The following is a 288,358-nucleotide window of genomic DNA, read 5'->3' as shown; positions in this document are numbered from 1 at the left end:
TTAAAGAAAACAGAGGTGTTTTTTGCAAAGTGCCTACCTGTAGATTTTGGCCTCTATCTCAGCCGGCACCTAGGGAAACCTACCAAACCTATGCATTTTTGAAAACTAGCGACCTAGGGGAATCCAGGATGGGGTGACTTGTGGGGCTCTGACCAGGTTCTGTTGCCCAGAATCCTTTGCAAACCTCAAAATGCGGCTAAAAAAACACATTTTCCTCACATTTTGGTGACAGAAAGTTCTGGAATCAGAGAGGAGCCACAAATTTCCTTCCACCTAGCGTTCCCCAAGTCTCCTGATAAAAATGATACCTCACTTGTGTGGGTAGGCCTAGCGCCCGCAACAGGATATGCCCCAAAACGCAACGTGGACACATCAAATTTTTTTAAAGAAAACAGGTGTTTTTTGCAAAGTGCCTACCAGTAGATTCTGGCCTCTAGCTCAGCCGGCACCTAGGGAAACCTACCAAACCTATGCATTTTTTAAAACTAGAGACCTAGGGGAATCCAAGATGGGGTGACTTGTGGGGCTCTGACCAGGTTCTGTTACTCAGAATCCTTTGAAAACCTCAAAATTTGGCTAAAAAAACACATGTTCCTCACATTTTGGTGACAGAAAGTTCTGGACTCAGAGAAGAGCCACAAATTCCTTCCACCCAGTGTTCCCCCAAGTCTCCCGATAAAAATGATACCTCACGTGTGTGGGTAGGCCTAGCGCCCGCGAAAGGAAGTGCCCCAAAACGCAGCGTGCACACATCACATTTTTTTAAAGAAAACAGAGGTGTTTTTTGCAAAGTGCCTACCTGTAGATTTTGGCCTCTATCTCAGCCGGCACCTAGGGAAACCTACCAAACCTATGCATTTTTGAAAACTAGCGACCTAGGGGAATCCAGGATGGGGTGACTTGTGGGGCTCTGACCAGGTTCTGTTGCCCAGAATCCTTTGCAAACCTCAAAATGCGGCTAAAAAAACACATTTTCCTCACATTTTGGTGACAGAAAGTTCTGGAATCAGAGAGGAGCCACAAATTTCCTTCCACCTAGCGTTCCCCAAGTCTCCTGATAAAAATGATACCTCACTTGTGTGGGTAGGCCTAGCGCCCGCAACAGGATATGCCCCAAAACGCAACGTGGACACATCAAATTTTTTTAAAGAAAACAGGTGTTTTTTGCAAAGTGCCTACCAGTAGATTCTGGCCTCTAGCTCAGCCGGCACCTAGGGAAACCTACCAAACCTATGCATTTTTTAAAACTAGAGACCTAGGGGAATCCAAGATGGGGTGACTTGTGGGGCTCTGACCAGGTTTTGTTACCAGGAATCCTTTGCAAACCTCAAAATTTGGCTAAAAAAACACATTTTCCTTACATTTTGGTGACAGAAAGTTCTGGAATCAGAGCGGAGCCACAAATTTCCTTCCACCCAGCGTTCCCCCAAGTTTCCCGATAAAAATGATATCTCACTTGTGTGGGTAGCCCTAGCGCCCGCGACAGGAAATGCCCCAAAACGCAATGTGCACACATCACATTTTTTTAAAGAAAACAGAGGTGTTTTTTGCAAAATGCCTACCTGTAGCTTTTGGCCTCTAGCTCAAGTGGCACCTAGGGAAACCTACCAAACCTGGGCATTTCTGAAAACTAGAGACCTAGGGGAATCCAAGATGGGATGACTTGTGGGGCTCTGACCAGGTTCTGTTACCCAGAATCCTTTGCAAACCTCAAAATGTGGCTAAAAAAACACATTTTCCTCACATTTTGGTGACAGAAAGTTCTGGAATCAGAGAGGAGCCACAAATCTCCTTCCACCCAGCGTTCCCCAAGTCTCCCAATAAAAATGATACCTCACTTGTGTGGGTAGGCCTAGTGCCCGCGAAAGGAAGTGCCCCAAAACGCAACGTGCACACATCACATTTTTTTAAAGAAAACAGAGGTGTTTTTTGCAAAGTGCCTACCTGTAGATTTTGGCCTCTAGCTCAGCCGGCCCCTAGGGAAACCTACCAAACCTATGCATTTTTTAAAGCTAGAGACCTAGGGGAATCCAAGATGGGGTGACTTGTGGGGCTCTGACCAGGTTCTGTTACCCAGAATCCTTTGCAAACCTCAAAATGTGGCTAAAAAAACACATTTTCCTTACATTTTGGTGACAGAAAGTTTTGGAATCAGAGAGGAGCAACAAATTTCCTTCCACCCAGCGTTCCCCAAGTCTCCCGATAAAAATGATACCTCACTTGTGTGGGTAGGACTAGCGCCCGCAACAGGAAATGCCCCAAAACGCAACGTGGACACATCACATTTTTTGAAAGAAAACAGGTGTTTTTTGCAAAGTGCCTACCTGCAGATTCTGGCCTCTAGCTCAGCCGGCACCTAGGGAAACCTACCAAACCTATGCATTTTTTAAAACTAGAGACCTAGGGGAATCCAAGATGGGGTGACTTGTGGGGCTCTGACCAGGTTTTGTTACCCAGAATCCTTTGCAAACCTCAAAATTTGGCTAAAAAAACACATTTCCCTCACATTTTGGTGACAGAAAGTTCTGGAATCAGAGAGGAGCCACAAATTTCCTTCCACCCAGCGTTCCCCCAAGTTTCCCGATAAAAATGATACCTCACTTGTGTGGGTAGGCCTAGCGCCCGCGACAGGAAATGCCCCAAAACGCAATGTGCACACATCACATTTTTTGAAAGAAAACAGAGGTGTTTTTTGCAAAGTGCCTACCTGTAGCTTTTGGCCTCTAGCTCAGGTGGCACCTAGGGAAACGTACCAAACCTGTGCATTTCTGAAAACTTGAGACCTAGGGGAATCCAAGATGGGTTGACTTGTGGGGCTCTGACCAGGTTCTGTTACCCAGAATCCTTTGCAAACCTCAAAATTTGGCTAAAAAAACACATTTTCCTCACATTTTGGTGACAGAAAGTTCTGGAATCAGAGAGGAGCCACAAATTTCCTTCAACCCAGCGTTCCCCCAAGTCTCCCGATAAAACTGATACCTCACTTGTGTGGGTAGGACTAGCGCCCACGAAAGGATATGGCCCAAAACACATCGTGGACACATCACATTTTTTCATAGAAAACAGTGCCTACCTGTGGATTTTGGCCTGTAGCTCAGCCGGCACCTGGGGAAACCTACCAAACCTGTGCATTTCTGAAAACTAGAGACCTAGGGGAATCCAAGATGGGGTGACTTGTGGGGCTCTGACCAGGTTCTGTTACCCAGAATCCTTTGCAAACCTCAAAGTTTGGCTAAAAAAACACATGTTCCTCACATTTCGGTGACAGAAAGTTCTGGAATCAGAGAAGAGCCACAAATTTCCTTCCACCCAGCGTTCCCCCAAGTCTCCCGATAAAAATGATACCTCACTTGTGTGGGTAGGCCTAGCGCCCGCGAAAGGAAGTGCCCCAAAACGCAACGTGCACACATCACATTTTTTGAAAGAAAACAGAGGTGATTTTTGCAAAGTTCCTACCTGTAGATTTTGGCCTCTAGCTCAGCCGGCACCTAGGGAAACCTACCAAACCTATGCATTTTTGAAAACTAGCGACCTAGGGGAATCCAGGATGGGGTGACTTGTGGGGCTCTGACCAGGTTCTGTTACCCAGAATCCTTTGCAAACCTCAAAATGTGGCTAAAAAAACACATTTTCCTCATATTTTGGTGACAGAAAGTTCTGGAATCAGAGAGGAACCACAAATTTTCTTCCACCCAGCGTTCCCCCAAGTCTCCCGATAAAAATGATACCTCACTTGTGTGGGTAGGCCTAGCGCCCGCAACAGGAAATGCCCCAAAACGCAACGTGGACACATCAAATTTTTTGAAAGAAAACAGGTGTTTTTTGCAAAGTGCCTACCTGCAGATTCTGGCCTCTAGCTCAGCCGGCACCTAGGGAAACCTACCAAACCTATGCATTTTTTAAAACTAGAGACCTAGGGGAATCCAAGATGGGGTGACTTGTGGGGCTCTGACCAGGTTTTGTTACCCAGAATCCTTTGCAAACCTCAAAATTTGGCTAAAAAAACACATTTTCCTCACATTTTGGTGACAGAAAGTTCTGGAATCAGAGAGGAGCCACAAATTTCCTTCCACCTAGCGTTCCCCAAGTCTCCTGATAAAAATGATACCTCACTTGTGTGGGTAGGCCTAGCGCCCGCAACAGGATATGCCCCAAAACGCAACGTGGACACATCAAATTTTTTTAAAGAAAACAGGTGTTTTTTGCAAAGTGCCTACCAGTAGATTCTGGCCTCTAGCTCAGCCGGCACCTAGGGAAACCTACCAACCCTATGCATTTTTTAAAACTAGAGACCTAGGGGAATCCAAGATGGGGTGACTTGTGGGGCTCTGACCAGGTTTTGTTACCAGGAATCCTTTGCAAACCTCAAAATTTGGCTAAAAAAACACATTTTCCTTACATTTTGGTGACAGAAAGTTCTGGAATCAGAGCGGAGCCACAAATTTCCTTCCACCCAGCGTTCCCCCAAGTTTCCCGATAAAAATGATATCTCACTTGTGTGGGTAGCCCTAGCGCCCGCGACAGGAAATGCCCCAAAACGCAATGTGCACACATCACATTTTTTGAAAGAAAACAGAGGTGTTTTTTGCAAAATGCCTACCTGTAGCTTTTGGCCTCTAGCTCAAGTGGCACCTAGGGAAACCTACCAAACCTGGGCATTTCTGAAAACTAGAGACCTAGGGGAATCCAAGATGGGATGACTTGTGGGGCTCTGACCAGGTTCTGTTACCCAGAATCCTTTGCAAACCTCAAAATGTGGCTAAAAAAACACATTTTCCTCACATTTTGGTGACAGAAAGTTCTGGAATCAGAGAGGAGCCACAAATTTCCTTCCACCCAGCGTTCCCCAAGTCTCCCAATAAAAATGATACCTCACTTGTGTGGGTAGGCCTAGTGCCCGCGAAAGGAAGTGCCCCAAAACGCAACGTGCACACATCACATTTTTTTAAAGAAAACAGAGGTGTTTTTTGCAAAGTGCCTACCTGTAGATTTTGGCCTCTAGCTCAGCCGGCCCCTAGGGAAACCTACCAAACCTATGCATTTTTTAAAGCTAGAGACCTAGGGGAATCCAAGATGGGGTGACTTGTGGGGCTCTGACCAGGTTCTGTTACCCAGAATCCTTTGCAAACCTCAAAATGTGGCTAAAAAAACACATTTTCCTTACATTTTGGTGACAGAAAGTTTTGGAATCAGAGAGGAGCAACAAATTTCCTTCCACCCAGCGTTCCCCAAGTCTCCCGATAAAAATGATACCTCACTTGTGTGGGTAGGACTACCGCCCGCAACAGGAAATGCCCCAAAACGCAACGTGGACACATCACATTTTTTGAAAGAAAACAGGTGTTTTTTGCAAAGTGCCTACCTGCAGATTCTGGCCTCTAGCTCAGCCGGCACCTAGGGAAACCTACCAAACCTATGCATTTTTTAAAACTAGAGACCTAGGGGAATCCAAGATGGGGTGACTTGTGGGGCTCTGACCAGGTTTTGTTACCCAGAATCCTTTGCAAACCTCAAAATTTGGCTAAAAAAACACATTTTCCTCACATTTTGGTGACAGAAAGTTCTGGAATCAGAGAGGAGCCACAAATTTCCTTCCACCCAGCGTTCCCCCAAGTCTCCCGATAAAAATGATACCTCACTTGTGTGGGTAGGCCTAGCGCCCGCAACAGGAAATGCCCCAAAACGCAACGTGGACACATCAAATTTTTTGAAAGAAAACAGGTGTTTTTTGCAAAGTGCCTACCTGTAGCTTTTGGCCTCTAGCTCAGGTGGCACCTAGGGAAACCTACCAAACCTATGCATTTTTTAAAACTAGAGACCTAGGGGAATCCAAGATGGGGTGACTTGTGGGGCTCTGACCAGGTTTTGTTACCCAGAATCCTTTGCAAACCTCAAAATTTGGCTAAAAAAACACATTTTCCTCACATTTTGGTGACAGAAAGTTCTGGAATCAGAGAGGAGCCACAAATTTCCTTCCACCTAGCGTTCCCCAAGTCTCCTGATAAAAATGATACCTCACTTGTGTGGGTAGGCCTAGCGCCCGCAACAGGATATGCCCCAAAACGCAACGTGGACACATCAATTTTTTTTAAAGAAAACAGGTGTTTTTTGCAAAGTGCCTACCAGTAGATTCTGGCCTCTAGCTCAGCCGGCACCTAGGGAAACCTACCAAACCTATGCATTTTTTAAAACTAGAGACCTAGGGGAATCCAAGATGGGGTGACTTGTGGGGCTCTGACCAGGTTTTGTTACCAGGAATCCTTTGCAAACCTCAAAATTTGGCTAAAAAAACACATTTTCCTTACATTTTGGTGACAGAAAGTTCTGGAATCAGAGCGGAGCCACAAATTTCCTTCCACCCAGCGTTCCCCCAAGTTTCCCGATAAAAATGATATCTCACTTGTGTGGGTAGCCCTAGCGCCCGCGACAGGAAATGCCCCAAAACGCAATGTGCACACATCACATTTTTTGAAATAAAACAGAGGTGTTTTTTGCAAAATGCCTACCTGTAGCTTTTGGCCTCTAGCTCAAGTGGCACCTAGGGAAACCTACCAAACCTGGGCATTTCTGAAAACTAGAGACCTAGGGGAATCCAAGATGGGATGACTTGTGGGGCTCTGACCAGGTTCTGTTACCCAGAATCCTTTGCAAACCTCAAAATGTGGCTAAAAAAACACATTTTCCTCACATTTTGGTGACAGAAAGTTCTGGAATCAGAGAGGAGCCACAAATTTCCTTCCACCCAGCGTTCCCCAAGTCTCCCAATAAAAATGATACCTCACTTGTGTGGGTAGGCCTAGTGCCCGCGAAAGGAAGTGCCCCAAAACGCAACGTGCACACATCACATTTTTTTAAAGAAAACAGAGGTGTTTTTTGCAAAGTGCCTACCTGTAGATTTTGGCCTCTAGCTCAGCCGGCCCCTAGGGAAACCTACCAAACCTATGCATTTTTTAAAGCTAGAGACCTAGGGGAATCCAAGATGGGGTGACTTGTGGGGCTCTGACCAGGTTCTGTTACCCAGAATCCTTTGCAAACCTCAAAATGTGGCTAAAAAAACACATTTTCCTTACATTTTGGTGACAGAAAGTTTTGGAATCAGAGAGGAGCAACAAATTTCCTTCCACCCAGCGTTCCCCAAGTCTCCCGATAAAAATGATACCTCACTTGTGTGGGTAGGACTAGCGCCCGCAACAGGAAATGCCCCAAAACGCAACGTGGACACATCACATTTTTTGAAAGAAAACAGGTGTTTTTTGCAAAGTGCCTACCTGCAGATTCTGGCCTCTAGCTCAGCCGGCACCTAGGGAAACCTACCAAACCTATGCATTTTTTAAAACTAGAGACCTAGGGGAATCCAAGATGGGGTGACTTGTGGGGCTCTGACCAGGTTTTGTTACCCAGAATCCTTTGCAAACCTCAAAATTTGGCTAAAAAAACACATTTTCCTCACATTTTGGTGACAGAAAGTTCTGGAATCAGAGAGGAGCCACAAATTTCCTTCCACCCAGCGTTCCCCCAAGTTTCCCGATAAAAATGATACCTCACTTGTGTGGGTAGGCCTAGCGCCCGCGACAGGAAATGCCCCAAAACGCAATGTGCACACATCACATTTTTTGAAAGAAAACAGAGGTGTTTTTTGCAAAGTGCCTACCTGTAGCTTTTGGCCTCTAGCTCAGGTGGCACCTAGGGAAACGTACCAAACCTGTGCATTTCTGAAAACTTGAGACCTAGGGAAATCCAAGATGGGTTGACTTGTGGGGCTCTGACCAGGTTCTGTTACCCAGAATCCTTTGCAAACCTCAAAATTTGGCTAAAAAAACACATTTTCCTCACATTTTGGTGACAGAAAGTTCTGGAATCAGAGAGGAGCCACAAATTTCCTTCAACCCAGCGTTCCCCCAAGTCTCCCGATAAAACTGATACCTCACTTGTGTGGGTAGGACTAGCGCCCACGAAAGGATATGGCCCAAAACACAACGTGGACAAATCACATTTTTTCATAGAAAACAGTGCCTACCTGTGGATTTTGGCCTGTAGCTCAGCCGGCACCTGGGGAAACCTACCAAACCTGTGCATTTCTGAAAACTAGAGACCTAGGGGAATCCAAGATGGGGTGACTTGTGGGGCTCTGACCAGGTTCTGTTACCCAGAATCCTTTGCAAACCTCAAAGTTTGGCTAAAAAAACACATGTTCCTCACATTTCGGTGACAGAAAGTTCTGGAATCAGAGAAGAGCCACAAATTTCCTTCCACCCAGCGTTCCCCCAAGTCTCCCGATAAAAATGATACCTCACTTGTGTGGGTAGGCCTAGCGCCCGCGAAAGGAAGTGCCCCAAAACGCAACGTGCACACATCACATTTTTTGAAAGAAAACAGAGGTGATTTTTGCAAAGTTCCTACCTGTAGATTTTGGCCTCTAGCTCAGCCGGCACCTAGGGAAACCTACCAAACCTATGCATTTTTGAAAACTAGCGACCTAGGGGAATCCAGGATGGGGTGACTTGTGGGGCTCTGACCAGTTTCTGTTACCCAGAATCCTTTGCAAACCTCAAAATGTGGCTAAAAAAACACATTTTCCTCATATTTTGGTGACAGAAAGTTCTGGAATCAGAGAGGAACCACAAATTTTCTTCCACCTAGCGTTCCCCCAAGTCTCCCGATAAAAATGATACCTCACTTGTGTGGGTAGGCCTAGCGCCCGCAACAGGAAATGCCCCAAAACGCAACGTGGACACATCAATTTTTTTTAAAGGAAACAGGTGTATTTTGCAAAGTGCCTACCTGTAGATTCTGGCCTCTAGCTCAGCCGGCACCTAGGTAAACCTACCAAACCTATGCATTTTTTAAAACTAGAGACCTAGGGGAATCCAAGATGGGGTGAGTTGTGGGGCTCTGACCAGGTTTTGTTTCCCAGAATCCTTTGCAAACCTCAAAATTTGGCTAAAAAAACACATTTTCCTCACATTTTGGTGACAGAAAGTCCTGGAATCAGAGAGGAGCCACAAATTTCCTTCCACCCAGCGTTCCCCCAAGTTTCCTGATAAAAATGATACCTCACTTGTGTGGGTAGGCCTAGCGCCCGCGACAGGAAATGCCCCAAAACGCAATGTGCACACATCACATTTTTTCGCAGAAAACAGAGGTGTTTTTTGCAAAGTGTCTACCTGTGGATTTTGGCCTCTAGCTCAGCCGGCCCTAGGGGGGGCCAGAAATGGCCTAAAATAAATTTGACCCCCCACCCCCCCTAAACCCCCCCTGCCCGGGAGCGACCTTTGCCTACGGGGTCGCTCCCCCTGCGTGACATTGGCGCCCCAAAAAAATCCCCAGTGCCTAGTGGTTTCTGCCCCAATTGGTCGCTCCCCATCTCTAAAAAAACAAACAAACAAAAAAAACACACCAAAAAAATTTGCCTGGCGCCTAGAGGTTTCTGCCCCCCCCAGGGGCAGAAATGGCCTAAAATAAATTCCCCCACCCCCAGAGCGACCCTTGCCTACTGGGTCGCTCCCCCTGCGTGACATTGGCGTCAAAAAACAAATCCCCGGTGCCTAGTGGTTTCTGCCCCCTTGGGGGCAGATTGACCTAAAATCGGCCAATCTGCCCCCAAGGGGGGCAGAAATGGTCTAAATACAATTTGCCCCCCAGGGGAGAGACCCTTGCCTAATGGGTCGATCCCCATCTCTAAAAAAACAGACAAAAAAAAAAAACACAAAAAAAAAATTTGCCCTGGCGCCTAGAGGTTTCCAATAATAGGCCGATCTGCCCCCGAAGAGGCAGAAATGGCCGAAAATAAATTTGCCCCCCAACCATCCCACCCCCCTGGGAGCGACCCTTGCGTGACATTGCGCCAAAAATAAAATCCCCGGCGCCTAGTGGTTTCTGCCCCCCTTGGGGGCAGATTGGCGTAGCAAAAAACGGCCGATGGGCAGATATGGCCTAAATACAATTTTTCCCTCCAGGGGAGTGACCCTTGTCCAAGGGGTCGCTCCACATCTGTAAAACAAAAAAAAATAAAAAATCCCTGGTGCCTAGTGGTTTCTGCCCCCCCTTGGGGGCAGATCGGCCTAATCAAAATAGGCTGATGTACCCCCCAGGGGGGCAGAAATGGCCTAAAATAATTCCCCCCCCCCCCAGGGGAGCGACCCTTGCCTAAGGGGTCGCTCCCCTTGCGTGAAATTCACGAAAACAAAAAAACTCCATGGTGTCTAGTGGTTTCTGCCCCCCTTGGGGGCAGATTGGCCTCATCAAAATAGGCCAATCTGCCCCCAAGGGGGGCAGAAATGGCCTAAATATAATTTGCCCCCTAGGGGAGCGACCCTTGCCTAAGGGGTCGCTCCCCACCTGAAAAAACAAAACAAATAGAAGAAAAAAAAAAAAGATCCCTGGTGCCCTAGAGGTTTCTGCCCCCCCGGGGGCAGATCGGCCTAATAATAGGCTGATCTGCCCCCGGGGGGGCATAAAAGGCCTTTCCAAAAAAAGCCCCCCCCTGGGAGTGACCCTTGCCCAAGGGGTCGCTCCCTTATGCCAATTTCCAAAAAAATAAAAATCCCTGGTGTCTAGTGGGGTTTTAAAAGCCGGATTGCAAGCAATTTTGAAACCCTGGGAGAGACTTCAAGGGGAAGGAAATACATTTCCTTCCCTTTGAAGCCTCTCCGGGCCTCCCCCACGTGATTGAAAGAGAAATGCTGAGCATTTCTCTTTCAATCTTCCAGCACGATGGGGGAGACCCTGTGACAAATCAATGCGTGCTCGCGTGCTGACATCACAGGGGGTGGGGGGGCTCAGGGGTGGAAGGGGAAGGGCTTCCCCTTCCATCGCCGCCTTTGGGGGGGTGGGTGGGGTGCACAGCGGGGCGCGCTAGCGCTCCCCCCAGTTCCTGTGCCTTGGACGAGGTGACCTCGTCCAAGGCACACTGGAACTGTAGCCTTGGAGGAGGTCACCTCGTCCAAGGCACAGAACCGGTTAAAATCATGCCATTTGAGATTAAGAATGCCCTTGCTACCTTTCAGAGGTTGGTCAACCAGGTGTTGGCTGGGCTGGATGAGTTCAGTGCCGGCTACCTGTATGACATTGCTGTGTTTAGTTCCACATGGGAGGAACACCTGCAACACCTCTGGATAGTGTTAGAGGCCCTGCAGAAGGCAGGCCTCACTATTAAAGCGAGCAAGTGTCAAATAGGGCAGAATTCGGTGGTGTACTTAGGACACCAGGTGGGGAGTGGCTAGGTGGCACCCCTACAGCCTAAGATTGATCAAATCCTGGCATGGGGGCCTCCCAAGACCCAGACTGAAGTGAGAGCCTTCTTAGGTCTCACAGGATACTACAGGAGGTTTGTCAAGGGGTATGGTACCATTGTTACTCCCTTGACCGGGTTGACTTCAAAGAAGCAACCCAGGAAAGTGAACTGGACAGAGGCTTGCCAGAACGCTTTTGATGCACTGAAGGCTGCCATGTGCACAGCACATGTGCTGAAGGCACCTGACTACTCCAAGGAGTTTGTTGTGCAAACAGTAGCCTCAGAGCATGGTATTGGAGCAGTACTCTCACAGCTTAACGAAGAGGGCCTAGATCAACTTATAACCTTCATTAGCAGGAGGTTACTTCTCAGGGAACGTAGGTGGAGTGCCATAGAACGTGAAGCGTTTGCTGTGGTCTGGGCACTGAAGAAGCTAAGACCCTACTTGTTTGGGACTCACTTCCGAGTTCAGACCGACCACAGGCCCCTCAGATGGTTAATGCAGATGAGGGGTGAGAATCCAAAACTGTTGAGGTGGTCCATTTCCCTACAGGGTATGGACTTTACGGTATAGAACACGCCAATGCTGATGGTCTGTCCAGGTTCTTCCGCCTTAGTGATGAGAACTCCCATGAGGTTCAGTAGTTGCTCCCCACTTTCAGCTGGGGGAGGACACGTGTTAGACTTTTCATCCTTGGCGTGGTCTCCCTTAAATTTTTGCCTCTGTTTCCCAGGTTGTTGCTGTGTGCTGGACTATGTTTTTGCTGTTTTTGGTACTCTGGGCACTTTACCACTGCTAACCAGTGCTAAAGTGCAAGTGCTCCTTTACAAAATGTGTACGTAATTGTTTTATCCATGATTGGCATATTTGATTTACTAGTAAGCCCCTAGTACAGTGCGCTGGAGGTGTCCAGGGCCTGTAAATCAAATGCTACTAGTGGGCCTGCAGCACTGGTTGTGCCACCCACATAAGTAGCTCCGTAATCATGTCTAAAGACCTGCCACAGCAGTGTCTGTGTATGCGGTTTTAACTGTAAATTAGACTTGGCAAGTGTACCCACTTGCCAGGCCAAAACCTTCCCTTTTCTTACACGTAAGGCACCCCTAAGGTAGGCCCTAGGTAGCCCCAAGGACAGAGTGCAGTGTATGGTTAAGGTAGGACATATAGAGCCTGATTACAACTTTGGAGGAGGTGTTAATCTGTCCCAAAACTGACGGTAAAGTGACGGATTTACCACCAGACGTATTACGAGTCCATTATATCCTATGGAACTCGTAATACGGCTGGTGATATATCCGTCACATTTGGGATGGATTAACACCTCCTCCAAAGTTGTAATCAGGCCCTTAGTTATGTGTTTTATATGTCCTGACAGTAAAATATTGCTAAATTTGTTTTTCACTGTTGCAAGGCCCGTCCCTCTCATTGCATTAACATTGGGGCTACCTTTAAATCTGATTAAAGTGTAGATTCCCTTTGGGAGCGGATTGACATGTGGAGTTTGGGGTCTCTGAGCTCACAATTTAAAAATACATCTTTTAGTAAAGTTGATTTTGAGATTGTGTGTTTGAAAATGCCACTTTTAGAAAGTGAGCATTTTCTTCCTTATACCATTTCTGTGACTGGATTCCCTGTCTGGGTCAGTTTTACAGTTGGGCTGGTTGCACCTCTCACTAGACAGTGACACAAAGGGAGCTGGGGAGTAGTCTGCATTTCCTGATGAGCCATCTGTGTTAGGAGGGAGGGGAAGAGTGGCCACCCACACCTGAAGGGACTGTGCCTGTCCTCACACAATGCAGTCTCCTACCCCCTGGTGAGTGTCTGAGGCCTGGCCTGGGCAAGGCAGGACTTCACATTCAAAAGAGACTTTACTTTGAAGTAGGTCTACTTCAAAGGAGAAAGTGGGTATAAGAAGGTCACCCAAAACCACAGACTTTAGAACACTTCTGGAAACCAAGAGGAACCTCTGCCTGGAGAAGAGCTGAAGAGCTGGGGAAGAAGAGCTGCCCTGCCTGTGACTGTGCTTTGTGGAGCTATCCTGAAGTTGCTGCTTCTGCCAGAGTAAGAGGGCAAAGACTGGACTTTGTGTGCCTTCCATCATGTGAAGATCTCCAAGGGCTTGATTTAGAGCTTGCCTCCTGTTGTTTGAAGTCTCAGGGACAGCAAAGACTTCTCTCTGCCAGCACCTGGAGTCTCTGGAGAGACTCCTACTCTGCCAAGTGGTGCTCATCCAGTTCCTGGGACCCTGAGAGGAGAAGCTGGCAGCCTAAGAGGAAGAAATCCACGCACAGAACGCCGTGCGGGGAAAAGATCAACGCAACTCCCATCTGCGGCTGAAAAATCGACGCGCTGCTGGCTTCGTGGCTGAAAATCGATGCTCGCCTGCAATGCAACCCAAAGATCGATGCCTGGGGCTGGAGAAACGACGTGCAGCATCACTGACGGAGGCTGGTGAGATCGCAACCCGCGCTGTGTGGTTTTCGGATCATCGTGCGGATGGATTTCCTTCGCAATTAGCGTTGGGCGTGTAAAAACAACGCAAGGCGTTCCCGGACCGGAGAGTGCTGATCGGATCGACGCATCGTCCTCCTGCGGAGAGAAGAAACAACACACGGACCCGACGAAAGGAGAGAGGACGCAAGGTCTCGGTCGTGGGTGAAATCGACGTATCACAAGCCCTTTTTGACGCAGACTCGCCCATGCAGAGTTTTTTTGGATGCACCGAAGGTACATTTTCACGCTAACAGTGTTAGTGTGTGTTTAAAACTACATGAAGACTCTTTTTGCTTTTTAATTGATAACTTGACTTGTGTATTGTGGATTTTTGTTGTTTTGTACTTGTTTTCTTTAGATAAATACTTCCTATTTTTCTAAACCTGTGTTGTGTCATTTTGTAGTGTTTTCATTAAGTTACTGTGTGTGTTGGTACAAATAATTTACACCTAGCACTCTGAAGTTAAGCCTACTGTTTGTGCCAAGCTACCAAGGGGGTAAGCAAGGGTTAGCTGAGGGTGATTCTCTTTTACCCTGACTAGAGTGAGGGTCCTTGCTTGGACAAGGGGCTCCCTGACTGCCAACCAAAGACCCCATTTCTGACACTGGTGATCAATGGTTGGGATTAGACTTGTATTTGTACTTGAAATACAGTGATTAAGTGCACACTACTGTTTTGAGTTCAGACCGCTACGTGACCATATGTTACTTGTATTGTGATTTTTGCTTTTCTCTTTGGGACTTCTTTTTATTCTACTTCTTGCTGATCCCTGGATTTTCTTTTTTGTTTGAAACTTCATTTGGGAACTTGTTTTTCTGCCTTTGGTACTTTGCACTTGTCTAAATCCTCATCATGTCTCTATCTGGAGATGCATCAGCTGGAGTTGCCTTTGACATAGAGAAAGGGGAGAGCTATACAGTAGCTCAGTTGAAGCAATTCTGCAAGGATTTTGCCTGTCCCATTAAGAGCTCATCCAAGAAGGAGGAGCTGTAAAAGGCGCTGAGGGCCTGGGTGACAGCCAAACAAGCTGAGGGGCACAGAGATGTTGAGCAGGCAGGGGAGAAAGGGGTGCAAGTCACTCACAATGATGTAGTGGGTGGGCCTGGTCTGTCTAGGGAGAGAGTCTCAAAGGCAGGCAGCAGTGTGTCCTCCAAGAGTCTGACACCTGAAGAGTTGCAGGACAGAAAGGCAGAAAGAAAGTCAAAACTGGAGCTGAAGAAGCTCAGTCTAGAGATGGAAGAGAGGAGGAAGGCCATTGAGGAAAGGAAGATACTGCTGGCTCATGAGCTTAGCTTAAAGGAGTTAGATCATAGGAGCCAGCACAGCAGAGATGGTGGCAGCAACAGTACAGAGCAGCCTGAAAGAAGGGTACATATCCCAAAAGAGCCAGTGAAGGATTATAAGAGAGAAGATGACATATACTTGTGGTTCAAGGGGTATGAGTCTGCTCTCCACATGAATCTGGTCCCTGAGGCTCATTGGGGGGCGGGTCTGTGGAAGCACTTTGAGGTAGAGGGTAGGGATACACTGACAGCCTTAGGGGATGCTCAGAATCTCACCTACACTCATGAAGGATGCCCTACTCACAAGATAGGGTCTCACCCCTGAGCAGTAAAAGGATACGTTTAGGTCCCACAAGAAGAAGGAATCCCAAACATGGTTGGAATGTGTTGATTCTTATTGCAGGTCACTGGATGGTTGGGTGAAGGGCAGTAAGGTAACTACGTATGAGGGGCTTTACAATCTGATTGCTTGGGAGCACTTGTACAGTTTATGTTTTCCAGAGCTGCGCCAGCACCTGACTGACAGCAAGCTGACTGATCCCAGGAAGCTTGCACAGGAAGCGGACCGCTGGGAGAGCACCAGGGTCCAAAAGAGGTATGAGGGAGACCACGCCAAGGTTGGGCAGGGCCCCTCTCAGAAGAAAGGTGGGGGTAAGGGTAAACAGGGGGAGTTCTCTAAAGGGCCCCAAACTGATTCCCAGGATATGGATTCCCAACCCCCCAGTGAGAAGAAGCCATGGTTCTCCAAAGGGAAGCCAGTGGCAGGTGATTCGCCACATAAGTGATATGCATGTGACCAGGTGGGTCATGTGAGGGGAGACCCCAAATGCCCCAAAAGTACAGCGGCACCCACTGGTTCACCGTCCCACGGTTTGGCCAGTGTAGCGCTTGGGGAGGAGTTGGTTCCAGGTGGGTGGAAGCCAGCTGAGATGACCCTTGTCTCACAAGGGGACAGTGAGATGGTCCAGAGAACTCTTGTGCCTGAGAACACTAAGAAGTACAGGCAGTGGGTGACCATCAATGGACAGAGGCTGGAGGCTCTGAGATACACAGGAGCCAGTATGACTACAGTGAGGAGTCAGCTGGTGTCTGAAGAGCAGATAGATCCCCGGGTACTTCACCAAGTAGTTGCAGTGGACAACTCAGAGCGCCTGTGCAGAGTGGCGCAGGTTCCCTTTGAATGGGGGGGTCTCAGGTTCCTTGAAGATAGCTGTGAGTCCAACCATTTTGTTGGTTGTTTGCTAGGCAATGACCTGGAGGATTCCCCTTGGAAGGAGGTGGAACACAGGTCTCACTTAGAGATGTAGGGTCTGCCTGGGTGGGTATGCGTATCCACCCGGTCAATGGCAGCCCATCAGGGTGGTCAAGAGCCCCTGGAGCCTGAAACAGTGGCCCAGGGAACCGCCAGGGAAAAAAAGGGCAGGGGGGGTGTGAAACCGATCCCAGAAGTTCCCATGGTCTGGGAGGAGGTGGAGCCTGAGGGTGACACCCCAGAGCCTACAGGGGAACAAGTGGCTAAACTGGGGGAGTTCCCTGAGATGTCGCAGTGGCAGCAGGAAGGGGGACCCACCAGGGAAGCATTCTGTGAAGCACAGAATACTTGTCCTACTCTTTAGGGACTGCGGCAGCAGGCTGCAGCCCAGGCGGCTGGCGAGGAGCCCAGCACTCACCTGAGCTACTGGGAGGATGGCCTCCTGTATAGTGAGCCTAAGGGGCCTGAGCCTGGGTCAGCTTGTACGCTGGTGGTACCTCAGTGCTTCAGGGCCTCCCTACTGGGGTTGGCTCATGATCTACCTTTGGCAGGACATCTGGGGCAGGACAAGACCTATAAGGCTTGTATCCCACTTCTATTGGCCCCAGATGAGCAAGCATTCCACTGTACACTGTAGGACTTGCCCAACTTGCCAGTCAAGTGGCAAGAGTGGGGGGAAATGTAAGGCTCCACTCCAGCCTTTACCTGTGGTTAGTACTCCCTTTGAAAGGGTAGGTATTGACATTGTGGGGCCTCTGGATCCCAAGACAGCCATGGGCAACAGGTTCATCCTGGTCTTGGTGGACCATGCCACCCGGTACGCAGAAGCCATTCTTTTGAGGTCGGTCACCTCCCCTGTGGTGGGTCGTGCACTGATGTGGGTTTTTACACACTTGGGGTTCCCCAAGGAAGTGGTATCTGATAGGGGTACCAACTTCACATCCACGTATATGAAGTCTCTGTGGAAAGTGTGTGGGGTAACCTACAAGTTCACCGTACCTTACCACTCCCAAAGTAATGATCTGGTTGAGAGATTCAATCCCACCTTAAAAGGCATGATCATGGGCCTGTCAGAGCCCTTGAGGCAGAAGTGGGAGGTCCTCCTGCCATTTCTTCTGTTCGCCTACAGGGAGGTGCCTCAAAAGGGACTCAGGTTTAGTCCCTTTGAGCTCATTTATGGCCACCCTGTGAGGGGACCTTTGAGTCTGGTGAAGGAGGCTTTGAAGAATGTCACAGAGTCTAAGAGAGTCCAAGTGGGGAAAAGGGGATTAGGAAGGGAAGAGCTGGGAAGGAGACCTGTAGGAAGCAAAAGGTTAAAACACACAATATCAAGATTATATCATATTAATCATTACTAGGCTATGACTCTAAGCATTGTCATACTGGAAACATGGATAACTTAAGCATGGACTGAAATAACTAGGCCTCAAGATGACTGGATACCTGTGAGGGAATCAAGAAAGATTAATACAACTTTCCAATGAACCACTTAATGAAATGTTATACATGAATTAGAAACATCAGAACCTTCTAGAATTACACTTTCAAATTCAAGTATAGTCTTTAGCATGAGGATCAGGAAATAATCTGAATGATTTCTATAACACCATATGAATTGTACTTGAGGGAATTATTATGCACATACAATATAACATTTAGGGGGTGATTCTGACCGCGGCGGTCAGCGGTCGCCGCCCGCCAAGCGGTTCCCGCCGAAAGACCGCTCCGCGGTCAAAAGACCGCAGCGGTCATTCTGGCTTTCCCACTGGGCTGGCGGGCGACTGCCGAAAGTCCGCCCGCCAGCCCAGCGGGAAACACCCTTCCCACGAGGAAGCCGGCTCAGAATGGAGCCGGCGGAGTGGGAAGGTGCGACGGGTGCAGTTGCACCTGTCGCGAATTTCAGTGTCTGCAAAGCAGACACTGAAATTCTTTGTGGGGCCCCCAGGGGCCCCACAACACCCCATACCGCCATCCTGTTCCTGGCGGGCGAACCGCCAGGAACAGGATGGCGGTATGGGGTGTCAGAATCCCCATGGCGGTGCAGCAAGCTGCGCCGCCATGGCGGATTCCCATGAGCAGCGGAAAGTCGGCGGTACACCGCCGGCTTTCCGCTTCTGGCCGCGGCTGTACCGCCGCGGTCAGAATGCCCGGCGGAGCACCGCCAGCCTGTTGGCGGTGCTACCGCCAACCTCCGCCATGGCGGTAATTACCGCCAGGGTCAGAATGACCCCCTTAGAATTCTAACACTTTAGTCTTCTTAAAATGCAGGAACATGAATTGCGCACATTGCAGATTTTCACAAAGGGGTTGTAAATGCCAATTAAATGACTGTGCACAATGAATAACATGAGTTAGACTCGAGAAATGAATTGCGCGTCTTGCCGATTCGAAGGCCACCAAGTAAATGCCATGAAGTGGTAGTGCACAATGAACATCGTGATTTAAACACAAGAGATGAATCGCGCGTATTGCCGATTCGAGGACCAACAAATGAATGCCATGAAATGGTAGCACACAATGAGTAGCATGGGTTCAACACAAGAAATGAATCGCACGTTCTGCCGATTCGAATGTCACCACGTAAATGCCATAGAATGGTAACACACAATGCATATCATGAATTAGACACAAGAAATGAATCGCACGTCTTACCGATTCCAAGGCCACCATGTGAATGCCAAGGAATGGTAGCGCACACTGAATATCACGAACTAAGCACAAGAAATGAATTGCACGTCTTGCCGATTCGAAGGCCACCATATGAATGCCAAGAAATGGTAGCGTACAATGAATAACATGAATTAAGTACAGGAAATGAATCACACGTCTCGCCGATTCGAATGCTACCTAGTAAATGCCATTAAATGGTAGCGCACAATGAATAACATGAATTGTGCACAGGAAATGAATCGCGCGTCTTCCCGATTCGAATACCACCATATGAATGTCAAGAAATGGTAGCGTACAATGAATAACACGAATTAAGCACAGGAAATAAATTGCGTGTCTTGCCGATTCGAATACCATCATATGAATGCCAAGAAATGGTAGCGTACAATGAATAACACGAATTAAACACAGGAAATTAATTGCGGGTCTTGCCGATTCGAATACCACCATATGAATGCCAAGAAATAGTAGCGTACAATGAATAACACGAATTAAGCACAGGAAATGAATTGCATGTCTTACCGATTCGAATGCTACCTAGTAAATGCCATGAAACTTCGATCGCACATTCACACACATAAGAGCAAAATTGTTTTATCTTGCAAATTAGGTCCAAGAACTCGAAAGCCTTTGAGAACGGGATCGGGGGCCCAGCCCGACCTCTGTCTTACCGCCCTGATCAAGAATCACCGAGAAAAGTGAAAGGGCAAGGCCTGGAAGATCAAAGTAGGCCTCTGGAACAGGAGCTCAGGAAGTTTCAGCTGCTCTGCACCGGGACCTCTTAATAGTGAACATGCAGAGCTGGGCAGGCTCCCTTTTATAGAGTCTTGGCCCAGCCCACACACCACACCCAGGCATGCTGCAGGGAAAGCTTCTAGAATGCCCTGGAAAGGGACCACACCCTGACACACTCTGAAAGCCTGCAGCAATACATTGCAAATGAACAGTATTTATAAGCACCTTGAAAATACATCTTCAGGATTGAACTCTGCAATGCAAAAGGTTAAATAACAGCATATGAGCACAATGCATAAATGATGTCATCTTGAAAGTGCTGGGTTTTTGCATTCTAGTCTCCCATAGAGCGCACACTGCCCTGGTGTTGACAGCTCCTACTAAACCCCCCCAGGATGTATTTAGATACTGCTGGCTTTGAAAAACCAGGCTGCACGCTTCAGGAGTCTCGCCAAGAAAAACCTAGAAGCAAGCCAGGAGGACATGAAACGCTGGTATGACCAGAATGCCACTCTGGTCGAGTTTCATCCTGGACAAAAAGTGTGGGTGATGGCACCAGTGGAGCCCAGGGCACTCCAGCATAAGTGGACTGGGCCATTTGAGGTGGTGGAGCGCAAGAGTGAAGACACCTACCTGGTGGACTTGCAGTCTCCAAGGAACCCTTTAAGGGTCCTGCATGTCAATCGCCTCAAACCTCACTTTGAGCGGACTGAACTGTCCATGCTCCTTGCGACAGATGATGGGGTGGAGTAGGAGAGTGAGCCTATTCCTGACCTTCTGTCTGCAGGAGAAAAAGATGGGTCTGTGGAGGGAGTGATCCTCTCCCCCTCCCTGACTGAGGAGCAGCAAGGTGACTGTCGCCACGTGTTGGGACAGTTTGCCTCACTGTTTTCCCTGATCCCAGGAGTCACACACTTGTGCACACATGATGGGGCCATTGGGGACAGTACACCTATTAAACAAAAAGTTTACAGGGTGACTGACAGGGTCAGGGCATGCATTAAGGATGAGGTATCTAAGATGCTAAACCTAGGGGTTATTGAGCACTCCAGCAGTCCTTGGGCCAGCCCACTGGTATTGGTCCCAAAGAACTCAGGTTCTGTGTGGACTACCGGGGACTTAGGGGGTCATTCTGACCTCGGCGGTAAAAGGCGCTTACCGCCGTTCAGAAGACCGCCATAACACCGCCGCGGGAAACCGCCACGGCCATTCTGACCCGCAACAGGCAAACCACCAAAAACCCGACAGCCACAAAAGTCCGCCACACCAACAGCCAGCGAGAAACTGGCAATGACCAAACCTCCACCGTCACGCCAACAGAAATACGCCCATTCCATTCCGACCCACGAATCCACGCGGCGGTTTTTCAACCGCGGTATTCCATTGGCGGTACACACCGCCGCGGTCAAAATACACACACAGCTCCAAAACACTGCCACATTGGTCATTTTGAAACACACACACCTGATACACATACTAACACCACTCCCACACACCCAACACAATATAAAACACACACCCACATCACCCACAAACCCCTACGACCACCATTTATTGACTAAGGCCAGAGAGAGACACCACCAGCTAGTACAGAGCATTCACAGGCACATAACACCATCACTCACACAACATCCACGCACAAAACACCACACACCACCACACTCACCACACTCATCACCACAAACGCCACCCCACACCTCATCCACACCACCCCATGGCACCCCAAAGACACCCCAGGTTTTCAGACGCTGAACTCAGGGTCAAGGTGGAGGAAATAGTTCGGGTAGAGCCCCAGCTCTTCGGGGCACAGGTGCAGCACACCACCATTGCCAGGAAGATGGAGCTATGGCAAAGAATAGTGGACAGGGTCAACGCTGTGGGACAGCATCCACGAAATCGGGACGACATCAGGAAGCGGTGGAACGACCTACGGGTGAAGGTGCGTTCCATGGTATCCAGACACAACATCGCGGTGCAGAAGACTGGCGGCGGACCCCCACCTCAACCCCCAGAATTCACAACATGGGAGGAACAGGTCTTGGCGATCCTGCATCCTGAGGGCCTCGCTGGAGTATGCGGAGGAATGGACTCTGGTAAGTTTAATCTCAACTACTTCATCCCCCCCCACCCACCGGCATGCCAAATCATACCCCCAACCTCCCCCCCACCCCCATCACACATCCTCCTTGCTAATGTCTCACCATCACAACCCACCCATCCCCACACCAAGCCCTGCATGCGACCACAAACCATGGACACCCCTCACCTAAGCATGCCCACTGCACATACCCATCCCCCCCAAACCACTGTCACAACAGCCCCCACAAGGGAATGCCAGCACTGGGGTACACGGGCACCCACCCATTGCACGCTATTGCACACACAGAAGCAATAACCATACTCTTATACCCCTGCAGGACCCGAACGCCACGACACTGCCCAGGAGGGTCCAGAAATGTCCATTCCACCCCCAGAAGAGGCCCACAGTGATGACAGCAGCTCTGTCTCCCTGGACCCAGATGACCAGCCCGGCCCATCGGGGACCTCGGGACAGTCGGTTCCCCTCAGACAGCCACAGGCCACAGCAGACCTACCCCCCTCTGGGAACACCAGCACAGCACCCACCCAGCGGGCCCATGCCTCTGTCTCCAGGACACGTCAATCAGCGGTGTGTCCACCACTACAGGGCACCCAGGTTAACCCACCACCCCAACAACAACAGGGACCTGGGGGCAGTGGTAGTGGGCACACGGTCCAGGGGACAGAGGCCCAGGGAAACAGGGCAACTGGGAGGGCTGCTGTGCGACAGGGGGGGGACAGGCCCAGGGAACCCACTCTCCACGAGGCCCTCTCCTCCATCATGGGAGCCTACCACCACTCCCAGGAGACGATGGCGACTGTCCTAGCCAGGTTCCAGGAGATCCAGGTACTGCAGGAGGAACAGTATATGGGGTTCAGGGAAGAACTCCGAAATATCAGTTCCGCAATGGGCACCATCGTTGTGGCTCTCAATCTGATTGTCACCACATTGCGGGACCATGTGGCACCACAACGGGCCCCTGTCACTAGCATGGACCAAGAACAGGCTACCACCTCCACCGGCGCTAGTGGACAGGAGGCCCCGACACAAGAACAACAGGCCACCAGAACCCCACCCCCTGCAGAAGGAGAACCACCCCGCAAGCGGTGCCTGAGATCTAGGAAGAAGACAGAGTAGGATGCCAAGACCCCCGCCAGGAAAGGATACCCCCTGATTGTCATCCCACTGTCCCACATTGTCACCCTGTCCAACCTTAAACTGCCCCTGCTCCACCTTCCACAGGCATATGGACAATGCACCTGTGAGACTCAAAATCTGGACTCTGCCATGGACATTCCTCCACCATCACCCATCACCGAATTGCAACCATTACCCAAATTTGAGCACTTTAATAAACACACTTATTGCACAAAAATAATCTGGAGTCTGCCTGTATTTTTGAACAAATGTATTACACTGAACCGTGCCAAAATGTCCATTTACATTGTGATGACAACATACCACTGTCATACAGCTGTAGTCCATGGGCAAACAAAGCAGAGGTCACGGAGTGGGGCCCACATCTCTGAAATTGGAAGGGAAAGACACAACTCAGTGAACATACAATGGGTGGAAACTCAGACAGTGGAGAGGCAGGAGACTTTAAGTAAATGTAAATTCCGGTGTTGATTCTTACCTGTATGTTATTGAAAATACTGCTGTATTACTCTGTCCCTGTTGTCTGTGTCGTCCTCTTCGTCTTCCTCCTCTTCACTCTCCGCAGGCTCCACAGCTGCCACAACACCACCATCTGGACCATCCTCCTGCAGGAAAGGCACCTGGCGGCGCAAAGCCAGGTTGTGAAGCATACAGCAGGCCACGATGATATGGCACACCTTCTTTGGTGAGTACATTAGGGATCCACCTGTCATATGGAGGCACCTAAACCTGGCCTTCAGGAGGCCGAAGGTCCGCTCGATCACCCTCCTAGTACGCCCATGGGCCTCATTGTACCGTTCCTCTGCCCTTGTCCTGGGATTCCTCACTGGGGTCAGTAGCCATGACAGGTTAGGGTAACCAGAGTCACCAATTAGACACACACGGTGTCTCTGAAGTAGTTCCATCAGGTAAGGAATGCTGCTATTTCGCATGATGTACGCGTCATGCACTGACCCAGGGAACTTGGCATTTACATGGGAGATGTACTGGTCAGCCACACAGACCACCTGGACATTCATGGAATGATAACTTTTTCTGTTCCTGCACCCCTGTTCACTCGTGCTGGGGGGGACCAAAGCAACATGTGTCCCATCAATTGCACCAATGATGTTGGGAATATGTCCAAGCGCATAGAAATCACCCTTCACCCTAGCCAAATCGCCCACCTCAGGTAAAACAATGTAGTTCCGCATGTATTTCAACAGGGCAGACAACACTCTGGACAACACCTTGGAAAACATAGGCTGTGACATCCCTGATGAAATGGCCACTGTAGTTTGGAATGACCCACTTGCCAAGAAATGGAGTACTGACAGAACCTGCACTAGAGGGGGAATCCCTGTGGGTTGGTGGATGGGTGACATCAGGTCTGGCTCCAGTTGGGCACACAGTTCCTGTATAGTGGCTCTGTCAAGCCTGTATGTCAGTATGACATGTCTTTCTTCCATTGTCGACAGGTCCACCAGCGGTCTATACACGGGAAGATTCCTCCATCTCCTCGCAAGTCCCAGCGGACGGTGCCTAGGAAGGACAACATGGAGCACAGAGTCAATCAACCCACAGGTACGTTCCCACAGCTTGCACAGTACACGATTCTCAATGCATTGAATGGCTTGTATGAGTGTTGATGCAAGGCCTAGGTATGTGTGACGCAGTAGATTTTAAGCCATGTGGGCCCTTGAAATGGTGGCTGCCTGACCTGTGAAGTGCGACAGTGGGATGTGAGGTCAATGCACTGGCGTGGCACACCGTGGCGGGAGGCGGTCGAAGACCGCGGCGCAAAGCCGCATTGGTTAACATTGAACCCTATGGGTCTCAGGAGCCAATGACAATGTGCGCCGGCGGTCACAGTACGCACGCCGCGGGCGTGACCGCCATTTTCTATCTGCTTAATCACTCGATACCTGATCATCCACAGGAGAGGACCTATACTGCAAGTGCTGCTGTGACCTCGGTCTGGAAGAGACAATGGCTGCTGCGACTGGGGAAAGGGCCCCTGCCTTCACTTCTGAAGAATTGGAGAAACTCGTGGATGGGGTTCTCCCCCAGTATGCGCTACTCTACGGTCCTCCATACCAACAGGTATGTACACTGGGACCATGCTTTGTTGCCAATGCCTGGGTTGAGTGGAGTGAATGAACGATGGTGGGGAGGGGAGTGAGTGAGGCATGCATCAAACGACAGATGAGAGCATGTGCCACATGGCAAGGGTGGGGATGGGGGGCCACTCACAATGAGCATGCAGAAAATGATTGTTTAATTTTCGCCCCCTGTATATGTCACATAGTTCAGCGCCCATCAGAAAATCGACATTCGGCGTGCCATCGCCAAGGACGTCCGGACCCTGGGGGTCCACAACAGACGGGGCACCCACTGCCGCAAGAGGTGGGAGGACATCCGCCGCGGGAGCAGGAAGTCCACGGAGGCTCTGCTGGGGATGGCCTCCCAACGTAGGAGGGGTGGCACTCGTCAATTGACCCCCCTGATGTCCTGGATCCTGGCGGTGGCCTACCCTGATTTGGATGGGCGCGTGAGGACATCACAGCAGACACAAGGGGGTGAGTACAAATACATTCTGCTGACTTTGCGTGCAGTGGAGGTGTCTGGGTGGGAGAGGAGGGCTGTGGCTAACCCTAGGCCAGGGCGATTTCCGTAGGCTAGGCCCCTCCGTTAGGCATGGCCCTGTGCCCCCGCCCCCCACCTCTGTAGGTTGCCTAGTACAGCTAATCATGGCCCTGTGTCACCTATGTGTGGATTTGTCGTCCATAGGCTTGTAGGCCATGTCCCACGGATTGAGTAGTGTACCCCAAGTGCGCGGCGTAGTGCAGGGGGCTTCTGTGTCTGTCCTCTCCGCCAACTGTGTCGCCAATGCATGCACTCAACATGTCTTTATTTCTCCCCCCCCCTTTCTTTGGTGGTCTTCCTGTTCATGTGTGCATTAGCATCATCAGGCGGAGGAGAAGTGGCATCGGAGCACAAGGGAGCTGCATCTCACATGGCCATGGAGGGCCATGCAACCGACTCGGAGTTCACCAGTGAGACGGAGGGCGAGGGGAGCTCCACAGCGGGGACACGAGGTGACACCAGCGACACAGACACATCCACGGAAGGGAGCTCCCTTGTGGTGGCGGCAACATCCGTGCCCACGGCAACAACAGGTACAGCCGCCACCCAGCGCACCAGCTCCGCCTTCCCAGCAGCCCCTCAGCCTTCGCCCGTGCCCGCTCACCCAGGAAGGTGGGCATCTCCTTCGCCCCAGGCACCTCAGGCCCTGCCCCAGTTACCCCTGCTGCCCTCAGTGAGGCGGTCATTGACCTCCTGAGGACGCTCATTGTTGGGCAGTCTACCCTTTTGAATGCCATCCAGGGTGTAGAAAGGGAGGTGCACCGGAGTAATGCATACCTGGAGGGCATTCATTCGGGTCAGGCTGCCCATCAGCGATCGTTCAACGCTCTGGCCTCAGCACTGACGGCAGCCATTGTCCCTGTCTCCTGCCTCCCTCCTCCAACTTCCTCAATCCAGTCCCACTCCCCTGTACCTCTGCCTATCCCAGGCACACCTACAGACCAGCCTGCACACACCTCAACACCCAAGGGGAGCTCATCCAGACATAAGCACCACACATCACACAAGTATTCACCCAAGCAACAGTCACACACATGCAAACATGCCAACAGCCACTGCCTCCTCTGTGTCCCCCTCCTCCTCGTCTACCTCCTCCCTCCTTGTGACGTCTCCACTCACACTTGCATGCACAACATCATCAGCCACTACGTCCATCACCAGCACACCCACCAGAACACACCGCACACGTGCAGTCACCACCCCCACTACCACTTACACGTCCCCTGTGTCCTCTCCCAGTGTGTCTGTTACCCCCTCTTCCAAACCACACAAACGCAGGCAGCCACCCACCCAACAGCCATCCACCTCACGACAGCCTCCAGCACAAGCACCTGCACCCAAAGACACCAGACTTGACTCACCTACAACCACATCCTCTTCCTCCACTCCCATACCCACTACACCTACCCTTCCCACTGCTCCCAAAAAGTTTTTCCTGTCCAAAATTAACCTCTTTCCATCACCTGACCCACCCCCTCCATCTCATAAGACTCCAACCAGCACCTCAGCCACCACAAAACCTGGACCTACAAGGACAATAGTCCAAGGATTTTGGAGTCCAACACCTTCAAGGCCAGCTACTTCGGCTAGCAGTAAAGATACAGCCAGCCCACCCCCTGGAAAGAAAGCCAAAAAAGCCAGTGCCCGGCGCGAGAGGCCAGAGACAGCAGACTCCAAGGGCACTACCCTGGCACCGTCAGGAAGTGGGGTGCCACCTGGCACACCGACAAAGGGAGGAAAGGGCCACAGAGGAGCAGGGAAGGGTGGCAAGGGCAGCACGCCCGACAAGTCCGGCAGCAGGCGAGCTGCCCAGGAGGGCCCCACCAGCCCCATTCCAGGGGTGAAGGAGGACACCCACGGGCCCGGGACGGCAGCACAGGAGGGCCCCGCAAGCGAGAAGACAGATGTGCACGAAGGGCACGGCAGCCACATGTCGGGTGGCGAGTGAGATCCATGTCATGGCCGGATCTGGTGCCCTGGAGACACATGTCAAGCACCGCTGAACAGGGCCCTTCAAGACAAGCACCGCTGAACAGGGCACCGCCGTGTCAAGAACCGCTGAACAGGGCCCTTCAAGACAAGCACCGCTGAACAGGGCACCGCCGTCTCAAGAACCGCTGAACAGGGCCCTTCAAGACAAGCACCGCTGAACAGGGCACCGCCGTGTCAAGAACCGCTGAACAGGGCCCTTCAAGAAAAGCACCGCTAAACAGGGCACCGCCGTCTCAAGAACCGCTGAACAGGGCCCTTCAAGACAGGCACCGCTGAACAGGGCACCGCCGTCTCAAGAACCGCTGAACAGGGCCCTTCAAGACAAGCACCGCTGAACAGGGCACCGCCGTCTCAAGACCCGCTGAACAGGGCCCTTCAAGTCATGCACCGCTCCGCTGGGCCCTTCAAGTCAAGCACCGCTCCGCTGGGCCCTTCAAGTCAAGCACCGCTCCGCTGGGCCCCGCCGTCTCTGCACCGCTCCGCTGGGCCCTTCAAGACAAGCACCGCTCCGCTGGGCCCTTCAAGTCAAGCGCTGCTCTGCTGGGCACCGCCGTCTCTGCACCGCTCCGCTGGGCCCTTCAAGTCAAGCACCGCTCCGCTGGGCCCCGCCGTCTCTGCACCGCTCCGCTGGGCCCTTCAAGTCAAGCTCCGCTGGGCCCTTCAAGTCAAGCACCGCTCTGCTGGACACCGCCATCTCTGCACCGCTCCTCTGGGCCCTTCAAGTCAAGCACCGCTCCGCTGGGCCCGCCGTCTCTGCACCGCTCTGCTGGGCCCTTCAAGTCAAGCACCGCTCCGCTGGGCCCTTCAAGTCAAGCGCCGCTCCGCTGGGCCCCGCCGTCTCTGCACCGCTCCGCTGGGCCCTTAAAGTCAAGCACTGCTCCGCTGGGCCCTTCAAGTCAAGCACCGTTCCGCTAGGCCCTTCAAGTCAAGCACTGCTCCGCTGGGCCCCGCCGTCTCTGCACCGCTCCGCTGGGCCCTTCAAGTCAAGCACCGCTCCGCTGGGCCCTTCAAGTCAAGCACCGCTCCGCTGGGCACCGCCGTCTCTGCACTGCTCCGCTGGGCCCTTCAAGTCAAGCACCGCTTGACAGGGCACCGCAGTCTCATGCACCGCTGGCCCATTGGCAGAAGGGGCAGGGCCGGATCTGTGTCGGGCAGGGCTGCACGAAGCACTCTGGGCACCATGCCTCCTCCAGAACCAGTGGAGTCTGTAATCCACTTGATTGACTGTGGCTTTGCACTCCCCAGGATGGCACAGTGGGCAATCCACCCACTGTAAAGACTTGTGAGACTGTGGCTTTGCACTCCCCAGGTTGGCACAGTGGGCAATCCACCCACTGTAGAGACTTGTGAGACTGTGGCTTTGCACTCCCCAGGATGGCACAGTGGGCAATCCACCCACTGTAGAGACTTGTGAGACTGTGGCTTTGCACTCCCCAGGATGCCACAGTGGGCAATCCACCCACTGTCTGGACTTGTGACACTGTGGCTTTGCACTCCCCAGGATTGAACAGTGGGCATGGAGGCCCCTCGTGGATCTGGCGTCGTGGACTCATCTGGCTGAGGTGCACCCCCTTCCCTTCCCCCTGAGGTGCCTGTAGTTTTGCTATCTGATGCCCCTGCAGTGTTCTTTCCAATGGATTCGGGTATCGTGTGTGGGCTTTGCCCATGTGTTTAGGACCATTGGCCCACGAACAATGGCTGATACCCAATTTGCACAGGACAATTTACATTTCTATATATAGTTATAGATGTTGGATATATTTTTATACTTAGCCGTTCCATATACTTCAGAATTCATGAACATTTTATTTTGTCTTTGCATTCTTCTGGGGGGTTTGGGGGTGTCACTCTGAGTTGTTGCTCTGCATTGATGTGTATGTAGTTGTGGGTGAGGGTGGGTGTGTTGCGTATGTGTGTGCCCGTAATTTTTTGCCTCCCCTGTGTCGTAGGTGCAGTACTCACCGGTGTCTTCTGCGCCGGCGTTCGTGCTCCTGGTAGAGGAGCAGGAAGACAATAGCTGGTAGGATGTGTAGTTTGGGTTCCATGCTGTCCAGATTCCTCGTGGAGTGTGTAGAGGTGAGCGTTTTCCGTTCATAATGTCTGTTTCCGCTGTGTTTTTATCGGCGGGACTACTGCCCCGGAAAAGGTGGTGGATTGGTGGGTTGTGATAGGGTGGGCGGTACATTGTCTCCCGCCTGTCTGTTGGCGGTGACCGCCGCTCTGTTTGTTTGTCCCGCCGTGGCGGTCGGAGTGTTAAAGTGGCGGTCTCTGTTGGCGGTTCCCGCCAGGGTCAGAATTCAATTTTTTTTACCGCCTGCCTGTTGGCGGGTTGGCCGCCGCTTGAACACCAACCGCCAGGGTTGGAATGACCCCCTTAATGCGGTCAACAAGACTGACGCACACCCCATCCCCCAAGCTGATGAGCTCATTGACCGGTTAGGAGCTGCCAAGTACCTCAGTATGTTTGATTTAACATCTGGGTACTGGCAGATTGCCTTAACTGAGGGGTCCAAGGAGAGGTCAGCATTTTCTACCCCAGATGGACACTTTCAGTTTAAAGTCATGCCATTTGGGATGAAGAATGCCCCTGCCACCTTTCAGAGGTTGGTCAACCAGGTGTTGGCAGGGCTGGATGAGTTCAGAGCCGCCTACCTGGATGACATTGCTGTGTTTAGTTCCACATGGGAGGAACACCTGCAACACCTCTGGAGAGTGTTAGAGGCCCTGCAGAAAGCAGGCCTCACTACTAAGACGAGCATGTGCCAAATAGGGCAAGATTTGGTTGTGTACTTAGGACACCAGGTGGGGAGTGGCCAGGTGACACCCCTACAGCCTAAGATTGATAAAATCCTGGCTTGGGAGCCTCCCAAGACCCAGACAGAAGTTAGAGCCTTCTTAGGTCTCACAGGATACTTAGGAGGTTTGTCAAGGGGTATGGTACCATTGTTACTCCCTTGACCGAGTTGACTTCGAAGAAGCAACCCAGGAAAGTGAACCGAACAGAGGCTTGCCAGAACGCTTTTGATGCCCTGAAGGCTGCCATGTGCACAGCACCTGTGCTGAAGGCACCTGACTACTCAAAGGAGTTTGTTGTGCAAACAGATGCCTCAGAGCAACATATTTGAGCAGTACTCTCACATTTTAATGAAGAGGGCCGAGATCAACCTCTAGCCTTCATTAGCAGGAGGTTTCTCAGGGAACGTAGGTGGAGTGCCATAAACCGTGAAGTGTTTGCTGTGGTCTGGGCACTGAAGAAGCTAAGACCCCACTTGCTAGGGACTCACTTTCGAGTTCAGACCGACCATAGACCCCTCAGATGGTTAATGCAGATGAGGGGTGAGAATCCAAAACTGTTGAGGTGGGCCATTTCCCTACAGGGTATGGACTTTATGGTGGAACACCGTCCTGGTACAGAACACGCCAATGCTGATGGTCTGTCCAGGTTCTTCTGCCTTAGTGATGAGAACTCCCATGAGGTTGGGTAGTTGCTCCCCACTTTCAGCTGGGGGAGACACGTCTTAGACTTTTCATCCTTGGCGTGGTCTCCCTTAACTTTTTGCCTCTGTTTCCCAGTTTGTTGCTGGGTGCTGGACTCTGTTTTTGCTGTTTTTGTTACTCTGGGCACTTTACCGCTGCTAACCAGTGCTAAAGCGCAAGTGCTCCTTTACAAAATGTGTATCTAATTGGTTTATCCATGATTGGCATATTTGATATACTAGTAAGTCCCTAGTACAGTGCACTGGAGGTGTCCAGGGCCTGTAAATCAAATGCTACTAGTGGGCCTGCAGCACTGGTTGTGCCACCCACATAAGTAGCCCTGTCATCATGTCTCAGACCTGCCACTGCAGTGTCTGTGTGTGCAGTTGTAACTGTAAATTCGACTTGGCAAGTCTACCCTCTTGCCATGCCTAAACCTTCCCTTTTCTTACATGTTAGACACCCCTAAGGTAGGCCCTAGGTAGCTCCAAGGGCAGGTTGCAGTGTATGGTTAAGGTAGGACATATAGGCCCTCATTACAACATTGGCAGTCAAAGCCACTTACCGCAGTGCAGAAGACAGCCACCACACTGCCGCGGAATTCTGCCACAGCTATTATGACCCACAGTTCGGAATCCGCCAAAAGTCAGACACCCACACAAGTCCGCCACACCAAAGGTCAGTGATAAACTGGCGAAAACAAAACCTCCATTGTCACGCCAACAGAAATACGCCCACACCATCACGACACACGAATCCACGCAGCGGTCTTTCAACCGCGGTATTCCATTGGCGGTACACACCGCTGCGCTCAAAATACACACACTCTTACAAAACACTGCCACATTGAACAATTCCAAATACACACACCTGATACACATACACACACCACTCCCACACACTCAATACACTATAAAACACGTACCCACATCACCCACAAACCCTTACGACAACAAATCACGAACGAAAGCCATAGAGAGACACCACCATCAACAACACTAGCATCCACAGGCACACAACACCATCACCCACAGAACTTCCACGTACCTCACACAACACCCCACTACATATCAGCACACTTATCACCACACACCACCCCACACATCACCTACACCACCCCAAGGCACGGCAAAGACACACCAGGTTCTCGGAGGAGGAGCTCAGGGTCATGGTGGAGGAAATCGTCCGGGTAGAGCCACAGCTATTCGGATCACAGGTGCAGCACACCTCCGTACCTAGGAAGATGGAGCTATGGCGAAGAATAGTGGACAGGGTCAACGCAGTGGGACAACACCCAAGAAATCGGGAGGACATCAGGAAGAGGTGGAACGACCTACGGGGGAAGGTGCATTCCGTGGTTTCCAGACACCACCTCGCGGTTCAGCGGACTGGCGGAGGACCACCACCTCCTCCCCCACAACTAACAACATGGGAGGAGCAGGTATTTGCGATTCTGCATCCTGAGGGCCTCGCAAGAGTAGGTGGAGGAATGGACTCTGGTAAGTCAAACCTTTAACTACTTCATTCCCCACCCACCTGCATGCTATCACCTACCCCCACCCTCGCCCTCACCCCCATCACTCCTACTCCTCACAAATGTCCCACTATCACAAACCACACATCCCAACACCAGGCCCTGCATGCAACACCAAAGCATGGACACCCACCACTAAAGCATGCCCACTGCACATACCCATACACCCCCCTAAAACACCATCACACAAGGTCCCACACAAGAATGCTAGTACTGGGATACACGGTCACCCACCCATTGCACACCTTGACACAGACAGATGCAATAATCATGCCTTTATACCCCTGCAGGACCCCTACCCAACGTCAACGGTCAGGAGGATCCACACATGTCCACACCACCAACAGAAGAGGCCCACAGTGATGATAGCACCTCTGTCCAACTGGATCTAGATGACCAGCCAGGCCCATCGGGGACCTCGGGACAGTCGGTTCCCCTGACACAGTCACAGGCCACCACAGAGCTTCCCCCCTCTGGAAACTCCAGCACAGCACCCACCCAGCGGGCCCATACCTCCATCCCCAGGACAGGTCAATCAGCGGTGTTTCCACCACTACAGGGAACCCAGGCTAACCCACCACCCCAACAACAACAGGGACCTGGGGGCAGTGGTAGTGGGCACACGGTCCAGGGGACAGAGGCCCAGGAACACAGGGGAACTGGGAGGGCTGCTGTGTGACAGAGGGCAGACAGGCCCAGGGAACCCACTCTCCACGAGGCCCTCTCCTCCATCATGGGAGCATACTACCACTCCCAGGAGACAATGGCAACGGAACTGGCCAAGTTTCAGGAGACCCAGCGCCTGCAGGAGGAACAGTATATGGGCTTCAGGGAGGAACTCAGAACCATCAATTCCACCCTGGGCACCATCGTAGGGGTGCTGAAGGAAGTACTCAACACCAGGAGGGACACTGTGGCACTACAAGGGTCCCCTGACACTAGCCTGGACGATGAACTGCCCACCACCTCCGCCGGCGCTAGTGGACAGGAGGCACCACCACAGGACCACCACACAAGCACCCCAGCCCCTGCAGAGGGAGAACCACCTCGCAAACGGTCCCTGAGATCCAGGAACAAGACAGAGAACGATTCCAAGACCCCGCCAAGAAATGAGACCACCCTGATTGTCATCCTACTGATCCCACTTTGTCACCCTGTCCATCCTTAAACTGCCCCAGCTCTACTTCCTATGCCCATTTGGGCAATGCACCTGTGAGACTAATAGACTGGACTCTGCCATGGACATTCCTCTGCCATCACCCCTCACCATTTTGCTACCCCCTCCAATTTTGAGCACTAAAATAAACACCCTTTAAGCACAAAACAATCTGGAGTCTGTCTGTGATTTTGGAATACTGTATTAGCAATAACTGTGAAAAAAAGCTCTTTCATTTGTAATGTCAACATACCTATGTCACACAGCTCTAGTCCATGAGGAATCAAAGCAGATGGTACACAGTGGGACCCACATCTGTGAAATCGTAAGGGAAAGTGACAACTCAGTGACCATACACTGGGTGAAAAAGACAGACAGTAGAGAGGTAGTAGTGTTTAAGTACATGTAGTAGGCATGTTTGTATTCTTACCTGTGTCTCACTGGAAATATTGCTGGATCACTGAGTCCCTGTTGTCCATGTCTTCTTCCTCTGCTTCCTCATCTTCATTGTCCACAGGCTCCACAGCTGCAACAACACCTCCATCTGGACCTTCCTCTTGCAGAAAGGGCACCTGTCGTCGCAAAGCCAAGTTGTGAAGCATACAGCAGGCCACGATGATCTGGCACACCTTCTTTGGTGAGTAGAAAAGGGATCCACCTGTCATATGGAGGCACCTGAACCTCGCCTTCAGGAGGCCAAAGGTGCGTTCGATCACCCTCCTAGTTCACCCATGTGCCTCATTGTAGCGTTCCTCTGCCCTTGTCCTGGGATTCCTCACTGGGGTCAGTAGCCATGACAGGTTGGGGTAACCAGAGTCACCTGCAAATGACGAGGGACAACTGTTAGACACACACTAACCTGGAGGGATATCCCCAGACCCAGACAACCATTCCCACTGACTAGCTTCCAGGTGCTCACCTAATAGCCACACACGGTGCCTCTGGAGTCGACCCATCACATAAGGGATGCTGCTATTCCGCAGGATGTAAGCATCATGCACTGAGCCAGGGAACATGGCATTCACATGGGAGATGTACTGGTCTGCCAAACATACCATCTGAACATTCATCGAATGATAAATCTTCTGGTTTCTGTACACCTGTTCACTCCTGTGGGGGGGACCAAAGCCACATGTGTCCCATCAATGGCACCTATGATGTTGGGGATATGTCCCAGGGCATAGAAATCACCTTTCACTGCAGGCAAATCCTCAACCTGAGGGAAAATGATGTAGCTCCGCATGTGTTTCAGCAGGGCAGACAACACTCTTGACAACACGTTGGAAAACATAGGCTGGGACATCCCTGATGCTATGGCCACTGTTGTTTGAAATGACCCACTTACAAGGAAATGGAGCACTGACAGCACCTGCACTTGAGGGGGGATTCCGGTGGGATGGCGGATAGCTGACATCAGGTCTGGCTCCAGCTGGGAACACAGTTCCTGGATTGTGGCACGGTCAAGCCTGTATGTGATTATCACATGTCTTTCCTCCATTGTCGACAGGTCCACCAACGGTCGGTACACCGGAGGATGCTGCCATCTCCTCACATGTCCCAGCGGATGGTGCCTATGAAGGACAACAGCGAGCACAGAGTCAAACAACTCAGAGGTACGTACCCACAGCTTACACAGAACACCATTCATACACAAAAAGTGGCCTGTATGTGTGTTGAGTCTAGGCCTAGGTATGTGTGACGCAGTTGAAAATGAAGCCATGTGGGCCCCTGAAATGGCGGCTGCCTGACCTGTAAAGTGGGACAATGGGATGTGAGGTAACTGCCCTGACGTTGTACACCGTCGCAGTAGGCAGTCGAAGACCACGGAGCAATGCTGCATTGGTTAACATTGGACCCTATGGGTCCCAGGAGCCAATGACGATGTACGCCCGCGGTGACGGTACGCACTGACGCGGACATGACCGCCATTTTCTATCTGTTCAATCACTCGATACCTGGTCTTCGACAGGAGAGGACCTACACTGCAAGTGCTGCTGTGACCTCGGTCTGGAAGAGACAATGGTTTGAGTGTCTGGGGAAAGGGCCCCTGCCTTCACATCGGAGGAGTTGGAGAAACTCGTGGATGGGGTCCTCCCCCAGTACACGCTACTCTATGGTCCTCCAGACAAACAGGTAAGTACACTGGGAGCATGCTGTATGGGCTATGCCTGTGTGGAGAGGGGTGGATGTAAGAAGGAAGGGGGGAGAGTGAGGCGTGCATAAAACAACGGTGAGTGCATGTGCCACATGGCAAGGGTAAGGATGGGGCCAATCACTTTGACGGTGCAGTTGGTAATAACTTTCTCTTCCCCCTGTACAAATCATGTAGGTCAGCGCCCACCAGAAAAAAGATATTTGGCGGGCCATCGCCAAGGACGTCCGGACCCTGGGGGTCTACCACAGACAGAGCACCCACTGCCGGAAAGGATGGGAGGACATTCGCTGCTGGAGCAAGAAGATGGCGGAGGCTCAGCTGGGGATAGCCTCCCAACGTGGGAGGGGTGCCCGTCGCACCATGACCCCCCTGTTCTTCAGGATCCTGGCGGTGGCACACCTGGAGTTGGATGGGTGCTTTAGGGCATCACAGCAGCCACAAAGGGGTGAGTACATTCGCATTCTGCTGACTTAGCGCGCAGTGTAGGGGTCTGGGTGGGGAGGTGGGCTGTGGGCTGTGGGTTTCCCTAGGCCAGGGTGAGTTCCGTAGGCAAGGTCCCTCCGTAAGACAGGCCATGTGGCACCCCAGTCCACCTCTCTAGAGTGCCAAGTACACCTAGTCATGCCCCTGTGTCATCTATGTGTGCAGATGTCGCCCTTTGCTTTGTCGGCCATTTCCCAGGAATTGAACAGTGGAGCCCAAGAGCGCGGCGTAGTGCAGGGGGCTTCTGTGTCTGTCGTGTCCGCCAACGGTAGCGGTAATGCATGCACTCAGCATGTCTTTCTTCTGTCGTCCCCCCCTTTTTGTGGTCTCCCTGTTCTTGTGTGCATTAGCATCACCAGGCGGAGGAGCAGTGGCACCGGAGCACGAGGGAGGTGCATCCCACATGGCCATGGAGGGCCACACTACGGACTCGGAGTTCACCAGTGGGACGGAGGGTGAGGGGAGCTCGACGGCGGGGACAGGAGCTGAGACCAGTGACACGGACTCGTCCTCTGATGGGAGCTCCCTTGTGGTGGCGGCAACATCTGTGCCCCCCATCTACAGGTACAGCCGCCACCCCTCCTTCCAGCACCACCCTCCCAGCAGCCCCTCAGCCTTCGCCCCGTGCCCGCTCACCTGGGAGGGTGGGCATCACCTTCACCCCAGGCACCTCAGGCCCTGCCCCAGTCAGCCCTGCTGCCCTCAGTGAGGAGGCCATTGACCTCCTCAGGTCCCTCACTGTTGGGCAGTCTACCATTTTAAATGCCATACAGGGTGTAGAAAGGCAGTTGCAACAAACAAATGCATTCCTGGAAGGCATTCATTCTGGTCAGGCGGCCCTTCAGCGAGCTTTTCAGACTCTGGCTTCAGCACTGATGGCAGCCATTGTCCCTGTGTCTAGCCTCCCGCCTCCAACTTCCTCCACCCGACCCAATCCCCTGTACCTCAGCCTATCCCAAGCACACCTACAGACCAGCATGCACACACGTCAACACACAAGGGAAGCTCTGGCAAACATAAGCACCACACATCCCACAGGCACTCACACAAGCATCACACACATGCAGACACACCAACATCCACTGCCTCCACTGTGTCCCCCTCCTACTAGTCTCCCTCCTCCCTCCCTGTTTTGTCTACACTCACACCTGCATGCACTACCTCTACAGCAACTACGTCCCTCTCCAGCACACCCACCACCACACCCCGCTCACGTGCATTCACCACCCCCACTTCCATTCACACGTCCCCTGTGTCCTCTCCCAGTGTGTCTGTGACGCCCCCTCCGAAGATACACAAACGCAGGCACACACCCACCCAACAGCCATCCATCTCACAACAGCCTCCAGCACATGCACCTTCACCCAAAGTCAGGAAACGAACACCTCCTACAACCACAACCTCTTCCTCCACTCCCAAACCCCCTCCAGCTACCCGTCCCAGTGTCTCCCAAAAACTTTTCCTGTCCAACCTTGACCTCTTTCCCATGCCTCCCCCACCCCGTCCGTCTCATAAGTCCCAAACTAGCACTTCAGCCACAACATCTCCGGGACCAATGGTGCCTGCAGTCACCGAAATCTGGAGTGCACCGGTCACCAGGGCAGCCAGTGGGGCACAGAGCCACAGCACAGACAGTTCTCCCCCTGTGAAGCATCAGAAGTTGGCCAGTGCCCGGCGGGAGAGGGGGAAGACTCCAGCCACCAAAGCCGCTCCCAGGGGTCCCGGTAGGAGTGTGGAGTCAGCTGTGACACCTTCCAAGGTTTGAAAGGGCCACAATAAACCCGCCAAGTCTAGGAAGAGCAGTACAGCGGAGAAGACCGTCATCATCCCCTCTGCCCAGGAGGCCACCGCCATTACAAGCCCACCGCCAGCACAAGCCCAGCTGCCAGGGAGGCCACCGCCAGCACAAGCCCAGCTGCCCAGGAGGCCACGGCCAGCACAAGCCCAGCTGCCCAGGAGGCCAACGCCCGCACCAGCCCAGCTGCCCAGGAGGCCACCACTAGCACAAACCCAGCTGCCCAGGAGGCCACCGCCAGAACCAGCTCAGCTGCCCAGGAGGCCACCTGCAGCACAAGCCCAGCTGCCCAGGAGGCCACCGCCAGCAAAATCCCCGCTGGGCCATGAGGGACCACCAGCAAAAGCCCCGCTGGGCCATGAAGGACAGCCAGCAAAAGCCCCGCTGGGCCATGAAGGACCGCCAGCAAAAGCCCCGCTGGGCCATGAAGGACCGCCAGCACAAGCTCCGCTGGGCCATGAAGGACCGCCAGCAAAAGCCCCGCTGGGCCATGAAGGACCGCCAGCAAAAGCCCAGCTGGGCCATGAAGGACCGCCAGCACAAGCCTCGCTGGGCCATGAAGGACCGCCAGCACAAGCCCCGCTGGGCCATGAAGGACCACCAGCAAAAGCCCAGCTGGGCCATGAAGGACCGCCATACAAGCCTCGCTGGGCCATAAAGGACCGCCAGCCAGCAAAAGCCCCGCTGGGCCATGAAGGACCGCCAGCACAAGCCCTGCTGGGCCATGAAGGACAGCCAGCAGCTGAGTCCCTGCAATGGAGACCGCTGTCTCAAGCACCGCTAAACAGGGCACCGCCGCCTCAAGCACCGCTGAACAGGGCACCGCCGCCTCAAGCACTGCTGAACAGGTCACCGCCGCCTCAAGCATCGCTGAACAGGGCACCGCCACCTCAAGCACTGCTGAACAGGGCCCGCCGCCTCAAGCACCGTTGAACAGGGCACCGCCACCTTAGTCACCGCTGGCCCATGAGCGCCAAGGGCACTGACGCTTCTGAGTCCGTCATGGGCAGAATGAAGCACTCTGGGCACAAGGCCCCCTCCAGAACCAGTGGAGAGATACATCCACTACCTCTGTCCTTAGCAGGATGAGGCACTCTGGGCACAAGGCCCCCTCCAGAACCAGTGGAGAGATCTATCCACTACCTCTGTCCTTAGCAGGATGAAGCACTCTGGGCACAAGGCCCCATCCAGAACCAGTGGAGACTGTTATCCACTTGAGAGACTGTGGCTGTGCACTCCCCAGGATGGAACAGTGGGCAGACCACCCATTGTAGAGACTTGAGAGACTGTGGCTTGCACTCCCCAGGATGGAACAGTGGGCAGACCACCCACTTTAGAGATTTGAGAGACTGTGGCTTTGCACTCCCCAGGATGGAATAGTGGACAGACCACCCACTGTAGAGACTTGAGAGACTGTGGCTTTGCACTCCCCAGGATTGAACAGTGGGCATGTGGCCCCCTCGTGGATTTGGCGTCATGCACTCTACCGGCTGAGGTGCCCCCCCTTTCCCTCCCCCTGAGGTGCCTGTTTTGTTGCTCTCTGATGCCCCTGCAGTGTTCTCTCCGCCATGGTCTGGGATCTTGTGTGGGCCTCATCCATACCGTGTTTGCCCAGTGTACCACGGATTTAATTGGAGCACTACCTGGACTACTATGCTTGGTATATATTTTGTAAATGGTGTATATATATATATATATATATATATATATATATATATATATATATATATATATATTTTATTTTTTTTGCCTACTTGATTTGAATAGATTACAATGGTTACACTCATTTTCTATTGTCTTTGCATTCTTCCGGGGGGGTTGGGGGATTGTACGAGGTTGGCCGATCGAATACACCAGACTGCCTGTCTTTGTTTTAGGTAGGTTGCCTTTATTGGACTTTGTACAGTATAAATAAGGTTGTTGTAGGATGTTTTGTAGGTAGGAGTTGGTGAAGATCTTCTTTCTTCTGGACGCTAATCCCGTCTTCTTCTTTCCTTCTCTTCCAGAGGCCTCGCGGGAAGCGTGTGGGGACAGAAGAAGAATAGGTTCGGTAAGTGTTTGGTTTTTACCCTTCCTTCTATTCCATCTCTATCTCTTCTCTCCACTCTACTGTCTCAATACTTGGTTTCTCTCTCTTTCTTTTCCTCCACTCTCCTTGCTTTCGCCTTTTGGGTTCTCTTTGGATGCTCTGTTTCCCCTGTCTTACCCCTCTTCCCTGGTACTGGCGGGGTATTTCCCTTTTCCCTCCTCTCTCACTCGTACTGTTCTTATGTTTCTTCTCCTTTTATTTGTCTATTATATAGTTGGTGCACAAGTCTCACTAATGTCCTTTTTTCTTCCTCTTTGGTCTGTTCCTTTTTTTTTGTCTCTCTTCTTGCTCCTAGGCTAGGCTCCTTTTTACCTCCTTACATTGGGTTCTCATATCTTTTCCCTCTGGTTCCTTACCCCCCCCCTTTATCCATGCTCTTAGTGCTGTGGCCGTGGTTTTCCCCTTCTCCTCCCACCTTCCGCTCCTTTCTCCCTGTCCCGAAATCCCGTACCTGGTTTGGCCACGTTTCTCCTGAAGTGTGGCGTGCTCACTCATGTGTTCCCCGGGGCCAGTGGTCCTCGTCTCTGCGTCGGGTCCGCAAGGATCTTGATTCCGGCTCCGGTCCGCTCCCTTGAAGAGGAGTCCAGGCGTCTTCCATAACTTCCTCTTCCGTCGTTCTCCGTTGCACTTCCTTTATTTCTCCCGTCGGCTCCCTCGGAGCCAAAACGCACCACCCCCCAACCCCGCCCCAAAACCTAAACCCCCTAACCCCACACCCACTCCCCAAAACCAAAAACACCCCACCCCCCAACCCCACCCCAAAACCTAAAACCCCCTCACCCTCCACCACTTCCCCAAAACCAAAAACGCCCCACCCCCCAACCCCACCCTAAAACCTAAAACCCCCTAACCCTCCTCCCCAAAATCAAAAACACCCCACCCCCCAAACCCACCCCAAAACCTAAAACCCCCTCACCCCAACCCCCTCCCCAAAACCAAAAACGCCCCACCCCCCCAACCCCACACCAAAACCTAAAACCCCCAAACCCCCCACCCACTCCCCAAAACCTAAAACCCCCACTTACCTTATTAAACCCCTTGTCAGCTGCATCGTCCTCCTTCACCAACTCCCTTCTTTGTACCTTAACCACACATGTTAATTATTCAGAACATACATAGTTAAGTCACAAAATAACGGATTCATTGTTAAAAAAAGCATTGTTACACTTTCATTAACCACGACTTCGTAAATAAAACATCATAATAAAGGATGTTTCCCAAAATTTACTATAACAACTCCACCACATACTTACGTCACAGCAGCTGCTACACAGTAAATATCACTAAAATTACTATTCCTACTCCACCAACTACTTACCTCATATCACATTACAAATACTCAGAACATTACAAAATAACCAAAGCAACTTCACTAGATACTTACATTAACATAGATGCTGCAGAATAACTATCAAATAATATACTATTACAACTACACTAACTACTTACCTCATATCAAAAACTAGGAACACAATAGACCCACAAATACAAATCTAAAAGCAAAAATTACTTACCTCAATAAATAACACACAATCACCAAATATAAAAGATAACAAACCACCTACACCAAACACTTACAAATAGGACACATTATATATTAATTAACTTACTAAGTGTAAAACTAAATCCACCACAAATTTATTAATAAAAACTGCAAACTTCTTTTAACCTATTTCTTTTATGTTATTTACAGATATTTCACAAATGGCATCGCAAGGAGAAGCAAGTTATATAACCTCAAGAACCGGAAACCAGCTACTAAATTATGAAGGTTATCTTTATTGCAGAGACAAGGTTGTCAACCTCAGGAGCCATTGGAGGTGTGTACAATTCTACTCTTCACATTGTAGAGGCAGAGCTGTAACTCTAGAAAACACCGTTGTTAAAACAACAGATCACAACCACTCTGCCTCTGCAATAGAAATTGAGATAAGAGAAAACATACAAAAAATAAAAAACATTGCACACACCTCCAATGACTCCTGCGGACAGGTTATAAGGGAGGTAGTACAAAATATTCCAATACAGATTTCCGGTAGCATGCCTTCTGTACCAAACCTTAGGAGAATATTTCAACGAGAAAGACTGGCAAGTAATCCCCAACATATAACACCACAAACCTATGAAGACATTAACATCCCCCCATAACTAACAATTACCTTCTCCAAAGAAACTTTCCTCATTCACGACAACGAAAACCCTCCAAAAGTAATTTTAATATTCAGCACAACATCCAATTTACTAATCCTACAAAATAGAGAAATTTGGATGATGGATGGAACCTTTAAATCTACACCCCATCCATTCACTCAAATTTACACCATACATGCCACAAAAAATAACACTACAATCCCCCTAGTGTATGCATTACTGCCTGATAAACATTCCTCGACTTACAGTGAATTTTTATCAACAATAAAAAAAAAAAACATTAAATAAAACACCTAGAAAAGTAATACTAGATTTCGAATTATCAATGATAAATACAATACCAAAAATATATCCACAAACCCAAATTCAATGATGCTTTTTCCACTTTTCACAAGCATATTGGCGTAGAATACAAAAATCATCCCTAAGTAGAGAATATTTCTCAGATTGCATACTACAATTTGAATTAAAAAAACTCACAGCATTATGCTTTGTACCACCTACAAAAGTAGATGAGTATTGCACTGCAATAACAGACTCTAACTATTATACACAAAATGAAGACAAATTAGCACCCTTACTAAATTACTTCGAAGAAACCTGGATTGGACACCTAAACAGATCTGGTCACAGACGAAAGCCAAGATTTCCAATAGAATGGTGGAACTGCTACCAAACCTGTTTAAAAGGTGGTGCAAAGACTAATAATGCCATAGAAGGATTGCACATCGCCTTCAATAAAGTAATAGGTAAACCCCACCCCAACCTGTATCATTTCATGGAAATTTTGAAAAAGGAACAAAGTTTCCAAGAAATGAGACTTGCTCAATCACTGTCAGGTAGCCTGCACCCATGCACAAGTAAAAAATGCAAAGCAATGACCGAAAGAATTTTGGCAAAAATACAACAATTTGATACAATAACACCATCAGACTACCTCAACAGTCTAGCATATATTCTACATTACTAACAACCACTAACCTACTAAAAAATTACTTGCCAGTTCTAAAAAAAACAAACACCATCAATTAAATTGGCATTTTTCAAATATTTTTTACACTAAATTTACACAACAAAAATTGTTCCTACCTTTCAAGTTTTCATGTCTTTATCCAAACACGTGTTGCTGAATAAATCTTCTTCATTAATATAGAAGAAGCATCTCATACTTAAAAAAAAAAAAACATTAATCATCCAAAAACAATTACAAAATATTCATATTAAATGGATGATAAAAAAACAACTCTATATACTATAAAAACAATCCAAGAAATAAAATATAATACTTTACCAAACCAGAAATTCTAAAAAATGTAAAATACCAAATATACTTTTTTTTACCAAAAAAAGTAAAAAAATTAATCACATACTAACCAAACCCACATCATTAATTAAAACATTAACTATCAAGAAAAAGACATGAAAACGAAATAAAGGATACTACTAACACAAAAGAAAAAATTTATCACAAAACCTATTACAATGAACCAATTTTTTTTTTCATAAACCGAACAACTGACTCCCTCAAAAATCCAAAACTAAATTTATAAAAAAAATATAAAATTCTTCCCAACTACTACAAAAGCAGTATAATCATTTGTAAGATAAAACACTTCTAAACAAATTTGTTTACTTTTACGAAACCACTATCGTATACAAAAATATACGAAAACAAATAATTAAACATAAGAAACATAGCAAACACCGAAAATCTACTCCCTACCTTATAACTACCTCCGACAACTATTTCTGTAATAAAAATACCCTACTACATACTGTAAAAAAAATTATAATCCCACTTACCTGAACGACGTCTCCGCTTCCGTCCTATCTTGACCGCGACGCTCCTCCGACTGAATACAGAAGACGTCAAACAACGTAAACATGGAAGAGCAATAAAAATAGAAAACAGACTATTTCACTCATAGACTATAATAAGGAAAATACCACAGAAAATAGATAAAGAAATATAAAAAAATAAATTAAAAATTTCTAAAAATCTGTAAATATCAAATAATAATTTAATTTTTTTTTGCATTTTTTAAACTTGATTATGTTAAAAAAAAAAATGAATAGTATTTTTATTTTTTAAAATTAAATTTGCATGAAAAAAAACCTTATTGCAAATGAAAAAATTTCTAACACCAAAAAAAAAATCTATATATAATCTACAAATAATTATTTAATTAATTAATTTTGAGGAATAATATTGATACAAATTAATATATATAAAATATTATACATCCAAAAAATAAGTAAAAAATGAATAATATTAATTACATTAGATCAAAAAAAATAATCAAAATAAAAAATAAAAAACATTTAAAAATTTTAAAAAATCACAAAAACAAATGGAAATCTAATAAATATATAAAAAAAATGTAACATTATTATATTCCAAAATCTACTATACCAACTACTATACTATTAAAAATTCAAATATACATTTTTAAACATAACTATTTTTAAACAACGTTATTTTTACACCTTCAATAACAACAACAAAAAATAAAAAACCTAAAAAAATAACACAAAAAATAATTCATCCATAATAAAAAATTATAAACTATCAATACATGTCCAAATCATGATCCACCAATAAACCAAATTGCATCTCCAAAAAAATAATATATATAAAATAGCAAAAAACTCAAACATAGAAAAAAAACCTAATCATAAAAACAGTACCCCAACCATAAACCCTACATCCCCTATATCCCACCCAAAATGTAATAAAATAAAAGAACTTAAATTAATACCCAATGATTAATACACTTCCCCACACTAATTTCACAAAATAAACGAAAAATACCCAAGTATATAAAATAATACCCAATTACTAATACACTTCCCCACCCATAAACCCTACATCCCATATATCCCACCCCTAAACCCACAACATAAAAGATAAAATTTAATAAAATACAATTACTTAAATTAATACCCAAGTATTAACAAACTTCCCCACCCATAACAACCACAACCATACATTCCAAAAATTAATCCACAATATACCCTTAATAAAATATAAAAAAATACTCAAAGTCCTAAAAAAATACTCAAATATAAATACAATACCCCACACCGATTTCACAAAACAAAATAAAAATACCCAACTATGTAAATTAACACCCAATTACTAATACACTTCGCCACCCATAAGCCCTACATCCCATATATCCCGCACCTAAAACCACAACATAAACTACAATATTAAAAAAATACAAATACTTAAATTAATACCTGAGTATTAATACACTATCCCACCCATAACCCCTACATCCCATATATCCCGCCCCTAAACCCACAACATAAATTACAACATATAAAAAAACACAAGTACTTAAATTAATAACTGAGTATTAATAAACTTCCCCACCCATAGCCCCAACATCCCATATATCCCGCCCCTAAACCCACAACATAAATTACAACATATGAAAAAAGACAAGTACTTAAATTAATACCTGATTATTAATACAGTTCCCCACCCATAACCCCTACATCCCATATATCCCGCCCCTAAACCCACAACATAAATTACAACATATAAAAAAACACAAGTACTTAAATTAATACCTGAGTATTAATACACTTCCACACCCATAACCCCAACATCCAATATATCCCGCCCCTAAACCCACAACATAAATTACAACATATAAAAAAACACAAGAAATTAAATTAATACCTGAGTATTAATGCACTTCCCCACCCATAACCCCTACATCCCATATGTCCCGCCCCTAAACCCACAACATAAATTACAACATATAAAAAAACACAACTACTCAAATTAATACCTGAGTATTAATACACTTCCCCACCCATAACCCCTACATCCCATATATCCCGCCCCTAAACCCACAACATAAATTACACCATATAAAAAAACACAAGTACTCAAATTAATACCTGAGTATTAATACACTTCCCCACCCATAACCCCTACATCCCATATATCCCGCCCCTAAACCCACAACATAAATTACACCATATAAGAAAACACAAGTACTTAAATTAATACCTGAGTATTAATACACTTCCCCACCCATAACCCCTACATCCCATATATCCCGCCCCTAAACCCACAACATAAATTACAACATATACAAAAACACAAGTACTTAAATTAATACCTGAGTATTAATACACTTCCCCACCCATAACCCCTACATCCCATATATCCCGCCCCTAAACCCACAACATAAATTACAACATATAAAAAAACAAAAGTACTTAAAATAATACCTGAGTATTAATACAATACCCCACCCATAACACCCACAACCTATAGAATCCATTACTTAATCCACACAATATATTTAAAAAAATTAAACATTTAATAATTAAACCCTAAACAAATAAAAAACAAAACACAAAACTCGCGTTAAAATTCATTAAAAAATAATTCACTTACCTTAAAATTCGTTGTTCTAGCATTAATTGTTAAGGTAAAACCGTTGTTAAACCAGTAGTTGTTGAAAACTTCATTGTTAAGACCCAGTAGTTCTTCAAGATTCGTTGGTAAAGCAAGTAGTAATTCAAACGTAGTTGTTCAGGTTGTTTCCCGGTTCGGTAAGTGTTTGGTTTTTACCCTTCCTTCTATTCCCTCTCTATCTCTTCTCTCCACTCTACTTTCTCAATACGTGGTTTCTCTCTCTTTCTTTTCCTCCACTCTCCTTGCTTTCGCCTTTTGGGTTCTCTTCGGATGCTCTGTTTCCCCTGTCTTACCCCTCTTCTCTGGTGCTGGTGGGTATTTCCCTTTTCCCTCCTCTCTCACTCGTACTGTTCTTATGTTTCTTCTCCTTTTATTTGTTTATTATATAGTTGGTGCACAAGTCTCGCAAATGTCCTTTTTTCTTCCTCTTTGGTCTGTTCCTTTTTTTTTCGTCTCTCTTCTCGCTCCTAGGCTAGGCTCCTTTTTACCTCCTTACATCAGGTTCTCATATCTTTTCCCTCTGGTTCCTTACCACCCCCTCTTTTATCCGTGCTCTTAGTGCTGTGCCCGTGGTTTTCCCCTTCTCCTCCCACCTCCCGCCTCCCGCCTCCTGCTCCTTTCTCCCTGTCCCGAAATCCCGTACCTGGTTTGGACACGCTTCTCCTGAAGCGTGGCGGGCTCACTTGTGTGCTCCCCGGGGCCAGCGGTCCTCGTCTCTGCGTCGGGTCTGCAAGGATCTTGATTTCGGTTCCGGTCCGCTCCCTTGAAGAGGAGTCCAGGTGTCTTCCGTATCTTCCTCTTCCGTCGTTCTCCGTTGCTCTTCCTTTATTTCTCCTGTCGGCTCCCTCGATCTCCACCTCCAGATCACGTCTCTCTCCTCTTGCATGGGTGGAACCACCCCTTTTACGGTGTCATTTTCCCGCGGCCTCAGCAGGCCCGGGCTGCTTCCATGCTGCCAGGGGCAGAGACAGCACAAGTCATAATAGCATGCGGGTCAGCCTGGTCCGATCCCTCACAGGGATGTAACCGTGATGTATTAATATGCATTAGTGTGTATGTTGTAGTGGGTGAGGGTGGGGGTGGGGGTGTTGCATGTGTATGTCCCTGTTTTTCCCTCCCCACTCCCCTGTGTCGTAGGTGCAGTACTCACCGTGGTCTTCACCGCCGGCGTTCGTGCTCCTGGTAGAGGAGCAGGAAGACTATCGCAGGTAGAATTTGGAGTTCCGGGTCCATGGTGTCCTCGTTCCTCGTGGGGTGTGTAGAGGTGAGCGTTTTCCCTTCGAAATTCCTGTTTCCGCTGGTTTTTATCCGCGGTGAATCCGCCCCGGAAAAGGTGGCGGATTTGCCTGTCATAATAGTGTGGGCGGTACATTGTCTTCCGCCTGTCTGTTGGCGGTGACCGCCGCGCTGTTGGTTTGTACCGCCATGGCGGTCGGAGTGTTAAAGTGGCTGTCTTTGTTGGCGGTTTCAACCACAGTCGTAATTGCTAAATCTTTACCGCCGGCTTGTTGTTGGTCTTACCGCTGCTTTAACACCGTCGGCCAGGGTTGTAATAACCACCATAGTAATGTGTTTTATATGTCCTGACAGTGAAATATTGATAAATTTGTTTTTAACTGTTGTAAGGCCCGTCCTTCTCATAGGATTAACATGGGGGCTACCTTTAAATCTGATTAAAGTGTAGATTCCCTTTGGGAGCGGATGGACATGTGGAGTTTGGGGTCTCTGAGCTCACAATTTAAAAATACATCTTTTAGTAAAGTTGATTTTGAGATTGTGTGTTTGAAAATGCCACTTTTAGAAAGTGAGAATTTTCTTGCTTATACCATTTCTGTGATTCTGCCCATTTGTGGATTCCCTGTCTGGGTCAGTTTGACAGTTGGGCTGGTTGCACCTCACACTAGACAGTGACACAAAGGGAGCTGGGGTGTAGTCTGCATTTTCTGATGAGCCATCTGTGCTAGGAGGGAGGGGAGGAGTGGCCACCCACACCTGAGGGGGCTGTGCCTGCCCTCACACAATGCAGTCTCCAACCCCCTGGTGAGTGTCTGGAGCCTGGCCTGGGCAAGGCAGGATTTCACATTCAAAAGAGACTTTACTTTGAAGTAGGCCTACTTCAAAGGAGAAAGTGGGTATACGAAGGTCACCCAAAACCACAGACTTTAGAACACTTCTGGAAACCAAGAGGAACCTCTGCCTGGAGAAGAGCTGAAGAGCTGAGGAAAAAGAGCTGCCCTGCCTGTGACTGTGCTTTGTGGTGCTATCCTGCAGTTGCTGCTTCTGCCAGAGTAAGAGGGCAAAGACTGGACTTTGTGTGCCTTCCATATTCTGAAGATCTCCAAGGGCTTGATTTAGAGCTTGCCTCCTGTTGTTTGAAGTCTCAGGGACAGTAAAGACTTCTCTCTGCCAGCACCTGGAGTCTCTGGAGAGACTCTTACTCTGCCAAGTGGTGCCTATCCAGTTTCTGGGGCCCTAAAAGGAGAAGCTGGCAGCCTAAGAGGAAGAAATCCACGCACAGAACACCATGCAGGGAAAAGATCGACGCAACTCTGACCTGCGGCTGAAAAATCAACGCACTGCCGGCTTTGTGGTTGAAAATCGACGCTCGCCTGCAGCGCGACCCGAAGAATGACGCCCGGGGCTGGAGAAACAACGCGCAGCATCGCTGACGGAGGCTGGTGAGATCGCAACCCGCGCTGTGTGGTTGTCATGTTATCATGCGGCTGGATTTCCCACGCAAGTACCGCTGGCCATGTAAAAACAACGCAAGGCCTCCCGGACCCGAGAGTGCTGACCGGATCGACGCATCGCCCTCCTGCGGAGAGAAGAAACAACGCACCTGACCCGACGAAAGGAGAGACGACGCAAGGTCTCGGTCGTGGGTGAAATCGGCGTATCGCAAGCCCTTTTTGACGCAGACTCGCCCGTGTGGAGTTATTTTTGACGCACCCAAGGTACATTTTCACGAACAGTGTTAGTGTGTGTTTAAAACTACACGAAGACTCTTTTTGCTTTTTAATTGATAACTTGACTTGTGTATTGTGGATTTTTGACGTTTTGGTCTTGTTTTAAATACTACCTATTTTTCTAAACCTGTGTTGTGTTATTTTGTAGTGCTTTCATTAAGTTACTGTGTGTGTTGGTACAAATACTTTACACCTAGCACGCTGAGGTTAAGCCTACTGCTTGTGCCAAGCTGCCAAGGAGGTAAGCAGGGGTTAGCTGAGGGTGATTCTCATTTACCTTGAGTAGAGTGAGGGTCCTTGCTTGGACAGGGGCACCCTTACTGCCAACCAAAGACCCCATTTCTGACATTGGTGATCAGTGGTTGGGATTAGACTTGTATTGGTACTTGAAATACAGTGATTAAGTGTACACTACTGTTTTGAGTTCAGACCACTACGTGACCACATATTACTTGTATTGTGATTTTTGCATTTCTCTTTTTTTACTTCTTTTTATTCTACTTCTTGCTGATCCCTAGATTTACTTTTTTGTTTGAAACTTCTTTTGGGAACTTGTTTTTCTGCCTTTGGAACTTTGCACTTGTCTTAATCTTCATCATGTCTCAATCTGGAGATGCATCAGCTGGAGTTGCCTTTGACATAGAGAAAGTGGAGAGCTATACAGTAGCTCAGTTGAAGCAATTCTGCAAGGATTTTGCCTGTCCCATTAAGAGCTCATCCAAGAAGGAGGAGGCTGTAAAAGGCGCTGAGGGCCTGGGTGACAGCCAAACAAGCTGAGGGGCACAGAGATGTTGAGCAGGCAGGGGAGGAAGGGGTGCAAGTCACTCACAATGATGTAGTGGGTGGGCCTGGTCTGTCTAGTGAGAGAGTCTCAAAGGCAGGCAGCAGTGTGTCCTCCAAGGGTCTGACACCTGAAGAGTTGCAGGACAGAAATGCAGAAAAAGAGTACCAATTGGAGCTGAAGCAGCTCAGTCTAGAGATGGAAGAGAGGAGGAAGGCCATTGAGGAAAGGAAGATACTGCTGGTTCATGAGCTTAGCTTAAAGGAGTTAGATCATAGAAGCCAGACCAGCAGAGATGGTGGCAGCAACAGTACAGTGCAGCCTGAAAGAAGGGTACATATCCCAAAAGACCTAGTGAAGGATTATAAGAGAGAGGATGACATATACTTGTGGTTCAAGGGGTATGAGTCTGCTCTCCACATGAATCTGGTCCCTGGGGCTCATTGGGGGGCGGGTCTGTGGAAGCACTTTGAGGTAGAGGGTAGGGATACACTGAAAGCCTTAGGGGATGCTCAGAATCTCACCTACACTATCATGAAGGATGTCCTACTCACAAGATATGGTCTCACCCCTGAGCAGTATAAGGATAAGTTTAGGTCCTACAAGAAGAAGGAATCCCAAACATGGTTGGAATGTGTTGATTCTTATTGCAGGTCACTGGATGGTTGGGTGAAGGGTAGTAAGGTGACTACGTATGAGGGGCTTTACAATCTGATCGCTTGGGAGCACTTGTACAGTTTATGATTTCCAGAGCTGCGCCAGCACATGATTGACAGCAAGCTGACTGATCCCAGGAAGTTTGCACAGGAAGCGGACCACTGGGAGAGCACCAGGGTCCAAAAGAGGTATGAGGGAGACCACGCCAAGGGTGGGCAGGGTCCCTCTTAGAAGAAAGGAGGGTAAGGGTAAACAGAGGGAGTTCTCTAAAGGGCCCCTAACTGATTCCCAGGGTAAGGCTTCCCAACCCCCCAGTAATAAAAAGCCATGGTTCTCCAAAGGGAAGCCAGTGGCAGGTGGTTACCCACGTGAGTGCTATGCATGTGACCAGGTGGGTCATGTGAAGGGGGACCCCAAATGCCCCAAAAGTACAGCGACACCCACTGGTGCACCGTCCCAGGGTTTGGCCAGTGTAGCGCTTGGGGGGGGGAGTTGGTTCCAGGTGGGTGGGAGCCAGCTGAGATGACCCTTGTCTCACAAGGGGACAGTGAGATGGTCCAGAGAACCCTCGTGCCTGAGAACACTAAGAAGTACAGGCAGTGGGTGACCATCAACGTACAGAGAGTAGAGGCTCTGAGAGACACAGGAGCCAGTGTGACTACAGAGAGGAGTCAGCTGGTGTCTGAAGAGCAGATAGATCCCCGGGTACTTCACCAAGTAGTTGCAGTGGACAACTCATAGCGCCTCTGCAGAGTGGCCCAGGTTCCCTTTGAATGGGGGGGTCTCAGGTTCCTTGAAGGTAGCTGTGAGTCCAACCATTCCTGTTGATTTTTTGCTAGGCAATGACGTGGAGGATTCCCCTTGGAAGGAGGTGGAACACAGGTCTCACTTGGAGATGCTGGGTCTGCCTGAGTGGGTATGCGTATCCATCCGGTCAATGGCAGTCCATCAGGGTAGTCAAGAGCCCCTGGAGCCTGAAACAGTGGCCATGGGGACCTCCAGGAAGAGGAAGGGCAGGGGGCGTGGGAAACCGGCCGTAGAAGTTCCCATGGTCCAGGAGGAGGTGGAGCCTGAGGGTGATGCCCCGGAGCCTACAAGGGAACAGGTGGCTAAACTGGGGGAGTTCCCTGAGCTGTCGCAGTGGCAGCAGGAAGGGGGATCCCACCAGGGAAGCATTCTGTGAGGCACAGAAGACTTGTCCTACTCTTGAGGGACTGCGGCAGCAGGCTGCAGCCCAGGCGGCTGGCGAGGAGCCCAGCACTCACCTGATCTACTGGGAGGATGGCCTACTTTATAGTGAGCCTAAGGGGCCTGAGCCTGGGTCAGCTCGTATGCTGGTGGTACCTCAGTGCTTCAGTGCCTTCCTACTGGGGTTGGCTCATGATGTACCTTTGGCAGGATATCTGGGGAAGGACAAGACCTGTAAGAGGCTTGTATCCCACTTCTATTGGCCCCAGATGAGCAAGCATTCCGCTGTACACTGTAGGACTTGCCCAACTTGCCAGTCAAGTGGCAAGAGTGTGGGGAAATGTAAGGCTCCCCTCCAGCCTTTACCTGTAGTTAGTACTCCCTTTGAAAGGGTAGGTATTGACATTGTGGGGCCTCTGGATCCCAAGACAGCCATGGGCAACAGGTTCATACTGGTCTTGGTGGACCATGCCACCCGGTACCCAGAAGCCATTCTTTTGAGGTCGGTCACCTACCCTGTGGTGGGTCATGCACTGATGTTTTTTTTTACCCTCATGGGGTACTCCAAGGAACTGGTATCTGATAGGGGTATCAACTTCATATCCACGTATATGAAGTCTCTGTGGAAAGTGTGTGGGGTAATCTACAAGTTTACCATACCTTACCACCCCCAAAGTAATGGTCTGGTTGAGAGATTCAACTGCACCTTGAAAGGCAGGATCATGGGCCTGTCACAGCCCTTGAGGCAGAAGTGGGACGTCCTCCTGCCATTTCTTCTGTTCGCCTACAGGGAGGTGCCTCAAAAGGGACTTGGGTTTAGTCCCTTTGAGCTCATTCATGGCCACCCTGTGCGGGGACCTTTGAGTCTGGTGAAGGAGGCTTTGAAGAAAGCTCCTGTCAGAGTCACCAGATCCTTGGGGTCTTTGCAGGTTCCCAACACGTCCACTACAAGACAGATCCAATACTCTGATTAGAATGTCACAGAGTCTAAGAGAGTCCAAGTGGGGAAAAGGGGATTAGGAAGGGAACAGCTGGGAAGGAGACCTGTAGGAAGCAAAAGGTTAAAACACACAGGCCCATATTTATACTTTTTGACGCTAAACTGCGCTAACGCAGTTTAGCGTCAAAAAGTTTTGCGCCGTCTAACGCCATTCTGAAGCGCCATGCGGGCGCCGTATTTATGGAATGGCGTTAGACGGCGCAATCAGACCGGCGCTGCCTGGTTTGCGTGGGAAAAAACCACGTAGACCAGACAGCGCCGGCGTAGGGGGAAAATGGCGCATGGGCGTCTTAAAATGGGGCAAGTCAGGTTACGTCGAAAAAATCGTCTTAACCCGACTTGCGCCATTTATTTTCGACGCCCATCCCCCATCAACATGACTCCTATCATTGTAAAGATAGGAGTCATGCCCCCTTGCCCAATGGCCATGCCCAGGGGACTTCTGTCCCCTGGGCATGGTCATTGGGCATAGTGGCATGTAGGGGGGCACAAATCAGGCCCCCCTATGCCACCAAAAAAATATATAAAAAAAAAAAAATTATACTTACCTGAACTTACCTGAATGTCCCTGGGGTGGGTCCCTCCATCCTTGGGGGTCCTCCTGGGGTGGGCAAGGGTGGCAGGGGGGGTCCCTGGGGGCATGGGAGGGCACCTGTGGGCTCATTTTGAGCCCACAGGCCCCTTAACGCCTGCCCTGAGCAGGCGTTAAAAAGTGGCGCAAATGCGCCGTTTTTAGCCACGCCAACTCCCGGGCGTCTCTTTTGCCCGGGAGTATAAATACCACGTAAAGGCCTGGGAGTCATTTTTTAGACGGGAACGCCTCCCTTGCATATCATTAACGCAAGGAAGGGGTTCACGCTAAAAAATGACGCACATTCCGGGAACTTTGGCGCTATTCGCCTCTAACGCCATAGTATAAATATGGCGTTAGTTGGCGTTAGTTTTGCGTCGAAATTGCGTCAAAAAAAACGACGCAATTTCGGCGCAAACGGAGTATAAATATGGCCCACAATATCAAGATTATATCATATTAATAATTACTAGGCTATGACTCTAAGCATTGTCATACTGGAAACATGGATAACTTAAGCATGGACTGAAATAACTAGGCCTCAAGATGACTGGATACCTGTGAGGGAATCAAGAAAGATTAATACAACTTTCCAATGAACCACTTAATGAAATGTTACACATGAATTAGAAACATCAGAACCTTCTAGAATTACGCTTTCAAATTCAAGTATAGTCTTTAGCATGAGGATCAGGAAATAATCTGAATGATTTCTATAACACTATATTAATTGTACTTGAGGGAATTATTATGCACATACAATATAACATTTAGAATTCTAACACTTTAGTTTTCTTAACATGCAGGAACATGAATTGCGCACATTGCAGATATGTACAAAGGTTTGTAAATGCCAATGAAATGACTGTGCACAATGAATAACATGAGTTAGGCTCGAAAAATGAATCGCGTGTCTTGCCGATTCAAAGGCCACCAAGTAAATGCCATGAAGTGGTAGCGCACAATGAACATCGTGATTTAAACACAAGAAATGAATCACGCGTATTGCCGATTCGTGTACCACCAAATGAATGCCATGAAATGGTAGCGCACAATGAGTAGCATGAGTTCAACACAAGAAATGAATTGTGCGTTCTGCCGATTCGAATGTCACCACGTAAATGCCATAAAATGGTAACAAACAATGCATATCATGAATTAGACACAAGAAATGAATTGCACGTCTTGCCGATTCCAAGCCCACCATGTGAATGCCAAGGAATGGTAGCGCACACTGAATATCACGAACTAAGTACAAGAAATGAATCGCGCGTCTTGCCAATTCGAAGTCCACCATATGAATGCCAAGAAATGGTAGCGCACAATGAATACCATGAACTAAGTACAGGAAAAGAATTGCGAGTCTCGCCGATTCGAATGCTACCTAGTAAATGCCATAAAATGGTAGCGCACAATGAATAACATGAATTGTGCACAGGAAATGAATTGCACGTCTTGCCGATTTGAATGAATGTCAAGAAATGGGAGCATACACTGACTATCACGAACTAAGCACAAGAAAAGAATCGCGCATCTTGCCAATTCGAAGGCCACCATATGAATGCCAAGAAATGGTAGTGTACAATGAATAACATGAACTAAGTACAGGAAAAGAATTGTGAGTCTCGCCGATTCGAATGCTACCTAGTAAATGCCATAAAATGGTAGCGCACAATGAATAAATAACATGAATTGTGCACAGGAAATGAATTGCGCGTCTTGCCGATTCGAATACCACCATATGAATGCCAAGAAATGGTAGCGTACAATGAATAACACAAATTAAGCACAGGAAATGAATCACCTGTCTTGCTGATTCGAATACCACCATATGAATGCCAAGAAATGGTAGCATACAATGAATAACACGAATTAAGCACAGGAAATGAATTGCGCGTCTTGCCGATTCGAATGCTACCTAGTAAATGCCATAAAACTTCGAGCGCACATTCACACACATAAGAGCAAAATTGTGTTATTTTGCAAATTAGGCCCATGAACTCAAAAGCCTTCGAGAACGGGATCGGGGGCCCTGCCCGACCTCCGTCTTACCGCCCTGATCAAGAATCACTGACATTGAAAGGGCAAGGCCTGGAAGATCAAAGCAGGCCTCTGGAACAGGAGCTCAGGAAGTTGCTGCTGCTCTGCACCGGGACCTCTGAATAGTGAGCACGTGGAGCTGGGCAGGCTCCCTTTTATAGAGTCTTGGCCCAGCCCACAAACCACACCCAGGCATGCTGCAGGGAAAGTTTCTAGAAGGCCCTGGAAAGGGACCACACCCTGACACACTCTGAAAGCCTGCAGCAACACATTGCAAATGAAAAGTATTTATAAGCACCTTGAAAATAAATCTTCAGGATTGAACTCTGCAATGCAAAAGGTTAAACAACAGCATATCAGCACAATGCATAAATTAAGTTATCTTGAAAGTGCTGGGTTTTTGCATTCTAGTCGCCCGTAGAGCGCGCACTGCCCTGGTGTTGACAGCTCCTACTAAACCCCCCCAGGATGTATTTAGCTACTGCTAGCTTTGAGAAACCAGACTGCACGCTTCAGGAATCTCGCCCAGGAGAAAGTAGAAGCAAGCCAGGAGGACATGAAATGCTGGTATGATCAGAATGCCACTCTGGTCGAGTTTCATCCTGGACAAAAAGTGTGGGTGATGTCACCAGTGGAGCCCAGGGCACTCCAGCATATGTGGACTGGGCCATTTGAGGTGGTGGAGTGCAAGAGTGAAGTCACCTACCTGGTGGACTTGCAGACTCCAAGGAACCCTTTAAGGGTCCTGCATGTAAACCACCTCAAACCTCACTTTGAGCGGACTGAACTGTCCATGCTCCTTGCGACAGATGATGGGGTGGAGTAGGAGAGTGAGCCTATTCCTGACCTTCTGTCTGCAGGAGAAAAAGATGGGTCTGTGGAGGGAATGATCCTCTCCCCCTCCTTGACTGAGGAGCAGCAAGGTGACTGTCGCCATGTGTTGGGACAGTTTGCCTCACTGTTTTCCCTGATCCCAGGAGTCACACACTTGTGCACACATGATGTGGACACTGGGGACAGTACACCTATTAAACAAAAAGTTTACAGGGTGGCTGACAGGGTCAGGGCATGCATTAAGGATGAGGTATCTAAGATGCTAAACCTAGGGGTTATTGAGCACTCAGACAGTCCTTGGGCCAGCCCAGTGGTATTGGTCCCAAAGGCTGCTGCACCTGGTGTCACTCCAGAACTCAGGTTCTGTGTGGACTACCGGGGACTCCATGCGGTCAAAAAGACTGACGCACACCCCATCCCCTGAGCTGATGTGCTAATTGACCGGTTAGGAGCTGCCAAGTATCTCAGTATGTTTGATTTAACATCTGGGTACTGGCAGATTGCCTTAACTGAGGTGACCAAGGAGAGAGTCAGCATGTTGTACCCCAGATGGACACTTTCAGTTTAAAGTCATGCTATTTGGGATGAAGAATGCCCCTGCCACCTTTCAGAGGTTGGTCAACCAGGTGTTGGCAGGGCTGGATGAGTTCAGTGCCGCCTACCTGGATGACATTGCTGTGTTTAGTTCCACATGGGAGGAACACCTGCAACACCTCTGGAGAATGTTAGAGGCCCTGCAGAAGGCAGGCCTCACTATTAAGGTGAGCATGTGCCAAATAGGGCAAGATTCGGTGGTATACTTAGGACACCAGGTGGGGAGTGGCCAGGTAGCAACCCTACAGCCTAATATTGATAAAATCCTGGCTTGGGAGCCTCCCAAGACCCAGACTGAAGTGAGAGCCTTCTTAGGTCTCACAGGATAATAAGGAGGTTTGTCAAGGGATATGATACCATTGTTACTCCCTTGACAGAGTTGACTTCGAAGAAGCAACCCAGGAAAGTGAACCGGACAGAGTTTTGCCAGAACGCTTTTGATGCCCTGAAGGCTGCCATGTGCACAGCACCTGTGCTGAAGGCACCTGACTACTCCAAGGAGTTTGTTGTGCAAACAGATGCCTCAGAGCATGGTATTGGGAGCAGTACTCTCACAGCTTAATGAAGAGGGCCTAGATCAACCTGTAACCTTCATTAGCAGGAGGTCACTTCTCAGGGAACGTAGGTGGAGTGCCATAGAACGTGAAGTGTTTGTTGTGGTCTGGGCACTGAAGAAGCTAATACCCCACTTGTTTGGGACTCACTTTCGAGTTCAGACCGACCACAGACCCCTCAGATGGTTAATGCAGATGAGGGGTGAGAATCCAAAACTGTTGAGGTGGTCCATTTCCCTACAGGGTATGGACTTTACGGTGGAACACCGTCCTGGTACAGAACACCCCAATGCTGATGGTCTGTCCAGGTTCTTCTGCCTTAGTGATGAGAACTCCCATGAGGTTGGGTAGTTGCTCCCCACTTTCAGCTGGGGGAGACACGTCTTAGACTTTTCATCCTTGGCGTGGTCTCCCTTAACTTTTTGCCTCTGTTTCCCAGGTTGTTGCTGTGTGCTGGACTCTGTTTTTGCTGTTTTTGTTACTCTGAACTTTACCACTGCTAACCAGTGCTAAAGCGCAAGTGCTCCTTAACAAAATGTGTATGTAATTGGTTTATCCATGATTGGCATATGTGATTTACTAGTAAGTCCCTAGTACAGTGCACTGGAGGTGTCCAGGGCCTGTAAATCAAATGCTACTTGTGGGCCTGCAGCACTGGTTGTGCCACCAGCATAAGAAGCTCTGTAATCATGTCTCAGACCTGCCACTGCAGTGTCTGTGTGTGCAGTTTTAACTGTAAATTCGACTTGGCAATTGTACCCACTTGCCAGGCCTAAACCTTCCCTTTTCTTACATGTAAGGCACCCCTAAAGTAGGCCCTACGTAGCCCCAAGGACAGGGTGCAGTGTATGGTTAAGGTAGGACATATAGGTGGTCATTCTGACACCGGCGGTAAAATGCACTTACCGCCGGTCAGAAGACCGCCATAACACCGCCGCGGCCGCGGAAACCCGCCAGGGTCATTCTGACCCGCAGAAGGCAAACCTCCGAAAATCCGACAGCCACAACCGACCGCCAGACCAGCGGTCGGCGGAAAGGTGGAGGTGACAAAACCTCCACCGCCACGCCAACAGAAATACGCCCATGCCATTACGACCCACGAATCCACGCGGCGGTCATTCAAACGCGGTATTCCATTGGCGGGACACACCGCCGCGGTCAGAATACACACAAACGAACAAAACTCAGCCACATTGGACGATTTGAATCCCACACACCTGATACACATACACACACCACTCCCACACACACAATACAATATAAAACACCCACCCACATCACCCACAAACCCCTACGCAAAAAAATTCTGAAAGAAGGCCAGAGCGAGACACCAGCATCCACAAACTAACAGCCACAGCCACTCAACACCATCACCCACACACTATCCACACACAAAACAACACACACCACCACACTCAACACACTTAACTACACATACTCCACCCCACACATCATACACACCACCCCATGGCACCCCAAAGACAACCCCGCTTCACAGACGAAGAACTCAGGGTCATGGTGGAGGAAATCGTTCGGGTAGAGCCCCAGCTGTTCGGCACACAGATACAATACACCAGCATTGCCCGGAGGACGGAGCTATGGCAGAGGATTGTCGACAGGGTCAACGCTGTGGGACAGCACCCCAGAAATCGGGAAGACATCAGGAAGCGATGGAACGACCTACGGGGGAAGGTGCGTTCCATGGTATCCAGGCACAACATCGCCGTGCAGAAGACTGGCGGAGGACCCCCACCTCAACCCCCACAATTCACATCATGGGAGGAGGAAGTCTTGAACATCCTGCATCCTGACGGCCTCGCAGGAGTCGGCGGAGGAATGGATACTGGTAAGTTGAAGCTTCAATACTGCTTCCCCCCCACCTGCATGCCAAATCATACCCCAACCCTCACCCCCATCCTCGAACCCCACCCTCACCCCCACCACCATCCTCACCCCCACCCCCAGCACACCTATTCCCCGCCAATGTCTCACCATCACAACCCACACATCCCAAAACCTAGGCCTGCATGCGTCCACTAAGCATGGACACCCATCACCAAAGCATGCCCAATGCATATACACATCCCCCCCACAAGCCACCCTCACCAAAGCCCCCACACACGAATGCCAGCACTTGGGGACACGAGAACCCATAGATACACCCATATGCCACACATTGAAACTATAACCATACCTCTATACCCCTGCAGGACCCGACCGTCAACACACCGCGGCGGAGGGGCCAGAATTCTCCACCCCCCCCACCCAAGAGGCCGTCAGCGATGACAGCAGCTCTGTCGACCTGGACACCGATGACCAGCCCGGACCATCGGGGACCTCTGGACAGTCGGTTCCCCTCACACAGGCCCAGGCCACTACAGACCCAAACCCCTCTGGGAACACCAGCACAGCTCCCACCCAGCGGGCCCATGCCTCTGTCTCCAGGGCGCGTCAATCTGCGGTGTGTCTACCACTACAGGGCACCCAGGATAACCCACCACCCCAACAACAACAGGGACCTGGGGGCAGTGGTAGTGGGCACACCGGCCAGGGGGCAGAGGCCCAGGGAAACAGGGCAACTCGGAGGGCAGCTGTGCGACAGGGGGGGGACGGGCCCAGGGAACCCACTCTCCACGAGGTCCTCACCACCATCATGGGAGCATACAACCGCTCCCAGGAGACGATGGCGACGGTACTGGCCCGGTTCCAGGAGATCCAGGTACTGCAGGAGGAACACTATCGGGGGTACAGGGAGGACATCAGAGCCATCAACACCACCCTGGTTACCATGGTAGGGCTGCTGCAGGACCTCGTCAACACCAGGGCGGACACTCAACAACACCCAAGGGCCCCTGCCACTAGCCTGGACCAAGAACAGCCAACCACCTCCGCCGGCGCTAGTGGACAGGAGGCCCCCGCACAGCAGCAGCCCACCAGACCCCCACCTCCTGCAGGAGAAGAACCACCCCGCAAGAGGGCCCTGAGATCTCACAAGAAGACAGAGTAGGATGTCAAGACCCCCGCCAGCAATGGATACCACCTGATGTCATCCCACTGTCCCACATTGTCACCCTGTCCATCCTTGAACTGCCCATGCTCCATCTCTCCACAGGCCTCTGGACAATGCACCTGTGTGACTGTTACTCTGGACTCTGCCATGGACATTCCTTCACCATAGCCCCCACCCACTTGAAACCACCCATCCCATTTTGAGCACTTAAATAAACACCTATTTTGCACAAAACTATCTGGAGTCTGGCTGTGATTTCAATATATTGTAATTGACATGACAGTGCAAATATGTCCTTGTACATGGTGAAGTCAACAAACAGCTGCCACAAAGCTGTAGTCCATGGGGAAACGAAGCACAGGACTCGTAGTGGGGACCCCAGATCTGAAATAGGGAGGGAAAAGCCAAAACTCAGTCATCATACACTGGGGCAAATAGACAGGCAGCAGAGATGCAGGAGAGTAGTTCACATTTACTAAATTATCTTTGAAATGTTACCTGTGTCCTATTGGAAGTACTGTTCAATGATTCTGTCCCTGTTGTCTGTTTCAGCCCCGTCGTCTTCCTCCTCGTCACTCTCCTCAGGTTCCACCGCTGCCACAACACCACCGTCTCGACCATCCTCCTGCAGGAAAGGCACCTGGCGGCGCAAAGCCAGGTTGTGAAGCATGCAGCAGGCCACGATGATGTGACACACCTTCTTAGGTGAGTACATTAGGGATCCACCTGTCATATGCAGGCACCTAAACCTGGCCTTTAGGAGGCCAAAGGTGCGTTCGATCACCCTCCTAGTACGCCCATGGGCCTCATTGTACCGTTCCTCTGCCCTGGTCCGGGGATTCCTTACTGGGGTCAGTAGCCACGACAGGTTGGGGTACCCAGAGTCCCCCACTAGCCATACACGGTGTCTCTGTAGCTGTTCCATCACGTAAGGGATGCTGCTATTCCTTAGGATGTAGGCGTCATGCACTGACCCTGGGAATTTGGCATTTACATGCGAGATGTACTGGTCAGCCAAACACACCACCTGAATGTTCATTGAATGGTAATTTTTTCTGTTCCTGTACACCTGCTCCCTGTCTCTTGGGGGAACCAAAGCCACATGGGTCCCATCAATGGCACCAATGACGTTGGGAATATGTCCAAGGGCGTAGAAATCACCCTTCACTGTAGCCAATTCGCCCACCTCAGGGAAAATGATGTAGCTCCTCACGGATTTCATCAGGGCAGACAACACTCTGGATAACACCTTCGAAAACATGGGCTGAGACATCCCAGAAGCAATTCCCACTGTTGTCTGAAATGACCCACTTGCCAAGAAATGGAGTACTGACATGACCTGCACCAGAGGGGGAATCCCTGTGGGTTGGCGGATGGGGGACATCAGGTCGGGCTCCAGCTGGGCACGCAGTTCATGGATAGTGGCACGGTTAAGACGGTAGGTAAGGATAATGTGGCGTTCTTCCATTGTCGACAGGTCCACCAGCGGTCGGTACACGGGAGGATTCATCCGTCTCCTCGCCCAACCCAGCGGACGGTGCCTAGGAAGGACAACATGGAGCACACAGTCAAGCAACCCACAGGTACGTACTCACAGCTAGCACAGTAAACGATTCTCTATGCAGTGAATGGCGTGTCTGAGTGGCTATGCAAGGCCTAGGCCTGTGTGACGCAGTTGAAATTGAGCCATGTGGGCCCTGGAAATGGCGGCTGCCTGACCTGTGAAGTGTGACAATGGGATGTGAGGTCAATGCGCTGGCGTGGCACACCGCGGCGGGCGGCGGGCGAAGACCGCGGCGCGAAGCCGCATTGGTTAACATTGAAGCCTATGGGTTTCAGGAGCCAATGGCGAAGGGCGCCGGCGGTGGCGGGACGCACCGCCGCGGTACGCACCGCCGCGGACGTGACCGCCATTTTCTATCTACTTATCCACTTGCGACTTGAACTTTCACAGGAGAGGACCTATACTGCAAGTGTTGCTGTGACCTCGGTCTGGAAGGGACAATGGCTGCTGCGCCTGGGGAAAGGGCCCCTGCCTTCACTGGAGAGGAGTTGGAGAAACTTGTGGATGGGGTCCTCCCCCAGTATGCGCTACTCTACGGTCCTCCAGACCAACAAGTGAGTTTAATTCAATCTGGATTTGGGGCCACTGGCTGGCTTGGGGGCCTGGCGGGGGGCCTGGCGGGGATGGGGGGCATGTTGGGCCTGGCGGGGGGCATGGCGGGGGGCCTGGCGGGGATGGGGGGCATGTTGGGCCTGGCGGGGGGCATGGCGGGGGGCCTGGCGGGGATGGGGGGCATGTTGGGCCTGGCGGGGGGCCTGGCGGGGATGGGGGGCATGTTGGGCCTGGCGGGGGGCCTGGCAGGGATGGGGGGCATGTTGGGCATGGCGGGGGGCCTGGCGGGGATGGGGGGCATGTTGGGCCTGGCGGGGGGCATGGCGGGGGGCCTGGCGGGGATGGGGGGCATGTTGGGCCTGGCGGGGGGCATGGCGGGGGGCCTGGCGGGGATGGGGGGCATGTTGGGCCTGGCGGGGGGCATGGCGGGGGGCCTGGCGGGGATGGGGGGCATGTTGGGCCTGGCGGGGGGCCTGGCGGGGATGGGGGGCATGTTGGGCCTGGCGGGGGGCCTGGCGGGGATGGGGGGCATGTTGGGCCTGGCGGGGGGCATGGCGGGGGGCATGGCGGGGATGGGGGGCATGTTGGGCCTGGCAGGGGGCATGGCGGGGGGCATGGCGGGGATGGGGGGCATGTTGGGCCTGGCGGGGGCATGGCGGGGGGCCTGGCGGGGATGGGGGGCATGTTGGGCCTGGCGGGGGGCATGGCGGGGATGGGGGGCATGTTGGGCCTGGCGGGGGGCATGGCGGGGGGCCTGGCGGGGATGGGGGGCGTTGGGCCACTGGCAAGGAAAATGCTGACAAACTTGAACGTGGTATTTCTCCCTCCCTGTACGTGTCACATAGGTCCGCGCCCATGAGAAGATCGGGATTTGGCGTGCCATCGCCAAGGAAGTCCGGACCCTGGGGGTCCACCATCGACGGGGCACCCACTGCCGCAAGAGGTGGGAGGACATCCGCCGCGGGACCAAGAAGACCGCCGAGTCTCTGCTGGGGATGGCCTCCCAACGTAGGCGGGGTGCCTGCCGTCAACTGAGCCCCCTGATGTTCCGGATCCTGGCGGTGGCCTACCCTGATTTGGATGGGCGCGTGAGGGCAGCACAGCAGACACAAGGGGGTGAGTACAAGCATTATCTACTCTGTTGTCGCGCAGTGGAGGTGTCTGGGTGGGGGAGGAGGGCTGGGGGTCCCCCTAGGCCAGGGCGATATCTGTAGGCTGGGCACCCCCGTAAGCCCCTGTGTCCCCAGCCACCACCCTCAGTAGTTTGTCAGTACAGCCATCCCTGGGCCGTGTCATCCATGGGTGCAGTTGTCAACTCTAGGCGTGTAGGGCATGTTCCACGGAATGCGTAGCGGACCCCAAGTGCGCAACTTAGTGCAGGGGGCATCTGTGTCTGTCATGTCCGCTAACTGTACCGGAGATCCATGTACTCAATATCCCTTTATTTCTCTCTCCCCCCCCCTTTTTGTTTGTCTTTCTGTGCTTGTGTGCATCAGCATCATCAGGCGGAGGAGAAGTGGCATCGGGGCAGGAGGGAGCTGCATCTCACATGGCCCAGGAGGGCCATGCCACAGAGTCAGACTGGACCAGTGAGACGGAGGGCGAGGGGAGCTCCACGACGGGTACGACTGGACCCTGCAGCGACACGGACACGTCCTCGGAAGGGGGCTCCCTTGCGGGGGTGGCACCATCCGTGCCCCCCGCCATTACAGGTACAGCCGCCACCCAGCGCACCATCTCCGCCCTCCCAGCAGCCCCTCAGCGTTCGCCCCGTGCCCGCTCTGCCAGGAAGCCGGGCATCTCCTTCGCCCCAGGCACCTCAGGCCCTGCCCCTGTTACCCCCGCTGCCCTCAGTGAGGAGGTCATTGACCTCCTCCGAACGCTCATTGTTGGGCAGACTACCCTTTTGAATGCCATCCAGGGGGTGGAGAGGGAGGTTCATCGCAGCAATGCGTACCTGGAGGGCATTAATTCGGGTCAGGCTGCCCATCAGCGATCGTTCCAGGCTCTGGCCTCAGCACTGACGGCAGCCATTGTCCCTGTCTCCTGCCTCCCTCTACTAACTCCCTCCTCCCAGTCTCCTGTTCCTCTGCCTGTCCCACCCACACCATCAGACCAGCCTGCACACACCTCAACACCCAAGAGAAGCTCATCCAAACATAAGCACCACAGATCACGCAGACATTCACACACGCAACATTCCGATGCAGACATGCCAACAGTCACTACCACCTCTGTGACCCCCACCTCCTCGTCTCCCTCCTCCCTCCCTGTGACGTCTACACTCACACCTCCATTCACCTCACCATCAGCCAGTGTTTCCATCACCAGCACACCCTCCACTCCAGTCCGCACACGTGCAGTCACCACCCCCACTGCCATTTACACGTCCCCTGTGTCCTCTCCCACTGTGTCTGTCACCCCCTCTTCCACACCACACAAACGCAGCCACCCACCCATCCAACAGCCATCCACCTCACGACAGCCTATCCCTCCTGCACCTGCACCCAAAGACAGCAAACGTGACTCACCTACAACCACATCCTCTCCCTCCACTCCCATTCCCACTGTACCTACCACTCTCCATTGTCCCAAGAAACTCTTCCTCGCCACTACTAACTTCTTTCCTGACCCTGAGCCCCCCCCTCCTTCTCGTCGGGGTAAGAAGAGCACCTCAGCCACCACCAGCCCTGCAGCCCCCTTGACAAGGGTGCAGGGGTATTGGAGCCCGCCAGCCCGCATGTCTGGATCTTCGCCCAGCAGCAAGGGGACAGCCAGCCCACCCCCTGGGAAGAGGAGCAGAAGGCGGAAGGGGCGCCGCAGGAGCCCGCCTTCTACATCCCCCCCGGACACCACCCAGAGACAGTCACCAGCCACAGCTCCAAAGGGAGGAAAGGGCCACAGGCCCACGACTAAGGAGGGCAAGGGCAGCAAGTCGGAGAGGTCAGGCAGCAGGCCTGCTGCCCAGGAGGAGCCCACAACCCCCATAGCCGCTGCCCCGGGAGGAACCGGCACAGCTGCCCCGGGAGAGCCCACCACCCCCATAGCCGCTGCCCAGGGAGGACCCAGCCCAGCTGGCCAGGAGGGCCCCACCACCCACAGCCCAGGTGGGCATTGAAGGAGCACCATCCCCGCTGCCCAGGAGGGCACCACCAGGCATTGAGCAGTTGGCCATAGACCGGCCGCCGTCTCCAGAACCGCTGAACTGGGCCCCGCCGTCTCAAGCACCGCTCCGCTGGGCCCCGCCGTCTCAAGAACCGCTGAACTGGGCCCTTCAAGGCAAGGAGCGCTGAACTGGGCCCCGCCGTCTCAAGAACCGCTGAACTGGGCCCCGCCGTCTCAAGCACCGCTCCGCTGGGCCCCGCCGTCTCAAGAACCGCTGAACTGGGCCCTTCAAGGCAAGGAGCGCTGAACTGGGCCCCGCCGTCTCAAGAACCGCTGAACTGGGCCCCGCCGTCTCAAGCACCGCTCCGCTGGGCCCCGCCGTCTCAAGAACCGCTGAACTGGGCCCTTCAAGGCAAGGAGCGCTGAACTGGGCCCCGCCGTCTCAAGAACCGCTGAACTGGGCCCCGCCGTCTCAAGCACCGCTCCGCTGGGCCCCGCCGTCTCAAGAACCGCTGAACTGGGCCCTTCAAGGCAAGGAGCGCTGAACTGGGCCCCGCCGTCTCAAGAACCGCTCCGCTGGGCCCCGCCGTCTCAAGAACCGCTGAACTGGGCCCTTCAAGGCAAGGAGCGCTGAACTGGGCCCCGCCGTCTCAAGAACCGCTCCGCTGGGCCCCGCCGTCTCAAGAACCGCAGAACTGGGCCCTTCAAGGCAAGGAGCGCTGAACTGGGCCCCGCCGTCTCAAGAGCCGCTGAACTGGGCCCTTCAAGGCAAGGAGCGCTGAACTGGGCCCCGCCATCTCAAGAACCGCTGAACTGGGCCCCGCCGTCTCAAGGACCGCTCCGCTGGGCCCCGCCGTCTCAAGAACCGCTGAACTGGGCCCTTCAAGGCAAGAACCGCTGGCCCTTTGGCAGACGTGGCAGGGCAGGATCTATCTCGGGCAGGGCTGCAGGATGTCCTCTGGCCAACTTGCCTCCTCCAGTGGCAGTGGGGTCTGTTATGGACTGTATGGACCGTGGCTTTGCACTCCCCAGGATGGCCCAGTGGGCAGGCCACCCACTGTATGGACTGTATGGACTGTGGCTTTGCTCTCCCCAGGATGGCCCAGTGGGCAGGCCACCCACTGTATGGACTGTTTGGACTGTGGCTTTGCTCTCCCCAGGATGGCCCAGTGGGCAGGCCACCCACTGTATGGACTGTATGGACAGTGGCTTTGCACTCCCCAGGATGGCCCAGTGGGCAGGCCACCCACTGTATGGACTGTATGGACAGTGGCTTTGCACTCCCCAGGATGGCCCAGTGGGCAGGCCACCCACTGTATGGACTGTATGGACTGTGGCTTTGCTCTCCCCAGGATGGCCCAGTGGGCAGGCCACCCACTGTATGGACTGTTTGGACTGTGGCTTTGCTCTCCCCAGGATGGCCCAGTGGGCAGGCCACCCACTGTATGGACTGTATGGACAGTGGCTTTGCACTCCCCAGGATGGCCCAGTGGGCAGGCCACCCACTGTATGGACTGTATGGACTGTGGCTTTGCACTCCCCAGAATGGCCCAGTGGGCAGGCCACCCACTGTATGGACTGTATGGACTGTGGCTTAGCACTCCCCAGGATGGGCCAGTGGTCATGGAGTCCCCTCGTGGATCTGGCGTCGTGTACTCAAGTGGCTGAGGTGCCCCCCCTTCCCTTCCCCCTGAGGTGCCTGTCCTATTTTCTTTCTGATGCCCCTGCAGTGTTCTCTCCGTGGAGTTCTTGTCGTGGGACTGGGCCTTGCCCCTTTGCACAGGACCCCTGTGATCCACGGACAGTGGTTGGACTACATTTAGTAGCTGTGTATATTTTGTACATAGTTAATTTATTTATTGGGATTACTGGTGTACATATTTCAATATATCTGCCCGTTTATGATCTCTTATTTTGGTCTTTGCATTATTTCGGAGGGGGGTGGTTTGTGGGTTGTGACAGTGATCTGTGGGAATGCATTGATGTGTGTGTTGTAGTGGGTGTGGGTGGGTGGGTGTGTGCCGGTAATCTTTTCCCTCCCCTGTGTCGTAGGTGCAGTACTCACCGATGTCTTCCGCGCCGCCGGGCGTGCTCCTGGTATATGAGCAGGTATAGGAGTGCGGGGATGACCTGCAACTCTGGTTCCATACTGCCGGAATCTCGCGTGGAGTGCGTAGAGGTGAGCGTTTTCCCGTTCGTAGTCTGTTTCCGCCGTGTTCTTATCGGCGGTGCTCCCGCCCCGGAAAAGGTGGCGGATTGGTGGGTCGTGATAGGGTGGGCGGTACATTGTCTGCCGCCTGGCTGTTGGCGGGGACCGCCGCGCTGTTTGTTTGTACCGCCGTGGCGGGCGGAGTGTTAATACGGCGGGCTGTGTTGGCGGTTCCCGCCAGGGTCAGAATTGCATATTTTAGACCGCCGGCCTGTTGGCGGCTTGGCCGCCGCTTTATCACCGACCGCGAGGGTCAGAATGAGGGCCATAGTAATGTGTTGTATATGTCCTGGCAGTGAAATATTTCTAACTTCGTTTTTCACTGTTGCAAGGCCCGTCCCTCTCATAGGTTAACATGGGGGCTATCTTTAAATCTGATTAAAGTGTAGATTCCCTTTGGGAGCAGATGGACATGTGGAGTTTGGGGTTTCTGAGCTCACAATTTAAAAAAACATCTTTTAGTAAAGTTGATTTTGAGATTGTGTGTTTGAAAATGCCACTTTTAGAAAGTGAGCATTTTCTTGCTTATACCATTTCTGTGGCTCTACCTGTTTGTGGATTCCCTGTTCGGGTCAGTTTGACAGTTGGGCTGGTTGCACCTCACACTAGACAGTGACATAAAGGGAGCTGGGGTGTAGTGTGCATTTCCTGGTGAGCCATCTGTGCTGGGAGGGAAGGGAGGAGTGGTCACTCACATCTGAAAGGGCTGTGCCTGCCCTCACATAATGCAGTCTCCAACCCCCTAGTGAGTCTCTGGGGCCCGGCCTGCGCAAGGCAGGATTTCACATTCAAAAGAGACTTTGCTTTGAAGTAGGCTTACTTCAAAGGAGAAATTGGGTATAGGAAGGGCACCCAAAACCACAGACTTTAGAACACTTCTGGAAACCAAGAGGACCCTCTGCCTGGAGAAGAGCTGAAGAGCTGAGGAAGAAGAGCTGACCTGCCTGTGACTTTGCTTTGTGAGCTATCCTGCAGTTGCTGCTTCTGCCAGAGTAAAAGGGCAAAGACTGAACTTTGTGTGCCTTCCATCTTGTGAAGATCTCCAAGGGCTTGATTTAGAGCTTGCCTCCTGTTGTTTGAAGTCTCTGGGACAGCAAAGACTTCTCTCTGCCAGCACCTGGAGTTTCTGGAGAGACTCCTACTCTGCCAAGTGGTGCCCATCCAGTTCCTGGGACCCTGAAAGGAGAAGCTGGCAGCCTAAGAGGAAGAAATCCACACACAGAACGCCGTGCAGGGAAAAGTTCAACGCAACTCTGATCTGCGGCTGAAAAATCGACGAGCCTCCGGTTTTGCGGCTGAAAATCGACACTGGCCTGCAACGCAACCAGAAGATCGACACCCAGGGCTAGAGAAATGATGCGCAGCATTGCTGACGGAGACTGGTGAGATTGCAACCCGCGCTGCGTGGTTTTCGGATCATCGTGCGGCTGGATTTCCGACGCAAGTATCGCTGGGCGTGTAAAAACAACACAAGGCCTGCCCGGATCCGAGAGTGCTGACTGGATTGACGCATCGCCCTCCTGCGGAGAGAAGTAATGACGCGCCCAACCCGACTCAAGGAGATACGACTCAAGGTCTAGCTTTTGGGTGAAATCGGCGCATCGCAAGCCCTTTTTGACGCACACTCGCCAGTGCAGGATTATTTTTGACGCACCCAAGGTACATTTTCACGCTAACAGTGTTAGTGTGTGTTTAAAACTACATATAGGCTCTTTTTGCTTTTTAATTGATAACTTGACTTGTGTTTTGTGGATTTTTGTCGTTTTAGTCTTGTTTTGTTTAGATAAATACTTCCTATTTTTCTAAACCTGTGTTGTGTCATTTTGTAGTGTTTTCATTAAGTTACTGTTTGTGCTGGTACAAATACTTTGGCCCATATTTATACTTTTTTAGCGTGGCATTTGCGTCAAAAAATGACGCAAATGCAGCGCTAAAAAAGTATAAATATAGGCCTTTACATCCAGCACTCTGAAGTTAAGCCTACTGCTCGTGCCAGGCTACCTAGGGGGTAAGCAGGGGTTAGATGAGGATGATTCTCTTTTACCCTGACTAGAGTGAAGGTCCTTGCTTGGACAGTTGGCAACCTGACTGCCAACCAAAGACCCCATTTCTAGCACCTCACCTGCTGTGCTGCGTGGATCCTGCATCACGGGTGGTGATCGGATGTGGTCCCTTCGGTCCTCTCTGGCAGCTGTCCCACTTTGGTGGAAGTAAGCCCTTGCCTCCCCACGCAAGACAGTACCACCCTGCACTGCGTCTTTTGCAGCTGCCAAGGGTTCTTGCAGTTCTTCCAAGGGGTCTTCAGGCATCGTGTAGCACCAGCCCCCAGCACTCCTTCCTTCATGCGATGCACAGCCCCCTGAATGGCTCTCCTGCGGCATGGGTCACCTTTTTGTAGTGCTGCATCGGCTCCATTTGCAACTTCTGTGTCCCCATCCTGTGCGACTCCTGTTAATGCGGTTTGTGCTTCTGTGGGCTCTCTGTGACACTAAGGGCCCCTGTTAGAAATGGGGTATTTGGTTGGCAGTCAGGTTACCGTCTGTCAAAGCAAGTACCCTCACTCTAATCAGGGTAAGTCACACACAATCGAAATTATCCTGTGCCCACTCTCTGGTACCTTGGCACTGAGCAGTCAGGCTTAACTTAGAAGGCAATGTGTAAAGTATTTGTGCAATAAATCATGCAATAACACAGTAGAACACCACAAAAATACACCACAGAGTGTTTAGAAAAATATATAGGCCCTCATTACAACCCTGGCAATCGGTGTTAAAGCGGCGGTAAACAAAATGGAATAATGACCGTGGCGAAAACCGCCAACATAGACAGCCACTTTAACACTCCGACCACCACGGTGGTACAAACAAACAGCATGGCGGTTACCGTCAACAGACAGGCGGAAGACAATGTACCGCCCACAGTATCATGAGAGGCCAATCCACCACTTTTTCCGGGGCGGATTCACTGTGAACAAAAACACGGCGGAAACAGGACTTGGAAGGGAAAACGCTCACCTCTACACACCCCACGAGGAACCAGGACGCCATGGAGCCGGAACCCCAAATTCTACCTGCCATTGTCTTCCTGCTACTCTACCAGGAGCACGAACGCCGGCGGCGACGACTACGGTGAGTACTGCACCTACGACACAGGGGAGGGGGGAGGGAAAAGAGAGTGACACACACACGCAACACCCCCACCCCCACCCTCACCCACTACAACACACACACAAATACATGTTGATACATTACATTTACACCCCCAAACCCCCCTGGAAGAATGCAAGGACAAAAGGAAATGAGTTGAACGATTGTAATCATGAAAAATCCATCACTCAAAAATGTATATACACTATTAACAAATATATACACCAAGAATTCAAGTCCATGTACTGCACCTACATAGTCCGTGGACCACTGGGCCCAAAATGCATGGGCGAGGCCCACACAAGATACCCGATCAAAACGGAAAGAACACTGCAGGGGCATCAGATCGAAATAAAACAGGCACCTCAGGGGGAAGGGAAGGTGGGGCACCTCAGCCGGATGAGTGCACGACGCCAGCTCCACGAGGGGGCACCATGCCCATTGATGTATCCTGGGGAGTGCAAAGCCACAGTCTCTCGAGTCTCTCCAGTGGGTGGTTTGCCCACTGCTGCATCCTGGGGAGTGGAAAGCCACAGTCTCTCAAGTCTCTCCAGTGGGTGGTTTGCCCACTGCTTTATCCTTTGGAGTGCAAAGCCACAGTCTTTCAAGTCATTACAGTGGGTGGTTTGCCCACTGCTTTATCCTGGGGAGTGCAAAGCCACAGTCTCTCAAGTCTTTACAGTGGGTGGTTTGCCCACTGCTTTATCCTGGGGAGTGCAAAGCCACAGTCTCTCAAGTCTCTCCAGTGGGTGGTTTGCCCACTGCTGCATCCTGGGGAGTGCAAGGCCACAGTCTCTCAAGTGGATAACAGTTCTCCACTGGTTCTGGAGGGGGCTTTGTACCCAGAGTGCTTCATCCTGCCAAGGACCGAGGTAGTGGATGCCTTTCTCCACTGGTTCTGTAGGGGGCTTTGTGCCCAGAGTGTTTCATCCTGCCAAGAACTGAGGTAGTGGATGTGACACTCCACTGATGGTGGGCCTACATGGAAGCTGTCCAGGCCCCTGGAACTTACCTCCAGCTTCGTACGACTGACCAGTGGGGATGGCAACCATGTCTGCGGTGGTGCCACTGGCACATGATGTGGCGTGGCCGCTGGCGGTGCTTGTGGCGGCCTCAGTAGCGGCGGCGCTTGCGGCGCTCATTAGCCAGCGGTGCTGGTGGGTGGCTCAGTGAGCGTGCAGCTGGCGGCTGTGTCCTGGGCAGCGGTGCTGGTGGCAGCGTTGTCCTGGGAAGCAGTGCTGGTGGCGGCGGTGCATGTGGCGGTGCTGGTGGCGGTCTTGTCCGCTGTGCAGGCTGGCAGCGACTTCCCTTTCTTTCTCTGCCCCTTCCCCATCTTGTATGGTGGCGCAGCTGTCTTGCCACTCCCAACTGTAGTCCTGGGAGAGCCCTTGGTGGCAGGTGTTTTGCCCTTCTCCCTCCGGGCTGTGGCCAACTTCTTATGTTTCTGAGATGGGGGACTGTCCTTGGCCTGGCTCTTTGGCACACTGGCTGCCCTGCTGCTTGGCGCACTCCAGAAGCCGGTTACTGCTGGCACCACTGTTCCCGGTGATTGGGTGGCTGAGGTGCTGGGATGGGACCTGGAAAGGCGTGCCCTAGGGGACAGAAGGGGTGGGGGAGGTGTAGGGAAGAGGTCAACATTTAAGAGGAAATGTTTTTTAGACACACTGGGACGGGTAGATGGAGGGGGTTTGGGAGTTGAGGAAGAGAAGTGGTTGTAGGACGTTTTCGTTTGCTGACTTTGGGTGAAGGTGCATGGGCTGTAGGCTGTCGTGAGGTGGATGGCTGTTGGGTGGGTGTGTGACTGCGTTTGTGTAGTTTGGGAGGTGGGATCACACACACACTGGTAGAGGACACAGGGGATGTGTGAATGGTAGTGGGGGTGGTGAGTGCATGTGAGCGGTGTGTGGTAATGGGCGTGCTGGTGATGGACGTAGTGGCTGAAGATGTAGTGCATGCAAGTGTGAGTGGAGACGTGACCGGGAGGGAGGAGGGAGACGAGGAGGAGGGGGACACAGTGGAGGCAGTGGATGTTGGTATGTGTGCATGGGTATGATGCTTGTGTGAGTGCCTGTGGGATGTGTGGTGCTTATGTTAGCTAGAGCTACCCTTGTGTGTTGAGGTGTGTGCATGCTCGTCTGATGGTGTGCGTGGGATAGGCTGAGGTACTGGGTATTGGGGCTGGGTGGAGGAAGTTGGAGGGGGGAGGCTGGACACAGGGACAATGGGTGCCATCAGTGCTGAGGCCAGAGTCTGAAAAGCTTGCTGTTGGGCTGCCTAACCAGAATGAATGCCCTCCAGGTATGCATTCATCTGTTGCAACTGCCTCTCTACACCCTTGATGGCATTCAGAATGGTAGACTGCCCAACAGTGAAGGATCTGATGAGGTCAATGGCCTCCTCACTGAGGGCAGCAGGGCGGACAGGGGCAGGGGCTGAGGTGCCTGGGGCGAAGGAGATGCCCACCCTCCTGGGTGAGCGGCCACAGGGCACACGCTTAGGGGCTCCTGGGAGGGCGGTGCTGGTAGGGGGGCGGCGGCTGTACCTGTAGATGCGGTGGGCACAGCGGGGCCTGCCACGGCAAGGGAGCTCCCATCAGAGGAGGAGTCGGTGTCGCTGGTCTCAGCTCCTGTCCCCGCCGGGGAGCTCCCCTCGTCCTCCGTACCACTGGTGAATTCGGAGTCCGTAGTGTCGCCCTCCAGGGCCATGTGGGATGCAGCTCCCTCCTGCTCCGGTGGCACTGCTACTCCGCATGATGATGCTAATGCACACAAGAACAGAGAGACCAGAAAAAGGGGGGGAAAGAAAGTAGATGACATGTTCAGTGCATGCAATACCGCTACCGTTGGCGGGCACTACAGACACATTAGCCTTCTGCACTACGCCATGCACTTAGAGTTCCCTAATTAATCACAGGGCCATGGGGTACAAGGCCTACGCCTGATTTCTGCACACATGGAAGTCACAGGAGCGTAACTAGGGGTAGATGGCTCTGAACACTGGCGGGGTGGTGTGCCACATGGCCTGCCTTACGAAGGGACCTTGCCTACAAACTTGCCCTGGCCTAGGGGTACCCACAGCCCACCTCCCCTACCCAGACACCTCCCATGCGCACTGATGAACTCACCCCCTTGTGGCTGCTGTGATGCCCTCAAGCGCCCATCCAACTACGGATAGGCCACCGCCAGGATCCGGAACATCAGGGGGGTCATGGTGCGACGGGCACCCCTCCCACATTGGGAGGCCATCCCCAGCTGGGCCTCCGCCGTCTTCTTGCTCCAGCAGCAAATGTGCTCCCATCTTTCACGGAAGTGGGTGCTCTGTCTGTGGTAGACCCCCAGGGTCCAGACTTCCTTGGCGATGGCTCGCCAAATATCCTTCTTCTGGTGGGCGCTGACCTACAGTAATAATACATTGGATATAACCGTCCGGGCCGTCACAGTCATTGGCCCACATTCCTACCCTTGCCATGACGCACATACACTCACCGTTGTTTAATGCACGCCTCATTCCCCCCCCCCAATCTCCCATCCCCACCACTCAATACAGGCATTTGCTATACAACATGTTCACAGTGTACTCACCTGTTTGTCTGGAGGACCGTAGAGTAGCGTGTACTGGGGGAGGACCCCATCCACTAGTTTGTCCTACTCCTCCGATGTGAACGCAGGGGCCCTTTCCCCAGACACTTGAGCCATTGTTGCTTCCAGACTGAGGTCACAGCAGCACTTGCAGTGTAGGTCCTCTCCTGTCGAAGATCAGGTATCAAGTGAGTGAACAGAGAGAAAATGACGGTCACGTCCGCAACGGTGCGTACCGTCACCGCCGGCGTACATCGTCATTGGCTCCTGGGACCCATAAGGTCCAATGTTAACCAATGCAGGATTGCGCCACGGTCTTCGACCGCCTACAGCGACGGTGTACAACGCCCGCGCTGCTGCCTCATATCCCCTTGTCCCACCTTTCAGGTCAGGCAGCCACCAATTCAGGGGGCCACATGGCATTAATAATAACTGCGTCACACATATCTAGGCCTGGAATACACACTAAGTCAGGCACATAGCGAATTGACAAATGTGTGGAATAAAGTTGCTTATTTCGTACCTCAGTGTTGGCTCACCCCCTGCTCGCTGTTCTCATCCATAGAGCACGTCCGCTGGGGCAGGTGAGGAGATGGCGGCATCCTCCGGTGTACAGACCGCTGGTGGACCTGTCGACAATGAAAGAGCGACATGTAATTGTCACCTACAGACTTGACCGTGCCACAATCCATGAACTGTGTGCCCAGTTGGAGCCAGACCTGATGTCAGCTATCCACCATCCCACAGGTATCTCCCCTCTAGTGCAGGTCCTGTCAGTACTCCATTTCCTGGCAAGTGGGTCTTTTTAAACTACAGTGGCCATAGCATCAGGGATGTCCCGGCCTATGTTCTCCAAGGTGTTGTTCAGAGTGTTGTCTACCCTGCTGAAACACATGCGCAGCTACATCGTTTTCCCTCAGGTAGAGGATTTGCCTATAGTGAAAGGTGACTTCTATGCTTTGGGACATATCCCCAACATCATAGGTGCCATTGGTGGGACACATGTGGCCTTGGTCCCCCCCGCAGGAGTGAACAGGTGTACATAAACCGGAAGAGTCACCATTCAATGAATGGTGTGTTTGGCCGACCAGTACATCTCCCATGTCAATGTCAAGTTTTCTGGCTCAGTGCATGACGCTTACATTCTGAGGAATAGCAGCATCCCTTATGTGATGGGGCAACTCCAGAGGCACTGTGTGTGGCTATTAGGTGAGGACATGGACCCTATACAGTGTGAATATCTCTCTGGGTCTGGGGTTGTCCCTAAGGGTTAGAGTGTGTCTAACAGTGTGTCTAACAGTTGTCCCTCGACATTTGCAGGTGACTCTGGCAACCCCAACCTGTCATAGTTACTGACCCCAGTGAGGAATCCCAGGACAAGGGCAGAGGAACGATACAATGAGGCACATGGGCGAACTAGAAGGGTTATCAAGAGGACCTTCAGCCTCCTGAAGGCCAGGTTCAGATGCCTCCATATTATAGGTGGTTCCTTATTCTACTCACCAAAGAAGGTGTGCCAGATCATCGCGGCCCGCTGTATGCTGCTCAACTTGGCTTTGCGACGACAGGTGCCTTTTCTGCAGGAGGATGGTCCTGAAGGAGGTGTTGTGGCTGCTGTGGAGCCTGTGGACAGTGAAGAAGAGGAGGCAGAAGAAGAGGATATCGACAACAGAAACACCGTGATTCATCAATACTTCCAGTGAGACACAGGTAAGAAGAGATCACTGCCTCCTACATCTGATACACTTGTTCTACCTCTCATCTGTCTGTCACTTTCATCCAGTGTATTGCTTGCATTCCTGTGTAGGACCTTGTGTGCTAATTGTTTAGGGGTCTGTGTTGTAGCCATGCATTGGTGATGGGTGTCCATGTTTTGTTGTTGCATGCAGGGCTTGGTGTTGGAATGTGTGGTTTGTGCTAGTGGGACATATGTGAGGAGTTGGAGTGATGGGGGTGAGGGCGAGGGTGGGGGTATGTGATAGCATGCAGGTAGGGTGGGGGATGAAGTAGTTAAAGATTTGACTTACCAGAGTCCATTCCTCCAGCTACTCCTGCAAGGCCCTCAGGATGCAGTATAGCCAAGACCTGCTCCTCCCATTTTGTTAGTTGTGGGGGAGGAGGTGGGGGTCCGCCGCCAGTCCTCTGAACCGCAATGTGGTGTCTTGAGACCATGGAACGCACCTTCCCCCTTAGGTCGTTCCACCTCTTTCTGATGCCATCCCTAGTTCGTGGGTGCAGTCCCACTGCGTTGACCCTGCCCACGATTCTGCGCCATAGCTCCATCTTCCTAGCTATGGTGGTGTGCTGCACCTGTGAACCAAATAGCTGTTGCTCTACCCAGATGATTTCCTCCACCATGACCCTGAGCTCCTCCTCTGAAAACCTGGGGTGTCTTTGCGGTGCCATGGGGTGGTGTGGGTGATGTGTGAGGTGGGGTGTGTTGTGATGTGTGGGGTGATGTTTAGGGGTGTGTGGTGTTTTGTGCGTGGATGTGTATGTGTGATGGTGTTATGTTCCTCTGTATGCTGGTGTTGTCTTTGCTGTGCTGTCTCTCTGGCCTTCGTCTACATTTTTGGTAGTAAGGGTATGTGGGTGATGTGGGCGGGTGTTTTATATTTTATTGGGTGTGTGGGAGTGGTGTGTGTATCAGGTGTGTGTATTTCGAATTGTCCAATGTGGTAGTGTTTTGTAAATGTGTGTGTATTTAGAGATCGGCGGTGTGTACCGCCAATGGTTTACCACGGTTGAAAGACCGCCGCATGGATTCGTGGGTCGTGATAGTGTGGGCATATTCCTGTTGGTGTGACAGTGGAGGTTTTGTTATCCCAGTTTATCACTGACCTTTGGTGTGGCGGACTTGTGTGGGTGTCTGGATTTTGGCGGATTCCGAATTATGGGTCGTAATAGCTGTGGCGGAATTCCGCAGCCGCAGCGGTGAATTGGCGGTCTTCTACACGGCGGTAAGCAGCATTTACCGCCAATGTTGTAATGACCCCCATAATATTTATCTGATAAGAACGATTAAAATGCAATATGTATATGTTGAGATATCACTGTAAAAATGATATAAAGTGTCTTTAGTCTCTTGAAAGCAATAAATGTCTCTTGCAAGCACAAAGTAGCTTGCCTGCATTCAAAATCTCCGCAAAGAACCGCAGAGGAGGAGATGAGTGTAAAACAGGGAAGTGTGCATCGATTTCTCTGGCCACACATCGGGCCATGCATCGTTTAGTTTTCACACAGGGAAGGTGTTGCGTCAATTTGCGGTGCACGGTCTCGGATCCTCTTCACGTTGTGGGGTTTTCGGTCGCACCGGGGACGTTGCGTGGATTTCCGGCGCTGACAGGACGAAGTCACAGGGGCTGCCCCGATCCGCTGGGCGTTGCGTGGAAATTTCTACCACACGGCAGGCGATGCGTTGATTCCTCTCTGGAAGTCAAGCTGCATTGTTCCGGGGAGTCCTTCTGGTAGAGATGAAGTCTTTTTCGTCCTGAGACTTCAGGGAACAGGAGGCAAGCTCTATCCAAGCCCTTGGAGAGCACGTCTCAGCACAAACAGAGTGCAGCAAGGCTGCAGGGCAACAGCAAGGCAGCAGTCCTTCACAGAAAGCAGACAGGTGAGTCCTGTGGGCAGCCAGGCAGTTCTTTTTGGCAGGTTGCAGGTTCTGGTTCAGGTTCTCTCTTCTAGGAACTGTCTGAGTTAGTAGGGGCAGAGGCCCTGTTTAAATACCCAAATGTGCCTTTGAAATGGGGGAGACTTCAAAGAGTGGCTTAGAAGTGCACAAGGTCCCCTTTCAGTTCAATCCTGTCTGACAGGGTCCCAGTAGGGGGTGTGGCAGACTTTTGCGTGAGAGCAGGCTACTGTCCTTTGACATGTAAGTGTCAGGCCCTCCACCCTCCCAGCCCATGAAGACCCATTCAAAATGCAGATGTATGCAAGTGAGGCTGAGCACCCTGTGTTTAGGGTTTGTCTGAGTGAATGCACAAGGGAGCTGTCAACTGAACCTAGCCAGACATGGATTGCAAGGCACAGAAAGATTTAACTGCAGAGAAATGCTGACTTTCTAAAAGTGGCATTTCTAAAATAGTAATATTAAATCCAACTTCACCAGTCAGCAGGATTTTGTATTACCATTCTGGCCATACTAAATATGACCTTCCTATCCTTTCAGATCAGCAGCTACCACTCAAACAGTATATGAAGGTAGCCCCAATGTTAGCCTATGAAAGGAGCAGGCCTCACAGCAGTGTAAAAATGAATTTAGGAGTTTTACACTACCAGGACATGTAAACTACACAGGTACATGTCCTGCCTTTTGCCTACACTGCACCCTTCCCTATGGGTTACCTAGGGCATACCTTAGGGGTGACTTAGATGTAGAAAAAAGGGAGATTTTAGGCTTGGCATGTACTTTTAAATGCCAAGACGAATTGGCAGTGAAACTGCACACACAGGCCTTGCAATGGCAGGTCTGAGACATGGTTAAGGAGCTACTTGAGTGGATGGCACAATTAGTGCTGCAGGTCCACTAGTAGCATTTAATCTACAGGCCCTAGGCACATATACTGCACTTTACTAGGAACTTAGAAGTAAACTAAATAATCCAATTGGGTATGAACTAATGTTATCATGTTTAAAGGGAGACAGCATATGCACTTTAGCACTGGTTAGCAGTGGTAAAGTGTGCAAAGTCTTACAACCAGCAAAAACAGTATCCAAAAAGTGAAGGGAGGCAGGCAAAAAGTTAGGGGTGACCACCCTAAGGTTGTCAGGTCTAACAGCCCCCCTCTGAATCCCCCTCCTGTGTTGAGTCCTCCTGGGCCTTGCTGGTCCCCGGCAGCACCACTTTCTGCTTGTGCCAAGCCTTGTTGGTGGAATTGGAACATGCAAACCCGACTGCAATCTTCCTTCCAGCGTGGGACATCACCTGCTTCCTCCAGGAACTCGACTCCGACTCCAGAGCTGCAGTGCTGACTCTCCTTCCTCACAGTCGACCAATTACTGCATCCTCAGCTTGGTGGGTAGGGGCTTCTGCCCCCACTGGACTCTTCTGTGTCTTCTGGACTAGGTCCCCTCTTTCCACAGATCTTCCTCTGCAGGAATCCACCGTTGGTTTCTTTCAGTCATCTCTGGATTTTGCAATTCTCTTCTTTTCTTCTAAGTGGGTGTTTTGGGGAAAGTCTAGTGATTTACTCCTGCTTTCCTGCTCGCTGGGGGGTGTTGTGGTACTTACCTTTGTGCTTTTCTAGTACCCCCAGCTCCCCTCTACACATTCCACTTACCTAGGTGGGGGTGCAACTCTTGCATTTCATTTTTTTACAATTTTATTTTGTAAGTTTGCGCCACTTTTGTGTCAAAAAATGACGCAAATGCGGCACTAAAAAAGTATAAATATGGGCCTGAGTGTTTTTTTTCATGTGTGTAAGTGCTGCGTGACTACAGTGTTATTACATGTGCTTCGCATTTCTCTTAGATAAGCCTTGGCTGCTCATCCACAGCTACCTCTAGAGAGCCTGGCTTCTAGACACTGCCTACACTACACTCATAGGGATACCTGGATCTGGTATAAGGTGTAAGTACCTTAGGTACCCACCACATACCAGGCCAGCTTCCTATATTGGTGGTGTAGCAGTGGGATAAGCACTTGCAATTGCCTTATCACTCTGTCACCTGATACTTTCCACAGGAAAGACCACTCCTTACTTAGAGGTACACATAGTTCCTAGTGTCAGGGATCTAGTCTCTGGGTTTGGGAAGCCAGGGGTCTAGGCATAGCCCTTGCTCCAAACTTGTTATTAAAGACTAGACGTAGGAGAGGCTAGGCACACCCTACACCACTCTAACACATACTATGTCTGCATCTGAGCACACCTTTGAGGCCATGGATTCTCCTTATGAGAACCTGACCTTCAAATAATTGAAAGGGATGTGTGTTGAAAGGAAGGTAGACATGGGGAGGAATCCCAATAAGAGTCTGCTCTTGGGCCTCCTCCTTCAGGATGACCAGGAACAAGCTGGTGATCAGGATGAGGAGGAAGGAGTAGACTTCAACCCCTCAGAGCTAGAAAAATAAATTTTAGATCTTGGGGGAAATCAACATGGTACATCAGAGGGTCACAAGTTTCCTAGCAGACCCACTAGCATAGCTGGAAGCGCTGCAAAAACTGGGAGGGGAAGCCATACTAGTAGGGCTCCCTTTACACCCAGAGGGCTAGTGGAAAGGGTCAGTAAGCCTATGGACAGATGCTCCTCTGCCCATGCCCATGTCACCTCAGTATCTGAGGGGTTCAACTGCTCAGATCCAGAGGGAGACTCCCTAGACAGGGAACACAGGAAACTGAGACTGGCAGAGGCCAGGCTGAGTCTGAAGGAGCAACAGCTAGCCCTAGATAGGGAGGCCTTAGCAGTTCAGAGGGAAAGGCAGGGGTTGAGACTAATATCCAATGGTGGCAGCAGCTCAGGTTTCAGGGAGCACAGGGTCAGGGAGGATTCTTTTGACTCTAGAAATCTGCGCAAAATTGATCCCTCCTACAAGGCAAGGGATGATATTCATAAGTGGTTTGCTACACTTGAAAGGGCATGTAAAGTTCAGAGGGTTCCTCAAAGGCAGTGGGCAGCTATCCTCTGGTTAACTTTCTCTGACAAGGGGAGGGATAGACTTCTCACTGTCAGGTGCCGGCGTCACCATAGGGACTGAAAACTTAGGGCCATATTTATACTTTTTGACGCAAAGCTGCGCCACCGCAGTTTTGAGTCAAAAAGTTTACCGCCGGCTAACGCCATTTCGATGCGCCATGGGGTGTCAAATTTATACTTTGACGCACGGCGGCGCAATCAACAGGTGGGAGTAATTTTTTTTTACGCACATCGCGGCGTCAAGTCGTAAAGGAAAACAATGTTAACGCGACGTAAATGACTGTGGGTCGATTTACGACACCGCAATCCGGATATGCGCCATTTTTTTTGACGCAATAGCATCAAAAATACCCGCGAACACTGCCCTTTCAGCAGAGGAGAGCTAAAATGGATCCCAGATGCCACTACAGACCCCAGGAAGATGACAGCAGACCAGGAACCAGCCAGGATGATCCATACAAGAACCAGGACATATATAGAAAAAAAAGAAAGTGTTGCTTCAGTGCAGAGGAGCAGGAAATCCTGGTTAAAGAGGTGACTGAACACCAGCACCAACTGTTCATCACCTCTAAGTTGCCAATCAGTAGGGGAGAGGCCATATGGCAACAAATTGTTGACAAGATCAACAGTGTGGCTGAAGTACGCAGGACAGGCACTGAGTGTAAGAAACGCTGGCATGACTGCAAACGTAGGACAAAGGAAAAAATGGCCAGGAACAGCAAGGCAGCACTGCAGACTGGAGGGGGGAGTCCAGCACACCAGGAGGCCCTGGACCACATGGAGGAGCTGGTCGCAGCCGTCATCCCTGAGGAGATCGTCAGAGGGATTCAAGGACAGGACAGTGCAGACTACCACGAGACAACGCACATGCAGGGTAAGTCGCATGGGGAATTATAATGCAATAATGTTGACTGTAAGCAGGGGGGAAATACCTACTACACATTGCATGTAAGTCAGCATATACATGGAGTGGCATGGGTAAAGGGGCACCGCAGGGGGGCATGCCCTGCACATACAGAAGCTGGGGCACAACATAACACAACACCAACAACAGTCCCATGGGGGCATCCTGTCATGACAACAATGGAGCTAAGGGAAAGCCTCGACAGGAGGGAAGGCCACTACGTCAAACTTACATCCTGGCACTCGTCAGCCAAAATATCTCCTACATTAACTAGGGCCCTATCAGCAATCCACTAGCCAAAACAACGACAGCAATGTAACTGCAACAACAGTTGACACTACCACCTCTGATCTCTGTGCAGCTATAGTAGCCAATGGCAGTAACCTCCCCATGGAACATACATACCTAAATTAGGGGGTGAGGATGACATCTGTAACAATCTCCTGAAACAAGACAAAGGCCCCAGTACACTCATATGTCAATGCCCATAGTTGTCACATACATCAGCCAAAGTAAACAGCAATAGGAGCGACACAGCACTAAGGACACACCCATGCTGCATATGTCAGGGTCCTTCACGTTCCTGGCTAACAAGGCAACATCACAAATGTCATACTGCTCAGACAACAGCATTGAGGAGGGAACACATGCAACTGGTCACTGAAATACACCTGCACAGTCAGAGGACCAAATAGGACATTGATACGATAAATAGGGCAATCCAATTAAACACACATTACCCAACATCAGCAGGACACATTAACAATGTCTACATCCATATCACATAATAACATTGCCATGCATAGGATATGCCACATATCAATTACAATTAAGTCAATGTGAACAATCAGGGATTGGGGCAGGTCCTGAGAGGCAAGTGTGCTGCCAGGGCAATCAGAACAACCACAGCCAGTGAAAGGTCTCACCATAAGAATAGATATACACGGAGGGTCGAGTAGGACAAAAAGATGGCTATTCCCTATTTGGAACAAAGCAAAACCTAGAGGCGATTAGGCAGACAAGTCTGATAACTCAATATCATACATGTGACTCACAGGTGGGCAATAGGCCTATAACAATGCCCATATGAAGGACAACAGATACCAATACCAAACAAGATCACAAAGTAAATTCATCAAAAGGCTGGCATGTTACGTAAAAATTGTCACAACACAGACACACTAATTGTACCCTGTTTCATTGCAGAGGAACATGGATCTCCTGCCGATATGCCTGTCCCTGATTTCCCTGATGACATGGATGACGAGCCCATAAACATTCCCCAGGAGACCATCCAAAAGGTCCTTGAAACCCTCCAGACCCCACCTTCAGTCACAAGGAGGAGCACAGAACAAGCAGCCATCACAGAAGAACCACCTACCACCCCAATTGCAAGACCTGCCAGCTCCTACATAGCTGAGGACTCTGACGACACTGGCACCAGCTTTGAAAAAACTGTAGTTGGAGTACAGCGGGAGCTGGCCAAGGAGGTGCGGGTGGGGATGCAAAATATGGCAGCCAGCCTTGAGGGGGTGCGCTCGTGCATGATGTCATCTGCAGATCAGGCAGCAGCTATGCAAGCCCTAACATCCATACTGCAAGGACTACAAGAAACTATAAAGGAATTCACCACTGCAGTAAGGGAGTTGCCACAACACCTCGCACCCCAAACTTCCCACTGCATGCACGAATGCAATCATGACTCCCTCAGGGCTGAGCTGGCTGCCTACCATCGTGATGTAGCTGCTATTCTCAAAAACCAGCAGGCCCTCCTTGCTGCAGTACTGTCCTTAAGACCTTCACAGGGAGCAGCCACCGGGATGTCTGACTCCACGTCTTCTAACACTGATGTGTGTGTTGCCCCTTCACAACCAACAACAACAAGGACAAAGCAGGCAACACACACATCAGAAGAAGAAGACATGGAACAGATCACATTCACACGGAAGAGTACCTGGAAGCACTAGTCCCTGCACCATGGTCCTACGTTTTGTCAAATGCCTGTCTCACCACAACTATACTCAATGACTGTTCTGCTAACCACTGTATGACTTGTCAGCATTGCCAGTGAATGTCTCTCTCCTACTAATCGGCAAATCCTGTCCCTCTGCACTGTCTGTAACATCACCCCAGCATGTCAGGAGCATCATCCACACCCCTTCTGTAGGATCACCATGTAAGAATGCACTAGAACGGACTCAGCAAACATGGACAATGTACATTTTGCAGTACAGCACCTATCAATAAATAGCACTTGCACACCTAATATGTCTCTGTGTAATTTGACACATCAACTGTGCAGTAGATAACTCAAATGTGCCTGTGTGACAACCATGTAGCTTGTCAATACAACTGTCCTGACATCATGTAGTCTGATACATCTGTGCAGTGGCCAGGATTGCATCATAGCCTGACCATCCTGAGGAGAATAACTGATGAAGGGACAAACCACACACAATCATGCTGTGTTGGACAGAATAATGCTCCATCAATAGCAATCAAAGTCAACTAATGGTGGCTGATAAATGTGGGCACCATGCAATACTAAAACATTAAATTATGCAGTCTAATCTAAGCAAACACAACTAAACACAGCATCAATCACCCTTTCTGAGTATACTTCCAACAAGGGAAGTCATGCTGAATTGTTGCACACATGATCTATGTCAGTAATGAAGACAAGAAGACAACACCTCATCTACAAAGATGTCCCTGAACATCACACTGCAGTCCGACCTAATAAATTACCCACAATACCAAGTCTGGAAGCACACTTTGTTATGTAGAAAACATACTCATCAACACAAATCCTTTGTGATCCATGTAAACTCCAAATGGTGGTTCTATCAAATGGTGGATACTTACCAAGTTAGCACAGGGGTAGCTGCCATTTTAAACCTCTTTTTTCTTCGGTGTGTAGCATAGGACACAAATGTCATAGAACAACAATCACCTACACTGATGGCAAGGCCATGATCAAGTAGCAGTTAACACATAATGCAAAAGGTTAACTATATATTTATTCATAAGTATTCACACCAGAGGCAACTAAGGGAAAAGTCATACCTACACTAATCTAATCTGACTACTCCTAACCCACAACTGTCCCTAACTATCCTAAGCTAAACTTACTCTACACATATAACGAATCGATCTAAACATCAACCCCCCACCCACCATTATGAGACAGGACACATGCAGGACAACACATACTAACCTACACACATACCATACTATCCTAAACAATCATATATTTTTTTGTATTTTTTGTATACATTTTTTTTTTTTTAAATTATAATTTTTTTTTTTCTAAACAGACAGGAATCCCAACATTGACCCCCACCCACACACTCAAAAATGAAAAATAGAAAGAATAAGGACCCCCCACCCTCCTCCCTAACACTAACTAAGCTAACAAACATATACTAACCTAACACTAATCCCCAAAACCCACCTATCATGATAAAAAGGAAAGAGGAGAGACGGGAGGGATAAATTAAAATAGACCATATAAGTCCTAGAGTTTGGCCCTCCGTAGGGTCCGTCTGATGGACCTGACCCGCTTCTTTATGTACGCCACATCCTGGCTCAGCTTGTCCATCTTCCGAATGAACTTGTCCATTTTGCGGTCTAAAGCCTGGAATGCCGCAGGGTCAATTGGAGGTGCTGCTGCTGTCTGCGTGCTGGCAGAGGTGCTCTGTGTGGGAGTTGTTTGTAGCCCACTGGACTGTCCTGCAGCTCTGATATTGCTGGGTCCAGGTCATGCTGCAGAGGCAGGGACAACTGTCCCCGCCGTTGCTGGGGCCACTTGGGGAGAACTGGTGGTTGTGGTGGTGGTGGCTGTAGTGGGCAACGTTGGGCCACCCTGTGGTGAGGCCCACCATGCTCCGGAGGCCCGATCCGCCTGGTATTTTCGGGCCATCCGTTGGAACCCCGACTGCACCTGCAGGATGTGCCGGTATCTCATGGCCCGCCTCTCAAAATCATGCCTCTGTGCGGCACTCATGTTTGCAGCTGTGAAGAGGAAGGGCAACTATTTACCATAGGAAATGCATTGGGTGGAATATCACAATGGGTCAATTGGAAATTACTTTTACTGTAGTTGTAACAGCTCATATCACCACATAGATCATTGAAAGTCTCAGAGGAAGTACATGGGAAGCCTGCATACAAAGGGCATCTCACACCTAGCATATACATGTCTATACATGATGGTTGACATCAGCCTAAACTTCTCATCAAAATAATTAGTAATGCAGCTGACATTATGGCTGCACCTCCTCCGCTTATTGCCTTGACTACATATGTCAGTGTATGTTATAACAATCACAACCCTCAATATCTGCGATTTGTAATTGGATTTGCTAGTATAGAACTCATGTGCCATAACCGAGTGTGTACACTAGGTTCAAAACAAAGTTTGAAATGGTCACAAGTATGTGTAACATACTGGTTGCTACAGTCCTAGGTACCCTATTCCCAAACACATGGCAGTCTTTGGGGGGGGGGGGAGAACATCCAACAATCCCATAATCAATGCACACCCAGGAGTGTATAGAAACCTCAACAAGTTTTTGCCTCCACACACACAACACCAGTGAAGGGCTAGCAACAAATTGGAGTCAGCTAAACCTTGTCCTATCCAAGGTCCACACATGTCAAAATGTACTGACGTAGGCCAACATCACATACTACCAGTGAGGCATATTTTTCTACAGACACAGAGGAGCAAGAACACCCATGATCATGAGTAGAATGTACACCTAGGCCATTGCACTCTAGTCCCACACACTTCTAGTACAACTTGTGGAAGTACATGCCCCCGGAAGATCCAACCTACAGTGTACTCAGTCCATCGTTAAGTAGGGAAGCAGCAGATTTCAGACAAGCCATTTGCAGAAGCTATCTGGGAGAATGTCAGTCTGAAATGCAGACTCAGTCCGAGACAAGTCCCAGAGCAACTCTTACATTAACCAGTGTATTCCACATGACTCACCCCATTCCCCATAGCTGGCCCTACTGGAATGGCCTACAGACCCAAAATCTGAGAAATGGATAAGCATAGGTCAACTCAAAATGAAGTGATAACTGAAAACCCACTAATGGAGCAATACTAATGAATGGGCAGCGCATCAAACCTTGAATTCTGTTGAACACACAGTAGTCCATCATACATCACCAGCAAACATTAAAAATAGCACACATGCAACACTCACTGTAGGTGTCGGGGTCCTCAAAATGAGCCACCTCTCCCACTGTGTACGGTGCAGGTCCACCTGTAAAGCATGGAAGGAAGAATATACTCAGAACCCGTGCACTGACAAACAATTGCAATTACAAAGACAATGTGAGAATATGACATGAGTAATGAAACCCTTTCACACATGCTCATACTGCATGGAATTATTCATGAGCAACATTTACATTGGATGAGTCTCCTGCTACAGTTACACACCCTACTACACACATGCAGTGGCCTGGACAGTCATGTGGTGGCAAAGATGCACCTCCATTAGTATGCACCAACAATATAGGGGTGCATTCATCTCATCATGTGCATCCAAGAGAGACATCCAAAAGCTGGTTACTTGAGGACTGCATGACCTCTCAAACTCAAACAGCCTATGTGGTCAGTTTCCATACACACCAACCAGACACACAAATGGCATATGTGTGGACAACATTGCTAAATTCAATTGACGTGAAGGCAGCACTCATTTATAGCATCATGTAGGGTTTACAAATGTCAGTCTAGCTATGGCGTCTACATATGTAGGTATGATGTTTCAACATCAATTTTTCACTGGCTATTGTGACCTGTAGAGTCCTAATTGCATCATTAATATGTTGCTTGTCTGACACAAAGGCAGCACTACATTACATACTGCTACAGGCAACCGGTATGTGTAGAAAACATGAGCTACCTGACTGCTAGCATTTGTCTTCCTTCACATTGTGCATCAATTACCCAGTAGGTTTCCCTAGCATTACACACAGTCAGCTACTTAGCTGGCAGATTGGGTAACAATCATCACATGTCGCCACACAGCTTTAAATTGTGCACATGTAATTGATCTGTACTCACCAACATGGCCACCAATCCTGATTCCCAGGTGGTCCAGCAGATCTTGCTCCCTGGATATCAGATCAGCCCAGCGGTGCTTCAGTTGATGGTCATTCCTTAGGCTACCATATACACGGACCAAGTGATGGCGCACCTTCCCCCACCGGACTTTACGGGCCTCCGTGTAATATCCCTGTATCACCCTACCCCCAGCCTCCAGCATGAGTGGGAGGAAATGGCAAACAAGCCATATAAATCCCCCCAATTCCTCCTCACCCATCCTGGAAAGCCGTGGCCTACCAGACATGTCAGCACTGACAAAGGGCAAAAAGTTGTAGAAAAAGGAAAAGGGAGAAATGGGGAAAGGTAGAGTGGTGAAATACAAAGAAAACTTAAGAAGAAGAGCCCAACTAACCCCTATATTACAGTACCCACAACAGACTCCCACAGACAATAAATAAAACACTGGACTTGACAAAATAATACAACACAGACTCAGACAGTATTCAACAACAAGACTGAGGACAAAAGAACAATTGAGATGGTACACTGGACACAAAAGCACTAATACACAGGACAACACTTTCCACACAGCCACACAGTCTAGAATAATCTGAGACTGCAAAGTGAAAGTGAAAGTACACCCACTGTACAGATTCTGTAAACAGGATATCCTATTACATCACATCCTGCATAAAATGGCCGCCGTTGTTTTCCGCTATGCGTCATTTTTTCACGCATACAGCTTGTGCGTCATATTTTTTTACGCATAGGAGTGCAAATAATGCAGAGTCAAAAAAAAATTCTTCATTGGTCTATCATATTTGTTTGAGGCTTATTTTACAGTTCTAGAGTTGAAAATTAAACCGCAGGAAAATATGATATCTAAATATGAAAAATATTTTTGACTCTGCATTATCTGCAATCCTGTGCATCAAAAATTATGACGCACAAGCTGTATGCGTGGAAATATGACGCATTATGGAAAAAAATGGAGGCCATGTTATGCAGGATATTATGATATCTATTTTTGAAATTATTTTTTGACTCTGCATTATCTGCACTCCTGTGCGTCAAAAATTATGACGCACAAGCTGTATGCATGGAAATATGACGCATTATGACAAATATGTCTTTCATTTGTCAAATTGAGAAATGAATTTTGTCATGACCAAACGGTGCTAAGTGATACACATTTGGGGTTAGCTACGGCAAATGTCCCTTATAGGATGTATAGAAGGTATTCACAGTGCAATAGTAATAATTGGTCAGAATGGATATTACTCATAATTGTACACATATGTGAGTAATTGCTGATGGCTATTTTCAAAATATGAATGGGATACCAGGATGTATTCCTTAGCAAAAATTTGTCCACATTTATCACGGTAATCAAAATTATATAAAGGCCAAATAGTTAGTGCAATTGTCGCCTACACTTTTTAAGGGGGTAACCATGTCCTAATTACGAGTTAATGTATCTGAAATGTGTTTTACTTTTGACATGTAGGGCACACATGCGCCTTATGCATGTGTGTGCTTCACATGTGCATAAATAATGTATATTTGGGGGGCAGTAGAGGTGGACTTAGGCCCCCAGCACCCTAGGGTTTGCTCTTCCAGACTTGCAAATTTATCCAAGGGTTTCCCAAATTCAGTAATGCTAAACCTTCAGCAGCAGGCTCATGGAAGCAAATAGGGTATGATTCACTGTTTGCCATTCTGTAATCCCATTTGCCCATTTTACGTTTGCCCTGTTGATTCTTTGGAGAAATCTGACATACCATTTTGCATTGATATTTTTTGCAAAATCTCAACGTTCCTCATGTCATGATAGCAAATAGGTTGTTGATGTATGTGGCCCTTTATGCATTACCTGTTTTAGTGGCATGTTTCATTCTTCCTGCTAGGTTACAACTGGGACACTACTGTGATCGGCTGCTTGCAAATATTTTGTTGATTGGATGGTACATGTACATGTGTGTGGTCCAATATTGATCCAGTATCAACTGTCAGGGTGTATGTTGTCACTGTAACTTCCAGGTCTCCTCATGAGTTAGTGGCAGCTAATCTTGTTTCTCTTGGGTATTGTTTGTAGCAAAATTTGAGAGAAGCCATTGAGGACATGGTCACCTACACATGAATGGTCCCACCCTGTCACTGAAAACGTGTAATGAGACTTTCAACTGGGCAACCTTGGTGTGCTGAGTGACAGAATGTCTCAGGTGTCTGGATCCGGCATGTCTCATTGCAACATTTGTACTCCAGTTGGCCTCTGTGGATGGTAATGTATCAGGAAACATCATAGCCTCTGTGCAGAAGTAAATGGCTGGTATTCAACACACACGACTCATCTTTATCATTTGAACAAAGTTACTCAGCGTTTGAACAGTCAGGGTCCTCATATGTGTTGACTTTTCATGGACATTATCTGAGGTTGCTGGTTTTGATGGAGGCCATTTACACCATCATACACTATGGTCCTGGTCCGCTGTCACACTTTGTAGTTCAGGCATTAATGAGGGCCAGACAACGGAAGGGCCAAGATTTGGCTATTCAAGGGCACTGTCACAAATCGGATGCAAATAACAGTCAAATGATGCAATACTAATCATTTGAGTATACATTGATGAGGCTAATGACAAATTAGTGTCTGAGGTACAAGAGGTTTTGGACAGCACGTGTGGTCCATAGGTGGACCCCAGGTATCTGTAGAGTGACCCACGGACAGATGCCAGTCAGGCTGACAGGATGCTGGGTCAATCAGGAGCAAGTTCTTTCAGTAATTACATGATCAAGTGTTCTGACTAGGACTGGTCAGAGGGAGCAATAGACAGTTGAGATGTCACACTGTGTATGTCCTGTGTTGTTATGAAGGTGACACATGAACCCTGATAAAGTTTTCTATGGCAACATTAGTGTCAAAGCTTTATGATGTAATAGCTCAAATTCAAACATGTATGCAGTAGGAGGCATCAGCAGGGACGGGGCATGTACATTTGGGTGGTGTGCATGGAGGGGATCACTGGTGTGGCCTCCTTCAGTGGCTCACTAGTCCTGTCAGATGGGATTTGCTGATAAATAGCCTACAGTACCTTTCACAGAAGAATCAATCTACAGGTGATACCAGGCCTTATAAACTCAAAGCCAGTGTATTATATGAGCTGAGTTTCATGCAGTGAGATGGTACTATGACAATGGTAGGCATAGGAAAGGGTGTGGCACAATGGATGACTCTTGTGAGTGTGTGTGTGTAGATGAGGGAATCTCAGTGTACACAAATCGGCATTCCAGGGACCTCTTCAGACAAGTGGGGTGTGAGCAGCTGCAAGTGTGTGTAATGTTTTTAGAAAAGGGCTGACATGTAGATGGGATGTGATGTGCTGGATGCTTGTCATAGGTGTAGCACTTGTGCTGTGTATGTTCTGCTTATGTGTAACTCTAGTGACAGATAGTCATTGCAATGATAGTAAGTAGTTGGAATTACTGTTGGCAAGAGTCTAGTACTACATTCCTGTTCCTGAAGCATTAGCATGTGAACTGCCTGATGTATGAGGCCTGTTTTCCCCTAGTTGAGTGATGGTGTTTTAGTTGTGTGCCATCTGCTGCGATGATCCATGTTTACTACATGCATGTGAGTCATATGTGTGGTCCTCAGCTATTGCCCTTCAAAGGTGAACTGTACAGGATGTCTGTCATTTACATTGTGTGTGTATTTGACCATTGTATGGTGGCCATTACATTTGTGGTGTATTTTTTTGTGTCATGATTGTTATATCATTAATGCTCAATGAGACGACATTCTTCTTCAGATATTTCAAGCTAAAGGTGGGCAGAAATGAATAGGCCAAACCATGATGTGGTGTTTGTTATCAGTGTTTATTTACAATAGTGCATTAAGTGGTGATGGTGATAATTATGAAAAGAGATTATTTACAATGTGTTGGCACCTACGCACTCCAGCAGCCGTGTTTGGTTGTTCCCCCTCCTGTTGCAGGCCAGCATCCTCCTCTTCTTCGTCTTCAGGCATGTATGGGTCTGGTTCGAGGAGGGGAATGTTCCTTTTTACACAAATGTTGTGCAATATTGCACATGTGAGTATGATCCTACAGACCATCTCGGGGGAATATAGTAGGCTACTGCCAGGGATGTCAAGGCAGCAGAACCTTGACTTGAGGATCTCAAAGGTCCGCTCGAGAATGCTGCATGTCCTCTTATGGGCGTCGTTGTATGCCCGCTCTGCAGCAGTACTCGGGTTCCCAAGTGGTGTCATTAGCCATGGCTGGATGCCATACCCCTGATCGGCTGAAAGAAAAACACAGAATGGGATCATGTAGATGTAGCTGGCACTATTGAAAAGACCTTTAATGGCAGTAGTTGTCTTGTGTTGTCTGTGACTCTTTTGTGTACTAATGTGACATCCTATACTTGTAGGCTATACCATCTGCATTGTGTTGTTTCCTTGGCTGAGCAAGTGTTTGTCTGCTAACCGTTTGTCAGCAGTATGTTTTGGGATTTGCAGTACAGTGTGCCCTCCCTAGCATTGTGACTTATGATGCAGGTGTCCGTGTGTCTTCACTGAGGGTGAGATGATAGTTCCATGCACATTTAAATTTGGAAGTGTTGTTAACACGTTCATATCAAAGTACCCTGTACATCCCATACCTTGAAACTTATGCAATGTATTAATGTAAAGGTCATTGTGACACTTACAATTTGCAAGGTGACATTTAGGCAACCACACTCATTAATGTCTTCACATTAGGATGTACAGTAAATTCCAATGTGTGACAGGTTCAATGGTGAGTTAAGAAACATGGCTAGGGATGTCAGGACCTCAGTGTGTTCCTGTCTAGATGTTGCTGTTGAGGTGTATGTGTTGTGTGTCCCAGAGGGTTGCTGTGCAGTGTGTATATAAGTAGGTTTCTGTACTTACCAACAAGTAGTCCATTGTCATGCCGTCCATCCTGGAAGTGTTGGTTGATGGTGCAGTGACGGAAGATGAATGAGTCATGGACACTCCCAGGATATTTTGCCACGATGTTGGTGATCAATCCCTGGTGATCAACTATGGCCTGCACGTTGATTGAATGTGTGTGCTTCCTGTTGCGGTAGAGGTGTTCTATTGCAGCAGGTGGCACAAGGCGTACGTGTGTGCAGTCGATTGCACCAAGGACATGTGGGAAGCCACTGATTGCGTAGAACCCCTGTTTTGTTTCCTGCTGCTTCTGCAGTGTGTTAGGGAAGCAGATGTGGAGGGGTGTCAGGCGAATGATGGCATCCAGTACTTTTGGCAGAAATGCAGAGAATGATGGTTGCGATATTCCGCCAACCAGGGCACCAGTTGTTTGAAATGAGCCACTTGCCAGCAGGTGAAGTACGGCAAGCAGCTTTGTTTCTGTTGGGATGGTGCAGGGTGTCACTAAAGTGGGGGCCAACTGCGGTTCAATGTTGCGCAGCAGCTATTGAATGGCCTGCCAGTTCAATCGGTACCTCTGTATAATGTCGTGTTCCCTGAGGCCATGCAGGGTTGTTCTTGGGCGGAATATCCTCTCCTGCCTTCTGCGCTGCCTTTGGGGTCCCTGCTGGTGTTGTTGTGGCTGCTGTTGTTGCTGCTGGGCTCTGCGTCTACGTGCACGCTGGATAAAAATCACCTCCATGTCTCCCTGTTGCTGGTCTGCTGCTCTGCTGTTTGTTCTGTGTGTTCTGATTAAATACAGATGTGTTTGCCCCATTTTAACGCCTGCCCTGACCCAGGCGTTAAATTTTGACGCACATGGGGCTGTGCGTAATTTTTTTGCTCCACCTCCCGGCCGAGAGTCATTTTTGCCCAGAAGCATAAATACGACGCACGGCCGTTTGCGTCGTTTTTTGGACGGGAACGCCTACCCTGCATATCATTAACACAGGGCGGGTTGCCGCATCCAACAAATGACGCACATGGCGGAATTTTGTCGTCCACGGGCGTCAGAGTTTAAATATGGGGCAACGTTTGCGCTGATTGTGCGTCAAATTCTTTGACGCACAATCGGCGCAAACGGAGTATAAATATGCCCCTCAGTGTCACCTTGCACAACATCTACTTGGTCACCAGTACCAAGTCACTTTTGTCAACAACTCCACTCAGTCCGTCCCCATAGCTGTTGTACACTTTAGCTGGGATGGAGTTACTGGCCCTAAACCGGTAGTAGTCTTACCTAGCGTACCTGTTGAGTGTCTCTTGGGAAATGACCTAGAGACATCAGATTGGGCTGAGGTAGAGTTCCTTACCCATGCATCCATGCTGGGTATCCCCAACCATTTGCTCCCTTTAATCTCAAAACAGACTAAAGAGCAAAGTAGGGAAGGAGCCCTGGAGCCTGAAATAATGGCCCAGGATACTCCTAACAACACAGACATGCAGAATGCCAAATTATCCCCTGCCCACCCTCCCACTAAGGATCCCATTCCTCTGAGGGAGGATACCCCCTGTAGAAAGTTGGCTCTGTATATACTACTTCAAAGTAAGAAATAGTGTGCACAGAGTCCAAGGGTTCCCCTTAGAGGTAAGATAGTGGCAAAAAGAGATAATTCTAATGCTCTATTTTGTGGTAGTGTGGTCGAGCAGTAGGCTTATCAGAGAGTAGTGCCAAGCATTTGTTGTACACACACAGGCAATAAATGAGGAACACACACTCAAAGACAATTCCAGGCCAATAGGTTTTTATATAGAAAAATATATTTTCTTAGTTTATTTTATGAACCACAGGTTCAAGATTTACAAACAATACTTTAAATGAAAGGTATTTCACTCAGGTATCTTAGGAACTTTGAATCATCACAATAGCATGTACAGTTTTGGCAAAAATGGCAAAAAACTATTTTTAATTTTGACACTGCAAAAATCAACAGTTCCTGGGGGAGGTAAGTATTTGTTAGGTTTACAGGTAAGTAAAGCACTTACAGGGTTCAAAGTAGGGTCCAAGGTAGCCCACCGTTGGGGGTTCAAGGCAACCCCAAAGTTACCACACCAGCAGCACAGGGCCGGTCAGGTGCAGAGGTCAAAGTGGTGCCCAAAACGCATAGGCTTCAATGGAAATAGGGGTGCCCGGTTCCAGTCTGCCAGCAGGTAAGTACCTGCGACTTCGGAGGGCAGACCAGGGGGGTTTTGTAGGGCACCGGGTGGGACACAAGCAGGCAAAGAAAGTACACCCTCTGCGGCAGAGGGGCGTCCGGGTGCAGAGTGCAAACGGGGCGTCGGGTTTGCAATAGGATTCAATGGGAGACCCAACAGTCTCTTCCACGATGCAGGCAGGCAAAGGGGGGGCTCCTCGGGGTAGCCACCACCTGGGCTAGAGGGCCACCTGGGGGTCGCTCTTGCACTGGTGTTCGGTTCCTTCAGGTCCTGGGGCTGCGGGTGCAGTGTCTTTACCAGGCGTCGGGTTCTTTGAAGCAGGCAGTCGCAGTCAGGGGGAGCCTCTGGATTCCCTCTGCAGGCGTCGCTGTGGGGGCTCAAAGGGGTCAACTCTGGCTACTCACGGGCTCGCAGTCGCTGGGGAGTCCTCCCTGTAGAGTTCGTTTTCCGCAGATCGAGCCGGGGGCGTCGGGTGCAGAGTGGAAAGTCTCACGCTTCCGGCGCGAAACGTGTGCTCTTTAAAAGTTGCTTATTTGTTGCAAAGTTGCAGTCTTTGTGGAACAGGGCCACTGTCCACGGGAGTTTCTTGGCCCTTTTAGATGTAGGGTAGTCCTCTGAGGCTTCAGAGGTCACTGGACCCTGGGAGACGTGTCACTGTTGCAGTTTTTCTTGAAGTGGGAAGACAGGCCGGTAGGGCTGGGGCCAAAGCAGTTGATGTCTCTTCTCTGCAGGGCTTGAGGTCAGCAGTCCTTCTTCGTCTTTAGGTTGTAGGAATCTATCTTCCTCGGTTCTGGGGGCCCCTAAATACTCAATTTAGGGGTGTGTTTAGGTCTAGGAGGTTAGTAGCCAATGGCTACAAGCCCTGAGGGTGGCTACACCCTATTTGTGCCTCCTCCCTGTGGGGAAGGGGGCACATCCCTAATCCTATTGGGGGAATCCTCCATCTGCAAGATGGAGGATTTCTAAAAGTCAGAGTCATCTCAGCTCAGGACACCTTAGGGGTTGTCCTGACTGGCCAGTGACTCCTCCTTGTTTTTCTCATTATCACCTCCAGCCTTGCTGCCAAAAGTGGGGGCAGTGGTCGGAGGGGTGGGCATCTCCACTAGCTGGGATGCCCTGTGGTGCTGTAACAAAGGGGGTGAGCCTTTGAGGCTCACCGCCAGGTGTTACAGTTCCTGCAGGGGGAGGTGTGAAGCACCTCCACCCAGTACAGGCTTTGTTACTGGTCACAGAGTGACAAGGGCACTCTCCCCATGTGGCCAGCAACATGTCTGGTGTGTTGCAGGCTGGCAAAACTAGTCAGCCCACACTGGAAGTCGGGTATGTTTTCAGGGGGCATCTCTAAGATGCCCTCTGGGTGTATTTCACAATAAAATGTACACTGGCATCAATATGCATTTATTGTGCTGAGAAGTTTGATACCAAACTTCCCAGTTTTCAGTGTAGCCATTATGGTGCTGTGGAGTTCGCGTGTGACAGACTCCCAGACCATATACTCTTATGGCTACCCTGCACTTACAATGTTTAAGGTTTTGCTTAGACACTGTAGGGGCATAGTGCTCATGCACCTATGCCCTCACCTGTGGGATAGTGCACCCTGCCTTAGGGCTGTAAGGCCTGCTAGAGGGGTGACTTACCTATGCCACAAGCAGTGTGAGGTTGGCATGGCACCCTGAGGGGAGTGCCATGTCGACTTAGTCATTTTCTCCCCACCAGCACACACAAGCTGGCAAGCAGTGTGTCTGTTCTGAGTGAGGGGTCCCTAGGGTGGCATAAGACATGCTGCAGCCCTTAGAGACCTTCCTTGGCATCAGGGCCCTTGGTACCAGGGGTACCAGTTACAAGGGACTTACCTGAATGCCAGGGTGTGCCAATTGTGGAGACAAAGGTATAGTTTTAGGGAAAGAACACTGGTGCTGGGGCCTGGTTAGCAGGCCTCAGCACACTTTCAAATCATAACTTGGCATCAGCAAAGGCAAAAAGTCAGGGGGTAACCATACCAAGGAGGCATTTCCTTACACCCCCCTCAAGTGGAACCTGTACCACAGGAGCCTAAAGCTTCCACAGCTGAGCTCCGAGAGGTAAAAGTACCTTACAAGACTTGGAGCAACATTCCAGCCCTAAAACCTTAGGTTAACAAACCTGTCCATATATAGAGCCCTTGGGACAGCAATCCTGTCCTGCTCTACCACAAGTAGGACAGAAACCCTGTCCTCCTTTAGAGCCTTTGGGACAACCTTTTTGTCCTGCTCTAGCCCTGCTCAGACAGCACCCCTGTCTAGCATTACAACCCTTAGGACAGCAGCCCTGTCCTAACATAGGACCCAGGTACAGTCATCCTGCCTCACTCTAAAACTGTTGCCACACCTTAAAAACAGGGAATCACAGGGTCCACAGTTTAAATGTACTTCAGGTAAAAGTAACCAAACAGGGTGGTTCACCTTCCCACAAGCAAGGAACCACATAGTGGATGATAAAGGGATTAACCACTCGACTGCAGAGCTACTCTCCACTTACCACCACTTAGACAATAAAGTCTCAACTGGCCAAGGTTAGCCTTATTGTCCTTCTTTTGGGAGGGGGACGAGGTTGTGTTGGAAAGTAGCCTCTTTCTAGCTTGGCCTGTTTGCCAGTGTGTTTGACTGTGTCTACTGGGATCCTGCTAATCAGGACCCAAGTAGTTATGCATGCTCTGCAATGTGGTTGCTGGTAACTTGTTTCCCACAATTAGTATACTGGTGCTCCCATGTAAGCCCCTAGTATATGGTACCCAGCTACCTAGGGTATTTGGGTTCCAGGGGATCCCTATGGGCTGCAGCAGTTATTCTGCCACCCATTGGGGGCCCATGCAAAGGGTTCTGCAGGCCCACCATTGTAGTCTGCGTGAACTGGGTGCATGCACCCGTTTTCACTACAGGTCACTGCATCAGGTCACTGTAAGTCACCTCTATGGCAGGCCCTCTCAGCCCAGAGGGCAGGGTGAAGGTACCTGTGTGTGAGGGCACCCCTGCACTAGCAGAGGTGCCCCCACAAACTCCAGATCCATTTGCCTGGACTTTGTGAGTGCGGAACTCCATTTTACATGTGTACTGGACATAGTCAATACACAGGTTTCTGCCATCCTGTTGCTTGAGTAGCTCAAGCCCAGGAAGGCAGAACAAAGAATTTCCTTTGGCAGAGAGGTGTTGAAACCTCTCTCTTTGGGAATAGGTGTTACTGGACTTGGGAGGGATAGCCTCCCCAGGCCACTGGTATGCTTTGAAGGGCACATTTGGTGCCCTCTGTGCATAAACTAGTCTACACTGGTTCAGGGACCCCCAGTGCCTGCCATGTCACGAAACTGTACACCACTCCCCTGTCCATCACCATCACAGGGGTGGTGCCCAGTGCTCCTTCAGAGGGTGCTGGGGTTTTGCCTTCTTGAAACCAAGGTTGACAGAGAACTCTGGGAGCATCTGAGTGGCCAGGTCAGGTAGGTGACGTCAGAGCCCCCTCCTGATAGATGGTCACCCAGCTAGGTGACCAGTCCCACTTTCAGTGCTATTTAGAGTCTCTCTTTTGGGTGGTTCCTCAGATTCGGCTTGCAAGATTCCAGGAGGATTCCTCTGTAACCTCCACTTCAACTTCTGACCAAAGAAACTGCATCTGGACTCTCCAGTACTCGACAACTGCAACAAAGACGAATACTTCGCCTGCAACATTGTTTTCACAGATACTTCCACCTTCTGCAACATTTCCCTGGTCATGCATCCACTGAGGACATCCCGTCTTCACTCTGCACTGGGAAGAAGGAATCTCCCTTGGGGTGAAGGGGTCACTCCCCTGCATCTGCAGGCACCAACTGCAATGACGACCAGCTGCGTGGATCCTTATCACAAGTGGTAGTTGGACGTGGTCGGATCTGTCCTCTCTACCAGCTGTCCCACTTTGGTGGTTGTAAGCCCTTGCCTCCCCATGCATGACAGTAACCCCGTGCACTGAGTCTTTTGCAGCTGCCAAGAATTCTTGTCTCTTCTTCCAAGGGGTCTTCAGGCATCGTGTGTCTCCAGCCCCCAGCACTCCTTCCGGTGATGCATAGCCCCCTGAGTGGCCCTCCTGCTGCATGGGGCACCTTTTCGTAGTGCTGCATGGGCTCCATTTGCAACTTCTGTTTCCCCGTCCTGTGGAACTCCTCTGCATGCTGCCTGTGCTTATGTGGGCTCTCTGTGATGCTGAGGGCCCCCTCTGGCTACCCCTCCTTGGTTGAGTCCTCCTGGGCCTTGCTGGTCCCCGGCTGCACCACTTTCCACCAACCGGAAGTTGTGCCTGTGCCAAGGCTTGTTTGTCGAATCCGAACACGCAAACCCGACTGCAGTCTTCCTTTAGGCGTGAGACATCACCTGCATCCTCCAGGAACTCGACTCCGACTCCTGGGCTGCAGTGCTAACTCTCCTTCCTTGCCATCAACCAATTCCTGCATCCACAGCTTGGTGGGTAGGGGCTCCTGCTCCGACTGGACTGTGCTGTGTCTACTGGACTTGGTCCCCTCTTTCCACAGGTCTTCCTCTTCGGGAATCCACAGTTGGTTTCTTGCAGTTGTCTCTGGGTTTTGCAATTCTCTTCTTTTCTTTTAAGTGGGTGTTTTGGGTAAAGTCTAGTGATTTACTCCTGCTTTCCTGGTCGCTGGGGGTGTTGTAGTACTTACCTTTGTGCTTTTCTAGTACCCCCACCCCCACCTACACATTCCAGTTACCTTGGTGGGGGTGCAACTCTCGCATTCCATTTTTTTAGTATATGGTTTGTGCTCCCCCTAGGGTCCCTATTCTCTATTGTGTTTTACATTGCTGTGCACTGTTTTCTAACTATTCATATGCCTTTTTCTGATAACTAGTGCATATATCTTGTGTATTACTTACCTCCTAAGGGAGTTATGCCTCTATAGTAATTTTGGTGTTGTGTTACCATAATAAAGTACCTTTATTTTTGTAATACCAAGGCCCATATTTATACTTTTTTTTGCGCCGCTTTGTGCCGCTTTTTGACGCAAAAACGGTGCAAACTTACAAAATACAATTGTATTTTGCAAGTTTGCGCCGCTTTTGCATCAAAGAATTACACAAATGCGATGCTAAAAAAGTATAAATATGGGCCCAAGTGTTTTCTTTCATGTGTGTAAATGCTGTGTGACTACAGTGGTATTGCATGAGCTTTGCATGTCTCTTAGATAAGCCTTGGCTGCTCATCGACAGCTACCTCTAGAGAGCCTGGCTTCTAGACACTGCCTACACTACACTAATAGGGGATACCTGGACCTGGTATAAGGTGTAAGTGCCTTAGGTACCCACCACACACAAGGCCAGCTTCCTACACAATATATTTGGTGCTAATCCTGCAAAGTGCCAAACTAGCGTAAACATTTACGACGCTAGTTCCCTAACGTGTGCCATGGTTTGCGGTATCATAAATACGGCGCACACATGGTGGTATTAGGGGAGCTGTAATGGGACGTAAAAAACGGTGGCGCATCATGACATGATGCACCACTTTTTATAAATTTGCCCCTTTATCTCTCTCAGTGCCTCCTCTGATGGCAATCTATGCCGTCACAAAAGAACCTTTCTCATTTACAAAGAGACAAAATCAAAACTGCTTAGTTTGATAACACATAGGTCTTGGTTTATGATAATTGTCAATTTTCTTCATTGTCTGATAATATCTGTCGCTCATATTCTCCATTTCCATTTCTTCCCTCCTCTGTTTATTCTTCCCCTTTTGTTTTCTCTAGAAATTGTAAGCTTTGTAAAATCAGAGTGCACAAGTTATGCACACTGTCACAATCAATAAAGGTTTCAAGATCATTTTCACAAAACCATTTCCCAAGTTTCCAAACCAAGATCCTCCCTTAGAGATTCCTTCACATATTGTCTCTCAGACATTTGTCTGTTTTAGGTCATTTTTCAGACTTGGCAGACTAGTTAAGTATTCCCTTATCTACTTGCTGTTATTCTGAATATTTCAGTGCAGCAGTGCTGTGATTTCAAACTTTGGCAGACTCCGTCCTCTTTTGCTAAAGGAATGTCTAAAGCAAGGAGATTCTGAAGAATCATAGACCTTGCCGCAAACATGTTTGTGTTCATTAGGAGCATTGCACCTGAAAAATCAGTTAACCTCTTGTCTACAATCATTGATAACTTCTTTATCTTTATGTCATTCAAGATTTCACCCACTGATGGAATAAAAGCTCCATAAATATCTCCTATAAGTTCTGAACTACTTGCTCCTCTTTTAAATCTCATTTTAGGACTCCCAATACCTTCTGGATTGTCAATGTTGTCTACTTGGTAAATGTTCAGGAAAACCACTCACAAATAGCGTGTACCATACCATCCTTTCAGCAACTTCTAATAAGCGTTTTTATCACAGATGTAATAAACACAAGGTGCAGTGGGGTCTTGTCCATTTAGCATAAAATCCCATACATTCTTGAACACATGACTGCATTCACTCATTCCTACAAACTTAGGCCCAGATTTAAGAGGGCCTAGCACCTCCTTGTGCCACATTAGCATAATTCTTTTGACGCTAATGTGGACCAAGAAGGTCAAAATCTCTGCAGAAGATTTACGAAGTGGCACAACCCCTTGCGCCACATTATGCCTGCACCAGGCATAATATATGCAAGGGTGGCTGAAAAAAAGGAGCAAAGAAATCAAAAAGATTTCTTCGTCCAATTTTTGCAGCATTTTCAATGCCTGCATGGAGCAGGCTTTAAAATGAGGCACACCATTATTTATAATGGGCCTCAATGTACTTTGCAGGATTAGTGTCAACATTTTTTACGCTAATCCTGCAATGTGCCAAATTAGCGTAACATTTTTTGACGTTAGTCCCCTAACTGTCTCCATGGTGTGCCATATCTTTAATATAGTTCAAACATGGTGGCGTTAGGGGGCACTAAGGGGGCGCAAGAAAAGTGGTGCTGCACTTAAATCTGCCCATTATTGTCAGCTTTGATTGCGGTCTATATCTACAAAGCTTTCTTATACGTTGCCAATCTAAGGCTAAGCGACCCTGTGTATCAGGTGTTTTGAACTGATTTCTTGTTGTTAACATTTACCTTATCTATCTTTTCTCTCATTGGTTTTCTTCTATCATCTACCTGATTAATGAACTCCTTTTCTACCTGCGTAGGAAGACATGTCAAGGTATTCCGGTGTGCATATGCTGTGCCAAAAGTCAGTGTAGGCTCAAAGAATCCTCCCACTATATCTATGTTTCTAGCCTTTACAATCCTTCTTGAATGCCGATTAATGGGAACAAAAGAGAAAATAGTCATAGTTAGAGTAGCAATACTGAGGGGATCATTATGACCCCGGCGGTCTCAGGTAATGTGGCGGTTGTACCGCCAACAGACTGGCAGTACTTACGACCACATTATGACATTGGCGGTTTGGCTAAAGCCAAACCGCCAATGTATCACACCGACTGCCACGGCAGTAACGAAAGCTGGGCTGGAGACTTCACTCTCCAGCCTGGTGGCCGTCACTTGCCCGCCTGTGGGATTATGACCCCAACTACCGCCATGGTTTTCGTGGCATCCTTACCGCAACGAAAACCATGGCGGTAGGCACTATCAGTGACAGGGAATCCCTTCCCTGTCAAAGATAGCGGTCTCTCCCGCCCCCCTCCCCCTCCACAGGTTTTGCCCCCACCCTCCTTCCTCTGCAGTCCCCCCTCATACACTCTTCAACTGCTTCTGTTAATGATGGGAGTTTATCCGCAAGCAGTTCATGTGCAGCTGCAGACCATTTGTCTCCTTTCACAATTCTCTTTCCTCGTGCAACTTCTTTCACAATGTTTGCTGCACTGGCAGGAATCAGTTGACTTTGACTTTGATGTCCTACACTTTTCTTTGTATGCAGGCTGCTTGCACCGTCACCACTTTGCAAGATTTCTGCTTCAGCCACTGGTTCCATCCTCATAGCTTAGTCCTGTCGCACCCCTTTTTCATCAGCATTTGCTCTTGCGGGATCAGACTCTGTGTTTTCAAGAGGACACATAACTTTGCGTGTGTCGCTTCCATGTACCCAGTTCAGAAGACCAGCTCACTTCACAGCTGTTGTTGTCATCAAGATAACTTGAAATGGTCCTTTCCGCCTTGGCTCCAAGCAAGTCTTCCTCACATGTTTCTTTACCACAACCCAATCAACAGCTTTCAAGCTGTGACACTGTTCTTGAGCCGTTTGAACTGCTGCTGCTTCAACCTAATGAGACAAAGAGCAAACCACATCAGCCAGACCTTTGCATTAATCCAGCACTAAGTCATCAGTTATGTTCACAAGTGCACTTGCAGGTACTGCTGGTCGCCTCATTGCATCATGCATCAGAATCTTATGGGGAGACAGTCCTGTCTTCCTGTCAGGGTTGCTACGCATGCTTATCAGGACAAGTGGCAATTCATGAGCCCATTTCAACTCTGTAGAGGCACAAACCTTTGCCAATCGAGCTTTCAGTGTTCCATCCAATCCAGATGTCTCTGGTCTGTAACTGCAGTGCAATTTACGCTCAATGTTTAGTGCTGTTCATAACAACTTTATGATCTCATTATTAAAAAATGAGTTCCTCGATCTGATTCCAAAGAAGTCGGGAATGTATACCTAGGAATTAGTGCACTGAGCAGCAGCTTAACTACAATGAGACTATCATTCCTACGTGTTGCATAAACCTCCACCCATCTGGAAAACACACATACAATGACCAACACGTACTTCAATCCACTACAGGCAGGCATTCCAATAAAATGAAGTTGTATTCTGTTAAATGGGCCTCCTGATCTGCCTATGTGGCTCAAATTAACCACTGTGCATTTCCCTACATTAATTTGTTTGCATGTAACACATCTTGTGACAACCTGCTTCTGCAACCAATCTAAATCTGGGGTTGTACCATGTCTGTTTGAATGTGCAAATCATTGCATTTCTGCCGAGATTGACCTGACCATGATAATACCTAGCCATCAAGTTCAACAAGCAATCTGGCAACACAACTTTCCCTTCATTTGAAATCCATACATCATCGCCCTCTCTTTGAGCACAACCTGCTTTTATCCAACCTCTGTGTTCTTCCTCTGTAGCCTCCTCCTGCAACCTCTTAATTTTATCCCAGGTATTAACCACTGACATCAATCAATTTTGATTTGTCTCACTGGTGTCACTTTCAGTACTCCACACTTCACAGAAGGTGATGCAATGAAGTGCACAATATCTAGCAATTTGGTCAGCATAGGTATTGCCAAATATTACATAGTCATTAGATTTCTGATGGGCTACACACCTAACAATGGCAGTCTTCTCAGGTAACTGAAATGCGTTCAACAAGCTATGAATTCTCTCACCATTTTGAATGGGTGATCCTGACAAGGTCATGAAACCTCACTGGTGCCATAACTGCCCGAAATCATGGATAACACCAAATCTGTATTTACTATCTGTGAATATTGTCACTTTGAGCTGCTCTGATAAGCAGCATGCCCCTGTGAGAGCAACCAATTTTGCTGCTTGGACAGAAACGACTCCTTGAACCCTTGAGGCTTCGACCACTCCTGGGAGGGTACAAACTGCATAATCAGCTCTCAGAGTACCTTCACTGTCTCTTAAACAGGAGCCATCCACAAAAACAACATTCTCCTCTAAAGGATTGTCCTGAATATCAGGTTTGAGTTTAGTGCACAGTTCAGTGACATCGAGGCAGTCATGTTCCATTTCACTATCATTTGAATCATCAACATTTACATGCATTAATGTGGCAGGATTTAAAACCTCACACCTCATGACTGTTACACTTGCAGAGCCAAGGATCAATAGCTCATAACGAGTAAGATGGGCATTGGTCAAATATTGGACCTGGTCAAAAGTACTTCAACTGAGTGGGGGACATAAACAATTCAAAAGTGTCCCATTACAATGCCTTTGCATTGACTGATGCTTACACCAGCACTGGCCACAACTTTCAAACAGCCAAGCAAAGCAGCAGCAACAGGATCCAATGTGGCAGAAAAATATTCCAGTGGCCTGTTTGTTCCTCCATGTGACTGATTCAAAACAGAGAGAGCACAGCCATCACATTCATGGCCAAACAGTGCAAAACCTTTTGTGTAATCAGGCAAAGCTGGAGCTCTGCACCACCTCTCTTTCAAATCATTGAAAGCTTTCAAGCATTCTTCATTTAAGGGGACTGGTTCTGTGACTTCTTTGGGTGTCAACTTTTGCAACAGTTTGGAAAATACTGAAAAATTTGGGATCCATTGGCGACAATAGCTCACCATGCCTAAAAACATTGTGACATCTCTCTGTGTAACTGGAAGATTCATTTGCATTTGCATAATTGCTGAAATTCATTTACTTTCCTTGCACCTTTCTCAATTTGGTGACCCAAATAGCTTACTTCTTTCTGACAATACTGTACCTTAACAGGGGAAACCTTGGGCCGTATTTATACTCTGGTTGCGCCGAATTTGCGTCGTTTTTTTTGACGCAAATTCGACGCTAAACTAACGCCAACTAACGCCATATTTATACTATGGCGTTAGACGCTTCGGGCGCCAAAGTGCCCGGAGTGGGCGTCATTTTTTAGCGTGAACCCCTTCCTTGCGTTAATGATATGCAAGGGAGGCGTTCCCGTCTTAAAAAATGACTCCCAGGCCTTTACGTGGTATTTATACTCCCGGGCAAAAATGACGCCCGGGAGTGGGCGTGGCCAAAAACGGCGCTTTTGCGCCGCTTTTTAACGCCTGGGTCAGGCATGGCGTTAAGGGACAAGTGGGCTCAAAATGAGCCCAGAGGTGCCCTCCCCTGCCCCCAGGGACCCCCCCTGCCACCCTTGCCCACCCCAGGAGGACACCCAAGGACGGAGGGACCCATCCCATGGACATTAAGGTAAGTCCAGGTAAGTTTTTTTTATTTTTTTTGTGGCATAGGGGGGCCTGATTTGTGCCCCCCTACATGCCACTATGCCCAATGACCATGCCCAGGGGACAGAAGTCCCCTGGGCATGGCCATTGGGCAAGGGGGCATGACTCCTATCTTTACAATGATAGGAGTCATGTTGATGGGGGATGGGCGTCGAAAAAAAATGGCGCAAGTCGGGTTACGACGATTTTTTCGACGTAACCTGACTTGCCCCATTTTAAGACGCCCATACGCCATTTTCCCCCTACGCCGGCGCTGTCTGGTGTACGTGGTTTTTTTCCACGCACACCAGGCAGCGCCGGTCTGATTGCGCCGTCTAACGCCATTCCATAAATACGGCGCCCGCATGGCGCTTCAGAATGGCGTTAGACGGCGCAACATTTTTTGACGCTAAACTGCGTTAGCGCAGTTTAGCGTCAAAAAGTATAAATATGGGCCCTTATGTCTGTTCTCACCCAAATAATTAAATAATGCTGTGGTATCTTGTCTGCAAGCTTCTAGCACATTGGACGCAAACCCTCAGATCATCAATGTACTGCCCTAAAGCAGACTGAAACGGCATGTTTAAAGACTCCAAGGCCCATATTTATACTTTTTGACGCAAAACTGCGCCGGTGCAGTTTTGCGTAAAAAATATTACCGCCAGCTAACGCCATTTTGGTGCGCCGTGCGGGTGTCATATTTATACTTTGACGCACGGCGACGCAAACAACAGGTGGCAGTCATTATTTTTGACGCACACCGTGGCGTCAAGTCGTAAAGGAAAACGACGTTAACGCAGCGGAAATGACTGTGGTTCGATTTACGACACCGCAAACCGGATATGCGCCGTTTTTTTTACGCAATAGCGTCAAAAACACAGCGAACACAGCCATTTCACCAGAGGAGACCCAAAATGGATCCCAGACTCCACTACAGACCCCAGGAAGATGACAGCAGAGCAGGAACCAGCCAGGAGGACCCACACAAGAACCAGGACACTTTTAAGAAGAAAAGAAAGTGTCGCTTCAGTGCAGAGGAGCAAGAAATCCTGGTTAAAGAGGTGACGGAACACCAGCACCAACTGTTTGTCACATCAAAGTTGCCAATCAGTAGTAGAGTGGCTATGTGGCAACAAATTGTCGACAAGATTAACAGTGTGGCTGAAGTACGCAGAACTGTCATCGAGTGCAAGAAACGCTGGCATGACTGCAAACGCAGGACCAAGGAAAAGATGGCCAGGAACAGGAAGGCAGCACTGCAGATTGGAGGTGGGAGTCCAGCACACCAGGAGGCCCTGGACCACATGGAGGAGATGGTCGCAGCTGTCATCCCTGAGGAGATCGTCACAGGGATTCAAGGACAGGACAGCGCAGGCTACCAGGAGACAATGCACATGCAGGGTAAGTCGCATGGGGAATTATAATGCACAAATGTTAACTGCAAGCAGGGGGGATACTGACAACAAAATGCATGGAAGTCAACATATACATGGAGTGGCATGGGTAAAGGGGCATGGCATTGGGGCATGGCCTGCACAGACAGGGGCACACCATTACACTACACCAACAACAGTCCCATGGGGGCATGCTGTCATGCCAACGATGGAGCAAAGGGAAAGCCACGACAGGAGGGAAGGCCACTACGTCAAACTTACATCCTGGCACTCGTCAGCCAACATACCTCCTACATTAACTAGGGCCCTATTAGCAATCCTCTAGCCAAACTGACAACTGCAATGTAACTGCGACAACAGTTGCCACTACCACCTCTGATCTGTGTGCAGCTCAATGGCAGTAACCTCCCCATTGATCATACAACCTAAATTAGGGGGTGAGGATGACATCTGCAACAATCCCCTGAAACAAGACAAAGGCCCCAGTACACTCAAATGTCAATGCCCATAGTTGTCACAAACATCAGCCAAAGTAAACAACAATAGGAGCGACACTGCACTAAGGACACACCCATGCTGCATATGTCAGGGTCCATCCTCTGCCTGGGTAACAAGGCAACATCCCAAATGTAATACTGCTCAGACAACAGCATTGAGGAGGGGACAAATGTAACTGGTCACTGAAATACACCTGCACAGTCAGAGGAGGAAATAGGACACTGATACGACTATCACTGCAATCCAATGTAACACACATTACCCAACATCAGCAGGACCCATTAAAATGTCAACATCCATATCAGATCATAACATTGCCATGCATAGGATATGCCACTTGTCAATTACATTTAGGTCGATATGAACGATCAGGGATTGGGGCAGGTCCAGATTGTTAAGTGTGCTGCCAGGGCCATCAGAACACCCACAGCCAGTGAAAGGTCTCACCATGAGAATGGATGTACACTGAGGGTCGAGTAGGACAAGAAGGTGGCAATTCTCTATTTGGCTAAAATCAACACCTAGAGGCGATGAGGCGATGAGGCTGACAAGTTTAATAACTCAATAACATACATGTGACACACAGGTGGACCATAGGACTGAAACAATGCCTATCTGAAGGACTGCAGATATTAACACAAAACAAGATCACAAAGTGAATTCATCAAAAGGCAGGCACGTCACATCAAAATTGCCACAACACAGACACACTAATTGTACCCTGTTTCATTGCAGAGGAAGATGGATCTCCTGCCAATATGCCTGTCCCAGATTTCCCTGATGACATGGATGACGAGCCGATAAACATTCCCCAGGAGACTATCCAAAAGGTCCTTGAAACCCTCCAGACCCCACCTTCTGTCACAAGGAGGAGCACAGAACAAGCAACCATCGCAGAGGAACCACCCCAATTGTAAGACCTGCCAGCTCCAATACAGCTGAGGACTCAGATGACACTAGCACCAGCTTTGAGAGAACTGTAGTTGGAGTACAGAGGGAGCTGGCCAAGGAGGTGTGGGTGGGGATGAAAAATATGGCAGCCAGCCTTGAGGGGGTGCGTTTGTGCATGATGTCATTTGTAGATCAGGCAGCAGCTATGCAAGCCCTAACATCTGTCTTGCCGGAACTGCAGAAAACCCAGAAGGAAATCAGCACAGCTGTAATACAGTTGACCCAACACCTACAACAGCAATCCTGTCAACACGTCCACGAATGCAACATTGAACCCCTCAGGGCCGACCTGGCTGCCTACCATCGTGATGTGGCTGCTATTCTCAAGAACCAGCAGGCCCTCCTTGCAGCAGTACTGCCCTTAAGACCTTCACAGGGAGCAGCAACCAGGATGTCTGCCCCTTCACAACCAACAACAACAAGGACAAAGAAGGCAACACACACATCAGAAGAAGAAGACATGGAACAGATCACATTCACAAGGAAAAGTAACCGGAAGCACTAGTCCCTGCCACATGGCCAACTATTACCAAAGTCCTGCGTTTTGAAACATGACAGTCTTACAACAACTGTACTCAAGCACTGTTCTGCTAACCACTGTATATCTTGTCACCCAGCCCAGTGATTGTCTCTCTCCTACTCATTGGCTAAGTCTGTCCCTCTGCACTGTCTGAAACAGCAACCTCAGCATGACAAAAGCATTTAGGTAAACCCTTGTGTTGGATCACAATGGAAGATATCACTATAATGGACTCACAACCATGGACAATGTATATATAGCACTACAGCACTTTTCAATAAATAGCACTTACACAACAAATCTGTCTCTGGTTAATGTGACATATCAACTGTGCAGATAACTGAAATGTGCCTACTGTCAAATAACGTAGCTTGTCAATACAACTGTCCAGATATTATGTAGTTAGAGAAATCTGCACAGTGACCATGATTGCATCATACTCTGCCCATCCTGAGGGAATAATCTGATGAAGTGAGAAACCATACACCACCATGCTGTGTAGGACAGAAGAATGCTTCCTCAGGGGATAAGTAATTCATCAAATAGTGCCCGCTAAATGTTGTCAACATGCAGAAATAACACAATAAACATGCCACACTAATCTAAGTAAATACAAAAAAAAACTGCACAAATGAAGGTGTCTGAGTTAACGTACAAATAGGTAATCATGCGGAACTGTGTTGCAAATGATGTATGAGGGTCATGAAGACAAGAATACAAGATCGCCAATGAGAACTCATAAGGGTGTGCATGATCATCACACTGCAGTCAGACCTAAAACTGTTTCCCCAATATCAAGTCTGGAAGCACTGTTAGTGACTTTGAAAACACACTTATCAACAGAAACACATTGGGAACCATATTAACTGTGATTGGTGGTTGCAACAAAGGGTAGAAACTTTTCAAGGTAGCTCTGGGTTAGCTGCCAATCGTACAGCTCAGTTGGGATTTGTTTGTAGCATTGGACACAGCTGTTATAGTACAAAAGAGATGTACACTGAATCCAAACCCACGATCAAGTACCATTCAACACATACTATTAAGGGGTAATCAAATATGTATTAAAAGCTAACCATAGATGAGGAAACTGAAGGAAAAATCTTACCTACCCTAATCTACCCTGACTACTCATTACCCACAACTGTCCCTAACTAACCTAAGCTACACTTACTAATCACATGTAACGAAATGTTCTAAACATCTACCCCTCAGCCCCCTTATGAGACGGGACACATTGAGGACAACACATACTAACCTAAACACATACTATACTATCCTAAACAAATATATATTTTTTTGGTATTTTGTTTTTTAATTTTTTACACACAAGAACCCCAACATAGACCCCCACCCGCCCACCCACACATGTAATAAGTCAAAAAATAAACAAGCAGGACCCCCTACCACCCACCCACTAACACCAACTAAACTAACAGCCTATACTAACCTAACACTAAGCCCCCTAAGCCCACTAACTATAAGAACAAGGAAAGAGGAGGGAGGGGAGGGTATCATATCCATCAATTCAACTGTCTAGAGGATGGCCCTCCGGAGGGTCCTCTTTATATCCTTGACCCGCCGCTTAATGTGCCGCACGTCCCGACTCAGGTGGCTCACCTTGTGCAGCACTTTGTCCATCTTATGTTCAAGTCTATTGAACGCTGCAGGTCAACAGTTGGAGCAGTGGCAGTCTGGGTACCAGTGGAGGAGGTCTGTGTGGGCTGTCCTGCACCGGTGGCAATGCTGGGGCCAGGAAGTCCAGCAGATGTTGAATCAACAGAGGCAGCTGTGGGTGGGGCCACCTGGCTCTGATTGGTGGTTGTTTCTGTGGTGGCTGTGGTGGGCAAAGTAGGCCCAGCCTGTGGGAAGGCTCGCCATGCCCCGGAGGCACGTTCATGGCGATATCGCCGAGCCATTCTCCGGAACACCGACTCCACCAGCAGGATGTGCTGGTATCTGTGAGAAAGTAGCCTCTTTCTAGCCTTGTTACCCCCACTTTTGGCCTGTTTGTGAGTATATGTCAGGGTGTTTTCACTGTCTCCCTGGGATCCTGGTAGCCGGGGCCCAGTGCTCATAGTGAAAACCCTTTGTTTTCAGTATGTTTGTTATGTCTCACTGGGACCCTGCTAGCCAGGACCCCAGTGCTCATACGTTTGTGACCTATATGTATGTGTTCCCTGTGTGATGCCTAAGTGTCTCACTGAGGCTCTGCTAACCAGAACCTCAGTGGTTATGCTCTCTATTTACAAATTGTCACTAACAGGCTCGTGACCAATTTCACCAATTCACATTGGCATACTGGAACACCCTTATAATTCCCTAGTATATGGTACTGAGGTACCCAGGGTATTGGGGTTCCAGGAGATTCCTATGGGCTGCAGCATTTCTTTTGCCACTCATAGGGAGCTCTGACAATTCTTACACAGGCCTGCCACTGCAGCCTGAGTGAAATAACGTCCACGTTATTTCACAGCCATTTACCACTGCACTTAAGTAACTTATAAGTCACCTATATGTCTAACCTTTACCTAGTAAAGGTTGGGTGCTAAGTTACTTAGGGGGTGATTTTAACCTTGGCGGACGGCGGAGGCCGTCCGCCAAGGTACCGCCGTGAAATGACCGCACCGCGGTCAAAAGACCTCGGCGGCCATTTAAACATTTCCGCTGGGCCGGCGGGCGCTCTCCGAAAGAGCGCCCGCCGGCCCAGCAGAAATGCCCCTGCAACGAGGACGCCGGCTCAGAATTGAGCCGGCGTAGTTGCAGGGGTGCGACGGGTGCAGTTGCACCCGTCGCGTATTTCAGTGTTTGCAAAGCAGACACTGAAATACTTTGCGGGGCCCTCTTACGGGGGCCCCTGCAGTGCCCATGCCATTGCCATTGCCATTGCCCCTGCAGTGCCATTGGCATGGGCACTGCAGGGGCCCCCACGGGCCCCGCAGCACCCCCTACCGCCATCCTGTTCATGGCGGGTTTCCCGCCATGAACAGGATGGCGGTAGGGGGTGTCTGAATTCCCATGGCGGCGGAGCGCGCTCCGCCGCTATGGAGGATTCAATGGGGCAGCGGTAAACCGGCGGGAGACCGCCGGTTTACCCTTTCTGACCGCGGCTGAACCGCCGCGGTCAGAATGCCCTCGGGAGCACCGCCAGCCTGTTGGCGGTGCTCCCGTGGTCGGTGACCCTGGCGGTCACCGGCCGCCAGGGTCAGAATGACCCCCTTAGTGTGTGGGCACCCTAGCACTAGCCAAGGTGCCCCCACATTGTTCAGGGCAAATTCCCCGGACTTTGTGAGTGCGGGGACACCATTACACGCGTGCACTGTACATAGGTCACTACCTATGTATAGCGTCACAATGGTAACTCCGAACATGGCCATGTAACATGTCTAAGATCATGGAATTGTCTCCCCAATGCCATTCTGGCATTGGGGAGACAATTCCATGATCCCCCGAGTCTTTAGCACAGACCCGGGTACTGCCAAACTACCTTTCCCGGGGTTTCACTGCAGCTGCTGCTGCTGCCAACCCCTCAGACAGGTTTCTGCCCTCCTGGGGTCCAGCCAGGCTTGGCCCAGGAAGGCAGAACAAAGGACTTCCTCATAGAGAGGGTGTTACACCCTCTCCCTTTGGAAAAAGGTGTCAGGGCTGGGGAGGAGTAGCCTCCCCCAGCCTCTGGAAATGCTTTGATGGGCACAGATGGTGCCCATCTCTGCATAAGCCAGTCTACACCGGTTCAGGGATCCCCCAGCCCTGCTCTGGCGCGAAACTGGACAAAGGAAAGGGGAGTGACCACTCCCCTGACCTGCACCTCCCCTGGGAGGTGCCCAGAGCTCCTCCAGTGTGCTCCAGACCTCTGCCATCTTGGAAACAGAGGTGCTGCTGGCACACTGGACTGCTCTGAGTGGCCAGTGCCAGCAGGTGATGTCAGAGACTCCTTCTGATAGGCTCTTACCTGTGTTGCTAGCCTATCCTCCTTCCTAAGTAGCCAAAGCTCCTTTTCTGGCTATTTTGGGTCTCTGCTTTGGGGAATTCTTTAGATAACGAATGCAAGAGCTCATCTGAGTTCCTCTGCATCTCTCTCTTCACCTTCTGCCAAGGAATCGACCGCTGACTGCTCTGGACGCCTGCAAAACCGCAACAAAGTAGCAAAGACGACTACTGCAACCTTGTATCACTGATCCAGCCGTCTTCTCGTCTGCTTTCCTGGTGGTGCATGCTGTGAGGGTAGTCTGCCTCATCTCTGCACTAGAAGCTCCGAAGAAATCTCCCGTGGGTCGATGGAATCTTCCCCCTGCAACCACAGGCACCAAAAGACTGCATCACCAGTCCTCTGGGTCCCCTCTCAGCATGACGAGCGTGGTCCCTGGAACTCAGCAACTCTGTCCAAGTGACCCCCACAGTCCAGTGACTCTTCAGTCCAAGTTTGGTGGAGGTAAGTCCTTGCCTCCCCACGCTAGACTGCATTGCTGGGTACCACGTGATTTGCAGCTGCTCCGGCTCCTGTGCACTCTTCCAGGATTTCCTTTGTGCACAGCCAAACCTAGGTCCCCGACACTCTAACCTGCAGTGCACGACCTCCTGAGTTGTCCTCCGATGTCGTGGGACCTACTTTTGTGACTTCAGGTAAGCTCCAGTTCACTCTTCTTTGTAGTGCCTGTTCCAGCACTTCTGCAGGGGCTGCCTGCTTCTGAGAGGGCACCTTGTCTTGCTGGGTACCCCCTCTGTCTCCTCACGCAATTGGCGACATCCTGGTCCCTCCTGGGCCACAGCAGCATCCAAAAACCCTAACCCCAACCCTTGCAGCTAGCAAGGCTTGTTTGCGGTCTTTCTGTGTGGGAACACCTCTGCAAGCTTCTTCACGACGTAGGACATCTATCCTCCAAAGGGGAAGTTCCTAGTCCTCTTCGTTCTTGCAGAATCCACAGCTTCTACCATCCAGTGGCAGTTTCTTTGCACCCTCAGCTGTCATTTCCTGGGCATCTGCCCACGCACGACTTGAGTGTGACTCTTGGACTTGGTCCCCTTGTTCCACAGGTACTCTCGTCTGGAAATCCATCATTGTTGCATTGCTGGTGTTGGTCTTTCTTGCAGAATTCCCCTATCACGACTTCTGTGCTCTCTGGGGAACTTAGGTGCACTTTACACCTACTTTTCAGGGTCTTGGGGTGGGCTATTTTTCTAACCCTCACTGTTTTCTTACAGTCCCAGCGACCCTCTACAAGCTCACATAGGTTTGGGGTCCATACGTTATTCGCATTCCACTTTTGGAGTATATGGTTTGTGTTGCCCCTATACCTATGTGCTCTCATTGCAATCTATTTTGACTGTACATTGCTTGCATTGCTTTCTATTGCTATTACTGCATATTTTTGGTATTGTGTACATATATCTTGTGTATATTTGCTATCCTCATACTGAGGGTACTCACTGAGATACTTTTGGCATATTGTCATAAAAATAAAGTACCTTTATTTTTAGTATATCTGTGTATTGTGTTTTCTTATGATATTGTGCATATGACACTAGTGGTATAGTGGGAGCTTTACATGTCTCCTAGTTCAGCCTAAGCTGCTCTGCTAAGCTACCTTTTCTATCAGCCAAAGCTGCTAGACACCTCTTCTACACTAATAAGGGATACCTGGTGCAGAGTGTAAGTATCCCTTGGTACTCACTACAAACCAGGCCAGCCTCCTACATTGGAAGCAGCGATGGGATAAGTACTTGCAACTACTTACCACTTTGTCATTTTGTACTTTTCATAAGAGAAAAATATACAAAACAAGTTCAGTGTATGTACACCTAACCAAAAAGTTTAGCTTTTCTTCTCTAACTCTGTTGCTAAGTGCTGAAAAGAACCTCTAAAACTTTCAAAACGTTTCTTAAAAATTGAAAAAGTTTTTTTCTGTTCCTTAAAAAGTCCTGAAACTTTTTCTTTCTTTTTCTGTCCCTTAAACCTTTTTCTATCATGTCTGGTACAGGTCAAACTCTGGATCTGACCAGCACTGCTTATGACCACCTTAACTGGAAAGGTGCAAGGAGTCTCTGCATTGATAGAGGTTTAGGGGTAGGGAAGAATCCCTCTAGAGAATTGTTAGTTAATATGCTCATAAAAAATGATAAGGCCTTAGCTGGCACATCAGGTGACAGATTAGCTGGTGGTTCACACTCTGACTCTGGGGTAGCCCCAGCTAAAGTGTTATATGAGAATCTTCCCAACATGCCCCTTAGCAGGCCACCTAGCATGGATGGTACTAATGTGAGCTCTCATCACAGTAGGAATATCACTCCTTTAGACCAGGTTGTTAGAGTGCCATCTGTTAGGGACAGGTCTCCCTCTGTCCATTCACACCATTCTTCTGTGTCTAAGCATGCCCAATCCACCCACCCTGATGACAGAGTGTTAGAAAGGGAACTCAATAGATTGAGAGTGGAAGAGTCCAGACTGAAGCTTAAAAAGCAACAGCTGGATCTAGACAGGGAAGCATTTGACTCAGAAAAAGAAAGGCAGAGGTTGGGGTTTGGACCCCATGGTGGCAGCAGCAGTATTACAGATCGTAATCCTGTGAAAGAGCATGATTCTAGGAATCTGCACAAGATAGTTCCCCCTTCTAAGGAGGGGGATGACATTAACAAGTGGTTTTCTGCACTTGAGAGGGCCTGTGTTGTACAGGGGGTCCCTCAAAGGCAGTGGGCTGCTATCCTATGGCTATCTTTCAGTGGAAAGGGTAGGGATAGGCTCCTTACTGTGAAGGAAAGTGATGCCAATAATTTTACAGTTTTAAAGAATGCACTCCTATATGGTTATGGCTTAACCATTGAACAGTACAGGATCAAGTTCAGAGAAACCAAAAAGGAGTCTTCACAAGACGGGTTAGACTTTGTTGACCATTCAGTGAAGGCCTTGGAGGGGTGGTTACATGGCAGTAAAGTTTCTGACTATGAAAGCCTGTATAACTTAATCCTGAGAGAGCATATTCTTAATAACTGTGTGTTTGATTTGTTGCACCAATATCTAGTGGACTCAGATCTGACCTCTCCCCAAGAATTGGGAAAGAAGGCAGACAAATGGGTCAGAACAAGAGTGAACAGAAAAGTTCATATAGGTGGTGACAAGGATGGCAAGAAGAAAGATGGTGAAAAATCTCAGGATAAGCATGGGGATAAGGGTAAAACCAAAGATCCTTCTTCAAATCCTAAACACTCTTCAGGGGGTGGGGATAAAACAAATTCTTCATCTTCTTCACAACCTACACACATTAAAAAGCCTTGGTGCTTTGTGTGTAAAAATAGAGGCCATAGGCCAGGGGATAAGTCCTGTCCAGGTAAACCCCCTGAGCCTACCACCACTAATACATCAAGCTCTAGTGCCCCTAGCAGTAGTGGTACTAGTGGTGGGACTGCTGGCAACAGTCAAGCTAAGAGTGTAGTTGGGTTCACTTATGGGTCCATCATAGAAACTGGGGTAGTCAGTCCCAAGACAGTTTCTGTCACACCTTGTGGCATTGGCCTTGCCACACTGGCTGCTTGTCCCCTTACAATGGATAAGTACAGGCAGACAGTTTTAATAAATGGTGTTGAGGCCCAGGCCTACAGGGACACAGGTGCCAGTATCACTTTGGTGACTGAAAACCTAGGGGCATATTTATACTCTGTTTGCGCCGGATTTGCGTCGTTTTTTTTTACGCAAATCCGACGCAAAACTAACTCCATATTTATACTTTGGCGTTAGACGCATCAAGCGCCAAAGATCTTGGAGTTTGCGTCATTTTTTAGCGTGGACACCTTCCTTGCGTTAATGATATGCAAGGTAGGCGTTCCCTACTAAAAAATGACTCCGTGGCATGTGCGTCGTATTTATACTCCCGGGCAAAAAAGACGCCCGGGAGTGGGCGGGTCAAAAAAAATGACGTCTACCCTCGTTAGCGTCATTTTTTAACGCCTGCTCAGGGCAGGCATTAAGGGACCTGTGGGCTCGGAAGGAGCCCAGAGGTGCCCTCCCATGCCCCCAGGGACACCCCCTGCCACCCTTGCCCACCCCAGGAGGACGCCCAAGGATGGAGCGACCCATCCCAGGGAACTTAAGGTAAGTTCAGGTAAGTATTTTATTTATTTTTTTGTGGCATAGGGGGGCCTTATTTGTGCCACCCTACATGCCACTATGCCCAATGACCATGCCCAGGGGACATAAGTCCCCTGAGCATGGCCATTGGGCAAGGGGGCATGACTCCTGTCTTTGCTAAGACAGGAGTCATTTCAATGGGGGTTGGGAGTCCAAAAAAATGGCGCAATTCGGGTTGAGGCGAAAATTTTGCCTCAGCCTGAGTTGCCCCATTTTTTGACGCCCAAGCTCCATATTCCCCTACGCCGGCGCTGCCTGGTGTAAGTCATTTTTTTTTACGCACACCAGGCAGCTCCGCCGGCTAACACCGGCTAACGTCATTGAATAAATACGGCGCCCGCATGGCGTTTCGGAATGGCGTTAGCCGGCATTAAATATTTTGACGCACAACTGCGTTGGCGCAGTTGTGCGTCGAAAAGTATAAATATGGCCCTTAGTGGCTCCTGAACAACACATCATTGGACAACAGTATAAGATTATTGATGTCCATAACTCCACTAAGTTTATTCCCTTAGCTATAGTTCAACTTAGTTGGGGTGGAGTTACTGGCCCTAAGCAGGTGGTAGTGTCACCTAGCTTACCTGTAGACTGTCTCTTAGGTAATGACCTAGAGGCCTCAGGTTGGTCTGATGTAGAGTTTTATACCCATGCAGCCATGCTGGGTATCCCTGAGGAATTGTTCCCTCTCATTTCTACTGAAATGAAAAAGCAAAGGAGAGAAGACCTGAAAACTCAGGATCCCTTTCCAACAACAGGTAAAAAGGGTATCACAGTATCCCCTAACCACCCTACCATTCAGGATACCATTCCTGTGGTGGGAGAAACCTCTCCTGAGGTGGCACCTGTTCCAAGGGAATCATCAGCTGGCATAGCTGTACTCCCTGAGGTGGAAGTACCTCTCTGTGGGATAACTAATATTGGTGAGAAAAAGAGCACCATTTTAGTTAACATGGAGCATCCCTCCAACCCTCCCAGAGAAACTTTAGTGCAGAAACCCTGCACTGCCTCACAACACTTAGGACAGCAACCCTGCCCTAGTGTGGAGCTCATAGGACAGCATCCCTGCCCTGCTCCAAATCAAGAGAAACAGCATCCCTGTTCTCTCTTCCAGCCATATGGACAACATTTTTGCCCAGCTATGGCTTTACTGAGACAGCATCCCTGTCTGGCATTCTCATCACTAGAAATAGGTCCAGTGGACAATTCCCACTGTTCTAAACTAAAACTTACTGATAGAAACTCTGAAAATATATCTTCACATTGTTGCTTAGCTAAAAAACTTCAAACAGGGTGGTTTACATCTCCACAGGGAAGTAACCATATAGTGGATGATAAAGGGAGTAACCAGTCTATTGCAGAGCTACTCTCTACTTATCACCACTTAGACAATAAAGTCTCAACTGGCAAAGGTTAGCCTTATTGTCCTTCGTTTGCGGGGGGGTTGTGTGAGAAAGTAGCCTCTTTCTAGCCTTGTTACCCCCACTTTTGGCCTGTTTGTGAGTATATGTCAGGGTGTTTGCACCAACCATGGAGATGTGAAGCCATGTGCATACACTTGGACTGCCATCCATATTTGGATTGTGGCTCAACCAATTCCAACAAACATCTTGAGATGTTAGCTGAGGGCACCTTACACCTTTTCATGATGTTTTCAAATCATGAACTGACATGTATCCAAAAAGATCAAGAAACACAATAATCCCATACATTCATAGTACTTCTGTGAACGCTTTCCTTCCACACTCACCAGACTAAAATGAGACCAATGTTTGAGCCACTTTGCTATTATCATTTGACGTGAAGGCAGCACTCATTTTCAGCATCATGTCATGATTCTAAAGTCAGTCTAGCAATTGCTTCAACATAATTGGCCTAAATGTTGGTACATCTGTACTTCTCTGTCAATAATACCCTACATAGACATGATTGTCTCCTATTTTGTTAGCTGTGCTGACAAAAAGGCCGCACAAATTTCCTTCATGGTAAAGTTACCTGTAAGTTTGCTGAGCACGTGCTACCTGACAGCTAGCAATTGTGATCTTTGCCATAGTGCATCAATGATCCCCTTATATTTCCCAGCATTACACACAGTCAGCAAGTTAGCTGGCAGACATTGCACTAATCCCCTGATGTCACTACAGAGCATTTAGTCGTGCACAATAACTATAGTCGTACTCACCAACAGTGTCACCAATCATGATTCCTAGGTGGTCCAAGAGATTCTGCTCCCTGGTGATGAGGTCAGCCCACCGGTGCTTCAGCTGGTGGTCACTCCTCTGGATGGCATACACATGCTGCAGGTGATGCAGCACCTTTCCCCACCGGATTCTGTGCGCCTCTGTCGGGTACCCCTGTATGACCCTGCCCCCTGCCTGGATCATGAGTGGCAAGAAATGTGTCACCAGCCAGATGAAGCCCCCTAACTCCTCTTCCCCCATCCTGCCAAGAAGTGGCCTACCAGACATACTTATAGTTGAAGAGAAGGAATAGGGGTAAAATAAATAGAAAGGGGAAATGGGTGAGAGTAGGGGTAAAAAGACAGAAAAAATGTAAACCTAAACACTAAAAGAGCCCAACTATCCCCAAACTAACACTACCCACAACAGACTCCCACAAACAAGAAATACACAAGATAAATGGACAAATGTAGACAAAACACAGTACTACAGTATACACAAACAATATTTATTTCACAAAAGGACTTTACAGATAGCACACAGGACAAATACAGCACAAAATCTCTGGACAACACTCTCTACACAGCCACACAGTCTAGAATGATCATAGACTGCAAAGTGAAAGTGAAAGTACACCCACTGTACATGATCTGTAAACAGGATATCCTAATACATCACTTCCTGTATGAAAGGTCCCGCCTTTTTCGCGCTATGCGTCATTTTTTGTTGCACAAAACTGCATTTGCGTCATTTTTTTTGCCGCACAGACGTGAATATTAACCCGCATCCACATAATGATACATGGACTTTACAAAAATGACGCAAATACAGTTTTGGTAAACGAAAAATGATGCACACCGCTAGGGACGTCAAAATTACAGTGCATTAACTGGTTTGGGGCATTTTTACTTCTTTTTTGGTTATTTAACATTTGGAACACATCAGAGATTGGCTAATTGAAGACAGTATGGTGTTGATGGTGTATGTTCACATGTGTGACATCATACTGCAGCGGAACATCATCCACTACACCCTTCACAGTGTGTTTACAGTTGGCTGACGTCATATATGGTCATAAGTGTGGCCTACATATATGTGTGGCACAAATTGTGCATGTTTGTCATAAGGAGAGGATAGCAATGTGACGCACATATGTACAATACCTAAATGCCTTTGGCTCAAAGTGGGTGCTTTGACAACTAATTTGTTGGTTGACCAAGTGTGTGTGTATATCACATGAAGCATTATTGTACATATGGTTGTATGAATGTGACGTCCATGTGTCCAATCCTAAGATGCAAGTCAAAATTGGAATGAGCAAGGGCATGTGTTAGTCATACATGTAACAACACCCGTAAAGTATACTTCCAAGTTTTAGGGTCACGTAGACACCACATGTGATATTGCATGCACCAGATGGATGGTAGACGCATGTTCATGTCAAAGGTCAACATTTTCTACATCCTATGTCCTAGAGTATTGGTAAGAGCTTCCTAGGCACTAGTTGATGAATCCCACAGTGAGTAATACACATGTATTGAGGAAGTGGGTACCATGTTGTTTGCACAGACAGACAAGGGTCAATCTCATATGTATGATGACACCACACTTGAGGCCATAGAAGTAAACCCCAACTATCAAGTGGCTGTGGTGGCCCAGCATACAAGACAGCACGTGTCCACATATTTCCAGTTATCAATTGCACATAGGTGTCTTGTTCATGTGTGTGGTCCAATGATGATCCTGTAGATTGTTTGGGGTGTAATTTGTCACAGTTCGGACCAGGACTCATCATGAGTCAGTGGCAGCTATTCCTGTAACTACTGAGTATCCTTTGTTGATCAATGTGAGTAAAGTAGATGTGGACATGTGAACCAACATGTGGATGGTCCCACCCTGTCACTAACGACGTGTAATGAGACAGTCAACAGGGCAACCTTGGTGTGCTGAGTGAGATAATGTCTCAATTGTCATGTTCTGGCAGGTGTCATTACAACATTTGTACACAGGTTGGCCTCTGCACTTCCCACTGCATCTGGGAACATCATAGCCTCTGTGCTGTTTATTGTCGCAGCTATTCACCACACACAGCCCATCACTATGTTGTGCGCACTGTGATGCTGTGTGTGAACTGTCATGGTTCTGACATTTGTGTATTATTCATGTACATTATCAGAGGTTGCTGGTTGTGCTGAAAGCCCCATACTCAATCCCTGCCTGTGACCCTGGGACACTGTCACACTCTGTCATTCATGCATATATGCAACCCAGACAAGGGATGGGCCATGAATTTTGCATTTCCAAGAGGAAGTAACTCAAATGGTACAGTTAAAAGGCAGATGATGCTATACAATGTATTTGTGTATGCATGGAAGAAGACCATGCCCAATGCTCCCTGATGAAAGGCAGGTTTGCTAACGTAAGTGTGGTACATATGTAGACACAGGGATACTTTAGTGTGACGCACAGACAGTTGCCAGTCATGCTGACAGAATGCAAGGTGATTCAGGAGCCAGCTACTGGACAAGTTACATAATCAGTGGTCTGACTGAGACTGTTTGGAGGACAAACTAGACAGTTGACATGTCAATCTGTGTACGTCCTGTGTTTTTGAAGGTGACAAATGAACCCAAGGGATGTGTTACACAGCTTAATTACTATCAATGTTTGACGGTGTATTTGACATAATGGCAACTCCTATGCTGTTCCAGGCCTCATCAGGGGCAGTGCTTTTTGAAATGGGTGGTGTGCATGGAGGTGATCACAGGTCTGGCCTGCATCTGTTTCTCACCAGTCCTGTAGGTGAGACTTGCATTCTAAGGGCCAACAGACATTTTCACAAGGGGAAGCAATCTACATGTGCTAACAGGGCTTTGAAACTAGAAGACAGTGTATAAATTGACCTGATGTCCGTGCAGTCAGATGTTATATGACAATGGCATACCTTAGGAAAGGGTGCAGCACACTGGTTTGCTAATGTTGGTCTGTGTGTGTAGAGGAGGTATTATCAAGGTACACATCTTAGTACTCCAGGGACCTCTTCCGACAGGTGGGTTGTGACCAGGTGCATGGGTGTGTCAGGAGTTAGGAAATGGGCTGACATGTGCATGGAATGTCATGTGCGCAATGCATGTCATATGTGTGGCACTTGTGCTGTCTATGTTCTGCTTCTATGGAACTCTAGTCACAGATATTCCTTGCAAATATTGGATGCAGTTGGACTAACTGCTGTCAAGGGTCTTGTCAGACATTCCTGTTAGTGATGCCAAAGCACATTGACTGCCTTATGTATGAGGCTTGTTTTCCGCTTATTGAGTGATGGTGTCATAGTTGTGTGCCATATGCTGCGTTGGACCTTGCTTTCAACATGTATGTGTGAAATAGTTGTGGTCCTCTGCTATTGGCCTTCAAAGGAGATATGTACATGATATATGTCATTAAGAGTGTGTGTGTATGTGACCATTGTATGTTAGGCATCACATTAGCTCTGGGATGTTCCGTGTCCTACTCAGTATCTCAGCAATGCTCCATGAGGCAACACTCTTATTATGATAAGTAGAGATGAAGGTGTGCAAAAAGGAATAGCCAGACCATGATATGGTGATTAGAATAGGTGTTTATTTAAATGTGTTAACTAAAGTGGTGAAGGTGATCATATTCAGAAGAAGTTATTTTCAATCTGTTGCTGCCTGCTTATACCAGCAGCTGTGTTCTGTAGTTCCCCCTCCTGTTGCAGGCCAGCATCCTCCTCTTCCTCCTCTTCAGGCATGTGTGGCACTGGTTCTAGGAGGGGAATGTTTCTTCTGATACAAATGTTGTGCAATATTGCACATGTGAGGATGATCCTACAGACCACCTTGGGGGAATATAGGAGGCTACCACCAGTGATGTCGAGGCAGCGGAACCTTGACTTGAGGATGCCGAAGGTCCGCTCGACAATGCTACATGTCCTCCTATGGGCCTCATTGTATGCATGCTCTGCAGCTGTACTCGGGTTGCCAAATGATGTCATAATCCATGGCTGGATGCCATACCCCTGATCAGCTGCAAGAGAAAATGAATGGGATCATGTTGATGTAGCTGGCACTATTGAAAAGACCTTTCATGGCAGTAGTTGTCTTGTGTTGTCTGTGACTCTTTTGTGTACTAATGTGACATCCTATGCTTGTAGGCTATGCCATCTGCATTGTGTTGTTTCCTTGGCTGAACGAGTGTTTGTCTGCTAACCGTTTGTCAGCAGTATGTTTTGGGATTTGCAGTACAGTGTGCCCTCCCTAGCATTGTGACTTGTGATACAGGTGTCCGTGTGTCTTCACTGGGGGTGAGATGATAGTTCCATGCACAGTTAAAATTGAAAGTGTTGTTAACACGTTCATATCAAAGTACCCTGGACATCCCATACCTTTAGACTTATGCAAGGTATTAATGTAAAGGTCATTGGGACACTTACAATTTGCAAGGTGACATTTGGGCAACCACACTCATTGACGTCTTCACATTAAGCTGTACAGTAAATTCAAATGTGTGACAATGGTGACTTAAGAAACATGGCTAGTGAAGTCACGACTTCAGTGTGTTTGCGCTGATTGTGCGTCAACATTTTTGACGCACAGTCGGCGCAGACGGAGTATAAATATGCCCCCAAGTTCTTCTTCAAGACCTGATTAAAAATGGACGGTGATTCCAAAAAAACCTTTCGAGTATGACAACGTGAATACACACAGTTGCCGAATCAGAATGAAAAGAGGAACTGACTATCCTCATACAAGGGCACTGAAAAAAATGCTTGTGACAAACCAATAATTGAAAGCCATTCTGCTTCACATGGAATCTGTAATAAAATCACTGCTGAATTTGGCAATATGGTACAGCAGGATACTACAATTTTGTTCCCCTTTCTCAAAGTACTATGCAATATTTCCCAATTGGCTTCCACAATCCCATAATTTGTGAATACAACATTTTCTAGATTTGCGTTAAGAATTTTAGATTCTATTAAGGACACAGAGGCGAGGATTATGCTTCTGAATATTTACTACTCCAAATACAGCAGCTATGCAAAGTAAAGAAGAAACAAAAAACATACTATAATATGAGGCTTTGAACCACGCCCCTTCAGTCCACCAATAACCGTCCAGAAGGGACTACAAAATACTGCAGAAGAGTTAGGCCCATATTTATACTTTTTTAGCGCCGCATTTGCGTAATTTTTTTACTCAAAATACATTTGTATTTTGTAAGTTTGCGCCGCTTTTGCATCAAAAAGCACCACAAATGCGGCGCTAAAAAAGTATAAATATGGGCCTTAGAATCCAACACGATCTCCAAAACGTCTCCGTCCAGTAACTGGAAATCCAGGAAAACAATCAACAGATACGATCCATGATGCATTACGCCTGTTTAGAATCATTACCTGAAATAAAAGAAAATAAAAGTATCTTCCCAATACTAATCAAACTCAAAAGGGAGGGCAAAGCATTAAAAAAAACACAAAAGCACCAATCTTGTATTGATAAACATAATAACTTACCAACGGGTGGGATAATCCTTGCCTCCGTGTCCTTAATAGAATCTAAAATTCTTAACGCAAAGCTAGAAAATGTTGTATTCTATGTCAGGACCGGAGGCTCCGATTATGCTGGTTCAAAGCTGTTCCACCACCAGAGAAGAAACATGTACCACAGGCTTATAATAAAACATTTTCAACATGGAATCACTGGACCAGTCTGCTGCTCGTAAAATATCTTCCAATCTAGAACCCAACAGAAAAGCTTTGGAGGCCATGGCCCCTCTGGTGGAATGAGCCCCATATACAGAAATATCAATGCCAGCTTCCGACATCACCCAACGTACGCGCCAAAGTGGTGGCTGAACCTGGTCAAAAAGACTTTTGAATAGGAATTAAAAGAGGGCCTAAAGGTTCAGACCTATAACAGGCTGTACGTTCTTCATATACCTTTAAACATTTAACAACACAAAGCTTATGATTATGAGGAGAAGCAGGATAATCAATTGAAGTGGACATACATTTCGTATGCCTAGAAATAAGAAACAAAACACCTGTAGGAGAAAATAACTTACCTGCTAAATCCAGAGCTCTCACATCAGAGACTCTGCGACATGAAATTAAACATGGTCAATTTAGCGGATAACTGTTTTATAGACAACACAGAATTATCAGGCCATGCATCCAGAAAAGATAACACAACATTTACAACCCACAATTGAGAATAACGTGGCTTAGGAGGATTAGCCACCCTAACGCCTTTAAGTAACTTACATACTAGAGGATGTTGACCCACAGGTTTATTATTTATTGATTCATGTCCAGCAGAAATAGCAGACCTGAAATTATTTACTGACCTGTAACAGAAACCCTTGTCTGCATAATCTGACAGAAAATTTATAACGTCTTTGATCTCGGATCCCACGATCATGCTGAACGGGGGAAAAGCATAATTTATTTGACTCTACCAATCCTGCAGAAAACCATCCATCGCCTGAGCTAACAGATCTGGTCTCCAACTGTAAAAATTTGGCAGTTGAAAGTTGAGACATGACGCAAACAGGTCCATCTGACAGGGACCGAGAAGATGCATTATCTTCTGAAAGATAAACGGATGGAGTTTCCAATCGCTGGAGTCCATCAGATAGCGTGAATGCCAATCCGACACTATATAGTCCTTCCCCGGAAGGAATTCCGCTATCACAAACATTTTCTGGGAAAGGCAAAAATGCCAAAACTCCCTGGCAATCATTGCCAATAGACGAGATATGGTACCCCCCAACCGGTTGAAGTACCATACTGCAGACACATTGTCCATCTTCAGAAGAATACAGAAATTGTTTGCCTGAGGAGAAAGGGACCTGATCGCAAAAGAGCCTGCCAACAATTCTAGGCAGTTAATGTGCAACGGAAGTTCCTCTGCCAACCAACGACCCCCTGTTGCAAACTGGCCGCATCTCACTCCCCAGCCCCAATGACTGGCATCAGATTCTATTACTATTTCCGAGGAGGTCCCAAAAGTGGCTTTGCTGTTCCATGCTTCCATGTGAGAAACCCACCACTGAAGCTCCTCTCGGGCTTCTAGAGACAAAGGGATCAAGTGGTCGTAAGGCAGGCCCTGTTGAAGATAAAAAATCTTCAGTCTTTGTAAGGCTCTGTAATGAAGAGGTCTCGGAAAAATTGCCTGAATCGACAAAGCCAGAAGACCCACAATCCGGGCTAGGGATCTCAAAGATACCATCTGTGTCAACAACGTCCCCTTCAACTCTCTTTTGATCAATTTAATTTTCTCAGGAGGAAGCAATAACTGAGCTTTGACTGAATCCTCGATAAACCCCAGAAACTCCATCTGTTGAGACGGGGTCATCGCTGATTTTTTGAGGTTGATCACAAAACCTAGACTTTCCAACAGAGACACTGCCCACGACAGATGATTTAGCAGAAGAGACTGATCCTGTGCTAAAAGAATCATGTCGTCGAGGTAAATAATCAAGCCTACTCCCCTCCCTCGCAGATGTTCGATTACTGGTTTCAACAGTTTGGTAAAAACCCATGGGGCTGATGACAGACCGAACGGAAGAGCTCAATACTCGTACCAATTGTTTCACCAATGAAACTGAAGGAATTTCCTGTGAGAAGGAGCTATTGGGATTGTTAAATAAGCATCCTTGAGGTCCAGCCGGACCATCCAATCTCCTTCTTTGAGAAGATCTCTTAAAAGATGGATACCCTCCATCTTGAAATGTCTGTAAATCACAAAAGGATTGAAATCCCTGAGGTTGAGAACCAACCTTTGACCTCCCACTTTCTTTTGGACTAAAAATACATTGCTGCAAATTCCCTCTAGATGTTGGGAAGTTAGTGCTATAGCGGAGTGTAAGAGTCTGCCCCCCAATGGAATAGAAAAAAGAGAATCTGTTATCTGTGGGGGAATTTTCAATGGCTCTGAAACCTCTGTTGTTTCCACGGAACCCACGTCCGCTTGCAGGCCTGTTCCTGGAAGGATAAATCCCAGCTTGAGACGGTTCTTAGGTGTACTGTCTGGGGTAAAATCCTCTTGAAGGAACTAGTTGATAGCCCCGGCCGGTTGGGCGGCCTCGAAAACAACTGGACCCCGCAAAAAGTGGTTTGAACATGCACTTAAGGGAAATCTGTGATTTATCCAAAGACGAGAAAGTGTTTACAAATTTGGCAATGTCTTTAACAAAATGATCTCCGAACAATTGGCCCTCCTCCAGAGGGCCCGCCTCAGCTGAGGCCAGATCAACCAATTGAGGGTTAATGCAAAGAAGCACAGATTTTCTCCCTTCAGAAGCTATGGCACAGTTCACATTCCCTAAAAGGCAAATAGCTCTCTGAGTCCAACCAGCTAGAACCTCTCGGTGAATAGCGTTTCCTAAGTCTTGGGCATGTAGAGCCAGCTCCAAAATCTTAGTTAATGGCCCTGTCACATCCAAAAGCTTGTCCTGACACGCTTTGAGGGCTCTGTCAATACCCTTCTTAGGATCCTTGTTATGTTTTTTGAGGAACGTAACCATAGTGGAATCAATCTCTGGGGTAATGGCAGTCTTATGTGGGAGATCAGGCCTGGGGCACTCCTATCTCAGCCTGGATCTCACATCCTTCTCGAAACTTTTCCTGATGTGCTGATGCATATATTCAGCCACTGCTGGCGCTGGAGCCCAATCAGACGATCTAGGATGGTCAATGTCAGAAGGTTCAAAAGTGAAGAGGGATGGGATTGCCTAGGAAGAATGCTTACATTTCTTATAGCGTTTACGCGCTTTGCGTGAGTCATGTGACGAGGAAGAGGAATCAGAGGATGAATCTGAAGAAGGAGGGGCTACAGGGGAAGGGGAAGGATCAGGGGATGTTGAATAAGCATGCTCCAGGGGGGTTGACTGGGGTAATTTGGCCAGAGACGATGCATGAGGCCAAGAGTGAGCAGGAGAAGGGACTATAGGATGGGAGGGGTCCGCAGGGAGAGGCATGGGACTGGGGCATGAAATCTCATCCAAGCATTTGGATAAAGGCTTCAAGGCAGAAGACAGAGCCTTTTCCAAAGATTTATGAATGGAGGAATCAATAACCTCTTCAATCCCAGGCTCATACTAGTAATCTTCATCCTCAGGACCATAACCCCCAGGCCCTGTTCATAAGACTCATAGTCTGACATTTTATGAGAAAAAAATGTAAAACAAAATCCCAAAGGGAATCAATGTTCTTCAAAACGAAGAGGCATCACAGAGTTAAATTATTAACCTGATCTACAATTATTACAGCCCCAGCCTGCACAGGTTTGGGACATCAAATCTACCACCCGGTAGAGGATCCAAAAATAAATGTCCTCGAAGCAAGGAAACCAAGGTTCACACTTGGTGAATTAAAATGAGAGAAAAGACTATATTTAGCTCGTGTCTGCAAGGCCCCAGTTATTGCAGCCCGGGGAAGGCGTCAGCAGCACACCACTCTTGGGAATTCAGCTGATGAGCTAACTCGGCTTTCTTAATGACTTTAGCACGCGTGTGTAGCCCAATTGGGCTACATCGCGTGCTGAAACCCACCGGCAGAAGGCCACGGGAGTCAGGCAAAAATGCCTGACCGACTGCTGGTCTAAAAATGAGGGGAAAAAAAGATACATCGACTTAACTAAACAAATAAAATTAAGCACTGAAGAAGGTGCAACACGCAAATATGTGCGGCGTGAATCGGAAAGCACCGGTCGAGCGCACGTACACATTAATAGCACAAAGCGTCAAGTAAGCATAAAAAGGGGACTTCGAAAGAGGAAGTTCGATGTTTCTGCAGTATTTTGTAGTCCGTTCTGGACGGTTACTGGTGGACTGTAGGGGCGTGGTTCAAAGCCTCATATTATAGTATGATTTCTGTTTCTTCTTTATTTTGATTGGCTGCTGTATTTGGAGTAGTAAAGATTGAGAAGCATAATCGGAGCCTCCAGTCCTGACATAGAATTACATTGGCTGCCCATCACTTCTTTCAGAGCTCCCTGCTCAACAAAATCTGCAATTACTGGGGAAATACCTTCGATCGTTCCTGGGGTCATGTGATTCTGTGGTGTTCTGGGGAAACTGCATTCGGTTTAACAGTAACTTTGACTGGATCAACACGTCGAATAAGCCCAATATCTTTTCCAGAAAGATCCCAAACTCCAGAGGGTTACTGTCTCGTGTAATTCCTTAGGCCAATCGTTAACTGTCATGACAGGAAACAATGTAATGAGAGGATACATGTCATCAGTTTGACTGGAAGTTTCATTATCGCTGTTGGTTTGAATTGCTATTCCTTCATGGAACATTTAGAATTGCATGGCAAGCCTCTTCCTAACAGACTCACAGGACTTGAATCACAAACCACAAATTGGTGCAGACCTTCAAAGGTTCCTATCTTACCTGGAATGGGCTCTGTAATGGGGTTTTGCAAATGCTGGTTTGCTACTCCTACAACCTGAACCGTGCTTCCTGAAAGGGGCACATTGGGGACTTCTGCAGATCTGACAGTGGAACGAGTTGCTCCAGCGTCAACCAGGACTGAAACTTTAGGACCTATAGCACTCACACTCACATAAGGACAACGCTGATCCACCTTCAATGAGGCAGCCAATACACATTCTTCCTTTTCTGAACTCTCATTCATGCATTCTTCACTCATTTCCTCATCGCTGAAATCGGCCAATGGGTATTGTGTGATTAATTGATTCACATTTGCACTTTCTTCTCTGGTTCGTGTTCTGCTGAGGAACCATCACCTGTTGCTGTGCCATTGGAGCTTGCGGTATCTGCATTTGCTGTGGGGCATGAATTTGCTATTGGGGAAACTGAACTTGTTGTTGGGGAAGTTGCATTTGGACTGCTCCTGTAGGCGCATTCATGTTTAGATTTCAAGGTCTTTGAACTTTCTGATTTTAAAATTGATTGCTGTCAACCATTTGCGCAACACTGACGCCTTGCACCAAATTATTTACATTATTAAAGGGACACTCCCGTTTCCAATGTCCGACATTGCTGCATGCATAACAAGGAAGCATTTTCTTCATGTTCTGAACATCAGCCACATTTGCATCCAGATCTACTCAAATTCCACAACCTGTACCTCTGAACTGAGGCACCATATTGCCTTGCTGCTGTGTTCCCTGCATTCCTGCTATGTTCACCATTTCCTGTGGACTCTGCATACCTGCTGCTTCAGAAGACTTGATCTGCATCACCATTGTCTTTTCCTCCAACCTTTTCTGCTTCAAATCAATCTCATAACTACAGTATTTTGTGTATTAATCATCTTTTCTTGCCAGCAAATTAAATGATTCTCAGTCATATTGCTAATTTCAGGCTTCAATCCTTGAACAAATCTGAATTCAAAATGAATCATTTCTCTCAGCTCCATAATCTCTATGCTACTACATTGTCTAAACGCTTTCAGCAGTCTCTAATAATAAACATAAACAGACTTCTGTGTTTCCTGAAATGTCCTGTCAATCTTTTGCCAGTCAATATCCTTAAGGAAAACTCTAGTTTTCAAAAAACGCAGTCACCTTGTAATAGTTTTTTATCACCTGTTACTGCGTCTCTCGGTGGCTCACACGTTGGCCAATCAATGCTCCTCTTACACTCAACCCACAAATCTGCCGGAACCACAACGTTAAATAAAGTGTTCAGATCTTGCCACAAACACTTTGCAAGCTTGACAAATCTCTCTGTTTGCTGGTACCGTTCCACTGGTTTCTCCCTCAAATTTGGGTAATCATTTGCAAATGACAGTATGTAACTTCTGCTCCAAGGAACATGATTAAAATTCTCTCCTGGAATCTCTCTCGTTGGCATCATTTTTACAGCTCCCTCAGCCTGCTATACATCATTTGAAGATACAGTCAGCTTTTTCTTATGGTCTCTTTTCTTTGCCCATCTGCCTTCCCATTTATCTAATGCTCCCCATGTTCGAATGCTTTAAATCAACTCCTTAATATGAATTTTCATTCTAGGTGATCTCATGTTTGCAATGTCTCTGGGGTCAAATTCTAATCTGTAACTCTTCTTCAATTGTTTGGATTCATTCATCTCAATTTCATATTTCTCAGCCAAATTAGTTAAATTCTCATAAACATGTCCTGCTTGAAAAGTAGCATCCTTGCACATGAAGCACAATTCATTTTCATTATAAGAATCTAATCTGTTCAAATCAAGTTTCCCTCAATCATTTCATTTAATTCCAATTTTAACCTAGCAATGTTCAATGTCTTTTCTCCCTCAGGCATGTTTCCTGGAACTGATGCTCCACTCAAATTATCTAACCATTCAGTCAATTAATGGGCTGTCAATCCTTGTAAACTAATGTTATTAGACAAACTATGGTACATTGCATGGAGCTCTCATAGCCTGCTTTTGTGCCATCACAGATGATCCCATTGAGCATGCGGGACATCAGTCGACCAACTCCATTATGCATCTGGTTCGAACTGAAAGAATTCATAGGGGTCGTTGCTGGCACTTTAGAGCTCAGTCTCTCCATTTCTGCTTGATTCATCAAGACAGGACACTCACATTCTTCCAGTGTCAGTTGACAGCAGCATCAGGACATTGCAGAATACAGGCTGCACATAGGACAGATCAGCAGTTCCGAATTATTTGGCCTTATTAGTACTGAACTACATAACAGAATAGGGCAACTAAGACTAAGATGAGAAAACTCATCAGGGGACTTAAGGAAACAGCAGAGTTAAACAGTGTTCAGGACAGATTTGAGGCAGGAGAAGATTAACTCTAAGAGTTTCTCAGGACAGACTGACTTTTGTGTCAAAGTTCTTCACTATTTAGAAGTATGCATGATCCATTCATTGGTCCTTCAGATGGGTGCACTTCAGGCGTCAATTTCAGCATCCAATCACTGGCGATGGCACCATCGAATTTACAACTATAATAAAACCTCTCAGCAAAAGTGCATTGTCATCGAACGATTTCACAAGTCTCTAACAAAATATTACATTCTCTAGTTATTTATTACTTGAGATCCTTTCTTACAGCACACAATAAAGCTACCCTAATACATTTCACATGAGCACCACAGATTTCCTGTCCTGTTTGACAGCTAGAACAAATAGAGTAACATTGTTACTTCTAAAACAGTCTCTTGGCTACAATACAATGGAATATTCAACATTCACATTGGCAGTCTAGGGAAAGAATTCAGGTCAGAAGGGACAGAACAAACAAGTGATTTTCTATTACTGCTGCAAAATAAATCTTTTCAGGCCTAGTCCAGCTAGGAAGCCTTCATGCACATTAATACTTTAAGGGGCAGATTTATGAAAAGTGGCGTTGCACCTAGTGCATCGCTACTTTTCTAGCGCCCCTAAGCGCCCCCCCTACCGCCACCATGGTATTGCTGTATTTAAAATATGGCGCACCATGGTGGTAGTTAGGGTGAGTAGCGTCATAATTGTTTACGCTAGTCAGGCGCTTTGCAGGATTACATCAAAAAGTATGACGCTAATCCTGCAAAGCACCCAGAGGCTCATTCTAATCAATGGGAGCCTCTTTTTAACGCCTGCAATTAGCAGGCGTTAAAAAATGCAGATAAAAATAGCACAAATAAATCTCATAGATTCCTTTGCACGATTTTTATGGCCCCCCTAGTGCCGGAACACCGCCTTGACTACATTATGCCTGGCACAGGCATAATGAGGCACAAGGGGTTACAAAGTGGCACAATGCAAGCATTGCATCACTTTGTAAATATGTTGCAGTGTTTTTCCCCTTCCATCGCCACATTGGCGTAAAAAAAAAATACGCTAATGTGGTGTTGGAACGGCGCAAGGCCAGCATAAATCTGGCATTTACTACATTGATAAACCTATTGCGCACCTTACAATTCACATATGCAAACATTATTAGTAATGTTAGAACTAATTTAAACTGGCATTTATTTTTTTGCACACATGTAACTCGCAATAATAAAATGTATTTAATTCAATATCAACTTGATTGATTCATATTCATTTAATGCTTTCAATAACACTTTTAATATTAATTCACATTAGTACTTCATTTCATATAAATGCAAAACTCTCTTAGTGTTTAATAAGAATGGTACACATTTTACAGCTCATGTTTTTTTCTCCCTTAGGCCTTTAAATGTAGGATACTTTGTCACCAAATGCTGTTTCTATGCCACTAATTAGTAAAACTTGATCTCTCTTATTCCTTGTCCTGATGTCCTACAAAAGCAGCGGCATGGAATACTCGTTGCACATTCAGCATTAGACATGAGTATCCATATACGGACTTAAGTACATCGCTATAACTTTGTACAACCATGTGCCAGTTGGTGACCATATACCCGTGTGAGTTACTGAACTTTTAAGACTACTTGGCATTGACCAGATCAGTGGCATGACCTTTGGTTGGCCTTCTTTCCAGCTGTGAGTTTTGGTGCAGAATCATAAATGAGGATGTTGGTAAACATGAAGCAAAAGTTAATTGACCCTTTCTGTGCCGCAGATGTAATGGTTACGTCCTGCGGCACAGTGCTCGTGTGCCCGGAACGTAACCATTACGTCCTGGTCACGGAGCCAAGAGGGAGCGCTAGCGCTCCCTCTGTGTTCTTCCCTCCCACCCCCCAAAGGCAGGGATGGAAGGGGAAGCCTATTATTAGGCCGATCTGCCCCCAGGGGGGGCTGAAACATCTAGGCACCAGGGATCATTTTTTGTTTTTTTTGTTTTGTTTTTCACGCAAGGGGAGCGACCCCTTAGGCAAGGTTCGCTCCCCTGGGGGGCAAATTTATTTTAGGCCATTTCTGCTGATTTTAGGTCAATCTGCCCCCAAGTGGGGCAGAAACCACTAGGCACCGGGCATCTTTTTTTTTGCTCCAATGTCATGCAAGGGGAGCGACCCCGTAGGCAAGGGTCGTTCCCTGTGGAGGGGTGGGGGGGCAGGGGGACAGGGGGGCAAATTTATTTTAGGCCATTTATCTGCCGATTTTAGGTCAATGCTTGAGGGCAGAAACCACTAAGCACCGGGGAACTTTTTGTTTGCGCCAATGTCACGCAAGGGGACTGGGTGGGCGAGGGGGGTAGATTGGCAAATATATTTTAGGCCATTTCTACCCCCCCCCGAGGGCAGTTTGGCCTATTGTTATTAGGCTGATTGCCTCTAGGCACCAGGGATAAATTTGTGGGGGATTTTTTTGTTGTTGTTTTGTTTTTTAAAGATGGGGAGCGACCCCTTAGGCAAGGGTCGCTAACCGGGGGGGGGAGAATTTATTTTAGGCCTTTTCTGCCCCCCCGGGGGCAGATCGTCCTATTGTTATTAGGCTGATCTGCCCCCAGGTGCGGCAGAAACCTCTAGGCGCCAAGGATAAAAAAAGATTTTTTTTGTTTTTTTAGAGGTGGGGAGCAACCCCTTAGTCAAGGGTCGCTCCCCTGGGGGCAAATTGTATTTAGACTATTTCTGCCCCCCTTAGGGGCAGATCAGCCGATTTTTGTTAGGCCAATCTGCCCCCATGGGGGCAGAAACCACTTCGGCACCAGGGATTGGTGTGGGTGTATGCGTGAGTTTTCTTCAGGGGGGCAGTCCCTTGGGTAAGGGTCGCTCCCCGTGGGGGCACATTACTGTTGGCCATATCAACCCCTATTTTTGGAAGGCCCATCTGCCCCCAAGGGGGTGCAGAAAGCCCACCAGTGGCCAGGGAAGTTTTGTTTTTCAAAAATAAGAGGATGGGGGTATGGCCATACCCCCATCCCAAATAACTGGAGCCAAAGTTGTTCTGACCACCAGTGGGCAGATGGGGCAATTACCCCTGATCCACACCCCGGGGGGGCAGAAAGTCTACTAGATGCCATGGAATTAAAAAAATATATATATATTGGGGTGGTGGCTACCAACCAGTATGGGCCTGGTTACGCCCCCACCTTAACTGAAGGGGGTAACAGTCTTTCAGCTCTCCCCGCACCCTAAAACATCTTATCCCACAGCAAGCAAGAAGACTTTGATTATTTTGGGTTTTAGTTTAACATTTGGGCCATGAGAGCTTGGCTTACTCTCAAAATCGTCCCACTTGGAATGGTGAGGGCTGCACTTTATGGACTTTGGGACACTGTCATGTAGAAAAATCCACAAGATCTAGACACATCTGAAAAATAAACATTTGGGTGATTCCAGGGTGGTGTGTTTCACATGCACCCCGCACCATTTTTGTACCCACAATCCCCTGCAAACCTCCAACTTTGCTGGAAATCACACATTTTTCCCACGTTGTTGTGATGGAACCTTCCGGAATCTGCAGGAATCCACAAAATTCCTACCACCCAGCATTGTCTCATCTATACTGATAAAAATTCTGCTGCACTTGTCAGCCTAAAAATGTTTTTTTGCAAACTGCCCTTTTGGACCCCTTTTGGTTCCCCCTCAATATCGACATGTTTTTGGCTCTTCCCTTTCACAAGCACTTGACCCACCTATACAAATGAGGTATAATTTTTATCGGGAGACTGAGGGGAACATTGGGTGGTATGAAATGTGTCCCAGTGCGGTGATCCCACACAGAAATGTGGGAAAAATCTGATTTTTTTAGCTAAATTTGAGGTTTGCTGAGAAATCTGGGTAAGAAAACATTGGAGGATCCACGCAAGTCACACCTCACTGGACTCCCTCGGGTGTCTAGTTTTCTGAAATGTCTGGGTTTGGTAGGTTTCCCTAGAAGGCTGCTGAGCCCAGGACCAAAAACGCAGGTGCACCCCGCAAAAACAGGTAGTTTTGTATTTGATAATTTGATGTGTCCAGATAGTGTGTTGGGGGCATTTCCTTTCGCGGGCAGTAGGCCCACCCACAAAAGTGAGGTACCATTTTTATTGGGAGACTTGGGGGAACGCTGGGAGGGAGGAAATTTGTGGCTCCTCTATGATTCCAGAACTTTCTGTCACCGAAATGAGAGGAAAAAGTGTTTTTTAGGCCAAATTTTGAGGTTTGCAAAGGATTCTGGGTAACAGAACCTGGTCAGAGCCCCACAAGTCACCTGATTTTGGATTCCCCTCGGTGTCTAGTTTTAAAAAATGCACTGGTTTGCTAGGTTTCCCCAGGTGCCGACTGAGCTAGAGCCCAAAATCCACAGTTAGGCACTTTGTAAAAAACACCTCTGTTTTCTGTGGAAAAATGTGTTGTGTCCACGTTGTGTTTTGGGCCATTTTCTTTCGTAGGCCCTAGGCCTACCCACACAAGTGAGGTACCATTTTTATTGGGAGACGTGGGGGGAACACAGAATAGCAAAACAAGTGTTATTGCCCCTTGTCTTTCTCTACATTTTTCCTTCAAAATGTAAGGCAGTGTGTAAAAAAGACGTCTATTTGAGAAATGCCCTGTAATTCACATGCTAGTATGGGCACCCCGTAAATTCTGAGATGTGCAAATAACCACTGCTTCTCAACACCTTATCTTGTGGCCATTTTGGAAATACAAAGGTTTTCTTGATAACTATTTTTCACTTTTTATATTTCAGCAAATTAATTGCTCTATACCCGGTATAGAATAAAAACCCATTGCAAGGTGCAGCTCATTTATTGGCTCTGGGTACCTACAAGCCCTATATATCCCTGCAACCAGAAGAGTCCAGCTGACGTAACGGTATATTGCTTTAAAAAATCTGACATTGCAGGAAAAAGTTACAGAGTAAAACGTGGAGAAAAATGGCTGTTTTATCACCTCAATTTCAATATTTGTTTATTTCAGCTGTTATTTTCTGTAGGAATCACTTGTAGGATCCACACAAATGACCCCTTGCTGAATTCAGAGTTTTGTCTCCTTTTCAGAAATGTTTAGCTTTCTGGGATGCAGCATTGGTTTCTCACCCATTCTGGTCACTAACTGGAAGAAGGCTGAAAGTACAAAAAATAGTAAAAATGGGGTATGTCCCAGTAAAATGTCAAAATTGTATTGAAAAATTGGGTTTTCGAATTCAAGTCTGCCTGTTCCTGAAAGCTGGGAAGATGGTGATCTTGCCACAGCAAACCCTTTGTTGATGCCATTTTCAGGGAACAAACCATGAGCCGCCTTCTGCAGCCCTTTTTTCCCATTTAAAAAAAAAAAAAACTTTTCACTGTATTTTGGCTAATTTCTTGGTCTCCTTCAGGTGAACCCACAAAGTCTGGGTACCTCTAGAATCCCTAGGATGTTGGAAAAAAAGGACGCAAATTTGGCTTGGGTATCTTATGTGACAAAAAGTTATGAGGGCCTAAGCGCGAACTGCCCCAAATAGCCCAAAAAAAGTTCAGCACAGGAGGGGAAAAGGCCTGGCAGCGAAGGGGTTAAAGCTCCCTCTATTGTCAGACTTCTTTTTAAAAATGCAGTTGTATAATGTGCCTATTAGTGTCAATGCTTTTTCGTTAAAAAAATAAACTTTTTTGAATCTTGAAGACACTTTATCATATTTTCATTAAATAGCACAGAATCCCATCCTTTGGTGTGTGTGGCTGTTACCAGTGGTACGTGAAGTAACAGAAGATTTTGTAGCACACAGGATAATTTGCTGCATGGCTAAATACTTACAAGGTCCCAAAGACGAGACCTATTGGCTATGCCAAATCTTGTTTATCTTGTCTAGCCCACATACTTCAAAAGGGGAGATGAAAGAGAGAACAAAGATTGTGGGCTAGGGCTTTGTAATGTTCGGTGGCGTACTCTTCATGGTTAGACAATAGTGCAAGAATACATCACCTTTACACCAGTGCCCAAAGGCAGTGCTAGGTAGCAGTAACTAAATGATGAATACCCTTCACACTACCTATACCAGATAGTGGTGTAATAAGACTGCCAGATATATTCCAAACACCCAAAGCGCCCTATCCTGAAGGTTCTACCACACATTTTTGCATACTGTAGTTTTGCAGACATCTGATGAAGCATGAGTGAAGGGCGTAGTGTTCTTTAGGGCAGCGTGGTTCTTTTGATTTCTGTCGACCCCCAATGAGTCACAATTTGCAGCTGGGACCTCGCTGAGTCATTATTGGAAGCTGGGGACCCTGGGCCTAAGCATTTTCTATGATTTGAATCTCAAAACAATAGAAAAAAATACAAGAACAAGTATACATCAAAAACAATGTATCACCCATTCAGCGCAGCTCTTCACCACTGTGTGCCGGAATGTCACAAGGATCATTGCAGGGCGTCACAATCACTGTGAACCTGCGCAGATCTGAGATTGACGTTCCGGAAATCGATGCATCACTCCTCTGCGGCAGAAAAAAACGACGCATCGCCTATCTGACCGGAGAAGAATAAACGCACGGCCTCACTTGCGAGTAAGGAATCAACGGATTGCATCACTGACTTTTCTGACGCATGCTCGCCCGTGCTGCTTTATTTTTTTATGCAAACCAAGTACTTTGTGCAAAAACAACGCATCCATTGATTTCTATGGAGTAGGACACTTTTTAATTTTAAAATTCATAACTTTGCTTGTGTGTGTTGGATTGTTGCTGTTTTGGTCTTGTTTGATTTAGATAAATACTGGCTATTTTTCTAAACTGGTGTTATGTCACTTTTGTGTTGTTTTCACTATGTTACTGTGTGTGCAGGTACAAATACTTTACACATTGCCTCTGAGATAAGCCTGACTCCTTGTGCCAAGCTTCCAAGGGGGTGAGCAGGGGTTATCCTAGGTATGTATCTCCACCACACTGACAGGAGTGTGGGTCCCTGCTTGGATAGATTGCAAACTGACTGCCAACCAGAGACCTCTTTTCTAACACAAATAGCCATGGTATTTGCATCACAGAATGCTACATGTTCAAATTAGTCCTCCCTCAGACACATATACAACAAACAGGTTGTAGTTAGTGCATTGCTTTATAAGTGAAAAATGATATGTTGTTCGGAGATACAATCCATGAGACAGCAACCCCAACAGTTGTTTCAGGCCAGTGGATGTCCATACGGAGTCCTTGGGAAGAATATGTAATGGGAAATGTGTAGGAGAGGAGTGCTTCAGTGAGGAGGAGGACCGCATTAGCTTTAGGGTAGACTGGCTACTATACCGGTCCACAAATGTGTGAGGTCAACAAAGGAAGAGTTAAATTTAGGACAGTGCCAGTTGTCTTGACACTGGCATGTTGTTAAGCACATGTCAAAGGAAAAAGTGGGTATGTGCCACAGAGAAATAGTACTGGGCACTTTTTCAGGTGAAAGATGTGCAGTCCACATCTTCTTCCTCTGATGTATAAGGTGCCTTCCATGACAGGGACGTTGTGGGTGTCGAAGTAGAGGGAGGCACACACACATCAGGAGCTGAAGATGTGGATCCAGTGTCCATGGCAGCTTTCATCTGTGGCATCACATAAGGCAGCACAGCAGCAAGGAGGATCTGCTGGTTTTCCAACACAGTAGCAACATCACAGTGGTAGGCATGGAGCTTCCACTCCATTGACTCCAATACATTTAGGATTGCCCCCACCTAGTTGGCAACTTCGCTGGTGCCACTTTGGCTGGGCATTTACACATGCCTGTGCCTCATGACAACGGTGATGTCAGCCAGGGACTGCTGGAGGCCGAGGAGGGGAGAGTAGGTTCCTCGTATGGTGGAGGAGTTGTCCTTATTTGGACCAAGGCACCTATGGACTGCCTCTAGGGTGCCCCCCATGGTTTCATCCCCATCTACATCTGATCTTCCAGCTCCCAGTGGACTCCTACCACAGCTTGTTGAAATGTTAGTTGTGGGTCCTTGGAGTCCAGGGCTCTGGATGGGCTGGCAGGTGGTGTCTGTTGGATGTTGGGCAGATCATCTGGAGACCCTACAATGCTGTCAAGCCTCCCCGTGACCGGAGATGGTGTCTGGATGGCGCCCTGGATTTGCTGGAGGGTGTCCAGGTTAATGGTTTGCAGCTCATCATCCACAACGTCAGTAAAGTCCAGGAAAGTCAGCTGACCAGGAGGTATGGGTTCATCCCCTGCTATGAGATAGAGAAATGTTAATGGTGATCTCTGTTAAATGTTAACATGAAAAATCAGGTTGACATTCAAGGTTTCAGATGTAGCACTTTCAGTTCAAAAGTGATGTTCAGCATGGGTATTGATGCCAAATGCCAAAACGCCAAATTTCAAAGTATTTCAGTTAGTGATGCCAGTATCTCTCCATTGTCCTCACAAGCACTGTGTGCCCACTCTGAGGGGATGGGCCCTGCCCTAGTGGGTAAATGATAATCACTGACATTCCCCCCCTTTCATCACACTCAGGCCCATATTTATACTTTTTGACGCACAACTGCGCCAACGCAGTTGTGCGTCAAAATTTTTACCGCCGGCTAACGCCATTCCAACGCGCCATGCGGGCGCCTTATTAATGGAATGACGTTACCCAGCGCTGCGGACTGGTGTGCGTTAAAAAAAATGACTCACACCAGGCAGCGCCGGCGTATGGGAAAATGTGGGTTGTGCGTCAAAAAATGGTGCAAGTCAGCTCTGACGCAAAATTCAGGCCTCAAACCGGATTTGCGCCATTTTGTTTGACGCCCAAACTCCATTGACATGACTCCTGTCTTAGCAAAGACAGGAGTCATGCCCCCTTGCCCAATGGCCATGCCCAGGGGACTTATGTCCCCTGGGCATGGTCATTGGGCATAGTGGCATGTAGGAGGGCCCAAATCAGGCCCCCCTATGCCACAAAAAAAATCGGGAAAAAATACTTACCCGAACTTACCTTTACTTCCCTGGGATGGGTCCCTCCACCCTTGGGTGTCCTCCTGGGGTGGGCAAGGGTGGCAGGGGGTGTCCCTGGGAGCAGGGGACGGCACCTCTGGGCTCCTTCCGAGCCCACAGGTCCCTTAACGCCTGCCCTGACCCAGGCGTTAAAAAACGGCGCCCATCAGGCTGTGCGCCGTTTTTTAAGGCCCACCCCCCCCGTGCGTCAAAATGACGCCAGAGTATAAATAAGGGGCACAGGCCTTAAAGTCATTTTTTGGAAGGGAACGCCTACCTTGCATATAATTAACGCTAGGCTGGTTCCCCCTTCCAAAAAATGACGCACATGGTGGAATTTTGACGCCCGTGGGGTCGGACGTCAAAGTATAAATATGGGGCAGGGTTTGCGCCGATTTGATCAGCCACTTTTGGGTCCAGGTACATTCACTCTCACAGCCTACAACTCATGGATTATGGGTAACTATGTCCAGTGGTGCTACATGTTGCTTTCTTCCTGAAGGCTATGGGTCTGGCATCACCCCACATGGTAAAAGTGCTGTAAATAGTGGCAAGTACCAACATACGATTCCCACATCACTAGGCCCACCCACTTCAGCCTGGGTGCGTCCATGAATCCTGCCATTCTATGGCTAACTGGTTCTTGGTATCCATTGTCAGGTCCCTGTTTGACATGCTCTAAATCATACATGTGGCACCTTGAGACAATGTTGCATCAGACTCCCTCCTTGCATGTGCTGAATCTTTCCCCAGATCCCATGATATGTAGGTTGTAGTCCTCCATTGGGCTGTTCTCTGCATCCCTCCCCAGGTGTTGCAGACCCAGCAGTGCATATGTATTTATGAGGCTACATTTCAGTACACATGTCCATTCTCACCTCTCCAGTTTTCACAGTCTCCCCATTCGGACCAAATGGCAATTTGACATGGACAATGAGCACCTACAATTCACAGCACTAGCAGTGGCCTACCAGGTCCATACATGAGCATTAGTCTGTGCACACATGGTCCTCTGGTGTGCATCTCTTGCATTCCCCCCCTTTGTCTGATTTATTAGATGAGAGGAGTTCCTGTGGTCCCATCCAAGGTAGCTGACACCTGTTTGCACTCACCCTGCATGCCAGGTCAGCTAGGTGCAATATAGTTTTGGGCAGGGTACTGTAGATGTGTGTCTTGCAATGTCCCTATGTGTAGATACTTCCCATAGCCCACACCTAAACCCATTCCCATAGCCCACACCTGGCCCCACTCCCCACTTATTTCTCCTGTGACACGGCCATTCCATTCTGAGGATTTACATTCTAGATTAGTATACATCGGCACAATCAAGACCAAGTAGCTACATAGTGCAAGGTGGCCTGCATTGTCACAGTAAGGTTGTGCGGGGTGGAAGTGCGTATGGTTGATGTATTGTACCAGTCCATGTTTTTTGCTGCGTATTCTGGGAGTTGGAGTGGTGGTGAGTGCTGTTGCACATTGCACTGCCAGTGCCAGAATCCAAAGAAAGGTAAACGTGGACTGATGCTGCACTTTACGCATTGCAGGGAGTAAGGCGACAGATTTGGATTGGGCTGTGCAAATTGTGACTGGTCAGTGTACATTACATTTATTTTATGTTTAACCATAGATGGGTCAGAATACTACCCTTTGGCCGGCAGACAGTGTGTTATAGCTCTGGAACATAGCTGCCTGCACCTTATGACATTATCTAGTTGCCACATTGCCCATTGCTCCGACTTACCCTGTGGTTCTTTTGTTCTTCATAGGCCGAACTGTCCTGTCCTGGGACTCCTGCCACCAACTCCTTAGGGATGACGGCTGCCACCATCTCCTCCAACTCATCCAGGTGCTCCTGGGATGCTGGACTACCACCTCCAGTCTGCAATGCCGACTTACAGTTGCTGGTCAGTTTCTCCTTTGTCCTGCTTTTGCAATCTTGTTGGCTCTTTTTACAGTCAGCCGCTGATCTCTTTACGTCTGTCACACTGTTGACTTTGTCCATAAAGTATTGCCATATGGCCTCTTTCCTCCCTAAAGGCAATTTTGAGGTGACGAATACCTGGTGTTGATTCTCCATAACCTCAGTGATCAGGATGTTATTCTCCTCCTCACTAAACCTTTCCTCTTCCTCGTCTCCTTCTTCAGGGAGTCTGTCTGGACTTCCTGGCTTGTACTGGGGTTGCTGGGGTTGTCACGTGGTCTCTGGTCTCCTCTGTCTTCCATGACTGCATTTTTTGATATTTTTGGTGCTCAAAAGTGACGATAGGGCGGCTTGCTTATATTCATGTGCTGCAATACAGCCTTGCGTCAGTTTTGCATTCCGTCCATCATCTGTTGTTTTTGCGTTTGTGGCCCGAAGTGGGAAGGGTATGCCCAGACGTGGGTCCTGTGCTTGCCATGCCACCACATTCAAGCTAGCCTGGCTGATAAAGGGTGATACCCTGAAACTGTTCCCAGGATGCTTGTTTCTAGTCCAGGGAGGTCCTGTCCTGGCAGTTCGGGCTGGACTGTTCCCATAGGGAACAGGGGCAAGACTAATTTGCATATGCTGAGTCCCAACTGGAATGGCATGGCAAGCAAAAAAACAATGGATTAAACCTGATATGTGGCTGGGGTGAATGTTTGATTTGTTCTGCATTCTGTTTATTATCCAGTGTTTTTGCATTTTTTGCCACAAGTGGGAAGAGTATGCCCAGACATGGGTCCTGTGCTTGCTATGCCACTAGAATCAAACTAGCCTGGCTGATGAAGGGTGAAACTCTGAAACCAGTCCCAGGATGCTTGCTTCTGGTCAAGAGAGGTCCTGTCCTGAGGGTTGGACTGTACCAAAGTGGAACAGGTTCAAGACTGATTTGCATATTGGTGGGTCCTAACTGGAATGGCATGATGGATTAAACCCAGATTTGTGACTGGGGGTGAATGTTTGATTTGTTCTGCATTATATCCATCATTTGTTGTTTTTGCATTTGTTGCCCCAAGTGGGGAAGGTATGCCCAGACATGGGTCCTGTGCTTGGTATGCCACCAGAATCTAGCTAGCCTGGCTGATGAAGGGTGATACCCTGAAACCGGTTCCAAGATGTTTCTTCCTGATCAAGGGAGGTTCTCTCTTGGCAGTTCGATATGGCCTGTTCTCAGGGGGAATAGGGTCAAGACTGATTTGTATATGACTGGGTCCAAACTAGAATGGCATGGCAAGCAAAAAAACTGATGGATTAAACACAGATCTGTGATTGGGGGTGAATGATTGATTTTTTCTGCATTCCGTACATCATTTGTTATTTTTGCATTTGTTGCACCAAGTGGGAGGAGTATGCCCAGACATGGATCCCGTGCTTGCGATGCCACCACATTCAAGCTAGCCTTGCTGATGAAGGGTGATACCCTGAAACCAGTCCCCGGATGCATGTTTCTGGTCCAGGGAGGTCCTGTCCTGCCAGTTCGGGCTGGATTGTTCCCATAGGGAACAGGGGCAAGACTAATTTGCATATGCTGAGTCCCAACTGGAATGGCATTGCAAGCAAAAAAACAATGGATTAAACCTGATATGTGGCTGGGGTGAATGTTTGATTTGTTCTGCATTCTGTTTATTATCCAGTGTTTTTGCATTTTTTGCCACAAGTGGGAAGAGTATGCCCAGACATGGGTCCTGTGCTTGCTATGCCACTAGAATCAAACTAGCCTGGCTGATGAAGGGTGATAATCTGAAACCAGTCCCAGGATGCTTGCTTCTGGTCAAGAGAGGTCCTGTCCTGGGGGTTGGACTGTACCAAAGTGGAACAGGTTCAAGACTGATTTGCATATTGGTGGGTCCTAACTGGAATGGCATGATGGATTAAACCCAGATTTGTGACTGGGGGTGAATGTTTGATTTGTTCTGCATTCTATCCATCATTTGTTGTTTTTGCATTTGTTGCCCCAAGTGGGGAAGGTATGCCCAGACATGGGTCCTGTGCTTGGTATGCCACCAGAATCTAGCTAGCCTGGCTGATGAAGGGTGATACCCTGAAACCGGTTCCAAGATGTTTCTTCCTGATCAAGGGAGGTTCTCTCTTGGCAGTTCGATATGGCCTGTTCTCAGGGGGAATAGGGTCAAGACTGATTTGTATATGACTGGGTCCAAACTAGAATGGCATGGCAAGCAAAAAAACTGATGGATTAAACACAGATCTGTGATTGGGGGTGAATGATTGATTTTTTCTGCATTCCGTACATCATTTGTTATTTTTGCATTTGTTGCACCAAGTGGGAGGAGTATGCCCAGACATGGATCCCGTGCTTGCGATGCCACCACATTCAAGCTAGCCTGGCTGGTGAAGGGTGATACCCTGAAACCAGTCCCCGGATGCATGTTTCTGGTCCAGGGAGGTCCTGTCCTGCCAGTTCGGGCTGGATTGTTCCCCTGGAGAACAGGGACAAGACTGATTTGCATATGGCTGGGTCCCAACTGGAATGGCAAGGCAAGCAAAAGAACTGATGGATTAAACCCAGATCTGTGGCCGGGGGTGAATGTTTGATTTATTCTGCTGTTTTTGCATTTGTCGCCCCAAGTGGGAAGTGTATGCCCAGACATAGATTTCGTGCTTGTGATGCCACCAGATTCAAGCTAGCTTGGCTGATGAAGGGTGTCCCTTCCTGCAGAAAACCAATCATGCCTGCAACGCAGGCATCTTTGCACCATCTTGCACGGGTGTCTCTATTGATGAATGGTAGCCCATTGTGCAACAGCGCAGCGGACAGAGACAGAAATGTGCCAACAGCGCATTCCTACCTTTTTTTTTACACAGGGCAATGCAGGAAGAAGGATTGTAGTGCTACCGTGTGGCAAAGGTTTGTAAATATGGCTCTCACCGTTTTTAGTAAAACACACCACAACTTATGTTGTCTGCGTAGGATATTAGATTGACCCCAACGAATTTGCCATTGGTAGCAAGTGGTGATATATAAATCATTCAGAAAGTGGAGCGCAGTTGTGTATCAAAAAAATTACTGTGAGCTAACGCCATTCCCTAGCGTCATCCATAAAAGATGATGCACGAGGGCATGGTTAGCTTCATGGAAAATGACCCGAGCCTGTGCTGGAAGCTGTTAGGAAGAGTTGCGCTAGTGGGCAAAAAATGACCATAACATCTGCCGCTAGTCACCCTAGTATCCATTTTTGGTTGCACAAGCCACCAAAAAATGACGCCTGTCCAAGTATGGACAGGAGACATTACCACAAACCACAAACACAATGACCATCAAAGGAGACCAGTGTCCCCAGGACAACTCCAACAGAACCAGTGCCAGCCAGGGGGCCCAATGTAAGGCCCCCCCCAGTGGCACACAACAGTTAAGCACATCAACTTACCTGGGATGGGCTCCCTCCACCTGTAGTGTCCCTGTGGTGTGGGTTGTGGTGATGCTGGGAGTTGGGGTGGGCATCTATGTGCCCAAAATAGTGACACCATGGTGTTTCCCTAGGAAAATGTGACTAACATCACTTTTAAAGCCTGGTCTGACCACACATTAAAATTTGATGCTAATCTGCCATTTTTTGGGTCGCTTCCTAGGTACTTCCTAGTACCTATGGTACTTACACCTTATACTAGGTCTAGGTATGCCCTGTTAGTGAAGTGTAGGCAGTGTCTAGAAGCCAAGCTCTCTAGGCGTAGCTGTGGATGAGCAGCTAAGGCTTATCTAGGACATATGCAAAGCTCATGCAATACCACTACATTCACACACAAGAAAAAAAACACTGAGGGGCATATTTATACCTGGTTTGCGCTGAATTTGCATAAAAATTTTTTAATGCTAATTCCGCGCAAACCTAACTCCATATTTATACTTTGCCGCTAGACGTCTAGCGCCAAAGTAATGGAGTTAAAGTCATTTTTTGGATGTGGAAACCTACCTTGCGTCAATGGGATGCAGGGTAGTCGTTCCCAGCCAACAAATGACAATATGGCCTTTGCTCCATATTTATCCCCCATGCTAAAATCAAGCACAGGGGGATGGGCGGGCCTTAAATAATGGCAGGCGTTAGGGGACCTTTGGGCATGTTTCCATCCCTCTCTGGGGCCCTAACCTAGGGACCCCTGCATGACTCTGGCCCCAATGGCCATACCTAGGGGACATTTGTCCCCTGGGCATGGCCATTGGAGTGGTGGGCATGACTCCTGTCTTTACTAAGATAGGAGCCATGTCCATGGGGGTTGTGCGCCAGAAAATGGCATTTGTTTGCCTCTAAACAGTGTAGCACCATAATTCGGTGCACAACCTCCCGTTCCCCCTATGCCTCCCCCACCGGGTTAGCTTCATTTACAATGACGCTAACTGGGCATTACCGCTGGCTAGTGCCATTCCATAAATTTGGTGCCCCGCCTGCGTCCAGAAATGGTGCTAGCCGGTGCTATACTTTTACACTCAAAACTGTGTTAACACAGTTTTGCATTTAAAAGTATAAGTATGGGTCTTAGGGGCATATTTATACTTGTTTTGGGCCGAATTAGCGTCATTTTTTTTACACAAATTTGGTGCAAAACTAACTCCATATTTATACTTTGGCGCTAGACCCGTCAAGCGCCAAAGATTTGGAGTTAAAGTCATTTTTTGAACGTGGAAACCTACCTTGCGTCAATGAGATGCAAGGTAGGCGTTCCAGTGCAAAAAATGACTCTATGGCCTTAGCGCCATATTTATCCCCTGTGCTAAAATCACGCACAGTGGAGGAGGGGTCAAATAATGGTGCAAAGCTTGCTAACCGAGTGGGGGAAGCGTAGGGAAAACTGGAGGTTGTGCGTGAAAGAATGGCGCTAGTCAGGTTAGAGTCAAAATAATTACGCTAACCTGACTAGCACCATTGTTAGACACACAACCCCCAAGGACATGACTCCTGTGTAAGTAAAGACAGGAGTCAATCCCCCTAGCCCAATGGCCATGCCCAGGGGACATAGCCATGGGGTACAGTGCCAAGTAGGGGGGCCCAACTTAGGCCCCTCTATGGCACTTTAAAAATAAATGGCAAATACTTACCTCTACTTACCTGTACTTAAGTGGGATGAGGTCCCCCCATCCTCTGGTGTCCCCTGGTGTGGGTGGGGGTGTTCCTGGGGCTTGGGTGGGCACCTGTGGGCTCTTTCCATGGTCACTGACCATGGAAATGGGTCCACATGTCCCCTAACGCCTGCCCTGACCCAGGCGTTAAATAATGGCGCTAAGCAAAATTAGCGCCATTATTTAGGCCCTCCTCCCCATGCAACTTTTTTGCATGGGAGGATAAGTAAGGCGTTAGGGGCTTTGAGTCATTTTTTGGACGGGAATGCCTACCTTGCATCGTATTGACGCAAGGTGGTTTCACGCATCCAAAAATGACTTTAACTTCAATATTTTGACGCTAGACGGGTCTAGCATCAAAATATAAATATGGAGTTAAGTTTGCGCTGACCCAGTGTAAAAAAATTGACGCTAATTCAGCACAAAGAAAGTATAAATATGCCCTTGGATTTTCCCAAAATCACCCCAAAGGAGGAAAAGAAGAAAAAGAAGACACCTAAACAAGGCTGCAAGAAACCAGCAGTAGATTACCAAAGGAGACCTTTGGAGAGATGGGACCAAGTCCAGAAGTGTCTGTGGAGTCCAGGAGTGGTAGGAGGTACTACCCACCTAGAGGTACTTGTGGAAGATGGTAGAAAAGGAAGGAAGACTGGTCAGCACTGCAAGCCAGGAGCCGGAGAAGAGTTTGTGATGGGTGCAGAAGGTGTCCCACACTGGAAGCAGGATTGCAGATGTGTGTCGGTGAGGGATTTCCACCAACAAGCCTTGGCAAAGGCAAATTCGCAGTTGGAGGAAAACAAATGCTGCCGGGGACCAGCAAGGCCAAGGAGGACTCTACCGAGGAGGGCAGTCACAGGGGACCCTCTGCATCACAGAAGTTCCACAGGAGCAGAGGCAGCACCCACAAGTGTCCCACAGGACAGGGACACAGAAGTCACAGAAGTAGCCCACGCAGCACCACAGAAGAGTCTCCCACGTCGTAGGAGGACCACTCTGAGGGCGAGGCATCACAGGAGGGAGTGCAGGGGGCTGGAGCTACATGGTGCCTAAAGTTCCTCTTGGAGGTTAAGCAAACAGGCCTTGGCAGCTGCAAAGGACGGGGTGCACTGGGGTACTGTCTTGCCTAGGGTGGATTTGACTTACCACCACCAAAGTACGACAGCTGGTAGAGAGGACCAAGGGGACCACTCCGGACCACCACCCATGATGCAGGACACACTCCACTCAGGATGAGGTGAGTCCCAAACAGCCAGTTGTTGTTGCAGACAGGTACATGCGGTGCAGGGGGGTGATACCTTCACCACAGAGGAGATTCCTTCTTCCTTTTGTGCAGGCTGAAGAGTTGCAGTCTTCTGTGGATGCATGGCTGGGGAAATGCTGCAAAGCTGGCAGGAGCCGGAGAAACAAAGTTGCAGAATAGTATTCTTCCAAGTTAGCAGCGATGTCGGTTCCTGGAGGGTCCAGACGCAGTTCCAGTAGCCAGAAGTCCAAGAGGAGGTTGCAGAGGAATCCTACAGGAGTCTTCAAAGCCGAATTTGAGGATTCACTCCAGAGAAAGACCCTAAATAGCCCTAAGAGGGGGCTTGGTCACATAATCAGGTAACTACATATTAGAGGGTGCCTCTGACATCACCTGCCTGGCCTGATCACTCAGATGCTCCCAGAGTTCCATGCCAACCGTGGAATCAAAATGGCAGAACCCAGGGACCCTCTGGAGGAGCTCTGAGCACCAGTCCTGGGGTGGTGATGGACAGGGTAATGATCACTCCCCTTTCCATTGTCTAGTTTCGCTTCAGAGCAGGGACTGAGGGCCCCTGAACCGGTGTGGACTGGTTTATGCACAGAGGGCACCAAATGTGCCCTTTAAAGCAAAACCAGTGGCTGGGGGAAGCTACCCCTTCCAAGCCAGTGACACCTATTTCCAAAGGGAGAGGGTGTTACCTCCCTCTCCCAAAGTAAATCCTTTGTTCTGCCTTCCTGGGCTTGATCAGATCAAGCAGCAGAAGGACTGAAACTTGTCTGAGGGGTGGCAGCAGCTGGGTTGCCCGGAAAACCCTGTAAGACTGGTGGTAGCAATGCTGGGAGTCCTCTAAGAACCCCCAGAGTGTATGGAATCATACTTTCAATACTTGCAACAATATTGAAGTTTGATTCCTGTAATTTATGGGCCAGCGATCTCTGAATAACCACACCGAGACCTTGCTTGGTTGCCAACACGCATGGAACTGCGTCATCGCAGTTCCTTCTTTATTTTATAACCTTGTGCTCCGTGCCCCTCCCGGACACGCAGAGCACGCTACGCAAATAAGGAGAGCCCGCATGGCTCTCAGTACACTCTTTACATCCCCCCAATGTTTTACTCCACATGGAGAAGGACTTAACATAAAACAAACTTAAACAAAAATAGAAACAATATAAATTCCTAATAATGAAAAAACACTGCAACCCCTTAACACCCTTACCCCATGATTACAAACGCTGTCTACTTTCAGCAGTTGTAAATCTCTTTACGCTGTCGACATCCTTCTCCAACAGCTGCTCTACCATTACCAGACAACACCGGAATCCACGCTACAAACAGTCCATCTGACAGACAAAGTCTTTCAACTGACTGCTCGGTACAGGATTGGGGCGTAAGTCATATCTCGCACTTCTGGTGCGCAAACCTTCATGTTCGGAAGCTCAACCAGGCCGGGTTTGTTCAGTCAGCATTGGCCCAGTAACACTCTCCTTCTCTTTGGCCCCTGTTGATGGACCCCCTATGATATCGTCTACTTCTCCTTCTTCACCAACCGACTCCCTCAGGCCAGCTCTCTTAAAATGTGACACATTTCGTGTTACCCTCTGTCTTCCTCTGGCTGCAGTTATCATTGATCCCTTCACACCAATGACCTCCCATACCTCAGGCTCAAACGGTGTTCTAAACTTTCCTCCTCCTCGCCGACATCTTACTACCACTCGATCTCCTTCTTGAAACCCTCGATACTTCGCTCGTTGTTGGACACTAGCCCTCTGATTAGTAGCTCTTCGTCGTTTTTGAGTGGCTTGGACATCCAACACAGGAGGCTTCCATTTAGGACCTGATGGAATACAGTCACGTGGAGATACTTTGAACATCAAGGAGGAGGGAGCACAACCAGTAGTGCTATGGGGCGTTTGACGATAAGCACTCAGGAACTGGTGCAAACACTGTTCGCTGTCTTCCTTCTGTTCCAGTCCAATCCTGAGAGCCCTGTTCAGAGTTCTCATGAACCTTTCCACGTCCCCATTCGCCTGAGGCCAGTAAGGCATTGTTTTACGATGGTGAATTGCCAAACCATCAAGATACGATCTAAACTCTTGCCCCTGGAACGGGGGACCATTGTCAGTTCGAATCCCATCAGGCAGACCAAACAAAGCAAACGTCTTTTGCAGAACTGGCCGCACATTTTCAAACGCCGTTGACGATACCACCTCAACCACCAGGAACTTAGTATAGGAATCAATCAAAACAGCAGTCAGCCTCCCATCTGGAAAGCTCCCAAAGTCCATGCTTACTTTATCCCAAGGTTTCAGAGTGGGCGGTTCAGTCACCACTGGGCAACTCGGAGGTTCCATCGATGTGATGATACAGGAGTGTCACCTCCCTATCATCTCGTCAACCTGACTATCCATGCCTGGGAACCACACTTTGGCACGTAATCTCGCTTTGGTTTTAGCAGCCCCTTGATGCCCTTGATGAGCCAGATCAACCACTCTGGACCAGAGACATTGTGGAAGCACAATTCTCCTCCCCCTTAGAATCAAACCATCCTTATCGGTAGACAGCTCGTCACGCACTTTCCATATGCTTTGCATAGCCATCCTCTGATCAGGGCAGGACACATGTGTTTTCTCTAAAAAGTGTTTCCATCGTTTATGGCTCAAAGCTTTCCTGACATGACTCAACATCACATCTTCCTGGGTAGCACTCACAATGTCGGTTACGAGAAGAGCATTAGGACACGCCGACTGCACGACCATGCTGACAAAACCCTCGGTACTTTCCTCATCTTGTTCTTGCCGAGCATCAAACACCTGCGGAGAAGGGTGGCGAGACAGATAGTCTGCCGGATTGTTCGCACCAGGCCGGTAAACAACTGTGAACCTATAAGGCTGAAGGAGAACAGTCCATCGTTCAATCCTCGGAGGTGCAAGATGGGGGCTCCCCGCAAACAATGAAACCAGAGGTTTGTGGTCAGTCACTACCTGAAACTCGTGCCCGTACAAGTACAAATGGAAATGGCGGCATGCCCATCGAATGGCTAGGGCCTCACGTTCAATCTGCGCGTACCTGGTCTCAACCGCCGACAACGCCCGACTGGCATATGCAACGGGGATCCATTCTTGATACCTCTGTTCCTGCAATAGAACGGCTCCAAGCCCAACGGGGCTTGCATCTACCACCACTTCAGTCCTCCTACTGGGGTTGAAGTAGGCCATAGTCGCCTTATCCAGCAAGTCATCCTTAATACACATAAACGCCTGTTGTGCCTCTGGAGTCCAGTCCCAACGGTGTTGCCCTTTCGTGAGTCGTCGGAGAGGTTCAGACATGGTGGCAAGTTGGGGTATGAACCTCCCACAATACGTGGCCATCCCTAAGAAACTACGAACCTCCGTGGGATTTTGCGGAACAGGAGCCTGACGAATAGCTTCAACCTTCCGGGGGTCTACTTGCAGACCATCTTTCGAAAATACATAGCCGAAGAATTCTACAGATGTTTGATAGAAGGCACACTTCTTCTTATGAAGTGTTAGCCCGGCTTCAGCCAGCCGTTTCAACGTTGCCCTTAGATGACGATGATGTTCCTCCCTCGTCTTGGAGTGTATCAAGATATCATCGCTCAAGTTGATTACTCCCGGTAATCCCGATAATGTCTCTCTAATCACATTCTGAAATACTTCAGCGGCTGAGGACACTCCAAAGCTTAGCCTCTTGTATCTTCTCAGCCCCACGTGTGTCGAGAAGGTAGTGATGTTCCGGCTTCCGGGGTCTAGTTCCAACTGATGATACCCCGCATTAATATCCAACTTTGAGAACCACTGCACCCCGTTCAGATCAGCAATAATGTCATCCATTGTGGGCGTTATGTGCCTCTCTCTTCGAATGGCCTTGTTTGGTAGGCGCATATCAACACAGAGGCGAATCGCTCCCGGCTGCTTGGGTTTTGGCGCGATCACCAACGGCGACACCCATGGCGTAGGCCCATCCACCTTCTCAATGATACCTTGGTCTTCCAACAGCTGCAGCTCTTTTTCAACGACAGGTCGTAGATGGAATGGCACCCGACGATGTCTTAGTGCCACCGGAACCACACTGTGATCTATGTGCAGTTTGATGCGTTTTCCTTTCAGCCGTCCCAACCCCTCAAAGAGCTGTGGGAACTCGTTGAGAAGGCGCTCCACTTGAGTTTCGTACACTTGTCGTGCAAAGAACACCAATTCTAGCTCTTCTGCCGTGTGACACCCTAGCAGAGTGCCGCGATCCCCGGCCACCACATAGAACTTTGCCTCTGTAGATCTGTCTCCACTGCTTACAGCCACCTCCACTATTCCTTTGAGGGGAAGGGGATCTCGCCCCCCATAGTTATATATTTTGGTAGCTGTCGGGGTAAGTGGCGGGGTAGGCACTAGTTTCTGGAAAAGAGTTTCATCCATGACATTGACAGATGCCCCGGTGTCAATGAGTACGGAGACAAGCGTGCCGTTGACGTGAACATCACTCATGGGCGGCGGTCTCATTTTCCGTGGCTTCCCTCCCGTGAAGGATATTACGAAAATATCCTCTTCTTCGTCTTCCTCAAAGACCGGGCCACTCGCCACTGCCTGGTCCCTTACCTCCTCCGTACTTTTAGACACAGCTCTAACGCTCGTATCTCGTCCTTTCTGCTCTCCTGGCTTATTCCTCCTAGACCTGCACACTTTAGCAAAGTGATTTGGCTTGCCACAGCGGTTGCAGGACTGTCCTTTTGCCGGGCACCCCATGTTCGGTCGGTGTTCATAACCACAGCTTCCGCAAGCCCTATCACTGGGTTTGGCAGGGTTTATCTTACGCTGTGCTGCCTGCCGTGTTTGGATAGCATCCACCTGTTCTTCTTTTACCTGGACCACACGGGACGATGACGCTGCAGCTAACGACTGACCTCTCACGGCCGCCATCGCATCTGCTCGTACCGCAGACAGTTCATGTGACAGTGCAAGAATCAAAATGTCATCAAGGGACATACCCTGTTGTCGAAGAATAAGCTTTCTCAGGGCATTAGACCGGCAGCCTTGGATGATCTGTGCTCGGATCTCCTCTTGTTGGTTGAGTCCTGTGCACGAGCTCACCAGTTTTCTCAACCTAGCATAAAACATGTTCATCGACTCGACTTCGGTCTGTTGCGCCTGTCTCAGTTTGTAACGTTCGTAATCCGAGTTAAGTTGCGGATCAAAATGCCTATTCAAAGCAGTTACTGCTGCGTCAAAGTCAGACTTGTCCCCAGTATCCGGGAGAGAATCAAAGAGCTCTTGTAGTTCATCTCCGCCCATCAGCAGCATTACAGATCTACGCACTGCCCCATCTGTTTCCCTGGTGGCGCAGAAATAATTTTGTAGGCGATTTATCCACAGTCGCCACCTGGGTGCAGCCGTAGCCGGATCAATCAGTTGGCTGAATGGTGGCAAGGAAGTGATTGAAGAGTGGATACTATTGTTCAGCTGTGCTGGGAGTTGGGGATTCCCTGGTGGCGGTGGAGGATTGGCATTCTCTTGTGGTGGGGCACTCATATTTGCACCCTCTCACTCCAGTGATATAGAAGAGTTAATGTATATATATATATTTTTTATTTTTTGACCTTCTAACTCTTTTCTTTTATTGAGAATTCACTCTCTGCTGCTCATCCACTTTATTTCCCTTTTTTTTTCCACAGGCCTTCGCCTGCCTTTGCTTCAACGTTGGTCTCCGTGTTTTAAAATGGAGACACGCCTTCCCGGCGTCACATTTGGGAAATCCCCGGCCTCGGGGAGGACGCGCGTCAGTTTTCTCTGCTCTCCTGCAGCACCAAGACGCTCAGAAGCAGAGCGCTCGGCCGGAAGAGCACGTGTTATTTTCAGCTGCTCTCCGGCAGCGGGGCTCAGACGCGGAGCGCTCGGCTGGAAGAGCACGTGTTCCTCTCCGCTCTCCGGCAGCGAGGAGACGCCCTGCGGGGGGAGCGCTGGACGGAGTTTTGCTCCGTGTTGTTTTGCTTTCGTCTGGGGCGGGGCGCGGCTCACCGTTTCTGGCTTCCCCGATCGGGAAGCCGACCAGCACTTTTCTCCGCTCGCGCAGCGGCCGACACCACCTCGTTTTCACCGGTATGCTATCTCTCCCAGCAGGGGCTTCTCAGCTCTATGTCGCCATTTAAATAGCTATGTTTATTGCGTAGCGCTTCGACATCCCGCTCGTCGCCAATGTAATTTATGGGCCGGCGATCTCTGAATAACCACACCGAGACCTTGCTTGGCTGCCAACATGCACGGAACTGCGTCATCGCAGTTCCTTCTTTATTTTATAACCTCTTGCTCCGTGCCCCTCCCGGACACGCAGAGCACGCTACGCAAATAAGGAGAGCCCACATGGCTCTCAGTACACTCTTTACAATTCCGACTTGTTTGATACCAAACATGCCCAGGTTCGGAGTTGCCATTATGTTACATAGGTAGTGACCTATGTCCAGTACACGTGTAAAATGGCGTCCCTGCAGTCCAGAAAAATGGAACTAAACTTTGTGGGGGCACCTCTGCTTGTGCAGGGGCACCCTCACACACGGGTACCTCACCCTGCCCTCTGGGCTGAGAGGGCCTACCATAGGGGTGACTTACAGTAACCTGATGCAGTGATCTGCAGTGAAAACGGGTGCATGCACCCGGTTCAGGCAGACTGCAATGGCAGGCCTGCAAAGTGCTTTGCATGGGTTCCCTATAGGTGGCAGAATAACTGTTGCAGCCCATAGGGATCCCCTGGTACCCCAATGCCTTGGGTACCTGGGCACCATATACTAGGGGCTTACATTGGGGCACCAATATGCCAATTGTTGGGATAAAAGTTACAGTAACCACAATTTAGAGGAGACAGCATAGTCACTGGGTCATGATTAGCAGGATCCCAATGAACACAGTCAAACACACTGACAAACTGGCAGAAAATGGGGGTAACCATGCCAAGAAAGAGGGTACTTTGCTACAGCGTCGTTTTAGCATAGGGAGGTAAATATGGTGCTAGGGGGTAGCATCATTTTTTGGAAGGGAACACCTACCTTGCATATCATTGTCGCAATTCGACACAAGGTGGGTTGACGCTTCCAGAAAATGACGGTAGCTTATATATTTTGACAGTAGACGGATCTAGCGTCAAAATATAATGATGGAGTTAAGTTAGCGCCGCTTTAGCGTAAAAAATAATTACGCGAAGGCGGCACTAACTTTTCATAAATATGGGCCTATTTTTGTAGTAGTTATATATCTAGTGGTTAACACTGTGCTACATAGGAATATGTGAATTTGATAGAAGCAGAAATTACATGTTAGCACTAGATTTTCATGATTAACTGTTCTTCAAGAGCAGGAGCTGACAGAATTCAGCACGTTGATTGAGTTCCTAAGTACACTGGGTATTGTAAAAAATGTAAGAATTGCTGGATGGTCTGTCCAGGGCAGCAGCAGAAGCTTTTCCGTAGTTAAGATATAATTAATACATAAATAAAATAGCATTAAAAAGAGTAAGTAAAGCTTGCCATATCATAGTGTGGTAATTAGTGGCAGACCACAACATTTTGAACAGGTGCAGCACCAAGGCTGGAATTGCACAGTGCTTGTCCTATGTGCATCCAATACCTTTTCAAATAAGGCAACATCTGATTACCTATCTAAAGCTGCTCTAAATAACAGTGAGCTAGTAGGCAAGGGCTACTTCTCAATACATAGAAAACCAAAGACCCAATACAGCCAGTAGGATTCCAAATGAAGTCAGCAGGACGTTCATGATGCTGGAGTGGTGATGGTGTCAGAACTCATATATCCACTCATCACCCACCAATACATTCCTCTCAGTGACTTAAGCACCATCTCTACAGATCTGACAGTAACGTACATATCACTTATGGCTTAACTGCACGTTTCCTGGGAGCGATGAAAGCATATACTACTCTGCCCTGCAGCTCCTGTTCTGCATAAAGTGGAAAAATGCACTTGCTGCCTTCTGTGAGAGAGGGAAGCTTGCTTTGCTACTGCTGTTCGTACCTGTTTGTGAGGATGCAACGCTTGCACTGCTGCTACTTGATATGTAAGTGTCTGGTGATGGGGAAAGCATACATTGCTGTTGCTCTACCTTTGCCTGTCCTCTGTAGGAGAGAAAAGTGCCCTGTATCTGACCAAGGTTGTCTTTGGTTTATTAAGAAGTGGTGTTTTAGCAGCTGTTTAAGAAACAATAATGAATTTTAATGCACTTTCATAATATGCCTTTGGAAGAAGGAACGGCTTCATTTGATGTGAGATAACTATTGTCCTGAGGAAGACACCAGACCCTACAGAGGCAATATTTGAACGCTGAAACATGTTAACAAAAAAGAGAAGACATTTCTTGTGCTCAATTCTCCTTTTCTTAATCTTGTGACGTGTGTTGCGTGTGTGTGTCACTCTCTTTTCCCTCCCCCCTCCCCTGTGTCGTAGGTGCAGTACTCACTGTGGTCTTCACCGCCGTCTTTGCTGTTCCTGGTAGAGAAGCAGGAAGATAAAGGCTGTCAGTATCTGGAGCTCGGGTTCCATGGCGTCCTGATTCCTCGTGGGGTGTGTAGAGGTGAGCGTTTTCCCTTCCAAGTCCTGTTTCCGCCAAGGTTTTGTTTGCGGTGAATCTGCCCCTGAAAAGGTGTGGATTGGACTGTTGTAATTATGTGGCCGGTACATTGTCCTCCACCTGTCTGTTGGTGGTTACCGCCGCAGTGTTTGTTTGTACCGCCTTGGATGTCTATGTTGCCGGTTTCCACCACTGTCGTGATTCCAATTTTTTTTCTGCCGGCCTGATGGCGGTTTTACCGCCGCTTTAACACCGACCAGGGTTGTAATGACCACCTCTGTGTATTGTGTTTTCTTATGATGTTGTGCTATATGATATAAGTGGTATAGTAGGAGATTTGCATGTCTCCTAGTTCAGCCTAAGCTTTGCCATAGGTACCTTCTATCAGCCTAAGCTGCTAGAAACACCTCTATTCTACTAATAAGGGGTAACTGGACCTGGTACAGGGTATAAGTACCACTATAAGCCAGGCCAGCCTTCTACACCAGGCCTTGAAGGACAATCAGGGCAGTACATCCTAGTCTCCTTCCTGATACATCTTTGAGCACAGACTCTACATCTCTTTGCAGGAAAGCCTTTTTGGCCGTGGGAGGAATGTGCTCAGCAAAGTGACGATCTTTCAATCTAGCCACATCCTCCACCACTGCTTCTCTAGGAACTCTTGTCTGTTCCAGCACAACAAGGCTCGCTATGATAGACTCCTGAAATTTCACAAATGTCATCCTTGACTCTGGAGAACTATCCTTGAACACAACAAAAGCATTAATAGTTGCCAAGTGGAACAAGTGAACCGCTAATTTCTTATACCAAACATAAGACTTACGAGCAGCAGTGTAAGGTTCCAACCTCTGATCTACTCTATCAACACCACCCATGTGCTTATTATAGTTAAAATGCACACAGGTTTGCGCACTTCGGCAACCTGACCCCAAACAGCCACAGGTGAAATACTCTCATCATAGAGTATACTTAACATGTATACATCCCTCTTGTCTACAAATTTCAGAGCTAGCAGCTCATCATTCCGCAAGGTACTGCACTGGCCTTTCTCAAGTTTTTTACAGACAAGCTCTCTTGGATAGCCTTTCCGATTAGAGCAGATTGTGCCACAAGCAACAGTGTCCACTCTGAACAACTCCTTGAACAACTGAACTCCAGTGTAGAAGTTATCTGCATATAAAGGGTGACCTTTGTAAAAACAGTCGTCGACCAAGTTCCCACACAATTGTCTCACTAACTCCAAAAGTGGTTGGACAACCAGGAGGGTCAATATTGGAATCCCTACCAGTGTAGACCCGGAAATTATTAACATATCCTGTATTACCTTCAGACAACATATACATCTTAATTCTATACCGTGCCCTCTTGCTAGGAATGTACTGCCTAAAAACCAAACGACCCTTGAACAGGACCAAAGACTCATCTACAGATATTCTTTGACTGGAACATAGATCTCTGAAAACCGATCTACCAAATGATCAAGGAAAGGTCTAATCTTAAAAAGACGGTCAGAATCAGGGTGATCTTGTGGCAAGGCTTAAGCATTATCTACAAAATGCAACATCCGAAGAAGAAGCTCATACTGGTTACGACTCATGATGGCAAGAAATATAGCAGTTGCCATCAAGGGACTAGTAGACCAATATGAAGACAGTGATGGCTTCCTTACCAGCCCCATCAAAAAAAGTTAAACCCAAGAACTTTTTCAACTCTTCCAGATTTGTGGGAATCCACCGGCTAGCTCTACAGTGTGGCCTAAGTCTGGCAGCGTTGTCCCTTAAAAACTGCTCTGCATACAAATTAGTCTGCTCAGCAATCTCTTCCAAAAATATTTTGTCCATAAACAACTCAAAAAAGTTGACGGGCAAAAAGTTTTCCATATTAACTCGACACCCTGGGAAACCAGTAAACGTAGACAACTGTGGCTGCTCCTTGTTTGGTGCAACCCACGTGTCAGGTCTTCCAGTGGGAAGCCTTTTAGCCGCTGGCTCCTGCACCATCGTCACATCAGTGTCCTCTTCTAAAACAGGCCCTTCATCAGCACTGAGAGTGCCTTCAGAACCAGATGATTCCTCTCTGAGTTGTTGTTGCTGGGGCAGGGAGGAGCCTCATCCTGTTTCCTTGCGCGCGCCCGCATCGCGGGTCGCGCCTGACTGGCTGCAGACTACGGGAGGCTCCCATAAACGGCAGGGAGCACGAGCACTCCCGCCTCGCGGGACCTGAGTTGTTGTTGCTGGGGCAGAGAGGAACCCCCTCCAGTTTTCTAGCACGCGCCCGCATCGCGGGTCGCGCCTGACTGGCTGCAGACTACGGGAGGCTCCCATAAACGGCAGGGAGCACTCCCGCCTCGCGGGACATGCCTGACTGGCTGCAGACTATGGGAGGCTCCCATAAACGGCAGGGAGCACTCCCGCCTCGCGGGACCTGAGTTGTTGTTGCTGGGGCAGGGAGGAGCCCCCTCTTGTTTCTTTGCACGCTCCCGCATCGCGGGTCGCACCTGACTGGCTGCAGACTACGGGAGGCTCCCATAAACGGCAGGGAGCACTCCCGCATCGCGGGTCACGCCTGACTGGCTGCAGACTACGGGAGGCTCCCATAAACGGCAGGGAGCACTCCCGCCTCGCAGGACGCGTGTGGGCGGCACCCGGGTGAAGCCCAGGCCAAGGGCGGGCCCGTCCTTCGCCCGTCATCGCCAGGAAGAGGCAGGGCTGGGCCCCCCCTCTTTCATCCGCTCTTTGAGGGCCCCCGGTCACAAAGGAAAAAAGAGAAATAATAATTGAATTTGAGAAGATAAAAGAACCATTGTCTATTTTTGGGCCAGACGGTGGCTTCTCTGGAAGACTTCGGAACCTGCTTTTAGCCCCCGGTGTGATACCAACTTTCGGAACATCCCAGTAGCTACCACACGCTGGATACACAAGTGACAATTTTCTTTTTTTTTCTTTTTTCTTTCTTCTTCTCCTTATCTCTTATATTTTGATTCTATACCCGAGCAGACTGTTATTTGTTGGTAAAGTGTTTTCCCTTTGTACTTCACCTTTGGCTTTGGCTAAGCCATTTAATTATTCTAGCTGGGGTGGCGCTATCTTGGTGCAGGTAACATAATTAACTAGCGTATATAATATATCCTCATCCTCCTTCATTGGACTTAGAGTGACATCATACAAAACATAGGGAAAAGGAAGCACTCAACATTGAGTCATCCCCCAAACTTAAAAGATAGTACCTCCATACTAAAATACATCTCAGGGGCTATGGGGATGATAGACAAACAAATCGCCAAGGTAGAGGGGAAAAGTCTGACATCCAAAGAACATACCACTCAATCACCAACGAATGTGGTGATAATCGATGACTCTATTCAATGCAATAATGTTGCACTGAATAGAGACGCAACAGATAAAAATGGATGCATTCAAAATATTTCAGATTCAATTCTCACATTAGACGACCTCTTACCTGCAGCTAAACGCCGAAGAAAGCCGGTGGCAGAGAAGGCAGTTAACATCTCTAAAAAATCTCCTAAGAACGATTTGGCACCTACACTTGATAGAAAGCCCCCAAAGAAATAATCTCGAAAGAAACTCGCAACTAAACCAGTAGATACGACTCGAACCCTCCTTGACAACCTCTATGATTTAATAAATAGCATGAAATCATCAATTGGGGCCACACTGGATTCCTTGTCGGAACACTTAAAAGTGGTGGAGTGCAAGGTCGAGGCAGGCGTAGGAATCATAAAGTCCTTACACCCAGAGGCTTCACACGATTCAAAACAAGACTCTAGTATAACATTGCCGGTCCTAAATTCTGAGCGTAAGTCCCAATCCATTCTTCAAGACAGGGCTGACGACTCACATTTGATCCCAAAGATCTTGACTAAATCACAGTTACCACTCATATCACCAAGTACTAGTTATATACATTCGATTCATAAGCCTTTGACCAGAACACAATCATCTCCACCAGCACCAACTACGAATCATAAATTAGCTATAACATCACCTAATATTCCATCATTAATTAGGACAAACCACCACCAAATAGACATAGGAAGGACTCAATGTATCGGAACAAGACCTCTGAAGCCTACGTACTTCCCAAGTGACTTTCTACATCTTCCTCCGGAGGCAACTCCATATTTCGTGGTCCTGGCAAATGTTCCTCCCATAGGTGATCAATATCGGGAAACGTGGCCAGCGTTGAAGAATAAGGCCCTGCTATGGATAGGAACACACTTGGGTCCGGGGGGGTGTTTTCTTTTTTGATGACATAAAAATGGTTAGAAGAGTCAAGTGGATAGGAAACAGGGAGAAAGTAGTGGAAGTAGACTGTGTGGTCCTTTCATTTAAGACCCCAGATTTGGTGCATAGGATTATCCATAAATTAGGCGTTAGACAAGCCACCTGTCAAGGAATTTCACTACTACCCCTGGGTTTTTTTTATCCAAGATCCTTGGGGTAACTTCAGGAACCTACAATTTGTAAATGAACAAGCATTAAATACCCCGGACCCCATTCCCCTTAGCAATAGATTTCAATCTCTTACAACACTAGAAGACTTGGATTGACTAACTATGAACAAGAAAGATTTCCCTCATGAAGTGGCCCAGGACGTAAATATAGAAAGGCCTACCAAGAATAGGGGAGATGTATTCCGTGAGATGGCACCCGATAGGAACATCATAGCTATCCCCCTGAATCAGGGAAATCTTCCCTCTCCAATAACCTACACCTTAGATGATGGACTACCCTCACCAATTATAGAGAAGGTGCGTTCTCAACCCCACCAACATATGGAAATAGCTATACTTTACTGGAATGTGGGAGGCATATGTTGGAAAATGGGTTATTGGTAGGGCAGGTAGGTACCTACACCTAGCAACAAGCCACTAACCTCCACATAGGTACAGTTAGGTCTCAGTAAATGAATCCCAGCTCAACCCTTGGTAGCTTGGCAACGAGCGTCAAGGCTTAACTTATGAGACAAAGTGTAAAGCATTCAAATATCACAAAACAGTAATTAAATAAAACACAGGAAACAGTTTAAAAATCCAAAACCAATTTATAAAAATAGTTTATATTTTTATCTTTAAAATGACACCAAAACGAATAAAATCGGTTCAGGGGAACCGGAGATATGAATTTTTAAAGAATTATTACTTTTCTAGCGCTTAGAAACAAAAAGCGCCAATCGGGTCATCTGGTTGCCCCTCGACCGGGGCAAAGTCAAACTTTCAGGCCGACCGCGATGGAGCCCTGCTCGGCTACAGGTCGCGGGAGGCCTCGGTTAAAAAGTAACCTTCTGACTTAGTCTTTATTTTGAAGTTTTTCTTCACCGGGACGAACCTGCCAGTTGAATCCGACCTCCTGGAGCCCTTGTCCGGATACGCGATGTGGGTTTCCTCGGTGGAGACTTTTACCTTCGGACTTAGTCGTTTTTTCGAGATGAAAATCCTTCGACCGGGGTAAACCTGGATCTTGATCCGACGTCCATGGAGCCCTTCTCGGATACGATGGCTGGGAGGTCCCGGTCAACTTTTTACGTTCGGACTTAGTCTCTTTTTTGGATGTTTTTCTTTACCGGGACGAACCACGAAGTCAGGCCGGGTCGCGGTTGAGGCAAGCCGGCTAGAATTTCCGCGGCGGGTCGGTCCCTCTCTGGAGCTTTTTTCCAAAAATTCTCAAATCTTTTCCAAACTTCTGGGGCTTCACCCAGATGTTCTTTTAAGGTTCTTTTGGGGTCCACAGATCACCCCAAGGGTCCAGAAGTTCTGTGATGGTCCTTGGGGGGTGCGGACTTCAACTCCCAGAATGCACCTGGCACAAACTCCTTTTTGGCCACTGGACAGTGGTCAGCTGGTCGCTTTCTTCAGGAGTTGGTGCAGGGGACTCTGGTTTAGCAATTTTTCACCTGTAGCAAACAGGGAGTCCCTCCTTGAACCAGTTGAAGCCAGGCAAAGTCCTTCTTGTGGTGAAGCCCAAGTGTGCAGCTGGTGCAGTCCTTCTGAGTGCAGGGTCCAGGTGCAGGCCAGGGGTCCAGCAGGGCAGTCCTTCTTCTTCTTTAGTTCCTTTCTTGTTGAATTCTGGAGGGGATCTGAGGCGTGGGTGCAGGTCTGCCAGTTTTATCCTTGCTCCTGGGTGAAAAGCAGGGGGGCCCTGGTTCTCCAATCAGGGACAGGGTCGTCCCCCTGTGATGACCACTTCCTGGGAAGTGTGGCAAAAATCCATCCCAGAAGGCAACAGTCTCTAAAAATCCAACATGGATGAATCTGATTTTTGGAGGTTACATCTGGCTGAGCCCACCCACTGGTGTGGCTAAAAATCATAAACACACCCCTCTCCTGCCCTCTCCTAATCTAATCAAGGGGGCACCTAATTGTCTGGGGTTGCAGGATGTGGGGGTGTTGCTGGGTGCTGCAAATGTCCTTCTCTGCCTTTGAAGACCAGTTTGGCAGCCCTCCCCCTTCCTGCCTCACCATCTGCTGAGGGGAGATTCTCTCCCCCAAGCACATTCCTTTGTGTGAAGCCAGGCCACTTCACACCTAATCAAGGAAGCCTGGCAGAAGCTGCTGCAGGCTGGCCAATCAGAGCACAGCAGCAAAAACAATGCAGAGCTGAAATTGGCAACTTTTTAGGTAAAGTCTAAACTTTTTACCTGGACAAGTTATATTAAATCCCACAACTGGAAGTTGTGGGATTTATTACAACAATCAATTTGATACCAAATTCTTGGTATGTAACATTTAAGGAGACTTTAAAATTTAAAATAAAGTCTGCCCATTCTAGCCTATGAAGGACATTTACTTCAATGAGGGAAAACGAATTTGGCTGTTTTTACCTCACCAGGGCTTATAAATCTATTTTTATAAAGTCCCTGCTTATAGTTACATGGCACCCAGCCCTAGGGGCACATAGGGCACACCTTAGGGGTGACTTATATGTAAAAAATAAGGTAGTTTAAGACTTTGGAAGTACCTTTAATTCCAAAGTCGAATTTGCATATAACTTTAATTTAAAAACAGCCAGCAAGGCAGGCTTGCTTTTAAAATGACACTGGGCACCTCAGCAATGCACCTAGGTGTGCACCACCTATGCTGTGGTCCCTAAACCTACATGCCCTACCATATACTAGGGACTTATAGGTAGGTTAACTTAGCCAATTATAATTAGCCTAATTTGCATATCCATTTTACACAGAGCACAGGCCCTGGGAGTGGTTAGCAGTACCCAGGGCACCATCAGAGTCAGGAAAACACCAGCATAAAGTGGAAACTGGGGGCAAAAAGTTAGGGGGCCTCTGCAATCAGCCCTGTTTTCCCACACAACCCCCCCCCCAGCCCACTCGCCCAGGAGACTCAGCCCAACCCTGGGAGAGTTTTCCTGGCTTGTTAGGCGAGGAAGACAGTGAAGAAAACTGGCTGTCCCTTTGCAGGGCCTACTCTGCCTTACATCCTCCTGTCAGGGTCACTCCCTCTGGGTAGTGAAGCCATCCCAACAGTAAAAGGACCCAATTCAAACTGAAACTTCCCTCTAGGGGGGTCCCACTCCTCTCTGTCTGCCAACTTGGGTAGTGAGGTGCCCACCTCCCCTACTCCAAACTTTGCTAGGGCAACACCTAGCTTACCCAAAGAGGTCACCCAACACTTGAGCAACCCCACCATGACCAATAGGGTCAGGGGGCCTACTTTGCTATTGGCGCTGGGGTCTGCCTCCCAGGCCAAGTACAGTGCTGCCAGGAAGGCTAGCACCCAGCAGAGGCTACTGACAGCTGTCAGTACCCAGAACCACACTCTAAGCTCTCCACTGACAGGTGGCTGAGCTGCTTTAGGGGCAACTTTGGGGTCCTGGCACCCCTCTTGCTGTCTAGAGTGGGGGGCTACCACCTCCTGTGGCAGATACCCTCCTTCCACTCTCCATTCTGTCAGTGCAGGGGCAACACCTTGCATCTGGACATCTGCCTGACTACTCAGGACTTCCTTGGGGTCAGGTGAGGCCTCACCAGTGCCAATTCTGGGCTCCCCCCCTACTGGGGCAGAAGGCCTTTGGCTCCCTGGAACTCTCTTTAAGAGTGGCCTACCCTTCCTTTTCTTCTTTCCTTTTCTTGGGGACCCCTGTCTCCTAACTGTAGGGACTGACTCCCCAGGACTTTGGTTTGGGGGGGCGCCCTGGGCGACCACCCCATCTGTGACCAGACACACCTCTGGGAGGTCATTGCCCAGGATACAATCTAGGGGAAGGTCAGCACTGACTACCATCCTAATCCAGTCAAGGATACCCTCCCTCTCTAGGGGCACTATGGCTACAGGTTTGGAGGTGACCTCCCCTGTGGCTATCCTGACTTTCTTTGTCTTTCCTGGGACATACATGTCTGGGGTCACTAACCGGTCACTCACTATAGTGTGACTGGCACAGGTGTCTCTCAGGCCAGTGGTAGGGATCCCATTCACTTGAATGTGGTGGAAGTGCCTACTCCCACCCTCAGGGATCACCAGCTTACCATCTGGTCCTGTCTCCCAGCACAATGCTAGGAGGACTTCATCATCTGAGGAATCCTCCTCTATGGCTACACTGGACAGCCCAGTGCTAACCACCTTCCTTGGACAGGCTGCATCTCCTCTGAAGTGACCTGTCTGCTGACAGTCAAAGCAAGCCCTACTGTCCAAGAGTTTTTTTTAACCCTGGGTCTCCCTGTCTCTGCTTGTCAGAGTGGGAGTGGGATTTACTCTCCTCCTTCTTAGGGTTCTGGGGTACAGAGGGAGTCTCTGTGGTGGGTTTACCACCTCCCTCCTTAGGTTTTTGGGGACCTGTCCCCCCCTTCTTGGAGTCTCCCCCCTGGGACTTGACAACCACCCTGGTTCTCAACCACTCATCAGCTGCCTCCCCTAGCTCTCTAGGGCTGGTCTGCTTAGAGTCCACTAGATGCTGGCGTAACCTTTCTTGGGTACAATTGGTCAAGATGTGCTCTCTCATGATCAGATTGTATAACCCCTCATAAGTATCTACTTTGTTACCAATAATCCAGCCCTCTAGTGCCTTTAGTGAAATGTCCACAAAGTCAACCCAAGACTGGGTACTGACCTTCTGGGTGTCCCTGAACTTCATTCTATATTGCTCTGGGGTCAGACCAAACTTCTTGGCTAAGCACCTCTTCATACTAGGTTATGAATCTGCCTCCTCCCCCCTTAAGGTCAGAAGCCTATCCCTCCCTGAGTTGGGGACCAACTCCCACAAAAGGGAACCCCAGTATTGAGGCCTAACCCTTCTCATTTGGAGTGCCCTCTCAAAGGCCCCCAGCCACTTATCTATGTCATCCCCCTCTACATAGGCAGGAACCACCCCTTTGGGTATTCTGGGGCAAACTCCCCCACCCTTGGACACCTCAGCTTCTTTATCGCTGCTTCCATCTCTTTTCTCTTTGTATGCCCACTTTTTCTTTTCTAGGGCCAGCTTCTCTGCTTCCAAAGCTATGTATGCTAGCTGGGCCTCCAGCTCTCTTTCTCTGATGGATGGGTTCTCTCCTCCTGAAAGGACCCCCTTCCCACCACTAGCTTTGGGTCTGCCCCTAGTGACTGTATTTACTGAGGACCGTTCTTCCTCATCCTCACTTAGGCTCAGATACCTTCCCTCCCCTGAGTGGTTAGAGCTTGCATCCTCCCTTCTTTCTCCCTCCTCTGGAGCTTCTTCTGACTCTACCTCTTGGGCCTCAGCCCATGCTGTCAGGGATGTGATCAGGATTTGCTTCCTGAGATCAGTGGTTGCAGGCAACCCTCTTTCAATACACAACCCCCTAAGCTGGACTACTGTCAGTGTGGGTAGGCTAGCCAGATCAAGCTCCATGGTTCCCTAGTTTTGTGTCAACAAAAACTTTTTGCAAAAATTGGAAACAAGAATTTAGAAAAATTACAAAAATTCAATAATTGAAATTAATCCAAATTAAAAATTAAAAACAATTTTTGCACTAGGACAATTTAAAGGATTTTTAATTTGTTTTACCCAAAACTGTAACGTGATATTGAACACAAGTACAGGATCCCGTCGCTGCTTCCAATTATGTTGGAAAATGGGTTATTGGTAGGGCAGGTAGGTACCTACACCTAGCAACAAGCCACTAACCTCCACATAGGTACAGTTAGGTCTCAGTAAATTAATCCCAGCTCAACCCTTGGTAGCTTGGCAACGAGCGTCAAGGCTTAACATAGGAGACAAAGTGTAAAGCATTCAAATATCACAAAACAGTAATTAAATAAAACACAGGAAACAGTTTAAAAATCCAAAACCAATTTATAAAAATAGTTTATATGTTTATCTTTAAAATGACACCAAACGAATAAAATCGGTTCAGGGGAACCGGAGATATGAATTTTTAAAGAATTATTACTTTTCTAGCGCTTAGAAACAAAAGCGCCAATCGGGTCATCTGGTTGCACCTCGACCGGGGCAAAGTCAAACTTTCAGGCCGACCGCGATGGAGCCCTGCTCGGCTACAGGTCGCGGGAGGCCTCGGTTAAAAAGTTACCTTCTGACTTAGTCTTTATTTTGAAGTTTTTCTTCACCGGGACGAACCTGCCAGTTGAATCCGACCTCCTGGAGCCCTTGTCCGGATACGCGATGTGGGTTTCCTCGGTGGAGACTTTTACCTTCGGACTTAGTCGTTTTTTCGAGATGAAAATCCTTTGACCGGGGTAAACCTGGATCTTGATCCGACGTCCATGGAGCCCTTCTCGGATACGAACCGGGACGAACCACGAAGTCAGGCCGGGTCGCGGTTGAGGCAAGCCGGATAGAATTTCTGCGGCGGGTCGGTCCCTCTCTGGAGCTTTTTTCCAAAAATTCTCAAATCTTTTCCAAACTTCTGGGGCTTCACCCAGATGTTCTTTTAAGGTTCTTTTGGGGTCCACAGCTCACCCCAAGGGTCCAGAAGTTCTGTGATGGTCCTTGGGGGGTGCGGACTTCAACTCCCAGAATGCACCTGGCGCAAACTCCTTTTTGGCCACTGGACAGTGGTCTGCTGGTCGCTTTCTTCAGGAGTTGGTGCAGGGGACTCTGGTTTAGCAATTTTTCACCTGTAGCAAACAGGGAGTCCCTCCTTGAACCAGTTGAAGCCAGGCAAAGTCCTTCTTGTGGTGAAGCCCAAGTGTGCAGCTGGTGCAGTCCTTCTGAGTGCAGGGTCCAGGTGCAGGCCAGGGGTCCAGCAGGGCAGTCCTTCTTCTTCTTTAGTTCCTTTCTTGTTGAATTCTGGAGGGGATCTGAGGCGTGGGTGCAGGTCTGCCAGTTTTATCCTTGCTCCTGGGTGAAAAGCAGGGGGGCCCTGGTTCTCTAATCAGGGACAGGGTCGTCCCCCTGTGATGACCACTTCCTGGGAAGTGTGGCAAAAATCCATCCCAGAAGGCAACAGTCTCTAAAAATCCAACATGGATGAATCTGATTTTTGGAGGTTACATCTGGCTGAGCCCACCCACTGGTGTGGCTAAAAATCATAAACACACCCCTCTCCTGCCCTCTCCTAATCTAATCAAGGGGGCACCTAATTGTCTGGGGTTGCAGGATGTGGGGGTGTTGCTGGGTGCTGCAAATGTCCTTCTCTGCCTTTGAAGACCAGTTTGGCAGCCCTCCCCCTTCCTGCCTCACCATCTGCTGAGGGGAGATTCTCTCCCCCAAGCACATTCCTTTGTGTGAAGCCAGGCCACTTCACACCTAATCAAGGCAGCCTGGCAGAAGCTGCTGCAGGCTGGCCAATCAGAGCACAGCAGCAAAAACAATGCAGAGCTGAAATTGGCAACTTTTTAGGTAAAGTCTAAACTTTTTACCTGGACAAGTTATATTAAATCCAACAACTGGAAGTTGTGGGATTTATTACAACAATCAATTTGATACCAAATTCTTGGTATGTAACATTTAAGGAGACTTTAAAATTTAAAATAAAGTCTGCCCATTCTAGCCTATGAAGGCCATTTACTTCAATGAGGGAAAACGAATGTGGCTGTTTTTACCTCACCAGGGCTTATAAATCTATTTTTATAAAGTCCCTGCTTATAGTTACATGGCACCCAGCCCTAGGGGCACATAGGGCACACCTTAGGGGTGACTTATATGTAAAAATAAGGTAGTTTAAGACTTTGGAAGTACCTTTAATTCCAAAGTCGAATTTGCATATAACTTTAATTTAAAAACAGCCAGCAAGGCAGGCTTGCTTTTAAAATGACACTGGGCACCTCAGCAATGCACCTAGGTGTGCACCACCTATGCTGTGGTCCCTAAACCTACATGCCCTACCATATACTAGGGACTTATAGGTAGGTTAACTTAGCCAATTATAATTAGCCTAATTTGCATATCCATTTTACACAGAGCACAGGCCCTGGGACTGGTTAGCAGTACCCAGGGCACCATCAGAGTCAGGAAAACACCAGCATAAAGTGGAAACTGGGGGCAAAAAGTTAGGGGGCCTCTGCAATCAGCCCTGTTTTCCCACACCTAACTAATAAGATTAATAATGAGCTTTGGGTGAACTTCATTGAGGATTTTCCTTGTATATGTCTTCAGGAGACTGGGATATTAAATCCTGTCCACATAAATGGCTATAAGACATTCCACACACCAGCTGTACAGACCAAACATGGCAGGCCAAAAGGAAGCCTATGCACATATATTTCCAACAAGGCGCGGTTCCACAACCCAAAAATGCAAATCACGAAACCCTACTATCAAATGATAGAGTGTATTTTGGATCAGAAAACGCAGTTAGTACTCACCAACTTCTATAATAATGCACTGCCAAGAGAAGTCTCTAAAAGTTTAACAGAGATGGGTGACGTGAGACTTTTATTATATGGGGGGGCGATTTTAATGTACATCTTTGTAAGGAACCCACGGGAAAGGTGTGCGGCTGGGACACTGAAGATATCGGCATAGGGCTGCACTTTTCACATACCACCCAAGGAGACGCAATGAACTCAGTGGCCCAAAAACACAACCTGTCTCTTGTAAATGAATTACTTTCTAAAGATCTACAGTTTAAACCAACCTTCAATGGAAGGGGTGCCAACACAGTGATTGACTAGATTTTAATGTCAACCCATTTCGCACATTATTTTACTAATTACACAATTCATGACATCACAATAAGCGATCATTTCCCCCAGAGCCTGGAACTTTCACCAACCCCTGCCTCACAGGCTAAAGCCGGAAAGGTAACGATGCTAAATGACATTGTTTTAGCCCCGGGTAATGGTTACACACTGAGCTGGTCTCGGATTGACCCACAGGCATTATTGAAACACATACTATGTGAACATATCCAAGCGTTCTCTATTGCCTCAGTGAGGATACGGCCCCAGGAAAATGCTTAAGTGCTTTCCTACAGATAACGCAAGCCGTGAAAGAAGCCCTCATGATTAGGACCGGAGGGGCAGGGGGGAAAAAAAGGGAAACTGGCTGGTTTGATCATGATTGCACGAAAGTTCACACAAGACTAAAAAAAAACCTATAAAAAAGAGGAAACTTGCTTTGAGAGGAAAGTTATGGGACAACTTACACAGAGCTAGTCTCGTGAAAGACAACGTCCTCTTCTGGAAAACAATAAATACTCCTGTTCTAGGTAACAATGATACCCCTAGAATGGAAATTGCAATCTCAGAAGAGGACTGGATTACGTACTTTTCTAAGATATATTGCCAACCTAATGACAGAGCCCCTCCGGACCTTTTAAAGGCTCCAGACTTCCAGGAAGACCCACACCTAGCAGTATCCCCTCAGTTTACCCTAGATAAGGTAGTGGAAGCCATAAATATAAGTAAAGCTGGGAAAGTGCCGGGGCCCGATGGCGTTCCAATCAATTTATACAAAGCCAACATCCACTTATGGGGCCCTCTACTGACGCAGGTATTGAGGGGTTTCTGTACACAAGGCCTCCCCCGACATGGCACGACTCTATCATTATACCCATATACAAAAAAGGCGATCGCCTTAATCCAGCTTGCTATAGGCCAATTTCTCTCCTCGATACATCAGTCAAATTAGCGTGGAGAATAATTTTAAATAGACTCCAAACATGGGCAGAAGGAAACAATGGGCCTCATTACAACTCATTACTGCTGCCCGTCAAGCTGTAACCGCTGTGCGGCCGCCAATGCGGCCGCACTCCCGCGGTGCCCATTTGGACATCCCCGCCGGCCCAGTGGGGATGTGGGCCGCAACATGGGAGCCGGCTCCAAATGCAGCCGGCGGTGTTGCGGCCGTGCGACGGGTGCAGTTGCACCCGTCGCGCTTTTCACTGTCTGCACAGCAGACAGTGAAAAGCCGCATGGGGCCCTGTCAGGGGGCCCCACGACTCCCCGTACCGCCAGCCTTTTCCTGGCAGTTCAGACCGCCAGAAAAAGGCTGGCGGTCAGGGACTCGTAATCCCCTGGGCAGCACTGCAAGCAGCGGGACGACCGTGGCGGTAGGAGGCACCGCCAGCCTGTTGGCGGTGCTCCCGTCGTTTTGGCCCTGGCCTGAATAAAAAATAGACCAATCTGCTCCCAAGGGGGCCAGAACTGCCCAATAGTAATTTTTGTCCCTTAAGGGCGACCATTGCCCAAGGGGGCGCCCCCTAACACAAAAAAAAGAAAACAAAAGAAAATAAAAAAATCCCTAGCTTCTTCATGGTTTCTTTCCCCCCCCCCCCCCCCAGGGCAGAAAGGCCTACAAAAACTAGGCCAATCTGCCCTCAAGGGGGGCAGAAATGGCCTACATTATATTTTCCCCTTTGAGGGTGACCCTTGCCCAAGGGGCCACCCCCCACACAAAGCACACACACACACATGATCCCTGGCGCTAAGTGGATTCTGCCCCCCTTGGGGCAGAAAGGCCTAAAAAAATAGGCCGATCTGCCCCCAAGGGGGCCAGAACTGCCCAATAGTACTTTTTTCCCCTTGGGGGTGACCCTTGCCCAAGGGGGCGCCCCCCAACCCTAAAAAAAAAAAAAAAAAATGAAGAAAAAAAAATCCCTCGCGTCTTCATGGTGGGGATCCAACAAAAAAAAAGCAAATAAAAAAAAAACAATCCCTGGTGTCTAGAGGCATTTTGCCCCCCTTGGGGGCAGATCGGCCTAAAAATAAGGCCAATCTGCCCCCAAGGGGGGCACAAATGGCAAAAAAAGGTATTGACACCAAAGGAGAGCGACCCTTGCCCAAGGGGTCGCTCTCCAAAACAAATAAACACACACACACACACATACACACTAATTCCATGGTGTCTACTGGGCATTCCTGCTGCCCGATTGCACCGGGTTGGGCAGCAGAAATGCTCAAAGAGACATCAAGGGAATGGAAAACCCTTTCCTTTCCCACAATGCCTTTTTACAGGCATCCCCCTGCCCCCCCCGGAGGTAAAAACCTACCTCCTTGCTGGAAGATGTGCTGGAAGCAAATGGCTTTCACGCGTCTTTCATCCCTTTCACGATGTCAGCGCACGATCGCGCGCTGACGTCATGGGGGGATGGGGGAGCGGGGTGGAAGGGGAAGGGATTCACCTTCCAGTCCTGGCCTGGGGGTGGGGGGCAGCCCTCGGGATGAGCCCTAGCGCGTCTCCTGAGGGCTATGCAATGAACGTAATGGTTACGTCCATGGCTCTTCACAGGCGCAGCCATGGACGTAACCATTACGTCCATGGCAATCAAGGGGTTAAGCTTGGCTCCTTGGCGCTGCTTGCCAAATCACGTTGGGATGTGTTTACGCTGAAAGGGAAGTTCAAAAATGTATGTTGATGTGTGTTTACGGTAAAAGGTGAGTTTATACATTTGTTATACACTGAGGGGCATATTTATACTCTGTTTGTGCCGAATGTGCGTCAAATATTTTGACGCACTTTCAGCGCAAACGTTGCCCCATATTTAAACCTTGACGCCCGATCCGGCGCACCAGGAAAATGGCGCTATGTGCGCCAGTTTTTGGAAGCGGCACCCCGCCCTGCGTTAATGACATGCAGGGTAGGCGTTCCCGTCCAAAAACAGACGCACATAGCGGTGCGTGGTATTTATGCTTCAGGGCAAAAATCACTCCCGCGCGGCAGGCGGCGCAAAAAAATGGCGCAAAGCACGAATATCGTGAAATTTTAACGCCTGGGTCAGGGCAGGCGTTAAAATGGGGCAAACACACCTGCACTTAATCAGAACACACAGAACAAACAACAGAGCAGCAGAGCAGCAACAGGGAGACATGGAGGTGATTTTTCTTCAGCGTGCACGTAGACGCAGAGCCCTGCAGCAACAACAGCAGCCACAACAACAACAGCAGGGACCCCAAAGACAGCGCAGAAGGCAGGAGAGGATATTCCGCCCAAGAACAACCCTGCATGGCCTCAGGGAACGAGACATCATACAGAGGTACCGGTTGAACTGGCAGGCCATTCAGCAGCTGCTGACAAATATTGAACAGCAATTGGCCCCCACTTTAGTGACTCCACGCACTATCCCAACAGAAACAAAGCTGCTTGCCGTACTTCACATGCTGGCAAGTGGCTCCTTTCAGACAACTGGTGCCCTGGTTGGTGGAATCTCACAACCATCTTTCTCCGCATTCCTGCCTAAAGTACTGGATGCCATCATTGGACTGACACCCCGCCACATCTGCTTCCCTAACACAGTGTAGAAGCAGCAGGAAACTAAACAGGGGTTCTACGCCATCAGTGGCTTTCCGCACGTCCTTGGTGCAATCGACTGCACACACGTACGCCTTGTGCCACCTGCTGCGAGTGAACACCTCTACCGCAACAGGAAGCACACACATTCCATCAACGTGCAGGCCATAGTCGATCACCAAGGACTGATCAGCAACATTGTGGCTAAATATCCTGGGAGTGTACATGACGCATTCATCTTCCGTCACTGCACCATCAACCAACACTTCCAGGATGGACGGTATGGCAATGGACTACTTGTTGGTAAGGACAAAAATCTACTTATATACTCACTGCACAGAAACCCTCTAGGATAAACAACCCATACACCACAATAGCAACACCTAGACAGGAACACACTGAGGTACTCACATCACTAGCCATGTTTCACAAGTCACCATTGAACCTCTCACACATTGGAATTTACTCCACAGCTTAGTGTGAAGACATTCATGACTGTGGTTGCCTAAATGTCACCTTGCAAATTGGAAGTCTCACAATAACCTGTACACTAATACAATGCATAACTTTTAAGGGATGGGATGGCCTGGGTATGTTCAATTGAACGTTTCTAATACCCTTTCATGTTTCAACTCTGCATGGAACTATCATCACACCCCCAGTGAGGACACACGGACACCTGTGTCACAAGTCACAATGCAAGGGAGGGCACACTGTACTTGAGAAACCGATACATCCTGCTGACAAACAGTTAGCCAACAAACACTTGCTCAGCCAAGGAAAAAAAACAATGCCAAAGTTTCCACCAACAACCATAGGTTGTCACATTAGTACACAAAATAGTCACAGACAACACAACACAACTACTTCCATCAAAGATACGTACAACAGTGCCTCCTACATCTAATTGATACCATTCTGTGTTTCTCTTTCAGCTGATCAGGGGTATGGCATCCAGCCTTGGCTAATGACACCATATGGGAACCCAAATACTGCTGCTGAGCGGGCATAAAATGACGCCCACAAGAGGACACGCAGCATTGTGGAGCGGACCTTTGGGATCCTAAAGTCAAGGTTCCGCTGCCTTGACATCACTGGTGGAAGCCTGCTATACTCCCCAGAGATGGTCTGCAAGATCATATGCACTTGTGCCATATTCCACAACATTTGTGTAAAAAGGAACATTCCCCTCCTTGAACCGGACCCAGACATGCCTGAGGATGATGATGAGGAGGATGCTGGCCTGCAACAGGAGGGGGAACAACCTAACACCGCAGCAGGAGTGCGTAGGCGCCAACAGCTTGTGAACAATTTTTTTACTTAAGTTATTATAATCACTTGTATTCCACACTTGTAAATAAACACAGATAACAAACACCACATCATGCTTTGACCTATTCATTTCTGACCACCTTTAGTTTGAAATAGCTGAAGATGAATGTCGTCTCATTGATCAAGAATGCCATTAAAATTCATCACACCAAAAATAAACATCACAACTGTATGCACAGAGGGTAGGATGTGACATGATACATTATCATACACAGAGCCCAACAAGAGTACAAATGTGACAATTACACATGCCGGATCCAAACAACTGAAACAGTCTCTCATCCAGCCCAAAATTGGAGATCATTTGAAAGTCACATTACACATGTTCAGAGACTGGGTGGGACCATCCATGTGTACGTGACCATGTCATCAATGGCTACTCTCAAGTGTGTGATATGAGCAATACACAATATCTACAACATCAGCTGCCACTAACTCAGGAGGAGACCTTGAAGTTACAGTGACAACATACACCCAGACAGGTGATAGTGGATCCACATTCCAACACACATGTACACATATGTCATACAATCAATCTAATATTTGAAAGTAGACCATCACAGTTGTGTCCCAGTCTGAACCTAGCAGGAAGATTGTAACATGACACTAAACCAGTTTATGCAGAAAGGGACACAGACAACCAAAATATTCTTCTCATTATCACATCGGGAACGCTGAGAGTCTTGCAAACATAGTCATAGTAAAATGGTATGCAAGTTTGCTCCAATTCATCATTACTGCAAACGTCAAATGGGCTAATGAGATGAATGAATGGTCAACAGTCATTCATACCATATGGCCTTACATTAGCCCGCTGCTGCAGGTTTGCCATGATATAATAAATATACTCCATGGATACAGTAGCTATTCTGGATGGTCAAATCCTAGGGTGCTGGTGGCCTAAGTCCACCTCTACCGCCCCAAAACATACAAGAATCATGTACTTGTGAACCACACACATGCATAAGGTACATGTGTGGCCTCCATGTCACAAGTCCAACACAAATCTGAAACACAAAATCATAATGGGACATGCTCAGCCCCATAAAAACTGAAAGTGACTCTCCCACTCCCTGTTAGGACTACAGATAAAAGCATCACCATCATAAATGTGGACACATTTTGGAGACGGAATACATAATGGTATCCCATCCATCATTTCAAAATAGCCATCAGCAATTACACCAAATATGTCGTCAAATATGGTCAATACATTAGTTAACGTATCCCAAACATTACAGTGTGAATGCCTTCTATACATAAAACAACGGACATGTGTCATATACAAACACATATGTGTATCACATCGCACCGTTTGACCATGACAAATCCCCTTTCCAAAGCTAAAAACATGAAGACATAAGGAAAAATTTGCTCCATATTCGACGCATACAGCATGGCCGTCATAATTTGTTCACGTACATGTGTGCACACAATGCAGAGTCAAATACAAATGTATCCAAAAGAGTCTTAATATTTTGCCTTCAAAGTATAATTTACATCCACAATATTTTTGACTCTGCATCATGTGCACTACTGTACGTGTAAAAAAAATGACGCCCATGCTGTATGCGTGGTAAAATTGACGCTACATGGACAATATGTTGGTCATCTCATGTACATTATAAAATATTCATATTCATATCATATTTTTTCACTCTGCATCATGTGCACTACTGTACGTGTAAAAAAAATGACGCCCATGCTGTATGCGTGGTAAAATTGACGCTACATGGACAATATGTTGGTCATCTCATGTACATTATAAAATATTCATATTCATATCATATTTTTTCACTCCGCATCATGTGCACTACTGTACGTGTAAAAAAAATGACGCCCATGCTGTATGCGTGGTAAACTTGACGCTACATGGACAATATGTTGGTCATCTCATGTACATTATAAAATATTAATATTCATATCATATTTTTTCACTCCGCATCATGTGCACTACTGTCCATGTAAAAAAAATGATGCCCATGCTGTATGTGTGGTAAAATTTACGCTACATGGACAATATGTTGGTCATCTCATGTACATTATAAAATATTAATATTCATATCATATTTTTTCACTCCGCATCATGTGCACTGTAATGCGTCAAAAACAAATGACGCACAACTGTGTATGCGTGAAAATATGACGCAAAACGGGAAAATAAAAACGGCGGCCATTTTCTGCAGGAAGTGATGTAATAGGATATCCTGTTTACAAAATCTGTACTGGGAGTTAACTTTCACTTTCACTTTGCAGTCTCAGATTTATCTAGACTGTGTGGTTGTGTGAAAGGTGTTGTCCTGTGTTTTACTGCTTTTGTGTCCTGTGTGCCTTGTATTTTGTCTTAGTGTCAATCTATTATTGTTGTATAACATTGTCTCAGTCTGTTTAGTGTTATTTTGTCTATACCTGTAATAGTTTGTATTGTCAGTGGGAGTCTGTTGTGGGTAGCATAGTTTGGGGGCTATTTTTCTCCTTCTTCTTTTTCTTTCACACCTCTACCTTTCCCCATTTCCCACTTTTACTTTCATATTTATTTTGTCCAGCATTAGTCCTCTCAATATGTCAGGTAGGCCTCGCCTGTCCAGGATGGGTGAAGACGAATTGGGGGTGTTCCTATGGCTAGTAAGCCATTTCCTGCCACTAATGCTGGAAGCTGGGGGCCGTGTGATACAGGGGTATCACACGGAGGCGAGGAAAATCTGGTGGGAGAAGGTGCGCCATCACCTGGTCCGGGTCTACGGGAGTATGAGAAATGTACACCAACTCAAGCACCGCTGGGCAGATCTGGTCACCAGGGAACAGGACCTGCTGGACCACCTGGGACTCCGGATTGGTGGCCATGTTGGTGAGTAAAAATCTATTAAATGGGAATGATAGAAATCTGTGTGTGAACATGTGATGATTGTTAGCCAATCTGCAAAATAAGTAGCTGACTGTGTGTAATGCTAGGGAAACCTAGGCCCATGGTTATACACATAAATCCCCATATTTTGCAACACATGTACACGCAATAACAGCATTAAAATCCAACATCTATTTGTATTTTGCTAAGTCGCCCCCTCTCTGCGTCACAAAATGTTGCAAATGCTGCGCTACCAAGGTATACATATGTGTCCTAATGTGTATTTGTTGCAGAATGTGTATGAAGACCTATGCTACCAGTCCGATGGCTCATTTTTCCAACACATACCAGATGCCTGTAGCTGCATGTAATGTAGTGTTGCATTTGTGTCAGAAAAGCAACACGTGAACTGCTCTATTTGTACTCCACTGGTCATAATGGCCAGTGAGTACGTCATGTAGAAACAACATACCTACATATGCAGACGCCATAGCTAGACAGAAAATTGGAAACACATGATGATGCTATACATGTGTGTTGCCTTCACGTCACATGAAGTTAGTCATGTTGTTCACACATATGTCACATGTGTGTCTGGTTGCTGTGTGTTGAACCTGTCCACATAGCCTGTTTGATTGTGAGTGGTCATGCAGTCCTCATGGAACCAGTTTTGGAATGTCTCTCTGGGATGCACATGCTGAGATGTATGGTTAACATTATTGTTGGGGCATACTAATGGAGGATTAACTTGGACGACACATGACTGTCCTGGCCACTGCATGAGTGTAGTAGGGTGTGACACTGGAGCAGGAGACTCATCCAATGATAATGTTGAATACAAAGTTATCCATGCAGGATGAGCATGTGTCAAAGTCGATCATTACCATGTCATATTCACACAGTGTCATTGTAACAGAAATCATTTGTCCGTTCACCCAGTCTGAGTATAATCTTTGTTTCATGCTTTACAGATGGACCAGCCCCATACACCGTGGGAGAGGTGGCCCATTTTGACGACCCCGATACCTACAGTGAGTGTCGCCTGAGTGCTATTTACATTGTTTGGTAATGACGCATGATGGATTACTGTGTGTTAAAGAGAATTCATGATTTGATGTGCTGGCCGTTCATTGGCTTTGTTCTTTTAGTGTGATATCAAATTTGAATTATGTTTCTGCAAAGCAATACGTAGTCATCTCTCAGATTGAGGGGCTGTAGCCCATTCAATTAGGCCGGCAATTGGGAATGGTATGACTCATTTTTAATACACTGGTCAATGTTAGACTTGGTCAGGGACTTGCCATCAACTGAGTCTGCATATCAGACTGACAGTCTCCCAGATAGCTTAGGCACATGGCTTTGATGACAAATGCTTCTTCCTAGTTGAGGATGGACTGTGTACACTGTAGGTTGGATCTTCCGGGGGCATGTACTTCCACAAGGTGAACTCGAAGTGTGTGTGACTTGAGTGCAATGCCCTAGGTGTTCAGTTGAATCATGTGAATGGGTGTACTACCTCCTCTGTGTGTGTTGTTAAACATGCCTCACTAATAGTATGTTATGTTGGGCTAAGTCATACCAGTTTGACATGTGTGGACCAGTTTGGGCTGACTACAACGTGTTGCTAGCCCTTCATAGGTGTTGTGTGTGAAGGCACATACTTGTTGAACTTTCTGTACACTCCTGGGTGTGCATTGAACATGGGATTGTTGGTTGTTCTTCCCACACCACCCACAAAGACTGGGATCTTACTGTGAAACAGGGTACCTAGGACTGTAGCAACCAGTATGTTACACGTCCTTAACACCTTTTGTGACTTGAGTTAGTACCTTGGGCCAGAGTGAGAAAAATGTCTACACGTTGCAAATGGCATAAATATATGTGTGGGATTTGCAAACGTTTGTTTCCTATTCCAAAATGTATTTGGTGGTCATCTACATATTAGCAAAATGCTTTTCAAAATTGAAATATTAAAGGGTTTTACCAGACCTACTTGCAAATCACAGTGGTAGGCAATCCCATTTGCAACCGAGTACGTGGTTGCAAAGTGAGTAGCTGTTATCATCCACTTGAAGTGGATGGTAACCAACTTGCTGACTGGAAGGGGTCCTCATTGTAAAGCTTCACCTTTGTGAGTGGACTAAAATAATCCTGCGCAAAACAGCCAGTGGTCTAAGGGACCAATAATTACCGTGAAAATTTCCAAGTTGAATTGTTGTGATTTAAAACTAATTGCAGCTCATTTTCCTTTCTGGTAAACGGCCATACACTTGGGGAAAAATTACTTGCTTATTTTAAAAGCAGTCACGTCTATGGAGTTCTGCTGGTCCCAGCAGGCCTCCATCCCCGTGAGTGCCCATGTTGCTAAGGTGGGGCAACTTGGAACCCACATCATTGATGTTCATGAGGTGGGTTTTAGGGACCCCATAGCGACTCGCAGACGGTGTCAGAGACACCGTTCTGCTTTGCAAATTGCTAGTTGATTTTTCTAAATTCCTACATCTGACCCCTAGTGTGGACATATGATTCTGGGCCAGGGGTTCAATCTTAGCACACAACTTATTCCAAATGCCATTGAGTGAGGAGTGTGAGTGTTATCACAGAGAATGACATATGTACTGAAGTCAGTATGCGGAAGAGCTGGTGCCATAATGTCAAATGCCTTAGGTATGATTTGGATGAGTAGTTTCGGGTGATGTCATCCATCATGTAGAGACATGGATATGCTATGTGTGATATGACCTTAGGTATGCATGATTCACATGTACTTCCTCTGAGCCTTTCCGTGAACTATGTTGTAACAATTGCTGCAAACAATACATTTCTAGTAATGGACAAATGACCCATTGTGGTATTCAACCCACTGTAAATTCAATGCTCAATATTTCCCTTTTCTCTTCACAGCTGCAAACCTGAGTGCTGCAGAGCGCAACAATTTTGAGCGTCGTGCAGTGAGGTACAGGCACATCCTGCAGGTGCAGTGTGGGTATCGGAGGATGGCCCGCAGATATAATTCGGATCGGGCCTCCGGGGCGTGGTATGCCACACCACAGGCTCCCCCAACGGTGCCACCTACAACCACCGCGACTACAACCACCAGGTCTGCCCAAGGGGACCCAGCGACGGACCAGGCATCTTCATCAAGACCTGGACCCAGCCGTGTGTTGGGAGCAGGGCTGTCCCGTGGCCACTCCACTCCAGCACCAACATCCACCTCCACCGGCACGCAGTCCAGCACTGACCCTCCTATTGACCCTGCAGCCTTCCAGGCATTGTCTAGAAAATTGGACAGGTTAATTTGCAAGGTGGACAACCTGACGGAGGACATGGCTGAGGTGAAGAAGAAGGTGCGCTCCATCCGGCGCACACTTCAGAGGGCAAATCTTTAGTCATTTTGCCCTCCTGAACTTTTATCCCTCCCCTCTCACCTCTTTCCTTTTTCATACTGTTAGTTGGGTTTGGGGGGGTTAGTTATAGGATAAGTATAGGAAATTAGCTTAGTTAGTGTTAGGTAAGAGGGTGGGGGGTCCTTATTCTTTCTATCTAATATTTTTGTGTGGGTGGGTGGGTGGGGGGCAATGTTGGGATCCCTGTTTAATAAAAAATAAAAAAAATAAAAAAAATATACAAAAAAATATATGTTTGTTTAGGATAGTATAGTATGTGTGTAGGTTAGTAAGTGTTGTCCTGCATGTGTCTTGTCTCTTAATGGTGGGTGAGGGGTTGATGTTTAGATCGTTTCGTTACATGTGTAGAGTAAGTTTAGCTTAGGTTAGTTAGGGACAGTTGTGGGTTAGTAGTAGTCAGGTTAGATTAGTGTAGGTTTACCTTTCCCTTAGTTGCCTCTTTTATTACTACTTTTAAATAAAAAAAATTGTTAACCCTTTACCTGATGCGTTAGGTGCTACCTTTTCATGGCCTTGACATCAGTGTAGCAGAAAGTTTAAGTATGACATTTGTGTTCCATGCTCGCTATCCCCAGGCTTATGAGGTTTAACATGCCAGCTACCCGTGTGCTGACTTGGTGAGTATCCACCATGTTGGAGAGCCACCATTGGTAGTGTGCATTGATCATCAAGGTTTGGGGTTGGTATGTATCCTACTTCACAAAGAGTGCTTCCAGACTTGTTATTGTAGGCAAATAGATAGGTCGGACAGCATTGTGAAGTTCAGGGAGAGCTTTATAGATGATGATTTGTTCACACTCTTGGCTTGTTGCTGTCATTGCTGACCTACATCATGTGTGTACTGATTCAGCATTAATTTCCTTCATGGAAGTATACGCCGTAAGGGTGATTGATGCTGTGTAATTTGTTTATCATTCCTTTCATTCTACAGCATAATTTCAAATTTTAGTATTGCATGGTGCCTACATTTCTCAGCCACCATTAGTTGTGTGGAATAGCTATAGATGGTGCATCATTCTGTCCAACACAGCATGATTGTGTGTGCTTAGTCCCTTCATCAGTTATTTTCCTCAGTATAGTAAAGCTATGATGCAATCCTGGCCACTGCACAGATGTTTCAGTATACATGAAATCAGGACAGTAGTATAGAGAATCGACATGGTTGCCACACAGCCACTTTGGAGTTATCTTCTGCACAGTTGAATTTTGAAATGACACAGAGACACAATAGGTGTGCAAGTGATATTTATTTATACGTGGTGTAGTGCAAAATGTCCATTCACCATGTTTGCTGACTCCTTTCTGGTGCATTATTACATGGTGATCCTACAGAAGGGGTGTGGATGATGCTCCTGACATGCTGGGGTGATGTCACAGACAGTGCAGAGGAACATGAAATGCCAATTGGTAGGAGAGAAACATTCACTGGCAAGGTGGACAAGTCATACAGTGGATTGCCGAACAGTCATTGAGGTTAGTTGTAGTGAGACTGGCATGTGGCAAAACGTAGGACCTTGGTCAGAGTAGGGCATGGTGCAGGGACTAGGGCTTCCGGGTACTCTTGCGTGTGAATATTATCTGTTCCATGTCTTCTTCTTCTGATGTGTGTGTTGCCTGGTGTGTCCTTGTTGTTGTTGGTTGTGAAGGGGCAACACACACCTCAGTGTTAGAAGACATGGAGGCAGACATCCTGGGGGCTGATCCCTGTTGAGTAAGGAAGGGCAGTACTGCAGCAAGGAGGGCCTGCTGGTTTTTCAGAATGGCAGCCACATCCCGATGGTAGGCAGCCAGGTCGGCCCTGAGGGGTTCTATGTTGCATTCGTGCACACGTTGAGTGGCTTGCAGTTGGAGTTGTTGTGTCAACTGGATGACAGCTGTGCCAATTTCCTTCAGTGTTTTTGAAATGTCCTCCAAGAGCAAAGTTCTGGCTTGCATTGCAGCTGCCTGATCAGCAGTTGACAACATGCACGAACGCACCCCCTCAAGGCTGGCTGCCATATTTTGCATCCCCACCCGCACCTCCTTTGCCAGCTCCCGCTGGACCCCAACGACAGTTCTTTCGAAGCTGGTGCCAGTGTCGTCAGAGTCCTCAGCTGTGTTGGAGCTGGCAGGTCTTACAATTGGGGTGGCGGGTGGTTCTACTGTGGTGGCTGCTTCTTCTGTGCTCCTCCTTGTGACTGAAGGTGGGGTTTGGAGGCTTTCAAGGACCATGTCAAGGGTCTCTTGTGGGAGGTTGATGGTCTCGTCATCCATGTCATCAGGGAACTCATGGACAGGCAGATCAGCAGGAGATCCGTGTTCCTCTGCAATGAAACAGGGTACAATTAGTGTGTCTGTGTTGTGACAATTTTGCAGTAAGATACAAGCCTTTGGATGCCTTAACATTGTACTCTGTGTTTGTCTAGGTATCTGCTGTCCGTCATAGGGCATTGTTGTAGGCCTATGGCCCACCTGTGTGTCACATGTTTGATATGGAGCTATCAGACATGTCTGCCTGATCGCCTCTAGCTGTTGCTTTGTAATTATTTAGGAATAGGCGTTTTTTTCTCCTACTCCTCACTCGGTGTTTCACTATTGTTATGGAGGGACATTTTGTAGGGTGGGCTCTCATTATCCAACATGTGAGTCTTGGCTTTCTAGGCAGCAGGATAGCTAATGGTGTGGGGGACTAAGTTTGACCCACTTGTAAATAACTCTGTCACCCAGATATTCAATTTAGCTAAGACTAACTAGCAGTGCCTCTGGTCTCCCACATCAAAGGAATGTTTACACATCCGAGCGCATGACATCTTTGGAACTTCTCAGGGAAGTGGTGGTCACTCAGGTCCTACACATTTCTATCTTTTCCGGTATGTTCCCATACACAAATGACAAAGACAGTATTAGTTTGATATGAAGTTTCATTGTTCAACTGACTTGTAGGAATTTATGTGTGAGCCCCAATTACACAAACAATACACACTGTTAGAATTGAAATAGTCCGCAGGAGAGTAATACATTAGTACACAGCTTTCATGGTGCCTAACAGTTTCTACTCTCCCTCTGCATGTTCTATGTATAGCACAGCATGTTAAGTTTGGAGGTTGCCTGTCAGAATCACAGGGGAGACATCATCCCTCATATCAGAGGAATGGGCTGGGATCTGGTTGTGCATCAGCAGCAAGGCAGGCAGCATCTAGTTGTGATTTTCTGTTTGGAAACTCCCCCATGTGTGTCTTGGGACAAGGAAGTGAATGTAAAAGACATATGTCATGGTGATGACAAAGTTTCCCTACGCAGGAATGCCAAACCTTAACCCCTACCACATCTATCAGCAACGTACCAGACGGTATCCTTGACTGGGGCACAGAGTGAATATGTTCTGGCAAACTCCAGTGCAGAAGTAGGCAAAACAGTGTGATTTGACTAATTAAAAACACCCTAGGACTGACTATTTGCTACATTAACTGATAGGAAGGGCAATGAGAATCATTTAGTGCAAATTGCTCTGAGGCACTTAGATGTGAGCAAATGAGTATAAGTACAATCAGGGTAAGATGCACAAAGGCCTAAAGCCTGAAGCTCATGCGCAAAGTATACGTTACACTTACAACACTACACTTTGACTGACTGTGGGTGTTGTGACTGCCCTGACAGCACACTTGCCTCTCAGGCCCTGCCCCATACACTTTTTATTCATATTGCATGATCTGTACATGTCACATGGCATTACCTATGCATGTCAATGTTAGGATGTGGTATGGATGTAAACATTCTTGATGTTTTGAGATGATGTTGGGTGATGTGTATTTAATTGGATTGGCCTGTTTATCGTATGAATGTCCTATTTATTTGTCCGACTTTGCAGGTGTGTTTCAGTGACCAGTTGCCTGTGTCCCCTCCTCAATGTTGTTGTCTGAGCAGTATGACATTAGTGATGTAGCCTTGTTAGCCAGGCACGTGAGGGACTCTGACGTATGCAGCATGTGTGTATCGTTAGTGCTGTGTGGCTCCTATTGCTGTTTACTTAGGCTTATGTATGTGTCAGTTATTGACATTCGGCATTTGAGTGTACTGGTACCTTTGTCTTATTTCTAGGAGTAATTGCAGATGTCATCCTCACTGTAAAGAAATGCCTCCTTGGCATGGTTACCCCTGACATTTTGCCTTTGCTGATGCCATGTTTTGAATTGAAAGTGTGCTGAGGCCTGCTAACCAGGCCCCAGCACCAGTGTTCTTTCCCTAACCTGTACTTTTGATTCCACAATTGGCACACCCTGGCATCCAGGTAAGTCCCTTGTAACTGGTACCTCTGGTACCAAGGGCCCTGATGCCAGGGAAGGTCTCTAAGGGCTGCAGCATGTATTATGCCACCCTAGAGACCCCTCACTCAGCACAGACACACTGCTTACCAGCTTGTGTGTGCTAGTGAGAACAAAATGAGTAAGTCGACATGGCACTCCCCTCAGGGTGCCATGCCAGCCTCTCACTGCCTATGCAGTATAGGTAAGACACCCCTCTAGCAGGCCTTACAGCCCTAAGGCAGGGTGCACTATACCATAGGTGAGGGTACCAGTGCATGAGCACTGTGCCCCTACAGTGTCTAAGCAAAACCTTAGACATTGTAAGTGCAGGGTAGCCATAAGAGTATATGGTCTGGGAGTCTGTTTTACACAAACTCCACAGCACCATAATGGCTACACTGAAAACTGGGAAGTTTGGTATCAAACTTCTCAGCACAATAAATGCACACTGATGCCAGTGTACATTTTATTGTAAAATACACCACAGAGGGCACCTTAGAGGTGCCCCCTGAAACTTAACCGACTATCTGTGTAGGCTGACTGGTTCCAGCAGCCTGCCACACTAGAGACATGTTGCTGGCCCCATGAGGAGAGTGCCTTTGTCACTCTGAGGCCAGTAACAAAGCCTGCACTGGGTGGAGATGCTAACACCTCCCCCAGGCAGGAGCTGTAACACCTGGCGGTGAGCCTCAAAGGCTCACCCCTTTGTCACAGCACCGCAGGACACTCCAGCTAGTGGAGTTGCCCGCCCCCTCCGGCCCCGGCCCCCAATTTTGGTGGCAAGGCCGGAGAAAATAATGAGAATAACAAGGAGGAGTCACTGGCCAGTCAGGACAGCCCCTAAGGTGTCCTGAGCTGAGGTGACTCTAACTTTTAGAAATCCTCCATCTTGCAGATGGAGGATTCCCCCAATAGGATTAGGGATGTGACCCCCTCCCCTTGGGAGGAGGCACAAAGAGGGTGTACTCACCCTCAGGGCTAGTAGCCATTGGCTACTAACCCCCCAGACCTAAACACGCCCTTAAATATAGTATTTAAGGGCTCTCCCTGAACCTAGAAATTAGATTCCTGCAACTACAAGAAGAAGGACTGCCTAGCTGAAAACCCCTGCAGAGGAAGACCAGAAGACAACAACTGCCTTGGCTCCAGAAACTCACCGGCCTGTCTCCTGCCTTCCAAAGAACTCTGCTCCAGCGACGCCTTCCAAAGGGACCAGCGACCTCTGAATCCTCTGAGGACTGCCCTGCTTCGACGACGACAAGAAACTCCCGAGGACAGCGGACCTGCTCCAAAAAGACTGCAACTTTATCCAAAGGAGCAGCTTTAAAGACCCCTGCAATCTCCCCGCAAGAAGCGTGAGACTTGCAACACTGCACCCGGCGACCCCGACTCGGCTGGTGGAGAACCAACACCTCATGGAGGACCCCCGGACTACTCTACGACTGTGAGTACCAAAACCTGTCCCCCCTGAGCCCCCACAGCGCCGCCTGCAGAGGGAATCCCGAGGCTTCCCCTGACCGCGACTCTCTGAAACCTAAGTCCCGACGCCTGGAAAAGACCCTGCACCCGCAGCCCCCAGGACCTGAAGGACCGGACTTTCACTGCAGAAGTGACCCCCAGGAGTCCCTCTCCCTTGCCCAAGTGGAGGTTTCCCCGAGGAAGCCCCCCCTTGCCTGCCTGCAGCGCTGAAGAGATCCCTTGATCTCTCATTGACTTCCATTGCGAACCCGACGCTTGTTCTAACACTGCACCCGGCCGCCCCCGCGCCGCTGAGGGTGAAATTTCTGTGTGGGCTTGTGTCCCCCCCCGGTGCCCTACAAAACCCCCCCTGGTCTGCCCTCCGAAGACGCGGGTACTTACCTGCTGGCAGACTGGAACCGGGGCACCACCTTCTCTCCATTGAAGCCTATGCGTTTTGGGCACCACTTTGAACTCTGCACCTGACCGGCCCTGAGCTGCTGGTGTGGTAACTTTGGGGTTGCTCTGAACCCCCAACGGTGGGCTACCTTGGACCAAGAACTGAACCCTGTAAGTGTCGTACTTACCTGGTAAAACTAACAAAAACTTACCTCCCCCAGGAACTGTGAAAATTGCACTGTGTCCACTTTTAAAATAGCTATTTGTGAATAACTTGAAAAGTATACATGCAATTGAAATGATTCAAAGTTCCTAATGTACTTACCTGCAATACCTTTCAAACAAGATATTACATGTTAAATTTGAACCTGTGGTTCTTAAAATAAACTAAGAAAAGATATTTTTCTATAACAAAACCTATTGACTGGATTTGTCTCTGAGTGTGTGTACCTCATTTATTGTCTATGTGTATGTACAACAAATGCTTAACACTACTCCTTGGATAAGCCTACTGCTCGACCACACTACCACAAAATAGAGCATTAGTATTATTTCTTTTTACCACTATTTTACCTCTAAGGGGAACCCTTGGACTCTGTGCATGCTATTCCTTACTTTGAAATAGCACATACAGAGCCAACTTCCTACATTGGTGGATCAGCGGTGGGGTACAAGACTTTGCATTTGCTGGACTACTCAGCCAATACCTGATCACACGACAAATTCCAAAATTGTCATTAGAAATTGATTTTTGCAATTTGAAAAGTTTTCTAAATTCTTTAAAGTCCTGCTAGGGCCTTGTGTTAGTCCCTGTTAGCATTGCTTTTAGAGTTTAAAAGGTTGGTAAAAGTTTGAATTAGATTCTAGAACCAGTTTTAGTTTCTTAAAAAGTATTCCAACTTTTAGAAGCACAATGTCTAGTACAGATGTGAATGTGGTGGAACTCGACACCACACCTTACCTCCATCTTAAGATGAGGGAGCTAAGGTCACTCTGTAAAATAAAGAAAATAACCATGGGCCCCAGACCTTCCAAACTACAGCTCCAGGAGCTGTTGGCAGAGTTTGAAAAGGCCAACCCCTCTGAGGATGGCAACACAGAGGATGAAGATAGTGACTTGGAGGGTGATTCCCCCCCACCAGTCCTATCTAGGGAGAACAGGGCTTCTCAAGCCCTGACTCCACAAATAATAGTCAGAGATGCTGGTTCCCTCACAGGAGGGACCAACAACTCTGAAATCACTGAGGATAACTCCAGTGAAGAGGACATCCAGTTAGCCAGGATGGCCAAAAGATTGGCTTTGGAAAGACAGATCCTAGCCATAGAAAGGGAAAGACAAGAGATGGGCCTAGGACCCATCAATGGTGGCAGCAACATAACTAGGGTCAGAGATTCTCCTGACATGTTGAAAATCCCCAAAGGGATTGTAACTAAATATGAAGATGGTGATGATATCACCAAATGGTTCACAGCTTTTGAGAGGGCTTGTGAAACCAGAAAAGTGAACAAATCTCACTGGGGTGCTCTCCTTTGGGAAATGTTCACAGGAAAGTGTAGGGATAGACTCCTCACACTCTCTAAAAAAGATGCAGAATCCTATGACCTCATGAAGGGTACCCTGATTGAGGGCTTTGGATTCTCCACTGAGGAGTATAGGATTAGATTCAGGGGGGCTCAAAAATCCTCGAGCCAGACCTGGGTTGACTTTGTAGACTACTCAGTAAAAACACTAGATGGTTGGATTCAAGGAAATGGTGTAAATGATTATGATGGGCTGTACAATTTATTTGTGAAAGAACACCTATTAAGTAATTGTTTCAATGATAAACTGCATCAGCATCTGGTGGACCTAGGACCAATTTCTCCCCAAGAATTGGGAAAGAAGGCGGACCATTGGGTCAAGACTAGGGTGTCCAAAACTTCCACAGGGGGTGACCAAAAGAAAGGGGTCACAAAACCTCCCCAGGGGAAGGGTGGTGAGACAGCCAAAAATAAAAATAGTAAAGAGTCTTCTACAGGCCACCAAAAACCTGCACAGGAGGGTGGGCCCAGAGCCTCTTCACAAAACAATGCTGGGTACAAGGGTAAAAACTTTGATCCCAAAAAGGTCTGGTGTCGAAACTGTAGTCAGTCTGGACACCAAACTGGAGACAAGGCCTGTCCCAAGAAAGATACCACTTCTAACTCCCATCCAGCTAAAACTGGAATGGCCAGTCTCCAAGTGGGATCAACAGTGTGCCCAGAGCAAATCAGGTGTCACACTGAAGCTACATTAGTCTCTGAGGGTGGGGTGGATTTAGCCACACTGGCTGCCTGGCCCCCTAACATGCAAAAATACAGGCAGCAGCTCTTAATTAATGGGACAAGTGTAGAGGGCCTGAGGGATACAGGTGCCAGTGTCACCATGGTGACAGAGAAACTGGTTTCCCCTGGCCAATACCTGACTGGACAAACCTATCCAGTCACCTATGCTGACAATCAGACTAAAGTACATCCCATGGCAATGGTAACTTTAGAGTGGGGAGGGGTCAATTGCCTGAAACAGGTGGTGGTCTCCTCAAATATCCCAGTAGACTGTTTGCTTGGAAATGACCTGGAGTCCTCAGCATGGGCTGAGGTAGAACTGAAAACCCATGCAGCCATGCTGGGTATCCCTGAACTGGTGTGTGTCAAGACTAGGGCACAGTGCAAGGCACAGGGTGAAAAAGTAGAGCTGGAGTCTGGAAAAATGGCCCAGCCTACCAAGAGAAAAGGAAAGTCAGCTGGGAAACCAGCTGCAACACAACACCAAAAAGAGAACCTCTCTTCTCAGGAAGAAGTTCTGCCCTCTGAGGGAACTGAGCCCATGGAGCTGGAACCTTATCAGGTTGAGCTCTTGGGCCCAGGGGGACCCTCAAGGGAAGAGTTGTGTAAGGGACAAGAAACCTGTCCCTCTCTTGAAGGCCTTAGGCAGCAAGCTGCTGAAGAGTCCAAAGGCAAGAAAAATGGAACATATAGGGTCTATTGGGAAGATGGACTCCTGTACACTGAGGCAAGAGATCCCAAACCTGGTGCCACTAGGAGAGTGGTAGTGCCTCAGGGTTTCAGAGAGTTTATTCTGACCTTAGCCCATGATATTCCCCTTGCTGGGCATTTGGGACAAACCAAGACGTGGGAGAGGTTAGTCAACCACTTCTACTGGCCCAATATGTCCCAGAAGGTTAAGGAGTTTTGCCTCTCCTGCCCCACCTGTCAATCCAGTGGTAAGACAGGTGGGCATCCAAAGGCCCCCCTCATTCCACTTCCAGTGGTGGGGGTCCCCTTTGAAAGAGTGGGTGTGGACATAGTTGGTCCACTAGAACCTCCCACAGCCTCAGGAAATATGTACATCCTAGTAGTAGTGGATCATGCTACTAGGTATCCTGAAGCTATTCCCCTTAGGTCGACTACTGCCCCTGCAGTAGCCAAGGCCCTCATTGGTATCTTTACCAGAGTGGGTTTCCCTAAGGAGGTGGTGTCTGACAGAGGTACCAACTTCATGTCAGCATACCTAAAACACATGTGGAATGAGTGTGGAGTGACTTACAAATTCACTACACCATATCATCCACAAACTAATGGCCTTGTTGAGAGATTCAACAAGACATTAAAGGGCATGATCATGGGGCTCCCAGAAAAACTCAAAAGGAGATGAGATGTCCTCCTGCCATGTCTGCTTTTCGCTTACAGAGAGGTGCCTCAGAAGGGAGTAGGATTCTCACCCTTTGAACTTCTGTTTGGCCACCCTGTAAGGGGACCACTTGCTCTTGTTAAAGAAGGCTGGGAGAGACCTCTTCATGAGCCTAAACAAGACATAGTGGACTATGTACTTGGCCTTCGCTCAAGGATGGCAGAGTACATGGAAAAGGCAAGTAAAAACCTTGAGGCCAGCCAACAACTCCAGAAGTTGTGGTATGACCAAAAGGCTGCACTGGTTGAATTTCAACCAGGGCAGAAAGTCTGGGTTCTGGAGCCTGTGGCTCCCAGGGCACTCCAGGACAAATGGAGTGGCCCTTACCCAGTACTAGAAAGGAAGAGTCAGATCACCTACCTGGTAGACCTGGGCACAAGCAGGAGCCCCAAGAGGGTGATCCATGTGAACCGCCTTAAGCTCTTCCATGACAGGGCTGATGTAAATCTGTTGATGGTAACAGATGAGGACCAGGAAGCTGAGAGTGAACCTCTCCCTGATCTCCTCTCATCAGACCCTAAAGATGGCTCAGTAGATGGAGTGATCTACTCAGACACCCTCTCTAGCCAACAGCAGTCTGACTGCAGGAAGGTCCTGCAGCAGTTTGCTGAACTCTTTTCCCTAACCCCTGGTCAGACACACCTGTGTACCCATGATGTGGACACAGGAGACAGCATGCCTGTCAAAAACAAAATATTTAGACAGTCTGACCAAGTTAAGGAAAGCATCAAGGTGGAGGTCCACAAGATGCTGGAATTGGGAGTAATTGAGTACTCTGACAGCCCCTGGGCTAGCCCAGTGGTCTTAGTCCCCAAACCTCACACCAAAGAAGGAAAGAGAGAGATGAGGTTTTGTGTGGACTACAGAGGTCTCAACTCTGTCACAAAGACAAATGCTCATCCCATTCCTAGAGCTGATGAGCTAATAGACAAATTAGGGGCTGCTAAATTCTTAAGTACCTTTGACTTAACCGCAGGGTACTGGCAAATCAAAATGGCCCCTGGAGCAAAAGAAAAGACAGCATTCTCCACACCTGATGGGCATTATCAGTTCACTGTTATGCCCTTTGGTTTAAAGAATGCCCCTGCCACCTTCCAAAGGTTGGTGAATCAAGTCCTTGCTGGGCTGGAATCCTTTAGTGCAGCTTATCTTGATGATATTGCTGTCTTCAGCTCCACCTGGCAGGATCACCTGGTCCACCTGAAGAAGGTTTTGAAGGCTCTGCAATCTGCAGGCCTCTCTATCAAGGCATCCAAATGCCAGATAGGGCAGGGAACTGTGGTTTACTTGGGAAACCTTGTAGGTGGAGGCCAAGTTCAGCCACTCCAGCCTAAGATCCAGACTATTCTGGACTGGGCAGCTCCAAAAACCCAGACTCAAGTCAGGGCATTCCTTGGCTTGACTGGGTACTACAGGAGGTTTGTGAAGGGATATGGATCCATTGTGACAGCCCTCACAGAACTCACCTCCAAGAAAATGCCCAAGAAAGTAAACTGGACTGTAGAATGCCAACAGGCCTTTGACACCCTGAAACAAGCTATGTGCACAGCACCAGTTCTAGATTACTCCAAGCAGTTCATTGTGCAAACAGATGCCTCTGAACATGGGATAGGGGCAGTTTTGTCCCAAACAAATGATGATGGCCTTGACCAGCCTGTTGCTTTCATTAGCAGGAGGTTACTCCCCAGGGAGCAGCGTTGGAGTGCCATTGAGAGGGAGGCCTTTGCTGTGATTTGGTCCCTGAAGAAGCTGAGACCATACCTCTTTGGTACTCACTTCCTAGTTCAGACTGACCACAGACCTCTCAGATGACTGATGCAAATGAAAGGTGAAAATCCAAAACTGTTGAGGTGGTCCATCTCCCTACAGGGAATGGACTTTATAGTGGAACACAGACCTGGGACTGCCCATGCCAATGCAGATGGCCTTTCCAGGTTCTTCCACTTAGAAAATGAAGACTCTCTTGGGAAAGGTTAGTCTCATCCTCTTTCGTTTGGGGGGGGTTGTGTAAAGAAATGCCTCCTTGGCATGGTTACCCCCTGACTTTTTGCCTTTGCTGATGCTATGTTTTGAATTGAAAGTGTGCTGAGGCCTACTAACCAGGCCCCAGCACCAGTGTTCTTTCCCTAACCTGTACTTTTGATTCCACAATTGGCACACCCTGGCATCCAGGTAAGTCCCTTGTAACTGGTACCTCTGGTACCAAGGGCCCTGATGCCAGGGAAGGTCTCTAAGGGCTGCAGCATGTATTATGCCACCCTAGAGACCCCTCACTCAGCACAGACACACTGCTTACCAGCTTGTGTGTGCTAGTGAGAACAAAATGAGTAAGTCGACATGGCACTCCCCTCAGGGTGCCATGCCAGCCTCTCACTGCCTATGCAGTATAGGTAAGACACCCCTCTAGCAGGCCTTACAGCAGGGTGCACTATACCATAGGTGAGGGTACCAGTGCATGAGCACTGTGCCCCTACAGTGTCTAAGCAAAACCTTAGACATTGTAAGTGCAGGGTAGCCATAAGAGTATATGGTCTGGGAGTCTGTTTTACACGAACTCCACAGCACCATAATGGCTACACTGAAAACTGGGAAGTTTGGTATCAAACTTCTCAGCACAATAAATGCACACTGATGCCAGTGTACATTTTATTGTAAAATACACCACAGAGGGCACCTTAGAGGTGCCCCCTGAAACTTAACCGACTATCTGTGTAGGCTGACTGGTTCCAGCAGCCTGCCACACTAGAGACATGTTGCTGGCCCCATGAGGAGAGTGCCTTTGTCACTCTGAGGCCAGTAACAAAGCCTGCACTGGGTGGAGATGCTAACACCTCCCCCAGGCAGGAGCTGTAACACCTGGCGGTGAGCCTCAAAGGCTCACCCCTTTGTCACAGCACCGCAGGACACTCCAGCTAGTGGAGTTGCCCGCCCCCTCCGGCCCCGGCCCCCACTTTTGGCGGCAAGGCCGGAGAAAATAATGAGAATAACAAGGAGGAGTCACTGGCCAGTCAGGACAGCCCCTAAGGTGTCCTGAGCTGAGGTGACTCTAACTTTTAGAAATCCTCCATCTTGCAGATGGAGGATTCCCCCAATAGGATTAGGGATGTGACCCCCTCCCCTTGGGAGGAGGCACAAAGAGGGTGTACTCACCCTCAGGGCTAGTAGCCATTGGCTACTAACCCCCCAGACCTAAACACGCCCTTAAATATAGTATTTAAGGGCTCTCCCTGAACCTAGAAATTAGATTCCTGCAACTACAAGAAGAAGGACTGCCTAGCTGAAAACCCCTGCAGAGGAAGACCAGAAGACAACAACTGCCTTGGCTCCAGAAACTCACCGGCCTGTCTCCTGCCTTCCAAAGAACTCTGCTCCAGCGACGCCTTCCAAAGGGACCAGCGACCTCTGAATCCTCTGAGGACTGCCCTGCTTCGACGACGACAAGAAACTCCCGAGGACAGCGGACCTGCTCCAAAAAGACTGCAACTTTATCCAAAGGAGCAGCTTTAAAGACCCCTGCAATCTCCCCGCAAGAAGCGTGAGACTTGCAACACTGCACCCGGCGACCCCGACTCGGCTGGTGGAGAACCAACACCTCAGGGAGGACCCCCGGACTACTCTACGACTGTGAGTACCAAAACCTGTCCCCCCTGAGCCCCCACAGCGCCGCCTGCAGAGGGAATCCCGAGGCTTCCCCTGACCGCGACTCTCTGAAACCTAAGTCCCGACGCCTGGAAAAGACCCTGCACCCGCAGCCCCCAGGACCTGAAGGACCGGACTTTCACTGCAGAAGTGACCCCCAGGAGTCCCTCTCCCTTGCCCAAGTGGAGGTTTCCCCGAGGAAGCCCCCCCTAGCCTGCATGCAGCGCTGAAGAGATCCCTTGATCTCTCATTGACTTCCATTGCGAACCCGACGCTTGTTCTAACACTGCACCCGGCCGCCCCCGCGCCGCTGAGGGTGAAATTTCTGTGTGGGCTTGTGTCCCCCCCGGTGCCCTACAAAACCCCCCCTGGTCTGCCCTCCGAAGACGCGGGTACTTACCTGCTGGCAGACTGGAACCGGGGCACCCCCTTCTCTCCATTGAAGCCTATGCGTTTTGAGCACCACTTTGAACTCTGCACCTGACCGGCCCTGAGCTGCTGGTGTGGTAACTTTGGGGTTGCTCTGAACCCCCAACGGTGGGCTACCTTGGACCAAGAACTGAACCCTGTAAGTGTCGTACTTACCTGGTAAAACTAACAAAAACTTACCTCCCCCAGGAACTGTGAAAATTGCACTGTGTCCACTTTTAAAATAGCTATTTGTGAATAACTTGAAAAGTATACATGCAATTGAAATGATTCAAAGTTCCTAATGTACTTACCTGCAATACCTTTCAAACAAGATATTACATGTTAAATTTGAACCTGTGGTTCTTAAAATAAACTAAGAAAAGATATTTTTCTATAACAAAACCTATTGACTGGATTTGTCTCTGAGTGTGTGTACCTCATTTATTCTCTATGTGTATGTACAACAAATGCTTAACACTACTCCTTGGATAAGCCTACTGCTCGACCACACTACCACAAAATAGAGCATTAGTATTATCTCTTTTTACCACTATTTTACCTCTAAGGGGAACCCTTGGACTCTATGCATGCTATTCCTTACTTTGAAATAGCACATACAGAGCCAAGGGCCAGATGTAGGAAGGCATTAGCGCCTCGCAAAGGGCGAAAAAAGCCGTTTGCGAGGCGCTAATGCCCTCACGCGATGCAGAAACACATATTGCGAGTCGGTACCGACTCGCAAAATGTGTTTCAGACTCGCAAATAGGAAGGGGTGTTCCCTACCTATTTGCGAGTCGCACCGCAATGTAAGTTGATTTGTGACCGCGAAAGCGGTCGCAAATCAACTCGCAGTTACCATCCACTTGAAGTGGATGGTAACTCATTCGCAAATGGGAAGGGGTCCCCATGGGACCCCTTCCCCTTTGTGAATGCTCACAAGAATATTTTTTCAGAGCAGGCAGTGGTCCTATGGACCACTGCCTACTCTGAAAAAAACCGAAACTAAAAGGTTTCAGTATTTTTTCTATTTGCAGCTCGTTTTCCTTTAAGGAAAACGGGCTGCAAAGAGAAAAAAAAAACTGCTTTATTGCAAAGCAGTCACGGACATGGAGGTCTGCTGTCTCCAGCAGGCCACCATCCCCGTGAGTGCCTAGACTCGCTATGGGGTCGCAAACTGCGACCCACCTCATAAATATTTATGAGGTGGGTCTTTGCGACCCCATAGCGAGTCGCAGAAGGTGTCTGAGACACCTTTCTGCATTCGCTTTTGCGAGGTGCAAATTGCAAGTCGCAGGGACTTGCAATTTGCACCTCGCAAAAGGGAACCTTCCTACATCTGGCCCCAACTTCCTACACTCACCCCCTAATTTAGGTATGTATGTTCCAGGGTGGGGTTCCTGCCATTTGGTACTATAGCTGCACAGAGATGAGAGGTGTTATTGTCAACTGTGGTTGCAGTTAAGTTACAGTTGTTGTATTTGCTACTGCATTACAGGTAGGGACCTAGTTGATGGGGAATAGATTTTGCAATGCAAGTGCCTGGATGTGGATTTGAGGTAGTGTCCTTCCCACCTGTCACTGCTTTCCCTTGGCTCTCTTGTTGTACTTACAGGATGTCCCCGTGGGACTGTTGTTGTTGCTGTATTTTGTCGTGCCCCAGCTTCGGTCAGTACTGGGCATGCCCCCCTGCCGTGCCCCTTTCCCCATGCCACTTCATATATGTGCTGACTTACATGCATTGTGTAGTAGGTATCCCCCCCCTGCTTACAGTCCCCATTATTGTATTATGATTCCCCATGCGACTTACCCTGCATGTGCGTAGTGTCGTGGTAGTCTGCGCTGTCCAGTCCTTGAATCCCTGTGACGATCTCCTCCGGGATGACGGCTGCGACCATCTCCTCCATGTGGTCCAGGGCCTCCTGTTGTGCTGGACTCCCCCCTCCAGTTTGCATTGCTGCCTTCCTGTTCCTGGCCATTTTCTCTTTGGTCCTACGTTTGCAGTCATGCCAGCGTTTCTTACACTCGGTGACTGTCCGGCGTTCTACAGCCACACTGTTAATCTTGTCCACAATTTGTTTCCAGATGGCCTCTCTCCTACTGAGTGGCAATTTAGAGGTGATGAAAAGTTGGTGCTGGTGTTCCGTCACCTCTTTCACCAGGATTTCCTGCTCCTCTGCACTGAAGCGACACTTTCTTTTTTTTTTTTAAAAGGTCCTGGTTCCTGTATGCTTCCTCCTGGCTGGTTCCTGGTCTGCTCTCATCCTCCTGGGGTCTGTTGGGGCATCTAGGATCCATTTTGGGTCTCCTCTCCTGAAAGGGCAGTTTTCGCGCAAAAATGTGACGCAATTGCGTGAAAAAAAACGGTGTTTTCACGATTGCGCTGTCGTAAATCGACCCACAGTGATGTGCGTCGCATTTACGTTGGTTTCCTTTACGACAGACCGACGCTGTCTGCGTCATGAAATAATGACTCCCACCTGTTGGTTGCGCCGCCGTACGTCAAAGTATAAATTTGACACCCGCATGGCGCATCCAAATGGCGTTAGACGGCGCAATTTTTTTTGACGCAAAACTGCGTTAGCGCAGTTTTGCGTCAAAAAGTATAAATATGGCCCTGAGCCTCTTGCTGTGGCTCTGGTATCATGGTTGTAGGCAGGGGGAAGATAGGGAGCGAGCATAAGGAAGCATTACTGAGACATGGAGACATACAGAAGCCTGTTAGTGGCAGCCCCAGGGGCACATATTTGTTATTTAATTGAGTTTGATAGGTTTCTCATATTTAGTTTGTAATTATCATCCACAAGGTATCCTGGGCATGTTGGTATCATCATTTCACTTATATATACGGTATAGATGGCATCACATTGCTTAATACAGTTACAGCAAAGGAATACACAAGATGGTGGACTTGTTACTTCAAACAACTTACATCAACTCAAAAAACATCTACAAAAAAACATGAACAAAGTATTTTTATTATCTACATCTGGTCCCTATTATCTAATCCCTATACAACCAAAGTAGCTTTTGACTGAATTAGTGTTGTGTTGTGAGATGCACCACCAATCACCCACGCATGCTCTGCAAATGTAAGGCTTCTATGAGAAAAAAAAACAACTGGCAGAATCCTGTTATTTTCTGATTTCATGTCACACAGTCCACATCCATATAATCTATGGGGGGCTGTTATCTAATTTTGGGGGTGATGGTTTGTATCAAACATTGCCAACTCAGGTGACCCCTAATGATGAATGGCTACCCGCAGCCATTTCAGCCATAGCAAATTTCCATCTATTTAGGTTCAGTGGAAGGGAAAATCTCCAATGCATCACTGTTGGACTTTTGCTTATGCAGGGTCATCTTGAATCTTTTTGCCTCCTGCCTCCTATTTTTTTTCTGACCTGTTGCTGTTGGCTTTTCAACTCTGAGCACAGTGCTAAAGTGCCTATGCTCTCTGTGTAAAATGTGTACGTAATTGGTTCTCCATGGTTGGCATATTTGTTTTACTGTTAAGCCCCTAGTAAAGTGCAATAGAGGTGCCCAGGGCCTGTAAATAAAATGTTACTAGTGGGCCTGCAGCACTGGTTGTGCCACCCACACAAGTAACCCTGTAATCATGTCTCAGACCTGCCACTGCACTGTCTGTAAGTGTATTTTTACACTGTAAATTCGACTTGGCAAGTGTACCCACTTGCCCGGCCTAAACCATCCCTTTTCTTACATGTAAGGCACCCCTAAGGTAGGCCCTAGGTAGCCCCAAGGGCAGGGTGCAGTGTATGGATAAGGTGGGGCATATAGTAATGTGGTTTATATGTCCTGACAGTGAAATACTGCCAATTTCGTTTTTCACTGTTGCAAGGCCTGTCTCTCTCATAGGATAACATGGGGGCTACCTTTAAATATGATTAAAGTGTAGATTCCCCTAGAGAGTAGATGGACATGTGGAGTTTGGGGTCCCTGAACTCACAATTTAAAAATACATCTTTTAGTAAAGTTGATTTTAAGATTGTGCGTTTGAAAATGCCACTTTTAGAAAGTGAGCATTTTCTTGCTTAAACCATTCTGTGACTCTGCCTTGTTTGTGGATTCCCTGTCTGGGTCAGTTTGACAGTTGGGTTGTTTTTCACCTCGCACTAGACAGTGACACAAAGGGGGCTGGGGTGTAACCTGCATTTCCTGATTAGCCATCTCTGCTGGGATGGAGGGGTGGAGTGGTCACTCTCATCTGAAAGGACTGTGCCTGCCTCTGACAATGCCGGTTCCAACCCCGTGCTGTGTGTCTGATGCCTTGCCTGGGCAAGGCAGGATTTCACAAGTAGGTGTGAGTCCCCTTTGAAGAAAGGTGACTTCAAAGACTAAAATGTGTATAAGAAGGGCACCCAAATCTACAGACTTTAGAAACACTTCTGGAACCAAGAGGAACCTCTGCCTGGAGAAGAGCTGATAGCTGAGGAAGAAGTGCTGCCCTGCCTGTGACTGTGCTTTGTGGAGCTTTCCTGCAGTGCTGCTTCTGCCAGAGTAAGAGGGCAAAGACTGGACTTTGTGTGCCTTCCATCTTGTGAAGAAATCTCCAAGGGCTTGAGTTAGAGCTTGCCTCCTGTTGTTTGAAGTCTCAGGGACAGCAAAGACTTCTCTCTGCCAGCACCTGGAGTCTCTGGAGAGACTCCTGCTCTGACAAGTAGTGCCCTATCCAGTCTCTGGGCCCTTGAAAGGAAAACTGGTGGAATCCAAAGAAATCGACTTCGGACGACTTCGGACTTACGCCGCTGCTGAATCCGGTAACGCCGCCTGCACCTGATGCCGTGACCTTCGCTGGAACGCGACGCTCTTCGCAGGTCCGACGCCGCAGCAGCCCCGGTGAAGTCCGCGACTCCATGGAAGTCGCCGTACCACGTCGTGACCAACGCCACTTGAAGTGCACGGATTCAACGTTTCGCACAGACGCCGCGATTCCCGACTTAGCGCATCAGCTTGTTTTCACTCTTCACCAAAGGTACTGTACTTGGGGGGTCTACACGACTCCGTGTCCGGCGCCGCTGGTGTCGGCTTGTTGGGAACGACTCCGTCACGACGCCGTGTTAACATCTCATTGAAGCATTTTTGTTTCTAAGCGCTATTTTTGAGTTTAATCTTTAAAAATTCATAACTTGACTTGTGTATGTCGGATTTTTGTCGTTTTGGTATTGTTTTGTTTAGATAAATATTTCCTATTTTTCTAAACTGGTGTTGTGTCATTTTGTAGTGTTTTCATTAAGTTACTGTGTGTGTTGGTACAAATACTTTACACCTAGCACTCTGAGGTTAAACCTACTGCTCTGCCAAGCTACCAAGGGGGTAAGCAGGGGTTAGCTGAGGGTGATTCTCTTTTACCCTGACTAGAGTGAGGGTCCTTGCTTGAACAGGGGGTAACCTGACTGTCAACCAAAGACTCCATTTCTAACAATCACAATTAATCTTTTTGCAAGGATCAGTGCCAAATCGATGAATTTGATACTGGGTTTGTCAGTTATACTCTGTCAAGTCTGACACAACTGTTGTGATCTCTGACCACCAACATCTAATCCCCATATAGTGCCATATCACATTAATAAATATTGCCTCATCTGCTCCGCATTTGTGTCAAGCCAATGTCGTGCTTGGCTAAATAACTTTTAAATGTGCAGGAGTAGGTTTGGACTTGCCAATTGGGTAATCTAGCAGTGCCCTAACAGGCTTTCTGACAGATCAATGTGTGGGTCGTTTTTAGAGGAAGAAGGTAAAAGGAAGTGCTTTAGTTATATGCAGGGCCACTGGAATTATGTGGCAGAGAGGACAAAATTATGCAGCAGGGTTGAACAATTCATGGGGCAGGAAAAGACCAGTTATGCATTTACAACAGCAGTACCTCTAACTCAAGCAAATGTGAGACCTATTGCATTGCAAATGCTTGTTTTCTTCTGCTCCTTTTGTTTGGGGAATTCTCCCTGCAGACTGTGGCTGATGTCCCAGTGATAGGATTGTAAGCATGCAGTGCCGCAGCTCATTCCTAGATGTCCCTGTAGAGGCAGCAGCACAGGACACATGGGGCAGGTCGTTTCTAGATCCCCCATAGAATCAGGGGCATATTTATACTCTGTTTGCGCTGAAATAGCGTCATTTTATTTGACGATAATTCCATATTTATATTTTGGTGCTAGACATGTCTAGCACCAAAATATTGGAGTTAAAATAATTTTTTGCCTGCGGAAAACTTCTTTGCGTGAATGAGATGCAAGGTAGGTGCTCCTGGGCAAAACATGACGATATGGCCTTAGCGCCATATTTATCCCTCCATGCCAAACTCAAGCACTGGGGGGTTTAAATAATTGCGCTAAGCTTGCTTAGCGCCATTATTTAACGCCTGGGTCAGGGCAGGCGTTAGGGGACCTATGGGCCTTTTTCATGGTCAGAGACCGTGGACAGAGCCCACAGGTGCCTTTTCCTAGCCCCATGGACACCGCCACCCACACCTGAGGGATAGCGGAGGATGGGGGACCCTATCCCAGGTAAGTAGAGGTAAGTCTTATTATTATTTTTTCTATAGTGCCATAGGGAAACAATGAAGATACTGACTGGAGTGGAAGCTGAAACAATATTGTTACCCAACGAGCCGGATGATAAGAACATTGAAAAGTGGACCAATCAACTGTATGTGAACAGTGAAATATTAGAATTAATAGATTTGGTATAGAAATAATATTGGACAAAGTATGAACATACGATTAACTGACCAATAGGGAATTAGGGGATAGTGTAGGTGACATTGATTTAACAATGCCACAGAGGGAAGAGACTTCAGACTTGAGAGGAGACGAAGACACTGTAGGAGAGGGAGAGATTTTACAGATTTTAGGAAAGAGATACACATTCCGACATTGAGCTCATATCTGACTGAGAGCCTGATGCCTTGCTGACTGACTGATGACCCGAGGACGAAGACTGATTCTGCTTTGCTGACCCATACCGAGGATAGCTATAGAATGCTACACTGTGACTGTCATGCATATTATTATTTTTCTTTCTAGGTAGCAACTGCGCTGTTTTGATAGATCCATAGCTAGATGTTATCCAAATTTGTGTTACTAAATGGTTTTGCATGAAGCCCAACATGCTGATGCTAATTTGATGTTAGTTGAGGATTCTTACGGATGACGGAAAGGACAGATGATTGATGGATTTCTCTGCTTAACTACATGTATATCATTTCATTAACGCAGCTGACTCTGCTATTGATTTGCACTGTAACTCTAGAATGTGTTGTGGTTCAAGCTTTGTTTAGATTACGTTTCTTCCTCTGCTTTGGACAACGGGTGCTGTTTTTGTATATGTTTCATTTGATCTTGAGATTAATCTACATGACCTTAGCATTGCTAATATAGGGAAATAAACGTACAAGACGTTTACTAAAGGTGTGGTTATGCATGGCTAGAAGGTAATGGTGCATGACATTTACTGACTCAGTTGATTATTGATTTTATCGACGACTAATGATTGTTTATTATTGTGTATTGATTATTGATTGTGTACTGGAGCTGTGGTAAGAACTTCTTAATTGCAAGTCAAAAGGTTCATTGACCTATTCGCGTCCACTTGTAAGTATACTTATTAAGGTCTGACGCGCTAACAGTTATGGTAGCAGACCGATGGTTAGTCTCCTTAAGAGCTTGCCATAGATCTCTGGTACAGAGTGATAATAAAGACGGTAAGAGACCGATGGTTCGTCTCCTTAGGAGCCTACCATAGACCTGCAGTATACAGTGACAGGTGTCCCAGAGATGGTAGCAATCTGAAGCTGGTCCTTTTGAGAGTTCATTATTATTGAGATTTCGATTTTGTTTTTCAATGATGATGATTGGAGAGAAAATTATGTTCCCTTAAGTCCAGAAAAGACTTTACTGGATCCTGCTAATGGTTGTTTGAGGGTGTTCCCGGCGTTCTAGCGATAGAGTGAGTGAAATAGATTGCGCTTGCACAGCTTATGCAAATCGCAGGTTAATTGTGAGGTCTGTGAGGGTTTTAGGGAGTTTGCATACTCCAAATGAAGTTTTAGTAGGAGTGTGCGTACTCCGCAGTATGAGAGTAGGGAAGTCGGCGAACTTCATATGTGTGTGGCGCTTTGTGCTCAAAAAATTGTCCACCTGGTTGTTGATGTACGGACCCTGCGTGGTCTAAGACTCCGGAGTATATTGAAAAGTGTATGAGACACTTGGTTATATGTTGTAATTTGCCTGGTTTAGTAGGTTGATCAGGTGTGGTCAACAAGTCAGTGTGTTAGTTAAAGTGGGCAAGAGGAAATTTTGACTGAGATTTGGCGAGTCCTATGTGCACCAGGACAAACCCATTGACCAGTTGAGAGTAAAATTTGCGGGTCGAATTTTGCTTGCGAATCTGGGAGACAGAGAAAGAGGAATAGCTGTAAGTGCGGAAAGAGCCATCAGTGAAAATCCGTAAGGTTTCTGAAGCAATTGTGTTACCTTTCCTGTAGTAAACCAGCAGATTTGTTTTTTGTTTTTGGGTTTTTGGTTAGTGCTCGCAACATTCTGCATTAGTTTTGTGTGAATTGGAGTTTAGGAGGACAAGTTGCAAGACTTTGTCAGACGCAGTACATTTGAGAGTGACGTCATTGGATCCACGCTGGGATAGGCTGGTTAGTAAGAAGGGTCGTGCATGAATTAGCAGCCATCCGTGAGAGGCAACTGGTTGAGAACGTAGGTGAAAGGAATCTTGGGATTAAAAGTCATTTCCTGATTTTAATTTGAATAAACAAAAGTAGAAAATATGAAGTTTTTCAAAGTGTTGAGAAGTGCCCTAAGGGGAGATGTGTATATTTCAGCATGTGTAGGTGAAGCTACACCACCGGAAGGTAAACCGGCTTACATTGTGATGGAGGAGAGAAGTGTTGCACCATGTCTTTGGCTAAAGCAATGGTGCAAATTGACAGAGAAAGATGGGAGCTTAGCGTTTCCTACAAATGGGATGTTCAATTTGAGGGTTCTAGAGCAATTACCGATGGCACTGTATGAATTGAAGCCCCTTCCGAGAACAGCACAGTTTGAGGCATTGGCAGTCTGGGAAATAGTAGCCAGACAGCAACAGCAATTGAAATTCGAGAGAAGGATGACAATGGCAGAAAATACTCTAGCCAAGGCTAAATGGGATTAGGATCAGAAGATATGGAGAGCAGAGACTTTGCAGGGAATTAAGGGCCAGATGTAGCACAGGGTTTGCGCCTCGCAAACGGCGAAAATCGCCGTTTGCGAGGCGCAAAAGCCTCTTTGCTATTCAGAAATGCATATTGCGAGTCGGGACCGACTCGCAATATGCATTTCAGAATCGCAAATAGGAAGGGGTGTTCCCTTCCTATTTGCGATTCGGAGTGGAATGCAATTACATTTGCGACCGCATATGCGGTCGCAAATGGAGTCGCAGTTACCATCCACTTGAAGTGGATGGTAACCCACTCGCAAATTGGAAGGGGTCCCCATGGGACCCCTTCCACTTTGTGAATGGACCCACAAATATTTTTTCAGGGCAGGGAGTGGTCCAAGGGACCACTCCCTGCCCTGAAAAAATACTGAAACTAAAGGTTTCGGTTTTTTTTTTAAGTGCAGCTCGTTTTCCTTTAAGGAAAACGGGCTACACTTAAAAAAAAAAAAACTGCTTTATTTAAAGCAGTCACGAACATGGAGGTCTGCTGACGACAGCAGGCCTCCATGTTTGCGAGTGCCTAGACTCGCTATGGGGCCGCAATTTGCGACCCACCTCATGAATATTAATGAGGTGGGTCATTGCGACCCCATAGCGAGTCGCAGTCGGTGTCTGAGACACCGTACTGCATAACATTTTGCGAGTTGCAAATAGCGAGTCGCTATGACTCGCTATTTGCATGTCGCAAAATGTTTCTTTGCTACATCTGGCCCTAAGTTGTTTCCTGCAATTCCGCAGGAGGATGAGAAGGAAGGAAAGAAAGCGACTAGGAAGACGAATAGAAGTCCGTCCAAAAGTAAAGGAGCTAGAAAGTCTTCAAGAGTAAAGGAGGAATCGGGTGATGATGAGTTCCTTACACAGTTATTGAGGGATCGACCACCGCCATATACAGTACGTGAAAGTGGTCTGAGTAATAGTGCTGATCCGAAAGCCCGACACAGGTTAATGGGACAGTGAGTCTGGTGCAGGTTAATGCTAACCTGACACAGAATGTAGTGCAAAGTAGTTCTCATGTGCCAACTACTCCGGTAGTACAGACACAGATGCAGCTGCCACAGATACAGAGAATATAGCCCCATGTGCCCGTTTTAGAAACAACTTCGAACTTAGTGGTGCCCACGGAACAGGTGGTCCGAGACCAATACTGGCCCAGACTGAAACGACTCCGATTTTGTTGCCCTAAGTGCAGCCACAAGTAATGCCGCAATTTACACCAGTGACAGGGACACAGTCAGACTTGACTCTGATGATGAATCAGGAATATGGGAGTAACTCTCCCACAGAGTGTAAGTGCAAGAGCAGCCCCGGATGCAATATCGCTACTGATTACTGTTGGTCCAGCTGTACCAATTTTTGCACAAAAGGAACCAACTATGAGTGAACAGGGAGAAATGTCCCAGAGTCTAATGAGGGGAGGACATAATGAATACGTTCAGGTAGTCTCTCCTGTGGGTCAGACTTTTGATGGATCAAGATCATTGTTAGACTTTAGTCCACTTGTTGCGCTTCCAGATGCTGTGACAGCACCAAATGTAAGCCAGAGCTTGAAACTATTGGCACCGCAGGCTTCAAATGTAGTTACGCAGCAGGTATCCCCAGTTCAAACAAGTAACATTTTGTTACAGGGACTGACAGCTCAACAATTGACTGAATGATTAGACAAGCTGAATACCCTGAAGAGTGCACCTAAAGGAGAGGAGTATTTGAATTGTGCTAGGCTAAGCATGGAAGTGGGTGAACTCATTGAGGGAACGATGGGGGTGAATCAGTTAGAATCCTATACAGAAGCAGAGTTGAGATATTTGTGCCCAAAGATTGCGAGAGAGGTGAGCAGAGGGCATCAGAGATTAGCAGATTTGGCAGAGAAGTACGGCATAGAGATTGAAAAAACAAAGCCTTTGAAGAGGAGTTACAGATTAGATTTCGAGGCAAAAGATTTTGAACACATGAGGTTGGCCGGAATGAAGGCACACCTTAAAGAATTACTGCAGATTACTCAGACCTGGGGAGCATTAGACAAATTGGAAGGCAGATGGGTAAAGAAAATAGACAAGAGGAAAAGGGATTCTTTGAAGCTGACTGAAAATGTGCATCCAGATAAAGATTACCAATGAGAGAAATTCCAGGGGGGAATTTTGTTCATGTCCCTTGGAGCAGATGTGACATTCTATTATTGACGAATGATTATCCAAAATTGAGAGAAAAACCCGTAGAGTGGTATCAGCTGACAGACAGGTTTGTGAAACTTGCGAGGTGTTTGTGGGAGGACTTGAACACATTACTAGAGATGGTGGTGCCAGCTGACTTGGGGGTCGAGTGTAAGAGGAGTGTAGACTGGCCAACGAGTGAACCGGAAAGAGACAAGAATACAGGTGCACCATCTCCCTAGGGAATGAAATATTACTATAAGGTGATCGAGTTTCTGAAATCGAGAATTTTGCCCCAAAATATTGACTGACGAAGAATTGACAGGACAGTTCAGGAAGCAAAGAAGTCGATACATGCGTATTATGAGAAATTGTTGCAGGCATTCAAGCATTACAGTGGAACAGAAACAAAGGCGAAAGCAATGTTACACTTTGTGTTCAGATGTGTGGAAGGATTGAGACCTGAAATTAGCCAGATGATTAGGAATCATTTGATTTGCTTGCAATCGAAGCCGAATGCTGAAGTGTTGCAGTATGGGAAATACTGTAGTGATGAGATTGAGTTGAAGCAGAAAAAGTTGAAAGAGAAAGCGATGGTGATGCGGATTAAAGGAGCTCAATCAGGAGTGCAAGGAAATTTTCCACAGCAGTTGCCACAGCAGCAGCAGGGAAATATGATGTTTCAACCCCAGATTAGAGGTAGAGGTCGTGGAGGTAATATGAATCGTGGTCCAGATTTGAATACTGTAGTGGTTCAGAATGAGGTGCTGGGAATGAAGAAGCTATTGCCGTGTCACATTTGCGGAGCTGTGGGACATTGGAAATGGGAGTGTCCGATGATGGTGCAGGAAGGTGTTGTTCAGCAGAGTAATGACATCAGTTCATTTGAGAATGTGAGAGGACCGAGAATAAGGGGTCCTAATCCAAATTTTCAGAATAATGTGAATCAAGTGCAAAACTTTCTAGCCCATGCAGCAAGTGCAAATGCCCAGTGCACAAGTGTCACAATTGCAGCTGATGCAGCAGCAGGTTCCCATGGTACCTAGACAGCAAATGCAAATACCTCAAGCCCTGATAGAGCAGCAACAGATGATGCTTTCTCAACATATCACAGGCCAGAGACAAAACACTAATTCTTGTTACACAGTGAGGATGGAATAAATGGTGAATGGACGAGTAACAGTTCGGATGAGGAGCCATGTGTGCTTGCGCCTTCTTTAGAAGTAGATCAGAGAGGACCCTTTGTGAGGGGAAAGGTTATGGGTCACAGAGTTTCATTCTTGGTGGACACGGGAGCTACACGCTCTACAGTGAGAAGTGCAGAGGTTCCGAATTTGCCCCTTTCAGGTAGAACAGTTCAGGTTGTGGGGGTAGCAAACCAGTATTTTACAAACCCGATTACATATCCAGCTCAAGTTGAGATTGGCAATTTTCAGGGTTTGCATAAATTTGTGGTCTGGGATTCAAGTCCGGTATCCCAACTGGGAAGAGACTTGCTGTGTAAGACAATGGCCCTGATTTATACATTTTTTTGCGTCGCATTTGTGTCATTTTTTTGACGGGAAAGTGATGCAAATTTACAAAATACAATTGTATTTTGTAAGTTTTCACCATTTTTGCGTCAAAAAATGACGCAAATGCGGTCCAAAAGAAGTAGAAATCAGGGCCTAATTGTTTGATTACTTGCTCAAATGACGGAATTGAGATTCAGACAAATAGTGATGATGAGGAAGACCAAGCGCCAGAAACAGAGTGCGAAACTACAAATGAAGAGTACCTTTTGATTGAGTTTTTCCCCATGTTCACAGTGAAAGAGCTCCATCCTGATTTGCAGGGAACAGTACAAGAGAATGTGTGGGATTTGACATGAAAGGAAGTAGGTCTGGTCAAGGGAGTGGAGCCAGTCAAAGTTACCATAAAACTGAATGCAGTTTTTCCCCAACTTCTGCAGTACCACATGCCACAAGATATCCTGATGAAAGTGGCTCAGATAATTGAAGATTTTGTAAAACAAGGGGTTCTGAAAGAAGTGTTGAGCAGTCCATATAACTCACCAATAATGGGTTTGAAAAAGCCCTGTGGGAAGGTTCGGATTGTTCAAGATTTGAGAAAAATAAATTAGATTGTGGTCAAATGTTGTCCCGTATTGCTCAATCCAGCTGTGATACCATTCCAAATTCCATTTGATGCAGAGTGGTTCACGGTCATTGATTTGTCACAAGCTTTCTTTTCTGTGCTTCTCCATCTTCAACCAGATCTTGAAAAAGAATTTGGAGTCGTTGGAATTGCCTTTCCGATCGACTTTGGTGCAGTACATTGATGACTTACTGATTGTGTCCAAGACAAGGGACGAGCGCAAGTATGATACGATTGCCCTGTTGAATCATTTGGGAAGAATGGTCATAAACTGTCTGTAGGAAGATAGCTCCCTGCTGCAGTTACCCCCCACCTTTTGCCTGATATTGATGCTGACTTGACTAAGAAGTGTGCTGTTACCCTGCTGACCAGGCCCCAGCACCTGTGTTCTTTTACTAAAAATTACCCATGGTTTCTACAATTGGCACACCCCTGGCACACAGATAAGTCCCTTGTAAAAAGGTACCGGTGGTACCAAGGGCCCTGTGACCAGGGAAGGTCCCTAGGTTCTGCAGCATGTGTTGTGCCATTCTAAGGAACCCCTCAATTAAAACATGCACACTGCCATTGCAGATTTTGTGTGTTGGTGGGGAGAAAAAGGCAACGTCGACATGGCATCCTCCTCAGGATGCCATGCACACAAAATACTGCCTGTGGCATAGGTAAGTCACCCCTCTAGCAGGCCTTAAAGCCCTAAGGCAGGGTGTACTATACCACAGGTGAGGGCATAGCTGCATGAGCAATGTGCCCCTACAGTGTCTGTTTTTAGACATTGTAAGTACAGTGTGCCCATATTAAGTATATGGTCTGGGAGTTTGTCAAAATGGACTCTACAGTTCCATAATGGCTACACTGAATACTGGGAAGTTTGGTATTAAACTTTTCAGAATAATAAACCCACACGGATGCCAGTGGTGGATATATGACAAACTGCACACAGAGGGCATCTTAGAGATGTCCTCTGTATTTTACCCAATCTTTCAGTGCAGGACTGACAGGTCTGTGCCAGCCTGCCACTGAGATGAGTTTCTGACCCCATGGGGTGAGAGCCTTTGTGCTCTCTAAGGCCAGAAACAAAGCCTACACTGGGTGAAGGTGCTTCACACCTCCCCCTGCAGGAACTGTAACACCTAGCAGTGAGCCTCAAAGGCTCAGGCTTTGTGTTACAATGCCTCAGGGCACTCCAGCTAGTGGAGATGCCCGCTCCCGGGCACAGCCCCCACTTGTGGTGGTAAGTCCGGAGGAGATAATGAGAAAAACAAGGAGGAGTCACCCTCCAGCCAGGACAGCCCCTAAGGTGTCCTGAACTGAGGTGACCCCTGCCTTAGGAAATCCTCCATCTTGTTTTGGAGGATTCCCCCCAAATAGGATTAGGGATGTGCCCCGCTCCCCACAGGGAGGAGGCACAAAGAGGGTGTACCACCTTCAAGGACAGTAGCCATTGGCTACTGCCCCCAGACCTAAACGCACCCCTAAATTTAGTATTTAGGGGTGACCCTGAACCAAGGAAATCGGAATCCTGCAACCTGAAGAAAGAAGAAGGACTGCTGACCTGAAAGTACCGCAGAGATGACGGAGACAACAACTGACTTGGCCCCAGCCCTACCAGCCTGTCTCCAGACTCAAAGAACCTGCACAGCGACGCATCCAGCGGGACCAGCAACCTCTAAGGACTCAGAGGACTGACCTGCACTTAAAGGACCAAGAACCTCCCGAGGACAGTGGCTCTGTCCAGAAACTACAGTAAAGAGAGACTCCAACTTCCTGCCAGAAGCATAAGACTTCACACTCTGCACCCGACGCCCCCGGCTCAAGTTCAGGACAACCAACACTGCAGAGAGGTCTCCCAGGTGACTCCAACGACGTGGACACCCTGAATCGACCTCCCTGCACCCCCACAGCGACGCCTGCAGAGAGGATCCAGAGGCTCCCCTGACTACGACTGCCTGTTAACAAATGAGCCCGACACCTGGACCAAGCACTGCACCCGCAGCCTCCAGGACCGAGAGGAACCACCTACCAGTGCAGGAGTGACCAGCAGGCGGCCCTCATCCTAGCCAAGTTGGTGTCTGGCCCAAGAAGACCCCCTGTGCCCTGCCTGCATCACCAGAGAGACCCCCGGGTCCCTCCATTGTTTTCAACAACAGAACCCACACCTACTTTGCACACTGCACCCGGCCACCCCTGTGCCTGTGATGGTGTGTTTTGTGTGCTTGTGTGTGTCCTCTCCAAGTGCTCTACAAACAGTACCTGCAGATCAGGGAGGACTTGAAGTCCATTACCACCACTCTGGTCACCATTGCAGGGGTGCTGGCAGACATGGCCAACACCATGAGGGACACAGTGGCACACCAACGGGCCCCTGACACTAGCCTGGACGATGAACAGCCCTCCACCTCCTCCGGCACTAGTGGACAGGAGGCACCGCCACAGGACCAACAGGCCACCAGCACCACACCCCCTGCAGAAGGAGAACCACCCCTCAAACGGTCCCTGAGATCCAGGAACAAGACAGAGAACATTGCCAAGACCCCCGCAAGGAAATAAGACTCGCCTGATTGTCACCCTTTTGTCCCACTATGTCACCCTGACAACTTTGAACTGCCATTACTCCACTTCCTATGCCCCCTTGGACAATGCACCTGTGATACCAAGAGACTGGACTCTACCATGGACATTCCTCCACCATCACCCCAGCCCATTGCACAGCCCCCTCCACTTATTAGCACAGAAATAAACACCCTTGAATCACAAATCAATCTGGGGTCAGTCTGTACTTTCACAAATGTGCAATTACAACCTCTCAGAAAAATAGCAGTGTCAATGTTCATGTTCACAAAACAATGTTCAACAGTTGTTGGGCATCAGTAAACATAGCAGAAGGCAGAAAGTGGGACCCCGATCTGTGAAATGGAAAGCCAAAGGGACATGTCAGGGTCCGTACACAGAGCTCAAAAGGCTGATTCATGCATTCATGAGAGGAGCAGTGCCAGTCTGTTAACTGTGTCTCACTGGAAGTATTACATGATGATGTTGTTTCGGTTGTCTATATCTTCTTCTTCTGCCTCCTCTTCTTCACTGTCCACAGGCTCCACAGCTGCCACAAGACCAACATCAGGCCCATCCTCCTGCAGAAGAGGCACCTGGTGTCGCAAAGCCAGGTTGTGCAACATACAGCATGCCATGATGATCTGGCACATCTTCTTGGGTGAGTAGTATAGGGAGCCACCTGTCAGATGGAGGCACCAGAACCTGGCCTTCAGGAGGCCGAAAGTCCGCTTAATTATCCTCCTAGTTCACCCATGTGCCTCATTGTAGCGTTCCTCTGCCCTTGTCCTGGGATTCCTCACTGGGGTCAGTAGCCATGATAGGTTGGGCTAACCAGAGTCACCTGCAAATATCGAGGGACAACTGTTAAACATACACCAACCCTTAGGGACTCTCCCATACCCAGACACCTATGTCAACTGTGTTGGGACTTTGGGCTCACCTATAAACCACACAGTGCCTCTGGAGTTGCCCCATCACTTAAGGGATGCTGCTATTCCTCAAAATGTAAGAGTCATGCACTAAGCCAGGATACTTGCCATTCACATGGGAGATGTACTGGTCTGCCAAACACACCATCTGCACATTCATGGAATGGTAGCTTTTGCGGTTTCTGTACACCTGTTCATTCCTGCGAGGGGGGACAAATGCCACATGTGTACCATCAATGGCACCAATGATGCTGGGGAAATGTCCCAGGGCATAGAAGTCACCTTTCACTGTGGGCAAATCCTCCACCTGAGGGAAAACGATGTAGCTGCGCATGTGTTTCAGGAGGGCAGACAATACTCTGGACAACACGTTAGAGAACATTGGCTGTGACATCCCTGATGCCATGGCCACTGTTGTTTGAAAGGACCCACTGGCCAGGAAATGGAGTACTGACAGGACCTGCACTAGAGGGGAGATTCCTGTGGGATGGCAGATAGCTGACATCAGGTCTGGCTCCAACTGGGCACACAGTTCATGGATTGTGGCATGATCCAGTCTGTAGGTGATAATGATGAGTCTGTCTTCCATTGTCGACAGGTCCACTAGGGGTCTGTATACTGGAGGATGACACCATCTAATCATCTGCCCCAGCGGACGTGCCCTATGGAGGAGAAGGATGAGTAGAGGGTCATACATCACATAGCTTGCACAAGGGTGTTTAGAACAATCGTGATGTAATCGGTGTGTTGCGCTGTCTGTCCGTATTCCTGGCCAAAAGTGCTGTGACGCAGTTAGTTGCCCTGCCATGTGCCCCCCCTGAAACGGCGGCTGCCTGACCTGTAAGGATGGACAAGGGGAAATGAGGTAACTGCGCTGGCGTTGTGCTTCGTCGCGGAAGGCGGTCGAAGACCACAACGCAAATCAGCATTGGTTATCATTGGGCCCTATGGGTTCCAGGAGCCAATGACGATGCACGCCGGCGGTGACGGTACACACCGCCGCGGACGTGAGCGCCATTTTCTCTCTGTTTACTCACTTGATACCTGAACCCTCAACAGGAGAGGACCTACACTGCAAGTGCTGTGTGACCTGAGTATGGAAGCGACAATGGCTACAGTGTCTGTGGAAAGGGCCCCTGCCTTCACTGCGGAGGAGTTGGACAACCTGATGGCTGGGGTCCTCCCCCAGTACACGCTACTCTACTGTCCTCCAGACAAACAGGTGAGTACACTATGAGCATGATGGATGGGACATGAATGTATGGAGTGGCGTGGATAGAAGACACAGGGGTGGGCAGAGGCCAGCATGTGAAGATGGTCAGTGTATGTGTTTCTGGGCCAGAGTGGGAGGTTTGTGGCCAACGAGTAAGAAGAACTGGACGGGGGAGTAAAATCCATTCTTACTTCACTTTTCCTCTAGGTCAGCGCCCACCAGAAGAAGGGTATTTGGTGTGCCATTGCCAAGGAAGTGCTGACCCTGGGGATCTATCATAGACGGAGCACCCACTGCCGCAAAAGATAGAAGGACCTGCGCCACTGGAGCAAGAAGACGGCGGAGGCTCAGCTGAGGATGGCCTCCTAACGTGGAAGGGGTGCCCATTGCACCATGATTCTCCTGATGTACCAGGTCCTGGCTGTGGCATATACTGAGTTGGATGGGCACTTGACGGCATCACAGCAGCCACAAGGGGGTGAGAACAGTCTCATTCAGCTGACTCTGCGCGCTTTATGAGGTTTCTGAATGGGGGAAGTGGGCTGTGGGTTCCCCTAGGCCCGGGTGCCAGGGTAGATCCATTGTTAAGTAGGCTCAGTGGCACTCCAAACCCAAAAGTGGTAGTGGCCCTCTACACCTAGTCAGGCTCCTGTGGGTTCCAGGTGTGCATCAAATGGGTCTAGGCTGAGTCCCCCATGGGCATGTGATTTTCCCCTGAACTGTTAGTGCATGGGCTAGTGCATAGGGCTGCTCCCTGAGTGTTGTGTCCGCCAGCGGTGGTGTTGTTGCAGGCATTGACCATGTGTCTCTTCTGTCTTTCCTCCCCTTTTTGTTTTGTCACCCTGTCCTTTTGTGTATTAGCATCATCTGGCGGAGGAGCATCGGCACTGGAGCAGGAGGAAGCTGCAACCCACATGGTCCAGGAGGGTTAATGTATGAAGTCTGAAGGCACCAGTGGGACGGAGGGCGAGGGGAGCTTCACAACGGGGACAGGAGGAGACACCAGTGATAGAGCGTTCCGTACTAGTAATTTTCCTGTATTTTTGGACGCTCTTTAGGCCGATGAATCTTTTGGCTAAGTGGGACCCTCTCCACCCTTAGTCAGTCAATTTAATCAAATCAATAATCAATAACGAACATAAGCAATTCCCTGATCAACATAACACTTAACAATTAATCCAGAATACATTTTCGGCGAACCCTGACCTTTCAGTCAGGAATAACCACACCAGTTTATTCAAAGTTAGTGAATTTATTTCCCTATATTAACAAAGCTAGCACAATATAGATGTGTCTCAACACCAAATGATAAACATAAATGAACATTAATAGCTGTCCATAACGGCGAAACAGGTGCAATCTATGCAACATTTGAATAACAAGGCATTCGATAATAGCAATGCAAATCACTAGAACTATAATCTGTAATGAGCTAATTGCATACATTTAGTCAGCATAACAAGGTCTCAAATTGCATCGTGCGACAAAAGGAATCCTCATCTAACCTCAAATTAGCATCGGCATGTGGGACTTCATGCAAAAACAATTTAGCAACATTAATTTAGAAAACTCCTAACTAGGGCTCTTATCAGAATCAGCAGTTGGTTACCTAAAAGAAACACAATGCAATTGTACAATTTCCTTTCATATTTACCAATTTCAATCAGCATTCAAGGAAGTCTTCGTCTCACAGGTACCGTTTCTCGATCAGTATGGGATGGGGCAAAGGGGCAGGGGTGGACGGGGCAGTTGCCTCACGGCGGCAAGATAAACTACTACTTCATGCAAAGGGACAAATCAAAGTTAAAGTCTCTAGGGTAAGAATCATTTAAGTCTCTTTCTCTCGATTAGAGAAAGCATCAAAGTCTCTCAAAATGGCGTGGCAGCAAGGTGGGCCATAATAGCTGCAATGTCCAAATGTTCCTAATCGCTGGCAAAAGGCTGCAATGGCTACCTTCTTCTCGTGCACCTGGTTTAAATAGACAACAGTTCAAATCCAGTAGGGTCTTCCATTGGAGGGTTCATAGGTTAGCTTCAAATTGTCCAATCAAAAACAACAGTTCTCAAGCTTTTACTTAAGCATACATTATCCTTGGAGACGGGTACGCAAGTTGCAACATTTTATACCAATTAACTCACTTTCAGAGCTTCCATTGTCCGTACCTGCAGATTGACCTTGGAGTAAAGAGAAAAATGCCGGGCTGGCACGAAACCTTAAGATAAGCATGTGAACGATCTCAGTGGAAAAGTACAGCTTCAAGCACAAATACACGTTTAATAGCACATTGGAAAAATACGAGCATCTAAACCGTGAGACCAGGCCACTAGGCCAAAGCCTCCACTAAAGTAATGCTAAGCAAAAACATTTCAAACAAGCAAATCATAGCACACGTTTACGATTATGTCGGATTAGTGCAATTCTAATACATCACGTTACATAAAGCACGCTTATAAATGTTGGTACACTACTCTGAGGGCACATTTTGTCCCCGTACAATCTTTATTAGTTCGGTTAAAGTCACACATGATTATTTCACACTACGTTTATGCGCTAATAAATGTAAAACCTTCATTTCAGCTTCATCACCAGCAACAGCGACTCCTCCTCTGATGGGAGCTCCCTTGCAGTGGCGGGCACCTCTGTGCCCACTGCATCAACAAGTACAGCCGCCACCCCCTCTACCAGCACTGCCCTCTCAGCAGCCCCTCAGCGTGGTTCCCGTGCCCGCACACCTCAGGCCCTGCCCCAGTCAGCCCCGCTGCCCTCAGTGAGGAGGCTATTGACCTCCTGAGTTCCCTCACTGTTGGGCAATCAACCATTTTGAATGCCATCCAGGGTGTCGAGAGGCATTTGCAGCAAACAAATGCATGACTGGAGGGCATTCATTCTGGCGTGCCAACCCAACAGAGAGCATTTCAGGCTCTGGCCTCAGCACTGATGGCAGCCATTGTCCCTTTGTCCAGCCTCCCCCCTCCAACTTCCACTACCCAGACCCGATCCCCTCTACCTCAGCCTATCCCAAGCACACCATCAGACCAGCATGCACACTCATCAACATACAAGAGTGGACATGGCAAACATTAGCACCACACATCCCACAGGCATTCACACAAGCACCATCCCCATGCAGACACACCAACATCCACTTCCTCCACTGTGCCCCCCTCCTCCACGTCCGCCTCTTCCCTCCCAGTCTCGTCTCCACTCACACCTGCATGCACTACATCCTCAGCCACTACCTCCATCACTACCTCCATCACCACGCACCGTTCACGTGCAATCACCACCCCCACTACCATTCACACGTCCCCTGTGTCCTCTCCCAGTATGTCTGTGAGCCCTCCACCCAAACTACACAAATGCAGGCACACACCCACTCAACAGCCATCCAACTCACAACAGCCGCCAGCCCATGCACCCTCACCCAAACTCAGCAGAGGTACACCTTGTATAACCACTACTTCTTCCTCCACTCCCAAACCCCTCCATCTTCCTGTCCCAGTGTGTCTAAAAAACTTTTCCTGGCTAACATTGACTTCTTCCCTACACCTCCCCCCCCGTCCTTCCCCTATGGCCAGGATGTCCAGATCCCAGCCTAGGACCTTAGCCACGAAATCCTCAAGCACTGTGGTCCCTGCAAGTCCAGTAACATCACGGGTGGCACCCATCAGGGCTGCCAGTGTGCCACCTAGTGAGGCCAAGGATCACCCTATTCCGCCACCTGCCAATGAGAAGAAGGGGCCCACATGCCGTAGGGAAAAGCCACACCAACCATCCAGCAAGGCATCATCCAAGACAAAAGAGGACAGTGCCGGGGTCCCAGCAGCGACTTCCAAGGTGGGGAAGGGACACAAGGCTATAGGGAAGTCAGCTCAGGGCACAGAGCCTCCGGGGGAGGGACTGGTGTCACCCCTTCTGCCAAACAGAACAGCAACCTGTACAGTGGTGGCCAACGCCACAACCACCGCCACCTGCATTTCTGCTGCCTCTGCAACAGTACCCAACGTCATCCCAAGTGGGCAGCCATCTGAGGCTGCAGGAGACATCCTGCTGTCTCCCTCCACAGGTTCTGACACATGCACCACCGGCTGCATCTCCGCCACAGACACCGCCGCAACCACCGCCACCTGCCCCGCGACATGCACAGACATTACCACCACAGCGGACATGAACAATATTCCCAGTGGGCAGCCATCCAAGGCTGCAGGAGACATCCTGGACCCTGCACAGACTACATGAGGCACCACAACCAGCACTGTTAGTACCAGCAGTTGGCAGGCAAAGTCGCCGCAGGGTGGAGTGTGTCTCTGCCTCCAAGGAGTATCATGCTACCTGTTCCCAGAAACTCTTGTGGAACACACACCCAGGTGTGGGAATGGGAACTGCCACACACCATGTGCAGCACTCTGGACACCATGCCCCCTGCAGAACCAGTGGAGAAAAGCATCCACTACCCCATTCCTTGGCAATATGAAGCACTCTGGGCACAAAGCCCACCTCAGAACCAGTGGAGAAAAGCATCCACTACCCCAGTCCTTGGCAGGATGAAGCACTCTGGGCACAAAGCCTACTCCAGAACCAGTGGAGAAAAGCCTCCACTACCCCAGTCCTTGGCAGGATGAAGCACTCTGGGCACCATGGCCTCTCCAGAACCAGTAGAGAAAAGCATCCACTGCCCCAGTCCTTGTCAGAATGAAGTACTCTGGGCACAAAGCCCCCTCCAGAACCAGTGGAGAAAAGCATCCACTACCCCAGTCCTTGGCAGGATGAAGCACTCTGGGCACCATGCCCCCTCCAGAACTAGTGGAGAAAAGCATCCACTACCCAGTCCTTGGCAGGATGAAGCACTCTGGGCACAAAGCCCCCTCGAGAGCATGTGGGCAAACCACCCACTTGAGAGACTTGTGAGACTGTGGCTTTGCACTCCCCAGGACCAATCAGTGGGCAAACCACCCACTTGAGAGACTTGTGAGACTGTGGTTTTGCGCTCCCCAGGACCAATCAGGGGGCAAATCATCCACTTGAGAGACTTTTGAGACTGTGGCTTTGCACTCCCCAGGACCAATCTGTGGGCATGGAGCCCCCTCGTGGGGCAGTGGCGTCGTCCCTTCACACGGCTGAGGTGCCCACCCTCCCCTTCCCCCTGAGGTGGCTGTTTATTTTTGACCTGATGACCCTGCAGTGTTCTCTCCGTTTTGAGGCAGGTATCATGTGTGGGCTTCGCCCATGCATTTTCGGACCACTGGTCCATGGACAATGAATGGAACACTATCTGGACTTGTGTAGATGCTGTACATATTTGTATATTTTGATCTTTTACAGACCTGTTTCCCTATCTGGATTTTCGATGATTACACTTGTTATAATTATTTCATTTGGTCCTTGCGTTCTTCCAGGGGGTGACGGGGTGTAAATGTAATGTTGATGCATGTATTTGTGTGTATGGTGCTGGGGGTGAGGGTCGGGGTGGGGGTGTTGCTTGTTGCGTGTGTGTGTCACTCTCTTTTTCCTCCCCCCCTCCCCTGTGTGCTAGGTGCTGTATTCACTGTGATCGTTGCAACCGTCTTTGATGTTCCTGGTAGAAGAGGAGGTAAACCAACATTGGTAACACCTGTAACTCAGGCTCCTAGTGTCCTGGTTCCTCGTTGGGTGTCGAGAGGTGAGTGGTTTCTGTTCCACAGACTGTTTCTGCTGTGCTTTTTATGGCGTTGATACCGCCCCGGAAAATCTGGTGGATTGGTGCCTTGGAATACAGTGGGCAGTACATTGTCTTCCGTCTGTCTGTTGACAGTTACCGCTGTGGTGTTTCTTTCTACCGCCGTGGCGGTCAGAGTGTTAAAGTGGTTGTCTGTGTTGGCAGTTTCCGCCAAGGTCGTGATCCCATTTCTTTTACCGCCGGCCTGTTGGCGGTCTTACCACCGCTTTAACACCGACCGCCAGGGTTGTAATGAGGGCGTATCTCTCACTTTGAGATAGTATGTACATAGCCAACTTCCTACAGCGACTCCACTGAAATTGTAGTAGTATCAAATTGAGAAAGGGTGGAGAAAAATATCCAGAGAAAGGATTACAACGATTAAGCAGCTAAGTCCCCCAACCACACAGAGATTTGTCAGGATGTTCCTGGGAATGGTGGGCTATAGTCGCCAATGGATCCCAAATTTTTCAGTCATTTCAAGACCATTGCAGAAGCTGACTCATAAGGAAGCCACTGATCCCATAGTGCTAGACCAGGATGAAGTGAGAGCATTTACTGAGTTAAGAGAGAGTTTGTGCAGAGCTCTAGCGTTGGGTATGCCTGATTACACGAAGCCTTTCACAATGTTCTGTCATGAGCGTGATGCATGTTCATTGTCTGTCTTAACCCAAGCCCATGGAGGTGCACATCACCCAGTAGCATATTTTTCAGCTACTTTGGACACAGTTGCAGCAGCCTTACCAGGTTGTTTTCATGCAGATGCCGCAGTTGGTCAGAGTCTTTCACAGTGTGAGGGCGTGGTGAAGGAATATCCCCTGACTGTAATGGTCCCTCTCTCTAGTGAGATATTACTGACAAGGACGAAAACCCAATACTTGACTGGTGCTAGGTTGACTAGGTATGAAACGAGCATTTTGGAGTCAAAAGTTGCAAAGTTCTGACTTCCAAGTGAAAAGGCTGAAATTAAAAAAGAAGATGTTGAACATGACTGTCCCGAAGTAACTGAGTTGTGCACAAAACCGAGACCTGACATTAGAGATACCCTTTTGGAAGAAAATGACCAAATTATTTTTGTAGATGGTTCTTGTCCAAGGGACAATACAGGGACACTGAGAGCAGGATATGCTGTGTGCACACTGAAGTACTGGGTTTTTCAGAACCCAGTGGTGCCAGGGAACACACCCTAAGACTTCGAGTCCTTCCTGTTTCAGACTAAAGAAACACAGAGGCCCTCATTCTGACCTTGGCGGGCGGCGGAGGCCGCCCGCCAAAGTCCCGCCGTCAGGTTACCGTTCCGCGGTCGAAAGGCCGCGGCGGTAATTCTGACTTTCCCGCTGGGCTGGCGGGCAGTCGCCTTCAGACCGCCAGCCAGCCCAGCGGGAAAGAGGCTTCCACGATGAAGCCGGCTCGGAATCGAGCCGGCGGAGTGGAAGCTGTGCGACGGGTGCAGTTGCACCCGTCGCGTATTTCACTGTCTGCGCAGCAGACAGTGAAATACATGTAGGGGCCCTCTTACGGGGGCCCCTGCAATGCCCATGCCAGTGGCATGGGCACTGCAGGGTCCCCCAGGGGCCCCGCGACCCCCCCTACCGCCATCCGGATCTCGGCGGTCCGACCGCCGGGATCTGGATGGCGGTAGGGGGGGTCGGAATCCCCGCGGCGGTGCAGCAAGCTGCGCCGCCGCGGAGGATTCAATGGGGCCGCGGTACACTGGCGGGACCCCGCCAGTGGTGCCGGTCCGACCGCGGCTTTACCGCCGCGGTCGGAATCCCCATTGGAGCACCGCCGGCCTGTCGGCGGTGCTCCCGCGGTCCTCCGCCCTGGCGGTCAAAGACCGCCAGGGTCAGAATGACCACCAGAGTCTTCTTGGTGAAGTCAAAGATCTTGTTTATTGGCTGCAGCCAGTAACAGGTATCCTAGAAGTACAACACGGTGTATATTCTCAGGAGACTGCTGCCCTTGCAAAGCTAACCTTCTCTTTTATACAAAATATTATGCTTTAGGCAAACATTCCTTATTTTACAGTTGACCATTCACATATTTTCACTACAAAGAAATAGCAGGGTTATGATGACAAGCCCATATTTCAGTTTGTCCAGCCCTCAATCAATTACCCGGCAAGGCTCAGTACTTTCATCAGATATCGACAGACCCCCAATATAAACAGGCACCTCCTCCTTGTAAAGCAAGTCATAAAGAAAGAAACAGGGACAGGTGTGTGTAAGATTAGGCATGGTTTGTGTGTGATGTAAGGTTTATGATGTGTTGTGCCTTGATACTAATCTCATTCGGCCACTGGGAAAGAAACTGGCCGAACAGGTTTGGCTTCAGGCAGTGGAGTCAGCTTGCCCAGGTCACAGAGGAGTCAGCAAAGATGTACGTGTCCTTCAGACTCGTTTTCGGCATTAGTCATTGGCCTATGTGAGGGCAATCACAAAATGGCTGTCGTTTAAATGGAACCCGAGGGTTCAGGACGGAAACTCTGATATTCGGGTGATTTCGTCACCCGAATATGAATAAAATGCTTGTGCATGCTATTCTAATCATTCTCGGTCTGCTGATACCAAAATCGTTGTGATACGACGATGTTTATAACACGGGTCCAGAATTTTCAGTACCACAACAATTACAGGTACCTGGAAGCTTCTCTGCTTTGAAGAGTATATTCTGCCCAGGTAGCGGAACTGGTAGCTCTGACTAGTGACTGGTGCCATGTTTCAGCTCAGTTGAGAGTTACTATCTATATGGATAGCCAGTACGGATTCGGAATAGTTCATGATTTTGGTCAATTTTAGTCACAGGGAGGTTTCCTGACCTCTTCTGGTTCACCAGTGAGAAATGGTGAGAGAATCAATGAACTATTATATGCAGTTCAAATGCCTGAAAAGATTGCAGTGGTGAAATGCAGTGGACATATGAAGTCGCAGGACTATGTATCATTGGGAAATGGATATGCGGATCAAGTCACAAGGTTTTGCGCATTGAACTGTATATTGTTCAAAGACAAGTGGGAACTGGAACCTGAAGAAGATGAAACTTGTACAAGATATGCATTGAAAGTAATTGACACTTTGGAAGAATTAAAATCTTTGCAGGATAATGTTGACAAAGAGGAAGAACGTTCATGGAGCAAATTGAAATGTGTTCAGACAAGATGAATTGTGGGTTTCTGAGGAGGGCCAATTGGTTTTGCCAAATAGCCTGTGTCTCAAATAGCAAGATACTACCATGGTCAGGCACATATTGGAAGGGATGCCATGGTTCGTCTGTTCTAACATGATTGGTTCACCCCAAAGTTTAGACAAGTTGCTGAAGCGGTTTGCCATCGTTTTGTTGTTTGCCAACAGTTAAATGCGGGGAAAGGGACAGTGGTTAACTTGAGCCACATTGGAAGGGCAGGAGGTCCATTCAGCAGAATGCAAATGGATTTTATTGAAATGCCTGTGTGTGGAGGTTTGAGATATGTGTTGTTGATTGTATGCATCTTTAGTCACTGGATTTAAGCGTACCTTACACAAAGAAATTATGGACTCACAGTAGCGAAACTGCTGCTTAGGGAACTGATATCGCGTTTCGGGTTTCCAATCTCTTTTGAATCAGATAGGGGAAGTCACTTCAGTAACTAAGTAATTAAAATATTGTGTGCAGCGTTAAACATTGAGCAGAAGCTGCATTGTAGTTTCCGCCCTGAAGCATCAGGACTAGTGGAGCAGATGAATGGTACCTTGAAGTCAAGAGTTGCAAAGATGTGTGCAGCTACGAATTTTAAATGGCCTGACGCATTGCCTCTAGTGTTGATGTCAATGAGAAACACACCTGACAGGAAGACAGGATTGTCCCCCCTGGAGATCCTCATTGGCAATGCAATGAGGTTACCAGCGGTGTCAGCAAATGCACTTTTCAACATTACAGATGATATGGTGTTGGATTACTGCAAGGGTCTGGCTGATGTAGTCAGCTCTTTTTCTCAGCAGGTGGAGGCCACCACACTGCCACGGATCCATGACCCAGGGCACAATCTGAGAGCTGGGGACTCAGTTATCATCCAAAAGCACATGAGAAAGACGTGTTTGGAGCCTCGCTGGAAGGGACCATACCAAGTGGTCCTGACGACTACTACAGCTGTGAAGTGTGCTGGGATCCCGAATTAGATTTACACCAGCCACACGAAGAAAGTGTCATGTCCACTGGATCATGAAGAAGGGTTGTTGAGAGTACGAATAACAGTGAGACAAGTCTCAGAGCCGGAAGGAGAGCAAAGAGGAACTGAGACCAGATCTGAGCTCGTTGAGGACGGTTCAGTCACTCCTGTGAGAGACGAGGGAGGAGACCTTCAGGAGAGTAGCGAAGAGCCTATCTCAACTGAAGCAGCAGGAGAGCCTAGTCAGAGGAGGGCTTTCCCAGAAGCAGATGATCCTGAGAGACAAACAGAGCAATTGCTAGACCCAGAAGGGGTAGGAGTTGAGGTGGATCAAAGTCAAAGTGATCTGACTCCTCCTCAACCGGTTGCAGGTCCATCAAGAGAAAACACCACAGAACAAGGAAAGGGTTCAAGTTCAATCTTGAAAATAATGCTGACAAAAGGTCCATTGAAAGGAGATAAGTGGCCGGAATCGCAAGTGGAAAAAGGGAAAGAGGTGGTTGTGGAACCAACAATAGAGGAAGAAGTAGATACCACAAGGAAAGCGAAGGAGAGCTGAATAGTGATCGAAAATCGAAAAGAAAGAGAATAGCAAGTGGAAGATACGCAGGTCATGAATGGGCACATGCAACTACAAACTAATGACAGCAAGAGTTTTTGTCTTTTTGTTTTGACAGAGAAGTTCCAGGCCAGTAGTTTGAGCTGACGTGAAGGAAGCTAATGAACTGAACTGTTGGAACAATCTGAGAGAATTGTTTTTGAGAAAGAGACAGTTGAAAGTAACCGAAAGTGACATTTATAACCTGATTTGACTTTTGAAACCTCATTTATACAAAGCTGCTAACCGATTTTGACAAGGAAGAGGGTTCCTGGAAGCGAAACTGAACTGTTGAAAGAAGAGTTGTCTATTTTTGATTTTTGATGCAAGTTTTCTAAATTTCCTCTGCTTTCTGATTCTTTACAAATCATTGCTGACTTTAGTCAACAAGGTAGAGATGCTAGGCGCTGTAAATATATGAGCATTGGTTTGGCAGTCATGTGTGGAATATTGTTTGTGGTGTTGATTATGGGTCTGTCTGTTCTTGATACGAGAGGAGCCAACCATACTTCTGTTTTTGAGACGACTACTGCACTAACAGCATTAGAGAAGTTTAAGTTAGATGAGAAATATTTGCATGATTATACTAATGCTCAGGGAGAACTTTCTTCTAATATTTTCTATCACTTATTGAGTGAGTATGTTGAGAAAATGGATGCAAAGAATTGTTTTGTGTGTACGCAGATTTCTTCATCAGTCGAGGAAGGAGTCACATATCATAGTTTACCCCTAACCTATGGGATAAGTTGTAGTCTGTTACTAGCAAGATTTTATAATCAGGAGTATATTCAATATTTCTATTCAAATCATGACTTGGTGTTTTCGTTTGTTCCTATAATTAGGTATTTGAGTAAAGTAGCTAAGGATAATGACATAGGGGCATATTTATACTCCGTTTGCGCCGAATTAGCGTTGTTTTTTTCGACGCAAATTCGCCGCAAAACTAACGCCATATTTATACTTTGGCGTTAGACGCGTCTAGCGCCAAAGTATGAGGAAAGAGCGTCATTTTTTTGCGTGAACGCCTTCCTTGCGTTAATGAGATGCAAGGTAGGCGTTCCTGTCTAAAAAAATGACTGCGACGCAAATGCGTCGTATTTATACTCCCGGGCAAAAATCACGCCCGGGAGTGGGCGGGGCAAAAAACCCCGCATTTGCGCCAGATTTTAGCGCCTGGGTCAGGGCAGGCGTTAAGGGACCTGTGGGCTCAAAATGAGCCCACAGCTGCCCTCCCATGCCCCCAGGGACCCCCCTGCCACCCTTGCCCACCCCAGGAGGACACCCAAGGATGGAGGGACCCACCCCAGGGACATTCAGGTAAGTTCAGGTAAGTATAATTTTTTTTTTTTTTATATATTTTTTTGGCATAGGGGGGCCTGATTTGTGCCCCCCTATATGCCTCAATGCCCAATGACCATGCCCAGGGGACATAAGTCCCCTGGGCATGGCCATTGGGCAAGGGGGCATGACTCCTGTCTTTACTAAGACAGGAGTCATGTAAATGGCGTCTGGGCGTCGTTAAAAATGGCGCAAATCGGGTGGAGGCGATTTTTTGCGTCAACCTGACTTGCACCATTTTTAAGACGCCCTAGCGCCATTTTTCCCAACGCCGGCGCTGCCTGGTGTACGTGGTTTTTTTCCACGCACACCAGGCAGCGCCGGTCTGCTTGCGCCGGCTAACGCCATTCAATAAATACGGCGCCCACATGGCGCTTCAGAATGGCGTTAGCCGGCGCAAAAATTTTTGCCGCTAAACTGCGTTAGCGCAGTTTAGCGTCAAAAAGTATAAATACGGGCCATAGTATTAGTTAGAGGGTTCTTTGAACCTACATTAACGTTTGACACAGCTTATGCACACCGCAACAACCTGACATGCTTGCTTACACCTTTAGAGAAGAGCTTTTTAGATCACAATGATGACAGGAGAAAGGCATTAAAGGAGGAATTAGAAAAAGGCTTAGAGAAAAGGACTTACAAGAATGATTATGCTTATACTGCTATTAAAACGCAAGGGAAATTAGCTTTAGATGCACAACACATAGGGAAGTTTTGTATATATAGGCCTAAATTGTGCACTGACACTTTATATGTGGGTATGAGTGAATGCAGGGATGTGTTTTCGTTTCAGCGTTAATGGACTTTTATGTTGAATGGGCAGGATCCTGCAATTCCAGGGATATATTATATTTGTGGACTTAATGCTTATTACTGTCTTCCAAGAGGATGGTATGAGACATGTTATTTGGGGATAGTTTTCCCAAAGATTTATCAGATGGAGGATTTGAAAAAGTTTCCGAAAGTGACTGAATTATATCATAAGAGACAGAGGAGGGAGTCTAATGCCTTAGTGGGAGATATATTTGGAGCGGTGATTCTTTCAATGGGAGTCATTCTGAATTGGATTGAGATTCGAAAGTTTTCTACTATTGTGGATAACATGCTGACAATTTTTTTTGGGGCTATCCTCCTGATAGATACTGAATTAGCTGCTGATAGAGCTATGACTCTTCAAAATCGTCTTGCTTTAGACATTATTTTAGCGAAGGTTGGTGGAGTCTGTAGAATGATTAATTCTAGGCATTGTTGTTCATATATACCTGATAAAAGTAAAGAGATAAGAGACATACTTACTAATCTAACTAATGCACTTGCTGATTTAAAAGAATTGAAAGAACCAGGGCCCATATTTATACTTTTTGACGCAAAACTGCGCGCCGGCTAACGCCATTCTGAAGCGCCATGCGGGCGCCGTATTTATTGAATGGCGTTAGCCGGCGTTAGCCGACCGGCGCTGCCTGGTGTGCGTGAAAAAAAACCACGTACACCAGGCAGCGCCGGCGTAGGGAAAAATGGCGTTCGGGCGTCCAAAAATGGGGCAAGTCAGGCTGAGGCAAAAAAATCGTCTTAACCCGATTTGCGCCATTTTTTTTGGGCGCCCAGACGCCATTAACATGACAAAGACAGGAGTCATGCCCCCTTGCCCAATGACCATGCCCAGGGGACTTCTGTCCCCTGGGCATGGTCATTGGGCATAGTGGCATGTAGGGGGGCACAAATCAGGCCCCCCTATGCCACAAAAAAAAATACTTACCACAACTTACCATTTCTTCCCTGGGATGGGTCCCTCCATCCTTGGGTGTCCTCCTGGGGTGGGCAAGGGTGGCAGGGGGTGTCCCTGGGGGCTTGGGAGGGCACCTCTGGGCTCATTCTGAGCCCACAGGTCCCTTAACGCCTGCCCTGACCCAGGCGCTAAAATCCGGCGCAAATGCAGGTTTTTTAGTCCCGCCCACTCCGGGCGTCATTTTTGCCCGGGAGTATAAATACGACGCATATGCATCGCAGTCATTTTTTAAGACGGGAACGCCTACCTTGCATATCATTAACGCAAGGAAGGTGTTCAAGCAAAAAAATGACGCTAACTCCATGAACTTTGGCTCTAGACGCGTCTAACGTCAAAGTATAAATATGGAGTTCGTTTTGCGTCGAATTTGCGTAAAAAAAAACGACGCAAATTCGGCGCAAACGGAGTATAAATATGCCCCCAGGTGTTTGGGAAAAGGTTGGCAAAGGGTTTGCTTCAGTGGGAAATTGGCACAGCAACATTTGGGATGGGGTACTATTGAAAATATTACAGGGAATATTAATTGTCGTGTTTTTTTAAATTGGGAAATGGGAGTATGTAAATTATGTAAAAGGATTAAATTAAAAAGGTCTAAGAATAATCAGAGGAGGGAAGAAAAGAAAAGCGAAAAAATTTACAGGAAAAATTCAAGGGGAAGACGAAATTATGAAGAAATTGAATTGTAAATATTTGTGGGTATTAGTTAGTGTGATGACACATTTAATCATCAGAGGCGGGATTGCTAACGCAGGTGTCTTTAATAAAGTTTATTAATGAGTGTTTATATATTTTGAATAATGAGTTTTTGTAGAAAATGAAATAACGTAGAAAAATAATGCACGTTTGAAAATGTGACCTTGAAGAATGGCCACCAGTGTTCACGAAATATACTAATTAATGATTAATACATATGAAATGTTGAAAATGTACTAGATTAATGCAGTAATATGTCATATTAAGGGTTATGAAGTATGCTCTAGCTTTGTTAATTGCAGACCTTAACTTAGCGAGTGTCTTGGCCTATTTTGCCGAGCTTCATGCAGAAGCTGTATTTCTTAGCGGCTAGTAAAAATGCTGACAGAGTGAAGTAAACTGTGAAATATCCATTGTCTTGTTAAAAATGCTTAACGGAAGCTTTCCGTGAGAACCGACTTCTAGGAGATGATGTTCTTGATAGTATAACATTTTACATGTAATGTGTGTGTAGGAAAGTACCATCTTGCCTGGGATGTTACTCCCATTTTTACTTGTATGTATGTTTGTTTTTGCCTGTGTCAATGGGATCCTGCTAGCCATGTTCCTTGTGTGGAGCCTAACTGTATCACTGAGGCTCTGCTAACCAGAACCTCAGTGTTTATTCTCTCTCTCCTTTTAAAATTGTCACTGCAGGCTAGTGACTAATTTTACCAATTCTGATTGGCACACTGGAACACCCTTATAATCCCCTAGTATATGATACCTAGGTACCCAGGGTATTGGGGTTCCGGGAGATCCCTATGGGCTGCAGCATTTCTTTTGCCACCCATAGGGAGCTCAGACAATTCTTACACAGGACTGCCACTGCAGCCTGAGAGAAATAAAGTCCCTGTTATTTCACAGCCATTTTGCACTGCATTTAAGTAACTTACAAGTCACTTATATGTCTAACCCTCACTTAGTGAAGATTAGGTGCAAAGTTTCTAAGTGTGAGGGCACCCTGGCACAAGCCAAGGTGCCCCCACATTGTTCAGGGCAATTTCCTCGGACTTTGTGAGAGCGGACACCATTACATGTGTGAACTACATATAGGTCAATACCTATGTGTAGCTTCACAATGGCAACTCCGAACATGGACATTTAACATGTCTAAGATCATGGAATTATGCCCCCAAGCCAAATCTGGTATTGGGGTGCCAATCCCATGCATCCCCGGGGCTCCAGCAAGGACCCCGGGTACTGCCAAACTAGCTCTCTGGAGTTTTCTCTGCAGCTACCGCTGCTGCCAACCCTCAGACAGGTTTCTGCCCACCTGGGGTCTGGGCAGCCCAGTCCCAGGAAGGCAGAACATAGCATTTTCTCTGAGAGAGGGTGTTTCACCCTCTCCCTTTGGAAATAGGTGTTAAGGGCTGGGGAGGAGTATCCTCCCCCTGCCTCTGGAAATGCTTTGAAGGCCACAGATGGTGCCCTCCTTGCATAAGCCAGTCTACACTGGTTCAGGGAGCCCCCAGATCCTGCTCTGGCACGAAACTGGACAAAGGAAAAGGGGAGTGACCACTCCCCTGTCTATCACCACCCCAGGGGTGGTGCCCAGAGCTCCTCCAGTGTTGCCCAGACCTCTGCCATCTTGAATGCAGAGGTGTGAGGGCACAATCGAGACCTCTGAGTGGCCAGTGCCAGCAGGTGATGTCAGAGACCCCTCCTAATAGGCTCTTATCTGGTTAGGTAGCCAATCCTCCTCTGAGGGCTATATATGGTCTCTCCTCTGGGTTTCTCTTCAGATAACGAATGCAAGAGCTCACCAGAGTTCCTCTGCACTTCTCTCTTCAACTTCTGCCAGGGATCGACTGCTGACTGCTCTCGGACGCCTGCAAAACCGCAACAAAGTAGCAAGAAGACTACCAGCAACATTGTAGCGCCTAAGCCTGCCGGCTTTCTCAACTGTTTCCTGGTGGTGCATGGTCTGAGGGCTGTCTGCCTTCACCCTGCACTGGAAGCCAAGAAGAAATCTCCCATGGGTCGACGGAATCTTCCCCCTGCTAACGCAGGCACCAAACTTCTGCATCACCGGTCCTCTGGGTCGCCTCTCATCTTGACGAGCATGGTCCCTGGAACACAGGAGCTGGATCCAAGTGACCCCGACAGTCCAGTGGTCCTTCTGTCCAAATTTGGTGGAGGTAAGTCCTTGCCTCCCCACGCCAGACAGTAATCCTGTGTACTGCGTGATCTGCAGCTGCTAGGGCTTCTGTGCACTTTTGCAAGACTTCCTTCGTGCACAGCACAGCCCAGGTCCCCAGCACTCTGTCTTGTATTGTCCAACTCACCTCGTGGGACCCTCTTTTGTTGTTCTGAGACGACCGCCATGCTAAGATTTCCTGAACTCCTGTTCAGGTGCTTCTGCGGGTGCTGCCTGCTTCTGCATGGACTTGTTCTGTTGCTGAGCGCCCCCTCTGTCTTCTCCTCCAGGTGGCGACCTCCTGGTCCTTCCTGGGCCCTGGCAGTACCCAAAATCTTCAACCGTGACTCAGCTTGTTTGCGGTCTTTCTGCATGGAAACAACTCTGCATCCTCCAGCACGCCGTGGGACATCTTCTGACCAAAGGAGAAGTTCCTGGTGCCTTCCGTTGTTGCCGAATCTTCTGCTTCTTCCATCTGGAGGCAGCCTTTTGCACCTTCATCTGGGGTTTAGTGGGCTCCTGCCCCCCCCCGGACACTTGCATGACTCTTGGACTTGGTCCCCTTCCTTTGTAGGTCCTCAGGTCCAGGAATCCGTCTTCAGTGCTTTGCAGTCAGTTGTTGTCTTTGCAGAATCCCCTATTTCGCCTTTACTGTTTTTCTGGGGTAGTAGGGTAACTTTGCTCCTAATTTTCAGGGTCTTGGGGTTGGGTATCTTGGACACCCTTAGTGTTTTCTTACATTCCCAGTGACCCTCTATACACTACACTAGGCCTGGGGTCCATTCGTGGTTCGCAATCCACTTTTGGAGTATATGGTTTGAGTTGCTCATTGGCCTTTTGTCTCCTATTGCATTCTGTTGTGTCCTACAGTGTTTGCACTACTTTTCTAAGTGTTTTACTTACCTGATTTTGGTTTGTGTGTATATTTTGTGTATTTTACTTACCTCCTAAGGGAGTATATCCTCTGAGATACTTTTGGCACATTGTCACTAAAATGAAGTACCTTTATTTTTAGTAACTCTCAGTATTGTGTTTCTCATGATATAGTGCTATATGATATAAGTGGTATAGTAGGAGCTTTGCATGCCTCCTAGTTCAGCCTAAGCTGCTCTGCTATAGCTACCTCTATCAGCCTAAGCTGCTAGAGCACCACTAATCTACTAATAGGGGGTAACTGGACCTGGCACAAGGTGTAAGTACGACAAGGTACCCACTATAAGCCAGGCCAGCCTCCTACAGTGTGTGAGACTGACTGTCCCTGGACAAGAACAATGAAGATACTGACTGGAGTGGAAGGTGCAACAATATTGTTACCTGGCAAGCCGGACTGATGACCCAGGGACAAAGGCTGTTTCTGTTTTGCTGACCCATACCGACGATAGGTATACAATGCTAAACTGTGACTGTCATGCATATTATGCTTTTTCTTTCTAGGTACCAATTGCGCAGTTTTGATAGATCCATAGCTAGATGTTTTCCAAATTTGTGTTACTAAATGGTTTTGCATGAAGCCCATTATGCTAATGCTAATCTGATGTTAGTTGAGGATTCTTACTGATGACGGAAAGGACAGATGATTGATGGATTTCTCTGCTTAACTTCATGTATATCATTTAATTAACGCAGCTGACTCTGCTATTGATTTGCACTGTAACTCTAGAATGTGTTGTGATTCAGGCTTTGATTAGATTATGTTTCTTCCGCCGTTTTGGACAACCGGTGCTGTTTTTTTTATGTTTCATTTGATTTTGAGATTAATCTACATGACCTTAGCATTGTTAATATAGGGAAATAAACTTACAAAACTTTTACTAAACTTGTAGTTATTTATGGCTGAAAGGTCATGGTGCGTGACATTTACTAACTCCATTGATTATTGATGTTATTGACTACTAATGGTTGTTGATTATTGTGTATTGATTATATACTGAAGCTATGGTAAGAACTTCTTAATTACGAGTCTAAAGGTTCATTGACCTATTTGCATCCCCTTGTAAGTATACTTATTAAGGTCTGAACGTCCTAACACTTGCATTGCGCCACTTTGTCACCCCTTGCGCCATTATGCCTGTGCCAGGAATAATGTTTGCAAGGTGGGCGTTCTGGCCCTATGGGGCCCATAAAAATGGTGCAGGGAAATCTATGAGATTCCTTGGCGCCATTTTTAGCTGCATTTTTTACCGCCTGCTAAGTGCAGACGTTAAAAAGAGGCTCCCATTGATTACTGTGGACCGCTGGGTACTTTGCAGGATTAGCGTCATAATTTGTGATGTTAATCCTGCAAAGCACCGGACTAGAGTAGAAAATTATAAAGCCAGTCACCATAACAACCTCCATGGTGCGCCATATTTTAAATACAGCGCTACCATAGTGGCACTAGTGAGGCACTAAGGGGAGCAAGAAAAGTGATGCTGCACTATGTGCAGCGCCACTTTTCATAAATCCTGGCCCTGGCGAATTTGGCCTTCTTGGCCCACATTAGCGTCATAAAAAATGATGCCAATGTGGTGCAAGAAGGCGCTAGGCCCTCGTAAATCAGGGATAGAAACTGGCACAGCATCACCACAGCCTCGCTGAAAGTGACGCTAGGGGCTCGTAAATAAGCCCGCATATTATAGACAAGTCAATAACAGTTCTGTGTTGCTGACTCCACAGGGACATCTAGTAATAACCTGTGGTACTGCACGTTGTTTTGCTGACTCCAGGGAAATCTAGTAACCGCTCCCATTATTGTGAACTATGCAACAAAAAATGGAGATTTTTTTTTTTTAAGTATATTGTTTTGTATTGGAACTTTTGCCTGCGTGCATCTCTACAGTCAGTCCAGCACTTGTGTACCAGGTTATTTCATAGAGAGACAGTGCAGGCACGGGAGCTTGAATATTCATGATCCTCCGCTGCTATGCTTGTATACCCAGGGTCCTTTGCAGTATTTGCATAACGCCTACATTTGCACTATTCTAAAATCACAAATACTAATATTATAGTAGTGGCACGAAATATATTATTTGATATATGACATTTTGCTTCGATATTCGAGGAATACACGTAGTCTTAAAAGTTACCCTAATGCAGCAGTGATCACAACTTTAAGCTTTTGGTTACTTTCAAATTCAAACTTTGCCAAAACATGTGTTACTGTCTGGATTTACTAGCACTTCGTGGGGCAGTGATGAAGGCACAATGTGTAACCAATTTTTGGAGGATCTCTATATATAGAGAGATCTCAGTATTGTTGTGTAAAGTATAAATTGCGTTTGTGTTATTCTCTTGGCTATGAAACAGAGGTACGTCTGTTTTGACTTAAAAAAAATCAGCGCAAATGCGGCGCTTAAGAACGTGTAAATATGGGCCTTGGCTTGTTATCCGAGGTGCTTAGATTGGCAATTTTTATTATAGTTTCATCATTTGTTAATAGGACTGTTATCATTTTTGTTTTATTAAGTATGGTGCTTATTCATAAAACCTTATAGCTTCTCACTTCAGTATGACGCTTGTTCATAAAACCTTATAGCTTCTCACTTCAGGCAACTCTTTTTTCCGTTTTAGTTTGTATTTAGAAAAGGGCTCCGAGCCCTGTCAACTATCCGCTTGCTTTCATTAGTCGAAGGCACGCATACGTCATGCTTTTTCCGGTGGAGGCTCGCTGTTTTCCATCGGGCTCCGGGACTTTTTTTAAACTAATTTACGAGCCCGATCTCGCTTGGCAGAAGTCGAGCGCTTTAACTACTTGATTTCACTTCTTCGGGTTAGGTGCATAAATGCACTTTTGCCCGATAGGTGAAAAGTCGGGTTAGGAGTTTACAACGCGATCGGCTCTAACACGAGCAAACACGAGACCCGATGCATTGTAAATGCTTGTCTGTAAAGCCTTGTAATTCGTCACTGCAGGCCAAGCATAATTTCCCTTTCTGTCTGTGGCGCAGGGACAAAGCACTGATTGGTTCAGTGCCCATCCGCTACTCCCGACGTGATTCAGGTACTTCTATATAATTTATAGGGCCCTGCAAACCAAAGACTTGTGACTGTCAATAAAGGTGCCCAGCAGGACAATTAAAATTGCAAAAGTTTTATTTTCTGCAGTTAAATCTTCTTTTATTTTGCCAGTTCTTATTTTCTCACTTTAGACTTATGTTTTGTTTTTGCTCCTTGCTACTATTCTCAAAAGATGGCAAACATCTTGTTCTAAATGTTACAAAGAGACATTGGCCCAGATTTAAGAAAAGTGAGTGGTGCCACATTGTATGTAGCGCACTTTTCTTGCAGCCTCTTGCGTCCTCCTAACACCACTATACGTGCGCCGTATTGAACATACAGCACACCATGGCGCAAGTTAGCGACTATAGCATCATCATTTTTTGACGCTATTGTTGTACTTTGCAGGATTGACGCCAAAAATGTTGGCGCTAATCTTGCAAAGTACACAGAGGCCAATTATAAATAATAGTGTGCCTCCTTTTAACGCCTTCTCTGTTCAGGTGTTGAAAATGCCACTGAAAATAACGCAGTGGGAGCCATTTTTGCTGGCCCCCTCACCAGGCATAATGCGGCCCAAAGTTTTAAAAAGTGGCGCAATGCAAGCATTCGCCACTTTGTAAATATGGCACTGCGTTTTTGCCACATTATTGCCACATTAGCGTCAGACAATGACTCTAATGTGGCATTCTTAACACTAGGCTCTTCATAAATTTGGGCCATTATTTCTTTCTTATGCTTAATTGTGTAAATTCGGAAATTATGCTTCAACACATAATCGTGCAGTATGCCCCAATCCACCCTAATCCAATCTGCCATACTCCAATCAATGCCAATCCACCCTACTTGACCCCACATCAATCCATCAATCCCATTCACCCCACTCAATCTAATTGGCCCCAGACCAATCCAGTCCACCCCATCTCACCCCACTCCAATCCACCCCACTCCAAACCAAATCATTCACCCTAATCTATGCCAATCTACCACACTTCAATCCTCCCACCCACCCCAATGTGACCTACTCCAGATTGCCCCACTCAAATCCAAAACAATCTCCCCACTCCGATAAAAATCTTTCTGCCCCACTCCAATCCAAAACAATCTCCCCACTCCAATAAAAATCTTTCTGCCCCACTCCAATCTAAAACAATCTGCCCCACTCAGATCATAAACAATTTGCCCCTCTCCAATCTGCCCCAAACAATCAAAAACAACTTGCTCCAATCCAATCTAAAACAATCTGCCCCACACCAATCTAACACAATCTGCCTCACTCCAATTCAAAACAATCTGCCTCACTCCAGTCCAATCCACAGCAATCTTAAATTTGAAGTTTAAAGAGTATTAAGCACTTGGGCCCATATTTATACTTTTTGACGCTAAACTGCGCTAACGCAGTTTAGCGTCAAAAAGTTTTGCGCCGTCTAACGCCATTCTGAAGCGCCATGCGGGCGCCGTATTTATGGAATGGCGTTAGACGGCGCAATCAGACCGGCGCTGCCTGGTTTGCGTGGGAAAAAACCACGTAGACCAGACAGCGCCGGCGTAGGGGGAAAATGGCGCATGGGCGTCTTAAAATGGGGCAAGTCAGGTTACGTCGAAAAAATCGTCTTAACCCGACTTGCGCCATTTTTTAACGACGCCCATCCCCCATCAACATGACTCCTATCATTGTAAAGATAGGAGTCATGCCCCCTTGCCCAATGGCCATGCCCAGGGGACTTCTGTCCCCTGGGCATGGTCATTGGGCATAGTGGCATGTAGGGGGGCACAAATAAGGCCCCCCTATGCCACCAAAAAAAAATATAAAAAATAAAAAATTATACTTACCTGAACTTACCTGAATGTCCCTGGGGTGGGTCCCTCCATCCTTGGGGGTCCTCCTGGGGTGGGCAAGGGTGGCAGGGGGGGTCCCTGGGGGCATGGGAGGGCACCTGTGGGCTCATTTTGAGCCCACAGGCCCCTTAACGCCTGCCCTGAGCAGGCGTTAAAAAGTGGCGCAAATGCGCCGTTTTTTGCCACGCCAACTCCCGGGCGTCTCTTTTGCCCGGGAGTATAAATACCACGTAAAGGCCTGGGAGTCATTTTTTAGACGGGAACGCCTCCCTTGCATATCATTAACGCAAGGAAGGGGTTCACGCTAAAAAATGACGCACATTCCAGGAACTTTGGCGCTATTCGCCTCTAACGCCATAGTATAAATATGGCGTTAGTTGGCGTTAGTTTTGCGTCGAAATTGCGTAAAAAAAAACGACGCAATTTCGGCGCAAACGGAGTATAAATATGGCCCTTGATATATAACATTCACTGAGATTGCAATGAAATACAACAGTGCAATTAGAAGAGAAATATAAAAATGATTATAGATAGATCGAAAAGAAAATGGGGAAAAAATTAAGGGGCATATTTATACTCCCTCTGAGCTGATTGTGCGTAAAAAAAAATTGACGCACAATCAGCGCAAACGTTGCCCGTATTTAAACTTTGACGCCCGAGCCCGCGGACAACAAAATTCCGCCCTGTGTGTCATTTTTTGGATGCGGCACCACGCCTTGCGTTAATTATATGCAAGGTAGGCGTTCCCGTCCAAAAAATGGCTTAAAGGGCCGTGCGTCGTATTTATGCTTTTGGGCAAAAATGACGCACGACCGGGAGGCGGAGCTAGAAAATGACGCACAGCCCGATTTGCGTAAAAAATTAACGCCTGGGTCAGGGCAGGCGTTAAAATGTGGCAAACACACCTGTATTTAATCAGAACACACAGAACAAACTGCAGAGCAGCAGAGCAGCAACAGGGAGCCATGGAGGTGATTCTAATCCAGCATGCACGCAGACGCAGAGCCCAGCAGCAACAACAGCAGCTACAACAACACTAGCAGGGACCCCAAAGGCAGCGCAGAAGGCAGGAGAGGATATTCCACCCAAGAACAACCCTTCAGGGCCTCAGGGAACACGACATTATACAGAGGTACCGGTTGAACTGGCAGGCCATTCAGCAGCTGCTGCGAAACATTGAACAGCAGTTGGCCCCCACTTTGGTGACACCCCGCACCATCCCAACAGAAACAAAGCTGCTTGCCGTACTTCATATGCTGGCAAGTGGCTCTTTTCAAACAACTGGTGCCCTGGTTGACGGAATATCACAACCATCATTCTCCGCCTTTTTGCCCAAAGTACTGGACGCCATCATTCGACTGACACCCCGCCACATCTGCTTCCCTAACACACTGCAGAAGCAGCAGGAAACTAAACAGGGGTTCTACGCAATCAGTGGCTTCCCACACATCCTTGGTGCAATCGACTGCACACATGTACGCCTTGTGCCACCTGCTGCAACTGAACACCTCTACCGCAACAGGAAGCACACACATTCCATCAACGTGCAGGCCATAGTCGATCATCAAGGATTGATCACCAACATCGTGGCTAAATATCCTGGGAGTGTACATGACTCATACATCTTCCGTCACTGCACCATCAATGAACACTTCCAGGATGGACGGTATGGCAATGGACTAATAGTTGGTAAGTACAAAAACCTACTTATTTACCCACTGCACAGCAACCCTCTAGGAAACACAACACATACACCACAAAGAGCAACATGTGAGCAGGAACACACTGAGGTCGTGACATCGCTAGCCATGTTTCTTAAGTCACCATTGAACCTGTCACACATCAGAATTTACTGTACAGCCTAATGTGAAGACGTCAATGAGTGTGGTTGCCTAAATGTCACCTTGCAAATTGTAAGAGTCCCAATGACCTTTACATTAATACATTGCCTAAGTCTAAAGGTATGGGATGTCCAGGGTACTTTCATATGAACGTGTTAACAACACTTTCAATTTTAACTGTGCATGGAACTATCATCTCAGCCCCAGTGAAGACACACGGACACCTGTATCACAAGTCACAATGCTAGGGAGGGCACACTGTACTGCAAATCCCAAAACATACTGCTGACAAACGGGTAGCAGACAAACACTTGTTCAGCCAAGGAAACAACACAATGCAGATGGTATAGCCTACAAGCATAGGATGTCACATTAGTACACAAAAGAGTCACAGACAAAAAGGTCTTTTCAATAGTGCCATCTACATCAACATGATCCCATTCATTTTCTCTTGCAGCTGATCAGGGGTATGGCATCCAGCCATGGATTGTGACACCATTTGGCAACCCGAGTACAGCTGCAGAGCGTGCATACAACTAGGCCCATAGGAGGACACGCAGCATTGTCGATCGGACCTTCGGCATCCTCAAGTCAAGGTTCTGCTGCCTCAACATCACTGGTGGTAGCCTCCTATATTCCCCCGAGATGGTCTGTAGGATCATCCTCACATGTGCAATATTGCACAACATTTGTATCAGAAGAAACATTCCCCTCCTGGAACCAGAGCCACACATGCCTGAAGAGGAGGAAGAGGAGGATGCTGGCCTGCAACAGGAGGGGGAACTACAGAACACAGCTGCTGGTATACGCAGGCGGCAACAGATTGTAAATAACTTCTTCTGAATATGATCACCTTCACCACTTTAGTTAACGAATTTGAATAAACACCTATTATAATCACCATATCATGGTCTGGCTATTCCTTTTTACACACCTTCATCTCTACTTATCAGAATAAGAGTGTTGCCTCATGGAGCATTGCTGAGATACTGAGCTAGGGCACGGAACATCCCAGAGTTTATGTGATGCCTAACATACAATGGTCACATACACACACACTCTTACTAACATATATCATGTACATATCTCCTTTGAAGGCCAATAGCAGACAGTAGGCACATTTCAGTTATCTACTGCACAGTTGATATGTCACATTACCCAGAGACAGATTTGTTGTGTAAGTGCTATTTATTGAAAAGTGCTGTAGTGCTATATGTACACTGTCCATGATTGTGAGTCCATTATAGTGATATCTTCCATTGTGATCCAACACAAGGGTTTACCTAAATGCTTTTGTCATGCTGGGGTTGCTGTTTCAGACAGTGCAGAGGGACAGGCTTAGCCAATGAGTAGGAGAGAGACAATCACTGGGCTGGGTGACAAGGTATACAGTGGTTAGCAGAACAGTGCTTGAGTACAGTTGTTGTAAGACTGCCATGTTTCAAAACGCAGGACTTTGGTAATAGTGGGCCATGTGGCAGGGACTAGTGCTTCCGGGTCATTTTCCTTGTGAATGTGATCTGTTCCATGTCTTCTTCTTCTGATGTATGTGTTGCCTGCTTTGTCCTTGTTGTTGTTGGTTGTGAAGGGGCAACACACACCTCAGTGTTGGAAGAAGTGGAGTCAGACATCCCGGTCTCTGCTCCCTGTGAAGGGCTTAAGGGCAGTACTGCTGCAAGGAGGGCTTGCTGGTTCTTGAGAATAGCAGCCACATCACAATGGTAGGCAGCCAGGTCGGCCCTGAGGGGTTCAATGTTGCATTTGTGCACGCGTTGACAGGATTGCTGTTGTAGGTGTTGGGTCAACTGTATTACAGCTGTGCTGATTTCCTTCTGGGTTTTCTGCAGTTCCTGCAAGATAGATGATAGGGCTTGCATAGCTGCTGCCTGATCTGCAGATGACACCATGCACGAACGCACCCCCTCAAGGCTGGCTGACATATTTTGCATCCCCACCCACACCTCCTTGGTCAGCTCCCGCTGTACTGCAACTACAGTTCTCTCAAAGCTGGTGCCAGTGTCGTCTGAGTCCTCAGCTGTATTGGAGCTGGCAGGTCTTACAATTGGGGTGGTGGGTGGATCCTCTGCGATGGCTGCTTGTTCTGATATGGATGTTGACATTGTTAACGGGTCCTGCTGATGTTGGGTAATGTGTGTTACAATGGATTGCCCTGATAGTCGTATCAGTGTCCTATTTCGTCCTCTGACTGTGCAGGTGTATTTCAGTGACTAGTTACATGTGTCCCCTCCTCAATGCGGTTGTATGAGCAGTATGACATTTGTGATGTTGCCTTGTTATCCATGCACAGGATGGACCCTGACATATGCAGCATGGGTGTGTCCTTAGTGCTGTGTCGCTCCTATTGTTGTTTACTTTGGCTGATGTTTGTGACAACTATGGGAATTGACATTTGAGTGTACTGGGGCCTTTGTCTTGTTTCAGGAGATTGTTGCAGATGTCATCCTCACCCCCTAATTTAGGTATGTATGTTCCATAGGGAGGTTACTGCCATTGGCTACTTGAGCTGCACACAGATCAGAGGTGGTAGTGGCAACTGTTGTCGCAGTTACATTGCAGTTGTCGATTTGGCTAGAGGATTGCTAATAGGGCCCTAGTTAATGTAGGATGTATGTTGGCTGACGAGTGCCAGGATATCAGTTTGACGTAGTGGCCTTCCCTCCTGTTGTGGCTTTCCCTTTGCTCCATCGTTGGCATGACAGCATGCCCCCATGGAACTGTTGTTGGTGTTGTGTAATGGTGTGCCCCAGGTTTTCTCAGAACCGGCCATGCCCCCCTGCCGTGCCCCTTTACCCATGCCACTCCATGTATATGATGATGGTTGCAGTTGACATTAGTGCATTTCAATTCCCCAATGCGACTTACCCTGCATGTGCGTTGTGTCCTGGTAGTCTGCGCTGTCCTGTCCTTGAATCCCTGTGACGATCTCCTCAGGGATGACGGCTGCGACCATCTCCTCCATGTGGTCCAGGGCCTCCTGGTGTGCTGGACTCCCTCCTCCAGCCTGCAGTGCTGCCTTCCTGTTCCTGGCCATCTTTTCCTTGGTCCTGCGTTTGCAGTCATGCCAGCGTTTCTTGCACTCGATGACTGTTCTGCGTACTTCTGCCACACTGTTAATCTTGTTGACAATTTGTTGCCAGATAGCCTCTCTCCTACTGATTGGCAACTTTGATGTGACAAACAGTTGGTGCTGGTGTTCCGTCACCTCTTTAACCAGAATGTCCTGCTCCTCTGCACTGAAGCGACACTTTATTTTCTTCTTAAAAGTGTCCTGGTTCTTGTGTGGGTCCTCCTGGCTGGTTCCTGGTCTGCTGTCATCTTCCTGGGGTCAGTAGTGGCATCTGGGATCCATTTTCGCTCTCCTCTGGTGAAATGGCTGTGTTCGCTGTGTTTTTTTACGCTATTGCGTAAAAAAAAACGGCGCATATCCGGTTTGCGGTGTCATAAATCGACCCACAGTCATTTCCGCTGTGTTAACGTCATTTTCCTTTACGACTTGACGCCGCGGTGTGCATCAAAAATAATGACTCCCACCTGTTGTTTGCGCTGCCGTGCGTCAAAGTATAAATCCGTGCCTCAAAGTATAAATATGACGCCCGCATGGCGCACCAAAATGGCGTTAGCCGGCAGTAATATTTTTGACGCAAAACTGCGTCAGCGCAGTTTTGTGTCAAAAAAGTATAAATATGGGCCTAAATATCCCATAAATAATGGGTAGATATACTATCATTGCTAAAACAATAAATACAAATGTAGATGTACATCTTGTTCTATTGACTGATAATACTTTTTTCAGCACATTGCCATAGAAGTGTCATTAAAAACTATACTTTCCAACTCCTCATAAGAACAATACACACGCCCTAATAAGAAAAACAATAAAAAAGCAATAAATACAGCACTTTAAAATCCATTAGGAGCAATGAATCTGAGAACCAAAACGATGTATTTTGTAAGTTCGCGCCGATTTTGCGTCAAAAAATGACGCAAATGCGGCGCTAAAAAAGTATAAATATGGGCCTTAATACCTTCACAGAGCAGGTGTTAAAAGGAGGCACACCATTGTTTACAATGGGCCTCAATGATCTTTGCCTCTTTGCAGGATTAGCGCCAACATTTTTGAGGCTATTGTAGGAAGGTAGCCTCTTTCTAGCCTTGTTACCCCCACTTTTGGCCTGTTTGTGGGTGTATGTCAGGGTGTTTTTATTGTCTCACTGGGATCCTGCTAGCCAGGGCCCAATGCTCATAGTGAAAACCCTATGTTGTCAGTGTGTTTGATATGTGTCACTGGGATCCTGCTAGCCAGGACCCCAGTGCTCATAAGTTTGTGGCATGTATGTGTTCCCTGTGTGGTGCCTTACTGTATCACTCTGCTAACCAGAACTCAGTGTTTATGCTCTCTCTTTGCTTAAAAATTGTCACTGCAGGCTAGTTACTAATTTTACCAATTCACATTGGCACACTGGAACATCCTTATTATTCCCTTGTATATGGTACCTAGGTACCCAGGGTATTGGGGTTCCAGGAGATCCCTATGGGCTGCAGCATTTCTTTTCCCCTCTGGAAATGCTTTGATGGGCACACATGGTGCCCATCTCTGAGTAAGCCAGTCTACACCAGTTCAGGGATCCCCCAGCCCTGCTCTGGCGCGAAACTGGACAAAGGAAAGGGGAGTGACCACTCCAATGACCAGTACCTCCCAGGGGAGGTGCCCAGAGCTCCTCCAGGGTGTCCCAGACCTCTGCCATCTTGTATTCAGAGGTGTTGGGGCACAATGGACTGCTCTGAGTGGCCAGTGCCAGCAGGTGATGTCAGAGACCCCTCCTGATAGGTGCTTACCTCTTTCAGTAGCCAAGCCTCCTTTCTTAGTAGCCAAACCTCTTTTCTGGCTATTTAGGGTCTCTCCTCTGGGCTATTCCTCAGATAACGAATGCAAGAGCTCACCAGAGTTCATCTGCACTTCCTTCTTCAACTTCTGCCAAGGATCGAACGCTGACTGCTCCAGGACGCCTGCAAAACCGCAACAAAGTAGCAAGACGACTACCAGCAACCTTGTAGCGCCTCATCCTGCCGGCTTTCTCGACTGTTTTCTGGTGGTGCATGCTCTGAGGGCTGTCTGCCTTCACCCTGCACTGGAAGCCAAGAAGAAATCTCCTGTGGGTCGACGGAATCTTCCCCCTGCTAACGCAGGCACCAAAAGACTGCATCACCGGTCCTCTGGGTTCCCTCTCATCCTGACGAGCGTGGTCCCTGGAACACAGGAGCTGCGTCCAAGTGTCACCCACAGTCCAGTGGCCCTCCTGTCCAAATTTGGTGGAGGTAAGTCCTTGCCTTCCCACACCAGACAGCAAACCTGTGTACTGCATGATTTGCAGCTGCTCCAGCTTCTGTGCACTTCACCAAGGATTCCTTTGTGCATAGCCTAGCCTGGGTCCCCAGCACTCCGTCCTGCAGTGCTCAACCCTCTGAGTTGGACTCCGATGTTGTGGGACCCTCCTTTTGTGACTCTGAGTTCACAGAACTTCCAAGTGCCTGCTCTGGTACTCCTGCGGGTGCTTCCTGTTTCTGCGGGGGCTCTCTGAGTTGCTGAGCGCTCCCCCTGTCTCCTCCTCCAAGGGGCGACATCCTGGTCCTTCCTGGTCTCCAGCAGCACCCAAAAACCTCTACCGGGACCCTTGCAGCTAGCGAGGCATGTTTGCGATATTTCTGCGTGGAAACACTTCTGCAACATCCAGCACGTCGTGGGACATCTTCCATCCAAAGGAGAAGTTCCTAGCCCTTTTCATTGTTGCAGAATCTTTGGCTTCTTCCACCCGGAGGCAGCCCTTTTGCACCTTCATCCGGGGTTTCCTGGGATCCTGCCCCCCCCGGACACTATTGCGACTCTTGGACTTGGACCTCTTCCTTTTCAGGTCCTCAGGTCCAGGAATCCGTCTTCAGTGTTTTGCTGGTGCTTGTGGTTCTTGCAGAATCCCCCTATCACGAATATTGTCTTTCTGGGGTTGTAGGGTAACTTTACTCCTACTTTCTAGGGTCTTGGGGTGGGGTATTTTGGACACCCTTACTCTTTTCTCACAATCCTAGCGACCCTCTACAATCTCCCATAGGTCTGGGGTCCATTTGTGATTCGCATTCTACTTTTGAAGTATATGGTTTGTGTTGCCCCTAGACCTATGTTCACCTATTTCATCCTATTGTGATTCTACATTGTTTGCACTACTTTTCTTACTGTTACTTACCTGTTTTGGGTTTGTGTACATATAACTTGTGTATAGTACTTACCTCCTAAGTGAGGGTATTCTCTGAGATACCTTTGGCATATTGTCACTAAAATAAAGTACCTTTATTTTTAGTAACTCTGAGTATTGTGTTTTCTTATGAAAGTGTGCTATATGATATACGTTGTATAGTAGGAGCTTTGCATGTCTCCTAGTTCAACCTAAGCTGCTTTGCCATAGCTACCTTCTATCAGCCTAAGCTGCTAGAAACACCTCTATTCTACTAATAAGGGATAACTGGACCTGGCAAAGGGGGTAAGTACCACAGGGTACCCACTATAAGCCAGGCCAGCCTCCTACATTGGTGGTGCTTTACCACTTTGTCATTTGGTGCTTTTCATAAGAAAATCTTATACCAAATAGTTCAGTATGTGTACATTTAACCAAAACAGTTTACTTTTCTATTCTAAAACCTTTAACAAACTTTCTGAAAAGTTTTGAAAACTTCTAAAAGTTTTCCCAAAGTTTGAAAAAAGATTTTTCTCTGTGCTTTCTAAAGTTCTAAAACTTTTTCTCTCACTATCCTTAAACCTTTTTCTATCATGTCTGTAGTAGATCCCACTCCCAAAACTGTTAATGCAACATATGAGACTTTGAACTATAAAAGTTTGAGGGGTCTCTGCCTGGATAGAGGTTTAAGTATAGGTAGGAATCTAACAAAATAGTTTCTTTAACATGCTCATTGAAGATGACCAGAACCAGTCTGGCCCATCTCAGGAGAGGTTAGAAAAAGGGGAAGCTTCCCAGTCAGACTCAGAGGAGTGCGCGGAAGAAGCTGGGGAGGGTTCTTACAAAGTCCTGCCTCCTAGCAGGGCACCTAGTGACACTGGGGGCCATATTTATACTCCGTTTGCGCCGAAATTGCGTCGTTTTTTTTGACGCAATTTCGACGCAAAACTAACGCCAACTAACGCCATATTTATACTATGGCGTTAGAGGCGAATAGCGCCAAAGTTCCCGGAATGTGCGTCATTTTTTAGCGTGAACCCCTTCCTTGCGTTAATGATATGCAAGGGAGGCGTTCCCGTCTAAAAAATGACTCCCAGGCCTTTACGTGGTATTTATACTCCCGGGCAAAAGAGACGCCCGGGAGTTGGCGTGGCTAAAAACGGCGCATTTGCGCCACTTTTTAACGCCTGCTCAGGGCAGGCGTTAAGGGGCCTGTGGGCTCAAAATGAACCCACAGGTGCCCTCCCATGCCCCCAGGGACCCCCCCTGCCACCCTTGCCCACCCCAGGAGGACCCCCAAGGATGGAGGGACCCACCCCAGGGACATTCAGGTAAGTTCAGGTAAGTATAATTTTTTATTTTTTATATTTTTTTTTGGTGGCATAGGGGGGCCTGATTTGTGCCCCCCTACATGCCACTATGCCCAATGACCATGCCCAGGGGACAGAAGTCCCCTGGGCATGGCCATTGGGCAAGGGGGCATGACTCCTATCTTTACAATGATAGGAGTCATGTTGATGGGGGATGGGCGTCGTTAAAAAATGGCGCAAGTCGGGTTAAGACGAGTTTTTCGACGTAACCTGACTTGCCCCATTTTAAGACGCCCATGCGCCATTTTCCCCCTACGCCGGCGCTGTCTGGTCTACGTGGTTTTTTCCCACGCAAACCAGGCAGCGCCGGTCTGATTGCGCCGTCTAACGCCATTCCATAAATACGGCGCCCGCATGGCGCTTCAGAATGGCGTTAGACGGCGCAAAACTTTTTGACGCTAAACTGCGTTAGCGCAGTTTAGCGTCAAAAAGTATAAATATGGGCCTGGTAGTGTTAGAGGGACACACGTCAGTAGGACATCTTTCACTCCTAGAGGCCAGTTTACTAGGTTCCAGCCAGTTAGGGACAGGTCTCTCTCAGAAAATTCCCACATTTCCTCTGTGTCCAAACATTCCCAACCCACCCACCCTGAGAATAACTTAATGGAAATGGAACTCAGAAAGCTGAGGGTAGAAGAGACCAGACTGAAGCTTAAACAGCAGCAGCTGGCCTTAGATAGGGAGGCCCATATTTATACTTTTTGACGCTAAACTGCGCTAACGCAGTTTAGCGTAAAAAAATTTAGCGCCGTCTAACGCCATTCTGAAGCGCCATGCGGGCGCCGTATTTATGGAATGGCGTTAGCCGGCGCAAGCAGACCGGCGCTGCCTGGTTTGCGTGGACAAAAACCACGTAGACCAGGCAGCGCCGGCGTTGGGAAAAAATGACGTTAGGGCGTCTAAAAATGGGGCAAGTCAGGTTGAGGCAAAAAAATCGCCTCAACCCGATTTGCGCCATTTTTTGACGACGCCCAGACGCCATTTCATGACTCCTGTCTTAGTAAAGACAGGAGTCATGCCCCCTTGCCCAATGGCCATGCCCAGGGGACTTGTGTCCCCTGGGCATGGTCATTGGGCATAGTGGCATGTAGGGGGGCACAAATAAGGCCCCCCTATGCCACCCAAAAAAAAGTAAAAAAATATAAAAAATAATACTTACCTGAACTTACCTGAATGTCCCTGGGGTGGGTCCCTCCATCCTTGGGTGTCCTCCTGGGGTGGGCAGGGGTGGCAGGGGGGGGTCCCTGGGGGCAGGGGAGGGCACCTGTGGGCTCATTTTGAGCCCACAGGCCCCTTAACGCCTACCCTGACCCAGGCGTTAAATAGTGGCGCAAATGCGGGGTTTTGACCCGCCAACTCCCGGGCGTGATTTTTGCCCGGGAGTATAAATACGACGCATTTGCGTCGCCGTCATTTTTTTAGACGGGAACGCCTTCCTTGCATCTCATTAACGCAAGGAAGGCGTTCACGCAAAAAAATGACGCTATTTGCCAATACTTTGGCGCTAGACGCGTCTAACGCCAAAGTATAAATATGGCGTTAGTTTTGCGCCGAATTTGCGTCGAAAAAAACGACGCAAATTCGGCGTAAACGGAGTATAAATACGGGCCGGAATCCCTAGACATAGAGGGGGAAAGACAGAGATTGGGGTTAGTTCCCCATGGTGGCAGCAGCAGTATTTCTGATAGCAATCCTGTTAGAGAGCAAGATTCCAGGAATCTGCATAAGATAGTCCCCCCTTACAAGGAGGGGGATGACATTAATAAGTGGTTTGCTGCACTTGAGAGGGCCTGTATGGTACAGTTGGTCCCTCAAAGGCAGTGGGCTGCTATCTTGTGGCTATCTTTCACTGGAAAGGGTAGGGATAGGCTCCTTACTGTCATAGGAAGTGATGCCAATAATTACAAAGTTTTAAAAGATGCACTCTTGGATGGATGTGGCTTAACCACTAAACAATACAGGATTAAGTTCAGAGACACCAGAAAAGAGTCCTCTCAAGGCTGGACAGATTTTAATGACTGTTCAGTGAAGGCCTTGGAGGGTGGGTTACATGGCAGTAAAGTATCTGACTATGAAAGCCTGTACAATCTGATCCTGAGAGAGCATACTCTTAACAATTGCGTGTCTGATTTGTTGCACCAGTACTTGGTAGACTTAGATCTGACCTCTCCCCAAGAAGTGGGAAAGAAGGCAGACAAATGGGTCAGAACAAGAGTGAACAGAAAAGTTCATACAGGAGGTGACAAGGATGGCAAGAAGAAAGATGGTGAGAAATCGCAGGATAAGCATGGGGATAAAGGTAAAAATAAAGATCCTTCTTCAAATCCTAAACACTCTTCAGGGGGTGGGGATAAATCAACTTCTTCCTCTTCTTCACAACACACACACATTAAAAAGCCTTGGTGCTCTGTGTGTAAAAATAAAGGCCATAGGCCCGGGGATAAGTCCTGCCCAGGTAAACCCTGTGAGCCTACCACCACTAATACATCAAACTCTAGTGCCCCTGGCAGTTGTGGTAATAGTGGTGGGAATGCTGGCAACAGTCAAAATAAGGGTGTAGTTGGGTTCACTTATGGGTCCATCATAGAAACTGGGGTAGTCAGTCCCAAGACAATTTCTGTCACACCTGGTGGCACTGGCCTTGCCACACTGGCTGCTTGTCCCCTTACAATGGATAAGTACAGGCAGACAGTTTCTGTAAATGGTGTTGAGGCTCAGGCCTACAAGGACACAGGTGCCTGTATCACTTTGGTGACTGAAAACTAGGCCCGTATTTATACTTTTTTAGCGCCACAGTTGCGCCGCTTTTTGACGCAAAAGCGGCGCAAACTTACAAAATACAATTGTATTTTGTAAGTTAGCGCCGCTTTTGCATCAAAAAACGGCGCAAATGCAGCGCTAAAAAAGTATAAATATGGGCCCTAGTACAAGATTATTGATCTCCATAACTCCACTAAGGGGCATATTTATACTCTGTTTGCGCCGAATGTGCATCAAAATTATTGATGCACAATCGGCACAAACCCTGCCCCATATTTATACTTAGACGTCCGACCCCGCGGGCGTCAAAATTCCACCATGTGCGTAATTTTTTGGAAGGGGGAACCAGCCTTGCGTTAGTTATATGCAAGGTAGGCGTTCCCTTCCAAAAAATGACTTTAAGGCCTGTGCCCCTTATTTATACTCTGGCGTCATTTTGACGCACAGGAGGGGGTGGGCCTTAAAAAACGGCGCACAGCCTGATGGGTGCCGTTTTTTAATGCCTGGGTCAGGGCAGGCATTAAGGGACCTGTGGGCTCGGAAGGAGCCCAGAGGTGCCCTCCCCTGCCCCCAGGGACACCCCCTGCCACCCTTGCCCACCCCAGGAGGACACCCATGGATGGAGGGACCCATCCCAGGGAAGAAAAGGTAAGTTCGGGTAAGTATTTTTTTCCGATTTTTTTTGTGGCATGGGGGGCCTGATTTGGGCCCCCCTACATGCCACTATGCCCAATGACCATGCTGAGGGGACATAAGTCCCCTGGGCATGGCCATTGGGCAAGGGGGCATGACTCCTGTCTATGCTAAGACAGGAGTCATGTCAATGGAGGCTGGGCGTAAAAACAAATGGCGCAAATCTGGTTTGAGGCCTGAATTTTGCCTCAGACCTGACTTGCACCGTTTTTTGACGCACTACCCCCATTTTCCCATACGCCGGCACTGCCTGGTGTGAGTCATTTTTTTTTACGCACACCAGTCCGCAGCGCCGGCTAACGTCATTCCATTAATAAGGCGCCCGCATGGCGCGTTGGAATGGCGTTAGCTGGCGGTAAATATTTTGACACACAACTGCGTTGGCGCAGTTGTGCGTCAAAAAGTATAAATATGGGCCTAAGGGGCATATTTATACTCCGTTTGCGCCGAATGTGCGTCAAAAATTTTGACGCACAATCAGCGCAAACGTTGCCCCATATTTAAACCCTGATGCCCGAGCCCGCGGACGATAAAAATCCGCAGTGTGCGTCATTTTCTGGAAGCGGCAACCCGCCCTGCGTTAATGATATGCCGGGTAGGCGTTCCCGTTCAAAAAACGACGCACACGGCCGTGCGTCGTATTTATGCTTCCGGGCAAAAATGACTCCCGGCCGGGAGGCGGAGCAAAAAAATTACGCAAAGCCCGATGTGCGTCAAAATTTAACGCCTGGGTCAGGGCAGGCGTTAAAATGGGGCAAACGCACCTGTATTTAATCAGAACACACAGAACAAACAACAGAGCAGCAGAGCAGCAGAGCAGCAACAGGGAGACATGGAGGTGATTTTTATCCAGCATGCACGTAGACGCAGAGCACTGCAGCAACAACAGCAGCTACAACAACAACAGCAGGGACCCCAAAGGCAGCGCAGAAGGCAGGAGAGGATATTCTGCCCAAGAACAACCCTGCATGGCCTCAGGGAACACGACATCATACAGCGGTACCGGTTGAACTGGCAGGCCATTCAGCAGCTGCTGAGAAATATTGAGCAGCAGTTGGCCCCAACTTTAGTGACACCCCACACCATCCCAACAGAAACAAAGCTGCTTGCCGTACTTCACCTGCTGGCAAGTGGCTCGTTTCAGACAACTGGTGCCCTGGTTGCTGGAATATCACAACCATCATTCTCCACATTTCTGCCAAAAGTACTGGATGCCATGATTCGCCTGACACCCCTCCACATCTGCTTCCCTAACACACTGCAGAAGCAGCAGGAAACAAAACAGGGGTTCTACGCCATCAGTGGCTTCCCACACGTCCTTGGTGCAATCGACTGCACACACGTACGCCTTGTGCCACCTGCTGCAACAGAACACCTCTACCGCAACAGGAAGCACACACATTCAATCAACGTGCAGGCCATAGTCGATCACCAAGGATTGATCAGCAACATTGTGGCTAAATATCCTGGGAGTGTACATGACGGATTCATCTTCCGTCACTCTACCATCAACCAACACTTCCAGGATGGACGGTATGGCAATGGACTACTTGTTGGTAAGTACAAAAATCCAACTTATATACACACTGCACAGCAACCCTCTAGGACACACAACACATACACAACAATAGCAACACCTAGCCAGGAACACACTGAGGTCCTCACATCACTAGCCATGTTTGTTAAGTCACCATTGAACCTGTCACACATTGGAATTTACTGTACAGCTTAATGTGAAGACATTAATGAGTGTGGTTGCCTAAATGTCACCTTGCAAATTGTAAGTGTCACAATAACCTGTACATTAATACATTGCATAAGTCTTAAGGTATGGGATGTCCAGGGTACTTTCATATGAACGTGTTAACTACACTTTCATTTTTAACTCTGCATGGAACTATCATCTCACCCCCAGTGAAGACACACGGACACCTGTATCACAAGTCACAATGCTAGGGAGGGCACACTGTACTGCAAATCCCAAAAGATACTGCTGACAAACGGTTAGCTAACAAACACTTGCTCTGCCAAGGAAAAAACTCAATGCTAAAGTTTTAGCCTACAAGTATAGGTTGTCACATTAGTACACAAAAGAGTCACAGACAACACAAGACAACTACTGCCATCAAAGGTCTGTACAAAAGTGCCTCCTACATCTACATGATCCCATTCTGTGTTTTTCTTTCAGCTGATCAGGGGTATGGCATCCAGCCTTGGCTAATGACACCATTTGGGAACCCGACTACTGCTGCAGAGCGGGCATACAACGACGCCCATAAGAGGACACGCAGCATTGTTGAGCGGACCTTTGGGATCCTAAAGTCAAGGTTCCGCTGCCTTGACATCACTGGCGGTAGCCTACTATATTCCCCAGAGATGGTCTGTAGGATCATACTCACTTGTGCCATATTGCACAATATTTGTGTAAAAAGGAACATTCCCCTCCTCGAACCAGACCCAGACATGCCTGAAGACGACGAAGAGGAGGATGCTGGCCTGCAACAGGAGGGGGAACAACCAAACACGGCTGCTGGAGTGCGTAGGCGCCAACACATTGTAAATAATTTATTTTCATAATTTCTTATATCACCACTTATTGCACAATTGTAAATAAACACAGATAACAAACACCACATCATGGTTTGGCCTATTCATTTCTGCCCACCTTTAGTTTGAAATTGCTGAAGAAGAATGTCGTCTCATTGAGCAATAATGACATAACACTCATCACACAAAAAATATACACCACAAATGTCTGCACAGAGGCTATGATGTTTCATGATACATTACCATCCACAGAGGCCAATAGGAGTACAAATATGGCAATGAAACATGCCTGATCCAGACACCTGAGACATTCTCTCACTCAGCACAAAAATGTAGCTCATTTGAAAGTCTCATTACACGTGTTCAGTGACAGGGTGGGACCATCCATGTGTACGTGACCATGTCCTCAATGGCTTCTTTCAATTTTTGCTACAAACAATGCCCAATTGGAACAAGATTAGCTGCCACTAACTCATGAGGAGACCTTGAAGTTACAGTGACAACATACATCCAGACAGTTGATAGTGGATCTACATTGGACCACACATATAAACATATGCCATCCAATCAACCAAATATTTGCAAGCAGCCGATCACAGTAGTGTCCCAGTTCGAACCTAGCAGGAAGAATGAAACATGCCACTAAACCAGGTAATGCATAAAGGGCCACATACATCAACAACCTATTTGTCATCAGCACATGAGGAACGCCGAGATTTAGCAAAAAATTTCAGTGCAAAATGGTATGTCAGATTGCTCCAAATAATCAATAGGGCAAACGTCAAATGGGCAAATGGGATTATTGAATGGCTAACAGTGAATCATACCCTATGGCCTTCCATGAGCCTGCTGCTGCAGGTTTAGCATTACAGAATAAATGAAAGCTGTGGATAAATTAGCAAATCTGGAAGGGCAAACCCTAGGGTGCTGGGGGCCTAAGTCCACCTCTACCGCCCCCCAAATATACAAGAATTATGTACATGTGAAGTACACAGATGCATAAGGCGCATGTGTGGCCTACATGTCAAATGTAAAACACATATAAGATACACAAAATCATTATTAGGACATGGTTAGCCCCATAAAAAGTGTAAGTGACAATTGCACTACCTGTTTGGACTATAGATAATTGGATTACCGTGATAAATGAGGACACATTGTTGCTAAGGAATACATCCTGGAATCCCATTCATCATTTGAAATTAGCCATCAGCAATTACCCAAAATATGTGTACAAATATGGGTAATAACCATTTTGAGCAATCATTACTCTTACACTGTGAATGCCTTCTATACATCCAATAAGGGACATGTGTCATAGCTAACCCCAAATGTGTATCACTTAGCACCGTTTGGTCATGACAAAATTCCTTTCACAATTTGACAAAATTACGACATATTTTTCAAAATGCGTCATATTTCCACGCATACAGCATGGGCGCCATAATTTTTTGACGTACAGGAGTGCACAGAATGCAGAGTCAAAAAATATTATATTAAAAATAATAGATTAATAAGCTGCATTACATGGCCACCATATTTACTATGATGCGTCATATTTCCACGCATACAGCATGGGTGTCATAATTTTTTGACATACAGGAGTGCACAGAATGCAGAGTCAAAAAATATTATATTAAAAATAATAGATTAATAAGCTGCATTACATGGCCACCATATTTACTATGATGCGTCATATTTCCACGCATACAGCATGGGTGTCATAATTTTTTGACGTACAGGAGTGCACAGAATGCAGAGTCAAAAAATATTATCTTAAAAATAATAGATTAATAAGCTGCATTACATGGCCACCATATTTACTATGATGCGTCATATTTCCACGCATACAGCATGGGCGTCATAATTTTTTGACGTACAGGAGTGCACAGAATGCAGAGTCAAAAATAATTTTCAGATTTGGTTCTCATATTTGCCAGAGAATTACATTTCAACTGTAGAACAGTAAAATCAGCCTCACACAAATGTAAGGGAACAATGTAGAAATAATTTTTTACTCTGCATTATGTTCACTGTTATGCGTCAAAAAATATGACGCACAATCTGTATGCGTGAAAATATGACGCATAACGAAAAAAAAAAAACGGCGGCCATTTTATGCAGGAAATGATGTAATAGGATATCCTGTTTACAGAATCTGTACTGTGAGTTTACTTTCACTTTCACTTTGCAGTCTCAGATTATTCTAGACTGTGTGGCTGTATGGAAAGTGTTGTCCTGTGTTTTAGTGCTTTTGTGTCCAGTGTACCTTCTCTATTGTGCTTTTGTGATCATTGTCTTGTTGTCTAATATTGTCTAAGTCTGTTTTGTATACTTTTGTCAAATCCAGTGTTTCTTTTATTGTCTGTGGGAGTCTGTTCTGGGTAGTTTAAATTAGGGGTTAGTTGGGCTATTTTTCTTAAGTTTTCTTTTTTCTTCACTATTCTACCTTTCCCCATTTCCCCCTTTTCCTTTTTGTTCCAAATTTTTCATCTTTGTTATTGTAAAGATGTCAGGTAGGCCACGCCTTGCCAGGATGGGTGAGGAGGAATTGGGGGGATTTATTTGGCTTGTTTGCCATTTCCTCCCACTCATGCTGGAGGCTGGGGGCCGTGTGATACAGGGGTATCACACGGAGGCATGTAAAGTCAGGTGGGGGAAGGTGCGCCATCACTTGGTCCGGGTCTACGGTAGCCTGAGGAATGACCATCAGCTCAAGCACCGCTGGGCTGATCTGATATCCAGGGAGCAGGATCTGCTGGACCACCTGGGAATCAGGATTGGTGGCCATGTTGGTGAGTACAAATCAATTACATGTGAATAATTGAAAGCTGTGTGGGGACATGTGATGATTGTTAGCCAATCTGCTAGATAAGTAGCTGACTGTGTGTAATGCTATGGAAACCTACTGGGTAATTGTTGCACAATGTGTAGGAAGACAAATGCTAGCAGTCAGATAGCTCATGTTTTCAACACATACCGGATGCCTGTAGCTGTATGTAATGTAGTGTTGCCTTTGTGTCAGACAAGCGACACGTTAATGCCTCTAATTGAACTCTACAGGTCATAATTGCCAGTGAAAAATGGATGTTGAAACATCATACCTACATATGTAGACGCCATAGCTAGACAGAAAATTGTAAAAACATTATGATACTATAAATGAGTGGTGCCTTCACATCAATTGAAGTTAGCTATGTTGTCCACACATATGTCACATGTGTGTCTGGTTGGTGTGTGTTGAAAATGACCTCATAGCCTGTTTGAGTTTGAGGGGTCATGCAGTCCTCAAGTAACCAGCTTTTGGATGTCTCTCTGGGATGCACATGATGAGATGAATGCACCCCGATATTGTTGGGGCATACTAATGGAGGTGTATCTTTGACACCACATGACTGTCCTGGCCACTGCATGTGTGTAGTAGGGTGTTACTGTAGCAGGAGACTCATCCAATGTAAATGTTGATTAAGAAATCTTCCATGCAGTATGAGCATGTGTCAAAGTGTTTCATTACGCATGTCATATTCTCACATTGTCATTGTAAATGCAATTGTTTGTCAGTGCACGGAGTCTGAGTATATTCTTCCTTCCATGCTTTACAGGTGGACCTGCACCGTACACCGTGGGAGAGGTGGCTCATTTTGAGGACCTCAACACCTACAGTGAGTGTGGCATGAGTGCTATTTTTATTGTTTGCTAGTAATGCATGATGGACTACTGTGTGTTCAACAGAATTCAAGGTTTGATGCGCTGCCTGTTCATTGGTATTGTTGCATTAGTGGGATTTCAAATATCACTTCAGTTTCAGTAGACCAATGCTTCTCCATCTCTCAGATTTAGGGGCTGTAGGTCATTCCAGTTGGCCCCGCTATGGGGAGTGGGATGAGTCATGTGGAATACACTGGTTAATGTAAGAGTTGCTCTGGGACTTTGCTTGGACTGAGTCTGCATTTCAGACTGACATTCTCCCAGATAGCTTCTGCTAAAGGCTTGTCTTAAATATGCAGCTTCCCTAGTTGAGGATGGACTGAGTACACTGTAGGTTGGATCTTCCGGGGGCATGTACTTCCACAAGTTGAACTAGAAGTGTGTGGGACTAGAGTGCAATGGCCTAGGTGTTCATTCTACTCATGATCATGGGTGTTCTTGCTCCTCTGTGTGTGTGTTAAAATATGCCTCACTGGTAGTATGTGATGTTGGCCTAAGTCAGTGCATTTTGACATGTGTGGACCTTGGATAGGACAATTTTTGGCTGAATCCAAATTGTTGCTAGCCCTTCATTGGTGTTGTGTGTGGAGGCAAATACTTGTTGACCTTTCTATACACTCCTGGGTGTGCATTGAATCTGGGATTGTTGGTTGTTCTTCCCACCCCACCCTCAAAGACTGCCATGTGATTGGGAATAGGGTACCTAGGACTGTAGCAACCAGTATGTTACACATACTTGTGACCTTTTGCAACTTTGTTTAGAACCTAGTGTACACATTCGGTTATGGCACATGAGTTCAATATTTGCAAACAACAATTTACAAATGGCATTGAGTGAGGGTTGTGATAGTTATCACATAGAGTGACATATGTAGTGAAGTCAGTATGCGGAAGAGGTATAGCCATAATGTCAGCTGCATTAGCCATTATTTGGATGAGAGGTTTAGGCAGATGTCACCCATCATGTAGAGACATGGATATGCTAGGTGTGAGATGCCCTTTTGTATGCAGGCTTCACATGTACTTCCTCTGAGACTTTCAATGAACTATGTTGTGACAATCGCTGTAACAAATACAGTACAAGTAATGTGCAATTGACCCATTGTGCTATTCCACCCAATGCATTTCCTATGGTAAATAGTTGCCATATCTCTTCACAGCTGCAAACATGAGTGCCGCAGAGAGACACCAGTTTGAACGGCGTGTAATGCGATACCGGCACATCCTGCAGGTGCAGTCGGGGTTCAGGAGGATGGCCTGCAAATACCAAGCTGATCGGGCCTCCAGGGCATGGTGGGCCTCACCACAGGGTGGCCCTACATTGCCCACAACAGCCACCACCACCACATCCACCAGGTCTCCCCAAGTGGCCCCAGCAACGGCGGGGACAGTTGACCCTGCCTCGTCAGCACGACCTGGACCCAGCCATTTCCAACACGCAGGACAGTCCAGTGGGCATACAACTACTGCCACACCGTCCACCTCGGCCAGCACACAGACTGCAGCAGCCCCTCCTGTAGACCCAGCGGCATTCCTGGCATTAAGCCGTAAAATGGACAAAGTTATTTCAAAGGTGGACAAGCCAAGCCAGGATGTGGCATATATTAAGAAAAGGGTTCGGTCCATCAGGCGGACCCTACGGAGGGCCAACCTCTAGGACTTTTTGCATGTTTTACATTTACCCCTCCCCTCTCTCCTCTTTCCTTTTTGTACTGATAGTTGGGTTTTGGGGATTAGTGTTAGGTTAGTGTAGGTTGTTAGCTTAGTGTTAGGGAGGAGGGTGGGGGGGTCCTTATTCTTTCTCTTTTTTGTGTGGGTGGGTGGGTGGGGGGCAATGTTGGGATTCCTGCTTGTTTATTAAAAAAAAATATATATCTAAAAAAAAATACAAAAATATATATGATTGTTTAGGATAGTATAGTATGTGTGTAGGTTAGTATGTGTTGTCCTGCATGTGTCCTGTCTCATAATGGTGGGTGGGGGGTTGATGTTTAGATCGATTCGTTATATGTGCAGAGTAAGTTTAGCTTAGGTTAGTTAGGGACAGTTGTGGGTTAGGAGTAGTCAGGTTAGATTAGTGTAGGTATGACTTTTCCCTTAGTTGCCTCTGGTGTGAATACATAGGAATAAAGATATAGTTAACCCTTTGCATTATGCGTTAACTGCTACTTGATCATGGCCTTGACATCAGTGTAGGTGAATGTTTTTCTATGGCATTTGTGTCCTATGCTACACACCACAGAACATGGAAGTTTAACATGGCAGCTTCCCCTGTGCTAACTTGGTAAGTATCCACCATTTGGGAGACCCACCATTGGTCGTTTACATCAATCACCAAGGATTTGTGTTGATGAGTAGGTATTCTACATCACAAAGTGTGCTTCCAGACTTGGTATTGTGGGTAATTTATTAGGTGGGACTGCAGTGTGATGTTCAGGGAGATCTTTGTAGATGATGTGTTGTTAACACTCTTGTCTTGTTGCCTTCATTGCTGACATAGATCAAGTGTGTAAAAATTCAGCATGACTTCCCTTCATGGAAGTATACTCAGAAAGGGAGATTGATGCAGTGTTTATTTGTGTTTGCTTAGATAATGCTGCATAATTTCATGTTTTAGTATTGCACGGTGCTTACATTTATCAGCCACCATTAGTTGACTTGAATTCCTATAGATGGAGCATTATTCTGTCCAACACAGCATGATTGTGTGTGGTTTGTCCCTTCATCAGTTATTCTCCTCAGGATGGTAAGGCTATGATGCAATCCTGGCCACTGCACAGATGTATCAGACTACATGATGTCAGGACAGTTGTATTGACAAGCTACATGGTTGTCACACATGCACTTTAGAGTTATCTACTGCACAGTTGATGTGTCAAATAACACAGAGACATATTAGGTGTGCAAGTGCTATTTATTGATAGGTGCTGCAGTGCAAAATGTCAATTTTCCATGTTTGCTGAGTCCGTTCTGGTGCATTCTTACATGGTGATCCTACAGAAGGGGTGTGGATGATGCTCCTGACATGCTGGGGTGATGTCACAGACAGTGCAGAGGGACAGGATTTGCCAATTAGTAGGAGAGAGACATTCACTGGCAATGCTGACAAGTCATACAGTGGTTAGCAGAACAGTCATTGAGTGTAGTTGTAGTGAGACTGGCATTTGACAAAACGTAGGACCTTGGTCAAAGTAGGCCATGGTGCAGGGACTAGTGCTTCCGGGTACTCTTCCGTGTGAATGTGATCTGTTCCATGTCTTCTTCTTCTGATGTGTGTGTTGCCTGGTTTGTCCTTGTTGTTGTTGGTTGTGAAGGGGCAACACACACCTCAGTGTTAGAAGACATGGAGTCAGACATCCCGGGGGCTGCTCCCTGTGAAGTTCTTAAGGGCAGTACTGCTGCAAGGAGGGCCTGCTGGTTTTTGAGAATAGCAGCCACATCACGATGGTAGGCAGCCAGGTCGGCCCTGAGGGGTTCAATGTTGCATTCGTGCACGCGTTGACTGGATTGCAGTTGTAGGTGTTGGGTCAACTGTATTACAGCTGTGCTGATTTCCTTCTGTGTTTTCTGCAGTTCCTGCAAGATAGATGTTAGGTCTTGCATAGCAGCTGCCTGATCTACAAATGACGTCATGCACGAACGCACCCCCTCAAGGCTGGCTGCCATTGTTTGCATCCCCACCCGCACCTCCTTGGCCAGCTCCAGCTGTACACCAACTACAGTTCTTTCAAAGCTGGTGCCAGTGTCGTCAGAGTCCTCAGCTGTTTTGGAGCTGGCAGGTCTTACAATTGGGGTGGTGGGTGGTTCTTCTGTGATGGCTGCTTGTTCTGTGATCCTCCTTGTGACTGAAGGTGGGGTCTGGAGGGTTTCAAGGACCTTTTGGATGGTCTCCTGGGGAATGTTTATGGGCTCGTCATCCATGTCATCAGGGAAATCAGGGACAGGCATATCGGCAGGAGATCCATGTTCCTCTGCAATGAAACAGGGTACAATTAGTGTGTCTGTGTTGTGACAAATTTGCCATAACATGCAAGCCTTTTGATGACTTTGCTTTGTGCTCTGGTTTGTTATTGGTATCTGCTGTCCTTCATATGGGCATTGTTATAGGCTTATGGCCCACATGTGTGTCACATGTATGATATTGAGTTATCAGACTTGTCTGCCTAATCGCCTCGAGGTGTTACTTTGTACCAATTAGGGAATAGCCATCTTTTTGTCCTTCTCGACCCTCCGTGTATAACTATTCTTATGGTGAGACCTTTCACTGGCTGTGGGTGTTGTGATTGCCGTGGCAGCACACTTACCTCTCAGTACCTGCCCCAAAATCTTTTTTTTCACATTGACCTAATTGTAATTGTTATGTGGCATATCCTATGTATGGCAATGTTACGATGTGATATGGATGTTGACATTGTTCATGTTTCCAGCTGATGTTGGGTAATGTGTGTTTAATTGGATTGCCCTGTTTATCGTATCAATGTCCTATTCGGTCCTCAGACTGTGCAGGTGTGTTTCAGTGACCAGTTGCATGTGTCCCCTCCTCAATGTTGTTGTCTGAGCAGTATGACATTAGTGATGTTGCCTTGTTAGCCAGGCACATGGGGAACCCTGACGTATGCAGCATGTGTGTGACCTTAGTGCTGTGTGGCTCCTATTGCTGTTTACTTTGGCTGATGTATGTGTCAACTATGGGCCTTGACATTTGAGTGTACTGGTGCCTTTTTCTTATTTCTGGAAATAGTTGCTGATGTCATCCTCACCCCCTAATTTAGGTATGTATGTTCCATGGGGAGGTTACTGCCATTGGCTACTATAGCTGCACAGAGATCAGAGGTGTTAGTGTCAACTGTTGTTGCAGTTACATTGCAGTTGTTGTTTTGGCTACTGGATTACTGATAGGGACCTAGTTGATGTAGGATATATTTTGACTGACGAGTGCCAGAATGTAAGTTTGACGTAGTGGCCTTCCCACCTGTCGCAGCTTTCCCTTAGCTCTATTGTTGTCATGACAGCATGCCCCCATGGGACTGTTGTTGGTGCTGTGTTTTGTCGTGCCCCAGCTTCTGTCTGTGCTGGGCATGCCCCCCTGCCGTGCCCCTTTACCCATGGCACTCCTTATATATGCTGACTTACCTGCATTGTGTAGTAGGTATTCCCCCCCTGCTTACAGTCCACATTATTGCATTTTAATTCCCCATGCGACTTACCCTGCATGTGCGTTGTCTTGTGGTAGTCTGCGCTGTCCTGTCCTTGAATCCCTGTGACGATCTCCTCAGGGATGACGGCTGCGACCATCTCCTCCCTGTGGTCCAGGGCCTCCTGGTGTGCTGGACTCCCACCTCCATTCTGCAGTGCTGCCTTCCTGTTCCTGGCCATTTTTTCTTTTGTCCTACGTTTGCAGTCATGCCAGCGTTTCTTACACTCGGTGACTGTCCTGCGTACTTCTGCCACACTGTTGATCTTGTCAACAATTTGCTGCCATATGGCCTCTCTCCTGCTGATTGGCAACTTAGAGGTGATGAACAGTTGGTGCTGGTGTTCCGTCACCTCTTTAACCAGGATTTCCTGCTCCTCTGCACTGAAGCGACACTTTCTTTTTTTTCTATATATGTCCTGGTTCCTGTATGGATCATCCTGGCTGGTTCCTGGTCTGCTGTCATCTTCCTGGGGTCTGTAGTGGCATCTGGGATCCATTTTGGCTCTCCTCTGCTGAAAGGGCAGTGTTCGCGGGTAAATTTGACGCTATCGCGTAAAAAAAACCGGCGCTTTCCGGGTTTGCGCTGTCGTAAATCGACCCACAGTCATTTACGTCGCGTTAACGTTGTTTTCCTTTACGACTTGACGCTGCTGTGTGCGTAAAAAAAAAAATGACTCCCATCTGTGGGTTGCGCCGCTGTGCGTCAAGGTATAAATTTGACGCCCGCACGGCGCATCGAAATGGCATTAGCCGGCGTTAAAATTTTTGGCGCAAAGCTGCGCCGGCGCAGCTTTGCGTCAAAAAGTATAAATATGTCCCTAAGTTTCTTCCCTTAGCTATAATTCAGTTTAGTTGGGGTGGAGTTACTGGCCCTAAGCAGTTGGTAGTATCACCTAGCTTACCTGTAGACTGTCTCTTAGGTAATGACCTAGAGGCCCCAGGTTGGGCTGAGGTAGAGTTTAATACCCATGCAGCCATGCTGGGTATCCCTGAGGAATTGCTTCCTCTCATTTCAGCTGAAATGAAAAAGCCAAAAAGGCCTGAAAACTCGGGATCCTTCTCCAATAACAGGTAAAAAGGGCATCAAAGTATTCCCTACCCACCCTCCCATTCAGGATACCATTTCTGTGATGGAAGAAACCTCTCTTGGGGTGGCAGGGGACCAGGGGACCAGGGGATGGTGTACCAGGGGAACCATCAGCTAGCACACCTGAACTCCCTGAGGTAGAAGTACCTCTCTGTGGGATAACTAATATTGGTGAGAAAAAGTTCACCAATTTTAGTTAACATGGAGCATCCCTCCAACCCTCCCAGAGAAACTTTAGTGCAGCAACCCTGCACTGCCTCACAACACTTAGGACAGCAGCCCTGTCGTGGTATGGAGCTCATAGGACAGCATCCCTGCCCTGCTCCAACTCAAGAGAAACAGCATCCCTGTTCTCTCTTACAGCCATATGGACAAAGTTTTTTCCCAGCTATGGCTTTACTGAGACAGCATCCCTGTCTGGCATTCTCATCACTTGATATAGGTCCAGTGGACAATTCCCACTGCTCTAAACTTAAACATACTAATAGGAACTCTGAGAATATAACTTCACATTGTTGGCTCGCTAAAAAAGTTCAAACAGGGTGGTTTACATCCCCACAGGGAAGTAACCATATAGTGGATGAGAAAGGGAGTAACCAATCTATTGCAGAGCTACTCTCTACTTATCACCACTTAGACAATAAGGCCCATATTTATACTTTTTGACGCTAAACTGCGCTAACGCAGTTTAGCGGCAAAAAGATTAGCGCCGTCTAACGCCATTCTGAAGCGCCATGCGGGCGCCATATTTATAGAATGGCGTTAGCCGGCGTTAGCCGACCGGCGCTGCCTGGTGTGCGTGAAAAAAAACCACGTACACCAGGCAGCGCCGGCGTAGGGGAAAATGGCGTATGGGCGTCTCAAAATGGGGCAAGTCAGGTTGAGGCAAAAAAATCGCCTTAACCCGATTTGCGCCATTTTTTTACGACGCCCATCCCCCATTGAAATGACTCCTGTCTTAGCAAAGACAGGAGTCATGCCCCCTTGCCCAATGGCCATGCCCAGGTGACTTCTCTCCCCTTGGCATGGTCATTGGGCATAGTGGCATGTAAGGGGGCCCCCCTATGCCACAAAAAAAAATAAAAAAAATACTTACCACAACTTACCTTTTCTTCCCTGAGATGGGTCCCTCCATCCTTGGGTGTCCTCCTGGGGTGGGCAAGGGTGGCAGGGGGTGTCCCTGGGGGCAGGGGAGGGCACCTCTGGGCTCATTCTGAGCCCACAGGTCCCTTAACGCCTGCCCTGACCCAGGCGTTAAATTCAGGCGCAAATGCGGGGTTTTTTGCCCCGCCCACTCCCGGGTGTCATTTTTGCCCGGGAGTATAAATACCACGCACATGCCTGGGAGTCATTTTTTAAGACGGGAACGCCTCCCTTGCATATCATTAACGCAAGGAAGGTGTCCATGCTAAAAAATTACGCTAACTCCATGAACTTTGGCACTAGACGCGTCTAACGCCAAAGTATAAATATGGAGTTAGTTTTGCGTCGAATTTCCGTCGAAAAAAACGACGCAAATTCGGCGCAAACGGAGTATAAATATGCCCCTAAATACTTAAATGGCCAAGGTTAGCCTTATTGTCCTTCGTTTGGGGGGTGGGTTGTGTAGGAAGGTAGCCTTTTTCTAGCCTTGTTACCCCTACTTTTGGCCTGTTTGTGAGTGTGTGTCAGGGTGTTTTTACTGTCTCACTGGGATCCTGGTAGCCAGGGCCCAGTGCTCATAGTGAAAACCCTATGTTGTCAGTGTGTTTGATATGTGTCACTGGGATCCTGCTAGCCAGGACCCTAGTGCTCATAGGTTTGTGGCCTGTATGTGTTCCCTGTGTGGTGCCTAACTGTATCACTGAGGCTCTGCTAACCAGAACCTCAGTGTTTATGCTCTTTCTTTTCTTAAAAATTGTCACTGCAGGCTAGTGACTACTTTTACCAATTCTTATTGGCACACTGGAACACCCTTATAATTCCCTTGTATATGGTACCTAGGTACCAAGGGTATTGGGGTTCCAGGAGATCCCTATGGGCTGCAGCATTTCTTTTGCCACCCATAGGGAGCTCAGACAATTCTTACACAGGACTGCCACTGCAGCCTGAGTGAAATAACTTCCACGTTATTTCACATCCATTTTTCACTGCACATAAGTAACTTATATGTCACCTTTATGTCTAACCCTCACTTGGTGAAGGTTAGGTGCCAAGTTACTTAGTGTGTGGGCACCCTGGCACTAGCCAAGGTGGCCCCACATTGTTCAGGGCAAATTCCCCAAACTTTTTTGAGTGCGAGGACACCATTACACGTGTGCACTCCACATAGGTCACTACCCATGTGTAGCTCACAATGGTAACTCCGAACATGGCCATGTAACATGTCTAAGATCATGGAATTGTCACCCCAATACCATTCTGGTATTGGGGTGACAATTCCATGATCCCCTGGGTCTCTAGCACAGAACCCGGGTACTGCCAAACTGCCTTTCCGTGGTTCCCACGGCAGCTGCTGCTGGTGCCAACCACTCAGACAGGTTTCTTCCCCCCTGGGGTCTGGGCAGCCCAGTCCCAGGAAGACAGAACAAAGGATTTCCTCTGAGAGAGGGTGTTACACCGTCTCCCTTTGGAAATAGGTGTGAAGGGCTGGGGAGGAGTAGCCTCCCCCAGCCTCTGGGAATGCTTTGATGGGCACACATGGTGCCCATCTCTGCGTAGGCCAGTCTACACCGGTTCAGGGATCCCCGAGCCCTGCTCTGGCGCGAAACTGGACAAAGGAAAGGGGAGTGACCACTCTCCTGGCCAGTACTTCCCAGGGGAGGTGCCCAGAGCTCCTCAAGTGTGTCCCAGACCTCTGCCATCTTGGATTCAGAGGTGTTGGGGCACAATGGACTGCTCTGAGTGGCCAGTGCCAGCAGATGACGTCAGAGACCCCTCCTGATAGGTGCTTACCTCTTTCAGTAGCCAAGCCTCCTTTCTTAGTACCCAAACCTCCTTTTCTGGCTATTTAGGGTCTCTCCTCTGGGCTATTCTTCAGATAACGAATGCAAGAGCTCACCAGAGTTCATCTGCACTTCCCTCTTCGACTTCTGCCAAGGATCGACCGCCGACTGCTCCAGGACGCCTGCAAAACCGCAACAATGTAGCAAGACGACTACCAGCAACCTTGTAGCGCCTCATCCTGACGGCTTTCCTGGTGGTGCATGCTCTGAGGGCTGTCTGCCTTCGCCCTGCACTGGAAGCCAAGAAGAAATCTCCAGTGGGTCAAAGGAATCTTCCCCCTGCTAACGCAGGCACCAAAAGACTGCATCACCGGTCCTCTGGGTCCCCTCTCATCCTGACGAGCGTGGTCCCTGGAACACAGGAGCTGGGTCCAAGTGTCTCCCACAGTCCAGTGGCCCTTCTGTCCAAATTTGGCGGAGGTAAGTCCTTGCCTCCCCACGCCAGACAGCAAATCTGTGTACTGCGTGATTTGCAGCTGCTCCGGCTTCTGTGCACTTCTCCAAGGATTTCTTTGTGCACAGCCTAGCCTGGGTCCCCTGCACTCCGTCCTGCAGTGCTCAACCCTCTGAGTTGGACTCCGACGTCGTGGGACCCTCCTGTTGTGACTCTGAGTTCACAGAACTTCCACGTGCCTGCTCCGATACTTCTGCGGGTGCTGCCTGCTTCTGCGGGGGCTCTCTGAGTTGCTGAGCGCCCCCCTGTCTCCTCCTCGAAGGGGCGACATCCTGGTCCTTCCTGGTCCCCAGCAGCACCCAAAAACCTCTACCGGGACCCTTGCAGCTAGCAAGGCGTATTTTCGGTATTTCTGCGTGGAAACACTTCTGCAACATCCAGCTCACCATTGGACGTCTTCCATCCAAAGGAGAAGTTCCTAGCCCTTTTCGTTGTTGCAGAATCTTCGGCTTCTTCCACCCGGAGGCAGCACTTTTGCACCTTCATCTGGGGTTTCCTGTGCTCCTGCCCCCCCTGGACACTATTGCGACTCTTGGACTTGGTCCCCTTCCTTTTCAGGTCCTCAGGTACAGGAATCCGTCTTCAGTGTTTTGGTGGTGCTTGTGGTTCTTGCAGAATCCCCCTATCACGACTATTGTGTCTTTCTGGGGTAGTAGGGTAACTTTACTCCTACTTTCTAGGGTCTTGGGGTGGGGTATTGTGGACACCCTTACTGTTTTCTCACAGTCCCAGCGACCGTCTACAATCTCCCATAGGTCTGGGGTCCATTCGTGATTTGCATTCCACTCTTGGAGTATATGGTTTGTGTTGCCCCTAGACCTATGTTTACCTATTGCATCCTATTGCGATTCTACATTGTTTGCACTACTTTTCTTACTGTTGCTTACCTGTTTTGGGTTTGTGAACATATAACTTGTGTATATTACTTACCTCCTAAAAGAGGGTATTCTCTGAGATACTTTTGGCATATTGTCACTAAAATAAAGTACCTTTATTTTTAGTAAGTCTGAGTATTGTGTTTTCTTATGATATTGTGCTATCTGATATAAGTGGTATAGTGGGAGCTTTGCATGTCTCCTAGTTCAGCCTAAACTGCTTTGTCATAGCTATCTTCTATCAGCCTAAGCTGCTAGAAACACCTCTATTCTACTAATAAGGGATAACTGGACCGGGCACAGGGTGTAAGTACCACAAGGTACCCACTATAAGCCAGGCCAGCCTCCTACAGCTATTCATGCAAAGCTCTGAACTAATGTAAAAAATGTTGATGCTAGATCCTTAACTACTGCCATGGTGCGCCATATGTTAGATACAGTGCACACATGGTGCCATTAGGGGGGCGCTAAGGGGTGCAAGGAAAGTGGAGCTGCACTGGGTGCAGCTCCACTTTCCTTATATCAGGCCTATGGACTCCAATAATCCAGGGCATTAAGAAAAAAGATCTCCTGGAACTTTGTCCAGCCCAAGGGCCTAATTGGGGGCTATTCTGGCAATTGCCGATCTCGCCTCCTCCTCTGTGATCGGTGTGAAAGACTTACAGATATTAGACACAACCATATCATCCACTGATTCCCCATCCTGTAAAGGTTGTTCTAGGAGCAATTCCCCACTACTCAAGGAGTATGGGTTAGAAAAATGGCACATCCAATCAGCTGCTACAACTGTTGAGCCTGCAAAACAAGCCCCCTCCTTCTTGCCCAGCGAGACAAGGTTCTAGAACCCACGGTGATCCCCCTTCCTGACCGTGTCTAACAGATCCATCCGCTTGGACGTTTCCCACTCTTTTTTGGTGGTAAAGATGGTTCTTTTATATGTTGCCCTCTGGGATTGAATCACTCCCCTGTCCTGCTGCTTGATTGCAGAACCCAAGGCTACTCTGGCAGCCCTGCAGGTCTTATTAAACCAAATACGAGAGACCCTTCGGTCAGTGGAACGTCTGTCAGCCTCATAGAAGATATTCTTTAATTTAGCAAACAGATTTCCATGAATGGAACTCATTCTATCCCTCTCAGCCAATTCAGAAGGACCCCCTCCCACAAAAGGTCACCAATGGAATCTGCAACCATAGAATGAATATTCCCCAACAAACCCTCAGAGTTAATCAAGTGGGCCCATTTCACTCTGAGCATGTTACTGGCTAATCCTAAAACACAATCAGAGGGCTTTTCTACACTGGGGACTCTGTAGAGAAAAAAAAGAGCGAATGATAGGACCAATGCATTATGGTCACTATCTTGGCGGGTATAATAGACATATCGATCAAAGATCGTCACAGCCTAAGGTCCACCAAGATATAGTCGATGAGACTGGTGCCAGGTGCTTGTTTAAAGGTGTGGTTCCCCTTTTTATCAGACCTTGGCCCAGTTTTGCATCAAAAAGTATAGCGCAGGCTTGCGTCATTCCACAGCACCAGCCAGGCGATAAATTGATGGAATCCCGCAAGTCGGCACAAAGGGTGGGCTAGCATCTGGGAAAATTACATTAGCCAAGTGGGGATGGCGGTATGGGGGAAGAGAGTTTTGCATCAAAAAAATGATGTTAAGCTGGTTAGAGGCAAAAAATATACCTTTAACCAGCCTAGCGTCATTTCCTGACGCAAAAGCATCCATACCATATGACTCCTGTCTTGTAATCTTATGTAGTATAGTATACATAACTCACACCTATAATTTCTTACATTGTACTGCCAGGTTACCTATTTGTCCGTACACTCGTACACATCCATTCCTGCTGTATGGTGTGTGTGTGATGACATTTTAGAGTCAAATGTCACATACCTAAAGATTGTCTGGAAGAAAAATTTGAAGACATTGATTTTCTGCTTAGACATCCCTTGAAGCAGACTTTTTCAGTCCAACACAGCATTATACTGTAAGTTTTCTAGTTACTTCAGAATTAACCCTCAGGAAGGGCAGATGATGGTACAATCCAGACCCCAGTGCATAGTTATCATCCCACAATCTTTCAAGGCAGTTGTATTGACGTTCTATGGGCATTGACATGAGGCAAACATCACTAATCTCCCTCACGGTTGATGTGTCACATTACACAGAGACAAAGTGGTTGTGTAAGTGCAATTTATTTTAAATTGCTGTAGTGCAATATTTACATAGTCCAGGATTGTGAGTCCATTAGTGTGACGCCTTCTATTGTGATAATACACAAGTGCAAAAGGACATGTCATTGGACATGCTGGGGTGTCATACAGTGCAGAGGAACACGAATTGCCAATGAGGTAGTGAGAGACAATCACAGAGCATAGTGTCAAGGTAAACAGTGGGCTGGAGAACAGTGCTTGTGAGCAGCTGTTGCAAGACTGGCATGTTACTAAGCACAGGACCTTGGTTATAAGTGCCCATTTGGCATGGACTTGTGCTACCAGGTACTCTTATGGGTGAAGGTGATCTGTTCCACGTCTTCATTTTCTGAAGTGTGTGTCGTCTCCTCTGCCCTTGGTGGTGGTGGGTTTGAAGGGACAACACACACTTCAGAGTTTGAAGACGTGGAGTCTGAAATCCTGGTAGCTGCCAACTGTGGGGCTATTAAGGGCAGTACTGCAGCAAGGAGGAGCTGCTGGTTCTTAAGTATAGCAGCTACATTACTGTGGTAGACAGCCAGGTCGGCCCTGAGGGGGTCAATATTACATTTGTGTACGCGTTGAAAGGTTTGGTGTGCGAGGTGTTGTGTCAACTCCCTTACTGCTGTGCTGATTTCCTTCACACTTTGTTGAAGTTCTTGCAAGATAGATGTTCGCCCTTGTATGGCTGCTGCCTGTTCTGCAGATGACATCATGCACAAATGCACTCCTCTAGGCTGGCTGCCATATTTTGCATCCCCACCCGCACCTCCTTGGCCAGCTCCCGTTGTACTCCAACTACAGTCCTCTCAAAGCTGGTGTCAGTGTCGTCAGAGTCCTCAGCTGGGTTGGAGCTGGTAGATCGTGCTATTGGGGTGGTGGGTGGGTCCTCTGTGATGGCTGCTACTTCTGTGCTTCTCCTTGCGACTGAAGGTTGGGTCTGGAGGGTTCCAAGGCTATCTTGGAGGGTCTGCTGGCTGATGTTTGTCAGCTCGTCATCCATGTCATCAGGGAATTCCAGGATAGGCATATCCCCAGGAGAGCCTTCGTCCTCTACAATGAGATATTGTACAATTAGTGTGTCTGTGTTGTGGCATTTCTAATGTGACGTGCCTGACTTCCTATTAGTTGTACATTGTGATCTTGGTTCCTGTTCATTGTTCCTGTCATTAAGATTAGCATTCTCCCAGGCCTATGACCCACCTGCATGTCACATGTAGTGTGGGCAGTTTGGGGACATGTCTGCGTCACATCCTGTAGGTGAAGATTCTGCCCAAATTGTATGTTGCCACCTTCTTGTTCTACTCAACCCTCTGTCTACTTCCATTCTCATGTTGTGGCCTTGCACTGGCTGTGGGTGTTTTGATGGTACTTGCACCACACTTAACGATCTGGAACTGACCCAGTCTCAGATATTTCACATCCAGCTATATGTTGCTGAGACCTAGCATATACTATGTATAGCATTGGCATGGCACATTACAGGTGTCAGCATTGGTAATGTGTAATGTTGATGTTGGGGAATGTGTGCTTCATTGGATTGCACTGATGGTCCTAACAGTGTTCCATTTCCTCTTCTGACTGTGCGGGTGTGTTTCACTAGCTGGAAACATGTCCTCCCCCTCAATGCTGTTGTCTTAGCAGTATGACAGTCGGGATGTTGTATGGTGGCATTGCAGCTATTGTGACCCAGGCACAGGTATACCCTGACATGTGCAGCATGGGTATGACATTACTGCTGTGTACCTCATAATGTTTATGACAATTGCTCATGTTTGTAGCGCCTATGCAGCATTTGACAGGATTAGCAAATTTTTATTGATTACAGGGGATTGATAACGTTGTCATCCTGAACCCTCTATTTTGGGTGTGTTTGATCCTTGGGCACGTAACTGCCATTAGCTACTTGACCTGCACACACAGCAGAGGTGTTAGTGGCAACTGTTGTCAGTGTTAAATTCCACTTGAGGATATGGCCTGAGACTGTTAATTGAGCCCTAGTTCATGTAGCAACAATACCAGCTGTTGTGTGACAGCATACCAGTTTTACGTTGTACCATACCCTCCTGGACTAGCTTTGCTTTGCCAACATCCTTGCCATGGCAGCATACCCCAATGCAAAGGTTGTTGGTGTAGTATTGTGCTGTGCCCCAGGTTTGCCCTGCACAGCCCATGCCCCTGTGCCGTGCCCCTTTGCCCTTTCCACTCCATGATTATCATGACTTACATGCATTGTGTAGTAGGTATGCCCCCCGCTTGCAGTTAACAATTAGGCATTTTAGTTCCCCATGCCACTTACCCTGCATCAGTGTTGTCTCTTGGTAGTCTGCTCTGTCCTGTACTTGAATCCCTGTGACGATCTCCTCAGGGATGATGGCTGCCACCATCTCCTCCATGGTCCAGGGCCTCCTGCGGTGCTGGACTCCCACCTCCAGTCTGCAGTGCTGCCTTCCTGTTCCTTGCCATCTTTTCCTTGGTCCTGCGCTTGCAGTCATGCCAGCGTTTCTTGCACTCGATGACTGTTCTCCGTACTTCTGCCACACTGTTTATCTTGTCGACAATTTGTTGCCAAATTGCCTCTCTCCTACTAATTGGCAATTTAGAGGTGACAAAAAGTTGTTGCTGGTGTTCCGTCACCTCTTTCCCCAGTATTTCCTGCTCCTCAGCACTGAACCAAGACTTCCTTTTCTTCTTCTTCCTCTCCTGGGTCTTGTGTGGGTCCTCCTGGCTGGTTCCTGGTCGGTTGGCATCTTCCTGGGGTCTCTCATAGCTTCTGGAATCCATTTTGGATCTCCTTTGCACATTTTGATGTGTTTGCGCCGCTTTTTGATGCAATTGCGGCGCGTATCCGGTTTGCGACGTCATAAACCAAATAAAAGTCATTTTCGGCACGTTAACGTCATTTTTCTTTACGACGTGGCGCATTGGTTTGAGTAAAAAAAAATGACTCTGACCAGTGGTCTGAGCTGCCGAGCGTCAAAGTATAAATTTGACGCCCAGGCGGCACAAAGAAATGGCGTTATCCGTTGTTAAAATGTTTGACGCAAAACTGCGTTGGCGCAGTTTTGCGTCAAAAAGTATAAATATGGCACCTGGTCCGTTAGCCCACTCTATCACCCATGATTTGCAAATTCTTGCAAGGAAGCCATTTCCAGTGGAAGGGGACGCCCCTCTGGGGACTTCACAACTTGGGTGTGTACTAGCTTGTCTTGTCAAGTAAAAGAAGTGGTGGTGCCCTGTTTGGATATTTTGTGTGTTGCTTTATGTTCTGCCTCCCAAACTCTTTATATTTATAATGTGCATCATAGGCCATGTGGAACTAATCATGAGTCCCCTAAATTTGAGATATTAAACTTGCATATGTCAGAAGCCCCAACTGGTGCTCTCAAGATTGTGTCAGGAGACTTTAATTGCCAGTTTGAAACCCTAGAGATTATCAGGGTTCACATGAACATCAGGCTGCAGGCAGACGTACCACAGTGTTCTCGATACAAAATCTGGTCTCAAATTATGACAGATTGAAAACATACATCCAAACTTAACTACACATTGGGAACCATAGTAACCTTGAGTGGTGAGTGCAATGGATGGTAGATGCATAGAGACTTAGCTTTGGTGTAGGTGCCAATGTGACAACTCAATTGGGAATTGGTTGCAGGATGGAACACAAATTCAAATAGTAAATTGACACTGTTCACCCATGCCAAGGCCTTGATCCCCAAGCATATGACACATACTGCAAAGGAGCACCTAAGTATTTATTTAACTGTAAAAAAAGGATGCTAAAACTAGGGGAAACACCTTAACTAACCTAACCTAACCTAACTACACATTCCCCACAACTGGCCCTAACTACCATAAGCTAAACTTATTTATCACATTTAACTAAAGACACTAAACATGAACCCCCCACCCCTCCTTACATGACGGGTCACATGGGGGACAACATATACTAACCTAAACACATAGGGCCAGATGTAGGAAGGTTCCCTTTTGCGAGTTGCAAATTGCGAGTCCCAGCGACTCGCAATTTGCAACTCGCAAATTGGTATGCAGAAAGGTGTCTCAGACACCTTCTGCGACTCGCTATGGGGTCGCAAAGACCCACCTCATAAATATTTATGAGGTGGGTCGCAGTTTGCGACCCCATAGCGAGTCTAGGCACTCATGGGGATGGTGGCCTGCTGGAGACAGCAGACCACCATGTCCGTGACTGCTTTTAAATAAAGCAGTTTTTTTTTCTCTTTGCAGCCCGTTTTCCTTAATGGAAAACGAGCTGCAAATTGAAAAAAATACCGAAACGTTTTAGTTTCTGTTTTTTTCAGAGTAGGCAGTGGTCCATAGGACCACTGCCTGCTCTGAAAAAATATTATTGTGAGCAATCACAAAGAGGAAGGGGTCCCATGGGGACCCCTTCCCGTTTGCGAATGCGTTACCATCCACTTCAAGTGGATGGTAACTGCGGGTTGATTTGCGACCGCTTTCGCGGTCACAAATCAACTCTACATCGCAGTGCGACTCGCAAATAGGTAGGGAACACCCCTTCCTATTTGCGAGTCTGAAACACATTTTGCGAGTCGGTACCGACTCGCAAAATGTGTTTCAGCATCGCGTGAGGGCATTAGCGCCTCGCAAACGCCATTTTTCGCCGTTTGCGAGACGCTAATGCCTTCCTACATCTGGCCCATACTATCTTATCCTAAACAACTATATATATATATATTTTGTTTTCTATATTTGTTTTTTTTTTTTTTTTTTTTTCAATACACAAAAACCCAACATCATGCCCCACACACCCACAAAAAAAACACATGTAAAAATATCATACCCTCCACCACCCAACCCATTTATACCAACTAAACTAACAGACTATTCTACCCTAACACTGAGCCCACTAAACCCACTAAATATAAGAACCGGGAAAGAGGAGAGAGGGGAGGGAGGGAATCATGGCTGAGGGTCACAATGTCACAAGTTTGCCCTCCGCAGGATATTCTTTATCCCACGCACTCTCCTGTTGATCTGGGACACCTTCTGTTGCAGCCTGTCCAGTCTGCGCAATATCCGTTGCATGTCATGTTGCATGTTACGAAATTCTACATTGTCAATGACTGCAGCAGGGGTGGTCTGTGTGCCAGTTGTGGAGGGTTGTGCAGTTACCGGTGTCATGCTTGGAGGAGGAGGTGAAGGGACCGCTGTCAGTGGTCCAGGAGCGGATGATGTTGACGGACCTGCAGTGATAGCTGTCATCCTTGGTGCCACTTGGGTCGGAGTGGTGGTGCTGGTGGTGGCGGCTGTTGTGGACACAGATGGGCCCCCTTGGGCAAATGCCCTCCACACCCCTGTGGCTCTCTCATGGCAATAACGCTGTGCCATGTGGCGGAACCCAGACTCAACATCCAGAATGTGCCGGTAACGCATCGCCCTCCTCTGGAATTCACGGGTCTGATTTGCATCCATATTGGTTGCTGTTAAAAAAGATAAAGCCAAACATTAGTTACATCATTGTGTGATACAGCTACTGATGATATTCACAAAATTAATCAAATTTAGCTTAAACAGGCCAAATCACAGTGCAGAACATAGATTCTCCCTGAGGAAGCACATGACAACGCAGCCTACACATGTCCTATCTTACAGCACAGCAATGCTAAAAAAGATGTGTACCTACTTAAATGATCTAAGTATCATTGTTCTGCAGTTAGTCACATAACAAATGCTAAAAGTCCTCCACATGAGACAGGCCAACTAGTGACTATCTTCTGGATGACAATCAAGGGCCACAAGGTCTGTGATTTGTAAATGGAATTGCCAGGATGGTATGCAGTTGCTAATCATGAGTGGGTATCCTAGGTTGGAACAAATGAATTTCAGAATTACATGTTGTGTACTACACTTGGATCCTCACACCTAGGTACACATATTTCATAACCCTAAGCCTGTGCCTCAGGGGGGATGGACAACCAACACATACTTTCAAACATCAAGGACAGCCAGGTAGCTTTGGACAGCTGTCCATGAGTTTAGTCAGTCCACTACAGGTAAGAAGGGTGTCCAACTAGGATAGACACAAATATTGTACAATCCCATCCACATTTATGTTCCTAATTGCGGACAATTGTCAACATCATTTGATACCACCAATACCTGCCCTACAACAAGCACATAGATGCAAGCACCTATCTGGGCATGAGCTGCATGTACACCTATGACATTGTACTCAAGCACCACATAAACAGCACAACACGTGGAGCTAGATGCTGCCAGGAAGTCAAACATACAGTCTAACATGTTCATTAGTGAACAGGGAGGCTCAAGTCTGTGGGTAATACCTCGGCATCCCTACTTTGTGTGATTCAGGGTATGACTTGCTGACTAAATCATTAAAGTGGCTCTCTCAATAAATTTCATTACAAGAAATATAACAACAAATGTCACCCTATTCACATGGCCATGCCTACAGGGATGCACTACAATCCCAAAATATGACTCTACGCCACTGATTGTCCAACTCAAATATGGTAAAACAAGTCAAACTCCAGTCAAGTCACATATTAGCCAGCACATCATACCTTTCTATGTGTCCAACACACAGGAGTCAATCACACAACAGCTGCAAACACAACACAGAACTGAAATATCAACACTTACTGGATATGTCTGGGTCCGCAAATTGAGCCACTTCTCCAATTGTGTAGGGGGCAAGTCCACCTGTACAGCATGGAAGGGTGAAATGTGTTCAATGTCTGTGCACTGTACAACACTTTGAAGGAAAAAAATACTGTGTGTGACATTATATCTGAAAGTCAAGCCCCTCAGGCATGATGATACTCCAACAGAAATACCACGGCAAACATGTCTAGATCCTGTCACTCCAATGAATGATACACACACATATGCACACATGCAGTGGCCCTAACTATCATGTGGTGACAAACATGATTCCTCAATTGGTTGCAGATTAATTTATAGAGTATACTCCATTTATTCTTTTGTTGTTATCAGAGACATGCAAAGCCACATTCCTGGTGCACTGCAATACCCGTCACTCAGGTATTGTGGCTTGTGCATCAAGGGACAATCAGTTACTGTGTGATGCTCATGTGGGTTAAGTTTATCTCATGAATTATTATGCTTTCTATGGTCCATTACATGTAGGCCTGTGTTGTGTGTAGGTTACATATGCTACATTGAGAGTGTACCCTGAGCCAGATATGCCCCCTATGACACTATAATGGTAGGGATCCTGTGTGTTACATGATGACAATCTGACGCAAAACATGGATTGGCCATTTATCGAAAATAATACAACAAAGAAATATATGCTGACAGTGTATAATTTGGTCATCCGTGACAGAATACATGAGCACAGGTGTAGTCATTGCACCTGAAATGTGTCACTCATTTCCCTGTGAACCCATATTGGGTATTGGAATTCACAGTTAGCCACATTAATCATCTTGCATCAGCCAAGTTGGGTGATCTCCGGGTATACAGCAAACTGACACTGTCCCAATATTGAAACATGGTTTAGCAAATGTACTACTGTGGGAATCTTGATGATGTAGGTTTCAATTTGTATGTACCTAGGGAATGGCAGCAGTCACATGAATGCTGGTCTTCTGATCTTAGCACACACCCATGTCTGTGATAGCCTTCATACTGGGAAGTTAGCTATTGTACATATGCTGCACTAGATCAGCAGGGGTGTACCAAATGAAAGTAGCAAAGTATTTGGGGACTTTATATGTATTATGGGATCGGTCAGGGGTCCCTTGCACAACATCATGCAAGTAATAAATTGTGACCATGCAATCACCAACTTCAGGTGTCCCATTATGACCCAATAAGTTATGAGAATTGCATGGCTATAAAGTAACACAGATGGCAAATGCATCAGCTTTGTTCCAGCTATTGTGCCCATTGCAATTTAAAACACACAGGAACAATGAACAGAGGGCCAGATATATTTTTAATTCCTCAATTTGTAGCATTAGCTTCATGTTTTACGCTACAGCTATGGAAAGTAGCACCAAACATTTAGATATGAACCCGTGTGCATTACTTTGGCATCCATTTCTAATTTAATTGTGGCACACACCAAGTCAAAGTATCAGCCTAAGATATTACCTGAGGTTAAGAAGAACTTTGTACGCATGGCCAGTAATACAGTTCAGACATGTATTCCAAATAATTGGTGACCACATTAATTCCTTGCTTTAGCTTTTGAAATACATCTCTTTCCTGGTACACTCACAGACCATGAATGAAACATGTTTGAGCTGCATTACCATCATCTATTGACGTCAAAGCAGCACTAATTTACAAGTTCAAGTTGTGTTTTGTAAGTTTGTGCAACTGTTGCGTCAACAAATGACGGTAATGTGTAGCAAATATTGTATAACTCAGGGCCACTGTATGTTTAACTTGCATTCCACATATCCAAAAACATTGCATGCAGCATATCAACAAATCTGCTAATGTCACTACAGAGCATTTAAATGTGCACATTACTCTGAACTGTACTCACCAACAGGGCCACCAGTCACAATACCCAGGTGGTTCAGCAGGTCGTGCTCTCTGGCAACAAGGTCAGCCCAGCAATGCTTGAGTTGGTGGTCGTTGCGCAGCATGTTGAAAATTCCCCTCAGATGGTACAGCAACTTTGACCACCTGAGCCTCCTCGCCTCCGTGTGATACCCCTGTATCACCCTGCCACCAGCCTCAATCATCAGGGGGAGGAAGTGGCAAACCAGCCAAATGAATGCCCCCAGCTCCTCCTCACCCACTCTCCCAGGCATGGCCTACCCAACATGACTGAAATAATAGTAATAGGAAAGGGTACAGAGGAAAATACAGGGAAAGGAGTGAGAAAAATGAAAGTAAAGTAACCCACAAACAGACCAACTATCCCCAAACTAACAATACCCACTACACACTCCCAACAGTACAAAGACAAAATTAGACACCAAATATGACCAAACCACACTTACACTGAACAACTGAGACAATTACTAAAACAACAGATGACAGATAGGATGGCACACAGGGGACAAACGCACAATTTGTACAGACAAAACTCTCAGCACAGCCACACAGTCTAGAAAAATCACAGACTGCAAAGTGAAAGTGAAAGTACACCCACTGTATTATTTCTGTAAAAGGATATCCTATTACATCACTTCCTGTCTCAAATGCGGTGCGTTTTTATTATGATGCGTGAAAATTTTATGACGCTTACGGGCTGTGCGTCAAACTTTTTTGACGCAAATGCTTCAAAATTTGCCCACATTCATACTTCCATATATTTTTCAGTGGTAACCAATTTCATGAGGTACAGTGTACGAATTACAGATCGGGCCCAATGGATGTAAATGGCTGTGAGCGTAATTTTTCAATGCATATGTGGCAAATTTTTACGCATATGCGTTTTTTAAACGCGTTTGCGTCAAAATATCTGTCTTTAACTGTGTTTGTGTCATTTCTATCATTTTTAACGTACATGAAAGCTGTAACTGTACAAAGATAGGCTGTCTGCGCTGCATTGTGTGTTCCAGTGTTTGGCCACATGTGGCAGACCACACTACTGTGGACCATGATACGCATGTTGTTGTACTGGATGAGCAGTTTTAACTGACACAACAGCTACCTAAACATTTTGGATGAAAATTGGTTTTACCAGTTTGAGCTGGTGGTGCGTCATTAGAGGATATCAAGGCTACGCAACTTAATACATCCACTCATGGGCTGTGTGTTTATGTTTGTGAATTGGCTATTTCAATTGTTGGTGGGCCTCTGTGTGAACGTCACAAGACGTGCTTTCATTAATGTGCTTGTATGCATGTGTTGTAAATGTAGATAACCCTCACATGCTATTCAATGTGGAAATGAGTCAGGATATGTGTTTGTCATACATGTAGCATCTAATGCTGTGTGAACTTCCCTGACTTTTGGGACAAAACATCTCCCATGACAAACTATGTACAGGATAGATAGAGGACAGTTGGTAATGGCAATGTTACAAGAGTAAGCCATCACATGTACTGGAATGTTGGATACCACTTCCTGTTCACCTGTTTGTATCCTACCCATGAGTCAGGCATTTGAAAATGCTATGTAGGTACAGTGTTTGTTACACAGAGTCCCAAAACCACTCCAAAAATGTAATGTTACTCCATAGTTTGAGTCGTATAAACGACCTATGTTTCTCTTGTGGCAGTGGAGGAACCAGCAGACCAAGCTGCATGTGTTCACATAGTTCCAGTGGTTAAATGCACCATGGTGTCCAGTTCAAGTGTGTGGCCATATGTACCCTGTGTCATTATTGGCCTCCATGAAGTCACAGTTACATGCAGGTCTAGTTATGAGTCTGTGGAGCCATTCCCTGCATTAACAGAGTATCCTTAAAAGCAGAATTGACCGAAAGCCAAAGAGGAATTGACAACACACATGGGGATAGTCCAGCTATGGCACTGCAGAAGTTTTATGAGGCTGACAACAGGGCAACCTTGGTGGGCTCACAAACTTAATGGGTCAGTAATTAGAAACCGGCAGGTTTCATCATAACATTTGTACACAGGCTGGCCTCTGAAATTCCCACTGCAACAGGGAACATCAGTGCCTCTGTGCTGATTAATCTCACAGCTAGTCACCACGCAAGCACCATCATTGGTTTGTAGCCAATGTGAATCCGTGTGTGGACCGTCAGGGCACAAACATGTTTTGTTCTTTCATGCACATTAGCAAACGTTGTTTGTTGTGCTGGAGGCACCATACCCAATCCATAGATACAGCCATGGTACACTGTCACTGTTTTTCATTCATGCATACATGAAACCCAGACAAGAGATAGGGCCGGGATTAGGCTATTAGAATACATGTCCCAGACCATGATATGATAAGTAAACTGATTACACTATACAATCTATTTGAGGATTCATCGTAGACCTACCAGACACAATACCCCTGGAGGAAAGAGAGGGCATGGAAAGCAAATATGAGACAAATGTAGCCACACAGAACCTCTATGGTAACACAAAGACAGGAACCAATCAGGCTAACAGGATGCAGGCTCCGTCAGGAACTAACTTGAACAAGGCAAATACACAGTAAGCAGACTCTGACTGGGAAAAGCTGGAAAAACACTGTGGAAACTAATAACTGTATTTGTGCTGTGGGCTGCAACGTTACACAAGAAACCAAGGCCTGTGTTAGACAAGCGATTTATACAGCAATGCACAACAAGGATATACATAAAATGGCAGCTTCTAAGCCATTACAGGCAGCAGCAATGGCAGTGCAGGTTCAAATGGCTGGTCAAAAAAAGAAATACACAAAAGGAGAGCACTGGGAGTGTTACTAACCCACACCACCTCCCGAAAGAAATCTATTTCAGGTCGCTATTTCAGGCCACTCTCTACCAGAGCGGCCTGGCTCCGGCATGTAGGTACCCCCCATGGAATTCCCTTTGGAGGGGTAAGTCTGGGCCTTCCTGGCCCCCTGGATCTCTTTCCCTCTGTTACCTGTTATCCCCTTCTCTGGTAGCTTTCAGTTCCCCCTTGGCCTGGCTTTCACCTTTTTGGCTCCTCTCCCTCCTCTTCTCCCTCTCCCCCCTTTTTTCATTTTTTGTCTTCCTTTTCCTCAAGCTTGGTCCCTTTCTTCTTTCTTTACTCCTCGCCTCTTGTCTCCTACTTTCCCTCCTCTTCTCCCTCTCCCTCCTTTTTTCATTTTTTGTCTTCCTTTTCCTCAAGCTTGGTCCCTTTCTTCTTTCTCTACTACTCGCCTCTTGCCTCCTACTTTCCTTAGCGCTCTGTACGCCCTCGTTCTATCTCTTTCTTTCTCTCCCCCTTGCTAAATCTCTAATCTCCTTAGAGTGTGACTACAAGGGAACCCCCCCCCCCGGCACTAGCCAGACCAGAGGTAAATCGCCCCCAACTCCGGGGTAAGTCACATTTGCATGCGTGTGTGAGTGCTTTCTGACATTATCACCTATTGCTGTGTTGTGTGCAGTGGTTTGCCACTTTTTCACTCTGAATAATGTGGTTTATGTATCAGCTATTATAGACCTACCCCACCGCGAACTACTTGTTTAGGTAGGCCATACATTATTCACTTTGAGCACCTCACTTACTGCGTGTGCTCCGACCCTGACGAATGCCCCTGACCAACCAGCACTTTGTGAGGGCAGAAACATGTTGGTCATACGTATTTCTTTTTAGACTCCAAGAGACATTATTCTCTAACGAGCCACTCCCCCCCTGTTCTTAGCCTTACCAGCATGACCCCCATTAAAACTAGCAGTAGCCACTGGTGACATGTTTGGTAATTTTATTTTTCACCCTTTCTGGATCTCTGTAATTATCCAGTCAGTGTAATTTCAGCACTCCCTCTGGTTCTTTTAACCAAGAGGTTGAGTACGCCCAAGTAGTATCATCTTACTTGGGTGGGGCTAGGTGGTCAAATGATGAAGCAAGACACTATTATGCGTGTGAGACCACCTAGTCCGTAAGGGAAATCCCCCCTCCCCCTGTAGGACAACACATCACCCCTTTGCTTGGACATTTTCCAACCATGATTTTCCCGCTTCAGGATCCAAAGCGACTTAACTAATACCGGTCACTGAAGGAAGACTGACCTAGCCCCACCCTCAGTTCCCACTACCCCACACCTTCAGTGATTATATCAAATGGCTGGTCTGCATGGAAGTGCTCACAGGTGTGTGCGGCTTCAGTTTCTCACAAGTCCTGTAGGTGAGAATCCAGTTCAAAGGGCCAACATTACCTTTCACAGGGGAAGCAATGGACAGGTGATTACAGGTCCTACGGACTACCAGGCAGTGCATTATCGGACCTGAAGTCCATGCAGACAGATGAACTAGTACTATGGCATGCCATACTAAAGAGGGAAGCACACTGACGTCAGAATGTGAGTCTGGGTGTGTGTAGATGAAGGATTATCAGGGAACAAATAGTCCATTTACAGGGACCCCTAGAGAAGGATGGGGAGAGACTGAAATCTTGCCTGTGGCAGGACTTATAACCTGGGATGGCATGTTCAGGGCATGTCTTGTGAGCAATGCTTGTCATACCTGGGGTACTTGTGCTATCCATTTTCAGCTTAGATGGACTTCTTGTCACACATGCTCCTTGCAGAGATCGATGATGTCACACTTACTGCTGTCAAGGGCCTGGTCATACATTCCTGTTACCAATGCAATAGCACATCCACTGCCTCATGTATGAAGCAGTTTTTAAACTTATGATTGATGGTGTCTTAGTTGTGTGCCATATGCTGCAATGAACCATTTTGCCAACATGGATGTGTGCCATAGCTGTGATACTCTGATATTGCCCTTCAGATGTGAAATGGACAGGATATAGGTCATTTCCACTGTCTGTGAATATGGGTGCACATTCATACCCATCACATGTGGCTTTTTAAGTATCCTAAACTGTACATCTGCAATGCTCCATGAGGCTAAACTCTGAATATGATTCCTAGGGATCATGTGATGCATAAATAATTACCCAGACCATGATTTAGTGATGAAGTGAGGTGTTTAATGACATATGGTAAGACAGTGGTGATGGTGAGTAGAGTTAAAAGAAGTTTTGTACAATGTGTTGTCTCTGACACAATCCTGCTGCAGTGTTTGGATGGTCCCCCTCAAGTTGATGGACAACATCCTCCTCTTCAGGCATTTGTGGCTCTAGTTCATAGAGGGGAATGTTCCTCCTTATACATATGTTGTGCAGGATGGCACAGGTCAAAATGATCTTGCAGACCATTTCAGGTGATTATAAGAGGCTGCCTCTGGTGATGTCGAGGCACCTGAATTGTGACTTTAGGATGCCAAAAGTCCTCTCTACTATGGTGCGTGTCCTCCGATGTGCCTCATTATAGACACACTCTGATGCTGTGCTTGGGTTGGCAAATGGGGTCATGATCCATGGCTGGATCCCATACACCTGATCAGCTGAAAGAGAAAATGAGTGAAAAATATTTCGATGTAGCTTGCACCATGATTATCACTTTGCATTGCAGTTGTTCTCTTGTGTTGTCTGTGACTCATCTGTGTTTGTGTTATTGTGCGGAATCCTAGGCTTCTAGGATGTACTATCAGCATTGGGTTGTTTAATTATCTAAACTGGTGTTTGGCTGATTGACATGATATCAGCAGTATTTGTGTACACTTGCAGTACATTGTGTACTCCCATGCATTTTGTCATGTGAAAGAAGTGTCCATGTGTCTTCACTGGGGGTGACATGATACTTCCACACACAGAATTGATTCTACTGTAGTGGTAACACAGTTGCACTATTTGGCCTGAACAGCCCATCCAATTCAACATATGTAATAGCATGTGAAAACCAACAGTGAGGCCCTTTGATTTGGCTAGGTGACAATGTATAACACATCTCCAAAAGTTGGCAGCACTGAAGTGTTGACAATTGACAATGCACAAATATCCCATGTGTGACAAGTGCTAGGCAAACCTATTTGTGTGCCCTCACTGAGTTGGCTCATGTGTAAACGTGTACCTACACTACTGAACCTGCTCCAGGTAAGCTGGCTAACTTGGTTGTGGGGATGAAGGTTTTAGTGTAAGAAGGCCCATGTGCCTGTACATCTGTTATGTATATGTGTCATTGTCTCAATCCCTATGTGTAGCAGTGTGCATTTTGCATCAGTGTCACATCAATATGTGTTCTTAGCACAGTCCACTTCCTTATTGCTAGCGGGAAATGTCACCCCAGGAGTGATGTGAGATGTTGGTACTGCCTCAATGATTCCATGTCACCTTCATTTGAGTCATCATCATCATGCTATGTGTCTCATGGTGTTTGACCTGCAGCAAACCACATTACACACCCTTTACACAGTATGTATTGGTTGGGAGGCTGGCTGGGTGATTGAGTGTTATTGATGTGATATTGTAAGAATTGTAAGAATCATCTTACAAGCTGTACTGCCAGTTAAGGCCATGTCATTGTCACTGTGTGGTTTTAAATTGGTCCCTTGTGGCTCTGGCGTGGCATCTGTTGTTATTTGCATCGGCCATTTGTCCATAGATGTGTATCCCATTGGGTCAGGATATCAAACATGACTAGCAGTGTTACAACCTCAGTGTCTTCCTATCCAGGTGTAAATGTAGTGATGTATGTGTTGTGTGTCCTATAGGGTTGCTGTGCAGTGTGTATATTACTAGGTTTCTGTACTTACCAACAAGTAGGCCATTGCCATATCGTCCATCCTGGAAGTGTTGATTGATGGTCCAGTGGCGGAAGATGAATGAATCATGTACACTCCCAGGATACATTGCCACAATGTTGGTGATCAATCCCCGGTGATCCACAATGGCCTGCACATTGATGGAGTGTGTGTGCTTCCTGTTGCTGTATAGATGCTCGGTTGTAGCAGGTGGCACAATCCTGACATGTGTGCAGTCAATGGCACCAAGCACGTGTGGGAAGCCGTTGATTTGGTAGAACCCCTGTTTGGTCTCCTGCCGCTTTTGCTGTGTGTTGGGGAAGTTGATGTGGCGGGGTGTGAGGGAGATGATGGCATCCAGTACCTTGGGTAGGAAGGCGGAGAGTGAGGGCTGTGAGATCCCGGCAACCAGGGCACCAGTTGTTCAAAAAGAGCCACTTGCCAACATGTGGAGGACAGCTAGCATCTTGGTCTCTGGTGGAATGATGCGGGGTGTATGCAAGCTTGGTGCCAACTGTGGCTCAATGTTGGGCAGCAGCTGCTGTATGGCTTGCCAGTTTAGTCTGTACCTCTGGATGATGTCATGTTCCCTGAGGCACAGAAGGGTTGCCTTTGGGGTCCCTATTGGTGTGGTGGAAGCTGCTGCTGTTGGTCCTGTGCTCAGCGTCTTCGTGCATGCTGGATGAATAGCACCTCCATGTCTTCCTATTGGAGCTCTGATGTTGCTTTTGTGTGTTTTCCTTAAGTACTGGTGTGTTTACCCATTTTAACACCTGCCCTGACCCAGGTGTTAATTTTTGACGCAAATCGGGCTGTGTGCTATTTTCCGCCTCCGCCTCCCAGCCGTGGACTGCGTGGATGGATAAATATGGCGCACGGGCGTTTAAGTCATTTTTTGGACGGGAACGCCTACCTTGCATGTCATTAATGCAAGGCGGTTTCACGCATCCAAAAAATGACATACACTGCAGAAATTTGACATTGTTAGGTTTGCGCCGAATTTGCGTCAAGAATTTTGAGTTGTGGTAGTAGTAGTATCGGGGACCCAAGCTCCAGGGGGCTCCCTTGGCACAGCAGCACCTTGTCTGAGTGAGTCCAGAGGTGGGCATCCTCCATGTTCTTTGCAGGGACCTCCCCTCCAGTTTTGTTACGCCTCTGAATGTAAACAAAGCTCCTCCAGTCCCACCCCATACATAACTAGGTCCATTGAAGCCCATATCCATTCCACTATAACAAAGGTCTGAGGGCTACCGTATGGACAATGGACATTTGGTCTAAGTCCAACCGTTAAGGCAGCAGTGGGGTACTGGTGGGGAGGTTTGCCAGGCATCGTAAAAATTGGTTCTCACCCACCTCTAGTGCTGCAACCTTCTCATGACCTCACAGTTCTCCCCCGTACAAAGAGCCGTCTAATGCTTACAGGTTGAAAATTTGAATGGTCAGAGGCACCAGTAGAAAGTTTGAATGCTTAAAACCGGTCAAAACACCCCCGCATAATGTTCAAGCTTCATCTTGGTCATGTAGATCTGGGCAGACCAGCCAAAATTCTCTGTCAGAATTAAACTCAGATATTCAAAGATGCGGACACTCTCAAGAGGAGTTCTGTGCAAAGACGTATTTGGGGAGATCATGTGACTGGGATTAAAAACCATGGGGCATATTTATACTCCGTTTGCGACGAATTTGCGTCGTTTTTTTCGACGCAAAACTAACTCCATATTTATACTTTGGCGTTAGACGCGTCTAGCGCCAAAGTTCATGGAGTTAGCGTCATTTTTTTGCGTGAACACCTTCCTTGCGTTAATGAGATGCAAGGTAGGCGTTCCCATCTTAAAAAATGACTCCCAGGCATGTGCGTGGTATTTATACTCCCGGGCAAAAATGGCGCCCGGGAGTGGGCGGGGCAAAACCCCCCGCATTTGCGCCTCTTTTTAACGCCTGGGTCAGGGCAGGCGTTAAGGGACCTGTGGGCTCAGAATGAGCCCAGAGGTGCCCTCCCCTGCCCCCAGGGACACCCCCTGCCACCCTTGCTCACCCCAGGAGGACACCCAATTATGGAGTGACCCATCCCAGGGAAGAAAAGGTAAGTTGAGGTAAGTATTTTTTTAATTTTTTTTTTGTGGCATAGGGGGGCCTGATTTGTGCCCCCCTACATGCCACTATGCCCAATGACCATGCCCAGGGGACATAAGTCCCCTGGGCATGGCCATTGGGCAAGGGGGCATGACTCCTGTCTTTGCTAAGACAGGAGTCATGTTAATGGCGTCTGGGCGCCCAAAAAAAAGGGCGCAAATCGGGTTAAGACGATTTTTTTGCCTCAGCCTGACTTGCCCCATTTTTGGACGCCCAAACGCCATTTTTACCTACGCCGGCGCTGCCTGATGTACGTGGTTTTTTTTCACGCACACCAGGCAGCGCCGGTCGGCTAACGCTGGCTAACGCCATTCAATAAATACGGCGCCCGCATGGCGCTTCAGAATGGCGTTAGCCGGCGCTAATTTTTTTGGCGCAAAACTGCGTTGGCGCAGTTTTGCGTCAAAAAGTATAAATATGGCCCCATATACTTGGACCCATATTTAAGAACAAGTGGTGTATCAGCCTGGCTGATGAAGGGTGATACCCTGAAACCGGTCCTAGGATGCTTGTTTCTGGTCCAGGGAAGACCTAGCCTGGCAGTTCGAGCTGGACTGTTCCCATGGGAACAGGATTAAGACTGATTTGCATATGGCTGGGTGCAAACTGGAATGGCATGGCAAGCAAAAAAACTGATGGATTAAACCCAGATCTGTGACTGGGGGTGAATGGTTGATTTGTTCTGGATTCGGTCCATCCTCTGTTGTTTTTATATTTAAGATACGGTACACCATGGCGGTAGTTAAAACAATAGCATCCACATTTTTGATGCCATTGTGGCGCTTTGCTACACTAGCATCAAAAACTTTGACACTAGTGTAGCAAAGTGCAAGGAGGCCCATTGATTTAAAGGGGTGCATCATTTTAACACCTGCTCTGTGCAGGTGTTAAAAATGACAGAAATGTTTTTTAATTTAACTGCACCATTTTGTCAGGCCTCCTAACAGGGCTCCATCCCTCTTACATACATTATGGCCCTGATTCTTACCTTGGCGGGCGGCGGAGGCCGCCCGCCAAAGTACCCCCGCCAGAACACCGCACCGCGGTCGTCAGACCGCTGCGGTGATTCTGGGATTTCCACTGGAAATCAACCTTCCCACGAGGACGCCGGCTCTGAATGGAGCCCGCGGAGTGGGAAGGTGCGGCGGGTGCTGTTGCACCCGTCGCGTATTTCAGTGTCTGCAAAGCAGACACTGAAATACAAAGTGGGGCTCTCTTACGGGGGCCCCTGCAGTGCCCATGCCATTGGCATGGGCACTGCAGGGGCCCCCAGGGGCCCCACGACACCCCATACCGCCATCCTGTGGAACAGGATGGCGGTATGGGGTGTCAGAATCCCCATGGCGGCGCAGCGAGCTGCGTCGCCATGGAGGATTCTTATGGGCAGCGGAAAACCGGCGGGAGACCGCCGGTTTTCCTCTTCTGACCGCGGCCAAAGCGCCGCGGTCAGAATGCCCTGCGGGGCACCGCCAGCCTGTTGGCGGTGCT

This window comes from Pleurodeles waltl, chromosome 4_2, assembly GCF_031143425.1.
Source record: "Pleurodeles waltl isolate 20211129_DDA chromosome 4_2, aPleWal1.hap1.20221129, whole genome shotgun sequence".
NCBI classification, from domain to species: Eukaryota; Metazoa; Chordata; class Amphibia; order Caudata; family Salamandridae; genus Pleurodeles; species Pleurodeles waltl.
This window is presented reverse-complemented; position numbering follows the sequence as displayed.